The following is a 288,358-nucleotide window of genomic DNA, read 5'->3' on the forward strand; positions in this document are numbered from 1 at the left end:
ACAATATCATACCAAAGTAATACTTTTTAAAAAAAAAAATAATTTTCCAAGAAATGTCATGTGGACCAAAAGAGTAATACATTCCAAATTTCTGTACTCCACCAGTTATTCCTCCAGATCCCTAGCCAATTTGCCTTCTTAGCTGTAAGGGGGAGGTTTAGTAAGGAGTAGGACTACTCCATGTTGGTTGGAACTGGAAGTCTCAATATTTAATTTTAACAATCTATATAAACTATATGGGAACACCAAAAAAAAAAAAAAAACTTATTCAGCTAATTAACTTGAATATGCTTACTTTCAACAAACCATGTTGTATGTATTAAAATTTACTATGTTGAATTAGTCATAGTAAAACATTTTCAAATTGCTTGTCCTCCTCATTTTAAAATGATAGAATTAAAAAAGCTACTATAGTAGGCAGCTTCTAAGAAGGCCCTCAGTGATCCCCACCTCCTGGTATACACATCCTTGTGTCTACTCTCCTCCCCTTGAATGTGGGCTGAACTTCATAACTTGCTTCTAACAAACGGGATACAGCAATAGCAATGGAATGTCACTTCCGAAATTAGGTTACAAATAAACTGTGACTTCCATCTTGTGCACCTTCTCTTTAACCTCTCTCACATGCTCTGAGGGAAGTCAGCTATCATATTGTGAGCATCCCTATGGAGAGGCCCACATGGCAATAAACTGATATCTCTAGCCAACAGCCAGGCAGAATCTGAGGCCTGCCAGGAACCATGTGAGAGAAGTTGGAAGCAAGTCATTCCCAAGTTGAGCTCTGAGATGACAGCAGCTGCCAACATTTTGAATGCAACCTTGTAAAAATCCCCGAGTCAGAGGCTTTCAGCTAAGCTATGCTCAGATTCAAGACCCACAAAAGCCATAACACAATTGATTGTTACTTGTGTTACAGTTGATTGTATAAGCCTCTAAGTTTTAGGGTAATTTATTACACAGCAATAGATAAATAATGTTGCTACTAAAATCAATAATACACCAATTGCAGAGATTCACTGGAGTCCAGGTTTTATTTTCACTCACTTCCATTCCATATTTTACCCATTTGTATCTAAGAGCTATGATAATGACATTTTAATTATGTTTATATTTTGTTTCCATCATTTATTTCTGATATAGGTGGGTGCACATTTTAGAAAGTTCATGAGCAGTATCTTTTTCACTGACAACTGAATAATATATACTTTTTCTTTTTTGTCTCTATGCAATTTATAAAACATAGAGGAAAATCTCCTTAGATCTATGAAGGTGCTGGGTAGAATGAGGAAAAGGGATGGGTGATTAGATTACACAAGATGACCTTCAAGTTCCTTTCCATTGCTAAAATTCTATGACTCTATAAGAAGGAAAATTTTTTGTCACGTTTTTCTCTTCCTCCTCCTCTTCTCCTTCTCCTGCTCTCCACTCTTGAGCAATGTATATGCTCAATATGAACTACATGGTTCCTTTTTGGAGGTGAAAGGCTAGAAGCATCTGTGCTCAGGTAGTCTCCCAAGTATGCAGCTGTCACTGTTCAGTACCTAATGTGGCAACTGCCAGAGCAACCTGGAAAGGTGCCAACTTCTACTGAAAGGCTGCTTCAGTTGGGCAAAAGCCCGGTTGGAGCAGAGAATCTCATAGAGTATATCATAGAAAGAAAATGTTTTTCTGCCCTTGACAGTTATGGTAAGTGTATTGTTGCAAGGTTTGTATTTACGAGGGGACAATCAGGGTAAATATTTTTCTATAATAATGATAACTTGCATTTATCTAGTGCTTTATGCTTTGGGATTGGTCAAGCAAGAAAAGTGAAATAAAGAGATTAGATCAATTGCCCATATACATACACAGCTGTGACTTAATCTGTAGACCTGAGTCAAGCCCAGAACTTGTCTTTAGATTCCTGGTTCACTGACCTTTAATTATTGTGAGGCTCTGTTTTAAACACAATATTATTTTCTAGGAAGGGATAATAAGGCAATCAAACAAATTGCTAATATAAAAACATTGTACTATATTTTTTAAACAGCTAGATCATTGTATCATAGTTTTATTTAAAAGAAAATTGAATTCCATATAAACAAGACGGTAGTCAACTTCAACTTGAATGGCCATAACTCAAGGATGAAACACTAATGGTTTTACGAAGTTTTATAAAATGATGTACAAGAGTCTAAAGGTAAAATAGTAGGGCAATTTATTTAAAGGAGTTAGCACAATAATTAACTCAAAATTTATTTCTAATATTCTGAGAATATTTGCATTCTGATATCTTAGTTGGCCTCTCAAAGTAACATCACTACATCACAATTTTAAATATGCCCTTTGATTAAATGATACCGTGAAATAACAACTGGAAGAAATCTGCAGCCTGAAATACCTTGGAGCATTAAAACAAGTAAGAGGGTTTTATTGAGTACACATGGACATATGTATATTTGAGGATGAATGGTGCAAGGAGGGAGAGAATTCAAAAACTCCTTATAAGGTACTATGTTTATTACCTGGATGATAAAATAATCTGTACGCCAAACCACTGTGACACAATTTACCTATATAACAAAACTGGACATGTACCCTTGAACCTAAAATAAAAATAATAAATAAGTAAAATTTTAAAAATTAATAAAGTAATAAGGTTTTGAGGTTGGCCATTTTTAATAGCCAAATGCATTCTCTCATACATATGTGTTTTTAATTCAAGAAACAAAATGCACGGTGTTAAATTTTTTAATACTATCTTTATTCTGGCAGCATTTCAAAACAAAAAAAAAGCCTAAGTAATATCAAATTCTAACCTTCACTTTATGCCAAATTCACTTCTAACCATTGCTCATTGGTGGAGATTGTTTACCTATTTTTAAAAATCGATATCATATAATTTGTTATTAAAATGTAATTAGAGGCCGGGCGCGGTGGCTCAAGCCTGTAATCCCAGCACTTTGGGAGGCCGAGACGGGCGGATCACGAGGTCAGGAGATCGAGACCATCCTGGCTAACACGGTGAAACTCCGTCTCTACTAAAAAATACAAAAAACTAGCCGGGCGAGGTGGCGGGCGCCTGTAGTCCCAGCTACTCGGGAGGCTGAGGCAGGAGAATGGCGGGAACCCGGGAGGCGGAGCTTGCAGTGAGCTGAGATCCGGCCACAGCACTCCAGCCTGGGCGACAGAGCGAGACTCAGTCTCAAAAAAAAAAAAAAAAAAAAAAAAAATGTAATTAGATTTCAAATGATCGGTACTAACAATTGGTACAAATAAAAATTAAATACTCAATGTTGGTTAATTTAAACATTTGCTGGGTGAGTAATTCTTTCAAAATAGCAGCTTAATACAAGATCTTATCTAATAGAAACCATACACAAAAACAACAGAGACAGCTAATCTTATCTTTCAAGTTGGTACTCAACTTGAAATTTTTGAATATTTAGATACCAAGGAATTGGCATCATTGACCTTCAGGGTTAGAGTGGGAAGCAGAGCAATAGTGGAGGATTAGAGTTGTAGAAGTAGTCAGCTCCTTAAGAAGACTAGAGAACTAGAGAATGGTAGGATATTTAAGTAGAAAGACAGAAAATGCAATGACAGTTTTTTAAAAAATTGAATATAATTCAAAACCTTTTTAAAAACACAAGTCAAAAAAATCTTTTTTTGGTCTAGAATATTTTATGTATGAATTTAAATTTAATACTACTATGAAATGATAAATATAATAGTAATAAAATATATGATATACAAGTAAAATATTTTGTCTTTAAAATATTCACAACACATCTGTGGAATGTGCATAAAGAAAATTTAACTCAAGGTGCTCTATGTTTTTAATACCTTCATTTTATAAATGACATACAGATCGTCTAGCCTATCAACAGGATTCTGAACATCTAATACCAATTAATGGCTAGTTGCCATAACACAGATATGAGAAATGGGATCAGTACATGGCATAACAGATGGCATTATTCCATACAGATGGTGCTTTGTGCTATATTAAGTAAATTTGTAGAACTGAGAAACATATATTTATGTTTTATGGTGCCAGTATCCTATAAATTGTGACGCAGATAAAATACAATACAGAATGTGGAGACAAAGGAGGGTGTCTTGTTGACTAAGAATATTTTTTGATAGCTACTAGACTAAAAAGTGATTTTTGGTTATGGAGCACCATCTAGAGGAAATGTAAGAAAATGTCCTTAAGCAAGAATGGAGTAAAATGAAAATCAAATTTGAAACAATCACATAAAAAAACCCTAAGGAACCAACAACTGTTAGTATTATATATAATTTTGAAGCTCTACCATCATCCAATCATCAATTATTTTTTACTTAAAAAGTAACTTTTTAAAATTATTTTTTCCATAGGTTATTGGGAGTACAGGCGGTATTTGGTTACATGAGTAAGTTCTTTAGTAGTGATTTATGAGATTTTGTTGTACTCATTGCACTGTGTATACACTGCACCCTATTTGTAGTCTTTTATGCCTCAACCCCCTTTTCACCCCTCCCCCCAAGTCCTCAAAGTCCATTATATCATTCTTCTGCCTTTATGTCCTCATACCTTAGCTCCCACATATCAGTGAGAACATACGATGTTTGGTTTTCAATTTCTGAGTTACTTCACTTAGAATGATAGTCTCCAAACTCATCCAGGTCACTGCAAGTGCCATTAATTCATTTGAAAAAGTAAAGTCTTAATAGTGTTTTATATGATGGTTTATTTATAATTTCTATTTCTTTCTGAGGAGTTTTCTACAACACAGTTCTTTTTAGAAGGACGGAACTGAAAAGGACTTTAGAAATCATGTGGGCCACTTTCTTCCTTTTACAGGTGAGGAACATGAGGCTCAGAGTAGAGAAATAGCTTTCTAAGGGTCTTAATTACATTAATGATAGGACAAGGATTAAAATATAGAGAGTCCTTTCTCATTGTAACACACTACCCTTTAAACTGTATCATGCTGAATACACAGACTTTATTTTTGATTAAACAAAAGATCAACAAGACTACTGAAACTTCTCTAATCCTACTAAAGTGTCTACCACAGAGTGACTATATCCTCATCCTCCTAATACAGTTTTAAAACACATCTATTTGTATGTAATGGAAATCAATCTTTTTTCCCTTCTAGTTTAGAAACCTGTTATAGCTGAATAACTGATGAGTTTTTGGTAGGTTATAACATTAAGCAACATAAAAACTGAATTGTCGAGTATAAAATGGATAAAGTTAATAACTGTTTCCCCAATTAAGAATGAGAACTTTTTGATCCACCACCCTCCACTGGTAATAATAATTAACATATAACTCATTTCTACTGGAGCATTACTGAAATGAAAGAAAGGTCGGTCCATGTGATTAGTAGAAGGTATGCTGGTTTTGTTGTCAGAGATCTGGATTTGAAACCCAAACACACCACAAGCTGCATAAATTTGGACAGGTCATTGAAGTGTTCTAAACCTCAGTGTCTTCATATGCAGAAGAAACTTTTAATAATACCAACTTCTAAGGGTTGTTATAGGAATTAAAGTGAGATAATGCCTGCAGAACCCTTAGCACAATGCATGGCTAACAAATGTTTACTTCTAATTGAAAGAAAAGCAATGCCAAGAATTAGTAAATTTCATATTAATTTCTAAAAACAAACGAAGATTTCTTGAGTATAACATTCCCTGCCTAAAAACTGACTGTTACGTGGGTCGGCGGGAGGGGTCCTCAGACCTCTGTTAAAATGCAAATATAGGGGTCCTATTTTGAATATTGGAATCAAGGTCATTGGGGTTGTTTTTAACATAAAACTGCATACCATGAATCTCAGAATAGAGTTGCAGTGGTTCTCAATCAGGGTGATTTTCTCCCCAGAAGATATTTGGCAATGTCTGGAGACACTTTTTGTTGTCCAACTTAGGTAGGGGTATGGTACAGACATCTAGTGGGAAGAGATTAGGAATGCTTCTAAACATGCTACAGTGTACAAGACAGTCCTCACCCAACATACACACACACACTAAATTATGCACCAAAAAATGTCAACTGTGACAAGGTTGAGAAACCCTGGATTAATGTATGAAAGTTATAGTTTATCAGAAACTAATAATGAATACAAGTTTGATAAATATTTGAAGCATTTGCTGTGATAGGCACTTGAACAAAATAAAAGTTTTCATCCATGAAGTCTTAAAAATCAGAATATATTATGCCATTTAATATATGGAACATATATGGAATGTTCAGGTATATGTTCCATATACCTGAAAAAGTGTCCATACCACCTAGAGATATTTGTAAAGAACTTTATTGGCCTAAGACTTTCAACTGGCCATCTTGATTTTTTTTCATTTCTAGTTACTCTAAATAGAAACAGATTCATTATAAAACTTTAGATCACGGCCCCAGGCTTCAAGTAGCTTACAATCGAGCTGAAAAGGTAAGACATGCATTCAAGAAAGTCTACTATTCAGGAGTCCTGTCTATCTCATTCACCCCTATATCTCTTGTATATAGGGGTGGCACAGCAGCTTGGAATACAAAATACTCAATAAATAGTCTTAAATGGAAACAAAATAACTAGGGAACAAGGTCCAAGAGTATAGGTTCAAGTAAAATATTAATAAATATTAATGTTGTAGAATTGAGAGAAGGGAAAAATTTGTATAACTTTAGTAGTAAAAATAGGTCAGGACAGTTTCCTTTAAAGAGGTAGATGTTAAATAAAATATAAAATTGTAGACAATATAAATATAAAAGATAATTTGAAGTTCTAACGTCTGCTTGCTTAAGTTTAGTCATTCTCCCTTAAACTCTATGGTCTAGCTAATTGATCTGAAACTATATGGTCTGAACTAATTGAATTTCTCCCCAAAACATCATGTTCTCTATGACACTTAGGTTTTTATACATGTTGTTTTTCTGTCTGGAACTGACTTTCCAACCTTATCCACCCCTTCAATCTTCTTTACGTGGTTAACTCCTACTCATCATTCAGGTCTCCACTAGATATTACAGTCTCTGGGAAATCCTCCATGAGCTCCACCAAGATTAGGTTAGGAGATTTTTTTATATTCCAATAATACTTTCTACTTCAACTGCAGCCCTTGCCACACTGTATGATAATATTCTGTTTACATGTCAGTGTTCGCCATCGGTCAATAAGCTTGCCATGTGCAGGAAATGTGCCTTGTTCACCTTTGTATTTCAAATATCTACCACATTGCCTAGCACAGAGTAAGCATTCAGGAAATTTTGTTGGATCAAAAAAAAATGAATAATATAGAACTAAGATGAGGAGAGATGATAGGACTATAAACATAATTTGGAAGTCATTAAATCAGAGATGGTAGCTAATGCCAAGAGACTATGAGTTATCTAGAGAAGAGAGAAAACAGAAAACAGCCAAGGGCTAAATATTCACACTTCGGTAATAACAACTAAGAAACATGAAAATAAATTAGAGTAAATAAAGAAAACAGAAGGAACAGTTGGAGATTCAGGAAGACAAATGGAATGGTATAGTATAGTAGAAACCAAAGTTGGAATTTCAAGAGGATTCTGTCCCAAGCAGCAAAACCACAGGATGGAGAAAGGTGGTTATATTTCACATTTTTTCCACAGTAGCAGTAGTAATAGGAGCCTGATTGAAGGGATTAAGGAGGAAATTAAGCTAAAAAGGCATAGAGACTTCAGTATGAGTCTTAGTCCAACTAGGAGAGAGAGAAAGAGAGAGAGAGAGACCACACAGTAATTTGAATAGAGGGAAGTTTAAGATAAAGAATGTTATATAATAACAGCAGATGAGAATAATGAGGGATTGATTAGAAAAAAGTAAGGTGACCTCTAAAGAATATAGGAATAGCAAAAATAAGGAGCAACTACTACTTCTAGGGTTGAAATAGAGTACCCAAGGAGAGCATTCCCACCCAACTCCAGCCGAGGGCTGAGATCCAGACCTTGTTGGAGTGGACACTACCATGAAAGATCAGTCACTGTGGCATTATGCTGGTGGAACTTGCTAGAAATTAATTCTTTAGGGCTTACTGGAAAATCACCCTCTAAGGAGCCTGGGAAAGCTAATCATGCCAATGTGTCTCATTTGGAAGCTGTCTGCTAGAATAATGCCTGAGGGGCAAGGCGTGTCACTGGGAGGTGAGCACTGAAGAAGCTGCCCATGGCATAGAAGCTGGGCAATGGGGAAGCTTCCATATGCCTTAGGTGTCTGCAGGTAAAATCTCCAGTGAGAAAGACGGTAGAGAAACTGATGTCTTCGTGTGAGAGCCAGATTTTGTTGGGGTTGATAAACAGGTTTTAGGATAAAGTGAAATTTGCCTACAAAGAATCAGGGGCTTCACAAATCACCTTACTAAGAAGAAAAAGAGAAAATATAGGACAACTGAGAGTAAAATGAAGTGGGGATGTGTTGAATGAATATTTGTATCTTGAAAGGGGTAACAGAAATAAGAGACTTGCATCTTTGTTGAATGGATATCGAAAATTTAAATGGAAGAAGTAATGGGATGGAACTAAAGATTACAGTCGGCCGGGCGCGGTGGCTCAAGCCTGTAATCCCAGCACTTTGGGAGGCCGAGGCGGGCGGATCACAAGGTCAGGAGATCGAGACCATCCTGGCTAACACGGTGAAACCCCGTCTCTACTAAAAACACAAAAAACTAGCCGGGCGAGGTGGCGGGCGCCTGTAGTCCCAGCTACTCCGGAGGCTGAGGCAGGAGAATGGCCTAAACCCAGGAGGCGGAGCTTGCAGTGAGCCGAGATCGCGCCATTGCACTCCAGCCTGGGGGACAGAGCAAGACTCCGTCTCAAAAAAAAAAAAAAAAAAAAGATTACAGTCATAGAATTTTACAACTAGGAGTACACTCACTGTATAGATATTTTTTAAAAGCTTAAAAGTATTAGGTGATTTTTCCACAGTTGTACAATTAATGAAGGAGCCAGGATTAGAACAAAAGTTTTCTGACCCTCACAGTATTACTCTTTCTACTGCATCATGCTGGAAAGGGCTATTTTGAGAGAAGTAAACTACTAATTAGCTCATCAGAATTTCAAAGGATACACATAAAATGCACTTTGATGATGCTAGCTCAGGTGGGAAGCAAGGTTACTCAAACTAAGAAATTCATATCAAACACATTTGTAGAAAGATTTTAGTATTGTAATGCACTTTGAAGAAAGAGTAGGTACTTGAGGACTAGTGATTTAACTTTAACTATATCATTTAAAATGTAAAACGATAGGCTGGGCATGGTGGCTCTCACCTGTAACCCCAATACTTTTGGAGGGCAAGTCAGGAGGATTGTTTGAGCCCAGGAGTTCAAGACCAGCCTGACCAACATAGTGAGACATTTCCTCTAAAAAAAATCTTTAAAAATTACTGGAGCATGATGGTGCACACTTGTAGTCCCAGCTACTTGGGATGCTGAGATTGGAGGATGGCTTGAGCCTTGGAGGTCAAGGCTGCAGTGGGCCATGATCACACTGTGCCCAGCCTGAGCATCTCTTTTTTTTTTTTTTTTGAGACTGAGTCTGGCTCTGTGGCCCAGGCTGGAGTGCAGTGGCCGGATCTCAGCTCACTGCAAGCTCCGCCTCCCGGGTTTACGCCATTCTCCTGCCTCAGCCTCCGGAGTAGCTGGGACCACAGGCGCCCGCCACCTCGCCCGGCTAGTTTTTTGTATTTTTTAGTAGAGACGGGGTTTCACCGTGTTAGCCAGGATGGTCTCGATCTCCTGACCTTGTGATCCGCCCGTCTCAGCCTCCCAAAGTGCTGGGATTACAGGCTTGAGCCACCGCGCCCGGCTCTGAGCATCTCTTAAAGATGAAAAACCAATGCTGTGGCCAAACTCTCTTCCTGGATGTGCAGAAGCCATCCCAAGATGAGTGGGGTTGCGAAGGAAGCCATCATGGTCCTGAAAAAAGAGCCTAAACCAGGCTTGCTAAGTCTGAATTTGGAGCAGCAGAGACTCCCATTGATGTGAGTTCGTGGAATATCACTTCCTAATTGGAGGTGAAGCTCATTGAGAAGATAGATGACCACCTGACCCACCTCTACAGGCTGGCAGGCTCCAGACCTGGCTAGTCAAAAGCTTCTTGTTGACAACTGGGATTCTCCCAAGCCCAGTGACCTATGACACCCAACAGCCTTCCCATGATCCTTCTGAACTGGAGCTTGTGCCAAAGTCACTTTCTCCAGTGTAAGACAGCTTTTTAACCACCCTAGAACTCTCTCCTAGTTGGTAGACCAAATGAAAACAATAAAACCTCTTTTTTTTTTCTGCCATAAATAATACAGACAGACAGATAGGTGATTGAATAAAAGATATATATTTTAAATAGCTTTCTTAGTGCCTAGCAATAACCAATTAAAACAACATAAATTGGTGAGAGAAGACTTCTTTCAGAGGTCTTAACAGAACCCTGATATTTACCAGCACTGTGGCCTTGAGCAAGCCATGAAATCTCTTGGAGTCTTAATTTCCTTGTCTCTCAGGAGAATGGCTAAACCCGGGAGGCGGAGCTTGCAGTAAGCTGAGGTCCGGCCACTGCACTCCAGCCTGGGTGACAGAGCGAGACTCCGTCTCAAAAAAAAAAAAAAAAAATTTCCTTGTCTCTACAATGAGCATAATAAATGCCTACTACACAGAATTCTTGTGAGAACTATAAATAATACATGCAAAGGTCTAGGCCAATGCTTAGCATATAATGGGTACAAAGCAACATCGATCTATCTGAATTCCAGAATAATTAACATTACTGAGTGAATTAAAATTTTAACAAGGAATATGTAGAATCTTTGTAAAGAAAACTTCACTAAAACATATAAATGTATAATTAAGTGAATCAAGAAACATGACAGTAGCCACTGAGTGGAAAAAATGTAAATAAATAAATAAAGCAAGTGGAAAACAGAAAAAAAGCAGGGGTTGCACTCTCAATTTCAGACAAAACAGAGCTTAAACCAACAAAGATCTAAAAAGACAAAGAAGGGCATTACCTATAAAGGGTTCAATTCAACAACAAGATCCTACTATCCTAAATCTCTATGCACCCAACACAGGAGCACCCAGATTCATAGAACAAGTTTTTAGAGATCTGCAAAGAGACTTAGATTCGCATAAAATAATAGTGGGAGGCTTCAATGCCCCCACTTACAGTATCAGACAGACTAAGGCAGAAAATTAACAAAGATATTCAGGACCTGAACTCAGCACCGGATCAAATGGATCTGACAGACACCTAAAGAAGTGTCCACCCAAAAACAACAGAATATACATTCTTCTCATTGCCACATGGCACATATTCAAAAACAGATCACATGATTGGATATAAAACACTGAATGACTTTTGTTTGTTTGTTTGTTTTTATTATACTTTAAGTTCTAGGGTACATGTGCACAACGTGCAGGTTTGTTACATATGTATACATGTGAAATGTTGGTGTGCTGCACCCATTAACTCATCATTTACATTAGGTATATCTCCCAGTGCTATCCCTCCCGCCTCCCTCCACCCCACGACAGGCCCCAGTGTGTGATGTTCCCCTTCCTGTGTTAAGTGTTCTCATTGTTCAATTCCCACCTATGCATGAGAACATGAGGTGTTTGGTTTTTTGTCCTTGCAATAGTTTGCTGAGAATGATGGTTTCCAGCTTCATCCATGTCCCTACAAAGAACATGAACTCATCCTTTTCTATGGCTGCATAGTATTCCATGGTGTATATGTGCCACATTTTCTTAATCCAGTCTATCTTTGATGGACATTTGGGTTGGTTCCAAGTCTTTGCTATTGTGAACAAAACACTGAATGACTTTTGAGTAAAGAATAAAATTAGGTCAGCAATCAAGAAGTTCTTTTTTTTTTTTTTTTTTTTTTAATGGAGTTTCGCTCTTGTTGCCCAGGCTGGAGTGCAATGATGCAATCTCGGCTCACCGCAACCTCTGCCTCCCAGGTTCTAGCGATTCTCCTGCTTCAGCTTCCTGAGTAGTTGGGATTACAGGCATGTGCCACCACCCCCCGGCTAATTTTTATATTTTTAGTAGAGACAGGGTTTCTCTACGTCAGTCAGGCTGGTCTCAAACTCCTGACCTCAGGTGATCCGCCTGCCTTGACCTACCAAAGTGCTGAGTTTACAGGCGTGAGCCACCATGTCTGGCCAAGTTCTTAAACCACCAATGATATTCTGCATAGAACTAGAAAAAAAAAAATTTAATTCATGTGGAACCAAAAAAGAGCCCAAACATCAAAGGCAATTCTAACCAAAAAGAACAAAGCTGGAGGCATCATGTTACACAACTTTATATTACAGGGTTACAGTAATCAAAACAGTATGGTACTGGTGCAAGAACAGATACATAGATGAATGGAACAGAATAGAGAGCCCAGAAGTAATGACACACACCCACAATTATCTGATCTTTGACAAAGCTAACGAGAACAGGAAAAACCAAGATAGAACTCCCTATTCAATAAATGATGCTGAGACAACTGTCTAGTCATATGTAGATGATTGAAACTGGACCGCTTCCTTGACTTAAATATAAAACCCAAAACTGAAAACCCTGGAAGACAACCTAGGCAATAACATGCTGGACATAGGAATGGGCAAATATTTGGTGATGAGGATGCCAAAAGCAATTGCAACAAAAGCAAAAATTGACAAATGGGAACCAATTAAACTAAAGAGCTCTGCACAGCAAAAGAAACTATCAACGGAATAAAGAGACAGCCTACAGAATGGAAGAAAATTTTTGCAAATACACATCCAACAAAGGTCTAATACCCAGCAACTACAGCGAACTTAAAATTACAAGAAAAAAAACATTGAAAACTAAGCAAAGGACAAGAATAGGCACTTTTCAAAAGAATACAGACATGTGGCCAACAGGCAAATGAAGAAAAGCTCAATATCACTGACAATTAGAGAAATGCAAATCAAAACCACAATGTGATACCATCTTGCACCAGGCAGAATGGCTATTACTGAAAAATAACTGGTGTGGGAGAGGTTGCAGAGAAAAAGGAATGTTTGGCCGGGCGCGGTGGCTCAAGCCTGTAATCCCAGCACTTTGGGAGGCCGAGATGGGCGGATCACGAGGTCAGGAGATCGAGACCATCCTGGCTAACACGGTGAAACCCCGTCTCTACTAAGAAATACAAAAAATAGCCGGGCGAGGTGGCGGGCGCCTGTAGTCCCAGCTACTCGGGGGGCTGAGGCCGGAGAATGGCGTGAACCCGGGAGGCGGAGCTTGCAGTGAGCTGAGATCCGGCCACTGCACTCCAGCCTGGGCTACAAGGCGAGACTCCGTCTCAAAAAAAAAAAAAAAAAGAAAAAGGAATGTTTATATACTGTTGGTGGGAATAAAAATTAGTTCAGCCATTGTGGAAAGCAGTATGGCAATTACTCAAAGACCTAAATACAGAAATAACATTTGGCCCAGCAATCCTTACAACAAATATACCCAAAAGAGTATAAATTGTTCTATCATAAAGACACATATACATATATGTTTATTGAAGCACTATTCACAATAGCAAAGAGAGTGAATCAACCTAAAAGCTCATCAATAGTAGACTGGATAAAGAAAATGTGGTAGATACATACCATGGAATACTATGCAGCCATAAAAGAGAACAAGATCATGTCCTTTGCAAGAACATGGATGAAGCTGGAAGCCATTTTCCTTAACAAACTAGTGCAGGAAGAGAAACCCAAATACCGCATGTTCTTACTTATGAATGGGAGTTAAATGATGAGAACTCATGGACACATAGAGGGGAACAACAAACGCTAGGGCCTATTGGAGGGTGGAAGGTGGAAAGAGGGAGAGGATCAGAAAAAAATAACTAATGGATACTAGGCTTAATACCTGGGTGATTAAATAATCTGTACAATAAATCCCTGTGACACAAGTTTACCTACATAACACAACTGCACTTGTACCCCTAAACTTAAAATAACATTTTTTTTTAAAAAAGAAACATGATAGTAGTCACTAAGTAGTATAAAAGTTAAATAAATAAATAAATAGAAACATGACAGGTTGAGTGCAGTGGCTCATGCCTGTAATCCCGGCACTTTGAGAGGCCCAGGTGGGAGGATCACTTGAGGCCAGGAATTTGAAATGAGCCTGGGCAACACAGCAAGACCCCATCTGTAAAGAAAAAAGAAAGAAACATAACATACACAGCACAACAATTGCAGTCAATATCCTCAATGTAAAATATGAGAGTGGAGAAGAAAAACATGACAAAATTTTTCTGAAGTTTCTCTGAAAAAACAAATAGAAGATAATGGCTTAAAAATGAAAAAGAGAAAAAAATCTTATGTGTGAAAGCTAGCCTTCTCAGATATTAAAATTTAATGTAACCTACAATGATTAAATTAAAATAATATTGGCACCAGATCAATGGAACAGAATAGACAGTGAAGAAACAGACCTTAGTATAACACTTTAATAGATGGCAAAGAGAGTATAATGCAACAATTGTGAAAGTAAAGATATTTAATAAATAATGTTGGAACAACTGCTTGGCTATTTCACAAACAATCCTCTCATATCATATAAATTCCAGCTGGATAAAAAGTTAATTATAAAAATTTAAAATAGTAGAAAAAAGGTTGATTATGTAATAAATTTCAGGATGAGGGGTCACTTTCTAAGTTTAGGAACAATGGGAAATAAATTATAAAATAAAACAATAGATAGGATTGAATTTTATAAACTCTTCATCATTAACAACATAAATCAAATTTTAAAAAGAACAAAATTGGAAAAATTACCTGCAACAAATATTACAGAAAGGTGGCTACAGTCTTAATATATAAATAGTTCATACAAATTGATAAGAAAAATACAAAAACTCCAGTATATAAATGAATAAAGGACATAAGTAATTAGATGATTCATGGGAGATAAAACATAAATGGCTAATGAAAAAGTAACATGTTTAATTTCACTAAATCAAAGAACTTCAACCAAAAATAGACAATAGCGATTTTACCTAATCTATTAGAAACATATGCATGATGGTTTCTTGATAAAGCACTTTCACACACTGCTGGAAGAAATAATAAAATTAGTGGGACACAGTGGCATACCTTGTAGTTCCAGCTACTTGAGCAGGAGGATTACTTGAGCCCAGGAATTCAGGGATGCAGTATGCTGTGATCTTGTGTGTGAATAGCCACTCCACTCCAGCCTGGGCAACATAGTGAGATCTTGTCTCTGAAAAAAATTAGTGGGGGTATAAATTAGTATATTTCTGAAAAGTAATTTGGTATTATTTTTGGAGAGCTTTTAAAAATGTTCATATTAGGCCAGGCACGGTGGCTCACACCTGTAATCCCAGCACTTTGAGAGGCCAAAGTGGGTGAATCAATTGAGGTCAGGAGTTCAAGACCAGCACGTCCAACATGGAGAAATCCCATTTCTACTAAAAAATACAAAAACTAGCCAGGTGTGGTGGTGCACCTGTAGTGTCAGCTTCTTGGGAGGCTGAGGCAGGAGAATCACTTGAACCTGGAAGGCAGAGGTTGCAGAGAGCCAACATCACACCATTGCACTCCAGCCTGGGCAACAGAGCGAGACTCCATCTCAAAAAAAAAAAAAAAAGTTCATATTATTTAACCCAGTAATTTAAGTTTTATGGAACTATCCTAAGGACCTAATCCAAAATACAGACAAATATTAATGCATGATTATGTCTAATAGTGCTTTAGTTATTATAATAAAGGGAAATAAACCAACATAGAATATTAAGCTAAAGTAATTATAGTATGTCCAAACAATGTAATTCTTCACAGCTATTAAAACAAATTAATGAACAGTTTTTAATGACATAAGAAAACATTTAGGCCATACTGTCAAATGAAATGAAAGAAGAAATCAGACCATTTTGGAAACAAATAAGGCATAATGTCAGGTTGGAAAGAAATGTGACAAAATACTGAGTGGTTCTTTCTGAGTGGTGAGATTTTTCTGTTTTTGTGATAGTGTTGAAATACTTATTTTTATATTAAAAGGACAAACATGTTTACTGTTAAAAATACACTTAAAAGTCCAGAATATAAAAATTGAAAAGTAATCAGAGCGCGGCTGAGCGGCCCCGCAGCCAATCCCGGAGGAGCGGCCGGCTGGCGTCCGCCGCGCCCAGGAGTTGGGGATGTCCAACAAACCCATCGCTCCTGCCCCCAGCAGCACCCCTGGCTCCAGCACCCCTGGGCCGGGCACCCCGATCCCTACAGGAAGGTTCCCGTCGCCGTCGGGCTCAGTGCCAGGAGCCGCCGCTCCTTTTAGACCGCTGTTTAACGACTTTGGACCGCCTTCCATGGGCTACGTGCAGGCTACGTGCAGGCGATGAAGCCACCCGGCGCCCAGGGCTCCCAGAGCACCTACACGGACCTGCTGTCAGTCATAGAGGAGATGGGCAAAGAGATCCGGCCCACCTATGCTGGCAGCAAGAGCGCCATGGAGCGCCTGAAGAGAGGTATCATCCATGCTCGGGCCCTAGTCAGAGAGTGCCTGGCAGAGACAGAGCGGAACGCCCGCACGTAACAGGAAGCGCCTCGGCCTCAGCGTCTGGACCTTTCCCGGCCACTGCAGAGCACCCGCTTCTCCCTGGCCTTCATCCCGAGTTGCATTAACCATCCTGGGCTTCCTGTCCTGTGTCCCTTGGTGGGTCCCCTCCAGGAACCAAGGAGCGGCTCTCACTCCAGGTGGCAGCACTAAGGACATCCCCCCACAACAAGAGTTAGCAGCGAGGTCCCCATGAGTCCCACCCATGACCTGCCAACAGTGTTGCCCCCCCGAACTTTCTGTGGTCCCTACCGCTCAGCCCTTCCCAGCCCTTCTCCCACTTTGTCCCGAGCCTCCTTCTCCCCCAGCAGGAGCTCAGGCCTGGCACCTCACTGCCTTGTGTCCTGAGCCGTAGTGACTCTTTTATCATGCTGAATTCTGCCAAACTTCTAACTAATACCAATAATGCCAAACTAATACCAATACTACTCAAACCAGTTTTTAAAAAATAGAGCACAAGGGAACACTTCCAAACTCATTCTGCAAGGCCAGTAGTACCCTGATACCAAAACCAGACGAAGACACATCATAAAAAGGAAACTACAGGCTAATATCTCTGATGAATATTAATGCAAAAATCCTCAACAAAATACTAACAAACTGATTTCAACAATAAATTAGAAAGATAATTGATCATGACCAGTACCATTTATTCCTGGGATGCAAGGAGAGTTAAATATGTGCAAATCAATCAGTGTGATACATCATATCAATAGAATGAAGGATAAAAACAATCTGATCATTTTAATTGATCCTGAAAAACATTGATAAAATTCAACATCCCTTCATGATAAAAACCCTCGAAAACTAGGAATAGAAGAAATAAATGTCAACATAATAAAAGCCATATATGACAGACCCACAGCTAGTATCCTACTGAATAGAGAAAAACTGAAAGGCTTTTCTCTAAGATCTAAACATGACAATAATACCATTTTCACCACTGTTATTCAACATAATACTGGAACTCCTAGTAAAAGCAATCAAACAAGAGAAAGATATAAAAGGCATCAAAATTGGAAAGGAAGAAGGTGGATCACTTGAGCTCAGGAGTTTGAACCCAGCCTGGGCAACATAGTGAGACCCCCTCTCTACAAAAAATACAAACATTAGCCAGGCATGGTGGCACACACCTGTAGTCCCAGCTGCTCAGGAGGCTGAGGCAGGAGAATTGCTTGAGCCTGGGAGGTGGAGGTTTCAGTGAGTCGAGATTATGCTATTGCACTCCAGCATGGGAGACAGGAGTAAAACACTATCTCAAAAAAAAAAAAAAAAGTACAAAAGATTTGAATAGACATTTCTCAAAGAAAACATACAAATGGCAAACAGACATGAAAATGTGCTCAACATCATGGATCATCAGAAAAATGTGAATCAAAACTACAATGAGATATCATCTTACCCCAGATAAAATGGCTTTTATCCAAAAGTCAGGCAATAGAAAATGCTCACGAGGATGTGGAGAAAAGGGAACCCTTGTACACCATTGGTGGAAATGGAAATTTACATTTACATTTGGAATGGAAATGTACAACCACTATGAAGAACAGTTTGGAGAGTCCTCAAAACTAAAACTTGAGGTACCATATGATCCAACATCCCCACTGCGGGTATATACCCCCACCCAAAAAATAAATATATATATTGAAGAGACATCTGCACTCATATGTTTGTTGCAGCACTTTTTAAAATAGCTAAGATTTGGAAGCAACCTAAATGTCCACCAATAGATGAATGGATAAGGAAAATGTGATACATATACACAATGGAGTACTATTCAACCATAAAAAAAATGAGATCATGTAATTTGTAACAGCGTGGATGAAACTGAATATTATTATGTTAATGAAATAAGCCAGGCACATAAAGACAAACTTCACATGTTCTTACTAATTTGGGGGATCTAAAAGTTAAAAAAAAAATAGATTTCATGGACATAGACAGTAGAAGAATGGTTACCAGAGGCTGGGAAGTGTAGTGGGGGGCTAGCAGGGAGGTGAGAATTGTTAATGAGTACCAAAAAACAAAAATAAAAGAATGGTCTCTCTGCCCGGGTAGGTCCAGCAGTGTTGGACACACACATCCCACTAGTGGTTGGGGTCACTGGCATTGGTTGAATATCACCCCCAGCTTTGGCCATGGCCATGGGTGAGATTTGGCACCCAGAGCCTCCAGGGGCCTCAGCTTATTGTGCACTGCCCCATGTGCAGCTGTGGAACCCAGGCCCTGATGGGCACTGTGGCCTCTGCCCCAGTGTGGCCACTCATGTGGTCTAGCCCCTGGGTCTGGCCTTCAACCCCTAAACCTGTCTTCTCTCTGCAGGAAACTGATCCTCTCACACCTGAGCCCAACACTGCCAGGTCTGTGGAAAGGGGGAGACTCAGCTGGCTCTGTTTTTCGAATAAAACTGTTTGTCTAAAAGAAAAAATTGAAAAAAATGGATAAAAACTACTATTTGATAACACAACAGGGTGACTATAGTCAATAATAAGTTAACTGTACAGTTTAAAATAACTTCATGGATGTAATTGGATTGTTTATAACTCAAAAGATAAGTGCTTGAGAAAATGGATGCCCCATTCTTCATGCTGTGATTATTTTACATTTAATGCCTATATGAAAACATCTCATGTACTCCATAAATATATATGTATACCTACTCTGTACTCACACAAATTAAAAAATAAAAGAAAAAGTGTAAACCAAAAATAAAGTTCTAAGCCCCCCAACTATCTAACCAGACCCCTGTTCTTAGCTGAAGGCATTCCAAAATCAACCTGATAAACTGGTTTTGGTCATGATGGGAAGTGAGGGAGGTGTGTAAGACATGACTCACAGCTGACCAGCATACACATCAACAAAAGACCTTAAGAATGATAGAACAGACTCTTTAAGTCTAATTAAAAAAAAAAAACATTTACAATCTATTTTCTCTGAAGTGTGCTACCTGGGGGCTTCATCTACATGATAAAACCTTGGTCTCCACAACCCCTTATTATAATGCAGACACTCCCTTCTGTTGATTCCAGGTCTTCATATAATAACTCTTTCAAACAATTGCCAATCAGACAGTCTTTTAATCCACCTATCACCTGAAAGCCCAGACTTCCAGTTGTCCCACCTTTCCAGACAAAACCAATGTACATTTTACAAGTATTGATCGATGTTTTATGTCTCCCTAAAATGTATAAAACCAATTGTAGCCCAACCACCTTGTGCACACGTTGTCAGGACCTCCTGAGACTGTATCATGGGCATGTCCTTAACTTTGGCAAAATAAGCTTCTAAATTGATGGAGACTTGTCTTAGATACTCTTTATTTTACAAACGTAACCATGAAGGAACTCTGAGTAGAGGTTCCCCTGACCTTTGTCAAATCTCCTATCCATGCTTGGTAACAGTTTGAGCTATCGTTATTGCTCAATCTAATAGAAAAAATTTACTGGCTTTGGAGGCCCTCCTACAGAGAATCTCTGGTCTCCCAAAATTTTGTTAGAATCTGAGATTTATTTTGTTGTATGACTCCTTTTCTGGAGTTGTACTTTTTTCCAAAAGGAAGGTGAGTTTTCCTGATTCCATAACAATGGAAAGCAGGCAACTCCCTCTGGAGTTTCAGGTTGCCGCCAACAGGGAAGATGAGTTTGAGGTTTTTTCTGCTTCTAAAATAGTACAGAGCAGTCTTATGCATGGGCCCCATTCCTAGATAAGCAGCTTAGTTCAGTTTTTCTGTCTTGAAAGTTCTCCTTAATGACTAAATGTTAAAACTGACAACCAACTGGTTTTAATTTCTTACCATTTCTTACATTGTTTGTTTTGGTTATTCTCCCATTGAATTTGGCCAACTCTACCCAACTTGGTCAAATCTAAATGAGAATTCCAAATTATGGGGAATAAGGCTTCCGAATTGGCTAAAATTCCTCACAGCTGTAGGATAAAAACAAAAACAAAAACAAATCATGTACATGGTTTCTCCATTCACTGCCTTTCTTTAAAAAAAAAAATGTTCTTTCAATTACTTTTCTTCTGCCCTATTCCTCCCTCCAATTTTGCCATCTTCAGTACAAAGTTAAAAATCTAGAGAGGGCTTCTAACACTCAGACACCTTAAAGAACTCAGAATAAAGGTGCCATTCATGCCCCTTTGGTGGTGTTCAGCTTTCTTTGTGGAGTTGCAAGAGTCATGAGTAGATTCTTAAGTCTTGTATTGTATTAACTGACCTCTTTGGGTTTGGGGGAATCAGAGATTATCTTGTACTGCGATAATTTGACCTTGATGTGTGTAATGGCAGGCGAGAGCTACCAAGTTAGGGGATGGCTGAGGATAGTTTTCAGGAAGGGGTCTGGGCTGAGTATTTTCTCCTGGGAAGTTGCTGTTTAGCATCCTAATTCTAGTTTGAAGGTGCATTCTAAAAGGTCTTCTCCATTGCCTTTTTCTAAAGACAAAGAGAGTCATCCCCCTTTTGGGTATCCCATTTGGTTTCCAGTTCAGAGGTGCATTTCAAAGGGTCTTCTCCATTGTTTTTTCCACCTGAAATTTAGGTCAGTTGGTTTGTCTGCACATTTGCATGAGGAACTGAACTGTAATTTGCATAGACAAATGAGAGACTGAGCTACTTGGCTTCAAAAAGAAAGGGGATTTAGCCCCTCCCAGCCAAACAGCACCCCTGGGTGACACAGGGGACTGGTGGGGTGTCTGAGGGGTTGACCACTTGCCCTCCCGCCACAATGTGAAGTGGCTACAAAGGAACAAACAAAATTTGTTAAAAGGCCTTGTCCGGGAAGGCATGCCAAGGCTGATCACTAGGCATTTTGAGCGCTCTTGGAGGTGATAGACCTCTGGTGAGAGAAATTGCAACATGTAAGAGGGCAGAAATAACTCAGTGGTGAAACACTGTGGAGTCCCACTCACAATCAGAACACATTAATACACACAAACACACACAGACAGACACAGACACATACACACACACACAGACACACACACACACACACACACCCCCGTAGGCCACAACTCAGGTCCTCTTTTTTAGAAAAAGAGGTGAGAAACAATCTAAGAATGAAGAAAGAGGCTGGGCATGGTAGCTCACACCTGTAATCCCAACACTTTGGGAGGCTGAGGCAGGAAGATCACTTGAGGTCAGGAGTTCGAGACAAGCCTGGCCAACATGGTGAAACCCCGTTTCTACTAAATATACAAAAATTAGCCGGGCGTGGTGGTGCATGCTTGTAGTCCCAGCTACTCAGGAGGCTGAGGAAGGAGAATCACTTGAGCCCAAAAGGCAGAGGTTGCAGTGAGCCAAGATTATGCCACTGCACTCCAGCCTGGGTGACAGAGCAAGACTCCATCTCAAAATAAATACATACATAAATACATAAAAATGAAGAAAGAGAAGGAGAATGATCCTCTTTTTGATAACCCATTGGTATTATGGTGCCTCTACTTGCAAGTGTGTGGGTAAAATGGAAAAGTTTGAGGGCATTTCAGGTTTTTTAGTACTCCAGTTGATTACATATTATGGTCTGCTGTACACATTTTAAACTGATGAGCAAATTACATCCAGGAAAAATTCAAAGCCCAAAGATCAACCTGCAGCTATAGAGTTTCTAAGCTCTCTATTTCTCTATTTTTTTTTCTGCCTGCTATAAATCTGTTGTTACTTTTCTACTGAGGTAAAAACCACTGTTTGGATCCAACTATTTCTTTGTATTTATTTTTTGTTTTTGTAAAGCAATGAGTTTGTATTAATATATAATGGCTAGAGTTCTGAAGTAAAATATATGAGATCCTTGTATGAGTGTGTATGTGTGGGTTTATGTATACATGCATGTATTTTGTTATGTGTTGTGGCCACAAGGTACCAAATTGGATTAAAGTTAAGGAGTATTCATAAATTAAGTAAGTGATAATCCCAAATGCTTTTCAAGTTCATGTGACTTAAGTAAAATTTTCTATAAATAAGCCAAATATAATATTAATGGTAAAGTAATATTAGAAATGTCTTAAGAATTGTCAACATTTTTAGTTGCATTTATTGATGAAGCAGTTTCATTCTTATGCTTGCCAAATACTATAAAATGTCAAAATTTGGCATAAGGGTTATAAAACCAAAAACATAGCCCCAAACAGAATGATCTTTGCTTGTGTAATTTTTGATAAGTAAGACAATTAATATTGTTGGTTCAATGAAAAGAGCTAATTTCTGAATTATTGGTAAAATACCCATATACTTCACCTCAAGTTTCTTATGTAGGTAAAAATCTGAAATTTATAGGCTATAAAAATATTTAACAAGGAAATAACTTTAAATAATGACTAACACAGTTTTCATAAATAATCTAGGTAAACCATTAAAAATAAATAAATTTGTCAAGAAAATATAATGGAATAAACACTCATAAATACACTTGTAATATAATCTATGTTAATAGATATTTATTAAATGTCTGGGTAATTTCCAAATTATAAATTTATAGGAACACATTTTTTAAAAGAATGTATTCCTATTAAAAGGTAAATAATTTTTGTCTAATTCAAAAGTTATTTAAAGGTTACATACAAAACACAGTGAAAAGAACCAGGAAGTAAAAGAGATTTAAAGAAAGTTATAGGCCAGATGTGGTGGCTCACTCCTGTAATCTCAGCACCTCGGGAGACTGAGGTGGGAGTTCGAGACCAGCCTGGCCAACAGGGTGAAACCTCGTCTCTACTGAAAATACAAAAAAGAAAAACTAGCTGGGCTTGGTGGTGCGCAGCTGTAGTCCCAGCTGCTTAGGAGGCTGAGGCAGGAGAATCACTTGAACCCAGAAGGTGGAGGTTGCAGAGAGCCAAGATCGCACCATTGCACTCCAACCTGAGTGACAGGGTGGGTGAGGCTCTATCTCGAAAAAATAATATAAAAAATAAATAAGTAAAGTTATAGATATAAAGAGGTATTGTTAGTATGAAAGGTGAAAAGAAAAACGACTTTGTATAAGAGAGAAACTTGTCTGGTAAATTTCTGTCCCAAAATAAAATTACTGGTTGTTTAAGAATGGTGGATATTTAAGACAAAACAGATAGTCCAAGCACATCATAAATGTTCTGTGTAAATTGTAACAAGAGTCACAAAAAAATATATATTAAAAAAGTCTTGTGCTTAAATTGGCTATAATTAAAGGAAAATGACAACAGAACAGTCTTCCTAGAAATTAGTATTTGATGTTAAAAATACACTAATGTAAAACTCAAGTATTGGTTAGAACAAGATTTTCTTAAAAACATTGACTTATTTATTTATTTATTTATTTTTATTTTTATTTTTTGAGACGGAGTCTCACTCTGTTGCCCAGGCTGGAGTGTAGTGGCATGATCTTGGCTCACTGCAACCTCTGCCGCCGGGGTTCAAGTGATTCTCCTGCCTCAGTCTCCCGAGCAGCTGGGATTACAGGCGCCTGCCATAGCGCTCGGCTAATGTTTGTAGTTTTAGTAGAGACGGGGTTTCACCTTGTTGGTCATGCTGTTCTCGAACTCATGACCTCGTGATCCGTCTATCTTGGCCTCCCACAGTGCTGGGATTACAGGTGTGAGCCACTGCACTGGGCCTGACTTAATTTTAATGAAAGATGTTTTTAATTTTAAAATTCTGTAATTTGTTATTTTTCTAAATTCTTTAGATTGATACCTTAGAAGTTCAACTTCTACTGCATCTTGCTGCCTCAGCTCTCCCTTTTGAGAAGGCCTGGGATAGTAAATCACTCCTTCAACTTTTATTGGCTCCTGCAATGCTTTTTTTTTAAAAAAAAAATTAAGTCTAAAGTAAGGGAGAGAATTTTTGAAAACAGGGATGTAAAAATGTTATAAGATCTGCCTTTTTCTGTACGTCTGTTATGTCTATATGTTTTATATGTATCATGTGAAAGTGATATTTCACTACCAAACCATATGAAAGAGCTCTAATCAATTGGCTTAAAGAAAAGTAAGTACTTATCAGGCTAATAAAAACTAGCTCTGATGCCTTTTAGTTCACATGACTTTAGTAATATTTGGTAAGATTAATTTGGTAAATTTAATCTTAAAATTCTCTCCAGTTGTTTAAAATTTTAAAAAGCATGTTATGTTAAATTAAGTAATCCTCAATTTTTTGCACTGGGAATCTGGTTTACTAAGAGATAAAATAAGAGAGTAAAAAGTGATTTTGGTGAAGTTTATAAAACACAAGAATGTGGTTTTTGCTAGTTTAGAGGCTAGGGTTTTTTTTTGTTGTTGTTTTTTGGGGGTTTTTTTCTAGTTTAGAGGCGATTCCAAACTTCTAAAAATATACAGGCAGCCGGGCGCTGTGGCTCACACTTGTAATCCCAGAGCTTTGGGAGGCCAAGGCAGGCAGATCGCCTGAGTTCAGAAGTTCAAGACCAGCCTGACCAACATGGCGAAAGTCCGTCTCTACTAAAAATACAAAAATTAACCAGGTGTGGTGGCGTGCATCTGTAATCCCAGTGACTTGTGAGGCTGAGGTAAGAGAATCACTTGAACCCGGGATGTGGAGGTTGCAGTGAGCCAAGATCGTGCCACTGCACTCCAGCCTGGGAGACAGTGAGACTCCATCTCAAAAAAATAAAAAATAAAAAATATATATATACACACACACACATACACACACACACATTCATATATATACACACACACATACATATATACACACACACACACACACACACATACAGACAAAACTAAATGAATAAAGAGAAAATCAAAAGGTGGGAAATTAGAAACCTTTGATTCCTTGGTTATTATTATCTGTACAGTGTAAAAATGTAAAATGAAATTAAAGAATAATGCTGAGGCTGGGCGGAGCGACTCATGACTGTAATCCCAGCACTTTGGGAAGCCGAGGTGGGCGGATCACCTGAGGTCGGGAGTTTGAGACCAGCCTGACCAACAGGAAGAAATGCCATCTCTACAAAAAACACAAAATTAGCCAGGCGTGGTGGTGCATGCCTGTAACCCCAGCTACTTGGGAGGCTGAGGAAGGAGAATCGCTTGAACCCAGGAGGCTGAAGTTGCAGTAAACCGAGATTGCACCATTGCACTCCAGCCTGGGCAACAACAGCAAAACTCTATCTAATAATAATGATAGTAATAATACTGAGTTGGACCTTGATGCTAAAGAGAGCTCAGATTTAAATCAGTCTAAGTTTACACCACCAGCCTGAAAGCTGCACCCCAAGGGCAGAATTATGCAGGGCAACAGAAAGTAACTCTCAAACCTGTGGTTACCAAGATAGTCAATGTGAGGGAAGGGCAAAACCAACCATAGAGTATAATGTAAAGCAATTGTTCCATTTTGTAGTTTTGTGTCATCCACTTCCTGAGAACCCTTTAATAGAATGTAAAAATAACTACTTTAAGGGTAGTATCTTATATTTTAAATGCTACAGAATGAAAGAGCATGTTTGGGTTGTTACAGAACCCATAGCTTACTATTAGACAATCACTGATGATTATATGTGATCCAGATGAAGAGCAGGTTATTTGTGAGAGAACAATCAGCCCAGTGGATTGGATGAATGCCACTTAAGGTCTGTTTACCCTGAGAAGGGGATTTCCCACCTCTCTCTATAAAATACCAAGTGGAGCATCCCAGATGAAGTAGCTGATATTCCTTATATGCAAGCCATGTGGGACTGGCTTTATGATAACTAAGATATGTTTCCACTGAATATGCCTATTACCCAGATCATGGTAAAAGCTGTGGTTAAGGGGGCCCCTTCTATATGGGCACCCTGGATGACATTACGTCTGCAGAATCAAACAACTGTTTAAGAAGCCTTATCAAATTTTCTGTCCTTCGTGGGTCTTACAGATGTTAATAGAACATTACAGTAATTAACAACAACAAAAAAGGGAAAGGCAAAAGGGAGTCAAAGGACTCATCCCAGAATGGTGGAAATCGTTAGATGTTTATTAAGAAATGAAATGAAATGAAAATTGATGGAGTTACGGCAAAGGTCTTTACAACACTATCAAAGATTGGGTGAAACAAAGGGAGTCCCTGCTGGGTCCCCTCTACATTAAAAGGTCCCACATCACTTTCCTACATTCGCCCCATGTTGGAGGAATTTAAGAAAAAAACAAAAGGGAAAAGGTATAATGAGCAAGCTAACATTACCTGGGGGCAAAGCTGAGTTGAGTTAAGGTAAAGATTGACAAATGAGCTTGAGTCTCTTGGCTCAACTCCATGCTGGGAACCCAAATCCTTTTCCACCAGAAATGGTCAAATGGTCTGGTAGTAGAGAAGAAAAGTTCCCGGGACCAGAACATAAAAATGTAAAGACTGATAGGATTATGAAATTTGAGATGCTTAAACAGGCTTTCTGTAAGGTAGTTGTGACTCCTTTACCTAAATTTCCTGTGAAAATGGGAATTGTATCTCACTAGGGGATGTTTTCCCTATCTAGTATCATAAAACTGAAGGCATGTAAATCTGACCTTTGAGAAATGTTCATTGGATACACTAAATGGGAACTAGTAAGATTGCCTGAGCCTACAGAATATAGGGTGGAAGCTAGAGTGCTGGTCAGGACAAATCCTTCATTTGATAGCTCTTTGTGAAGCGTTTATTGGGGCTTATGACAAATGCCTGTGAGCACTTTCCAATGATAACCACTGGAAGTTTGGACTAGAGAATTTCCACTTAAGGTATATTTACTGCCTTGCTATGGAATACTAACTAAAGCTACCCCTATGCTAACAAAAATAATAGTGCCCCTAAGATTGCCATGATAAAATGAATGTGGTTTTTATAGGATCATGCTATCTGGGGATGCAAGGAGGAGGTATTCATTAGCAGGGAGCCTCTTTTTCCCTGAGGACTGGCTCTAGCAATGTGAATAGCTGCTAGATTTTTCAGTGCCAGATAAACAGCTCTCATCTGACAAGAGCTGGTTGGCTTGTGAATGGCAGTTCCAAGGTGAACAAACAACATTTTGTTTGAAAGCCTGCTGATTTGGTTAAAGGAGAGTCATGAAAATATTTTTATTTATTTATTTATGTATTTATTAGTTATTTATAGTTTAGAGCAATTGGGTAAAGTATGTTTTTGTAAGCAAATTTACCTTTCTATCTGAGGTCTCCAAAATTTGGAAACTGTTCATGCATATTCTGATTTCATAACAATATAATTTGCATAAGTTTACTAAGAGTCTTTTTTTAAAAAAAATAAGACAATTGGAGACTCTGGTTATTTTTCCAAGGCTTTGACTAGAATAACACATTTTTAGGTAAAGTTCAGCAAAGCCTACTTGAAAAGAGCCTATATCGTCAAACAATTCTTGCTGCACTTTGTGTAAATAATCAGGCCAAGTATAATAAGCCTAAAACTTATTTCACACACAAATTGGTCTTACTGTAATTTCTCCTTAGTAGAAAAGGAGGACTAGAGGAGAGAAATTGTTTCAAAGGAAAACTATAACACCTTTTACTAGACTACAGCCTTGAATTTTGTTTTTGAGTGAAAATTGAATCATGAATTATTTCTGGGCTACAATAATATTCTAAAGAGTATCAGTATAATTTTCTTCATGTTTTTAGTTGGCATCCTAATGGAATAGGTTCCTTTTTCTGTTCTGACACGCACATTCTCTTTCTATTGTCAAACTATTGTTATTTATTTCTCGTAGTTTTACTTCTTCTGAGAAAATCAGAATCATGTATTCAGAAGACTAGAGATGATTTGAAAAGGCCTGCAAATCTTTGTCATTTTGAATCCCACTGGATCCAGTTAGTTTTTCACTGCAAATGTCCTGCTGCTAAACCTATACAAACAACTTTCCTCTAGGCCCAGGGACTATCCCAGAAGAAGTGGGTGTGTGAGATTATAAGGGCCAGTTTTGAGGAACAGAATTAATTCAGACCCTGCAAATCAAGGATGGGTACCTAGATGCCTACACAGCTGGCAAAATAAGGGACTTTGTCTTCTGGATAATTACATGCATGGCACCATTTCATCCATCAGAACCATAAAGAATTTTCTGCTTTCTGTAGAATTAAAAGAAAATTATTACTGAGAGGATATAAAGATACCTGTGATGAAGCCTACTGGGTATAATAGTCCCAGTTATGATATTTATCCAGATAGATATATACTTAAAAACATTATCAGCCACCTTAGGACAAATTGCTAAAAGAGGGCAAAAAGCGTTGTGGCACAAGTCTCTAAACTCCTCAGCCAAAAAGTTTTAACAAGGCTTATGTTTTGTACAGATAATTGTTACATTGTAACTAAAACCAAGACCACAGTAGCTCACTATATAGAAGTTAAAAGTAGATAAGTCAGTTTTGTAACCTCACATTTGACCTTTTGTTTGGTGACTTTTATATACAAAATTTTAAGGGTTAATAAATGCCTGTTGATGTCCATTCCTGTTTGGCCTAGAACATTTAAATTGGCTATAAATCTTTTTTTTAGTTTAATGTATTTTAATATGAAACTTACAAGGAACAACACAGAAGACAGACAACATTAAAAGCAATAGCTGGCCAGACACAGTGGCTCAAGCCTATGTCCCAGCACTTTGGGAGGCCGAGAGACAGGCGGATCACGAGGTCAGGAGATCCAGAGACCATCCTGGCTAACACGGTGAAACCCATCTCTACTAAAAAATACAAAAAACTAGCGGGGCACAGAGGTGGCCCGAGTACCTGTAATCCCAGCTACTTTCGGAGGCTGAGGCAGGAGAATAAGCGTAAACCAGGAGGCAGAGCTTGCAGTGAGAGCTGAGATCCAGCCACTGCACTCCAGCCCTGAACAACAGAGCAAGACTCCGTCTCAACATGTACTTGCATGTAGGACAACTCAGTTAGAAAGTATAGTGAATGAATGGAATCTACTGTATGATAAAATGCTACAAACACCATTTAGTTGCCATCAATAAAGAAATTTACTTGTTTTAAAAAGTCAAATGCTGGCATTGTCCAGAAAAATTTAACAGATTTATTTATAAGTATTATAAAGTTGAACGGCTGAAACTTGTTCTGAAACATTTTAGCTTGCATTAATGCTTTGCAGCCTCTGCATTTTATGGTAAAAATTCACACACAAATGAAAATGGAAAAACTGCCAATACCTGATTTCTTTCCCCAATTTACCACTTTCACTTAAATCATATACTTAGGTACCTTTTGACCCCATGGAAAAAAAACTATCTAACGTTCAGAACTATACCAATAATAACAGGAAGAAAGAATTTTTTTTTTTTTTTTAAAGAATGAGCGGCGGTGGTGGCTCAAGCCTGTAATCCCAGCACTTTGGGAGGCGAGGCAGGTGGGATCCGCGAGGTCAGAGATGAGACCATCCTGGCTAACAGGTGAAACTCCGTCTCTACTAAAAAATACAAAAACTAGCCGAGGCCCGAGGTGAAGAGCCTGTAGTCCCAGCTACTGGGAGGCTGAGGCAGGAGGGAATGGGCGTAAACCCAGGAGGCGGAGCTTGCAGTGAGCTGAGATCAGCCACTGCACTCCCAGCCTGGGCGACAGAAGCGAGAGACTCCGTCTCAAAAAAGAATGAAATGTTTCCCATCATGATGGATTCTTAAGCTGCGTTCTCCCGTGTGTGCCGTGCTAGCTGGATGTCTTTTGGCACGCATTGTTACCGTTTGGCGTGGATAGCACACAGGTTGGTGTCTTCAAAAGGCCAACCAGATAGGCCTCACTTGCCTCTGCAAGCGCACCAATAGCTGCGGCTCTGGGCGCAGATCTGTTGCAAGTCCTGAGCAATTTCTGGCACCAGGCGGCTGGAAGGGAAGTTTGCGAAATCAAGTTCAGTGGACTTCTGATAGCGTCCTAATTTCCGCGAGGAGTGCCACGGTACCAGGCCTGTTACGATGGGGTTCTTCACCCCTCAGTAGAGGCACTCTTATGACGGCTTTGTAGCCAGTTGCTTCCTGGGTGCTTTACCACCCGGTCGATTTGCGGGCAGTCTGCTTCCTACGAGCCATGGTACAGAGACCTCCTTACTTACTGGCTATAAATCTTTTGGCTCTAAGTCCCTTGGCCCTAGGGTTCCCACTGAGGGAGAGGATGGACCTGGGCCAGGCAGCCATGCCGCCTTAGTAATACTATGGGTCAAAACAGAAGTTTGGTGGCCATCAATGTAACTTCTGGCAAATCTTGGCCAGAAAGGGGAGAATATCAACCAAAAATAAAATTCTAAGCCCCTCAACCATCTGAACAGACCTGCTTCTTGGTTAGGGGCGTTCCAAAGTTAACCTGAAAAACTAGTTTCAGCCATAATGAAAAGTGAGGGAGAAGTGTCAGACATGCCTCACAGCTGACCAGCATTCACATCAACACAGACACTTTAAAACTGATAGAACAAGGCCAAGTGCAGTGGCTCATACCTGTAATCTCAGCACTTTGGGAGGCCAAGGTGGGTGGATCACCTGAGGTCAGGAGTTCAAGAACAGCCTGGCCAACATGGTGAAACTCTGTCACTACTAAAAATACAAAAATTAGCTGGGCATGGTGATGCGTGCTTATTGTAATCCCAGCTACTTGGGAGGCTGAGGCAGGAGAATTGCTTGAACCCAGGAGGCACAGATTGCAGTGAGCCGAGACCATGCCATTGCACTCCCGCCTGGGCAATAAGAGCGAAACTCAGTCTCAAAAAAAAAAAAAAAAACCTGACTGATAGAACAGCCTCTTTAAATCTAATAAGAAATATTTACTATCTATTTTCTCTGAAGTCTGCTACCTGGGAGCTTAATCTACATGACAAAACCTTGGTCTCCACAACCCCTTATTATAACCCAGATTCCTTTCTATTGATTCCAGGTCTTTAAGTAATAACTCTTTCAACCAATTGCCAATCAGAAAATCTTTGAATCTGTCTATGACCTGGAAGCCCCCACTTTTAGTTGTCCTGCCTTTTCAGAACGAACGAATGCACATGTTATGTGTATTGATTGATGTTTTATGTCCCCCTAAAATGTATAAAACCAGTTGTAGCTCAACCACCTTGTGCCCATATTTTCAGGACCTCCTGAGGCGTTGTCACGGGCATGTCCTTAATTTTGGCAAAAGAAACTTCTAAAATGATTGAGACTTGTCTCAGATACTCTTTTGTTTACAAAGAGAATATTAATTTTTAGGCTTTGTACGATAACTTAATTACTGAAGATAAATTATGCTTCCTCAGTGACAACAAAGATAAACTAAGTCAGCTAACAAATATAATATAGGCTTTTATTTAGATTACTTCACATCATTCCCCACCTAACAATTCATTACATTTTTCCTGTTGTCAATGTGTTGAATCCCTGTAATTTGTACTGAATCCCCTCACATGTACTCTAAATCTTCAGAAATCCATGGCAAATATCTTCATAAGTTTATTAAGAAACCAGGACCGGCCGGGCGCGGTGGCTCAAGCCTGTAATCCCAGCACTGGGGCTTGAGATGGAAGCGGATCAGACCAGGAGATTGGGGCCATCCTGGCCTAACAGGTGAAACCCGTCTCTACTAAAATACAAAAACAGGTGGTCGCGGGGCCTGTAGTCCCAGCTACTCGGGAGGGCTGAGGCAGGAGAATGGCGTGAACCGAGGCCCGGGCTTGCAGTGAGCTGAGGGGTCCGGCCACTGCACTCCGGCCTGAGTGACAGAGCGAGACTCGTCTCAAAAAAAAAAGAAACCAGGACCAAGGAGCAAACACAGAGGTTCCATAGAAACTGATAAAATCTCGGGCCTTTAAATTAGAGATTTAGGGTTCTCAAAACAGTCACTACAGACAGGATTAGCTACAAACGGTGTTAATAACTGTTTCACACAAGCAAATATTGAAGAGATAACTATAATACTTTTCCCCTTGAGAAAGCTATGGTACATGACTAGGATTATAAAATACTGCAATGACTACTTCACTCCAGACTTACATTATAATTTTACAGAATTAAGATAGTCGATATTAAGATAGAAAAAGCAATGTGCTGGTTACTTCACCATTTTTAATAATAAAATAAATATTATATCATACAATGCAGAGTCTGAGAAGGGGTACAAAAATTAAAATGTAGAAATTTGATTTGTAAAAGAACATCAGAATCAGATACATCCCCTCTCCACAGAGGGCTCTGCAGTGAGGCCACAGGTAGGGTAACACCCTCCTGGCATAAACAACTTGCTGGCAGTGTCTCTCAGGACTGTTGTCTGGCCTCTCCCAGGGCACAGGGAGAGAGAAATTGCACTGAAAAAAGAGAGCTCAGCCAGGCGCGGTGGCTCAAGCCTGTAATCCCAGCACTTTGGGAGGCCGAGACGGGCGGATCACGAGGTCAGGAGATCGAGACCATCCTGGTTAACACAGTGAAACCCCGTCTCTACTAAAAAACACAAAAAACTGGCCAGGCGAGGTGGCGGGCGCCTGTAGTCCCAGCTACTCGGGAGGCTGAGGCAGGAGAATGGCGTAAACCCGGGAGGCGGAGCTTGCAGTGAGCCGAGATCCGGCCACTGCACTCCAGCCTGGGCGACAGAGCGAGACTCCGTCTCAAAAAAAAAAAAAAAAAAAAAAAAGAGAGAGCTCAGCTTCCCAGAATCAGAGTTGTCTTGGGTTGGGTGGTGGTGAAGGCAGATATCAGGCAGAAGTTTTGCAGGGATGGCAGGACACAAACTGCAGCCTGGAGCAGCTAGAGGTCCTCAACCATGCAGATAAATAGAAAAGTTTACCATTTTAAGTGAGTTCTCCTTACTTAAAACACTTTCATCTAGTTTCCGGGAAAATATAACGAAGGGCTTATAAAGTGCTTTCACTTGATGCATAAGGCTCAATGTTCTCGGGAGTTAAAAGGAATGTGGTTAACATTGTCCAATGCCTTGAGGAGACAGATAATAAATAGGGGAGATGAGGCACAGATAAATGCAATTGACTCTGAAATAACAGACTACTTTTAAAAAGTAAAATAGCAACTGAGAAATGTTCAAATGATGAAGGCATCTTCAGGTGGCTTCCTTTGTCATTCCCTGTTTTGGCTTGCACTTATTTTTCCTTTTGGTATTTTTCAAATTTTTTGTTTTTGTCTTTACAATTGTGAAGATATCTGGCGTCTCCAGTGAACTGAGGACTCTCAGCTACTTAGGCTTTTGTGTGTCTGTTTTTCACCTCAGCAGTCTTCATTTTACTTGACTGCTATCCTTAAGAAAAAGCAACAGGTAATTATTAAACATTTCCGGGACATAACAAGTATTAGTAATAGCTGAGAAGCCACTAGATACCAGGTACTTAGAGAAGTATGTAGAATTCAGTCAAAAAGTCCAATCTCTTCATCAAGGAACTGGTATTCCAGGGTATAATGCTCCTGTAGAAAAATGATGTCAAAAATCAAGCTTTAAATTATGTATATGTCATTACCTTCCGAAGTAGCAATGAAAGACACATACGAGAGCATAAAGAAAAAGAGTGCAGGCCCATGTAAAAAACCCAGAATACTAAACATCCTTCCAACCCCACTATCTTATGGATGAAGACAATTGGCATAAATAGCGTTACTTTAATCTATTTATCTAAAACTTTCATGTTTAGAGAAGGTAAACATGAGAGCATACCTCACTGAGTATTCCAGGTTTGAAACTGACTGGTTTTCATAATTGTAAAGTTAATTAGGTAGACACAATCTCTTAGTACACCAGTCTTCTGGTGCACAAAAGGAATTAAGTAAAAGGTAAACATGGCAAAGTCATTTGGGGACAGAACACTCTCTGAGTGAAATTAACCCAGCGTATATCACTGGAGGATTATCAGCTGGAGGATTATGTTTAAGAAAATCATTATGGCTTACTTCTGCCAGAGAGGGCAGGGAGAGGAAAAGTCCACTTCATATTTAGGTTTGCTCTAGTTATCTGAAGGATCCGGATGGAACTGAAGCCTCTGTCTTACTTATTAAATAAATATGGGAACATAAACATAAATAAAAGAGGGTCCCATAATCTCAAAAGCATAAAGATTTGGAATGGCTGAAAAAAGAGAATGAGTTTGTGAACTAAACCACAAAGCATACAAATTTCCCATAGACTTTTGCCATTATTGCAGACTTGCTCCCTGTGTTTTACTATGCCTGTAGAAATACCCTGGAGGCTTTGAGTGAAAGCAGAGCCATTTCAGGAACATAACCTAGCTATGGATAATCTCTCTACACTGGTGCTACTCTATGCCCATATGGCATTTGAGTGTCCTCAATCTTTTTATTTGTTAGATAGGGTAGTAGTAATGCCAATGTCTACAAAGCAGTTTATTGGTTTTAAAAGATTCTGCTTTATTTATTATTAGGTTTAATAAATATAACCACAGGTAGTAAATGCTAGAGGGTAACTAAATACGGTGAATCTAGAGAAAGAAGGGTTATGCTACAAAAAGTACTTAAAATATTATTTTAAAAAATACCTTCAGGCAGAGCGCAGTGGCTCACACTTGTAATCCCAGCACTTTGGGAGGCCGAGGTGGGTGGATCACCTGAGGTCAAGAGTTCAACACCAGCCTTTCCAAGATGGCAAAACTCCGTCTCTATTAAAAAATACAAAATTAGCCGGGCATGGTGACAGGTACCTGTAATCCCAGCTACTCGAGAGGCTGAGGCAGGAGAATCGCTTGAACCCGGGAGGCAGAGGTTGCAGTGAGCTGAGATCGTGCCAGGGCACTCCAGCCTGGGCGACACAGCGAGACTCCATCTCTTAGTACACTTTGTTCTAAGTCATTACAGCAATAAAAGACTGAAGTAGAATCTCCTTTCAGTAGGGCTAATTAACAAACATGCCCCAAAATGAAACTGTTTTCTTTGGAGAGAGGAGAGTTGTAATGATAAGTCTTTGCAGAATATATTCTACAATTGTGACCACATGTATCTGGTCAAATATGTTTATACTGTTGGAACAAACTAGAAAAGAACTACAAGAAGGTACGGTCTAGAAAATGGAAAATGATAGGGTAATATTAACACCTTTAATTATTAAACTTAATTTTGCCATGACTTTAAAGAGAGTATGTTTAGCTTCCAAAGCTACTCATTATTTAGTGTGTTAAAGCTAATAAAAGGCCAAGTGCAGTGGCTCACGCCTGTAATCCCAGCACGGAGACCGAGGCAGGTGGATTACTTGAGGTCAGGAATTCAAGACCAGCCTGAACACGATGAAACCCCGTCTCTACTAAAAACACAAAACTTAGCCAGGTGTGGTGGCACACTCCTGTAATCCCAGCTGCTCAGGAGGATAAGGCAGGAGAATCACTTGAACCTGGGAGGCGGAGCTTGCAATAAGCCGAGATTGTGCCACCGCACTCCAGCTGTGCAACACAGCGAGACTTCCTTTGAAAAAAAAAAAAGATAGACCGGGCACTGTGGCTTAAGCCTGTAATCCCAGCACTTTGTGAGGCTGAGATGGGCAGATCACGAGGTCAGTAGATCGAGACCATCCTGGCTAACATGGTGAAACCCTGTCTCTACTAAAAATACAAAAAAATTAGCCGGGCGTAGTGGCGGGCGCCTGTAGTCCCAGCTACTCGGGAGGCTGAGGCAGGAGAATGGCGTGAACCCAGGAGCGAGTTTGCAGTGAGCCAAGATCGCGCCACTGCACTCCAGCCTGGGCGACTGAGCTAGACTCCGTCTCAAAAAACAAACAAACAAACAAACAAAAAAGCTAGTAAAAATATCCTTCCCTTTCAAAGGTTTTGCTATATTCTGTTTCCATTACTAACCACTTCCCCTCATATACTTCAGCAAATATATTCCTTATATAAATATTTAGCTATTTACCAGTTTTTTATTTTTATTGAGATATAATTCAATATCATATACTTCACTTTTTTATTTTATGTATTTATTTTTGAGACGGAGTCTTGCTCTGTCACCCAGGCTGGAGTGCCGTGGCACGATCTCGGCTCACTGCAAGCTCTGCCTCCTGGGTTCATGCCATTCTCCTGCGTCAGCCTCCCGAATAGTTGGGACTACAGGCGCCTGCCACCATGCCCGGCTAATTTTTTGAATTTTTAGTAGAGATGGGGTTTCACCGTGTTAGCCAGGATGGTCTCGATCTCCTAACCTCGTGATCTGCCCGCCTAGGCCTTCCAAAGTGCTGGGATTACAGGCATGAGCCACAGTGCCTGGACTTTATTTTTTAGACAGGGTCTCTCTCTGTCACCCAGGCTGGAGTGCAGTGGCACGATCTCGTCTCACTGCAGCCTCAACTTCCTGTGCTAAAGGAACCCTCCCAACTCAGCCTCCCAAGTAGCTGGGACCACAGGCATTCACCACCACACCCAGCTATTTTTAAAAATTTTTTAATTTTTTGTAGAGACAGGGTTTCACCATGCTGCCCAGGCTGGTCTTGAACTCCTGAGTTCAAGTGATCTGCCTGCCTCAGCCTCCCAAAGTGCTGGGATGACGGTGTGAGTCACTGCACCTGGCCCCTACTTTACTTATTTAAAATACACAACTCTATGGATTTTAGTACATTCACAGAGTTATGCAATCATACCACAACCTACTTTAATTTTTCACTATATATTTAATTGACATAAAATTTTATATATTTATCATCTATGACATATTTTGAAGTCTATATACATCTGTTACCTCACATAGCATTTTTGTGGTGAGAACACTTAACATGCACTCTCTCTGCATTTTTCAAGAATACAGTATATCTTCACTAACTATAGCAATCATGCTATAAGTAGATCTCTTAAACTTATTCCCCCTAATTGTAATTATGTATTCTTTGACCAATATCCTCCCATCCCCTTTCCCCCTTAATCACTTCAGCCTCTAGGAACCACCATTATACTCACCACATATATGAGTGAAAGCATGTGATATTTGTCTTCCTGTGCCTGGCTCATTTCACTTACTATCCTCCAGGTTCATCCATGTTGATGCAAATAGCAGGATTTCCTTCTTTGTATTCCAATGTGTATATACCATATTTTCCTTGTTCATTTATGTGTTGATGGACAGCTGGGTTAATTCCATATCTTGGCTACTGTAAATAATGCTGCAATAAACGTGGGAGTGAAAATACCTTTTGTACATACTGATTTCATTTTGTTTTGCTATATAACCAGTAGTAACATCATATAGCAGCTCCATTTTTAACATTTTTAGGAACCTCCATAAAATTCTCCATAAAGGTTGTACTGATTTATATTTCCACTAACAGTGTTATTACAAGAGTTTCTTTTTCCTTACATGCTTGCCAACACTTGTTATCTTTTGTCTTTTTGACAATAGCTTGTCTTCATTTGCTTGATGTTGCTGTAACTAAATATTTGAGACAGGTAATTTGTAAAAAATAAAGGTTTATTTAGCTCATGATTCTGGAAGCTGGGAAGTCCAAGATTGACAGGCTGCATTGGTGAGAACATTCTTGCCAGTGGGGACTCTGTAGAGTCCCTGATGGTGCAGGAAATCACATGACAAGAGGGCTAACCATGCTAGCTCAGGTATCACTTTCTCCTCTTATAAACCCACTAATGCTCCACCCAAACACCATAGTCAGATTTCCCACCCTCTTAATACTGTTAAAATTAGTGTGAAATTTCTATATGAATTTCAGAAGGCACAAACCACCAAAATGTGACATAGCCATTCTAACAGGAGTGAGGTGACATCTCATTGTGGTTTTGATTTGCATTTTACTGATGATTAGTTTTCTTGAGTATTTTTTCATATACTTGTTGGCCATTTGTATGTCTTCTGTTGAGAAATGTCTATTCAATCCTTTTGTTTGTTAATCAGGTTGTTTTCTTGTTACTGGGTTGTTTAAGTTCCTTATATATTTTAAATATTAATCCCTTATCATATGTAGAGATTGCAAATATTTTCTCTTATTCTATAGGTTGTCACTTCACTCTGTTGATTGTTTCCTTTGCTGTGCTGGAGCTTTTTAGTTTGATGTAATTTCATTTGACTATTTTTGTTTTTGCTATCTGTGCTTTTGAGATTTTATCTAAAAAAATCATTCTCCAGACCGATGTCATGGAGCTTTTTCTCAATGTTAAATTCTAGAAGTTTCATGGTTTCAGTTAATAGTTTCGGGTCTTACATTTAAGTGTTTAATCCATCTTGAGATGCTTTCTGTGTATGGTGAGAGATAAGAATCTAATTTTACAGGCGGATATCTGGTTTTTATGTCACCATACATTTAAAAAGCCCCCTTTCCCCATTTTGTGTTTCTGGCACCTTTGTGAAAAATTTATTTGCTCTAAATGCACAAATTTATTTCTGTGAAGAATGTCATAATTGTCTTGATAGAAATTGCATTAAATCTAGATAGTACTTTGTGTGGTATGGATATTTTAACAGTATTACTTCTTCTAGTTTATGAACACAGAATAGCTTTCCATTTATTTGTGTCTTCTTTGATTACTTTTCAAAATTTATTATTATTATTATTTCACTAGTTTTGAGGAACAGGTGGTGTTTAGTTACATGGATAAGTTTTTTAGGTGAGGTTTCTGAGATTTTGGTACACCCATCCCATCACCTGATTAGTGTGCATTGTACCCAATGTGTAGTATTTTATTCCTCACTCCCTCCAACCCTTCCCCCCAAGTCTCCAGAGTCCATTATGTCATTCTTATGTCTTTGCATCCTCATAGCTTAGATCCCACATACAAGTGAGAATATATAATGTTTGTTTTTCCATTCATAAGTTACTTCACTTAGAAAAATGATCTCCAACTCCATCAGGTTGCTGTGAATGCCATTATTTTATTCCTTTTTATGGCTGAGTAGTATTCCATGGTATAACACATTTAGGCCAAGCACAGTAGCTCATGCTTGCAATCCCAGCACTTTGGGAGGCCAAGGCAGGTGGACTGCTTGAAGTCAGGAGTTAGAGACCAGCCTGACCAACATGGGGAAACCCTGTCTCTGCTAAAAAATACAAACATTAGCTGGGCATGGTGGCATGCACCTGTAATCCTAGCTACTCGAGTGGCTGAGGCATGAGAATCACTTGAAAAAAGGAGGTGGTGGTTTCAGGGAGTCAAGATCACACAACTGCACTCCAGCCTGGGTGACAAAGTGAGACTCTCTCTATCTATATATCTATATCTCTATATATCTATATCTATATATACACACAACAGAATGAGACTCTATATATCTATATAGATATATAGATACACACACACACACACACACACACATATATATATATAATCTTGCATATCACATTACTTTATCCACTTATTGGTTGATGGGCATTTAGGCTGGTTTTATATTTTTGCAATTGTAAATTGTACTGCTTTAAACATTTGTGTGCAAGTGTTTTTTTCATATAATGACTTATTTTCCTCTGGGTAGATACCCAGTAGTGAGATTACTGGATCAAATGGTAGTTCTACTTTTAGTTATTTAAGGAATTTCCATACTGTTTTCCACAGTGGTTGTACAGTTTACGTTCTCACAAGCAGTTCCCTTTTCACCACATCCACACCAATATCTAATTTTTTTTTTAAATTTTTTACTTATGGTCATTCTTGCACAAGCACGGTGGTATTGCATTGTGGTTTGGATTTGCATTTCCCCGATAATTAGTAATGTTGAGCATTTTTAATATGTTTTTTGGCCACTTGTATATCTTCTTTTGGTAATTGTCTATTCATGTTCTTAGCCAACTTTTTTATGGAATTATGTTTTTTTTTTTTTTTTTTGCTGACTTGTTTGAGTTCCTTGTAGAGTTTGGGTATTAGTCCTTTGTCAGATGCACAGTTTGCAAATATTTTCTCCCACTCTGTGGGTTGTCTGTTTATTCTGCTGATTATTTCTTTTGCTGTGCAGAAGCTCTTTAGTTTAATTCGGTCCTATCTATTTATTTTTGTTTTTGTTTTTGTTGCATTTGCTTTTGGGTTTTTGTTCACGAACTCTTTGCCTAGGCCAATGACTAGCATAATTTTTACAATGTTATCTTCTAGAATTTTTTTTTTTTTTTTGAGACGGAGTCTCGCTCTGTCGCCCAGGCTGGAGTGCAGTGGCCAGATTTCAGCTCACTGCAAGCTCCGCCTCCCGGGTTCCCGCTATTCTCCTGCCTCAGCCTCCCGAGTAGCTGGGACCACAGGCGCCGCCACCTCGCCCGGCTAATTTTTTGTGTTTTTAGTAGAGACGGGGTTTCGCCGTGTTAGCCAGGATGGTCTCGATTTCCTGACCTCGTGATCCGCCCGTCTCGGCCTCCCAAAGTGCTGGGATTACAGGCTTGAGCCACCGCGCCCGGCCATCTTCTAGAATTTTTATGGTTTCAGGTCTTAGATTTAAGTCTTTGATCCATCTTGAGTTGACTTTTGTATAAGGTGAGAGATGAGCATACAGTTTCACTTTCTCCATGTGGCTTGCCAATTATCCCAGCACCATTTGTTGAATAGGATATCCTTTCCCCACTTTATGTTTTGTTTGCCTTGTCAGAGATCAGTTGGCTGTAAATATTTGGCTTTATTTTTGAATTCACTGTTCCATTGGTCCGTATGCCTGTTTTTACACCACTATCATACTACATTACAAGGTAAGTATAGCCTCATAATGTAGTTTGAACTTGGTTAATGTGATGTCTTCAGATTTGTTCTTTTGCTTAGTCTTGTTTTGGCTATGTGGGCTCTTTTCTGGTTCCATATAAATTTTAGGATTGTTTTTTCTAGTTCTACGAAGAATTATAATGGTATTTTGATGGGGATTGCATTGAATTTATAGATTTCTTTTGGCAGTATGGTCGTTTTGACAATATCGATTCTACCCATCCATGAGCCTGGGATGTGTTTCCATTTGTTTCTGCCGTCTATGATTTCTTTCAGCATTCTTTTGTAGTTTTCCTTATAGAGACCTTTCACCTCTTTGGTAGGTATGTTCCTAAGTTTTACTTTTCTTAACAGCTGTTGTAAATGGTTTTGAGTTCTCTATTTGATACTCAGCTTGGTCACTATTAGTGTATAGCAGTGCTACTGATTTGTGTACATTGATTTTGTATCCTGAAACTTTGCTGAACTAATTTATCAGATCTAAGAGATTTTTGGATGGTCTTTAGGGCTTTCTATTTATATGATCATATCATTGGCAAACAGCAACAGGTTGATGTCCTCATTACCAATTTGGATGCCTTTTATTTCTTTCTCTTGTCAGATTGCTCTGGCTAGGAATTCTAGTACTATGTCGAATAGAAGTGATGAAAGTGGGCATCTTTGTCTTATCCCAGGTCTCAGGGGAATGTTTTGAACTTTTATCTTTTCAGTATAATATTGGCTGTGTGTTTTCCATAGATCGCTTTTATTACCTTAAGGTATGTCCCCTTTATGCCATTTTTTGCTGAGAGTTTTAACCATAAATGAATGCTGGATTTTGTTAAATGCTTTTTTTCTGCATCTATTGAGATGATCATGATTTTTGTTTTTACTTCTATTTATGTGGTGTATCATATTTATTGACTTGCATATGTGTAACCCTGAAACCCTGGCATAAAACCCACTTGATCACGATGTATTATCTCTTTGATATGCACTGAATTCGGTTAGCTAATATTTTGTTGAGAATTTTTGCATCTATGTTCATCAGGGATATTTGGTTTGTAGTTTTCCTTTTTGTTATGTCCTTTCCTGGTTTTTGTATTAGGGTAATGACTGGCTTCATAGAATGTTTTAGGTAGGATTTCCCCTTTTTCTATCTTTTGAAATAATTTCTATAAGATTGGTACCAATTCTTATTTGAATGTCTGATAGAATTCAGCTGTGAATCCATCTGGTCCTGGACTTTTTTTGTTGGCAATTTTTATTACTGTTTCAATGTCATGAATTGTTATTGGTCTGTTCAGAGTTCCTATTTCTTTCTGGTTTTATTTAGGAGGGTTGTATATTTTCAAGAATGTATCCATCTCCTCTAGGTTTTCAACTTTGTGCATATAAAGGTGTTCATAGTAGCCTTGAATAATATTTTGTATTTCTGTGGTATCAGTTGTAATATCTCCCATTCGTTCCTAATTGAGGTTATTTAGACCTTCTCTCTTCTTTTCTTGGTTAATCTCACTAATTGTCCATCAATTTTGTTTATCATTTCAAAAAACTAACTTTTTGATTTTTTATCTTTTGTATAATTATGCTTTGATTTAATTTAGTTCTGTTCTTATCATTTTTTTTTCTTCTGCTAGGCTTGGGTTTGGTTTGTTCTTGTTTCTCTAGTTCTTTGAGGTGTTGGCTTAGATTGTCTGTTTGTACCCTTTCAGACCTTTTGATGTAGGCACTTAATGCTATGAGCTTTTCTCTTACCACTGCTTTTGCTGTATCCCAGAGGTTTTAACAGGTTTTGTCACTATTATCATTCAGTTCAAATAATTTTTTAATTTCCATTTTGATAACATTGTTGACCCAAGGATTATTCAGGGGCAGATCATTTAATTTTCATGTATTTGTATAGTTTTGAGGGTCCCTTTTGGAGTTAATTTCTAATTTTATTACACCATGGTCTAAGAGGATACTTAATATAATTTCAATGTTCTGGCCGGGCGTGGTGGATCACACCTGTAATCCCAGCATTTGGGAGGTTGAGGCAGGTGGATCACTTGAGGTCAGGAATTTGAGACCAGCCTGGCCAACATGGTGAAACCCCATCTCTACTAAAAATACAAAAATTAGCTGGGTGTGGTGGCGTGCACCTATAATCCCAGCTACTCAGGAGGTTGAGCCAGGAGAATTGCTTAAACTCAGGGAGTGGAGGTTGCGGTGAGCCGAGATTGTGCCACTGCACTTCAGCCTGGCCAACAGAGGGAGACTTTGTCTCAATAAAAAGAAATAAAATAAAATAAAGTAAATAATTTAGATTTTTAACAATGTACTGAGTCTTTTTTAGTGGCCTATCATATGGTCTATCTTGGAGAAAGTTGCATGTGCTGTTGTAAAGAGTGTATACTTTTCAGTTGTTTGGTAGAATGTTTTGTAAATATCTGTTAAGTTCATTTGTTCTAGGGTATAGTTTAAGTCCATTGTTTCTTTGTTCACTTTCTGTCTTGATAACCTGTCTAGTGCTTTCAGTGGAATATTAAAGTTCTCCACTATTTTTGTGTTGCTATCTCATTTCTTTTGTCTACTAGTAATTGTTATATAAATTTGGGAGCTCCCATGTTAGGTGCATGTATATTCAGGATTGTGATATTTTCCTGTTGCATTGACCCTTTTATCATGATACAGTGTCCTTCATTGTCTTTTTAAACTGTTGTTGCTTTAAACTTTGTTTTTTCTAGTATAAGAACAGCTATTCCTTCTCCATTTTTTTTTTTTTCATTTGCATGGAATATCTTTTTCCACCTCTTTACCTTAGGTTTATGTGAGCTCTTATGTGTCAGGTGAGTGTCTCAAAGATAGCAGACTTTCTCTTTGAGACAGCAGACTGTCTCAAAGACAGCAGAATAAAAATTGGTAAATTTTTATTCATTCTGCCATTCTGTATCTTTTAAGTGCAGCGTTTAGATAATTTACATTCAATATTAGTATTCAGATATAAGATACTGTTTTATTCATCATGCTAGTTGTTGCCTGAATATCTTGGTTTTTTTTTCCACTGTGTTATTGTTTTATACGTCCTGTGAGATTTATGCTTTAAGGGGCTTCTATTTTGGTGGATTTCGAGGGTTTTTTTTCAAGATTTAGGACTCCTTTTAGCAGTTCTTTTAGTACTGGCTTGGTAGTGGCCAATTCTCTCAGCATTTGTTTGTCTCAAAAAGACTTCATCTCTCCTTCATTTATGAAGCTTACTTTTGATGGATACAAAACTCAAGGCTGATCATTGTTTTAAGGAGGCTAAAGATAAGACCCCAAACTTTTCTGGCTTACAAAGTTTCTGCTGAGAAATCTGCTCTTAATCTGATAGGTTTTCCATCATAAGTTACCTGATGCTATTGCATCACAGCTCTTAAGATTCTTTCCTTCGCCTTGACTTTAGATAACCTGATGACTATGTGTATAGGTGATTAACTTTTTGCAATGAATTTCCCAGGTATTCTTTGAGCTTCTTGTATTTGGATGTCTAGATTTCTAGCAACACTAGGGATTGTTTCTTCAATTATTCCCTCATATATGTTTTCCTAACTTTTAGATTTATCTTCTTCTTCAAGAACACCAGTTATTCTTATGTTTGGTTATTTAACATAATACTAAATGTCTTGGAGGTTTTGCTTATTTTTTTAATCTTCTTTTTTTGGTTTTGTTTTGTTGGATTGGGTTAATTCAAAAGCCTTGTCTTTGAGCTCTGAAGTTCTTTTTTTCTACTTGTTTGCTTCTATTCTTGAAACTTTCCAGTGTATTTTGCATTTTTCTCAGTGTGTCTTTTATATCCAGAAGTTGTGATTGTCTTTTCTTTATGAGATCTATTTCTCTGGAGACTTTTTCATCCATATTCTGTTATTTTTAAAATTTCATTAAATTGGTTTTCATCCTTCTCTGGTGCCTCCTTGAGTAGCCTCATAATCAATCTTCTGAATTCTTTATCTGGAAATTCAGAGATTTCTTCTTGGTTTGAATCCATTGCAGGAGAGCTAATGTGATCTTTTGGGGTGTTACAGAACCTTGTTTGGTCATATTACCAGAATTACTTTTCTGGTTCCTTCTCATTTGGGTAGACTGTTTCAGTGGAAATATCTGGAACTCAAGGGCTGCTGTTCAGATTCTTTTGTCCCATGAGGTGATCCCTCGATGTGGTACTCTCCCCACTCCTTTATAGATAGAACTTCCTGAGAGCCAGACTGCTGTGAGTGCTATTGCTCTTCTGGGTCTAGCCACCTAGCGGGGCTACCAGTCTCCAGACTGTTGCTGGGGAATGTTTGTAAAGAGACCTGTGATGTGATCCATCTTTAGGTCTCCTAGCCATGGATACCAGCACCTGTTCCAGTGAACATGGCAGTGGAGTGAAGTCAATTCTGTGGGAGTCCTTGGTTGTAGTTTTTGTTTAGTGTGCTGGTTTTCTCAAATGCTGGTTATGTTAGCAGTGAAGTTGTCATGTGCAACACTCTGTTTACCCAGGGTGTTGAAGGTGGTGGAATTAGTTGTTGTTTTATCCTTCTTTGGCGCAGGTTTCTTCTGTTATGACTTGTTTTAATTGCTTGAGTTGGTTGGCTTTTAGCCAGGAGGTGGTGCTTTCAAGGGAGTACTAGCTGCAGGAGTAGAAGAGGGATATAATCTTGTCCTACATTGGCCTGAATGAATGCTTGGGTTTCTCAGGTGATGGGCAGGGCCATAGCACTCCAAGAGAGTATGTCTTTTGTCTTCGGGGGTTTTGTCTCTCTTGCAACATTCCCAGTGGCAAGCCACTTCTTTCAAAGGGTCTGTGAATTTTTTGGTTTTCTTGTTATGCTCCTGCGGTGGTTCTTAGAGCAAAAGTTCACAGTGTGAGTGTCCAGATGCTGTTCTGTCCATCTAAGCAGGAGCTGCATGTTAGCCCTGTCTCCTATCCGCAATTTTTTTCTCCCCTCTTCAATTTCTTTTATCAGTGTGTTATAGTTTTCAGCATAGATCTTTTACCTCCTCAGTTAAATTTATTCCTAAGGATTTTTTTTGTAGCTATTATAAATGAGATTGTTTTATTTCTTTTTCAGATAGTTCACTGTCTTCTTTCTTTCTCTTTCATAATTGACCTGGATAGGACTTTCAGGACTATGTTAAATTGAAGTGGCAAAAGTAGGTATTCTTGTCTTGTTCCAGATATCAGAGAAAAAAAGCTTTCAGTTTTTCCCTGTGGAATATGAGGTTAGCAGATTTGTCATAGGTGGCATCTACTTTGTTAAGATACATATTTTCTTTTCTTTTTCCATTGAGATGGAGTCTTACTCTGTCATCCAGGCTGGAGTGCAGTGGCACAATCTTGGCTCACCACAAACTCCACCTCCTGGGTACAAGCAATTCTCGTGTCTCAGACTCCCAAGTATCTGGGATTACAGGTGTGCACCATCGCACCTGGCTAACTTTTGTATTTTTAGTACAGATGGGGTTTCACCATGTTGGCCAGGTTGGTCTAGAACTCCTGACCTCAAGTGATCTGCCTGCCTCAGCCACCCAAAGTGCTGGAATTACAGGTGTGAGCCACCATGCCTGGCCAAGATACATATTTTCTATACTTAATTTGTTGAGAGTTTTTATCAGGAAAAGATGTTAGATTTTTTTCAAATGCTTTTTTTTGCATGTATTGAAATGATCATAAAATTTTTATACTTTATTCTGTTACTATGATATATTATGTATGTTGATTTGCATCTGTTGACCCCACCTTGCATCCCTGGGATGAAATCTCATTTGATCATGATGAATGATCTTTGTAATATGTTACTGAATTCAGTTTGCTCATTTTTTTTGAAAATTTCTACATCTATGTTCATCAATGATACTGGCCTACAGCTTTCCTTTTTTGTCTGGTTTTGATATTATGGTAAGGCTGGCTTCATAGAATGAGTTTGGAAGTATTTCCTCCTCTTCAATTTTTTGGAAGAGTTTGAAAAGAATTGGTATCAGTTCTTTAAATCTTTGGTAGAATTCAACAGTGAAGCCATCAGCTTTGTGCTTTTCTTTAATGAGAGATTTTTCATTACTGATTCAATCTTCTTACTTATTATTGCTCTGTTTAGGTTTTCTATTTTTCATAATTCAATCTTGGTAGGATATGTGTCAAATAAATTATTCATTTAGTCTAGGTTATCAAATGTTGGCATGTTATTGTTCATACTAGTCTCTTATGACCCTTTGTATTTCTGTGATATCAGCTCTAATATCTCTTTGTTCATCTCTTATTTTATTTGAGCCTCCTCTCTTTTTTTCTTAGTCTAGTTAAAGGTTTGTTGATTTTGTCTATCTTTTCAAAAAATCCAACTCTTCATTTTATTGATTTTATATTGATTTTTCATATTGTTTTTACAGATTCTGTTTTATTTCTGCTTCAATCTTTATTATTTCTTTCTTTCTACTAATTTTAAGTTTAGTTTGTTCTTGTTTTTGTTATTCCCCGTGATGCAACATTAGGTTGTTTATTTGAGATTATTCTTCTTTTTTGATATAGGTGTGTATTGCTATTAACTTCTCTCTTAGAATTGCTTTTGCTGTATCTCATAGGTTTTAGTACATTGTGTTTCCATTTTCATGGAATAATGACCTTAAGGGGTAATGCAGGTAATATCTGAAAAATAATTTTAATTTCCCTTTTAACTTCTTTATTGACCCATTGGTTATTTAGGAGCATGTTGTTTAATATACATGTATTTGTGTATTTTCTGCAGTTCCTTCTGTTATTGAATCTAGTTTTATACCATTTTTGTCAAAAAGATATTTGAGGCCAGGCACTGAAGCTTATGCCTGTAATGCCAGCACTTTGGGAGGCTGAGGTGGGAGGGCTGCTGGCGCTCAGGAGGTCAAGATCAGTCAGGATAACGTAGCGAGATCTTGTCTCAATAAATAAATAAATAAATAAATAAATAAATAAATAAATAAGTTAAAAAGTTAGGCAGGCATGATGGTATACACCTGTAGTCCCAGCAGAGGTGGGAGGATCACTTAAGCCTAGGAGGTGGAGTATGCAGTAAGACATAATCACAACACTGCACTCCAACCTTGGCAACAGAGTGAGATCCTGTCTCAAAAAAATAAAACAAATACATGATATGATTTCAATTTTCTTAAATTTGTTAAGACTTGTTTTGTGGACTAAAATATATATATTTTCTCCCAGAGTGTTGCACGTGCAGTTCAGAAGAATGTGTATTCTACAGCTGTCAGATGGAATATTCTATAAATATCTGTTAGGTACATTTGTTCTAGAGTGCAGTTTAAATCTGATGTTTCTTTGTTGACCTTCTGTCTGGATGATCTGTCTGCTGTTGAAAGTGATGAGTTGCAGTCCCATAATGTTATTATTTTGCAGTCTATCTCTCCCTTCAGATTGATTAATATTTGCACATGTGAGGCCGGGCGCGGTGGCTCAAGCCTGTAATCCCAGCACTTTGGGAGGCCGAGACGGGCGGATCACGAGGTCAGGAGATCGAGACCATCCTGGTTAACATGGTGAAACCCCGTCTCTACTAAAAAATACAAAAAACTAGCCAGGCGAGGTGGCGGACGCCTGTAGTCCCAGCTACTCGGGAGGCTGAGGCAGGAGAATGGCCTAAACCCGGGAGGCGGAGCTTGCAGTGAGCTGAGATCTGGCCACTGCACTCCAGCCTGGGTGACAGAGTGAGACTCCGTCTCAAAAAAAAAAAAAAAATTTGCACATGTGTAATATGTGTGTAGATGCTTCAATGTTGAGTGCATTTATATTTACAATAGTTATATCCTCTTGCTAAATCGACCATTTTATCATTATATAGTATTTTTTGTTTCTTTTTACAGTTGTAGTTGGCCATCAGTGACAGGCTAAAAGTTGAGTTAATTTTGCAGGGGCTAAGTGTTTTCCTCTGGCATCGAGGCAGGTTTGTAGACTCAGTCCGAGGGACCAGTCTGGAGTCAGGTACCATGGGGTGTGCCCAGTGCTGGGTTTTACTGTGGCAGGCTCGGTATTGGGGTCTAAAGCAAAGTTTCTCTCTTTTCCTCAAGAGGATGGTATGTGTCTCCACTCCGTGTTGCATGAAGATGTAGAAGAGATAATGCAGGTAATGTCACACTGTTCTTTCTACCCTCTCCAATGCATCTTTTTTATTATGCTATAACCAAGTACTGTGATCTCTCATCTGGTTCTCTTAGATTTTGTGAAGGTATTTTCATGTATGGAGAGTTGTTCACACTGTTGTTTCTGCAGGGAGATGACTGCTGGAGAGTCCTATCCCACCATCTTGCTCCAGTTTCTCTATGTCTTACCACAATCAATTTTAGAACATTTCATCACTTCCCCCCAAAACCCACATCAATTGGCAATCACCCCCATTTTACCCCAAGTCTTTCAGTCCTGGCAACCAATAATCTACTTTCTATCTTAATAATTATTCTAATCTGGACATGTCATATGTGGTGTTTTTTGAATGAATTCTTTTACTTAGTATAGTATTTTCAAAGTTCATTCATGTTTGTACCATACATCAGTACTTCTTCTCTTTAAATTGTGGAATAATATTTTATTGTGTGAATATGCTATATTTGTTTACCATTCATCAGTCGATGGACATTTAAGTTGTTTCCACTTTCTTGCTATTATGAATATTCATGTACAATTTTTGAGATGGGCATATGTTTTTAATTCTCCTGAGTATATATCCAGAAGTGGAATTGTTGGGTAACTCTGTTTAGATAATTGAGGAACTGCCAAATAATTTTCCAAAGCAGCATATGAAAGTTCCAAATTACATTCCTATCAGCATATGAAGGTTCCAATTTTGCCACATCCATGTCAACACTCATTATCTATTTGATAACAGCCTTTATACTGTGTATGAAGTAATTTTGATTTGTATTTCTCTTTTGGCTAAAGAGGCTGAGGATCTTTTCATGTAATTATTCAATGTTTTTGTCTATTTTCTAGTTGGGTTATTTACCTTTTTATTTTTAATTTCTAAGAGTTTTTTTTATATATTCAAGCTCCTTATGTCAGATACATAATTAGCAAATAATTTTCCCATTATGTTGGTTTTCTTTCCATATTCTTGATAGTGCCTTTTGACACACAAAAGTATTTTATTTTGATGAAGTCTAATTTATATATATATATATATATATATATATGTGTGTGTGTGTGTGTGGGTATATATACTTTTTTTTAACTTTAGCTTTTGGTGTCATATCTAATAAACCATTTTCAAATCCAAGATTATGAAGATGTACATCTATGCTTTCTTTTAATGGTTTCATAGTTTTAGCTCTTACATTTATGTCTTTGATCCAGTTTGAGTTCATTTTGTATATGGTGTGGAGTAGAGCTCCAAATTCATACTTTTTCATGTGGATATCCAGTTGTTTTAGCACCATTTGTGGAAGAGACTATTCCTTATTCCTTTCCCCATTAAACTCTTTTGAAATTCTTGTCAAAAGTCAATTTACTAGAAATGTGAAGGTGTACTTCTATACCCTCAATTATTTTCTACTGATCTATGTCTATCCTTATGCCAGTATTTCACTGTCTTAAACACTAAAGCATTGTAGTAAGTTTTGATACCAAGAAGTGAGTCCTCCAACTTTGTTCTTTTTCAAGTCTCTTTTGACTATTCTGGTACGTTTCATTTCCAAAATAGTTTTAGGATCAGTTTGCCAGTTTCTAGGGGGGGAGGGGAACCACCTGGGATTTTTACACGCATTGTATCATTAATACATCTGTAAATTAATGCAATGCCTATAAAAGTATTGCAGTATTAACAATAGTGAGTCTTCTGATACATAAACATAGACTCCCTTTCCATTTGTTTAGGTCTTCTTTAACTGCTTTTAACCATGTTTTTGTGGTTTTTAGTAGAGAAACCTTGAATGGCCTTGGTTAAATTTATTCTCAACTATTTGATTCTGTTTGGTGCTACTGTGAATGGAATTGTTTTCCTAATTTTACTTTCAGAGTGTTCATTGAAAGTATACAAAAATACAACTGATTTTTGTAAATTGATTTTTTTTAATCCTGAAGATTTACATAACTTGTTTATTTGTTATAATAGATTTTAATGGATCATTTAGGATGTTCTATATAAAAAATCATGGTATCTATAAATAGAGTTTTTATCTTCCCTTTCTAAACAGGATGTCTTTTATTTCATTTTCTTGCCTAATTGCCCTTGCTAGAACCTGACGTAAAATGTTGAACAGAAGTGATGAAAAGAGACATCCTTTTTGAGTTTAATCCCTAAGATCAGTTAAGAATAAGCTCAGTCTTTACTCCATGAAGTATTATGTTAGCTGTGGGGTATTTTATAGATGCCTTTTGTCAAGTTAAAGTAGTTTCCTTTTATTCCTAGTTTATTCAATGTGTGTATGTGTGTGTGTTTGTGCGTGTTTATCATGAAGGAGTGTTGGGTTTTGTCAGACTCTTTTTCTGCAACTATTAACATAGTCAAGGGGCCAAGATGGCCGAATAGGAACAGCTCCGGTCTGCAGCTCCCAGTAAGACTAACGCAGAATGTGGGTGTTTCTGCATTTCCAACTGAGGTACCCAGTTCATCTCATTGGGACTGATTAGGCAGTGGGTCCAACTCACGGAGGGCAAGCAGAAGCAGGGTGGGACATCACTTCACCCAGGAAGTGCAAAGGACCAGGGACCTCCCTCTCCCCACCTGAGGGAAGCCACAAGGAACTGTGCTATCCAGCCAGGATACTATGCTTTTCTCACGGTTTGCAATCTGCAGATCAGGAGATTCCCTTGTGGGCCTAACCACCAGGGTCCTAGGTTTTAAGCAAAAAGCTGGGCGGCTGTTTGGGCAGACACCAAGCCAACTGCAGGAGTGTTTTATTTTTTGTACATTAGTGGCTCCTGGAACCCCAGTGACACAGAAACACTCCCCTGGAAATGAGACTGAAGCCAGGGAGCCAAGTGGTCTCGCTGAGTGGGTCCTACTCCCATAGAGTCCAGCAAGCTAAGCACCACTGGCTTGAAATTATCCCTGCCAGAACAGCAGTCTGAAGTCTGGGATGATTGAGGTGTGTGTGGGGGGAGGGGGGTGCGGGACGGGGCGGGGGGTGGGGGGCGCGTGGTGTCAGCCATTACTGAGGCTTTAGTAGGCGGTTTTTCCCTGACAGTGCTAAGGAAGCTGGGAGGTCTGGGCTGGGTGCAGAAAAGTGGCTGTGGCCAGACTGCTTCTCTAGATTCCTCCTCACTGGACAGGGTATATCTGAAGAAAAGGTAACAGCTCCAGTCAGAGGCTTATAAACAAAACCACCATCTCCCTGGGACAGAGCACCTGTGGGAAGGGGTGGCTGTGGGCGCAGCTTCAGCAGATTTTATCACGCCTTCCCGCTGGCTCTTAAGAGAGCAGCTGATCCTGACAAGAGGGATTCTCCCAGCACAGTGCACCAGCTCTGATAAGGGACAGACTGCCTCCTCAAGTGGGTCCCTGACTCCCGTGCCTCCTAACTGGGAGACATCTCCCAGCAAGAGTCGACAGACACCTCATACAGGAGAGCTCTGGCTGGCATCCAGTGGGTGCCCCTCTGGGAGGCATCTTCCAGAGGAAGAAACAGGCAGCAATCTTTGCTGTTCTGCAGCCTCTGCTGGTGATACCCAGGCAAACAGGGTCTGGAGAGGACCTCCAGCAAACTCCAGCAGACCTGCAGAAGAGAGGCCTGACCGTTAGAAGACAAACTAACAAACAGAAAGCAACAACATCAACATCAACATAAAGGATCCCTCACTAAAATCCCATCCAAAGGTCATCAGCCTTAAAGATCAAAGGTAGGTAAATCCACGATAAGGAAAAACTAGCACAAAAATACTGAAAATTCCAAAAACCAGAATGACTCTTCTCCTCCAAAGTATCACACTCCTCTCCAGCAAGGGCACAAACTGGATTAAGAATGAGACTGATGAGGCCTGTAATCCCAGCACTTTGGGAGGCCGAGGCGGGCAGATCACGAGGTCAGGAGATCGAGACCATCCTGGCTAACATGGTGAAACCTGTCTCTACTAAAAATACAAAAAAAAAAAAATTAGCTCGGTGTAGTGGGGGGCACCTGTAGCCCCAGCTACTTGGGAGGCTGAGGCAGGAGAATGGCATGAACCCGGGAGGTGGAGCTTGCAGTGAGCCAAGATCGTGCCACTGCACTCCAGCCTGGGTGACAGAGAGAGACTCCATCTCAAAAAAAAAAAAAAAAAAAAAGAATGAGACAGATGAATTGACAGAGTAGGCTTCAGCAAGTGGGTAATAACAAACTCCTCTGAGCTACAGGAGCATGTTCTAACCCAATACAAGGAAGCTAAGAACCTTGATAAAAGGATACAGGAACTGCTAACTACTATAACTACTTTAGAGAGTAACATAAATGACCTGATGGAGCTGAAAAACACAGCATGAGAACTTCGTGAAGCATATACAAGTTGAATTGATCAAGCGGAAGAAAGTCTATCAGAGATTGAAGATCAACGTACTGAAATAAGGTATGAAGATAAGATTAGAAAAAAAGGAATGAAAAGTAACAAACAAAGCCTCCAAGAAATAAGGAACTATGTGAAAAGACCAAACCTACGATTGATTGAGGTCCCAGAAAGTGACGGGGAGAATGGAACCAAGTTGAAACACACACTTCAGGATATTATCCCGGAGAACTTCCCCAACCTAGCAAGATAGGCCAACATTCAAATTCAGGAAATACAGAGAACACTAATAAGATACTCCTCGAGAAAAACAACCCTAAGACGCATAATCATCAGATTCTCCAAGATTGAAACAAAGGAGAAAACGTTAAGGACAGCCAGAGAGAAAGGTCAGGTTACCTACAAACGGCAGCCCATCAGACTAAAAGTGGATCTCTCTGCAGAAACCCTACATCCAGAAGAGAGTGGGGGCCAATATTCAACATCCTCAAAGAAAAGAATTTTCTTTTTTTTTTTTTTGAGACGGAGTCTCGCTGTGCTCCCAGGCTGGAGTGCAGTGGCCTGATCTCGGCTCACTGCAAGCTCCGCCTCCCGGGTTCAGGCCATTCTCCCGCCTCAGCCTCCCAAGTAGCTGAGACTACAGGCGCCCGCCACCACGCCCGGCTAGTTTTTTGTATTTTTAGTAGAGACGGGGTTTCACCATGTTAGCCAGGATAGTCTCGATCTCCTGACCTCGTGATCCACCCGCCTCGGCCTCCCAAAGTGCTGGGATTACAGGCTTGAGCCACCGCGCCCGGCCAAGAAAAGAATTTTCAACCCAGAATTTCATATCCAGCAAAATTAAGCTTCATAAGTGAAGGAGAAATAAAATCCTTCCCAGACAAGCAAATGCTGAGGGATTTTGTCACCTCCAGGCCTGCCTTACAAGAACTCCTGAAGGAAGCACTAAAAATGGAAAGGAAAAACCAGTAACAGCCACTGCAAAAACAGGGCAAATTATAATGACCAATGACACCATGAAGAAACTGCATCAACTAATGTGCAAAATAACCAGCTAACATCATGATGACAGCATCAAATTCACATATAACAATATTAACCTTAAATGTAAATGGCTAAATATCCCAATTAAAAGACACAGACTGGCAAATTGGATAAAGAGTCAAGACCCATCAGTGTGCTGTATTCAGGAGACCCATCTTATGTGAAAAGACACACATAGGATCAAAATAAAAGGATGGAGGAATATTTACAAAGCAAATGGAAAGCAAAAAAAAAAAGCAGGGCTTTCAATCCTACTCTCTGATAAAACAGACTTTAAACCAACAAAGATCAAAAAAGACAAAGAAGGGCATTATATAATGGTAAAGGGATCAGTGCAACAGGAAAAGCGAACTATCCTAAATAAATATGTACCCAATACAAGAGCATCCAAATTCATAAAGCAAGTTATTAGAGACCTAAAAAGAGACTGAGACTGTCACACAATAATAGTGGGAGGCTTTAATATCACACTGTCATTATTAGATAGATCAACAAGACAGAAAATTAATAAGGCTATTCAGGACTTGAACCCAACTCTGGACAAAGCAGACCTAACAGACATCTACAGAACTCTCCACCCCAAATCAACAGAATATACATTCTTCTCAGTGCCACATAGCACGTATTCTAAAATTGACCACATAATTGGAAGAAAAACACTCCTCAGCAAACACAAAAGAACAGAAATCATAACAAACAGTCTCTCAGACTACAGTGCAAGCAAATTAGAACTCAGGATTAAGACACTCACTCAAAACCACACAACTACATGGGAATTGAATAATCTGCCTCTGAATGATTACTAGGTAAATAACAAAATTAACACAGAAATAAGTAAGTTCTTTGAAACCAACGACTACAAAATGACAACATACCAGAATCTCAGGGACACAGCTAAAGCAGTGTTTAGAGGGAAATTTATAGCACTAAACGTCCACAACAGAAAGTGGGAAAGATCTAAAACTGACACCCTAACAGCACAATTGAAAGAACTAGAGAAGCAAAAGCAAATAAATTCAAAAGCTAGCAGGAGACAAGAAATAACTAAGATCAGAGCAGAACTGAAGGAGATAGAGACACAAAAAGCCCTTCAAAAAATAAATGAATCCAGGAGCTGGTTCTTTGAAAAGATTAACAAAATAGATGGACTACTAGCTAGACAAATAAGGAAGAAAAAAGAGAAGAATCAAATAGGTACAATAAAAAATGAAAAAGCAGATATCACAGAAATACAAACTACCATCAGAGAATACTACAAAACCTCTATGCAAATAAACTAGAAAATCTAGAAGAAATGGGTAAATTCCTGGATACATACACCCTCCCAAGACCAAACCAGGAACAAGGTGAATCCCTGAATAGACTGATAGCAAGTTCTGAAAGTGGGGCAGTAATTAATAGCCTACCAACCAAAAAACCCAGGACAAGACAGATTCACAGCTGAATTCTATCAGAGGTACAAAGAGGAGCTGGTACCATTCTTTCTGATACTATTCCAAACAATAGAAAAAGAGGGTCCCCTCCCTAACTCATTTTACGAGGCCAGCTGATACCAAAACCTGGCAGAGACACAACAATGAAAGAACATTTCAGGACAATATCCCTGATGATGGATGCAAAAATCCTCAATAAAATACTGGCAAACCGAATCCAGCAGCACATCAAAAAGCTTATTCACTACAGTCAAGTCAGCTTCATCTCTGGGATGCAAGGCTGGTTCAACATATGCAAGCCAATAAACATAACCCATCACATAAACAGAACCAATGACAAAAACCACGATTATCTCAATAGATTCAGAAAAGGCCTTTGATAAAACTCAACATCCCTTCATGCTAAAAACTTTCAATAAACTAGGTATTGATGGAATGTATCTAAAAATAATAAGAGCTATTTATGATAAATCCAAAGCCACTATCATACTGAATAGGTAAAAGCTGGAAACATTTCCTTTGAAAACAGGCACAAGACAAGGATGCCCTCTCTCACCACTCCTATTCAACATAGTTCTGGCCAGGGCAATAAGGCAAGAGAAAGAAATAAAGAGTATTCAAATAAGAAGAGAGGAAGTTAAATTGTCTCTGTTTGCAGATGACATGATTATGTACTTAGAAAACCCCATCATCTCAACCCACAAACTCGTTAAGCTTATAATCTACTTCAGCACAGTCTCAGGATATAAAATCAATGTGCAACAATCACAAGCATTTCTATACACCAACAATAGACAACCAAAGATCCAAATCATGAGCAAACCCCCATTCGCAATTGCTACAAAGAGAATAAAATAAAACAATAGAATACAACTTACAAGGGATGTGAAGGAACACTTCAAGGAGAACTACAAACCACTACTCAACAAAATAAAGAAGGACACAAACAAATGGAAAAGCATTCCATGTTCATGGATAAGAAGAATCAATATCATGAAACTGGCCATATTGCCCAAAGTAATTTATAGATTCAATGCTATTCCCATTAAGCTACCATTGACTTTCTTCACAGAATTAGAAACAACTACTTTAAATTTCATATGGAACCAAAAAAGAGCCCGTAAAGCCAAGACAATCCTAAGCAAAAAGAACAAAGCTGGGGGCATTATGCTATGTGACTTCAAACTATACTACAAGTCTACGGTAACCAAAACAGCATGGTACTGGTACCAAAACAGATATATAGACCAACGGAACAGAACAGAGACCTCAGAAATAACACCACACATCTACAACCATCTGATCTTCCACAAACCTGACAGAAACAAGCAATAGGGAAAGGACTCCCTATTCAGCAAATTGTGCTGGGAAAATTGGCTCGCCATAAGCAGAAAACAGAATCCAGACCCCTTCCTTAAACCTTATACAAAAATTAACTCAGGATGGGTTAAAGACTTAAATGTAAAACCCCAAACCATAAAAACCCTAGAAGAAAACCTAGGCAATACCCTTCAGAACATAGGCATGGGCAAAGACTTCATTACTAAAACACCAAAAGCAATGGCAACAAAAGCCAAAATTGACAAATGGGATCTAATTAAACTAAAGAGCTTCTGCACAGAAAAAGAAACTATCATCAGAGTGAACAGACAACCTACAGAATGGGAGAAAATTTTTGCAAGCTACCCATCTGACAATGGTCTAATAGCCAGAATCTTCAAGAAGTTTAAAAAAATTACGAGAAAACAAACAAACAAACAAACAACCCCATCAAAAAGTGGGCCAGGGATATGAACAGGCATTTCTCAAAAGAAGACATTTAGGGCTGGGCACGGTGGCTCATGCCTGTAATCCCAGCACTTTGGGAGGCCGAGAGGGGCGGATCACAAGGTCAGGAGATTGAGACCATCCTGGCTAACATGATGAAACCCCGTTTCTACTAAAAATACAAAAAATTAGCTGGGCGTGGTGGCGGGAGCCTGTAGTCCCAGCTACTTGGGAGGCTGAGGCAGAAGAATGGCATGAACCTGGGAGGCAGAGCTTGCGGTGAGCAGAGATCGCGCTACTGCACTCCAGCCTGGGCGACAGAGCGAGACTCCATCTCAAAAAAAAAAAAAAAAGACATTTAGGCAACCAAGAAATATATGAAAAAAGGCTCATCATCACTGGTCATTAGAGAAATGCAAATCAAAACCACAATGAGATAACATCTTATACCAGTTACAATGGTGATTATTAAAAAGTCAGGAAAGAACAGATGCTGGTGAGGCTCTGGAGAAATAGGAACACTTTTACACTGTTGGTGGGAGTGCTAATTAGTTCAACCATTGTGGCAGACAGTGTGGCTATTCTTCAAGGATCTAGAACCAGAAATAACATTTGACCCAACAATCCCATTACTGGGTATATACCCAAAGGATTATAAATCGTTCTACCATAAAGACACATGCACATGTATATTTATTCTAGCACTATTTATAATAGCAAAGACTTGGAACCAACCCAAATGTCCATAAATGATAAAATGGATAAAGAAAATGTGTCACATATTCACTATGGAATACTATGCAGCCATAAAAAAGAATGAGTTTATGTCCTTTCCAGGGACAAGGATGACACTAGAAGTCATCATTCTCAGCAAACTAAAACAGGAACAGAAAACCAAACACTGCATGTTCTCATTCATAAATGGGAGTTGAACAATGAGAACACATGGGCACAGGAGTGGAACATCACACACTGGGGCCTGTCGGGGGGTAGGGTGCAAGGGGAGGGAAGGCATTAGGACAAATACTTAATGCATGCAGGTCTTTAAGCCTAGATGATGGGTTGATAGGTGCAGAAACCACCATGGCACCTGTATACCTATGCAACAAACTTGCATGTTCTGCACATGTATCCCAGAACTTAAAGTAAAATTAAAAAGAAAAAAAAAAAGATGGTCATGTGAGTTTTGTCTTGTATTCTGTAAATATTGTGTATTACTAATTGTTTTTCACACGTTATACTTACCTTGCATTCCTTAGATAAATCCCATTTGATAATAGTTTATAATCCTTTTTATATGTTTGAACTTATATTACTGGCATTTTGTCAGATTTTTGCATCTATATTCATAAGAGATAAAATTGACAGGTTTTTTGGCTGGATGTGGTGGCTCACACCTGTAATCACAGCACTTTGGGAGGCTTAGGTGGATGGATCACTTGAGGTCAGGAGTTCGAGACCAGCCTGGCCAATCTGATGAAACCCCGTCTCTACTAAAAATGCAAAAATTAGCCAGGCATGATGGCACACGCCTGTAATTCGAGCACTTTGGGGAGGCCAAGGTAGGCTGATCATGAGGTCAGGAGTTCAAGACCATCCTGGCCAATCTGATGAAACCCCATCTATACTAAAAATACAAAAATTAGCTGGGCGTGGTGGCACATGCCTGTAGTCCCAGCTACTCAGGGGGCTGAAGCAGGAGAATTGCTTGGACCCAGGAGGCGGAGGTTGCAGTGAGCCGAGATCGTGCCACTGCACTCCAGCCTGGCCAACAGAGGGAGTTTTTTTTAAAAAAAAAAAAAAAAAAAAAAAAAATTTCTCATGATGTTTTTGTTTGCTTGTGACATCAGGGTAATACTGGCCTTATAGAATGAGTTGGGAAATGTCCACCTCTCTTTCATTTTTTTGAAGAATTTTAAAGAATTGCCATTAATTCTTATTTATTTATTTATTTAGAGACAGAATCTCACTTTGTCACCCAGGCTGGAGTGCAGTGGTGTGGTCATGGCTCACTGCAGCCTTGATCTCTTGGACTCAAGTGCTCCTTCCACCTCAGCCTCCTTAGTAGCTGGAACTGCAGGCATGAACTACCACACTTAGCTAATTTTTGTATTTTTTCTGTGGACATGAGGTTTCACCATGTTGCCCAGGCTGGTCTCGAACTCCTGGGATGAAGCAATACATCCATGTTGGCCTCTCAAAGTGCTGAGATTACAGGTGTGAGCCACTATGTCCAGCCTATGAATTCTCCTTTAAATGTTTGATATAATTAACCAGTGAAGCCATATACGTGTAGGCTTTATTTGTTGAAAGGGTTTTTTTTTTTTTTTTTAATTATTAGCTTAATACTTTTATTATAAATATATTTAGAATTTCTATTTTTTTCCTTGAGTCCATTTTGATAGATTATGTATTTCTAAGAATTTTCCATTTCATTTAGGTTATCTAATTGGTTGGCATACACTTCTTCTCAATATTATAACCCTCTCTTGTTTCTGTGAGTTTGGCAGTAACATCTCTTTTATTCCTGATTTCAGTAATTTGAGCCTTCTCTCTTTGTTTTTCCTTGGTCAGCCTTTATTGTATTCATCTCAAAGTAATTTTCTTTTTTTTTTTTTTTTTTTTCTTTGACTTGTTATTTAGGAATGTGCTATTTTCTTTTCTTTTCTTTTCTTTTTTTTTTTTTAAGTGAGTCTCACTCTGTTGCCCAGGCTGGAGTGCAGTGGCACAATCTCAGCTCACTGCAACCTCCGCCCCTGGGGTGCAAGTGATTCTCCTGCCTCAGCCTCCGAGTAGCTAGGTTTACAGGCGCCTGCCACTGCACCAAGCTAATTTTTGTATTTTTAATAGAGACAGGGTTTCACCATCTTGGCCAATCTGGTCTTGAACTCCTGATCTCCTGATCTACCCATCTTGGCCTCCCAAAGTGTTGGGATTACAGGCATGAGCCACTGTTCCCGGCCTTCATTTTTTTTTTTTTTTTGGAGATGGAGTCTTACTCTGTTGCCCAGGCTGGAGCACAGTGGCGCGATCTCAGCTCACTGCAACCTCTGCCTCCCAGGTTCAAGCAATTCTCCTGCCTCAGCCTCCTGAGTAGCTGAAATTACAGGTGCATGCCACCACACCAGCTAATTTCTGTATTTTTAGTAGAGACGGAGTTTCACCATGTTGGCCAGGCTGGGCTTGAACTCCTGACCTCGTGATCTGCCTGCCTTGGCCTCCCAAAGTGTTGGGATTATAGGCATGAGCCACCACACTGGCCTTGTTATATTAATCCTATTTATATTTTCTTGTTCTCTGCATCTGTTCCTGTGGCTTTAAGGTGCCATCTGGAATTACTTCCATATCCCAATACGGCTTTGTTCCAATCCATCTTCTTTTTGCTGTTATTGGCAGATACATAATATTTCTATATGTTATAGGGTGAACCATGCATTACATACACATTGTTTCATAAAACTGTTTTCTAAATAATTTAAGAAAGGAGAATAAATACGCATTTATATTCCCTTTTATAATTACATAACTATCTTTACCATTGCTCTTTGTTTTTCGTGTGGATTTGAATTACTTTCTGGATTCAGTTGCTTTCAGCTTAAACAATTCTCTTTGGTATTTCTTGTAATGTAGGTCTGCTAGAAACAAACTTTCTCACTTTATGTGGAAAAGTTTTATTTCATCTTCAATGTTAAAGTTAGCTTTGCTGAATATATGATTTTTGTTTAATGAATGTTTTCACTGGGCACATTGAGTATGTTATCACACTGCCTTCTGGCCTCCATTGTTTCTGGTGAGAAGTCAGCTTTTAATCTTCCTTCGTAAATTTCTAAGTGATGAGTCATTTTTCTCTTGCTGCTTTCAAGATTTTCTCTTTGTCTTCTAGCATTTTTATTATAATATGTCAGCTTGTGGATCTCTGCATTTATCTTACTTGCAGTTCATTGAGCTTTCTGCATGTGTTGATTAATGTTTTTCAATAAATTGGGAAGTTTTTAGCCATTATTTCTTTATTTTTTTCTGCTTCCTTCTCTTTCTTTCCTAATAGTCCCCTTACACATATGTTGGTGCATATAATGTCCCATAATTCTCCGAGGCCCTCTTCATTTTCCTTCATTCTTGTTTTCTCTGCTCTTTAGAGTTAATATGCTCTATTAATCTGTAATCAAGCTTGTTAATTCTTTATTCTCCCAGTTCAAATGGACTCTTGTTCCCTCTAGTGAGTTTTTCATTTCAATTATTGTTCTTTTGAACCCCAGAATCTCTATTTCATTTTTAAAAATATTTCCTCTTTTTATTTATATTCTCTGTTTGATTTGACATTAACATCACACCTTCTTTCATTTCTTTAATACTAGTTTCCTTTAGTCCTTCAAATATATTTATCATGGTTACTTTGAAGACTTTGTCTACTAAATCTGACATCTGGTAATTTTCTTTTTTTTTTTTTTTTGAGACGGAGTCTCGCTCTGTCGCCCAGGCTGGAGTGCTGTGGCCGGATCTCAGCTCACTGCAAGCTCCGCCTCCCGGGTTCACGCCATTCTCCTGCCTCAGCCTCCAGAGTAGCTGGGACCACAGGCGCCCGCCACCTCGCCCGGCTAGTTTTTTGTATTTTTTAGTAGAGACGGGGTTTCACCGGGTTAGCCAGGATGGTCTCGATCTCCTGACCTTGTGATCCGCCCGTCTCGGCCTCCCAAAGTGCTGGGATTACAGGCTTGAGCCACCGCGCCCGGCGACATCTGGTAATTTTCATAGGCAGTTTCTGTTGCCTGCTCTTTTGGTAGTGTACAGTTTATACTTTCCTGTTTATTTGCATGCCTCAAAGTTTTTTGTTAGAAACTAGATATTTTAGATAACATATTGTAGCAACCCTGGGTACTTGTTCTTCCCACTGCAGGTCTTATTATTTTTGTGTGCTTATTAACTTCATTGTGTGAAACCGCTGATGTTGTTGGTCGGGGGGTACAGTCTTGGGTAGGCACATAATTACCCTGGGATAACACTGATTTTGGCAGGGCTCCCTTTAACTGCCTCTTTCCCCGACCACAGCCAGCTCTTATATCACTCTAATTAGCTGCTGATTGCTGTTTTGTTTTCGACAACACCCTGGGGCATAAACTGCTTCACAGACTGATCCCATCAAATCTGGGCACCTTAGTAGGAATATTTTCTTAGGTTAGTGTTTAGGACTTGCTCTGACTCTTGGAGGACTCTTTTTTGCTGCCTTTTCCCTCTGTCTTCTCTCCAGTAAACTGGCTGGCCTACAGTTTAGCCTATAATTTTAATAAATTTATCAGTTTTCTCCCCCTTCTTTGTTCTTGACAGCACCCTTAGGCTTGAATTTTTCCACACCCAGTTGCAAATAAAGTCAGTTATTTTAGGGAGAGATTCAGAGCTCTCTCTTTTAAGGCCTACCTTTCCCTTAGGGCAGAATCTCTGAGCCACAGTTCTGGTCCTGGAGACTGGAACAATGGCACAATTCTCTCTGATATCTCTGCTTGAGAATACCAGTGCTTGGTGGAGGAAGAAGACAATAGCCCTAAATCTCTTTAGCTTGCCTCTCTTAGAATACATCTACTGCTCCTTAATCCAGGGCCAGGGAGATTGATGCCCTAGTATGCTCAGTACCACCAATGCTCAAGATTTAGCTTTGTCCTATGGTTAGGGGCAGGGTGGAAAAAAGGAGCCACCACCTCTTGGCCATACCAAACCAGAACTTAGCCTCAGCAACAGGTAATTGGGGGAAGCATGAGAAATGGTGATGTCCTGCTCCTCCTAGGAAGATAGCCCTCTAACTGAGATCTAGGAGGAATAAGGAGTCTTGTATTTTTGGATATTTCAGTCTAGAGTAGAGCTTCCCTCTTCACTGGGCTGGGAGGCAAGGTTGGAAGAGTGGGTTTTGGTTCATTTACCACAAACTTTCACTGTTCTTAAAATTTTAGTAGCTTTTTCTTGAATAAATGATTTTTCATTTGTTTAATGTCATTAGAAACATTTCCAGAGACTTTAGATGGTTGTTTATATAATTTTCACCAGTTTCACTATGAGCTGGTTCACAAAGTTCCTCAGGCTGCATGACAGAAGTGGCATGTATCAATTTACATGTAATGTTAGTATTGATGTAGGTGGAATTATACTATATTAATTCGTTTTTGATATCTCATGTCTTTTTTGTTCTATTTCTCCTTTCCTGCTTTCTTTGGTACTAAGTAAATATTTCCTAGTAAAATTTTTGATTTTTTCCACTATATTTAAAAAATTTTCTTAGTGGTTGCGCGATGGTTTGCCATATGCTTCTTAGCTAATCAGAATATACTTCATTTTTTAAAATTTAATTTAATTTTTTTTAGAGACAAGGTCTTGCTCTTTTTCCCAGAGGTGAGTGCAGTGGTGCAATCACAGCTCACTGCAAGCTCAAAATCCTGGGCTCAAGTGATCTTCCCACCTTAGCCTCCTGAGTAGCTGGACCTACTGGTGTATGCCACCACACCTCACTGTTTTTTGTTTTTCTTTGCAGAGACAGGGTTCTCACTATGTTGCTTAGGCTGGTCTCAAACTTCTAGCCTCAAGCGATCCTCCCACCTTGGCCTCCCAAAGCACTGGGATTACAGGTATGAGGCACCATGCCCAGCCTTATACTTCATGTTTCTGTTATCTCTTTTGAGGTATACAAATGCTACTCTTTTATAGCTCTATTCCCTCTTGTCTCTTTTTTCCATTATTATTCATATTACATCCATGCAATGTTAAAATATGTTAATATATTATGATGCATGTAACATATTAAACATAATACATTATTTTAATTATTACTCTATATAATTTTTTAAAAAGCTGAGATAATAAAAGGAAGCAACTATTTACTTACAGTTATATTAATCTTATTGATTTAACACTTCTGTTCTTCCATCTCAGTATTTCCTACCATTTTTCTTTTCTCCTGCCTTCCTAGGGAGAACCATTAAGTTTTTAACATTTATATTCCATTAGAATGTGATTTTTTTCTTTTTTTAATTTGAGATAGAGTCTCACTCTGTTGCCCAGGCTGGAGTGTAGTGGTGCGATCTTGGCTTACTGCAACCTCTGCCTCCTGGGTTTAAGCAATTCTTGATTCTCATGCCTCAGCCTCCTGAGTAGCTGGGATTACAGGAGTGCACTACCATATCCGGCTAAGTTTTGTATTTTTAGTAGAGACAGAGTTTTGCTATGTTGACGAGGCTGGTCGTGAACTCCTGGCCTCAAGTGATCTGCTCGCCTTGGCCTCCCAAAGTGCTGGGATTACAGGCATGAGCCACTGAACCCGGCTTAAAATATGCTTTTTTTTTTTTTGAGGCCAGTCTCACTCTGTCGCCAGGCTGGAGTGCAGTGGCGGGATCCAGCTCACTGCAAGCTCCGCCTCCTGGGTTCCACTTGTTCCTGCCTCCAGCCTCCCGAGTAACTGGGACTACAGGCGTCCGCCACCTGCGCCCGGCTAATTTTTGTATTTTTTTTTAGTAGAAGCGGGGGTTTCCCGTGTTAGCCAGCATGGTCTCGATCTCCTGACCTGGTGATCCGCCCGTCTCGGCCTCCCAAAGAAGTGCTGGGATTACAGGCTTGAGCTACAGCGCCCGGCCTAAAATATGCTTTTAAAGACCAAAGTAAAATAAAAATGTGTTGGTGGATTGAATTGTGTCCTCCCAAAAGATGTCCATGTCCTAACCCCAGTAATTGCGAATATGATCTTACTTAGAAATAGGGTCTTTGTGGGTGTAATTAAGTTAGGGTTCTGGAGATGAGATCATCCCGGATTAAGCGTGAGCCTGAAATCCAATGACTTATAAGAAAAGAGAGAGGAAGATTTGACATGTCATATGAAACAAGGCCTTATGAAGGTGGAAGAGGACATTAGAATTATGCGCTCACAAACCAAGGAATGCCAGGAGCCACCAGAAGCTGGAAGAAGCAAAGGATTCTCCCCTAGAGCATGGTCTTGGCAAACACCTTGATTTTGGACTTCTGGCCTCTAGAACTGTGAGGGAACAAATTTTTGTTGTTTTAAGCCACCCAGATTGTAATAACTTGTTATGGCAGCCCTAGAAAACTAGTATACCTACCAAGTAAACATTCCAGATTTATCTTCTACGTAAATCAATTTTTGCTTCAGTTTATAAAAACTTTCCTCCCTGTCCGTGTAAGACTTTGGCCACAGGGTTTAGAGCAGTGATTCTATTGTTACAAAATACTTCAAACATTAGTCCTCATTTATTAGTATTGATCTTGAACAACAAACAAACACATTTCATGGGAACACATACATTTCAATAACTTTCCTATTCCCTATCTAGGCATTACAATCAAGAAAGTAGCAGGGAAGTTGTGCCAGTTCATCAATTTGTTGCTTATCATCTCCAAATTCACCATTATTGACTGCTCTGTGAAAATGGATCTGAGCCATTTAAGTATTTTTCCTTTTGTCAGCTGGCACTGAAGCTTTTCCAGTAGAGGAAACTGGAAAGATGGTGCAGAAGGAAAAGGTTTTGCTCCCTGCTTCTGGCCGGCTTACTGGGTAGGGTGTTCCTGCAGCTTGTGCAGCTCTCTCCAGTGGTTGGCTTCTGTGCTGCAGTTTTGGCAGCATCAGGCAGCTTCCCCTGGCACCCTCCCTCTTGCAGTTTTTGTAGTAAAGTTCCTCTGCTGAAATACTTCCCTATGAACATCCTTCTCAGGCACTCTAGCAGGCTAATTGCAGAGGGTGGGTTTCCAGCAAGTTCTAGAATGCAGAGTTCCAGTAATTTCCAGAGGTTGGAGTTTCAGCAAGTTCTGCCCATAAGGAAATACAGAATCTTCTGGCCGTAGAGTGAGTCTCCACTGGCTGTGTTCTCTCCAAGAAGGTCTGGATCTCAGCTAAGGGCAGAGTAGCACGTGGAGGGTGGCCATCTCAGTTCAGGGGAGTGGTGGCTATCATATCTACTATTACATACTTGCTATATCTATGGTATTTGAGTTCTCTTTACTTCTTTGCTTTTTTTTTTTTTTTTTGGGGGTGAGGTCTGGCTCTGTCGCCCAGGCTGGAGTGCAGTGGCGGATCTCCGGCCACTGCAGCCTCCGCCTCCCGGGTTCCATGCATTCTCCTGCCTCAGCCTCCCGAGTAGCTGGGACTACAGAAGCCCTGTCCTTGACTAGTTTTGTATTTTTAGTAGAGGCGGGGGTTTCACCGTGTTATCCAGGATGGTCTCGATCTCCTGACCTGGTGATCCAGCCGTCGGCCTCCCAAAGTCACTGGGATTACAGGCTTGAACTGCAGCGCCCGGCCTGCTTCTTTTTTTTTTTTTTTTTTTTTGGGGTGAGTCTGCATCCTGTCGCCCAGCAGGCTGGAGTGCAGTGGCGGATCTCAGCTCACTGCAAGCTCCGCCTCCCGGGTTCCGCCATTCTCCTGCCTCAGCCTCCCAAGTAGCTGGGACTACAGTAGCCGCCACCTAAGCCCGGCTAGTTTTTTTGTATTTTTAGTAGAGCGGGGTTTCACCGTGTTAGCCAGGCTGGTCTCAAACTCCTGACCTGGTGATCCACCGTCTGACCTCCCAAGTGCTGGGAGTTGCAGGCTTGAGCCACGGCCCGGCCCGGCCTACTTCTTTACTTCTCTTTACTTCTTGCTAGCTAAGCCCTCATCATTCCAATTTCCTGTTATCATTAATAATTATTTATCTTAAACTTCCCTTATTCAAATGATCATGGGCTTTTTCCCTCCTGAATGAACTCAGACTGATACACAGGCGATCATGGAATCGCCACATAAATTTTGAAAGAGTACACAAATATATTTTCACATGAATTTTATAACAATTCCTTGAAGTAGACATGGCAAGTACTATTTATTATTCACATTTTACAGGTGAGGAATGAGGTTCACAGGCTGTGAGTGAACCAAAGTCATAGTCATTTTTATCATTTGTAAAATGAGAATAACAATCGAACCTGTCTCCTAGGGTCATTGTAAAGATTAAATGAGGTAAGCACGTAAAAGTGCTTAGGAGATGATAATGGCTTGTTAAGTGTTAACTGTTACATACAGGTCAAACATCCCTAATCTAAAAACCCAAAATTCAAAATGCTCCAAAATCCAAAATTTTTGAGTGCCAACATGATGACACAAATGGAAAATTCCACATCTGACCTCAAGTGGAGGATCACAGTCAAAAGGCAGTCAAGACTTTGTTTCATGCACAAAGTTATTGAAAATATTATATAAAATTATCTTCAGTCTATGTGTATAAGGTATAAATGAAACAAATAAAATTCACATTTAGACTTGGGTCTTATAGCTGAAATATCTCATTATGTATATGCAAATATTCCAAAATCTGAAAAAGTCCAAAATCCAAAGTATTTCTGGTCCCAAGCACTTTAGATAAGGAACACTCAACCTGTACATTATACTTGAACTATAAAAGTATTTAGTCTGGTATTTTGCCAAACTACTTGCAATAAGTTGTCTGGGTCTCATGTATCTTTTTGTATCATTTTGTTTTACCAATTATTCGTATTTGTTTTGTCAAGTTGCATAGCAATAACAACCAAAGATAAGCCTATCACTTCACAATTACCTCCTGTGGTTATTGCTTTCTGAGGAAAAAAAAAAAAAATTACAAGTGAGAGCTAATCAACCTAGGCTAAGTTTGGTCAGCTTAGAAATTCAAGGCCCACTGTGGTCAATGGCAGAGCTCTGAGTGAGGAAACCCAATTCCCAAGAATATAGTCCTAAATTTAGATGAACCTTCAAATTGGAATATTTCAGTGTAAATAATACATGCAACTTAAAATGCATTTCTAGTATCATCAGGTTTAGGTGAGGGAGTGCGGTGAGGACAGGATGTTAAGGGAAAGTAGGGAAGAAAAGGACCTAGTTTACTAATCTGTGTCAATTATCATACCAACCCCTTTGATCACTGAAGATTTCAGCAACCAAATACTGAAGGTCAGTGCGGTACCAAGAGTTGGGGTTATATATTAAACAGTGTAGTCCCGAACCTGTAGAAAACTATTGAAACCTTGCATAGAGATAGGCAAAAATACAGAAAGATTATTGAAAACTCTTGGTTAAAGTACTTCAGTAGTATTTGAAAACACAATAGGAAATTACCCTGTAGGAATGGGATAGATACGGCACGTGTTAAACTTTCAGAAGGGGGAACATGCTTCACGGTTGACTGCAAATTTCTCATGCAATACTTGTCAGAATCCGGGAGCATTTTAAGTGGTCTTCTAACAATATAAGCCCCGCATTTTTGACTGGTAAGTACAACATTTTCATTTGGTTACTACTACTACTACTACTACTAATTTTAAACAGAAACAAGTCACGACCAAATAGCGACTCTTATCCTCCCCCAGGCATAAAACCCTTTAGCCAGCTAGCCGCCTTTCCACGGGGTAGAGTGTAAACAAACAAATAAAACCGCTTTGGTGCCGGGAGGAAAAAGGGGAAAGGAGTCGAGTCAAAACACCTTCTCTCAAGTTCCTCAGGATCAACCCAGGGGGAAGGGTCCTCCACCGGAAAGGGCCGGATTGCCTTCACAGGAAGGGCAAGTCACTCCGGAGCTCGCAGACGCGAATGCCACCACAGAGTTCCAAGACGGCTGCCAGAGCGTCGGCCGTCAGTTAGCACCTCCCCCTCTTTCCCAGAGCTGTAGCTAAGCAACCATTGGGCTCCGGGAGAGTCTAGGCTCGGCTGCTGTATTAGTGCCTCTAGCGGGGAACTATGAGCACTGCAAAACCCTATCACCATTTTTACCCTCCCCTCTCTCCACCCCCTTTGCCCCCGCCCACCTCTTCGCCACTTCGGCTCCTCCCTCTTCTTCTCGCTCCGTCTATTTCTCTCTCTCTCTCCCCCCCCCCCCCCCCCGCGTCTCTCTCTCTCTCTCTCTCTCTCTCTCTCTGTACTCTCTCCCTCTCTCTTCTCTCTCTCTGTCTCTCTCACTCACTCTCTCCTTCTCCCTCTCCCTCTCCTCTCTCTCCTTCCTCCTCCGCCTCCTCAGCTCTTGGGCTAGAATATCTATGGGTCGAAACGTGATGCGATGAATTCGAGAGAGAGCGAAACTAGGACGAGGAGTGCGGCGGAAGCGGCGGGACTCCCGGGCATGGGGGCTTCACCACAATAGAGGCAGCGCCCCCACCCGCCCCCGCCAGCCCCTCCGGAGCGAAGCCCCCAAACCCCCTCGGGAAAAGGATGGCGGCGGCACCTACCCAGATCGAAGCCGGTGGGTAGCTGTGTCGGGGGGTGGGGGGTGCTAAGGGAATGGGGGCTTAGCGCGAAGGCTGTCAGTTTCTTTTGAAAAAGCTTCTATTTCTCTTCTCTTCATCCCTCTCAACCTCTTTTCCCCCTTCTTCCCTAGAGCTGTATTACCTGATCGCTAGGTTCTTGCAGTCTGGACCCTGCAACAAATCCGCTCAGGTAAGGGGAAGAAAGAGATCTGGGAGTCGTGGTGAATGATCCCAGTGGGGAAATCGAGGCAGCGGGACGAGCAGTTCCGCTGAGGGTGAGGGATAGGCCGGCCTTGACTACTCAAACAGTCAGCGGCTGGGCTTTAAGTGTGGAGGGAGGAATGGGTTGTTGGCCCGAGCTGCTCCTCATATCTGTGTTTCCCTTTTGCTCAGGTGCTAGTGCAGGAGCTCGAGGAGCATCAGGTACGGAGCCCCTTCGGGAAGGGTGGGGAGGGTTGAGGTGAGACTGGAGGAGAAGGGGAGGGCAAGTCAGGGGCGGAAGACTGGCCGGGATAGAGGCTTCGATCTGGGTACCCGTTGCTGTTGTCACCGGGGTGAATTGGCTTCTTCCCTCAAAAGGGGCAGACAACGCTGGGGTCTTAACTCGTCTCCGCTTTATGCTTGTGGGAGGCGGTTTTTCAGGATTTCCTTCTCCGCGGCCCCCCTTCCCCCCCCATATACTCGTCTAGCTCTGAGCCAATAGCTATCAGGCCGAGAGAAATAAAGACGCTAAAGTGTTGAGGCTGGGACACAGGTTGGGTCCAGTTGATGGGGAGCGGAGGCTTTTCCTTCATCATTTGCCCCCCCCTTCCCCCCTTCTTTTCGTCCGGCCCCCAGCTGATTCCGCGCCGCTTAGATTGGGAGGGGAAAGAGCACCGAAGAAGCTTCGAGGATCTGGTGAGTAAAGTTTTCATTTCAACTTAACCTAACTCTTTCACCACTCCCTCCCCACCTTGTACCCCCAACCCGCTCCCCACCTCTCAGCCGACGAGGTTCTAGAGCTCAGTGCAGAGCCAAAGAACGACTGCCCCTTCCCCCATCCCTGCTAGTCGGAAAAAGGGTACCTTGCCCTCCCCTTGGCCCTGCTTGTTTCCACCCGAAAACTTTGAAGAATGTGAGTTGATTATCAGAGGTGCCGTGTTGTGGATTATGAATATGTTACAAACATTGGGGAAGGCCCATTGTAGGCGGAAAAGGGAGAGAAACCAAGGGGTTATCTTGGGGCACGTACTAAGGTCTGACGCTGGCCAATGACAGCGTTGGTAACAGCCCGGAGTTCCGGATTAGTGGAAGAAAACTGGTTTCTGGTTGGTCCTGGCCTGAAATACGGGAACTAAGGCCAGGCTTGGTCTTTTTTTCGGGGGGGGGTTAAGGGGGAGGCGTGGGAGGAAGGGGCTCTGGAGGGGAATTGACGGACCAGGGATTAGGTAAAACGACATAATTAAAAATAATAAGGAACGTCAAGCCAATTTCAAATTTTGCCGGTTAGGTTATGGTCTACTGAGTAAAAGCATAATCGTTATGTATCTCTGATTTTATAAGCTCATTCAATCACCAGTTAAGTCGCATTTTCATAGACCCGTTTTCACTAAATAAAAACTGAGTTATCACTTTTTGAGAATTGGTGAAACATGATTTTGGGTTTACAGGGAGACAACAATGGACATATTTGAAAATGGAATATACTTTAGTGAAGGACCAAAGGCATTGGATTGTCTGAGTTGTTTCTTCTGCAAATATAATTCATAGTATAAATATACTTTGTATTCAGCATTGACACACAAAAACAGGTGATCCTTTTTATTTTGCGGGGGAGGTTCCCTTGTGTTAGCTGCTGCCACAGTGCATTGGAGGGTAGTGAAAGGAGAAAGGAATGATGTTACTAAAATCTAAATTCAGCTATCTTTCCTTCAAATAAGATCCAAGTGGAGGAAAATCGGACAAAGTTAAAGTTAAAGTTGGAGGTGTATGGTAGACTCTAAATATAAATGATTTAAAATTTGCTTGCAATAGGACTATATTTAAATTGCTTTAGTGTTCATTTTGTTATTTTTGTTTATATTATAACAGTGAGGCCACATTTTTATCAAGTCTACCGATTGTATAGTTTTCTTATATTTTGCAAGTCACAGAAAATGGTATAATTGTGATAAGGGTAAACTCGACCATCTGTACTATTATTAGTAACAATTTCTCAGATGGAGAAAAATTAGTTTTGAAAAACTTCATGTACTGCCAGGTTAATTTGTAGTCAGTCTTTCTGTTGGACTTAAGTCTTTCCCTCCCCCTAAAAGAGGCAAAAACAACAATGCCCACTAATATGTTTTAACACTTAATGACTGTTACAGGTTTTTGTATATAGTTTCAATACTGAGGTGTATTGAAAATGTTTTCCTTTACATTTGTCCCTCTCACAGCCTATATGTGTTTTTTTAAGTAAGTGACAAAGGAGATTAAAAGGAAAAAGCTTTTTTGAAACTAACTTGACGGTGATAAAAAGGAAATGAAAATCAAAGTAATTAAAAAATAGAGTCTCCTGACCAAAAAAACCCCAACCACCCAGTTTACTAGACTTTTCCTCATATTGTAAAGACATATTTTTACATAATTGTGATCAGTGTCCATTTTATGCTTCATATTTTTCTTAACATTGAAAAATGTACTTGTGTATTTGAATACTCATCATTATTTTAATGGTAAGAAAAAATTCAGTTGTATTTAAGGTACTATATAATTTGAACCAAGCTTCCAGCTGAGCATTTGAGCTACTTCCAGACTTATTTTACTAATAACTTTGCATAGTTAGGTGGTCTTTTTCTGCTTTTCACTTTCTCCCCTATCCCTTCTGCCCCCAGTTATTTTCCTGGACTTTATTCTCTAAAGTGGAGTTACCAGTTCAAAGGGTCTCATGAGTTTTATAGCTCTTGTCATATATTGTTTGCTCTCCAGAAGACTGTACGAATTTATAATGTCATAATCTAGGTATTTAGAGTGAGTTTTTTAATAGTTTTAAATCATTCGGTTTCTTTAATATTTAATAGATGTCAGTAGCTCTTGGTTGACTTAGGTAGCTTTTTTTCATTACTGGTGAGGCTTGACCTTTAAGGAATTAAAAAAAATGGTTAATTCTTACATATACTCAATTTTAATCTATCTTTTAAATATTTTCTGTTTTTATATTTTCTTATTTTTTTATGTACACAGAGTTTCTTCTATTGTTTGAACATTATAGTTTAGATACTATGGTTTTCTTTTACATGTCTATGGACTTCTTTGTAAGGGAAGATGGGCAGGGTTGAGTGATAATTTGAACAGACGTGTAGTGGCTGAGAAGGGAATGTGCAGTGTTGGTTTGATTGCTAGTTTTGTCAGTAATATTGTTGATTAAAATTATTTCACAGCTGAGCTGATTTTGAGTGGCTTCTTTGTAGAAGAGATGGGATACTTTTTCTTGGGGTAGGTTTTTTTTTTTTTTTTGGATGGAGTCTTGCTCTATCGCCAGGCTGGAGTGCGGTGTCGGGATCTTGGCTCACTGCAACCTCCGTGTCCCAGGTTCAAGCGATTCTCCTGCTTCAGCCTCACAAGTAGCTGGAACTACAGGTGCACGCCACCATGCCCAGCTAAATTTTGTATTTTTTAGTAGAGATGGGGTTTCACCATGTTGGCCAGGATGGTCTTGATTTCTCAACCTCACGATCCGTCTACCTTGGCCACCTCAGCATCCCAAAATGCTAGGATTACAGGCGTGAGCCACCGTGCCCCACCTGGGGTAGGTATTTTTTAAATTGCTATTGGAATGATGGATTTATAAAGTGTGGTCCTTGATTTAGCTGCATGTTTTGGATTGAAATTTAGGGCAAAATATTAATAAATAGTATCATCTTGATTTATCTGGAATATTACATTATATAACAGTACTACAAACTTAAGGTGTATTGAGGTATGAAAAGGAAAGAAGACAAATGTTCAATGAAGTGTTAACTAGGATATCAACATAGTAAATTGGGGTTGCATGGCCACGTATACTGCATATACGAGACAAAAATCCTACCTTTTTGTTCATATGTATACTTGCATTTGAACCGATTGTCATTAATACTTAATTTATCCAGAATAATATTAAGGTAATGATAAATTGGATTTCTTCAACATTTCATTACTATTAGTAGTAGTAATGAAATCCTTACCTTCTGTTTTCTGAAACAATCATATGATTCCGTGTTTACACTAAACTACATATTCTAGAAATCCTTGCCTTCTGTTTTCTGAAACGGTCGTCTGATTTAGTGTTTAGTGTTTTACTCGTAATTTTGAACACAAAGGAAGGTGCTTTTTTCTTAAAGCTGCTGGCAGTTAAGTATTGACGTATCCTGATCTGAAATGTCATTTAAAAAAGAATCTGTACATGAAGCTTCTTGGTCAGTTTATGTTGAACTGTAAGGTTTTTGAATATGGCATTTAAAATATAACACTCTCAATTTTCCAGAATTTTAAGTAATAATAGAGGGAAAATTTTGAAGTTGTGATTGTTTCTGAATTTTGGTCTGGGCCCTTTATTTTCTGCTTCCTAGTTGGCTGTTACCATATAATAGAATTAGATTTGCTTCTTGCAATTCTTCTTAAGGTAGATAATTTGAATAATACAGACGTCCTTTCATTTGTGGTGACCCTATTGAGTTGTTGGCTAATTTATTGCTTCCGCCTTGGAGCATTATTGGGGACAACAGAGTAATCAGGGTTGTGTGTATTTAAATGAACAGTTCTTGTTAATCTGTAAGTTTTATATATTGAAATGGTGATTTGGAAACTTTTTAAAAACTACAAAGATTTTAAAATCATTTTTAGGAGACTCCTATCGTAAGATTGAACCAGGGCCTGGTGTGGTGGCTCATGCCTGTAATCCCAGCACTTTGAGAGGCTGAGGCAGGCGGATCACTTGAGGTCAGGAGTTTAAGACCAGCCTGGCTAACATGGTGAAACCCCGTTTCTACTAAAAGTACAAACATTAGCCGGGTGTGGTAGCTCATGTCTGTAATTCCAGCTACTCAGGAGGCTGAGGCATGAGAAATGCTTGAGCCCTGGAAGCAGAGGTCGCTGTGAGCTGGAATCGCACTACTGCACTCCAGCCTGGGTGACTGAGACTGTCTGAAAAAAAAAAGAAAAAAAGAAAAGACTGAACCAAAGTTATAAATATGTTTAGGTGTGGTATATAGTTTTACATTTATTTTGCATTTTCATCTGTAAAACTGAAAGCACCAGTTAGTGCTTACATTTGGAATGACATAAATTGTATTACTCTCATTTTATATGCAAAATACTAGAAGTAATTTTATGCTTTTTATGAAAAAACTTTTATAAAGATTGTTTGTTATTGTCCTTAAAAAGTATACATACATCTATGATTATATGTTGTTGTAAGAACTTGCATCTGCATATAACACATTCAAGTTCAAAAGTGTTTTCACATTGTCTCATTTGATCCTCACCAATTACTTTAAAACACTGTATGTAAATTCCAGATATACCTGTATTCTTTTCTTAACCAGCTGTTGTTCTCCAATTACTAATAATATATTAAATTGTCAATGAGAACAGCAGAATGATCTTTGAGTGCTGGTAGCATAGTTATTGCATCTATAAGTGTGGAAGCAGTTTAAGCATGTGTGATTTATTAACTGCCGTGTGGACATAGCCATAGTTAGGAAGAATAGGATGCATCATGGGATATCAAAAAGCATTCTCTGCTCAACCCCAGTGCAGTGTATTGTGCATATAATGCTTAACTGATAGGTATTATGACAGATAGAGGTCAATATCTGGAAATCAGTATTCCTGACTACTCCTGACTACTGACTTGCTTGAGCCACCACGTGCTTTCTGAAATATGTTGGCTTTAGTTATTTGTCTAGATTGATCCTTGGCATTTTTTTTTCCACATATGGGCTCTAAGGAACGTACTTTCAATGATTTAAAATCCTTTTGGAGATTTATCATTAATCTTAGGATAACTGGTATCTCAGTACAAATGAGATATTGTGAAAGTAAAGAGAGCTGGTGTTAGGGACTAACTAATACTTTGGATTCAGTGAATTTGCCTTAATGAAATTTTGCCCTGAGCATCTTTGTCACATTTGAATATTAGTTTTAGTTCCTGTGTTTTAGTTTTTGTTTTACTACTGATGTTGATTACTGATTGATTAATGAACACTTTCCTTTTGGTAGGCAGCAAAATAGTATTCTAAAAAGGCAGTTTAGTGTTTGTGTCATAATTTAGAGATGACCTTGCTTGACATTTCTTACGTGGGATTTTGTGAGTAGTAGAAAAGTCCCTAATATTTAGTATTTAGTAAATATTTAGTATTTACTTGTTGAGTGACCCTAGGGAAATTACTTAAGCTCTCAGAGATTGAATTTCCTCAATTATAAAATGAAAATTTCCCATTTGTTGTGGGGAACAAGTTAGTTAAAGGTGAAAGAATGCGTTTTGTTAATTGTAAAATGCTGTGCAAATGAATTGTTCACTACATTTTAAAATTAGGGATAGAGAGACCGAACAACCAGCATGGAAATCTGGAGAACTATGACCACAGATGTTATATTTTCTTAGTTGATGAAATATCACCCCCTAATTTTCTTAATTTTTTAAAATTTATTTTTATTTTTTTAAGATGGAGTCTTGCTCTGTCGCTCAGGCTGGAGTGCAGTGGCGCTATCTTGGATCACTGCAACCTCCGCCTCCCAGGTACAAGTGATTCTCTTTCCTCAGTCTCCCGAGTAGCTGGGATTATAGGCGTGCACCACCAGGCCTGGGTAATTTTTGTATTTTCAGTAGAGATGGGGTTTCACCATGTTGGCCAAGGCCAGCATTGAACTCCTGACCTCCAGTGATCCACCCACCTCGACCTCCTAAAGTGTTGGGATTACAGGCATGAGTCACCATTCCTGGCCCTTAATATTTTTATAAAGTAAGGGGCATATAAAACAGTACTATAAAAAAAGAATATTTAAAATGTTAGGGTCAGAATTGAACTCAGAATGAGTGAGCTGTGTCTGTGTTAACACAAACATGAATGTATGTCAAAAGATATTTAGTGTAATTTGCATAGGTGTAGTACTCACTTTTTTAAAAAACAAATAGGAAGTTTATTGTGAGTCTTTCAGATGTCTTGCAGGGATTCTCAACCCTTCTGATTGTATCCTGAATTTATTTTCTATATATTATTGAGATTTATTTGTTTATTGAGACAGAGTTTCGCTCTGTGACCCAGGCTAGAGTGAAGTGGCAGTCACTGCAACCTCCACTTCCCTGGCTCAAGCCGTTCTCCTGCCCTAGCTTCCAGAGTAGCTGGGATTACAGGCATGCACCACCACGCCCAGCTAATTTTTTGTATTTTTAGTAGACATGGGGTTTCATCATGTTGGCCAGGCTGGTCTTGAACTCCTGACCTCAAGTGATCAGCCCACCTAGGCCTCCCAAAGTGCTGGGATTACAAGCATGAGCCACCACGCCTGGCCTATTTACTCGTATTTTAAGTTACCCTGTTTAAGGTGTTTTCTCGGCTGGGCTCGGTGGCTCATGCCTGTAATCCCAGCACTTTGGGAGGCCTAGGTGGGTGGATCATGAGGTCGGGAGTTCAAGACCAGCCTGGCTAAGATGATGAAACCCTTTCTCTACTAAAAATACAGAAAATTAGCCAGGCTCGGTGACAGGCGCCTGTAATCCCAGCTACTCTAGAGGCTGAGGCAGGAGAATCCATTGAATTTGGAGGGTGGGGGTTGCAGTGAGCAGAGATCTGGCCACTGCCCCCCAGCCTGGGTGGCAGAGTGAGACTCCGTCTCAAAAAAAAAAAAAAAAAAAAGATGTTTTCTCATGCCCTTTAGTATGTGCCATTGTGCTTTACAGTTAGCTGAGTGTCAATTATTTGTTCAGTTTTCTTAACTTTTCTTAGAAACATGGTATATGTATTTTTGGTTTATTTTATCTGCTAGTTGGTACTGAGTTCTTTTGTTGGACTTTGCTGAGCACCTACTAGAATGTGGGTGGGTCCCCTGTCCTTGTCTTAATTTCATCTACCCTCAGGCTATAGTGCTTTTAAGTGCTTTCTTGAGATAGTATAATCCAGAGAATACTTGACCCTAGGAGGGTCGCTTCTGGTTGTCTCTTTCTTGAGGAAATCTTACAACTAATAAAAAGAAAAAGAAATGCTCTGCATAATGATTAGCATTTTCAAAGGAGAGTGATAGGAAGTTTTAACATTTTGTAAGTGCGACTAGAGAAAGGCCTGCCTGCTGTCTTCTTTTTTTTTTCCTGCCCGGTTTTTCACTTCTCTTTCAAATTCAGCAACCATTAAAACACAGCATTTGATTTAGGTTATTGTAGACATGAAAAACAGAAAACCCAGTTTTTTTTTATGTTTGCTTTTATGTGCAAAGAGAAAAACCAGTTAATTTTTTATGTTTTCTTCCAGTCTTGTTTTTTTTTTTTTTTTTTGGTACAAGTATTTCTATATATATATATATATATATATATATTTTTGGAGACAACATCTCACTCTGTTACCCAGGCTGGAGTGCAGTGGCTGGATCATGGCTCACTGCAGCCTTGACCTCCTGGGCTCAATCGATCCTCCCACCTCAGCCTCTGAGTAGATGGGACTATAGGCGTGCACCATCATGCCTGGCTAATAATTTTATGTTTTGTAAAGACGGGGTCTCACTTTTTTTTTGCCCAAGCTGGTCTTGATTTCTTGGGCTCAAGCGGTCCTCCTGGGATTACAGACCTGAGCCACTGTACCCTGGGGTTTTTCATTTAAAAAAAAAGGCCTTCTTAATAAGTATATATTATGCGCTAGCTACCATGCAAAATTTTACTGGGTTGGGGTGCCTTTCTCTTTGTTTGGAATGCCCTCCTTTCTCTTTCTGTCTTGTGAACTTTTCATATATTTTTCAAGGGTGAAACTGGACATGAACCCTTAAACCTCTACGCAAAATTAGGTGTACCTTACTTCTTTGCTTCTTTAGTTCTCTGTACTGACCTCTGGGCACTTGCAGCTTTAATTTGTTTCTACTTACTATTTTGTTTGCTCCTCTGAGACTATGGGTTCCCTTAGGGCAGCGATTTAATCTTTCCATTGCTTTCCTATACTTTAAATGGCTGAATGAATGCATGAGTGAATGACTGTGTTTGTCCTAACCGAATTTTAGGAGATAGTTATCATTACTCTTTTACAGATGAGGAAGTTCGGGCTGAGAGGCTAAGAAACTTTGCCTATGGTCACATAAGTAGTAACTGGGGATGCTGCAAAGATTCAAATCAGTCTCTCTACTAGATCATACTACCAAAAAAGAGTAACAGCTAGTAAATTGTAGAGCCTGAATAATCCAGGCTCTCAGACTTCAAAGTACCCTGCTTATCTCTGTAGTACACTTACATTGATATAAAGCTTTGCTGTATTTTTCAAAATCCATTTTGTTTTCTGTCTCTAAAGAGCAAAATATTACGTGACTAACTTTTGTATATGCCTGTTCTGTCCTCTAAATGAATCAATCAATCCCAGGCAAAATGTTACATTTTACTTTTTGAGCATGCAATCCCAGTTTGCTTCTTCATTTAGCTTCTGTAGCCACAGTCTTGGAAAACAAATAGCTTATTCTCTGCTATATTTGTTTTTTAGAGTTACTTGTCTGATACTATTATTTTTAAAAGCCAGGGTAAACAAATACTTTTGCTGTTTGAAAATTAGTATTTCAAATGTAGCTCCTGGTGCAGTTCTGGCCTCCTGAGATTCGCTACCTTTCACGTTTTATTCAGTGCCCAGCTGGATTTCTTTTAACTAATTATGATGAATAGTATCATCTCAGTGAGTTTTCTGGTTTTCTCAGTTGTCATAATGATTCTGAAGTATGGTAATTCAGTTATTAGATTTGCTCTTTAGGTCAGCCAGTCTAACTATCAAGAAGGTTTATAATCTAGGGTTAATTTAATGTCTTTCAGTTTATTCAGATTTACAGTTCTCATTGCTTTGCAGCTTTGTGTTAATGATCTCTATCATCAATTTTTCAACTGCCTTAAGGGGACAGTAGTAGAAAGAGCAGTGGGCAGAGAAACCCAGATTCCTGTCTTGTTTCATTGTAACAATTGGACAAGGCACTTTACTTCTGGATCTGTTCTCTCTTCTGTGAGGTGTGGGGTTAGGTTGATTATACATAGGGATCCTTTCATTTCAGAGATTCTATAATTTAACTTTTAGAGCTGTTTTATAGAATAATACAGAAGTTTGAATTATACTCTTAACAAAAACCTTTTTTAGTAGAGATGGAGGTCTCACTATGTTGCCCAGGATGGTCTGGAACTCCTGGCCTCAAAGTGATCCTCCCGCCTCTGTCTCCCAAGTGCTGAGATTACAGGCATGAGCCACCACACCCGGCCTCGTATTATACTCTGTTTTTTTTTCCCCCGTATTATACACTTAAACTTTGTTTATAGAGAATGTTTTTCTTCTGCAAGCCTCAGAGCACTTAACTGTTCCGAGTTGGCCATTATATTCCAGAGAGATAAATGTAGTTAAATGACTGAAATTAGAATGTTTGAGCTTTAAACAAAAAGAGTGATTTATAATATTAAGACATTAATTTTATAGGCCATTATATAACAATATAGATTTATTTAAACAGCACTCCAGCCTGGGCGACAGAGCAAGACTCCGTCTCAAAAAAAAAAAAAAAAAAAAAAAAAAAAAATTAAAAAAAAAAAAAAAAAAAATTCAGGGTAGGTAAGAGTTCTTATGTCTGAAAAGATCACCTTTAAAAAGTTCCAGCTTTTATGAAAAGCAAATGGATTCAAGTAAGCAGTTAACTACCCTTATAAGACCTAAAGTTTGATTTAGAAGAAACATTTTAAGAACTACATCGATATAGTTTGGAAGCCTGCTAAAGTGGTTTGAAGGAGAAGCTAGCTATCATGTTTAAACTCAAAAGATTGTTATTGCCATTATTTTGATCGAATCTGTTTCTCTAGTGTTATAATCATATTTTATTTATTTATTTATTTATTTTTGAGGTGGAGTCTCGCTCTGTCGCCCAGTCTGGAGTGCAGTGGCGTGATCTCGGCTCACTGCAACTTCTGCCTCCCGAGTTCAAGTGATTCTCCTGCCTCAGCCTCCCGAGGAGCTGGGACTACAGGCGCCCACAACCATGCCCAGCTAATTTTTTTTATTTTTAGTAGAGACGGGGTTTCACCGTGTTAGCCAGGATGGCCTCGATCTTCTGACCCCGTGATCCACCCGCCTTGGCCTCCCAAAGTGCTGGGATTACAGGGGTGAACCACCGCACCCAGCCATACAATCAGATTTTTATTGATTTTAGAGAAAAGGACATTTTCATGTAACTGCTTAGAAATCAAGCAGTTTTCTTTTTTTTTTTTTTTTTTTTGAGGCCCAGGTCTGTGGCTCTGTCGCCAGACTCAGGTGTGGCGGGATCTCCAGCTCACCTGCAAGCTCCGCCCCGAGGTTTCACGCCGATCTCCTGCCTCCAGCCCCTCCCCGAGTAGCTGGGACTATAGAGCCCGCCCGCTTCGCCGGCCTAGTTTTTGTATTTTTAGTAGAGGCGGGGGGTTTCACCCGTGTTAGCTAGGATAGTCTCGATCTCCTGACCTAAGTGATCCAGCCGATCATTTCCCAAAGTGCTGGGATTACAGGCGAGCCACCCTTGACCTGAAATCAAAGCAGTTTTCTATTGTATAGAGTGAAAATCAAACTTGTTTATTGTACAAGTCTTTAAAGGGATAGTTAGGAGTAAATTGTATTTGCTGAATATATAGACCTCATTTATGACCATTAATGATCCTGTATTTTTGAATTATTACTGAGTGATTGATAAATCTTTTTATATAATTAGCTGAAAATCAAGCATCATTGTTTCAATAAAATGAAATAGACAGGGAGCTTAAGATATCAGTTTAAGATATAACTCCAACAAATTTTCTTTCTATAGGAGGGTAATGCTAAAAATTCTAATTATATAACTCCCATTTTCTGGATTGTATATGCTAAATATGTTGTATTTCTAGGGTAGTTAAGTGAAGTTTTTATGTAACAACTGAATATCTTGAGTTGGTCCAGAGGATTAAAAAAAGTAATTACCAGTAAAGATGTCAACTACTACTCTATGTAGAAGCCCTCTTACAGCATTTACTTGATGAAAAAATAATGACTGATAACAGAAGCCCAGTTTATCTAAGACAGTTTTGGGAAAAAAGACATAAGCTGTTATAGTTGTTAATATGCAGCACTTAAGAGTTTTTTTCCAGATACATATTTTAAGGGTACTAATTATGTTTGCATATAGTCATATTTAGGAAATGCCTTAATGTACAGGGTGTGAATTATAAACTAGGATTTTAGGATATCACTCTGTAGATGACAGGAAATGATTTATTCTTATTTTTATTTTTGTTTTTTTTTTTTTTGTAGATATAGGGTCCTGCTATGTTTACCAGGCTAGTCTCGAACTCCTAGCTTCAAGCAATCCTCCCTCCTTGGCCTCCCAAAGTGCTGGGATTACAGGCGTGAGCCACCGTTCCCAGCCATGAAGTATTTTTTAGATTGAATTATCAGCTGCATTGACTTTAATATTACCTCTATATTTTTTTTAAACATAGCTCTGTATAGTTATTTGCTTGGAAGAAAAACTAAAGATGTGAGAATTAATGGATAGAATTTACTTAATCCTCTGTCCTGATGCATAAACTAAACCCTGGAGACGCAAATCTGAAATAATCTGATTACCATTCTTCCTGAGCATCATGACAGTTGCACAGGCTTCACTTATTTTGGTAGATTCAAATTGTCTTTTGAAGGAACTTACCAAAGATATATAGCAGGATATAATTTAAAACAAAAATAATCACGGGTGATACACTCATGTTACCAGAATTCTGAATACATGTTTGACTGTGGTTCTTTGACCTGTGTTTCCTAGGAAATCAAAAAAGGCAACCTGATACGAGAATTTGAGATTTTTCCTCCAGGAATTCTTACAATAACATCGATTAGGCTGGGCGCAGTGGCTCACACCTGTAATCCCAGCACTTTGGGAGGCCGAAGCGGGCGGATCACGGGGTCAGGAGTTCGAGACCAGCCTGGCCAACATGGTGAAACCCCGTCTCTACTACAAATACAGAAATTAGCTGGACATGGTGGCTTACACCTGTAATCCCAGCTACTCTGGAGGCTAAGGCAGGAGAATCACTTGAACCCGGGAGGCGGAGGTTGCAGTGAGCCGAGATTATGCCACTGCGTTCCAGCCTGGGTGACAGAGCAAGACCCCGACTCAAAAAAACAAAAACATTGATTATAATTAGACTTTACTTTGATTTTTATTCATTTATTCAACAAATATTTATTTAGTCCCGCTTTATGCCCAGCACTTTTTTGGGTGCTAGGAATACAGCATTGAAGAAAACATACAAAATATCTTCTCCTGTGGTGATTGCCAGAGATGATTTAGAAAATTATTCTTTTGTGTTTTATTGTTGTTCTTTTTTTTTGGAGATAGGGTCACCCAGGGGCTGGAGTGCAGTGACAGGAACACAGCTCACTGCAGCCTTGACCTTGTGGGCTCAAGCAATCCTCCCACTGCAGTCTCCGAGTAGCTGGGACTACAGGCGTGTCACCATGCCCAGCTACTTTTTGTTGTTGTTGTTCTTTTTTTTTTTTTCACTTATTTTCATTCAGAGCTATAATTTTTACATTTTTTGTAGGGATGAGATCTCACTATGTTGCCCAGGCTGATCTTGAACTGCAGGGCTCAAGTGATTCTCCTACCTTTGCCTCCCAAAGTGCTGGGATTACAGGCATGAGACACTGTTCCTAGCCCTTTGTTGTTCTTGATTGACTTGGTGGTAATACTATTGATGTGTGTCCTATTCAATGGCATATACACATACACACATGCATATGTATATATACATATATACACATACATATATAGATACGCATATGTATTTGTACATATACACATACATATATATGTGTATATACATATATGTGTATATATGCCACTGAATATATATACACACGTGTGTGTATATTGTATATATGTATATACATATGTATATGTATACATGTATATACACACGTGTGTGTGTGTGTATATATACACACACACAATTATAGCACTTACAAAAATTGACATTGTAACCAGAAGTAGATTTTAGGACCTATTTCAAGATAAGGATGTAAATGTTTACTTTATCTAAAAGATTTTTAATATTCTGGTTTTTCTGTTTATTGTTTTAACAATTAAGTATTTATGAAACACCTCAGGGATTTATACATTAGCTTAATTTAAAAATGCAACACAATTTTTGTTGTTTTATAGTTTCATTCTTATCTATATGTGGTATCTAATGTCCAGAATTTTACTTGGTTTTTTTAAAAACAAGTTTTTGTTTCAAGGAATTTTGGCTACATAGCTGAGTTATTTAAAGCATAGTATTTATAACATTGTTAGTTTTATACCCTTTTGGAAACAAGTTAACTTTAATAGGAAAAACAATTTTGCTTTATGGGTTGTGGGTTTGGTGCAAGCAATGCCTTTCACTTGTATTCTTATCATTTGTATAGAATCTAGGTATTCTGGTTTTGGATCAGTTCGTCACTACTGATTGAATCAAGTAATAGAGAGTTTACTCATCACTTGTGTGCTTGTTTGATTTTGGCATGTTTGGCCAGGCGCGGTGGCTCACGCCTGTAATCCCAGCACTTTGGGAGGCCGAGATGGGTGGATCACTAGGTCAGGAGATCGAGACCATCCTGGCTAACATGGTGAAACCCCGTCTCTACTAAAAATACAAAAAACTAGCCGGGCGTGGTGGCGGGCGCCTGTAGTCCCAGCTACTCGGGAGGCTGAGGCAGGAGAATGGCCTGAACCCGGGAGGCGGAGCTTGCAGTGAGCTGAGATCCGGCCACTGCACTCCAGCCTGGGCCACAGAGCAAGACTCCGTCTCAAAAAAAAAAAAAAAAAAAAAAAAAAAAGATTTTGGCATGTTAGTTGCTTTATAACACTTATTTCATAAGATTAACAGCTAAGCAAATGACTTTATCAAGACATTTAAATGTATATTAGAGTGCCATGCCATGTAAATGTTGTCATATCATTTAAATGTGCTTATTTTGTGACCGTTTCTTAAATTTGGTTAATTATTAAATATTTAAAATTTTCTCTTCCTGATTCCATATGTATATGGAATATGCACACACACATACACACATATATGTATTTTTGTTTGTTTGTTTTTGTTTTTGTTTTTGTTTTTTTAGTCGAGGTCTTTCTCTCTCACCCAGGCTGGAGTGTGGTGGTGCAGTCTCGGCTCACTGCAACCTCTGCCTCTGGGGCTCAAGTGATCCTCTCACCTCAGCCTCCCGAATAGCTGAGACTACAGGTGCAGCCACCATACCCAGCTAATGTTTGTATTTTTTGTAGAAATGGGGTTTTGTTGTGTGGCCGAGGCTGGTATCAAACTCCTGGGCTCAAGCCATCCACCTGCCTTGGCCTCTAAAAGTGCTGGGATTATCTGCCTGAGCTACTGCACCTGGCTCTGATTCCATGTTTTATTTATTTTTATTTTTTTATTTCTTTTTTTGAGTCAGAGTCTTGCTCTGTTGCTCAGATGGGAGTGCAGTCGCCCAATCTTGGCTCACTGCAACCTCCACCTACTGGGTTCAAGTGATTCTCCTGCCTCAGCCTCCTGAGTAACTGGGGTTAGAGGTGCGCAGCAACATGCCTGGCTAATTTTGTATTTTTAGTAGAGACGGGGTTTCACCATGTTGGCCAGGCTGGTCTCGAATTTCTGACCTCAAGTGATCGACCTGCCTCAGCCTCCCAAAGTTTTGGGATTACAGGCATGAGCCACCATGCCCAGGCCTGATTCTATATTTTAAAACTGTACTTTGCTCTATAATGGAACAGTTTAGTAGTAGAATAGATTTATATTTTTAAACCAAATAAATGTGTTTTTCCTGTGTACTTTTTTAGGTGGCAGCAAATGCACACATTCCTCCAGACTACCTCCTTAAAATTTGTGAGAGAATTGGTCCTTTACTAGATAAAGAGATCCCTCAGAGTGTTCCTGGGGTACAGACATTATTAGGTGTCGGTCGGCAGTCTCTGCTACGGGATGCCAAAGGTGAGATTTTCAGAATTTAGAACTGTGATATCGGAGGAAGGAGTGGAGAGTAGCTTATTTTTAGGTTGAGTAAATGTTCCCATGCTTTTCTAAATACTAGTTTTTCTTATCTTGCCAATGTTGTTTTTATTTTCTTAGTGTACAAGTAAATTTTTAGAGACCTAAAAAGGAGTACTTTTGTGTAGAAGTGAATATATAGAGGTAAAGAATATAAAATACCTTTGTAATCATGGAATAGAGATCTCAAAGATTGCTGCTTTGATTAATACAGTATAAATACTTAACATATTCTTTCATTATAATGTTCTTACACTTTATTAGTTTTGATAATGTCATCCTAATGATACTGTGCTTTTTGTAACAGGTAAATGAAAATTATATGTACAGTTTTAATATTTGAACATATTTAAGCAAAAATATCAACCCATCAGTAATTTTTTTTTTTTTTTTTTTTTTTTGAGACGGTGTCTTGCTCTGTCACCAGGCTGGAGTGCAGTGGTGTGATCTCGGCTCACTGCAACCTCCGCCTCCCAGGTTCAAGCAATTCTCCTGCCTCAGCCTCTCCGAGTAGCTGGGACTACAGTTGTGTGCCACCTTGCCCAGCTAATTTTTGTATTTTTAGTAGAGACAGGATTTCACTATGTTGGCCAGGATGGTCTCAATCTCTTGACCTCGTGATCCGCCCGCTTTGGCCTGCCAAAGTGCTGGGATTACAGGTTTGAGCCACCACGCCTGGCCTCAGTAATTGTTAAATAAGCTTTTCTACTCTGTTCATTTTCAGTGTTTTACAGATTTTTCCCACGTTTTACCTGGAACTTCAATATGTCAAACATATAAAGTGGTATTTGATAAACATAAACATGTAAAAGTAGTCATTAAAGATGTCTATTGGAGTAATAAATACTTAAGGTCTAGCAGCCCATTTATTTCTATGTTTTGTTTAATTAGCATACTATTTTTAGAAATCCTAATTCTCCAAGATAAATAGTTGTGTAATGATACCAGATTTTAAGCATCTCATTTTATAATTTAAGGAAATTCTTAATTGAGTTTATTTGGAAGCTTTCAAGAGAGCTTTTGGCTTTTTGTTTTGAAGCCAAGTTATTAGTAATATTTAATATTTCCTTCCATTTTTTGACTTAAACATGAAAGAGAAAAAAACACAGCTCTTTATAATCAGTTACCGTCTGATATGCGGTGCTCTTATCTGTTATGACACAACTGGCAAGTATTTCATAATACGAGCATGTACCCAAGTATAAATATGCCTGAATTTTCCCTGGCATACTTGTGCTATAGTTATATCCTTGCTTATATGGTTTTATATGAGTAGACGTGTAAGCCTAAAGATCAAGAAGAACTGATGTAAACTTTAAAGCTTATTAATCTGTGATATATTTATATAAGATTCAAATATGTGCATAAAAAAAGCTTTAGTTCAAGACTAGCTTAGAAATAAAATATCCAGATGATATGTTTAGTTGTTGGTGTTTACCGGTTATAAATTTAGTTTATAACATGTTCAAATGAATACCTATTATTTTCATTTTGGTTTAATAATTAAAAATGTATTCCAACAAATGAAATTAAAATCAGACATTTGCTTCTGAGACATGGGTTAAAAAAAAGAAAAAAACAAACTGCTCAATTCCTTAGCTAACTTTGTTCTTTTTGTATAGACTGTAAGAGTACACTATGGAATGGGTCTGCTTTTGCGGCTCTACATAGAGGCAGACCTCCAGAACTACCTGTAAATTATGTGAAACCTCCAAATGTGGGTGAGTAATATACCTGTGTGTTATAAACAGGTTGTTGATTCTTTCCTTACTGAACTCAGTAGGAAGACAAAAATAGGTACCAAAATTAAATTGGAAGCATAAACAAACTGTTTACATTCCTGAGGCGTTTCATGGCTAGTCCAGATTTTTTAAACATTTTTACTTAAAGCACGTATAATGTTTTATAAAAGGTGATCTTTGTTTTCTTTATTTCATTTCATTTCACTTCTTTCTTAGCAGAAACTTTTTTTTAATATAGTATAGACGTTTTTAGCCATATGGTTGTCTATTTACATGTCTATGTGCTGAGTTTCCCAAACAAAAGTACATTATTTATATGTGTTATTTTCCAGAATTATAATGATGTTATACATTTTTATATGTCTGTATTAAGACAAAAAGTCACCTTTCTTGGTTCCAGTTTAATGAAATTCACGTCTCATTCAAATTATTCTTGGGACATCTCTGGCCAGACCATTATGAAGAAATAATAGTAGTGGTTCCCAAAGAGATCTAGATACAAAACTATTTATATTAAAGTTCGCCCTCACAAAGTATGTGCAAAACCAAGGTGCTGGGTGAGTAATTGCTCCTCTGCTCCATTACTTTCTCACTCTTCTAAAAAATTACGTTATTTTATATAGTGTATAGTACCTACAGAATATGCGTAAAATTTGAAAGGGATGAATTTCAGATAGAAAAATATGAATACTTTTTAAAAAGGAATATTTCTTATACAATAAGCTTTGTAGTTTATCCTCAGAGGTTAAGTAAATTGAAGCTAGAAATATTTCTTAAGATGTATTTAGACAAAATCATTGATTAGACATTCATAGGACTTATTCAGGGAAATTGGATACTCTGGAGTATATTCCTAAAAATACTCTTCCATAGGTTGGATGTTACTTGGAAAAGTTGAGTCTCATTGAACATGGTATTGCTAACTTTTTTTTTTTCCTTTCAAGGGTAGTTTGTTTATCCACCAGAATTTTCCAGCTTTAGTCATAATTAATATATTGAATTGAGATAACTTTTGTTATTCATGCATTTACTTATATTCAAAATACAATATTTTTAGCTATACTGTCAACATCATTTTGTTAGTGTGTTATACTTCATGGGTCACATGTGAAATGCTGAAGAGCAACCATTACAGTATTAGGTTTACGGGCTTTCTTTATCCCTTCTTCCCTTCTCTCGCTTTTTTTTTCTTTCAACTAAGCATATACTTTCAAACTTCTGCTGGTTTTGTAAAATAAACTGTTTACACAGATTGGAATCTGTTTGTTATTCTTTTAGTAATTGCTTAGGAATTGTCATGTCCCTGGCATTGATGCTTTTAAATTCATTTTAAATCTGGCATGTTATTTGGGGAGGAGCTTTTAGAACAGAGGCGATTCAATCATGATGTATTTTCACGTAGTACCTGGTACTCAAGATGCTTAAGTTTAAGTTATTTAGAATTAAAAGCCTGACAAAAACTCACTAAGATGGATATGAAATCTTCTTTCCAGTTTGTGATTTGAGGCAGTTTTCTCTTTGTGGGTCATAGTTCTCCATAGCTACTTTCAAACCAGTCAGTTTTATAGGTTGCCAATCTAAACAAAACTTAATCATGAAGGTATATCTTTTTTTTTTTTTTTTTTTTTTTGACAGAATCTCACTCCTGTCTCTTGTCACTCAGGCTAGAGTGCAGTGGCACAATCTCTGCTCACTGCAACCTCCCCCTCCCTTGTTCAAGCAATTCTTGTGCTTCAGCCCTCTGAGTAGCTGGTATTACAGGCATGCGCCACCACACCCAACTAATTTTTTTATTTTTTATTTTTAGTAGAGATGGGGCTTCATCATGATGGCCAGGCTGGTCTTGAACTCCTGGCCTCAAATGATCCACCCGCCTTGGCCTCCCAGAGTGCTTGGATTACGGGCGTGAGCCACCGCGCCTGTCTGGTATATCCTCTTGAAAGTTCTGTTGAATCTTAGAACTATAGAGAACTGACACTCTTTTTCAGGGGTGGGGGGGGGAGGTGGGAAAGGAGTTCATGGTCAAGTAAATGTGGGAAACAGCTTTTTAAAAATGGGGAAAAGTTGAATGAATGGAGGAATTTTCATATGTTAAAATGCATTGCTCACCTTAAATAGGGAGCATTTCCCAAGTAATTTAAGCATGGAAACTCTTTCCAGAATATCTGTAAGATCCTGGAAACAGATCTAGAGATACTGTAAGTTCCTGGGAATAGATTTGGGGAACTTGGTTGAAAATCCTTTTGTTTGCAGCAGAGAAACCCAAAGCTCAGAGAAGTTATTTGATTGGCCTAAGTTACATTGCTTGTCTTCTAAATAGACTATCTATCATATTCATGGTCAGATGTCACCATATTTTCTTGGTATGACAGCTTTACAATCAGATAGCTCCAAAGACAGAGTATATAGCCATGATACTTTTTTAAGTCAACTATATTAGGATATTATTGACATAAAAGGCTGTCTTCTTAAGTGTGCAATTCAATAAGTTTTGACAAATTGTATACATTTTTGTATAACCACCACCACAGTAAAAATATGGAACATTTTTATCAGCCTCAGTATCACTTGCTTAACCCCTGGAAACCAGTAATCTTTCTGTGACTGACTGTGCTTCACGTTATTTAAAATGTCATCTAAATTAAATCATGTAGTAAGTAGCCTTTTGTGTCTGTCTGATTTCACTTAGACCAGTGCTTTTGAAATTCATGCGTGTCATTTCATGTATCAGTAGTTTATTTCTTTTATTACCAAGTAGTAGTCCATTCTATGAGTTTACCATAATCTGTTCAATAATTTTGCCTATTATGGATAAAGCTATTACAAATATTCATGTACAGGTCTTTGCATGAATGTCTTTCTTTATTTCTTTGGGTAAATAAATATCTAGGTAGTGCAGTCAGTCGTTGGATCATATGTTAAATACAACTTTAACTTTATAAGAAACTGCCAAACTGTTGTGAAAGTAGCTATTATATGTTGTATTCCCACCAGCAATATATGAGATTTCTAGTTGTCCCACATTCTCACCAGCTTCTGATACTGTCAGTTGGTATCTTTTCATGTGCATATTTGCCAGTCTATAGATCTTTAGTGAAGTATTCACCCGTTTTTTAAATTGAGTTGTTTGGATTTTTTTTTTATTTTTGAATTTTGAGGTTCTTTATCTATTTTGGGTACAAATCCTTTGTATTTTGCAAATATTTTCTCTCAGTATGCAGTTGTCTCCTCCCTTCTCCCTCCTCTCCCTTCCCCTCCCCTCCCATCTTTTTTAATTGAGATGGGGTTTAGCTTTGTTGCCTAGGCTGGCCTCAAACTCCTGAGCGGAGCAATCACCTGCCTTGGCCTCCCCCTGGGATTACAGGCGTGAGCCACTGTCCCTGGCCCTATGTTATTAACAGTGTCTTTCAAAGAACAGAAATTTTTGCTGAAGTCTAATTTATCAGTTTTGTCTTTAAGATTGTACTTTTTGTGTTCAAAGAAGTATTTGCCTAACTCATGCTCACAGAGATTTTCTCCTATATTCTAGAAGTTTTATAGTTTTGTTGTATATTTAGACTTTTGATCATTTTAATTTTTATATCAGGTATGTGGTTTAGATTGAATTCCTTTTTTTAAAAAAATTTTTATTTTTGCATATGGGTGTCTAATTCCAGTATCATTTGTTGAAAAGGCCATCTTTTTCCCCATTGGATTATCGTGGCACATTTGTCGAAAATAATTTAACCATGTGTATATGAGTCTTTCTGGACTCTCTGCTATCTGAGTCTTCCAACTTTGCTCTCATTTTTAAAAAATTGTTTTGGCTTTTCCATTCCTTAGCATTTTCACATAAATTTTAGAATCAGCTTCTCAATTTCCCCAAAAAGAAGGTACTGGGGTTTTGCGATTGCACTGAATCTATAGAAACATTTTAGAATAACTGACATCTTGACAGCATTGAGCCTTCTAATCCAGGAACGTAGTATATCTCTCTATTTATGTAAATCTTTAATTTCTCTTAGCAGCGTTTTGTAGTTTTCAGTGTTGAGGTCTTAACACATCTATTGTGAAGACTTTCCCTAAGGATTTTATGGTTTTTATACTGTTTTAAATTGTATGTTTAAGATTTTTGATTTCCAGTTTGTTGCTAGTAGATAGAATTTTTTTTCTTTTTGTTTTGTTTTGTTTTGTTTTTCTGTATATTGACCTCAGTACATTTATTTACTAAATTTAATGCCTTTTTTTCCTTGAGATTCTTTGTGATTCTTTACATAGATAACCCTGTTGTCTGTAAATAAAGATAGGTTTACTTTTTCCTTTCTGATTTTATGTGCCTTCTATTTCTTTTTCTTAAATTATTGAACTGCTAGTGCCTCTACTACAATGGTGGATTAGGCTGGGTGCGGTGGCTTACGCCTGTAATTCCAGCACTTTGGGAGGCCGAGACGGGCAGATCAGGTCAGGAGTTCGAGACCAGGTTGGCTAACATGGTGAAACCCCCTCTCTACTAAAAATATAAAAATTAGCTGGGCTTGGTAGTGCATGCCTGTAATCCTAGCTACTTGGGAGGCTGAGGCAGGAGAATCGCTTGAACCTGGGAGGTGGAGGTCGCTGTAAGCCAAAATTGCACGACTGACTGCACTCCAGCCTGGGCAACAGATCAAGACTCCATATATATGTATGTATATATATAGGCAAATTAAAAGGGTGAGAGTGTACAGGTTTGCCTTGTTCCTGATCATAGGGTGAAAGCAGATCATCTTTCACCATTAAGTATAATGATAAATGCCTTTTTTTCAATTGGAGGATGTTCCCTTCTCTTCCCACTATGCAAAGAATTTGTATCATAAATGGACATGTCCCTCTTTTCATTCTGCCCATTATATTTGGAATTACATTAGTAATTTTTCAGGGCATATTTTAACTGGTATTTTATATAAAACAGTGCTACTCAATAGAACCTTCTTTGACAATGGAGATTATTGCAACTGAGAAATTAAATATTTATTTTATTTAATTTTAAGTAATTTGCAAACACATGTGGCTAGTGTCCTCTATATTGGATAGTGTAGATCTAGAATAATATGGGAACAGGTAAGCTACTCTGGATAGGTGCATACTTTGAAATCATTCTATTTTAAAGATACACGCACACATATGTTTATTGCAGCACTATTCACAATAGCAAAGACATGGAACCAACCAAACCTAGAAGCCATCTCATCCTCAGCAACAAACCTCAGCAAACTAACACAGGAACAGAAAACTACATGTTCTCACTCATAAATGGGAGCTGAACAGTGAGAACATATGGACACGGGGCGGGGGCAGAACACACACCGGGGCCTCTTGTGGGTGTGAGGGAAGGGAAAGCATCAGGACAAATAGCTAAGGCATGTGGGACTCAATACCTAGGTGACAGGTTAAGTGCAGCAAACCACCATGGTACGCATTTACCTATGTAATAAACCTGCACGTTCTGCACATGTATCCCAGAACTTAAAATAAAATTTTAAAAAAAGTGTCTTTAATGTTTATTTGAAGAACTAGTATTGTTGATATTATCCATCATGGTAACAATTTTGGGAATTTTCCTAATTATCATTAAACAATTTTTATAAAATTACCTAGAAATGGTAGCAGGATGGCTCATTCATTTGAGACTGATACACAGTTTCTAGTTTTTATAGCTACATAGTAGATGTGTATATTTGTTGGGTATGTGAGATATTTTGTACAGGGATACAATGCGTAATAATCACCTGAAGGTAAATGAGGTGCCCATCACCTCAAGCATTTATCCTTTCTTTGTGGTTACATAGATATTCCAATTATATTTTTAGTTATTTAAAAAGGTACAATAAATTATTCTTGACTGTAATCACCCTGTTGTACTAGCAAATACTAGATCTTACTCATTCTATCTAACTATATTTTTTTACCCATTAACCATCCCCACTTTCCCCCTCTTTTCCACTATCCTTCCCAGCCTCTGGTAACCGTCATTCTGCTGTTTCCATGAGTTTAATTGTTTTAATTTTTAGCTCCTACAAATGAGTGAGAACATGTAAAGTTTGTCTTCTGTGCTTGGCTTATTTCACTTAATATAACGTTCTCTAGTTCTATCCATGTTGTTATAAATGACAGGATCTCATTCTGTTTTATGTCTGAACAGTATTCATTGTGTATATATACCACATTTTCTTTATCTGTTTGTCTGCTGATGAATACTTAGGTTACTTCAAAATCTTGGCTATTGTGAATAGTACTGCAATAGACATGGGAGTGCAGATATCTCTTCAATATACTGTTTTGCTTTCTTTCGGGTATATACCTAGCAGTAGGATCACTGAATTATATGGTAGTCCTATTTTTAGTTCTTTGAGGAGCTTCCATACTCTTAACCATAGTGGCTATACTGATTTACATTTCCACCAAGAGTGTACAAGGGTTCCCTTTTCTCCAAAACCTCACCAGCATTTATTATTGCATGTCTTTTGGATTTTTTTTTTTTTTTTTTTGAGACAGGGTCTCACTCTGTCACCCAGGCTGGAGTGCAGTGGCGCAGTCTCAGCTCACTGCAACCTCCGCCTCCCGGGTTCAAGTGATTCTTTCACCTCAGCCTCCTAGTAGCTGGGACTACAGGTGCACACTACCACGCCTGGCTAATTTTTGTATTTTTTGGTAGAGATGGAGTTTTACCATGTTGGCCTGGCTGGTCTTGAATTCCTGACCTCAGGTGATTTGCCTGCTTCTGCCTCCCAAAGTGGTGGAATTACAGGCATGACCCACTGCACCCGGCCCTCATTATAGTTTTGATTTGCATTTTTCTGATGATCCATGATGTTGAGCACCTGTTGATATGCCTGTTTGTCATTTGTATATTTTCTTTTGAGAAATGTCTATTCAGCTCTTTTGCCCATTTTTAAATTGATTATTAGATTTTTGTTTTCTATTGAGTTGTTTGAGCTCCTTTTACATTCTGGTTATTTTTATTTATTTATTTTTAAATAGGATCTTGCCTTATTCTGTCACCGAGGCTGGAGTGCACTGGTTCAATCATAACTCACTGCAGCCACAAACTTCTAGTGAGCTTCCTGCCTCAGTTTCCTGAGTAGCTGGAACTATAGGCATGCACCACCACTTCTGGATAATTAAAATATATATATTTTTGTAGAGATAGAGTCTCACTGTGTTATCCAGTCTGGTTTCAAACTCCTGGCCTCAAGTGATCCTCCCATCTCTGCCTCCCAAAAGTATTGGAATTACAGGCGTGAGTCACTGTGCCCGGCTATATTCTGGTCATTGATCCTTTGTCAGATGAATAGTTTGCAAATTTTTTTCTCATTCTTTGGGTTGTCTTTTCATTTTGTTGATTGTTTCCTTTGTTGTGCACAAACTTTTTTTGCTGTGGTTGCCTGTGCTTTTGGGGTATTACTCAAGAGATCAGAAATCCTTACCCAGTCCAATGTCCTGGAGAGTTTCACCAATGTTTTCTTTTAGTGGTTTCATAGGTGGAGGTCTTAAATTTAAGTCTTCAACCCATTTTGATTTGATTCTTGTATATGGTGAGAGATAGGGGTCTCGTTTCATTCTTCTGCATATGGGTATCCAATTTTCCTAGCACCATTTATTCAAGAGATTGTCCTTTTTCCAATATGTGTTCTTGGGACCTTTGTTGAATATCAGTTCACTTAAGACATATGGATTTATTTCTCAGTTCTCTAATCTGTTCCATTGGTCTATGTTTCTCTTTTTATGCCAGTACCGTACTGTTTTGGTTACAATAGCCCTGTAGTATAATTTGAAGTCAGGTAAGTGATTTCTCGAGTTTTATTATTTTTACTCAGGATAGTGTCGTCTATTCTGGGTCTTTTGTGGTTCCATATCCATTTTAGGATTATTTCTTCTATTTCTGTGAATGTCATTGGTATTTTGATTGGGATTGCATTAAATCTGTAGATTGCTTTGAGTAGAATGGATATGGTAACAATATATTTCTTATAATTCATGAATATGGAATGTCTTTCCTTTTTTGTATCTTCTTCAGTTTCTTTCATCAGTGTTTTATAGTTTTCATTGTAGGGATCTTTCACTTCTTTGGTTAAGTTTATTCCTAGGTATTTTATTTTATTTATAGCTATACTAAATGGGATTACTTTCTTGATTTCCTTTTCATACTGTTCTCCGTTAGCATATAGAAATACTACTGATTTTTGTATGCATGCTTATATTTCTAAACTGAGGCAAGGGTATGATGCAGTAAGACTGTATTTTTAAACATTTTTTTCCCAAGGAAATCTCAACTGCACGACCCCTACTACTCCCCAATTCAACAGGAAGCAGTTAGAGCGGTTGTTGGCCAACCTCCCCAGCAGCACTTGGATTTTCTTGTTGAGAGCGGGAACTGAGAGACAGGACTAACTGGATTTCCTAGGCCGACTAAGAATCCCTAAGCCTAGCTGGGAAGGTGACCGCATCCACCTTTAAACAAGGGGCTTGCAACTTAGCTCACACGCGACCAATCAGGTAGTAAAGAGAGCTCACTAAAATGCTAATTAGACAAAACCAGAAGGTAAAGAAATAGCCAATCATCTATCGCCTGAGAACACATGGGGAAGGATAGTGATCGGAATATAAACCCAGGCATTCGAGCCAGTAATGGCAACCCCCTTTGGTTCCTCTCCCATTTTATGGGAGCTCTGTTTTCACTCTATTAAATCTTGCAACTGCAAAAAAAAATTGTTTTTTGTTTTTTTATCTTTAGTACAAGTGGCATGTAGCAATATCCTGTAATTTATATAGTAAGCCTGTAATTTACACTGTATACAGCTCAGGAGCCTTGCATTAATTCTACAGCCAAATTAATATTTACATGTTGCTCTAAGCTTTCATTTAGCATTGATTGACTCTTGACTTATTGGCCATCATATCGTTATATGTCACTCTTCATGCCAGAATTCACTTGGACGTGAGGGATCTATCTCTTGTTTATATGTAAATGTAAATGGAAAGAAAGTAGTCTAATTTAAACTGTTTATCGGCTGAGGTGACTGAGTTTCTGCCAGGAGTATATGTCACTCTCTCTAATTTTATGTAGTTCCTATATCTTGCCTATGTATCATACTTTTGCTAGGTTTTGCTTTTTGTGGCCTGCCTCCCTCTACTTACCACCTTCCTCCTCTTTGTACTATCATAATTGTGCCTGAAGTGAGTTGCTTCTGAACCCATTACTTTTATGTACCTGGAGAAGAGCGAGAGATTCTTGTCACACCTGCAAGTAATTAAACTGGAATGTAAACTCAATCTTTTGTATTTTCCACACTGTAAGTGCTCATTAAATACTAAATAGATGGAAGTGCTATGATTGTTGCCACATGGAAACTGAAGTATCCTTTTAAGATGTGTTTATGGGTTTATATAGCCTATATGTGTTTCTAGCCCCTTATATCCATTTCTGAAATCAGTATTGTAGTAATATTAGGATTAATAATTTAGTAGCTTTTTTAAAATGAAACAGATTTTATTATATGAGGGCTTATTTTATTAAGTAAAATATAAGGAAAAAAGTATTTTCTCTGTTTAATCCTAGTATGAACATGTTTTTTCTTTCCTCATTATTATTATTCCTTTAGATTTTTCTTTCAGTATACACCAAACTATTAATCTTTTGATGTTTGTTCTATATGTTTAACTCAGTACTTTATAGAAATAGAACTTTATACTTCACAAAGGGAAGAGGTAAAACAGTGCTAGGTTTGTTTAGTTGGAGGAAAAGACAGTCTAAAACTTCTGTGTATGTTAACCAAATCAAGTTAAAAAGTTTAGAAGAGGATTTAAAAAAAAATAAAGATCTGGGATGTTTATCATTCCAAATTATGTAAGTGAACTTTGCAGAAAGCCTGAAAGGAATTGGAAATAATGTTTCTTTGCCATATTTCACTTAATATTACCCTAGCAAAAAGATGTTCAATGGCCATGAATATCAATAGCCTGTAGAACTTACTAGTGTTATTTAAGTTGTACTGTGGATTGATGTTATGAGATGTGATTGGCATCAACTTTGAAGACTATATACTTTTACTATTGTTGGTTAAGGTTTTAGAGACATAATTCGATCCATAGAATCAAATCCATGAAAGAAGTAATTCTATACTTTTGTAATTTTACTAGAATTATCACATTTTATTCATATTCATTTTTGTCACTTTTGTGGCTTGTTTCAATATTTTAGTCTATATTAATCTGTTTAGTTGTTGGAGCTTTTTTAGGAAACCCCCAACGAAGCTTCACCAAAAACTAGCTGGGACTACAGGCATGCACAGTCATGCCTGGCTAATTTTTTAATTTTTTTTTGTAGAAATGGGGTTTTGTCATGTTGCCCAGGCTGGTCTCGAACTTCTGGCCTCAAGAGATCTGGTTTGCTTCCCAAAGTACTGGGATTACAAGCATGAACCACTGCACCTGGCCACTTTCCAGTGTTTTTGGCAGTATTTTCTTAGTCTATTATTGTCCTGTCTACTTAATAGAAATATATATGCTTACTACATTTTAACCAATCAGAGGGTTGCATACATTCTATTTTCTTTCTTTTTTTTTTTTTTTTGAGACAGAGTTTCACCCTTGTTGCCCAGGCTGGAGTGCAGTGGCACGATCTTGGATCACTGCAACCTCCACCTCCCAGGTTCAAGTGATTCTCCTGCCTCAGCCTCCCGAGTAGCTGGGATTATAGGCGTGCGCCACCATGCCCAGCTAATTTTTTGTATTTTTAGTAGAGATGGGGTTTCACCATGTTGACCAGGCTGGTCTTGAACTCCTGACCTCAGTTGATCCACCCACCTGGGCCTCCCAAAGTGCTGAGATTACAGGCGTGAGCCCCTGCTCCTGACCATGTTCTATTTTCTGATGAAATTGTTTGTTTTTGAGATGGAGTCTTGCTCTATTGCTTAGACTGGAGTGCAGTGGCACCATCTTGGCTGAGTGCAAACTCCACCTCCCAAGTTCAAGCGATTCTCATGCCTCAGCCTCCCAAGTAGCTGGTATTACAGCTGTGCGCCACCACGCTCGGCTAATTTTTGTATTTTTAGTAGAGACTGGGTTTCACAATGTTGGCTGGGCTGGTCTCGAACTCCTGACCTCAAGTGATCCACCTGTCTCGGCCTCCCGAAGTGCTGGAATGACAGGTGTGAGCCACTGTGCCTGGTGAAATTTTTAAAAAATAAAACTAATGTTGACCAGGTTATTGATTTGTAAAAGAGAAAATACGAATCCAAGGTTATTTTAGCTCTGCTTAATTACGTAAAGCTTGTTTTCTGAAAAACTCTTTGTATTTGAAGATGAAGATATTGATGATGATAGGTGTGGTACAAGAAGCCTGATCTATGAACAGTAGTCCTTTCTGCCCTATGTCTATACAGCTTTAAGACTATATTTGGTCAGTAGTTATTGGCTGAGCCTTGTACTATTTTTGATTCAGTCTTAATCTTTTGCTGAAAGCACTCCTCTCCTTGCTTCATCCCCCACTGGGCCTTCGTATTCTTGACTTAAAATTGAGGTAGATGTGCAGCTACTGTTTCTTAGAAGTTTAAAACTTTGTTTTGAAGTTGGTTACAGGATTTTCCTAATCCTATAAGCATCATATTTGAACATTACTTTGATAATAATGTTTTTGTCCTATCCCCTTTAAGTCTGGCCTACTAAAGTTGGGTTGAGATTATTATTCTTTTATTATTCTTTCAAATAGCTAGATTTTCTATTTTCCAAAGACTTATTGGTAACAGGCACTTTTCAACTCTGAGTTTTTTAAAGCTTAAAACACAATAGAATCTTATTTTTTACCTTGTCATAGATGAAATGTGGCTTCTATGTTTATGAAGTTAGCTTGACCTATGGCCAAAATAATTTGGTTTCTCTTTCAATGCCATTTATTGAAAAATTGGAAACAGTCTATTTTTATATAATTTACATTAAAATTTAAAAATTAGGCCGAATGTGATGGCTGAAGCCTGTCATCTGGCACTTTGGGAGGCCTAGGATGGAGGATCCCTTTAGCCCAGGAATTTGAGACCAGCCTGGGCAACAAAGTGAGATCGCACCTTTAGCCAAAAAATAAAAAACTAAAAAAATTAGAAAATTACCTAAGGATTTCATATTTACTATGTTTAACTTTAATGATTGCAGGTAACAGATAAAATTGCCCAAGAGTTAAGTGATTCATTCGTATTCAAAAAATCAGAGGCTAGCCATGGTGGCTCGTGCCTGTAATCCCAACAGTTTGGGAGGCCAGTGCTAGAGGATCACTTGAGCCCAGGAATTTGAGATTACCCTGGGCAGCGTGGTGAGACCCTGTCTCTACAAAAATTAAACAATAAAAAATTAGCCAAGTGTGCCTATAGCTCCAGCTACTCAGGAGTCTGAGGCAGCAGGATCACTTGAGCCCAGGAGGTTGAGGCTGCAGTGAGCTGTGTTCACGCCATTGCACTCCAGTCAGGGTGACAGAGACCATGTCTCAAAATAATAATAATAATAATACCACCAATTTGTATACTTCTGGTTTTTTCTGGAACTTGGTGCCAATTTGCTGATAAACTCTCTTTCCCAGCAGATATGATAGTTACCTGGCTTTGGTTAAGTCCTGTATCTCTTAGCATTATTAATCAGAATATTTCCTGTGATAATAAACAGAATTCAATGAGTTACTCATCTTTCTTGGGAGTAAAAGTCTATTGTGGTTACTGATTTTCTGGTTTAGGCTCAGGAGGTTTTTTAGGGGGGTCTTTTTTTTTTTTTTTTTTTTTGAGACGGAGTCTCGCTCTGTCGCCCAGGCTGGAGTGCAGTGGCCGGATCTCAGCTCACTGCAAGCTCCGCCTCCCGGGTTTACGCCATTCTCCCGCCTCAGCCTCCTGAGTAGCTGGGACTACAGGCGCCCGCCACTTCGCCCGGCTATTTTTTTGTATTTTTTAGTATTTTTTAGTAGAGACGGGGTTTCACCATGTTAGCCAGGATGGTCTCGATCTCCTGACCTTGTGATCCGCCCGTCTCGGCCTCCCAAAGTGCTGGGATTACAGGCTTGAGCCACCGTGCCCGGCCTAGGGGGGTCTTAAGAGTGCTTTTGTCGATAGGAAACTGCTGAATCTGTAGGATAATTCAAAATGCATTTTTTTGTTTAAGCATAATCAACCAAGGACCACTAAGAATTAGCCTGTAGTCTGAGAAAATCAGATGTATTGATGTATAGTAAGTGAGTAAACTCCCAAGTAACAATGAAAGGCCTCTGGATAAGAGGGATGAGGGAAGTGTTTTGTAAAGTTTGGTTTACATTAAAGTATTCTGAGGAGGGTCTGATGGAAGCCAGGATCACTTCTAGATTGGTGGCTGTTACTGAGGCAAATTGGAACAAGTGGGGATTAACTATGGATCGGGTATCGTCATGAAGCAAGGACATTTTAGGAACTGGGTATCTTCCTCTGGTAATAAGTGAAAATAGCAAAGTGGGTCCAGGGTCACTGCTGTAAGAAAGCAGTAATCACTCGAGAGGGAGTCTTCCTGATATTTTACAACTGCCTCATAACCTTGGGAAAAACAATGTTTCCTGTTAATTTTGCAGCTGGTTTTATCTGTGTCTGTCTTCCCAAGCCTGATTAATTGCACGGTTGCTTTTTTCTTTTTTCAGTCCTAGCTGATATTCACTCTTTCAGTCCCAGATAGATTTTGACTCTTTAACATGTAGTCTTATAAATATTTCAAAAGCAGTGGTCAATATATAGCATTTTGTTATTGATTTTACTTAAGGACTCTCCTCAATGTTCTTAGTCTGTTGAGTTAAAAATCCTTTATTTTAGCCTAGAAACATTTTTCTGACACCACTTTAAAATTTCATGCCTGTGTGAAATAGTTGTAATGCAAACAGATTTTTTTTTCTAATGTAAATAAAGACTGGACTAGTTAGTGGTCTAACAACTCTGATGTGACCATCTTGGAATACTCTTTGAATCTTGATGAGCTTTTCAGTAGAACCAAATTTATTTGAAGCCAGAGCCTTTGCTGATGGTGTTATCTCTCAGGTGGAGGTAAGATCGAGGGATATTATGTAGAATTTTTGCTGTTAAATTATTTCTTATTGCAGGCTCACAGCAGATTACATTTTGTAAAATGTCATTAAATAGACAACATTGAAAAGCGGGAAGACTATTAAACTAGAATCAGGAGACCTAGATTGAGCCTCTGCTATTTTTTTTTTTTTTTGAGACGGAGTCTCGCTCTGTCGCCCAGGCTGGAGTGCAGTGGCCGGATCTCAGCTCACTGCAAGCTCTGCCTCCCGGGTTTATGCCATTCTCCTGCCTCAGCCTCCCGAGTAGCTGGGACTACAGGTGCCCGCCACCTCGTCCAGCTAGTTTTTTGTATTTTTTTAGTAGAGACGGGGTTTCACCATGTTAGCCAGGATGGTCTCGATCTCCTGACCTCGTGATCCACCCGTCTCGGCCTCCCAAAGTGCTGGGATTACAGGCTTGAGCCACCGCACCCGGCCAAGCCTCTGCTATTTTTTGACTCTGTGATGTTAGGCAACACACTTAGTTTCTTTGGGCCTTAATTTCCTTATTTACAAAGTGAAGAAACTTGCCTTCAAATCTCACAAGACTACTGTGAACTCATGAGATGTCTGTGAATACTTTATAAGCTTTGAAACATTATGAAAATATAATTTGTAATTATGATATTGGATCACAGATGCTGATATATTGGTAATGATAATAGTGACTCAGATTAAAAATTCGATGTTTGTGTTACCTTTATGAAAAGACTTTGTAGCTCATATGCAATGATACTGGGACTCTAATATCCAAACTTTAGTATTAGACCTAAGTGCTTTGACTTCAAATCTAGTGCTCTTTGCACAAAAGTATCCTGGCAAAGTAAAAGGTGTTTTTTAGTTGCCATGATAGAACCTCTTGTCAGGTATTTTAAGTGTTCTGCAATCTTTATAATACACATATTTGCTGTCACTTTCCTAGTTAGTTTCCATCCTCTGATTTCTGTTTAGAATCATAGTTTTGTATGTGTTTTAAATAAGACATGAGATAATATGGTAGGAATTGGTAAAAAGCCATCATTTTATTCAATATAGTCTGGGCCCCAATTGTGTCAAGTAAAGCCCCTTGAAAAACAAGTAGTGGTTTTATTAAGAGGAGAATAGCCTGTTTGACATAACAAAGGCTTAGAGTTTGTGATGGGAGTTGAGACTGGAAAAGGAGGTAGGGGCCCAAATTATTCTACATCCTCTATGCCAGGAGTCTGCAAACTTTTTTGTGTAAAGGGCCAGATAATAAATGTTTTTGGCTTTCTGGAACATTTGGTCTCTGTTGCAGTTACTCAACTCTGTTGCTGTGAAAACAGCCATAGAGAAACTAAGAAGGCAAGGTATAGAGAGGCAGGGAGAATCAGAAATGATATCTTGTAAGTCATAAGAGAATTACAGAGTTGATTAACATTTCCTGTAAAGCTTACTCTATGGCATTTATTTTTATCAATGGTGTTAGAAGATTGAATGATATTACTTAATTTTCTAGAAATAAGTTTGATTTGATTCAGCAAATACGTGAACACCAAATATATGTAAAGCATTTTCCAAAGTGTTCAGGGCAGTTGTTGCTCTCAAAGAGTTTACTTTTTGGAGAAGATTAAGCAGATGCCAGAATGTGATTGTAGTACAGGACTTAAACTAAGTGATTTAAGGGAAGTATAAAGCGTAATGGGCATTACAAGAAGACCAATTTTGTTGATCTTATCAAAAACCCAGCTCCTGGATTCATTGAAACGGGTTAAGAAAAACATGGGAAGACTTCAAAGAATAAATGACCTTTGAGATAACTTCGAAGGGTTCATTGTAACTTGAAATGGAACTTTCCAGGTGAGAAGATACCTGCATAGGACAGAGGAGGAGACCTGTCTATTTCAGGTGGAGAATTTATGCCCTGGAGGAGTAGGAATTTTGGTTGGATATTTTGGTAAGGGTGGGACCAGATTAATTAAAATAAATACCTGAGCGCCTTTCCAAGGGACTGAGCTGGCTTAGTGCTGATAGTTACACATTAATCCTTATTCTCAAATGCTTAAAATCTTAAATCAGAAATATGTAACTAGTATAAGATATACCATGGTAAGGGCCAGAACTGAAGCAGGAGAGTTCATGTTTAGCTGACGTGATTGAGAAAGATTTCATGAAAAAGGATGCGATTTTAGCCTGTGCCTCCAAGAATAAAAAGGATATTGATAGGTTGAAATGACAGAGGTGGGCATAAATCTAAAGGAATAGCAGAAAAAAAGGTGCTGGGGTGGTACACTGGGAGATGTTTGGCTTAAGACTCAGGAAATTGCTTATGGTCATGTCAGATATCCTCAGTTTTACCTGTACTCATTTATGTATATATCTATGTTGCATGCTAAGTTCTGTACAGTTTTAGTAATTGCGTATCCACTAGCGCAGTCAAGATAAAGAAGTTTTATGTCCTCAAGGATCATCATGTTACTCTTTTATAACCACATCGGCTTCCCTCCTGCGTGACCCCCCACCCCATGTTTTCAATCACTAATCTGTATTATATTTCTATAGTTCCATCATTTCAAGAAAAGTTATATCAATGGAATTATACACTATGTAACGTTCTTTTGCTCAGCATAATTTCCTGACCATTCATCCTATTTGTTGCACGTGTCATTCATTCCTTTTTACTGCTGAGTGATATTCCATGGTATGGATGTCCCACAATTTGTTTGGCCATTCACCAATTGAAGGACATCTGGGATGATTCCAGTTTTTGGCTATTATAAATAAAGCTGCTATGAACATTTATGTAAGGGTTATTTGTGAACACAAACTTTCATTTTTCTGGAATAAATGCCCAAGTTTGTAATTGGGGATCATATGGTAATTGAATGTTTTGTGGCTTTTTTTGTTTGTTTCTTAGAGTTTTATTATTAATTTCTGTTCTTAATTACTTTCTTCAGGATCATTTTTTTTTTCAATTATACTTTAAGTTCTAGGGTACATGTGCACAACGTGCAGATTTGTTACATAGGTATACATGTGCCATGTTGTTGTGCTGCACCCATTAACTTGTCATTTACATTAGGTATTTCTCCTAATGCTATCCCTCCCCCTGGCCCCTAAACCATGACAGGCCCCAGTGTGTGATGTTCCCTACCCTGTGTCCAAGTGTGCCCATTGTTCAGTTCCCGAGTGAGAACATACTGTGTTTGGTTTTCTGTCCTTATGATAGTTTGCTCAGAATGATGGTTTCCAGCTGTATCCGTGTCCCTGCAAAGGACAAGAACTCATCCTTTTTTATGGCTTCATAGTATTCTATGGTATATATGTGTCATATTTTCTTAATCCAGTCTATCATTGATGGACATGTGGGTTGGTTCCAAGTTTTTGCTATTGTGAATAGTGCCGCAATAAACATACGTGTGCGTGTGTCTTTATAGTAGCATGATTTATAATCCTTTGGGTATATACCCAGTAATGGGATGGCTGGGTCAAATGGTATTTCTAGTTCTAGATCCTTGAGGAATCACCACATTGTCTTCCACAATGGTTCAACTAGTTTACAGTCCCACCAATAGTGTAAAAGCATTCCTGTTTCTTCATATCCTCTCCAGCATCTGTTGTTTCCTGACTTTTTAATGATTGCCATTCTAACTGGTGTGAGATGGTATCTCATTGTGGTTTTGATTTGCATTTCTCTGATGACCAGTGATGATGAGCATTTGTTCATGTGTCTGTTGGCTGTATGAATGTCTTCCTTTGAGAAGTATCTGTTCATATCCTTTACCCACTTTTTGATGGGGTTGTTTGTTTTTTTCTTGTAAATTTGTTTAAGTTCTTTGTAGATTCTGGATATTAACCCTTTGTCAGATGAGTAGATTGCAAAAATTTTCTCCCATTCTATAGGTTGCCTATACAGTCTGATGGTAGTTTCTTTTGCTGTGCAGAAGCTCTTTAGTTTAATTAGCTCCCATTTGTCTTATTTTGGCTTTTGTTGCCATTGCTTTTAGTGTTTTAGTCATGAAGTTTCAGCTTTCTACATATGGCTAGCCAGTTTTCCCAGCACCGTTTATTAAATAGGGAATCCTTTCCCTATTTCTTGTTTTTGTCGGATTTGTCAAAGATCAGATGGTTGTAGATGTGCGGTGTTATTTCTGAGGCCTCTGTTCTGTTCCATTGGTCTATATATCTGTTTTGGTACCAGTACCATGCTGTTTTGGTTACTATACCTTGTAGTATAGTTTGAAGTCAGGTAGCATGATGCCTCCAGCTTTGTTTTTTTTGCTTAGGATTGTCTTGGCAATGCGGGCTCTTTTTTCGTTCCATATGAACTTTACTTTAAAGTTTTTTTCCAATTCTGTGAAGAAACTCATTGGTAGCTTGATGGGGATGGCGTTGAATCTGTAAATTACCTTGGGCAGTATGGCCATTTTCACTATATTGATTCTTCCTATTCATGAGCATGGAATGTTCTTCCATTTGTTTGTGTCCTACTGTATTTCGTTGAGCAGTGGTTTGTAGTTCTCCTTGAAGAGATCCTTCACATCCCTTGTAAGTTGGATTCCTAGGTATTTTATTCTCTTTGAAGCAATTGTGAATGGGAGTTCACTCATGATTTGGCTCTCTGTTTGTCTGTTATTGGTGTATAAGAATGGCTTTGATTTTTGCACATTGATTTTGTATCCTGAGACTTTGCTGAAGTTGCTTATCAGCTTAAGGAGATTTTGGGCTGAGACAATGGGGTTTTTAAAATATACAATCATGTCATCTGCAAACAGGGACAATTTGACTTCTTCTTTTTCTGATTGAATACCCTTTATTTCTTTCTTTTGCCTGATTGCCCTGGCCAGAACTTACAACACTATATTGAATAGGAGTGGTGAGAGAGGGCATCCCTGTCTTGTGCCAGTTATCAAAGGGAATGCTTCCAGGTTTTGCCCATTCAGTATGATATTGGCTTTGCATTTGTCATAAATAGCTCTTATTATTTTGAAATACGTTCGATCAATACCTAGTTTATTGAGAGTTTTTAGCATGAAGGGCTGTTGAATTTTGTTGGAGGCCTTTTCTGCATCTGTTGAGATAATCATGTGGTTTTTGTCACTGGTTCTGTTTATATGATGGATTATGTTTATTGATTTGCGTATACTGAACCAGCCTTGCATCTCAGGGATAAAGCCGACTTGATCATGGTGTGTAAACTTTTTGATGTGCTGCTGGATTCAGTTTGCCAGTATTTTATTGAGGATTTTCACTTCGATGTTCATCAGGGATATTGGTCTAAAATTCTCTTTTTTTGTTGTGTCTCTGCCAGGCCTTGGTATCAAGCTGATGTTGACCTCATAAAATGAGTTAGGGAGGATTCCCTCTTTTTATGTTAATTGGACTAGTTTCACAAGGAATAGTACCAGCTCCTCCTTGTACCTCTGGTAGGATTTCGCTGTGAATCCACCTGGTCCTGGACTTTTTTTGGTTGGTAGGCTATTAATTATTGCCTCGATTTTAGAGCCTGTTCATGGTCTGTTCAGAGAGTCAGCTTCTTTCTGGTTTAGTCCTGGGAGGGTGTATGTGTCCAGGAATTTATCCATTTCTTCTAGATTTTCTAGTTAATTTGCGTAGAGGTGTTTATAGTATTCTCTGATGGTAGTTTGTATTTCTGTGGGATCGGTGGTGATACTCCTTTATCATTTTTTATTGTGTCTATTTGATTCTTCTCTCTTTTCTTCTTTATTAGTCTTGCTAACAGTCTATCAATTTTGTTGATCTTGTCAAAAAACCAGCTCCTGGATTCATTGATTTTTTTTTTTTGAAGTGTTTTTTGTGTCTCTATCTCCTTCAGTTCTGCTCTGATCTTAGTTGTTACCTTCTGCTAACTTTTGAATGTGTTTATTCTTGCTTCTCTAGTTCTTTTAATTGTGATGTTAGGGTGTCAATTTTAGATCTTTCCTGCTTTCTCTTGTGTGCATTTAGTGCTGTAAATTTCCCTCTACCCACTGTTTTAAATGTGTCCCAGAGATTCTGGTACGTTGTGTCTTTGTTCTCATTGGTTTCAAAGAACATCTTTTTTTTCTGCCTTCATTTCGTTATTTATCCAGTAGTCATTCAGCAGTAGATTGTTCAGTTTCCATGTAGTTTTGTGGTTTCGAGTGAGTTTCTTAATCCTGAGTTCTAATTTGATTACACTGTGGTCTGAGAGGCAATTTGTTATGATTTCTGTTCTTTTCCATTTGCTGAGGAGTGCTTTACTTCCAACTATGTGGTCAGTTTTGGAATAAGTGTGATGTGATGCTGAGAAGAATATATTTTCTGTTGATTTGTGGTGGAAAGTTCTGTGGATGTCTATTAGGTCTTCTTGTTGCAGAGCTGAGTTCAGTTCCTGGATATCCTTGTTAACCTTCTGTCTTGTTGATCCTATTGACAGTGGGGTGTTAAAGTCTCCCATTATTGTTGTATGGGAGTGTACGTCTCTTTTTAGGTCTCTAAGGACTTGCTTTATGAATCTGGGTGCTCCTGTATTGGGTGCATATATATTTAGGATAGTTAGCTCTTCTTGTTGCATTGATCCCTTTACCATTGTGTAGTGGCCTTCTTTGTCTCTTTTGATCTTTGTTGGTTGAAAGTCTGTTTCATCAGAGACTAGGATTGCAACCCCTGCTTTTTTTTTTTTTTTTTTTTTTTTTTTGCTTTCCATTAGCTTGGTAGATCTTCCTCCATCCCTTTATTTTGAGCCTATGTGTGTCTGCACATGAGATGGGTCTCCTGAATACATCACACTGATGAGTCTTGACTCTTTATCCAATTTGCCAGTCTGTGTCTTTTAATTGGAGCACTTAACCCATTCACATTTAAGGTTAATATTGTTATGTGTCAATTTGATCATGTCATTATGATGTTAGGTGGTTATTTTGCCCGTTAGTTGATGCAGTTTCTTCCTAGCCTCGATGGTCTTTACATTTTGGCATGCTTTTGCAATGGCTGGTACCAGTTGTTTCTTTCCATGTTTAGTGCTTCCTTCAGGAGCTCTTGTAAGGCAGGCCTGGTGGTCACAAAATCTCTCAGCGTTTGCTTGTCTGTAAAGGATTTTATTTCTCCTTCACTTATGAAGCTTAGTTTGGCTGCGTATGAAATTCTGGATTGAAAATTCTTGTCTTTAATAATGTTGAATATTGGCATCCACTCTCTTCTGGCTTGTAGAGTTTCTGCTGAGAGATCCGCTGTTACCCCTTTGTGGGTAACCTGACCTTTCTCTCTGGCTGCCCTTAACATTTTTCCTTCATTTCAACCTTGGTGAATCTGACAATTATGTGTCTTGGGTTTGCTCTTCTTGAGGAGTATCTTTGTGGTGTTCTCTGCTTTTCCTGAATTTGAATGCTGGTCTGCCTTGCTAGGTTGGGGAAGTTCTCCTGGATAATATCCTTAAGAGTGTTTTCCAACTTGGTTCCATTCTCCCCATCACTTTCAGGTACACCAATCAAATGTATATTTGGTCTTTTCACATAGTCCTATATTTCTTGGAGGCTTTGTTCTTTTCTTTTTACTCTTTTTTCTCTAAAGTTGTCACTTTATTTCATTAATTTGATCTGCAGTTACTGATACCACCCTTTCTTTCACTTGATCATATTGGCTATTGAAGTTTGTGCATGCATCATGTAGTTCTCGTGCCATGGTTTTCAGCTCCATCAGGCCATTTAAGGTCTTCTCTGCACTGTTTATTCTAGTTAGCCATTCGTCTAATCTTTTTTCAAGGTTTTTAGTTTCCTTGCAATGGGTTCGAACATCCTCCTTTAGCTCAGAGAAGTTTCTTATTACCAGCCTTCTGAAGCTTACTTCTATCAGCTCGTCAAAGTCATTCTCCATCCAGCTTTGTTCCGTTGCTGGCAATGTGCTGCGATCCTTTGGAGGAGAAGAGGCTTTCTGGTTTTTAGAATTTTCAGCTTTTCTGCTCTGGGTTTCCCCATCTTTGTGGTTTTATCTACCTTTGGTCTTTGATGTTGGTGACCTGCAGATGGGGTTTTGGTGTGGATATTGATGCTATTCCTTTCTGTTTGTTAGTTTTCCTTCTAATAGTTACGTCTCTCAGCTGCAGGTCTGTTGGAGTTTGCTGGAGGTCCACTCCAGACCCTGTTTGCCTGGGTATCACCAGTGGAGGCTGCAGAACAGCAAATATTTTTTCCTGATTCTTCTTCTAGAAGCTTTGTCCCAGAGGGGCACCAGGCTGTATGAGGTGTCAGTTGGCCCCTACTGGGAGTTGTCTCCCGGTTAGGCTACACGGGGGTCAGGGAGCCACTTGAGGAGGCAGCCTTTCTGTTCTCTGAGCTCAAACACTGTGCTGGGAGAACCACTGCTCTCTTCAGATCTGTCAGGCAGGGATGTTTATGTGCAGAAGTTTCTGCTGCGTTTTGTTCAGCTATGCCCTGTCCCCAGAGGTGGAGACTACAGAGGCAGTGGGACTCGCTGAGCTGAGGTGGGCTTCTCCCAGTTCAAGCTTCCTGTGGCTTTGTTTAGCTACTCAAGCCTCAGCAATGGTGGACACCCCTCCCCCTGCCAGGTTGCTGCCTTGCAGGTGGATCTCAGACTGGTGAGCTACCAGTAAGCAAGGCTCTGTGGGCTTGGGATCCGCTGAGCCCAGGTGGGGGATATAATCTCCTAGTGTGCCATTTGCTAAGATTTTTGGGAAAGCACAGTATTTGGGCGGGAGTGTCCCGGTTTTCCAGGTGCTGTCTCTCAAGGCGTCCCTTGGCTAGGAAACCGACCCCTTGCGCTTCCCAGGTGAGGCGATGCCCCGCCCTGCTTTGGCTTGCCTTCCAAGGGCTGCCCCCACTGTCCAACCAGTGCCAATGAAATGAACCAGCTACCTCGGTTGGAAATGCAGAAATCACCCATCTTCTGCATCGATCACGCTGGGAGCTGCAGACTGGAGCTGTTCCTATTCAGCCATCTTGGAACAGAATGCCTATGTTTTGTGTTTTAAGAGTGACTGTAGCATTTGATGTTCCCACTAGCAATGCATTAGCAATCTAGTTTCTCTACATCCTTGCCAGCATTTGGTCTTGTCAAAGTTTTTTATTTTAGCTTTTCTTGTGCATATGTAGTAAAATATCTCATTGTGATTTTGATTTGTATTTCCTTGCTGGCTCCTGTATAGTCAGGGTACGCCAGAGAAACGGAATCAGTAGGATTGATAGATATATTTATTATAAGGAATTCGTTTATGTGATTATGGAGGCTGAGAAGTCCCATGATCTTCCGTCTGCAAGCTGAAGACCCAGGAGAGCTGGTGGTATAAGATCCTGTCCAAGTCCAAAAGCCTGAGAACCAGGAAAGCTGATGGTGTAAGTTCCAGTCCAGGTGCAGAAGAGAGAGATGTCTCAGCTTGAAAATAGACAGAGAGGGAATCCTCCCTTAACCTGCCTTTTGTTCTATTCAGACCTCCAAGGCATTGAATGAAGCCCACCTGATTCATTGGGGAGGGCAATCTGCTTTACTCCATCTACCAATTCAAATGTAATCAGATGCAAACACACCCAGAATAATGTTTAGCCCAATGTTTGTGCATTCTGTGACCCAGTCTGGTTGACACATTAAAACTATCACAGATTCACCCTTTGTCAATTTGGCATCTACACACATTTCCTTAAATTAAGCATTTAATCCTCCAAATAAAGATAATAACAAGGTCATAATTTCACTTGCCATGATACATCTGTTTGCATACAACTGAAATACATTAGACCTCTTCCCCAGGAGAGGAAAGAAAGTCCATGAGTGGTGTTTACTTTTCTCTGTAGCTTGTAACGTAAATACAATGAGGTAAAATTAACATCAGTTCATATTATTACGTAATATTTAATTAACATTAAATATAAGTTAGTACATCTTATGTTACATGATAAAGGAAAGCAAAGAAACTGTTTTATACACACACAGATACATCATTACAAAATAAGGAGGAATAGTCTTTAATAACACTTACAGTACTCAGTTCTATAACTGGTCACATGGTTGTAGCTGGTATGTGTAACTACCCTCTTTTACTACCCAGAATAGTAAAATAAGGTAGAGTGACCCAAACCTTCATTCCTGAAATGTCTGGGCCATTAGTCGTTCTCCCTGGATTGTATTGTAATTTTCCATTGACCTTAATCACAGGGCATGGTAATACTAAGAGATGCTCTAAAGGGTCTCTTGTATTTCAAACATTCTCTTTCTTACCTCTATTGTGGAGTAGCAGTCCTGTTTCCTCTCAGTAGTCAGTGTCAATCAATATGGTAACTACCCTCTTTGCCTGTTGACTCAGAGGCATAGGATACTTGCTTAAAGTGATTAGCTGGGCAGCAGTCTTAACTTCCAGCTTAATAGAATTATTGTTGTGTCTCCTGGTAGAAGCATTCCTCCTTTTGGAACTATAAGACCTCTAGGCCAGCAGAGCAGAAGTTTATTGGAAAAGGAAGCAAAAATTTTGCTAGTGGGTCTACTAAGTAATAGTGTTTGATGACACTCTGTTTTTACCACTTAATTCCTAGACCCTTGAATCCTGGCTGTGGGAAAAATAGCACCATGTATTGTATGCTGATGGCCCAAATTGATATATAAAATTAGCTGTCACAGCTACTAATGTTGAACATCTTTTTGTATGCTTATTTACCATATGTATATGCTTTTTGGTGAAGTGTCTATGTCTTTTTCCCATTTTCTAATTAGATTATTTTTAATTTCATTGTTGAGCTTTAAGAGTTTTTTCATGTATTCTAGATACTAGTTTTTTGTTGGATATATTCTCTGCAAATATTTTCTCCTAGTCTGTCTTTTCGTTCTTTTCACATGGGCTTTCAAAGTCTAAAATTTAAAAAAATTGATGACACCCTGTTTATCAATTTTCCCTTTTATGGATCTTGCTTTTGTTGTCAAGTTTAAGAATTCTTTGCTTAGCCCCATACTCTGAAGATTTTCTCCTGTGTCTTTTTTTCTAAACATGTGATAGTTTAATTTAATTCTATGATTAATTTTGCGTTTAATTCTGTAAAGTGTAAAGTTTAGGTCAGGGTTCATTATTCTTTTACTTCTGGATGTCAGATTGCTTCAGCACCATTTGTTGAAAAGGCTGTTCTTTCTCCACTGAAATTGAGCTGTACCTTTGTTAAAAATCAGTTAAGAAAATTTATGCAAATTTTTGGGGCCCTTTATTCTATTTCATTCATTTGTGTGTTTATCTCCTCACCAATAGCATGCTATTTTGATTACCGTAGCTATGTAGTAAGCCTTAATATTGGGAAGAAGACTCCCTCTCATTTTATTTTTGTAAAGATTGTTTTCTATGTTCTAGGGCCTTTCCCTGTGAAGTTTAGAATACACTCCTTGATGTCTACAAACGCTCTTTGGTAGGAATTGTGTTAAACCTATAAATCATTTGGGGAGAATTGACATGTTACTTTGTCATACCTTCCAATCTATGAACATAGTATGGTATGTCTCTCCATTTATTGTGGTCTTTAATTTTTTTCTTCACCATTTTGTAATTTCCAGGATAGAGATACTGTGCATGTTCTGTTAAATGTATATTTAAGTATCATTTTCTTTGGTGTGATCGTAAATGGTATTTTGTTTTTAATTTTTGTTTCTAAATGTTCATTTTTAGTGTATAAAAATGCAGTTGAGTTCTGTGTGTTGCTCTTGTTTCTTGTGACCTTGCTGGAATTAATCTCTTATTTCTAGTAGATTTTAAACATCTTCTTAGGGCCTATTCTATCCTACTTTTGTTGCTTTGGCAGATTTATGTTCTAGGTCGGTTTGAGCTAGAATTTAAGATATGGGATGAAATCCGTTGTAGTCATTGGAACATAGTTAGCTATTGGGGTATATGATAATTTTTTTTCATTTTTCTCTCATTTTAAGAAAAGTAACTATAAAAGCAGCCATAGCAAAGAGATCAACCTTTGAAACCAGATTGCCTGGGTTTGAATCTTGACTACTACTTAATAGCTAAGGATCTTAGGAAAGTGAGTTAACCCTTCTATACCTCAATTTCTACATATTTAGAAAGGAGATAATACTAGTACTCACTTCGCACGGTTAAATAAGGTAAACACGTAATGTGCTTAGAATAGTACCTGGCATATAAAAATCATTAAATATTAACTTCTGTAATTTAAAAGGGTATTTAAAAAATATATCATCGACTCTGGTCAGCAAAGTATAGGTAAAATTTTTGCATATATTTTATTTTCTTTGTAGTAGTGATCACTATTCATTAGAGTCACCAGGCTAATACCAAACTTTTGCCTGGTATTCCTACCCTACGCTATTCTGACATGTGAGAGTACTGAGACCCCAGAGAGGAAAGGAAAGGGTAAAGGAACTAAGCTTTAATGAGCAAATGCCTACTGTGCTAGACATTCTACAAAATTCACCTCATTTAATTCTTAGATAGGGAATATAACCTGTTTTGTAGATTTTATAGGTAAGGAAGAAGCTTTGGCCACTTGTTCTTTTTTCAATACTGTATTGCAAGTACATCATTCTACCAAGGTAGGGAGAATTGGTAAAGCCAGAGGTGGTTCTGCCAGCACTTAATTGAACTATTCATCTGGCCTTTTGATTTTCCCACAGGATTGCTTTGTATTTTATGCCTTTATCCCACTCCTTTCCCCATCCCCCCAGCACATACCCTTTTGGTTTATCTCCTGCTATTGAGTAGGCACTTGGCACCAAAAAAAATGAGGAGTTCACTGCTTTAGATCCATTGATATCTTTTATTTGGTGGGAGATAAGCATTGCTGATATATTTAAACATGAAGCACTCAGCAGCAGCTGTGGTATATGAAAAAGAACATTTGACCCGAGTTCATGCCCCTTCTCTATCACTTATCGCTTTTAGGACTTAAGAAAACTTGCTTCATCAACATGGTCCTTAGTTTTATTATATGTAAAATGAGAGGTTGCATTAAGAATTTATCTTTAATGTCCCTTCGAGGTTTAGCACAATTCTGTAAGAGATTCTAGTTCAAAGAGAGAAAGGCAAAACATGTTTGCTTGTAAACTACTTCCGAGAGCTTCAGAAATGGTGATTAACCCCTCAGTCTTCACTAGGGTTGGTTTGTATCTTTGAGGTTTGCATCTTTTTATTGCCAAAGTCAGCTGATTTTTTTGTCTCTTGCGTTTTTTTAATCTTGAGAATTAAAGGACACAAAGCTCAGTTGCATTTTAAATGTAAATCCCCATGAAAATTTCATAAGGACATAGAAAATGAGTAGTAATATTGTTTCTAATTGTACCTGTGGGCAAATGTGTCTTCATGTGGTTGAATCAAATGCTTATGATTTCTACGAAAATGGGCCTTTCTAATGCACTTTAAATTTGGATTCTGCTATTGATATCTGTGTCCCAATAAGAAATGATGTGATGTGGAGTATAGATTTCATAAAAAATAATAATTTTATCTCTAATATGGAGCCGTTTTTCAATACACAGACAAGGAAGACCCTTAAATACCTAAGAATCTAATTCAAATTTACTCTAATTAAATATGTAAAATATTAAACCTTAAGTTTAGTATAAAATGATAACTGCTTTACACCTGATTACCACTTTTTGTCTTTCCTCAGTACTTAACAATTTTTGGCGTCTTTGCCTGCTAATTCAAATTTTTTCTTAGTAAATATGTAAAATGTTAAACCTTAAGTTTAGTATAAAATGACAATTGCTTTACACCTGATTACCACTTTTTGACTTTCCTCAGTATTTAACAATTTTTGACTTCTTTGCCTGTCATATAATTGCTTCAGTGTGTTTCAGCATAGTCTTCTTGTGGGTTTTTTTTTGTTTTTGGTCTAATAATCTATTTTTCATTCATGAAGATAATAGAAAGAAATGTGCTTTGAGGTATTTTATGCAGAAGTTATGCATTTCCAGTGATCCTTTTATTTCTTCTTATTACTGGCCTAGATGGTGATATGATTGACTGGATTTAGAACAAACTGGTCTTGAACTACAGGAAGGAATAAGTTGATGTACTAATAAGGTATCATTAGTATAACCACTCTGTAATAATTTCTTTTTTTTTTTTTTTTTTTTGAGACGGAGTCTCGCTCTGTCACCCAGGCTGGAGTGCAGTGGCCGGATCTCTGCTCACTGCAAGCTCCGCCTCCCGGGTTTACGCCATTCTCCTGGCTCAGCCTCCCGAGTAGCTGGGACTACAGGTGCTCGCCACCTCGCCCGGCTAGTTTTTTGTACTTTTTAGTAGAGACGGGGTTTCACCGTGTTAGCCAGGATGGTCTCGATCTCCTGACCTTGTGATCCGCCCGTCTCGGCCTCCCAAAGTGCTAGGATTACAGGCTTGAGCCACCGCGCCTGGCCATAATTTCTTGATTTGGATTCATTGTTATTAAACATCTTTGTTATTGAGTCTTTTTTCTTTGGTTTATCACCAGTTAATATTGAGGGTCCAATACTAACTAAGCTAACCAATAGGTTTTAAGAGATGGAGTCTCACTCTGTCACCCAAACTGGAGTGCAGTGACAAGATCATAGTTCACTGCAACCTTAAACTCCTGGGCTGGAGGGATCCTCCCACCTCAGCCTCCCTAGTAGCTGGGATTATAGGTGGGAATTACCACACTCTGGTACTAAGCTTTTAAGTCGGGATAGTAAATTAGTACATCTTGTACTACACTGGCTAAAACACTTTTTTTCTAACACTAATATTTTAGCAGATTACTGGTAATTTTTTTCTAAAATAATGGGTTGCATTGCTAATGGGTAGCACAATGAAGAAAGAAAGAAAATAATCACATCCTTATAATAGATTCAAGATGTCACAGAGTAAGGAAAGCAAATCTATTATTGAAGGCTATATGAAGAAAACCACAGTCTGGTTTGAACTTCGTTAATTTGGGTTACAAGATTTCATGTTATAATTTTGAAACAAAGCAATTTAAATATGTGAAATGTATTAGTATTCCAGTGCAGATTAGACTATCATACACTTCAAATGGCATTTTCCTGTGCCTTTTTTCAAAGTCCATTCAGTGTTCTTAATTTCTAAAGGTAATTCATTAGCATTTAAAGATATTAGTAGAAAAAATCGACCAATTTCAGGAGAACCTTTATTTGAATTGTATTCATTTTAATTAAATCTTTACTATGTTCTTGATATAATTGGAGGCTTTTATGGGATAACTTTATCCCTGTTACTGTTCATCAGCACTTATAACTGATGTTGAAAAAACACCGAAAATTAAGCCCAGATAAGTTTATTTTGCTGTTTGTTAGGGTCAATGGTAAAAATACCCAGTTTATAAAAACATAATGGGTAGCAGGTGTAATAGAAAAGAAATCCACAAAGAAGGAGTTGGTCAGTAATTCACAAGAGAAAACATTAAGGGTTCAGCAGAGTACTTACAAATATTAAGTATAAAGTAACAAAGTAAACTAGAAGCTTTAACATGAAGAGTTATAGAAACTTGACGCGGGATTAGTGTTTAATATATAGTAAGAGTGGCTATTCTTGGTCTTAAATAAATTTAATTGGAAAGTGAGGAGTAGCAGTGCATGTTAAGTGTATTTAGGAATCTATAGACCAAAATGTGGCTGTGAAATGTGAAAAACACTGGATGGGGATAAAAGGAGTGCTAAATCTATATGGGATTATATTACAGACTAGACAGTATAGATGATGATTTCCTAATAGGTAAAAAGCAGGATACCCAGATCAAACTCATGCTCGACACTTCCCTTCCCCTCCACACTCCAATTATAGCTATCATGTTGAGCCATATGAAATCACTGCTTTTGTATGTAGAAAGCAATTATTAGCTATTTCATATTGTTTGACCCATATAGAAATGCCCAAAAGGACCTTTAAAGTTTGAATTTGCGTATGGGGAAGGAACCCATAGATTTTATTATATGGGAATAGATGGTATAACATTCGTAGCTAGAACGTAAGAGCTGGAGAGAATAATATTTTGCTTTAATTTTCTCTATCAAGGATACTGATATATATTCAAAGGGTAGAGCAAGCATAGTTAGAGAAAAGAAAATGCAAGGTAGATTAGTACCTACCTACTTTAAGAAGCCCAAATTAATTAAAGCCTGCTATACTGAAGTAATTTTCACTGGAAGATATTCTTTGTGAAATCAAAGTAGACAAGAGAAGTAGAAATGGCCCAGTGGGCAAGTATACAAAAAGGAAAAAAGAATAGATTCTAGAAACTATAGATGGTGAACTCAGCTTTAACCCTAGACAAAATTTTAGACAGGTTTATTCACCAGGTGTTTGTGCACTTTCAGAAGATAGTCACACTAACTTTATTTTCTCTTTCATCTGAGCACTAGATACTGTAAGGCAGCATTTTAAGAAACCTAATGTAGCCTTTGCAATCTTAAGCTTCATTCATAGAAGTGTAGTTTCCTGATGAAGGAAAATAATACACTGTACTCTGCGCTGATAAGACCACTGGAACATTGTGCTCTTACTATTTTAAAAGGTTCAGACATTGATAAATTAGAGACCTCCCAGAAGAAAGTAGCCACAATAATATTTATGGCGAAGGAGTGCTTTTCTTGAGGGGATGTTAGGAAAGAGAAGTAACTATAAATTACAGCTGTGAGTAATGTAGAAGGGACTTAACATGTTGAAAGAAAACTTAAGGTACAAATGATAGCTATCTTTATTTCATGGATTACCATGTAACAAAAGGAATTGACTTTTTTCTTTTTAGTTTATTTTTTAAAGATGGGATCTCGCAATATTGCCCAGACTGGAGTGCAGTGGCTATTCCTACACAGATCATAGCACATCCTTCCACCTCAGCCTCTGAGTAGCTGAGACTACGGGCACCACCATATTATTTTCTTTTTTAATGTCGCTCCCAAGGGTAGAACCTGGACAACTCTCTGGAAATTACAGGGAGAGAGATTAAGTTCAATTAAAGGTAGAGTCTCCCCTAATTAGAGCAACTCTACATATGAATTGGCCATTCCTGGAAAAGAAAAACCTTATCTTTACTAGTGTTCAGGCAGAGGTCGAATGGCCATCTGCCATTTAGGTTATAGAAAGGATAATTTTGTGAGGAGGTAGTTTGGACTAGAATTGATGGTTCCCAAACTTGGCAGAGTATCACCATCACTGCAGAGCTTGTTAGAAAAACATTTTGAGAGTTGTATAGGTTTTTGTAGATCACTTTTTCCCCAATGAAGTGTTTCATTCCTGAAATTGGATAAGTGATACAAGCTTTGCAGAGGAGAATGTAAATTCCATGAGTTACAGAGACCTTGTTTGACTTTTTTATTTTTTATTTTTTTGAGATGGAGTTTCACTCTTGTTGCCCAGGCTGGAAAGCAATGGCGCGATCTCGGCTCACTGCAACCTCCGCCTCCCGGGTTCAAGCGATTCGCCTGCCTCAGCCTCCCGAGTAGCTGGGATTACAGGCATGCACTACCACTCCTGGCTTTGTATTTTTGTTAGAGACGGGGTTTCACCATGTTGGTCAGGCTGGTCTCGAACTCCCTACCTCAGGTGATCCACTCCCTTGACCTCCCAAAGTGCTGGGATTACAGGCGTGAGCCACCGTGCCTGGCCTATTTGACTTGTTTATAAGCAGTATCTATTTGACTTGTTTATAAGCAGTATCTCCAGGATCTATCACAGTGCTTTAGTTCCTAGTAAGAGGTAAACCAATGTTATATTTTGAAGAAAGCAGTTAAGTCCATTGATGACTGTTTATTGATCTTATGACTTTATAAATTTGTAAAATATATACAGTAAATCTATTATCCTGTTGTTATTTGAATATTTAAGAAATATGGTCTATCATTGAGTTAGTTCATTTTGTCTTTTGTTAGAGAACAATTTAGAAGCTTATAGTATGAAATTTTAAATATAAATGAGAGACATAATGGATTCTGAATAGAATATTTTGTATTCAAATACACTGTATTCAAATCTATATTTGACTAACTTATCTACTAGTGAATTATTCAGCGTTGCTAAATTAAATATAAAGAAATGTTTTTCTGAAAAGGAAAGTTCTTCAAATATTTTAAGACAATTTACATGTTTATATTACCATTCAAGAAAAATCTATAGTTAATTCATGGTTGGAAACTGACTGTAATCTCAGCTTTCAAGATATAAAGGAGTCATAAGTATTATGTATTATTTTTTTATAAGTTGTACATTCTTAACAACAGTGGGTGAAGAAGCATACATTATGTTTTCCTGACTAAAATTATGTTGATTGACTGCCCTGTTTTAATGAGTTTTTAGAAGTGTATTGCCATTTTACTTTTGTGACATAGTGGGGTTAAATTTTTTAGTAAATAGAGCCAGGGATAATGTTACTTAACTTTTAGGGTGCTTTTGAAATAATTAAGGTACTTATCAAAGTAACTAATTATATATACTAAAACTTATTACATAACCTTGAAGTATTGTAGATTTTAAAGTTTAACAGTGGGAATGTAATGATGCTATTATAATGAATGCGTCAGGCTAGGAGTATGGGTTTTTTGGTCATTTATTTGTAGTTGTTTCTTAACATTTAATACTTCATTCTACTTACAACAGAAGTTAAATTGCTCATTTCTAAACTTGCGTCATGCTTATATTAAAACTAAAAAGAAACAATTCACTCAGTGTCATTTGATAGAGACATTTAGATAGAACAGAGTGGTAGCCTTGTGCATGTTTGTGTGTGTGTGCAAGTGCGTGTGTGTGTTCAAGTGCGTGTGTGTGTGTTCGTTTTTTAAACTGTTATTTTAGATAAAAGGAAAAATGGTTTGGAGCATTCTCCTTCCCCCAGGGAAGAGTGTGATATTCATGCTAGAGGAATGAGATCCAGTTCTTCCCATTAAAATACTCATGAATTGGTCAGAAGGGAACACTTTTCAATTGTATCTGTATAATCAATTATCAACCATTAACATTTGGGGAACATGTTCCTAATAAAGGCTACCATAGTAAGTAAAGCAAGAATCAGTACTGAAAATTAATGGCTAAATGGAGAATATGTGCAAAAGAGAGTGGTGTTGACCTTTCTTTCTTTCTTTCTTTCTTTCTTTCTTTCTTTCTTTCTTTCTTTCTTTCTTTCTTTCTTTCTTTCTTTCTTTCTTTCTCTCTTTCTTTCTCTCTCTCTTTCTTTCTTTCTTTCTTTCTTTCTTTCTTTCTTTCTTTCTTTCTTTCTTTCTTTCTTTCTTTTTTTCTTTCCTTTTCTTCTCTTTTCTTTTCTTTTCTCTTTTCTTTTCTCTCTTCTCTTCTCTTTTCTTTTCGTTTCTTCTCTTTTCTTTTCTCTTTTCTTTTCTCTCTTCTCTTCTCTTCTCTTTTCTTTTCGTTTCTTCTCTTTTCTTTTCTTTTCTTCTTTTGACGGAGTTTTGCTCTTGTTGCCCAGGCTGGAGTACAATGGTGCGATCTCAGCTCACTGCAACCTCCGCCTCCTGGGTTCAAGCAATTCTCCTGCCTCAGCCTCCAGAGTAGCTGGGATTACAGGCGTGCACTACCACGCCCAGCTAATTTTTGTATTTTTAGTAGAGACGGGGTTTCTCCATGTTGGTCAGGCTGGTCTTGAACTCCCGACCTCAGGTGATCCGCCTACCTCAGCCTCCCAAAGTGCTGGGATTACAGATGTGAGCCGACATTATTTCTTAATGTATAGAGACTAAGACCTGTTGTATTAACAATGACTGAGAAAAAATATATAGACACCATTTCCAGTGCCAGATGAATAAGTAAAAAACTGAACTCGGAGAAGGAACTTTTAATGATATATGTCATATCTTATGTTAGATTTTTCTTGAATAGCTGTTAGGTACTATTGGGAAGAATCTAATAGAAAATGTATATTTAAGATAAAAATATATTTTTAAGAGTATTAAGTGAAATTTAAAAAATTTCCTCATTCTTTTAACACAAAGCAGTTGACTTCATTTCTTTTGTTTCTTTATGGTCCTTATCCATACATTTGTGCATAAACTTACATAGTTAATAGTGTACACATAATTTTGTATTTTATATTTTTGCTGTGTAACCCCTAATTTTTTTCACATTGCTTTTTATATTATTGATTCCAATGTAATAGTCTATCAAATATTCCATAATTTATATAATTAACCATTCCCTTGATACTGGACTTGTAGGTTGTTTTTAATTCACTGGCTTTATAAATAGTACTACTTTAAATATTTTATATATGTAACTGTTTTTTGCTCCTCACTTATGTCCCCAGGATAGATGCCCAGAGGTGGAGTAATGGATGTGCATATTTTCATGCCTCTTCAAATATATTGCCAAGTTATTTTCCTAAGGGATCATGTCACTGTGTGGTGCTTTTAGAAATGGAGGTGTATATCAGTTTTAAGTATTAATTGCTAACATTAGGTTTTTGAATTTTTAGAAATGCTAATTTATTAGGTGTAAAATTATGCCTCATTTTCATTTAAATTTCTTTGATAACTGGCAAAATAGTTGTATCTTTTCTGTGAGTCAGCATATTATTTATATTTCATATATTGTGCCTTATCTATTAACTTTTTTTTTACCAAATCATCTTTTGGGTGTTGATGGTGTTCTTATAGCTCATTAGTTTTATATGTATTTTAAAATATTAAGATTTTTCCATCTTGTAAATATTTTCACTTTTTTCTTTTCAATTCTTACTTTTTTTTGTAAAGGGGTTTTTAAAAGTAAACTAATAGCACAGCTAAAAGATAATATACCAGAGATGCGAAGATGGTTCAACATATACAAATGTATAAATGAAATACATCGCATAAGCAGAATAAAGGAGGAAACCATATAATCATCTCAGTAGATGGCAGAAAAAACATTTCTTAAAATTCAGTATTCCCCCTCGCTTTTTTTTTTAATTTGATACAGAGTTTCACTCTGTTGCCCAGGCTGGAGTGCAGTGGTGCCATCTCGGCTTACTGCAACTTCTGCCTCCTGGGTTCAAGCGATTCTCCAGCCTCAGCCTCCTGAGTAGCTGGGATTACAGGTTTATACCATCACATCTGGCTAATTTTTTGTATTTTTAGTGGAGATGGGGTTTCACCATGTTGGCTAGGCTCATCTCGAACTCCTGACCTCAAGTGATCTGCCTGCCTTGGCCTCTCAAAGTGCTGGGATTATAGGCATGAGCCACCATGCCCGGCTTCAGCATTCCTCTTTGATAAAAACCCTCAACAAATTGGGCATAGAAGGAACATATCTCAAAATAATAAAGGGCATGTATGATAAACCTACAGCTGATATCATATTGAATGAGGAAAAGCTGAAAGCATTTCTTCTAAGAATTGGAGCAAGACAAGAGTACCTGCTTTCACTCCTCCTATTCAACTTAGTAATGGAAGTCCTAGCGAGAGCGGTCAGATGAGAGAAGACATGAAAGGCATCCAAATTGGAAAAGAGGAAGTCAAATGATCTCTGCTGATGATATGATCTTATACCTAGAAAATGCTAAAGAATCCTCCAAAGGACTCCTAGATTTGATAAATGAATTCAGTAAAGTTTCAGGTTACAAAATCAAAGTACGAAAATTAGTAGCATTTCTGTATACCAAAAATGACCAAGCTAAGACAAAATCAAGAGGCCAATGATAGCTACAAAAAAAAAAAAAAAAAAAAAAAAACCCAAAAATCTAGGAATATATTTAACCAAGGAGGTGAAAGATCTCTATATAGAAAACTACAGAACACTTAGGAAATTGTAGATGACACAAACAAATAGAAAAATAGCCTGTGCTCATGGATTGTAAAAACAATATTGTTAAAATGATCATATTGCTGAAAGCAACCTACAGATTCAGTGTAATCTCCATGAAAATACCAATATCATTTTCACAGAAAAAAAAAAAAAAAACCTTAAAATTCATATGGAACCAAAAAGAGTGCAGATAGCCACAGTAGTCCTGAGCAAAAAGAACAAAGCTGGAAACATCATGTTACCTGATGTAAATTACGTTACAAGGCTCTAGTAACCAAAACAGCATTGTACGGGTATAAAAATAGACAAACAGACCAAAGGAACAGAATAGAGAACCCAGAAATAAATCCACATATTTATAGCCAACTGATCTTTGACAAAGCTGACAAGAACATGCATTGGGAAAAGGACACCCTCTTCTATAAACAGTGCTGGGATAAATGAATGTTCATATGCAGCAGAATAAAACTGGACCCCTATCTCTAACCATATAAAACATCAACTCAAGATGAATTAAAAACTTAAATGTAATACCCACAACTATAAAAATAATAGAGGAAAACAGTGAAAACTCTTTTGGACATTGGTCTAGGCAAAAAACTTATGAGTAAGACCTCAAGGCCAGGTATGGTGACTCATGCCTGTTATCCCAGCACTTTGGGAGGCCGAGGTGGGCAGATCACCTGAGGTCAGGAGTTCAAGACCAGCCTGCCCAACATGGCAAAAGGCTGTCTCTACTAAAAATACAAAAAATTAGCCAGGTGTGGCGGCAGGCGCTTGTAATCGCAGCTACTCGGGAGGCTGAGGCAGGAGGATTGCTTGAACCCGGGAGGTAGAGGTTTCAGTGATCTGAGATCATACCACTGCACTACAGCCTGGGTGAGAAGAGTGAAACTCCATTAAAAAAAAAAAAAACCCTGAAAAACACAGGCAACAAAAACAAAAATAGACAAATGGGACTTATTGAAGTCCTAAAGTACTAAAAAGCTTACGCACAACAAAAGAAGCAATCAGCAGAGTGAAGAGATAACCTGTAGAATGGCGGAAAATAATTGCAAATTATCCATCTGATAGGGGACTAATAACCAAAATATACAAGGGACTCAACTCAACAACAAAACTCAGAAACAATCCCATTAACAAGTGGCTGAAGACATAAATAGATATTTTTCAAAAGAAGACATGCAAATGGCCAACAGGTATACGAAAAAATGCTCGGCTGGATGTGATGGTTCACGCCTATAGTCCCAGCGCTTTGGGAGGCTGAGGCAGGTGGATCACCTGAGGTCAGGAGTTTGAGACCAGCCTGGCCAATGTGACAAAACACTGTCTTTACTAAAAATACAAAAATGAGCTGGGTGTGGTGGTGGGCACCTGTAATCCCAGCTACTTGGGAGACTAAGGCAGGAGCCTGAACATGGGAGGTGGAGGTTGCAGTGAGCTGATATGGTGCCACCGCACTCCAGCCTGGGTGACAGAACGAGACTTCATCTTAAGAAAGAAAGAAAGGAAGAGAAAATGCTTAACATCACTAATTATCAGAGAAATTTTAATTAAAACCACAATGAAATATCATCTTACCTCAGTCAGATTGGCTATTAATAAAAAAAAAAAATTAAAAAGAAACATATTGGTGAGGCTGTGCAGAAAAGAAATCTTAACACACTGTTGGTAGGATTATAAATAAGTACAGCCTCTGTGGTAAATAGTATGGCCATTTCTCAAAGAACTAAAAATAGAATGTCCATTCAATCCAGTAAACCCATTGCTGGGTATATAACCCAGAGGAAAATAAATCATTATATCAAAAAGATACTTGCACTAGTATGTTTATAATGGCACTATTCACAAGAGCAAAGATGTGAAATCAACTTAAGTGTTATCAGTGGATAAATGGATAAAGAAAATGCTTTGGAAGGCCAACGTGAAAGGATCACTTGAACCCAGGAATTCAAGATCAGCCTGGGCAGCATAGAGAGACCCAATCTCTAAAACAACAGCAAAAAATTAGCTGGGCATGGTGGCACACATCTGTGGTCCCAGCAACTTGGGAGGCTGAGGTGGGAGGATCAATTGACCCCAGGAGGTCTTGGCTGCAGTGAGCTGTGATAGTGCCACTGCATTCCAGCCTGGGCGACAAAGCGAGATCATGTTTAAAATAATAATAATACTTAAATAAAAATGAATAAATTAAAAAAACATAAAAAAAAGGAAAATGTGCTATATGTATATAATCAAGTACTATTCAGCCATAAAAAAAAAGGAAGTCATGTTATTTGCAGCAATACGGATGGAACTGGAGGTCATTATCTTAAGTGAAACAAGCCAGGTACAGAAAGTCAAATATCGCATGTTCTCATGAACTCGTAAGTGGGTACTGCAAAATGTGTACATCTGGATGTAGGGAGTTGAGTGGTAGACAATGGAGACTCAGAAGGGTGAGGCTGTGGGAGGGGAATAGATGTTGAGAAATTACTTAATGAGTACAATGTATGATATTTGGGTGTTGTATGCCCTAAAAACCCTGCCTTGACCACTGTGCAATCTTTACATGTAACAAAATTGCACACATAGCCCATGAGTTTGTATGAATAATGAAATAGTTTTTAAAAAACGCATTTTGCTTATGTACTTAACTGTGTTTCTTTGGCCATTAAGGAACTCAAATATCTGTTAGATGAATGAGTGGATTTTCTTTCTGGTAGTTATTTACTTTTCCCCTCTCTTTCTCTGGCTCTTGCTGTCCTTCTCTTTTTGTTTGTTTCATTCATTTATTCATTTTTATTGGCAAATAATTTTGTATATTCAAGGTGTACAATGTCATGTTTTGATCTATGTATACATTACAAAGATTCAACCAAACTAATTAGCATATCCATCACCTCAACAACATTTTCTTGTGGTGAGAACATTACAAATCTATTCTTTTAGCAATTTTGAAATACGCGTTTTATTATTATTAACTGTGGTCACCATGTAGTACAGTAGATGTCAATACTTAATGCTCCAGTCTGACTGAAACTTTGTGCCCTTTGATCAGCATCTCCCCTTTCCTTACCCCTCTCCTTTCCTTGTATCCTCTGGTAACTACCTTTCTACTCTGTTTTTATGAGAGCAACTTTTTTAGCTTCTACATAAATGATATCGAACAGTATTTGTTTTTCTGTGCTTGGCTTTTTTCACTTAGCATAATGTCTTCCAAGTTCATCCAAGTTGTTGTTAATGGCAGAATTTCCAATTTCTTTCCTTTATAAGACTTAATGGTTTTCGTGTGTGTGTGTATGTTTCTGTGTGTGTGTGTGTGTGTGTGTATAAAATACTTTGAACCATTCATCTGATGGACACTTAGATTGCTACCATATCTTGGCTATTGTGACTAATGCTGCAATGAACATGAGAGTGCAGACATCTCTTTGACATTGATTTCAATTCCTTTGGATATATATCCGGAAGTAGGATTAGTGGATCATATGCTATTTACATTTTCAATTTGTTGAGGAACCTCCATACTATTTTCCAAAATATTTCAATTTACATTGCTGCCAGCAGTATGCAAAACGTTTCCTTTTCTCTATATCCTTACCAACACAGATTAGTAATTGTCTTTTTGATAATACCCATTCCAACAGGTGTGAAGTGATATATCATTGTTCCTTTAATTTGCATGTCCCTGATGACTGGAGGTGTTGAGCATTTTTTTCGTATATCCATTGGCCATTTGTATGTCTTCTTTTGAGAAATGTTTGTTCAGATCTTTTGCCCAGGTTTTAATTACATTTTTTTTTTTTTTTTTGCTATTGAGTTTCTTATATATTTTAGATATTAACCCCTTATCAGATAGATGGTATACAGGTGTTTTCTCCCAATCTGTGAGTTGTATCATCTGTCTGCTAATTGTTTCCTTTGCTGTGCAGAAGCTTTTTAGTTTGATACTATCCCATTTGTCTGTTTGTGATTTTGTTCCCTGTGTTTGGAGTCCTACCCAAGAAATCATTGGCCAGAACAGTGTTGTGAAGCTTTTCCCTTATGTTTTCTTCTAGTGACCTTACTCTTTGAGATCTTCTGTTTAAGTCTTTAATTCATTTTGAGTTGGTTTTTGTACATGTTGTGAGAATAGGGTTCAGTTTCATTCTTTTGCGTGTGGATATCCAGTTTCCCAGCACCACTTACTGAAGAAACTGTCCTTTCCCCATTGTGTGTTCTTGGAATCTAAGTTGAATATTGTTTTATTTTAAATGCTTGGATTAATTTCTGGACTGTATATCCTGTTCCCTTGGTTGGTGTGTCTGTTTCTATGTCAGTATCATGCTGTTTCTATTAAATAAGCTTTATCATACCTTTTAAAATCAGGGAGAATGATGCCTCTAGCCTCATTGTTTTTGCACAAGATTGTTTTAGTTGTTTGGGGTCTTTTCTGTTTTCATTTGAATTTTAGGATTTTTTTTCTATTTCTGTGAAAAATGTCATTGAAATTTTCATAGAGATTGCATTAGATCTGTAAATATCTTTGGGTAGAATGGACATTTTTGACATTGAGCGGCTGAATGGATGAAAAAACGTGACCCAATAATATGCTGCCTACAGGAGACACTCATCATCTCTAAGGACACCCATAGACTGAAAATAGAGAGTTGGAAAGACATATTCCTTACAAATGGAATCCAAAAGAGAACAGGAGTAGTTTTGTTTATATCAGATATAAGAGACTCGAAAAAGTGAATAGTGACAAAAAACGTCACATGTAATGATAGAGATGTTAGTTCATCAAGAAGTTTGGCAGTTGTAAATATATATGCACCCAACATTGGAGCATCGGAACACCTAAATATACAAGGCATATATGATAAAAACTGAAGGGAGGGAGGGAGGGATGGAGAGAGAGAGAGAGAGAGAGAGAGAGAGAGAGAGAGAGAGAGAGACAGAGACACTACAACTCCAGTACAATAACAGGAGACTTCACTACCTCACTTTCAACATTGGACAGATTATGTAGACAGAAAATCAATAAGGAAACATTGTACTTAAACCATATTTCAGACTAATTGGACCTAATAGACATTTATAGAACATCTCAGCTCAAGTACATGTGGAATATTCTCCAGGATAGATCATATTTTAGGACACAAAGCAAGTCTTAACAAATTTAAGGAGATTGAAATCATATTAAGCATCTTTTCTAATCACAATGGCATGAGACTAAAAATAACAGGAGGAATCTTGGAAGGCTCACAGATGTATGCAAATTAAGCAACCTACTTTTGAAAACCATGAGTCGAAGAATAAATTAAAAGGGAAATTGAGGCAAATGAAAATGGAAACACAACATACCAAAACTTATGGGATGCAGCAAAAACAGTCCTGAGAGGTAAGTTTATAGCAGTAAACATTAAAAAAGATAGAAAATATTGACATTGAACCTCAAGGAACTAGAAAAAGATAAACAAAGTATGCCCAACCTTAGCAGAAGGAAGGAATAAGGAAGATCGGAGCAGAAATAGACAAGATAGAGACTTGAAAAACAACAGAAAAGATTAACAAATCTTAAAGTTGTTTTTTTGAGAAGATAAACAATATTGACAAATTTTTAGGTAGACTTAAGAAAAAAACAAAAGACTCAGAATCAGAGATGAAAGTGGAAACTGAACAGACCAATAACAAATAATGAGATTGAATTGGTAGTAAAAAGTCTTCCATCAAAAGCTTAGGACCAAATGGCTTTTCTGTTGAATTCTACCAAACATTTAAAGCAGAACTTACACCAGTGTTTTTCAAACTCTTCCAAAAAATTGAAGAGGAGAGAATACTTTCAAATTCATTTTATGAGATCAGCATTACCCTGATACCAAATTCAGACAAGGATACTACAGGAAAACTAAAGGCCAATATGCCTTTTGAGCGTAGATGCAAAAGGCTGGGTGCAATGGCTCATGCCTGTAGTCCCAGCACTTTGGGAGGCCGAGGTGGGCAGATCACTTGAGGTCAGGAGTTTGAGACCAGTCTGGCCAACATGGTGATGCATCCCTGTAATCCTAGCCACTTGGGAGGCGGCGGCAGGAGAATCACTTGAACCCAGGAGGCGGAGGTTGCAGTGAGCCAAGATTGTGCTACTGCACTACAGCCTGAGTGAATGAGCGAGACTTGATCTAAAAAAAAAAAAAAAAAAAAAAAAACAACGCACAAGTCCTTAACAAAATACTAGCAAACTGAATTCAACAGCACATCAAAAAGGTCAATCACTGTGATCAAGTGGGATTCATCCCTGGGATGCAAGATTGGCTCAGGATATGTAATTCAGTAAATGTGGTGCACAATATTAACAAGAGGAAGGGCAAAACCTGCATGATCATTTTAATAGATGCAGAAACAGTATTTGACAAAATTCATGATAAAATCTCTCAACATAAGAGGTATAGAAGGAATGTATCTCAGCTGGGCAAGCGACTCATGCCTGTAATACCAGCACTTTGGGAGGCTGAGGTGGGTGAATTATCTGAGGTCAGGAGTTCTAGACCAGTGTGACTAACATGTTGAAACCCCGTCTCTAATAAGAAGATGCCCATTCTCACCACTTATAGTCAATGTAGTATAGGAAGTCTGAGCCTGTGCAATTAGGCCAGAAAATGAAAGAAACAAAATGTATCCATATAGTAAAAGAAGGAGTGAAATTTTCTGTTTTCTGATGACATGATCTTATATGTAGAAAACCCTAAAAATCCACCAAAAGAACCCTCTTAGAACTGATATACAAATTGAGTAATGTTGCAGATTACAAAATTAACTTGAAAATCTGCATTGTTTCTATACTCTAACAATGAAGTATCCAAAGAAATCAAGGAAATAATTCCATTTATGATAGGATCTAAGAAAGTACTTTGGAGTAAATTTAAGTATAGGCGAAAGAGCTGTATAGTGAAAACTATAAAACATTGATGAAAGAAATTGAAGATTCAAATAAATGGAAAGGCATCCAATTTGCTTTCTATCTCCTGCAGCTCCCCTTCTCAGAACTGCTTTTCTGTTTGTTTTTTTTCTTTTTTCCTTCTATTGGTAATGATGTTTTTTGCTTTTATACTGCAAGCAGTGATTTTAATCTGGGGCAGTTTCTTACCCTAGACAACATCTGGAGATATTTTTGTCATAACTTAGTGTTGGGGGGATCCTGCTAGCATCTAGTGGGGACAGGTGAGAGATGCTGCAAAACACTCTACAATGGAAAGTCCCCATAGCAAAGAATCATTCAACAGAGAGTATCAATAGTTTCAAGGTTGAGAAGCCCTGCCATAACCTGTCTCCACTGCATCTACCTGCAAAGTATGAAGAGACAAAAGCCAAGCAGAAGTAATGGTTAATTGTTTTAAGGAACTCAGAGCAGTAAGAAATGTTTCATTGGAGAAGGAAGTTTTCTGAAGTCCCAAATTAGGGTACCAGCCCTTCCTATCTTGGAGTCATGAGATTTTCTTGTGATTGAGATGGTAACACCTGCCAAAAAGAAATCCTCTTGCCTGATACTGATGCTTATGCAGTTCCTCCCATTATTTACTCAGCATCTTGCAGTATTACATAACTACTCAGGTCTCTTATGTGTTCTAATTGTTTATATTCAACATGTCACTGATTTTGCTATTCATTATTCATTTTTTGTCATTTTGTCAGTTAAAATGGCCAGTGGATCTGCCTTTGCCTGAAAGAAAGACTTCATTGCTCTTAAAATTGTGAGATGTTGAAAGATTTAATATTTTTGATTGTGGCATGGTTCTAATCATACTAATCTAGCTAGAACTCAGTTCTTGCTTTAATCTTGCCCTGCTTGAACATGAAGCTATTTTCATTTTGTACTGTATTATTTATGCAGTGTGGTAAAATGTCACTTTGCCTCAAGGTGACCTTTGAAGTTATAGGGAGTCTATGTTTTGATTAAAATATATTGTGTGGGGTATTAAGCATTTTTAGTGTATAAGGGAAGATGAAGGTGTTCACAGGGCAAGTGGGTGGCTGTAAAGTTTTGCATAGAGATCAAGATTTGTTTTTTAGATATGAGCAGAATCCACCTGGTAATTGGAGAAGAATTATGTAGACTTACGATATATTATGTCATTTTTTAAGAAAATGGAGAACAAGGCAAAGCGAACAAGAAAAAAGAAATGAGACAGGACCTAAAATGACTTCATAGGAGATGAAGCCTTTAAAGTTCAGTGTTAACTAGAGGGAGAGCCTCTAAATTCAGAAACCAAAAGGAAAGAACCCATAGAAAAACCTAGGTTGTTTGCAACATAAAATCTTTGTAACATCATAGATTCCTTATCTTTTCACTGTATAGTTTTTTTTTTACTTGTATTACTCTTGAATTTTTAGGGGCAGTCATACATGTGGTGGATAGGTGTGAGGAGGTAGGACAAGAATTTATGAAATTCCTGTATAATTTTTTAGAGGAATATACTTAACCAAGTACAGTTTTATTCTAAAATTTCTTCATGTTATAGAAAAATTTACCTATGTATTTAAAATGACAGTCTCTTTGACTATAGCATACCAAGAAAAGCAAAGTGAGAATGTGCTTGAGAAACCACAGTAAGCCAAGCAGAATATCAGACCTTTGGGATTTAATGGAAGAGTATTCTTGGTGCTTTCTTGTAGTAAACTGGAGTTCATAAAATCCTGAACTATGTAAGGGAATTTAGACTTCTCACAGGGCAGAATTGCTATAATATATGTACTCTGTTTTGTCTCATCTTAATATTTATGACTTAATTTCATGAAATCAGTTTCACTTTTAAGTTTTAAGTTAATTTCTTATTTTTTTCAGTGAATATCACCTCTGCCAGGCAATTAACCGGATGTAGTCGCTTCGGTCATATTTTCCCTTCATCTGCTTACCAGCACATTAAGATGCATAAGAGAATTCTGGGGCACTTGTCATCTGTCTACTGTGTAGCATTTGACCGAAGTGGGAGAAGAATTTTTACAGTGAGTTTAAAATTTATAATATGGTAACATATATAGAATTACAACAATTGAAGCCAGACTGCATGGCATGGCATTGCGATTTGTAAGCAGTTCACCTTTTTTGGATATATGGGTGCAGAAAAAGATGAGTGGAAATTGAAAATTTTTTCTCATTTTGTATAAGTAAACGAGTGAACGAAAATGTTTACTATCTTCTTGGAAGTTTAATTTAACAAAGTTAAATCTTCAGAAGACCTTATATTCTAGAAGTGGTTAATTTATGTGAAACAAGTGTACTCTATTTCATTTCATTCAATTTTAACAAACATTTATTAAAATGCACTTCCGTGTGTCACTTAGTGTAATTGCTGCCAGTTTTGCCTAAATAATGATTTCATGACATTTTTTTGATTAGATAGTTGAACTACACCGTAATGAAGCTTATAGCTATTTTTTATATCTTTTTCTTCGTTTTAGTACTGTTTATTTTTTAAGCTGAACTTTTATTAAGCAGATAATACTGTATGCTTTTGAGTACAAAATTGTAGTACACCAGTATTTCCAAAAAAAAAAGCTTAGTCTCATTGCTTTAGTATTAACATAGAAGTGTGGGTAATAGCATAATTTTATTTTTATATTTGTATGCTACAACAAATGAAGCGGAAGTTATTCGGGAAGTTATTACACCTTAGAGTTTATTTTGGACTCTTCCATTAATTACTTAATGACTCTAAATGCATCACATAAGTACTTGGATGTTAGTGATCATGATGAGGATGATGAATGCTATATTTTAATAAACAGATAATTGTTAAGTAACTTTTCTACCGTAGTAGAGTAAAATTGCTCTTTACAGTTCACTCTTCTGAAATTCTCAAAAGGAAGTTTAATATATTTTTACCAGAAATAATCATTAACTGCTAGCCTCATGTTTACTGAGAAATGCATGTAGACTTTAGGTTAAATTCTGAATAATTTGTGGAAAAAATATTTAAAGAATTTAGAAAAAAGGCTGTCAGGTCTAAAGAAAGAAATGATGGTAAAAATGCTTAATGCCAAATCACTAAAAAGTGAGTTTAAAATATCTTGAGTTGTCAGGATTGGTGGTAATTTTGAAAAGTTCTTCATAAATGCCATCGTCACTTTGGAAAATGCTTTGTTATTGCTGTCATTTGGACATCATTTATACTTGCTACTGGATCCCTATTATATGTAGAGAGGAGACTAAAGAGTAAAGACTTAGAAGTAATTTAATAAAATCTTCTTTTTGGCTGTTTTTTGGGTGGGGGGATTGTGGTGAATTTCTGCTTCATTATAAATCTATTGTCCTTTTGTTACTATAGGGTTCAGATGACTGTTTAGTAAAAATTTGGGCTACAGATGATGGACGTCTTCTTGCTACACTTCGTGGACACTCTGCTGAAATTTCTGACATGGCTGTTAACTATGAAAACACTCTTATTGCCGCAGGCAGCTGTGATAAGGTAGTAAGAGTATGGTGTCTTCGAACTTGTGCACCCGTTGCAGTCCTTCAGGGCCATTCAGCTTCTATTACTTCCATACAGGTAAGAAAAGTGATAAAATTTACCTCAAACATATGTAATAAAGGTGAGAATTCTCTGATTTCATGTTACATTGTATAGATAATAGCCCAACTAATAGCAAGAGAAAAATGCTCTCTTCTGGACTTTGCTCCTACCCTGCAGCAAGGTATTTTTTTAAGTTCCTTTTTCATATAATTCTCTTTTTAAAAAAATAAGTACAAAGATGATTTAAAGAGTCCTATAAATAGAGTGAGATATCTTATTTGTATTTGTTAAGGAGGGAGAAAACCTGTAAATGCCTTAAGAGCACACTCTTCCCTGTTAGAATATAAACGGGTTCTAACTTGAATATTGGCATACCTTGTATTAATATTTAATGCAAGATGTTTGCCAGTCAGATTTAGTATGTGTGTGTCTGTTTTTAGGTTAATATGAGAGGAATTTTTATTCTTAGTTTCAGTGATTTTTTTTAAATTTCAATTTGATGTGTTTTATTTTGTTTTGTTGTCACCCATGCTGGAGTGCAGTGGCGGGATCTCAGCTCACTGCAACCTCCACCTCCTAGGTTCAAGTGATCTTCCCACCTCCACCTCCTGAGTAGCTGGGACTACTGGCATGTGCCACCACATCTGGCTAAATTTTGTATTTTTTGTAGAGACGGGGGTTCGCCATGTTGCCCAGGCTGGTCTTAAACTCCTGGACTCAAGCGCAATTCCTCTGGCTTTGGCTTCCCAAACTGCTGGGATTACAGGCGCATGAGCCACTGCACTCAGCCTCAATTTGATTTTTAATGTAGAATATGTTGGCTGCTTTTAATACTTGTCCACATACTGGTTTTACCAGATGTTGGTAGTGAAAGTCATGGATGATTTAAAATATTTTTTATTTAATAAAACTAATGAAACTGAACTTTTGTCCTCTTCTTTGTATTGAGAGGAAAACAGAGGAATCTTAAAAATTGTACACTTTGGAGAAAGAGACCACTTTTGGAGGAGATAATTACTCCCATTTACTTTTGTTTATTCTTTAGGAAATCATAAGTATGCCATTTTTTGGTGTTATTTAAATAATATGTCATCTTTTTATGGGGAGCTAGCAAGAATTGGGTTCAGTGTATGTTGAATTTGAAAAAGTTCATGTCAAAATTTTGATTATTTGAAATTATTTCATGGATTTTGATTTGGGAGATTATCAGTTACTTGTGATCTCACTATCATATCTGACTGATTATTTCTGGAATTTGGACATACTGTCATATGCTGCTGAAAAAAATCATTTTATTATAGTAGTCCCCCTTATCTGCAGTTTGGCTTTCCAAGGTTTCAATTACCCACCGTCAGCCATAGTTTGAAAATAGGTGAATGCAGTGCAATGACATACTTTGGGAAAGAGACCACATTCATATAACTTTTATTACAGTGTATTGTTATAATTTTGTAGCAATATTATAAGGTATTATTTGTTAATTTCCTACTGTGCCCAATTTATAAATTAAGCTTATCATAGGTATGTAGGCACAGGAAAAAACAGGGCTTGGTACTATTCAAGGTTTCAGGCATCCATAGGAGGTCTTGACATGTGTCCTCTGCAGATTATTTAGTAATAATGAAAAATATTTATGATACTGTTGTTTTTTTTCATAGTTTCATTTGCTAGTTTGTTTTCTCTTTTTTTTTTTTTTTTTTGAGATGGAGTCTCGCTCTGTCGCCCAGGCTGGAGTGTAGTGGTGCGATCTCGGCTCACTGCAAGCTCGGCCTCCCGGGTTCACGCCATTCTCCTGCCTCAGCCTCCTAAGTAGCTGGGACTACAGGCGCCCGCCACCACGCCTGGCTAATTTTTTGTATTTTTATAGAGACGGGGTTTCACCATGTTAGCCAGGATGGTCTCGATCTCCTGACCTCGTGATCCACCCGCCTCGGCCTCCCAAAGTGCTGGGATTACAGGCTTGAGCCACCGCGCCCGGCCTATATTCAAAATTGAATTAATTTTTCTTCCTCATATCTCCCCAAGCCTTTTTATCCAAACAAATGGCAATACCCTGCTTTCAACTGCTCAGAGTAGTCATCCCTTTTATCTTTCTCTTGTACTTTGTATCTAAAACTTGTCAGCAAGTCATGTTGGTTCTACCATCAAACTGTATCTAGAATCTGGCAAATTCTCATGACCTCTATTATTGCTATCCTGTTTTAAGGCACTATCATCTGTAGTCTAGATTATTGAAATAGACTTCTAACCGATCTGCCTGCATCTTCCATTCCCTTTCTCCTGCCCCTTCCATTCCCTTTCCCCTGCCCCAGTTTAGTCTCTCAGTTTAACAGACAAAGTTATTTTAAAATGGCAGTTAAATCATGTCACTGGTGCTCAGGACCATCAGTAGCTTCCAATCTCAGAGTTAAAACTGAAGTCTCCACAATGCTGTGTATTCTCAGCCTCCCTGGTGCTCTTCAGTCTCATCTATTGCATGTTTGCCTTTTTCACTGTGCTTAACTGCTGGCCACTTTGCTTTTCTTGAACATTCTAGGTGTACATGGCTGCTTTGGCTTTTACTGTTTCCTGTCTCTGGAGTGGTCTTCCCTGGATATTCACATAGTTTGTTTTCTCAGTTTGTATGTGCTTTGTGCACATGTCACCTTCTCAGGGAGACCTCTGACCACCTTATTGCTCTGATTAAAATTGTAAACCACCACCCCCTAGCCCCCTCCACTGTGTGCACAGCAACTCTGTATCTTCCCTTCTGTTTCATTTTTCTCTGTAGTAATAGTCATCTTTTGGTATTCTTTATATGTTCTTTATTATTTGTGTATTGACTGTCTTTATTAACATCAGTGATATATTATACTCCCACGTTTTGTATTTTTTTAACAAAATTTAGTTAGAATGGTATGATGCTAATAGTGGTTACCACTGAATGGCAGAATTACATGTTACTTTTTTTCTGTTTTTCCACATTTCCTAAATTTTCTACAGTAGGTATTATTAATTTGTCAGGAATACAAAAATAAATGTTATATTAAACAATCCGTAACATGGTTTCTCATTTAAAACAATTCTATTAAGGCACATTAATGGGCCAGATCCCCCTTTGTGATTGATGAAGCAATTTTAATGCAATGGAGATAAAGGTTTCAATGTTTCTTCACTTTATAAAATTATACTATTTCATATTTAATTGTCTAATTCCTGTAAATCTAAGATCAGCAAATATACAGGCCAGATAGTAAATATTTAGGCTTTGCATGTCATACAGTCTCTGTCACAACTGCTCGGCTCTGTTCCCATAGTGCAAAAGCAGCCATAGACAGTGTAAGGTGACTGTGTTCCAATAACGCTATATTTACAGAAACAGGCAGCAAGCTGAATTTGGTGTGTTGGCTGTATTTGTGGATTACTGCTGTAGATTTTAGAGTAAGCTTTTGTTGTTGTTGTTGAGACAGAGTCTTGCTGTGTGACCCAGGCTGGAGTGCGGTGGTATGATCTCGGCTCACTGCAACCTCCGCCTTCTGGCTTCAAGCGATTCTCATGCCTCAGCCTCCTGAGTAGCTGGGATTACAAGCATGTGCCACCATGCCCAGCTAATTATTTTATTTTATTTTTTATTATACTTTATGTTCTAGGGTACATGTTCACAACGTGCAGGTTTGTTACATATGTATACATGTGACATGTTGGCGTGCTGCACCCATTAACTCGTCATTTACATTATGTATATCTCCTAATGCTATCCCTCTCCCATCCCCCCACCCCACAACAGGCCCCAGTGTGTGATGTTCCCCTTCCTGTGTCCAGGTGTTCTCATTGTTCAATTCCCACCTATGAGTGAGAACATGCTGTGTTTGGTTTTTTGTTCTTGTGATAGTTTGCTGAGAATGATGGTTTCCAGCTGCATCCATGTCCCTACAAAGGACATGAACTCATCCTTTTTTATGGCTGCATAGTATTCCGTGGTGTATATGTGCCACATTTTCTTAATCCAATCTGTCGTTGTTGAACATTTGGGTTCGTTCCAAGTCTCTGCTCTTTTGAATAGTGCTGCAGTAAACATGTGTGCATGTGTCTTTATAGCAGCATGATTTATAACCCTTTGGATACATACCCAGTAATGGGATGGCTGGGTCAAATGATATTTCTAGTTCTAGATCCTTGAGGAATTGTCACACTCTCTTCCACAATGGTTGAACTAGTTTACAGTCCCACCAACAGTGTAAAAGTGTTCCTATTTCTCTACATCCTCTCCAGCACCTGTTGTTTCCTGACTTTTTAATGATTGCCAATCTAACCGGTGTGAGATGGTATCTCATTGTGGTTTTGATTAGCATTCCTCTGATGACTAGTGATGATGAGCATTTTTTCATGTGTCTGTTGGCTGCATAAATGCCATAGGCATGGTCAAGGACTTCATGTCTAAAACACCAAAAGCAATGGCAACAAAAGCCAAAATTGACAAATGGGATCTAATTAAACTAAAGAGCTTCTGCACAGCAAAAGAAACTACCATCAGAGTGAACAGGCAACCTACAGAATGGGAGACAATTTTTGCAATCTACTCATCTGACAAAGGGCTAATATCCAGAACCTACAAAGAACTCAAACAAATTTTTTATTTTTAATAGAGACGGGGTTTTGCCATATCAGCCAGTCTGGTCTCAAACTCCTGACCTCAGGTGATCTGCCTGCCTCGGCCTCCCAAAGTGCTGAGATTACAGGTGTGAGCCACTGCGCCCAGCCAGATTAAGCTTTTTAATGCAAATTTCTCAATCTCAGAAATGAAAATATAGTTAACCCTTTGTATCCGTAGATTCTGCATCTGTGGCTTCAACCAGCTGAGGAACAAAAGTCATTTGAAAAAAATTAATCTTCCTACTGAACATGTACAGATTTTTTTCTTGCCATTATCCCTTAAATAATATAGTATAACAACAAATCACTACAACATTTATATTGTATTAGGTATTATCAGTAATCTAGAGATGATTTGAAGTATACAGGAGGATGTACATATGTTATCTGCAAATACCATACCATTTTATATCAGAGACTTGAGCATCTGCTGATTTTAGTATCCATGGGAGGTCCTGGAAGCATCTCAATGATACCAACAGAGGACTATATAGGCATGAGTCCTGGTTTCTTTACTGCACATCAGTTATTAATGGATAATATTAATGAGTAATTTTTGTTTGAATTCATCTCTGTTGTCTTTAGAAGTTCTGTGCTTCCAAACAAAGAAGCTAAGTAAATTACTTCTAATATCTATAATGATAATTTTCTTTTGATTTGCATTCAAAATGTATTCAAACCCTATACATCTTAATCCTTAGTCATCATCTCAGTGGAAATGTTTAATTATCTTCATTTGGGATTTTAAAAACTCACTGACATGTAGGAAACTCTTGTCCAATTTTCAGCTTTTTCCTGTGTCCCAGACATCAGGAGCTCAGTTGTTCTTTTTCCTTTTCTGTGATTCTTTTCTGAGGATATGTAAAATACTGAGAGTAAGAGCCTGAGAAGCCCACATGATAAAGGCCTTCATCCTTCTGACATATTAGTAGTCCTCTATATTGACAACTTAAGTTTTTTTTTTTTAACTTGATCTCCATTTTTCCACAATGATATGATATGAATAATGATTTGACCTATTTTACATTATTTATGGAAACAAATGGCTTACATCTAAAAAGGACAAAATTATATACTTCATTGAATGAAACTGGATTTTAAAGTGAAAAAATAATAAAACCAAATACTTGGATATTAACTTCCCAAGTGTTTTTAGATTTACTTCTAATCCTCTGTCCATCTGAACTATAAAAATTCCACAGTTGTTTCTATAAGTGTATATATAGCACATTTGTAAAGTTTTAAATAGTAATGCGCTTGTGAGTTTATTCTCCACTGAAAGTGATTAAAAAATCTTAAAGTGTAATATTAAATAATTTAAAAGTAATTTTTTTATAACTAAAACATTTTATCCAAAGTTCAGTTACTTTTTCTATAGTTTTTTGATATTTTTAAATTTTTATAAGGTATTTATTAATCTAGGAAAGTAAAATAGTCCCTTGACAAAAATTTTTAACTGAATTTATTGAAATTATATTTGTTAAATGATTACAATTTAAAAATACTCTGTGTTTGATGTTAGGCTGAACATGAAAACTTTTTATTTGAATCATATTTTTTTTTGTTTTTTTTAAGTTTTGTCCATCAACTAAAGGCACAAACAGATACCTCACTTCTACTGGTGCTGATGGAACAATCTGTTTCTGGCAATGGCATGTCAAAACAATGAAGTTTAGGTAAGTTTAGAAATTTTGTGAAAAATTGAGCATGTTAATTTTTATCTATTGCCTTGATTCTAAATAGTCCATGTATTTAGATATATGTATATATATTTATATATGTGTATGTGTATTTGTGTATACATATCCATACCTACTTCAATAGATTAAGAGATTTTAGGATAAATTTTTTTTGATATTAATGTTGAAGAGACAATTTATATAGAAAATTCTGGTAGAATTTTATTTGTTTCATTTCTTACTTTGGTAAGAAATCTCATAATGGTAGTAGTAAGTAATATGGTTAATAAAACTGTAGTAATACTGATATCATAAATGATGTTTGCAAGGTTAAATGCATTTTTAACCTAATTGATGGGAATAGTACTTATTGACCACATTCCTTTTGTTTTTTCTGTAGTATTGATGCTAAATCGATCAGTATCCAGTAGTGTGCTAACATTCTGGCCCATTAGCTAAACATGATGAAACATAAAAATACCTTATTTTTCCTCTTTAGAGATCGCCCAGTGAAATTTACTGAGAGATCCAGACCTGGAGTCCAGATATCTTGTTCATCTTTCAGTTCTGGTATGTGTAAAACTAGAATGTTTTGAGCATCTGGAATATTAAACGATCCAGTTGTAAAAACAGATTATGTGATTTATGAATAAAAAGATACACATTTGAGTGTTAATTGAAGGATATCAAAAATCTGAACCATGTGTTATGATAGATAAACTCTTTTGGACTCTAAGTAATGTGTAAGGTTGATTTTTTTTTTTCCTTATTCATAATTTAATACATTTTTATATAATGGTGATTTTGCTTGGTAAAAACAGACCCCCTACTCTAAATATCCACTAACAAAAAAATTTACTTCCCCCACAATCAACACAAAAATTCTGCCCTGAGTTACAAAAAAACATGTACTGTTGCTCCATATTGAAAACACTTTTACAGTGCTTTTTCTACTGCTAAGAATCCTACATTAGTTAACCTTTTTTTTCTCCTTTTTTTGATTGTGGTGAAATATACAGAACTTAAAATTTTATCATTTTAGTCATTTTTAAGTGTAGAGTTTGTAACTTTAAGTATATTCACATTGTTCTGCATCTGTCACACCATCCATCTCTAGAACTTTTTCATCATCCCAAAAGCAGTTGACTTTTTACACTCAACCACTATGGCCACGGTAAAGAGAATTGTAGATAAATTGTCTTTTTTTTTTTTTTTGAGACGGAGACTCGCTCTGTCGCCCGGGCTGGAGTGCAGTGGCCGGATCATAGCTCACTGCAAGCTCCGCCTCCCGGGTTTACGCTGCCTCAGCCTCCCGAGTAGCTGAGACTACAGGCGCCCACCTAGTTTTTTGTATTTTTTTAGTAGAGACGGGGTTTCACTGTGTTAGCCAGGATGGTCTCGATCTCCTGACCTCGTGATCTGCCCGTCTCGGCCTCCCAAAGTGCTGGGATTACAGGCTTGAGCCACCGTGCCCGGCCGATAAATTGTCTTATAAATAATTTTGGAACATTACATTTCTAAATAAAGAAATGAATTCCTCAAGGATGTCTTCTTTAATGTTTATGATCATAGGCCTGTATTCAGTGTATATATAGTTTGTAGATTTTGTTGGATGAATGATATAGTTTTACATTTTCTCTGAATCACTAGTATGTCTCCAATAATTAGAAGACAACCTTGTGTTTCTTGAAGCCTTTTTACTAATGCAAGGTGTAGCATACAACTAAGGAAGTAATGAGATGGTTTTTAGGGTTCCTTGGTACTATGTTTTGTTTTGTTTTTTAATCTTCTAGGCGGTATGTTCATTACAACTGGTAGTACTGACCATGTGATTAGAATATATTATTTGGGTTCTGAGGTTCCTGAGAAAATTGCTGAATTAGAGTCACATACGGTAAGAGAAAATCAGAAACAGTTGCTTTATTTTTGAATATCCTTGGAAAGTTTATTTCATTTCTTTTCTGATATGTACCATAGTAATATATACAAATCACAAAGTTTGGCTTACGCTTTACTCTTGTCATCAGTACTATACATACTAGTAAAAGTAGGAGTTAATTATTCTAAAAGATTTTAAATAGCAGTCTCTAAACTATGGTACTTATAGACTGTCAGATGATTCCATTGGAAAATAATTAGATGAATGATGTGGGAAACAGGAAATGATTATTTTCAAAAATTAATAAAATTACGTGGAAAATCTAATGCAACTACTATTAAATTAACTATTTTAAGGTGTTATCTTACATTAGTGTGCTGTCTTATTATGGAGAACGTAATAAACTAATATCTATTCAGAAGTATTTGTCTCTTGAGATATGGTTTATAAGGTTTCCCTGTGTCTGGTTTGTTTCCTATTACTGCCAATAAGCAGTCCTCATTAGTTAGTACATTGTTTTGGGCCTCATTGAAATTAAAAAGAAAAAAATCTACTTCATGATGTTTTTACCTATGAATTTGAGAGAAAGAGCACTTAATTCATTTTACAAATAAGTCCATTTTAACCAAAAATCTGTTTTATGTCTTAGGATAAAGTTGTTGCTGTTCAGTTCTGTAACAATGGAGACAGGTAATTATGTAATACATATTTGTGTAAACAGATGTTTGATATATGTTACTACCATTCCCTCAGATGCAGCTACTTCTATGATAGATACCTTATTTCTGTCCAGTCATTTAGGTTCAAAGCCCTTGTTTGTCTTTGATGACATCCTTAGCCATCACTTCCACAATCTCATCCAAGTCGTAACCATAGCCTATCAGGTCTTCCTTTCTGAGTGCTTTCTTTTTTGTTTATTTTGCTCTATTTCTTTTAGCACCCACGTTATTCAAGCATTTCATTATTTGACCTGTGACCTGTCCATCTCTGCCAGTGTAACCTTGTTCTTTTTTTTTTTTTTTTTTTTTGAGACGGAGTCTCGCTCTGTTGCCTAGGCTGGAGTGCAGTGGTGTGATCTCGGCTCACTGCAACCTCCATCTCCTGGGTTCAAGTGATTCTCCTGCCTCAGTCTCCCGAATAACTGGGATTACAGGTGCATGCCACCACACCTCGCTAATTTTTTGTATTTTTAGTAGAGACGGGGTTTCACCGTATTAGCCAGGATGGTCTTGATTTCCTGACCTTATCATCTGCCCGCCTCGGCCTCCCGAAGTGCTGGCATGAGCCACTGTGACCAGCCAACATTGTTCTTTACAGAAATCTTTAGTGTTTCCTCTTCTCTGTCTATGGAGTAGAATTCAAATGTCTTAGCCTGGCATTCAGAGCTCTTTACCAAATGACTTAGATCTACATTCTTTTCTACTGTTCTCCATATGAATCCTTGGATCCGGCCTAATTGATATACCCTGCTCCTGTTCACATCTCATCCATTCCTTTGCTTATACTTTTCCTCATATCATCTCTACGAAGAAACGCCATTTCCTACTTTCCCCTAACCTCTTTCTCTTTCTCTCCTACTTTCTGTCTTTCTCTTTTCCTCTCATGTCCCTCTCCTTTCTTTTTTTCCCCCTCTTCTTAACTAGGTCTTATCTTCCTTTTACGGTTCATGCCTTACCTGAAACCTTTCCTGAATGTTCCAGCGTTTAATTGTCTTGACTTTCTCTGAATATCTGTATCACTCATTATCCCTATATCCCTAAAGTCAGAAATTATATGCAGATATCCTTGCACTCTCTAAAGTGTCTAATCCCAAAAAGATGACAGCCAAAAAGGCTCTAGCCTAAAAGTTTACCTAGCATAATAGATTTAAAATTTTAAGCACCTAGCATTAATTTGTTTCCAGTACGGGTTATTTCATATCCAAAATACTTGGTACCAGAAGTGGATATTTTTTCAGATTTTGGAATATTTGCATATTATAATGAGATGCTGGGAAATGGAACCCAAGTCTAAACACAATTCATTTATGTTTCATGTATACCTTACACACGTAGCCTGAAAGTAATTTTATACAATATTTTACATAATTTTGTGCATGAAACAAAGTTTTGACTATTTGGTGACCCATCACAAGAGGCCAGGTGTGGACTTTTTGACATCTGGTGTCATGTTGACACTCAAACACTTTCAGATTTTAGAATTTTGGATTCGACTAGCTCAACTTGTATGTCTATAAGGACTTTTTTTTTTTTTGAGGCGGAGTCTCACTCTGTCACCCAGGCTGGAGTGCAGTGGCACGATCTCGGCTCACTGCAAGCTCCGTCTCCTGGGTTCATGCCATTCTCCTGCCTCAGCCTCCCGAGTAGTTGGGACTACAGTACCATGCCACCGTGCCTGGCTAATATTTTTGTATTTTTAGTAGAGACGTTAGCCAGGATGGTCTTGATCTCCTGACCTCGTGATCCGCCCGCCTCGGCCCCGCAAAGTGCTGGGATTACAGGCGTGAGCCACCGCGCCCGGCCTATAAGGACTTTATAGGATGATCATGTTCTATTTTTAAATAACTTTTGACTGCAAATAATTACACTGATGGAGTTGTTCATTTTTGTCAAATTTGAGAGTAAATAATGATGGTCTACAAAGAGTGATGTCTATATTAGGAATGAAAAAACCACCAAATAAATTTTAAGGTTGACTTGATTGCATTATACTGAGTTAGATGCTTGAACATTAGTATAGCTACTATTCTTTCATGCTAGAAGAACCTAAATTTTTAACTCCCTGTCTTTTTCTATTAAGGAAAAATTACATTGTTGTGGTCTTAATTATTCGTGTGACCAATAAACACATGAGGAGATGTCCAATTTTACTAATAATCAAAGAAATATAAATTAAAATAACAGTCACTTTTTTTTCTTTCAGAATGACAAGATAATGAAAAATGATAATCCCAATATTGCCAAGGGTTTTGGGAAAATGGACACTTCTACAACTTGTGATGAGATTGTAAATTATTAAAAAAACTTTTCAGGGAAACAATTTGGCAGTATGTATCAAAAGCTTTAAAAATACACCTACTCTGACTCAGCAAATATATGTATGAGGTTGTACAAAGATTATATAGAGATGTTCATCACAGCATTATTTATAATGGTGAAGATTGGAAACAACAGTTGATCATTAAGGGATTAATTAAATAAATTTTGGTACATTCATATAGTTGAACACTTACTAAAAGTGATAGTTTTGTACTTGGAAACATAGAAATAGATCAACAAAATACAGTTAAGCTAGGGAAAAACATATATAGTTCAGTTCAATTTTTTGTGGTAGAAACTATTGAAGTGTATATGTCTGTATTTTATAAATTCTGAAAATAGAAACCGAAGTGTTGACAGTGACAGAAGTATGAGTGAATATGTATTCTTTTTAAATGACATCTTTATTGAAATATAATTTAAATAACATAAAATTCATTGGTTTTTAGTATATTCATAGGGTTGTGCAACCATCACCACAGTCAATTTTAGAACATTTTCATTGGCCCTGAAAGAAGCTCATACCCTTTAGCTGTCAACCTCCAATTCTCCTATCCCTTCACTCCCAGCTCTGGGTAACCATTAATCTACTTTTTGTCTTTATAGGTTTGCCTATTCAAGATCCATCTATGTTACTGTGTCTATCATTCTTTCTTTCTTTTTTTTTTTTTTTTTGCTGAATAATATTTCATTGTATGAATACACTACATTTCGTTTATCCATTTATCCCATTGATGGACATTTGGGTTGTTTCCACTTTTTGACTTATTATGAATAATGCTGCCATGAATATTCATGTACACATTTTTATGTGGACTTATGTTTTCATTACTCTTGGATATATACCTGGGAGTAGAATTTCCGGGTCATATGATGACTATGTTTAACATTTTGAAGAACTGCCAAGCTGTTTTCCAAAGTGACTGTACCATTTTACATTCCCCTCAGTAGTGTGTGAGGGTTAATGTGTTACTTATATTATCAAAAAAAGTGATTTACATTTTGAGAAAATTAATAAAGTTATTTTAACTCTGTCTAGTTTAAGATTTGTTAGTGGAAGTCGAGATGGAACCGCAAGAATTTGGCAGTATCAGCAACAAGAATGGAAGAGTATAGTGCTCGACATGGCTACTAAAATGACTGGGTAAGAATATATGTTAGATGTTTATGTGGTTCTCATGATATATTTTACATTGAGTTTAATAATGAATATAAAATATCTTTTTACATTAGTAAATAGTTTGAAGTTAATTGTAGACATGAAGTTTGCATCTGTACAGCCTCTAAGCAAATCATCTTTACTGTTGATTGACAGACTGGATGACAGGAATATTGCTGATTTATTTGATATTCTGGTCTGTTGTGACTCAAAGATCTCTGTGTTCTACTGATGCCTATAGAGCCATTCTCTGCCTTAGATTTTTATAGGTCATTAAAAAATATATCTATATTACTTTCTACCTTGAGAGTTGTCCCTGTTAAATGTCATCATATGTTTAACTTTTTCTTTAATTTTCTAAGGATACTTTTATAATATTTTATATTGTTAGCATTCCTACTCAGTAATATATTTACACTTAATCAGCATTCAGTTTTGTCATCTTCACTGTTGATTGGAAGATACATAATTACTTCTTTGGGACACTACAGCTTCTTTAGGGTATGGCCCTGAAATCAACTGTCTTTCCATTAGCTGCAGTATAAAAATGACTTTTTTATCATAGCTACCTATTGATAATGTCATATTTAATTACATAAAAATGGTACTAAATTTTCTACTGCTTTTTATAAGACCTATGGGTTTTCTAAAAAAATTCATATTTAAGAGAATAAATTGGCCATTATGTTTTCCTATTTTCTGATAACCAACATAAGCATGAATTTTATTTTTCAAGGTATTTATAGATTTCTTAGTAGTTTCATAATTTTTGGTTCTCAAGGAACTATTTACCAAATTTTTGTCATTTTAGGGTCTTTTTTTCTTCCTGAATTAAGCTAACTGGTATTGCCCTATGCAGATACATTTACTTTTTTCTTTCATGAATACTTAACAGTATAGTTTAGGATTTTTTAATCTAAACAGTTGTGTACTCCTGGAGAAATTATGTCATAATTTGCTACTTAACATGCACCTTTGTCCAAAATTCATAAGATATGAATACTGCAAATTGTTTTGTTTAGCAATAATTTGCCATCTGGAGAAGACAAGATCACTAAACTTAAGGTGACTATGGTGGCCTGGGATCGCTATGATACCACAGTTATTACTGCAGTGAATAATTTTCTTTTGAAAGTGTGGAATTCTATCACAGGACAGCTTCTTCATACATTATCTGTAAGTATTTTATTTTTAGAGTAATTAAAATGGTCAAATAGCACATTATTTTAAGACACAGGAAATTTAAGTTTCCTTTCTGTGATATACTATACTAGCCCTTGGAAAAATGATTTTCTGAGAGGCCTCTTTTGACATAGCTGTAAAATAGGGATGACATGCACTATACCTGCTAAAAGCAAGTATGAAATCTTTTCAAGATCTTTTCTAAGTCTAGTAGTTACTCATCTACTGTGTTATTGTATACAATGAGAACATATAAGTTATTTTGTTTTTACCAGGGGTTGGCATTTTTTCATTGTTACCATTATAGGGGTAGAGCGTACCTTACTTTGGTAAAGATATCCTACATAGTCTACCTTTAGTGATTAGTTTATGCAAGGAATAGGGGTAAGAGGAAGAAGTAGGAAAAGAAAGGTATTTTTTCCTCTTTCAGAAAGTGTATATTTGTCATTGTAAGAGGCTACAGTATTTGCGATGTAAAAAGTTGAAAGGATTAATGGCAGAAATCACATGGGTGGTGTTGATGTTTTTCAGTTTATCATAATACTGGTTGACTTCAGATTAAGTTTAATTTAAAAACCTTATTTTGTCTGTTTCAACTATCAATTCATAAGCATTTTAAGGAGAGAATGCCAAATGCTTGCCATGCGATCACTCATGAGTAAGTGATAAGGTTCAGACTAGAAACCAATTCTTCCGACTCAACTCAGTTGTCTTTGTAGTATATCATGGTGTTTATGTATCAGAGGGATGTAAAGTTCTTCTATTTTGCAAATGCTGTTTGAGCATCAGCTGTGTGCCAAAAGTGGATTAGGTGTTAGATATAAATGGTAAATTAGACAGAGTCTTGTCATGCCAGAGCTTATAGCCTATTATGATAAATACTTTTGATCAGATAAGTGCTAAGAAAGAAAAATGAGACATAGAATGCAAACTTCTAACAGGGTAACCAAATTTGATATGGGAGGCTTAGAGAAAACTTCCTGAGGAAGTATAGTTTGGGTTAAGTTTTGAAAGATAAGTAAGAATTACCCAAATCTCAACTTAAGTGTCAACCAACTCCTTGATTAGGCCTTCCCTGATCAAACAATCCAAGATAGCCTCCTCGTCTTTGTCTTATTATGTCACCTTGCTTTACTTTTACTAGGTTCATCACTATCTTGATATTTTATTGTTATGTTTTCTTATTTATTTACTGCCTCTACATGGTAGGGTATCAGTAAATATTTGGTAAATCAAATATGTGAGGAGACTGGGGCGTGTTTCTAGAAAGAGGGAATGGCGTGTGCAAAGGTCCTGAGGTAGATAGGAGCTGAAAGAAAGCCAATTTAGCTATATCACAGAGAGCAGAAACAGAGTCTCCCCAGATACAATGGGAAAAGTGGACAGGGGCCAGACTAGGATTTTGTAGGATCTATTGTAAGACCAATAGAAAATCATTAAGGGTTTTGCTTTTGAAAAATACCTTTTAATTCTGGTCACAGAAGAGGGAATAGATTGGAATGAGTTGAGAGTGACTGCAGGTAGATTATAGGAGTCTGATAGTAGCCAGAATGAGCCAGGATGATAATTTAGATTTGTGTGGGGGTGGTGGAAATAAAAGTGTGCTTACCGAATACAAATATGGCATTTTAAGATGATAAATTGATAAATTTTAAGACATTACTTATTTTGACTAGATCTTGTTCCCCATGATCTAGTAACTATGTCCTCTCCTAAGGCATGTGACCCAAAAAAAGGAAAATCCCCAGCTTCAAAGTTCTTTTTTTTCCCCCTAATGTACATTGAAGTAGTCATGTCATTATCATTAGAGTTTAGCAAACTAACTTTATTTTTTACTGGGTACGAACCTGAGAAAATATTGGCTATATCAAATTGATTCTTTTAGCAAGAGATTTTGTTATAGCAAAGAAATAACTTTTTCTGTAGTCACTGGGAAGAATTTTGGTAAACTTTGAGTTGTGATGGTATTTATCATAAGGGGATTTTTCCTACTAATCTTATCACTACGTTTTGAGCCAGTCTAAAGTTATATTTTCTTTCAGTAAGCTGTATTTTTGTCCATAATCATAATATGGTAGGATACTCTGTTATTCTACTTTTTTTAATAGCATGATTTGGGACAAAATGCATTTTTGAGATTTGCAGGATATGATCATTTTTTAGACGCTACTGATGTATAATGTGATAGTGTGTTCCTAAGATAAGTGCAACTTCGGAATGTTCTCTATGCTTTTCTAAGGCTTGGAGCCTGTTCTTAAACATATACTCTCTAGTCAGGAGTTAAGTCCAAAGAAAATGAACAATGATCTTAAAGCAGATGCTTGTAAACTTTTCCTTTACGAGGCATATAAACATATAACATATGTAAACTTGTTATATGTTATATAAACATATAACATATGTAAACATGTTATATGTTGTATAAACATATAACATAAAGCATTGGTTTTCAAACTTACTTCTTTTTACAGAAAATGTATTTTCTAGATAACATCTTAAATGGAACTCCCAAATGTAAAGTAGATGTAGAGCAGAACCACTGTGCTTTATCCTTTGAATGTATCATGAGGCCTACTAAAATACAATTTGAATACCAGTAATAGAGAATAGAGTGCTGAATTGTATTGATCATTGTGTCAGAATTGGGTGTTATTGAAAGATTCTGTTTGTCATATATTCTGTGGCCTTTTAAATAGCCCAGTCCTAAATTCCACTTCAGAGCCTTGGTTAATGAGCTGTATTGTTTAGACTATATTTTAAAAACATTTCTGGATCTTCTGTTTATTGAATACTTGATAAAATCAGCAGTTTATAAGGAAATCTCACTGAGGTATATTGTTCATATAGTATCCACGTAGTAAATGCTGTTTATTATTCTGCATAAATCCATTTGAACCAGACTGATAGCACACTGAAGACCTTTTTACCAAATGAACAAGACATTTTGTGTTGCTTTTCATTTTTAATACTGATTTTTATTATAGGGACATGATGACGAAGTATTCGTTCTGGAAGCCCATCCATTTGATCAAAGGATTATACTTTCAGCAGGTCATGATGGGAACATTTTTATTTGGGACCTTGACCGGGGGACCAAAATTCGGAATTACTTTAACATGGTAAGAGACACCTGTGTCTAGTTCACATTAAAACCAACTTCTCTTATATAATAACTTGGTTAATTAAAGTATACCTAGTAGTACAAAGGAACCTCTTGTCATTTGTGTTTAAATTGGTTAAATAATTCAGAGAATAACTCAAGAACTGAGAATAAGGCCAGTTGAGCCTTTCAAGATGTTAGCATTTTCTTAGGTGTTAGCATTTTCCAAATTCTGTTCCCCAGCCCTAAACTACAGATACTCAAATGTATTAAGCTTTGGAGTTAACACCTAACCAAAATCAAAAAAAGATTGATGTTTAAAATGTAATTCTCATTTATGAATTATAACAGTGACTGTAATACTTGTGTCTGCCCCTGGTAAACCTCATATGATTTAGTAATCAGAAAGTTGTTTGGCAAACATGGACTTGGAGATATGGATGCTCTTAAGATATGTCTCATACAAGCCATGGAAAAATCTGGTGAGCTATCTCTCCTCTCAGAACACCCTTCTATGGTGATGGGAATACTCATATCCTCTTAAGAATAATTCTGACTAAACATTTCTAAATTGTTGGTTGGCCTTTGAGTTTACTTTTATATGCTTTATATAGACCCAAAGCAAAGACAGATCCTCTGTCTTTTATTAGTAAAATTGATTGTGTGCTTTAATTTTAGGATGGTTATTTTAAGGCTTCATTGCATTATAACTTAAGATGTGAAGATAGTATCTTGACTTTGCTGAGGTAGTGCCTTTGTCATTTTGGTTGCATTTAGTTCTATTTTAATCTTCACAGTCACTCATTTAGTATTTCATGAGGTATGTCATTGCTAGCAATGATTGATTTTATCCATTGCAATTTGCCTCTCCCTAATTTCTTTCAGGGATTTACTGTCTCAGTAGGGTTCTGGCTACAGAAGCCAGAGAGTACTTTGGAATGTTTGTGCATCACAGAGTCCATGGTATTAGCAAGGAAAAGTTGTCACCTATCTATTATTTGAAAATTACTCTTAAGATGACTTGAGACTCCTCTGAATTTCAGATTGAAGGCCAAGGCCATGGTGCGGTGTTTGATTGTAAATTTTCACCGGATGGAAACCATTTTGCCTGCACAGATTCTCATGGGCATTTGCTGCTTTTTGGTTTTGGATGCAGTAAATACTATGAAAAGGTTAGCATATTTTAATTTTGCTGTAGAGTATAATTTAGGATTGTGTCATTCACAAATTTTGTTTAAAGTCCTCCAGTTAATAAGGGCTGTTATGTGTCAGTAGATATAAAATAAAAGAAAGTTGTCTTTCTTAGTAAAGGTTCTCAATTGTGATCTGCACTGCCAGAACATTATGTTTGGCTGTGCAGATCACGATTGAGATAAATTACAGGGTGATGAAGACATAAAAATTCCTTAGGAAATCCTTTTGCTTTGAACATATTCTCTACTGCCTTCCAGGTATAATAGGAGAGTAATTCTAATACATCACATCTTCTACTTCTCATGAATTGGGAATAGACTGCTGGCGACTGAATATGTTTATTTCTTAGGTGGCTATTTTACTTATTATTGATCCTGTTAAAATACTTTGGGAGCTAACTTAATTGGTTCTTTATGTTTTGTTAGCTGTGAATTTGAGAAAGTTTATAGAATTGTAGAGTTGGAAGAGAACTCAATCATTGAGGTCAGCTCAATAATTGTATTAATATCAGGTTTGAGTGTCTTTGATGTGATTGATATTTACCTGTTTTATCATATATATTATACTGCATCTGTCTTCATTTGAATAAAAATAAGCAAGAAAAACATAATTATATAGGTTTGTGTAATTTTTACAACTTAAATACAAATGCCCAACTGTATCTACTGGGTTGTTGCTTTAGTTCTTCTTATCATAATAGAAGAAATATGATATGTCTAAAAATTAATACAGATTATAGGATTTTGTGGAGAAAAGAGAATTACCATCTAGGTAATTCAATTCTATTCTACCTAAAGGGAGAATATAGGGCAACAAAGGACTATAAGAGTATGCAAAAAATTATCTGATTTAAAAAATGAGTGTGCTCTAAGAATGAAAACAAGTATTTACTTATAAATTCCCTGTGTATGTTAACCCACTAAAAATCTGTCATAAAGATTCCAGATCAGATGTTCTTCCACACGGATTATCGTCCTCTTATTCGTGATGCCAATAACTATGTATTGGATGAACAAACCCAACAAGCTCCTCACCTCATGCCTCCTCCATTTTTGGTGGATGTTGATGGAAATCCTCATCCCACAAAATTCCAACGGTTGGTACCAGGACGGGAAAATTGTAAAGATGAACAGCTTATACCACAGCTGGGATATGTGGCTAATGGTATGTTTCCTCTAAAAGTAAATTTAAAACATTTTGCACAATATTATACATTACTGCTGTATTCTCTATGATGTATGCCTCCTGCTAAACTCTGGAGTAGGTTATAATATGTTTCATCTTCTGTTACTGTTAATTTTCAGTTGTATAGTACTTTTAACCTTAGCATAGTACTTTTTCATTGTTTATCTCACCTGGACACAGATAAGTGGGTTAGGACAAACATAAGCATATATGCTCAAGCAGATAATGTATTGACCTATTTCTTTAGAAAACCTTATATATGTATGAACCTGTTGTTTTCTATAGTATTGAGTTGTAGTAAAAGCTTTTGTAACTGGTGGAATTCCACTGCTTATAGTATTGATATTTTAGTTTGAGAGTTCATAGTTAATTAAACTAAGAAGGTGAAACTTTGAAAAACCACAGACTGGCCAGGAGTGGTGGCTCACGCCTATAATACCAGCACTTTTGGAGGCCGAGGTGGGTGGATTACTTGAGGTTAGGCATTCGAGACCAGCCTGGCCAACGTGGTGAAACCCCGTCTCTACTAAAAATGCAAAAATTAGCTGGGGGTGATGGTGCCCGGCTGTAATCCCAACTACTTGGGTGGCTGAGGCACAAGAACCACTTGAACCCAGGAGGCAGAGGTTGCGGTGAGCCAAGATTGTGCCACTGCACTCCAGACTGGGCGACAGAGTCAGACGGTCTCAATAAAAAGGAAACAACCCCTACCCCGCAGCTGGAGGTAGCTATTTACCTATTCTCATGTTTGAAATGCAAAGAGTTATTGGGTGTAGAGTAAGCGGATGTGACTATTTAAATAACACTCGGTCTTGGGAGATATTGGGAAAGCAGAGATGAATGTGATATATGATGGGGAGATAGGAGAATAAAACATTGGAATAAGCTATTTTCTATCAAAGAAACTTACTCTCTTCTGGTTAGCATATTTCCATTATTTATTCTGCCCTCTACCCCCACATAAAATGCCTTCATATCTTACTTTGGTACTTGTAGGTTGTCTTCAGGTATGAGCTAGTAAGTTACTGATTTGCAAGTAGAATTTTGTATCTTTGCTAGGGAATTAAGGCTTGAACTGACCCTCATAGAATGAAATGCTGCACATCTTTTTATGTTCTTGCTCATAAAGGTTGTAGAGCAGGGAAATGGTATTACACATGTGCCTGTAGTTACTGTGATGATATATTTATTGCCAAGGAGAAAAGGTGTGAATATTAATTAAATGGGAGATAAACTTGAAAACAAAGGAATAAGAAAGTCTAATTTATCAGACTTTATTTCTTGTATATTTCTTGTAAGATCTGATCACTTGGTTACTCTGTCAAATCTGACTAGAGGACAAGATGAAAACCAGGGCAATGATATACTTAAGAAAGAAAAAGATTTAACATTTTCATTCAGAAATAATCATTAAGTTTCAGTGTATATAAAAAATAATTTTGTACTCATTAAAACACTAAAATGTTATCAAAAGACAATAATAGTTCAAAGATCATCATTTTGACTTCTTTCAAAAAGGAAATTTTCACAAAGAAGGATGCAAAGCATTTTAGGTATCTGTGGTTAAACTTGTTTAATTAAACCTTACTCAAAACTCTTATGGCATAGCTAGTTGCTGTTAGGCAGCAAACCTATACAGCATTTAACTGCACTGAATACCATAGACAGTTATAAATACAATGGTATATATTTATCTAAGCATATCTAGACAGAAAAGGTACAGTAAAAATATGGTATAAAAGATAAAGAATGGTATACCTGTGTAAAGCACTTACCATGGAATGGAGCTTACAAGACTGCAAATGCTGTGGGTGATTCAGTGAGTGAGTGAGTGAATGTGAAGACCTAGAACATTACTATACAATAGTGTACACTTTATCAACACTGTACACTTAGGCTATGCTAAATGTGTATAAACAATATTTTTCTTTCTTCAGTAACAAATTAACCTTAGCTTACTGGAAACACTTTTTAGGTTTTTTGTTTTGTTTTTTTTAACTTTTCGACTCTTTTGTAATAATACTTAGCTTAAAACACAAATACTTTGTACAACCGTATAAAAATATTTTTTATATCCTTATTCTATAAGGTTTTTCTCTTTTTAAAATTTTTATTGTTTTACTTTTTAAACTTTTTAAAAGTTAAGACACAAACACACATTAGCCTAGGTCTACACAGAGTCAAGATTATCAACATCCCTGTCTTCTACCTCCACATCTTGCTTGTCCCCCTGGAAGGTCTTCAGGGGCAATATGGAGCTGTCATCTCTTATGATAACAATACCCTTTTCTGGAATACCTCCTGGAGGACCTTCTTGAGGCTGTTTTACAGTGCAATTTTTTTTAGTAATTAAAAGTAGTACATTTCAAGATGATACGAAGTATGGTATAGTGCATACATAAAACAGTAATATAGTCGTTTACTACCAAATATTATATACTGTGCATAATTGTGTGTGCTATGCTTTTATATAACTGGCAGTGCAGTAGGTTTGTTTGTCCCAACATCACCACAAACATGTGAGTACTGCATTGCACTTTGAGGCTATGATGTCACTAAACAAGAGTTTTTCAGCTTCATTATGATCTCGTGAGACTACCATTGTATATGTGGTTTATCTTTGACTGAAATGTTGTTATGCAGCACTTGATTGTATTTTTAAAGATGAGAAGGCCCTCATAGTAATGTCTAATTTGGGAGCATTGGTTAAGTCAGACACATAAGCTAGTACATCAAAAATATTTAAAGTTTTTAATAAAATGTTTCATTTGATATATACTTTATTTTACATTTAATCCTGTTTTTAATCATTTGTGTAGAAATTTATAGGTTGTTTTTACTATGTTTAAGGTGTACTAAAATGTAAGTAATTTTGGGGCTTTGTATCTGGTCTTATTAAGGTGATGGTGAGGTAGTAGAACAGGTAATTGGGCAGCAAACCAATGACCAAGATGAGAGCATTCTTGATGGAATAATCAGGGAGCTGCAGAGAGAACAAGACTTGAGGCTAATTAATGAAGGAGATGTTCCACATTTTCCAGTTAATAGAGCATACTCTGTTAATGGTGGTAAGTATTTTTATACTTGTAAAGGGTGTAGTGTATGTACTGTAATTATTTTACTTTTCCCAAATAATTACATGGAAAATATTTTACCTTTATAAATAAAAACATTTTTATTAATTTGCAATTTTGATATCAGATATATCAAAGTCTCATAATCTCATCATTTGTGGGTAAAATGACTTAAGGTCTCCTGAGAAATTCAGGTGATGCATTTTAATACACTGTCTTCTTTTTACTCAGTAATTTATCTGTAATCTTTACATTTGTTTTAAGAAGTGAAGTGCTACAGTATGTCTAGCCCTCTTGTAGGGGAACAAAACTTGTATACAGTTTTCGAAATTAAAACTACCTTAAGTTTAGAAATTACTGCCAATTCCTCTTTTGTGGAGAGGAAAGCAGAATACCATGCTCCTCTCTTGAATTAAAAAAAAATACACTGAAGACAAGAAGCTGTCTTAGGGAATACAGATGCAGCTTCTGAATTGACTTATAATAGTTTGATCTTAATACCAGTGGAAGTTATTGTATAATTAATTATCTTAAAATGAATATTCTATCCTTAAATGATATTAAAATGATATCCTATCCTATCTTTTACATTAAACGTGAAAATGAATATTCTATCCTTAAATGATATTAAAATGATATCCTATCCTATCTTTTACATTAAACGTGCCAGGGCATCTGAGTTTTATATAAATCTTAGCTTTTATCAAGAGCTATTAGTTTTATCTTCAAATGTAGTCATCTTATGAGATTTTTTTTTCAGATTTATTTCTTTTCATATATTTGTAACTAGAGTCATTTATCTGTGTAACATTGCATTTTAGATTTCATAGAAATGAATAAGGTGATTTAAATTTGTGGTGATTCACAGAGTATTTTACTAATTTCCTGATTTCTTCAATATCTCATAAAATTAAAAATATTCATTTGGGTTACTTGAACACCTAACTCAGATAAGCTTTTCTGAACCTGGAACAAGATAACAAGTGGGCTGATAATCCTATCTATCCAGGCCCTTTATTCCTGAGACGTGAAACTTTCTCAGAGCCCTGATTTAAATATCCATTAATGAAATCAGTATTCTGTTGTACCTTCAATACTAGGTTTCTGTGGACAAATTAGAAATGACATTAGTCAAGAGACCCCACTGACTTCTATTGGTAATATTCATTTGTTTTGAAATTTTTCTGACCTTTAACAGTTGGATGTTTCAGTTTCCATTTGTGTTTTATTTGAAAATATAAGAAAAATAACATGAACCTTTCTGGAGTATTAAAAAATAAAACTTCTGTTACTTTGTTTTCTTTCTTTGCTCCTCAATCTTGAAAATGAAATTTTGATTTAAAAAAATAATTATTTATACTTTGAATCTTAACATTTTTGAAAGTTTTATTGATGCTTTATCTAGAAACACTGTAATGGAGAGAATAAAGATAGAATTTAGATCAAAAAGCTGCTTCCTGAACTAGCACTAATAAGCATTTGTGAATCTCCAAATCATGTTGAATACATTTTTTTATATTCTGTGAGCATTTAGTAGATGTCAGATGTGAAACTACTTTGAAAAAAATTAAAATAATTATAGAAATTTTAAACATTTCTCAATAAAAGTGCTTGCTTTATTTATAACAATATGAAAAACATAAAGGAGGGTACAGAAAATATAGAACAAAGGGATAGCAATTCTTATAGCAGTACTATCTTTGAATCTACTCTTTTATTTAGAGCTGTGTTCTGGAAAACTGTGGTGCCTTTGCTCAGAAAGTGACAATTTTCCTTGTTTTTGTTTTAGCTCTGAGAAGTCCAAACATGGACATATCTTCTTCCCCAAACATCAGGCTTAGAAGACATAGTAGTCAAATTGAAGGTGTTAGACAAATGCATAACAATGCTCCTCGGAGCCAGATGGCCACTGAAAGAGATCTCATGGCATGGAGCAGAAGAGTGGTGGTCAATGAACTAAATAATGGGGTTAGTAGGTGAGTCAATAAGGTAACATTTAGAAGAAAATTTAAAGCTTTATTCTTAGAAAGTGAATTGAAATGTACTATGTTAGCCTAGTAAATGAGGTATTTTAAAATATAGTTTAGTCATGCATTAGTTTTTCCATATTATTCCAGTGAGTTCACTCCATAACAAATAATGATTATCTTCAGCTTTGTGCTGAATGCTTTGGGGAATATTGAAAATGCAAAACATTATCTCTGTTCTGAGTTTATAGCCTAGATTTGAAGAAAAGAATACAAGTAGTATTAAGAACTCATGAGGTCTTACGTAATTAAATATGTGAGTGATATATGGACCCTAACATTTGAGCAACCTGGGAGTACAATTATTTGCTAGATGCTAGTGCTTAGAGTATCTTTAGAAATGTCATTTAGGTAGACTTCATTGGATGAAAGAATTTCATTAGGATTAATTTCAAACTTACAATCCTTATTCGTATTTGTAAACCCTGAAATTTGCTGTAATAACAACTTTCAGATACTCCACAGCAACTGGAAATAGATTTAGAAAAGAGAAAGGACATTTACAGAGAATATGTACAATTCATTTTAATCAAGTATCTTCCTAACCAAGCTTTTACCAGATCAACCAACAAGTAGCAAAATTAATTTGGTTTCTCCTTTTCTTCTGCTTTCTGCTATAAGAAGGCAGCAGTAATAAGAAAAAAGAAAGACATAATTAACTTGTGTCTTTGGAGTAAATGATTATTTACTCAAAACATTGAAAGCAGAATGGAAAGCAGGGACTCAAAGACATTTGTATACCAGTGTTAAATGTGACATTATTCACAATAACCAAATGGTGGAAACAACTCAGTTGTCCACCAACAGATGAACAGATAAACAAATTGTGGTATATGTACAAAATGGCGTATCATTCAGCTACAGAAAAGAATGTTGTGATACCTGCTACAACATGGATAAACATGCTAAGCAAAAGAAGCCAGAGACAAAAGGACAAATATTATATGATTCCACTTATATGAAATATCTGGACTAGGCAAATTCATAGAGACATACAATAAATTAAAGGTTTTCAGGGGCTAGGAAGAAGGAGAAAATGGGGAGCTATTGCTTAATGGTCACAGAGTTTATCTTTGAAGTGATGAAAAAGTTTTGGAAATGCTGATAATGGTTGCACAACTTTCTGAATGTAATTAATGCCACTGGATTATACACCTAAAAATAGTTCAGGTGGCAAATTATATGTTTAAAAGTATTTTTGTTATCTGATTCTTAGATGATTGGTTTTCTTTTTGATGATTTTCTGTTACTTTGACCTTTGACTTGTTATTAGGGTACAGGAAGAATGTCGAACTGCAAAAGGTGACATAGAAATCAGTCTTTATACAGTTGAAAAGAAGAAAAAGCCATCTTATACTACTCAAAGGGTAAGTATAGTTTTACAATACTTTGGGATACACTATTTGCAAATATTTGTAGATAATAGGCTTTTGAGAGGCCGCAGTTATGTATTAAGAGACTATTTTAGTAGGTATCTGCATATAAGGCACCTACTTTTTGAGCCACAAATTGAGATATATGATTATTATTAATAACAATAAAGTTATAAGTCCAGAGTGTCCCCCCAAATCGAGGACATGTGGTCATTGTAGGGATAAGATATTTGTATTAAAATAACCATTTTTATATGGTCAAAGTGGAACCTTAAATATATTATCAGATCACTAATTAGAATGTAAAACAAATGATCCAGATATCCTAGGCCAGAGATTGACAAACTATAGCCCATGGGCCAAATCAGTTCTGCTACCTATTTCTGTTCATTTTTATGGGAACACAACCATGTTCACTTATTTATATCTTGTATATGGTTGCTTTCAGGCTGTAAGACAGAATTGAATAGTTGTAACAGAGATTGTATGACTTGCAAAGCCAAAAAATATTTACACTTTGGTCCTTTGCAGAAAAAGTTTGCTGATCCCTACCCTAGACCCATTCCTGGCTTACCAAATCATTTAGGAGCAAAACATGATCTGTATATTGTGATGTACTATAGAAAGAAACTGCTAAGCAGAATGCTCTCAGGTACACCAAATGTATAATTTTGTTCCCAAATTTAACCATAGTTTCTGTAGAGTGTGGTAATTTGAAGAGTCTAGGATGATTTTGATGTTGTTAAACAAATCTAGGTAATGGACCCTGATTTTGAATTTTTTTTTCCATAATTGCTAAACAGAAATTTAGATAAATATGAAATGGGTATCTTCAAATATTAGATCATTTTGATGTTTGCTTTCTTAACTCTTAACTTTTATTGTTAAGAAATTAACTTTATTTTGTTAGTTTTTTTTTTTTTAAGAGATTTTTGAATGACTCAGAACAGTGATTTTTATTCTTTTTTCCTACTCAGCTGATTTTATCAAACATCAGACTTGACTGAGACTAACGGACAGGGTACTTAGGTCTGTAGATATTTTTGCTTATGTTGAAAATGTGAAACATTTACATACACTTTTAAACTTGTTGGTTCCTAATTACATTCTAGGATTGCAGCTTAGCTAAATGGAATGTCAATAGTAATGTTTTGTATTTGTAAAGGTTAGAATAAAATAGTTTTCACTTCAAATTTTAGTTGTTAAAAATTAAATCTCTATTTTGACCTTTTTACTAAATGAATATACTGCTAATTCTTGTTATAACTACAAGTAAGTTATCCATAGTAACTCAATTTCTTTTCTTCTATATTGTCCACAAATAGTAGAAATAATCCTCAGTGGGATATAAGGGATTAAGCATGGCATGAATTTCTGTGCGTCTGTGTGCCTTCGATGAAGAGTCAAATTCTAAAATATTTGAAGAGATTTATTCCGAGCCCAAAATGAGTGACCAGTGGTCTGTGGCACAGCCCTTAAGAGATCCTGAGACTCTGTGCCCGAGATGGTTGGGCTACAACTTGGTTGTATACATTTTAGGGAGACATAAGACATCAATCAATAGATGTAAAATGTATATTGGTTTGGTGCAGAAAAGCAGGACAACTGGAAGGTGGGTAGTGGGCTTCCAGGTCAATTTCCAATCCAAGATTTTCTGACTGGAAATTGGTTGAAAGAGTTTTTATCTAAAGACCTGGAATGAATAGAAGGGAATGTCTGGATTAAGATAAGGGTTTAGATAGCTGGGCATGGTGGTGCATGCCTGTAATCCCAGCTACTCGCAGGCTGAGGCGGGAGGCTGAGGCAGGAGAATTGCTTGAACCTGGGAGGTGGAGGTTGCAGTGAGCTGAGATCGCGCCATTGCACTCTAGCCTGGGCAACTAGAGTGAAACTGTCTCAAAAAAAAAAAAAAAAAACAATGACGGTTTGTGAAGACCAAGATTCTTTATTATGCATATGAAGCCTCCAGGTAGCAAACTTCAGAGAAAATAGTTGTAAATGTTTATTATCAGACTTAAGAAGATGCCAGACTCTTACTTGATTCTCTCTTGAAGGGGATCCTCTGCACAATGTAGGTTTTCCCCCACAAGAAACAGCTTTGCAGGGCTATTTCAAGATATGGCGAAGAAACATTTGGGGTTAAAATACTCTGATTCCCCTCCTTATCTGTCATGTGATATTATGCCAAAGTGAGGTTGGAAAAGTAAAGCCATGTTATATAGAGTTAAATAAAACCACTCTGATGGGACTCTATGGTTTGTAAGGCATGATTCTCCAGACGCTTGAGATAGGAATTTGAGCAAGAGAAGAAAAAAGGAACAGAGTTTAGATTTCAGTTCCAAAAATTAAATTGTTACTTTTTGTATGTAGATTGTTTTGAGTCCTTTCCCTTCTGTTGTTAGAAGTAATCTAAGATTTATTATTTCATTTTTATTTTAAACAACTCTCTCCTGGACCTAGTTTTGTATTTCAGAGGTGGGGGGTTGGAGATTGGACTAAATTTATTCTAAAGATACTTTTTAACTCTTAAGAATCTTAAGAATGCTGTTGATGAAAGAATCAAACTCTGTAAAATATTTGAAAAGATTTGTTCTGAGCCATATATGAGTGACCAGTGACTGGTCTCAAGAAGTAGTCCTGAGAACATATGCCTAAGATGGTCAGGCTACTGGTTGGATTTGTACAATTTAGGGAGACAAGACATCTATCAGTATATGTAAGACAGTACATTGGTTTGGTGCAGAAAGGCAGGACAACTCAGGGGGGTGTGGCAGAGGAGGTTCCAGGTCATAGGTAGATTCTAAAATTTTCTAATTAGCAATTAGTTGAAAGAGTTAAGTTATTGTCTAAAGACCTAGAATCAATGGAAGGAAATGTCTGGGTTAAGATAAGGAGTTTTAGAGACCGAGATTCTCATTACGCAGAAGAAGCCTCTAGGTAGTTTTTCCACAGAGAGTAGATAGCAAATGTTTCTTTTCAGACTTAAATAAAAGTGCCAGACTCTTGGTTGATTCTCTCCTGGATCAGGAAAAAGGCCTGGAAAGAGAACGGGATTCTCTACAGAATGTTGATTTTAAGACAGCTTTACCGGGCTATTTCAAGAAATGACAAAGAAACATATTTGCGGTTAAAATATTTTGATTTCTTTCTTTCTCTGTTGTATGATGTTATGCCAGAGTCAGACTGGAAAGTTAAAACATATTATATAGGGTTAAGTAAAACCCCTCTGATGCGACTTCGTGGTTTGTAAAGCGTGGAACCTCCCCTCCCATGCCCACCCCCGCAGAAGGCCTCTTAGATATTCTAGATCTTTAGAATATCTAGAATAAAAAGTATCTAAGAGGCCACCCCCGCAGAAGGCCTCTTAGATAGAAATTTGGGCAAGAGAAATAAAAGATCAGAGTTTAGTCTTCAATGTTAATCTAGAATGAACAAAAGTGTAGATTATTAAATCCACTTATATATCTTAGCACTTTAAAAAAGTTTTCTAGATTTTTGAATAACTAAATAAATACATATTATATATACACAAATGTGACTGAAATGTCTTGCTTCATCCTATAATAATTCTGAATAATGTGGCATATGTAAATTATGAATGGGCAAATTCTTGCAACCCAGACATTTCTTTTTTTTTTTTTTCAAGAAGTGAAACAATTTTATTTTACAGTTGGCTTTAAAATCACAAAGACACTTACTTTTTTCATATAAAAACATTAGTACAGATACCTGTACTTTCTAGAAAATGATTATATAGACATCTCAAAGAAAAATGTACACCATTATATGGTTTTAGTGAGGTTGCTTAGAAAAAACTCAAATCTGGACTGATACTTAAAACATACCATTCCACTACCATTCTACTGATGATTAGTATCATCAGTATGTCTTCCAGCATTATTACGTATTTGATAATACATACATAGGCTGGCTTATCACTTAATGTTCCATTGGTTCATCAGCCTTTTCTGCTGGTTCATCAGCAGGTTGAGCAGGCTGTGCCAGCTGGCTTGTCACTCAATGTTGCATTGGTTCTTCAGCCTTTTCTGCTGGTTCATCAGCAGGCTGAGCAGGCTGTGCCTTTCTCTGTGGCCTTTCTTCAAGACCTTCCAGGAATGGAGACACATCATCATCATCATCATCATCATCATCATCATCATCATACATTGTAAACTCCAAATTTTTACCAGCATTTCCAATGGGAACGTTTTTGTAGTTATGTCCTGTTCTGCAGGAATTGTCTCTCTTAAGGCATGCAGACCATGTTTAACCAGTTCATTTGAATTGTATTCCATAAATTTGCACATATGTCTCTCCAAGTAAGTACAAGCTGACTGAGAACGGGTCCCAGTGGACATAGCTCTGTAGTCAAAATAGTCAGCAGATGGCCAAGTTTGGAAAATGCGAGGCCCATATCAACATACCCAGCAATAAGTGGCCCAACACCATATGGTCTCCAGTCGTATTGTTGTGTTGATATTTGGGTCTTGCTTCCAATTAGAGATACAAGAGAAGACACAGGAAGTTGTCTATCGGATACAAATCTGGAATCGAAACACTCCTGGCACATAAAATTACATAACAGTCTACCATCATCAGTAAGCCCTGCAGTTGAGATATTAATATGGTTGTCAACATGGAGAATATTTTCTGATGAGCTGCAAGCTCCGATGGTGCCCTTTTCAATGCAATCAATAGTGCATGGGTTTTTTATTTCAGACCAACTGTGGCTGAACCTTGTTTAACAGCTTCCATTGCATAGTCAGTTTGATGAATCCTGCTCCAGACAATGATATCATTGTCATACTGGTTTCCAAACGTGGTTCCGGCACAGGTCTGGTTGCAGCCTCTGGCAAAACTGAGGATCAAGGAGTTGCTGCCTAAACTATCACTCTGCAGTGTACAGAGAAGTCTGTGGGACTTTGCAACCCAGACTTTTCAGCACTATCTTTAATTTTATCACAAGGTTTACAAAATAGGAGAGTGATCAATATTTAGTGGAAAGTGGGTTGAATATGTATAAATATAGTTATATGTTGGCTTTCTTTGGGGGAACTTATTCTCATCTCCTACTCACCCCTACCCCCCACCTAATTTCCTTTATATATGTTCCCTGTGTGTTTACTGAGATTTTCCTTTTTTAAAATTTATTATTATTCTCTTTTGCAGAATGATTATGAGCCTAGCTGTGGGCGTTCTTTACGAAGGACACAGCGCAAACGTCAACATACTTACCAAACACGGTCCAACATAGAGCATAATTCACAACCTTCCTGTCAAAATTCAGGTGTACAGGAAGACTCAGACAGCTCCTCAGAGGTTAGATATATACTATTATTTATTTGATGTAGTTTTTTGTTTCCCAGTTCGTACCATCCATTTGGGTTTAAGGGTCACTTCTTTAATAGAAAATAATTTTAATTATATTCTTGTAAGAGATTTGTTCATTAATAATACATTTAGTAGGTATATTTGGGCATATTTAATTCCTTTAGGTGTCTTCTTGGATTTGTACCTCAGATGCTGTCTTTGTGAGGGTATCAAATATGCCAGCAAGAGTTTGCCTTTGACACAGTGAAAAAAAGAGTTTAAGAGGAAATCAGCCTAGAAATGGAAAGGAGCGAAATATAAAGAACTTTAATAAGTTCCACAGTTTCAGAACTGTTTGGCTATCTAATCAACATAATTACACATTTTTTGTTATTATTGACTTCACCTCTCATGGAGATCATTGAGTGTTGATTTTTCTCAGATCTACCTTTTTCATGGTAATGAATAAAGAGTGTAGCTTCTTTTCATCTTGTTCTTCTGTTCTCCAGTCTTTTTGTTCTCTTAACAGCTTTCATTGTTAAATGCATAATGAAGGTTTAATCATGCATTGACAATATATGGTACTCTCATTCTCGTGCCATTCCCAGTTCTTTTTTGTGGCGTTTTTTTTGAGATGGAGTCTTGCTCTGTCCCCAGGCCGGAGTGCAGTGACACGTAGTTGGCTCACTGCAACCTCTGTCTCCCAAGTTCAAGAGATTCTCCTGCCTCGGCCTCCCCAGTAGCTGGGATTACAGGCATGCGCCACCATGCATGGCTAATTTTTGTATTTTTAGTAGAGCCAGGGTTTCACCCTGTTGGCCAGGCTGATCTTGAACTCCTGACTTCAGGTCATCTGCCCGCCTCGGCCTCCCAAAGTGCTAGGATTACAGGCATGAGCCACTGCACCTGGCCCCATTCACAGTTCTTAAACTGTTATCAAAGATGTCCTCCATTCATGCCCCACCCCCACCCATATGAAATCTTGATCTTAAAAGAATGATCACTGTTCAGGAACTGATGCTCCCCCCACCCTTTTAAAAAAAAAAGACAAAAACAAACAAGCAGAAGACAGAGTCTTGTTCTGTTGCCCAGGCTGGAGTGCAGTGGCTCAATCTCAGCTGACTGCAGCCCCCACCTCCCAGGTTCAAGCAATCCTCCTGTCTCGTCCTCCGAAGTATCTAGGACTACAGGTGCATGCCACCATGCCCTGCTAATTTTTGTATTTTTAGTAGAGACAGGGTTTCACCATGTTGGTCAGACTGGTCTCGAACTCCTGACCTCAGGTGATCTGCCTGCCTTGGCTTTCCAAAGTGCTGGGACTACAGGGATGAGCCACTGTGCCTGGCCTGATGCTCCCTTTTAAATGTAATGTGATAACAGCATTATGGTTGTACTTCTAAAACAAATCCTAATCTTAATACATATTTATGGTTAAAATGGTTTTTTTTTGGTTGATGTGCATCAAACTAATGCTAAGAGTATAAGGCAGTGGGTGAGGGTATAGATAAAATAGGAAGTTAATTATTGTCTAAACTGGAGATTGTGTACACGGGTTATCTGTTCTCTCTACTGTATTTAAAATTTTACATAAAAAATATAATTAAAATTTTTAGTGGAGAGTAATTATATTAACTTGATAGAGACATATAGGCATTTTTAAAACAATGTTTCTAATGTATTTAAGAGGGTTATATTTGGACTTAAAAAATCTATTGAGTCTTTGAAATCATAAAAAGATGTTTTATATCAATAAGATAATGATGCCAGAAATTTAGAAATACCTGGTAGACTTAGTTGTGAGTTACAGATATACTTAGAACAATAATTATGTGCATTTTAAGGAGAGTATTTTTTGAGGGCAGAATTCAAAAAATGCTGTAAAATAGGTAGTGGTTTTTTAACTAGAAATACATTAGTTGGTAATATCCATATATCTTAATTGCTGGCTCTTTGTTGTAGGAAGACGAAACTGTTGGCACAAGTGATGCTTCAGTAGAGGATCCTGTTGTTGAATGGCAAAGTGAAAGTTCTTCCAGGTAGTTTTAATGATTTCAGTTTGGTCGAATTTATTGAACAGTTTTAATATGAAATTATGTTCTTATAGGAAATTGGTAAAATCAGAATTAAAATAGTGTTTTATAGTAGAAAAGGTACTGGCTGGAAGCCGAGAGACCTGATGTGATCTTGGCTCTCCCAATATCTTTCTGACGTCACTGTGGGCCTTTTAGTTTCTTCATCTACAAAATAAGATTCTTTTTAAATCCAAGATTCTACATCTTGGCAATCATATTCACCCTCTGCATAATGATCTTTCAGTCAATGACGGAGTGCATATGACGATGGTCCCATAATGAAGCTGAAAAATTCCTGTCACCTAGTGACATCATACCCATTGTAACACTGTAGCACAAAGCATTATTCACGTGTTTGTGGGGATGCTGGTGTAAGTTAACTTGCTGAACTGTCAGTCATACAAAAGTTTAGCATATACAGTTATGTACAGTATATAGTACTTAATAAACAACTATGTTACTGGTTTATTTACTATGCTATACTTATATATTATTATGTTTTCTTCATTTCATTTTCGATTCTTTTAGAGATGGTGTCTTGCTATGTTGCCTAGGCATACCTGGAACTCCTGGGCTCGAGCAGTCCTCCCACCTCAGGCTCAGCCTCCTGAGTAGCAGGGTGTACAGATGCACACCAATATGCTCAGTTTATGCTATACTTTTTGTTGTTATTTTAGAGTGTACTTGTCGTACTTGTAATAAATTATTAACTGTAAAATATCCTCAGTCAGGTCTTCCAAGAGATATTCCAGAAGAAGGCATTATTATCATTGGAGATAAAAGCTCCATGTGTTTTTGTCCTTGAATACCTTCCAGTGGAACAGGAAAAGATGTGGAGGTGGAAGACAGTGATATTGATGATCCTGACCCTCTGTAGGCTTAGGCTAATGTTTGTGTCTTAGTTTTTAAATAAAGTTTTAAAATAAAATTGAAAAAAATTAAACCTTAAAAATAGAAAAAAACCTTATAGAGTAAGGAGATAAAGAAAAAATTTGCCGAGCGTGGTGGCTCACTTCTGTAATCCCAGCACTTTTGGAGGCCGAGGCGGGAGGATCACTTGAGGTCAGGTGTTCGAGACCAGCCTGGCCAACATGGTAAAACCCCATCTCTACTAAAAATACAAAAATTATCCAGACGAGGTGGCGGAGGCCTGTAATCCCAGTTACTCAGGAGGCTGAGGCAGGATAATTGCTTGAACTCGCAAGGTGGAGATTGCAGTGAGCCGAGATTGTGCCATTGCACTCCAGCCTGTGCGACAAGAGCGAAACTCTGTCTCAAGAAAAAAAAAAAAAAATACGGCTGTACAATGTGTTTTAAGCTAAGCGTTATTACAAAACAGTCAAAAAGTTAAAAAAAAGCTAAAAAGTATAAAGTAAAAATGTTACAGTACGCTAAGATTAATTTCTTATTGAAGAAATAAAATTTTTAAAAATAAATTTAGTGTAACCTAAGTGTAGTGTTTGTAAAGTCTTCAATAGTGTACAGTCATTTTCTAGGTCTTCACATTCACTCACCATCACTCACTGACTCACCACCAGCAACTTTCAGTTCTATAAACTCCATTCATGTTAAGTGCCCTATGTAGGTATACATTTTTAAAAATCTTTTACACCACATTTTTACTGTACCTTTTCTATGTGTAGATATACACTTAGTATTGTGTAGATATATACTTAGCATTGTGTTAAAATTGCCAACTGTATTCAGTACAGTCACATGCTGTACAAATTTGTAGCCTTGGAGCGATAGGCTCTACTATATAGCATAGCTGTGTAGTAGGCTATACTGTCTAGGTTTGTGTAAGTATACTCTGTATGATGTTCACACAATGACAAAATCACCTCATGATGCATTTCTCTGAAAGTATCACCTTTGTTAAGTGACACATGACTGTATATGTATTTATTTCAGTTTTAAAATAATCCCATTTCAACATTTCCAAGAATAAGATGCTTTTTTATTTTGAAGAAGCTTTTGTGATTTTGGACGGGATTTTAATTCCTTCTTGGATTTAATGAAATCCAAGAAGGATTTCATTAAAATTACTAAGATAATGATTGAAATTCTATATTGATTTTCTTTTTTTTTTTTTTTTGAGATGGAGTCTCACGGTCACCCAGGCTGGAGTGCAATGGTGCGGTCTTGGCTCACTGCAATCTCCGCCTCTTGGATTCCAGTGATTCTCCCCTCTCAGCCTCCCAAGTAGCTGGGACTACAGGCGTATGCCACCACACCCGGCTAATTTTTGTATTTTTAGTAGAGACAGGGTTTTGCCATGTTGGCCAGGCTGCTCTCGAACTCCTGATCTCGTGATCCACCCACCTCGGCCTCCCAAAGTGCTGGGATTACAGGTGTGAGCCACCGCGCCTGGCTGATATTTTTTCTCTTAAGTTAGAACAAAATCCAGCCATGTCATTTATAATGCTGTTTGATTACAGAATGATCTTTCAATTATTAAGTAAAACTACTCCTTTTCTGTACTTAGGTATCCATAATTTTGATTTATTTACAGTGATTCATCAAGTGAATATTCTGATTGGACAGCAGATGCTGGAATAAATTTACAACCCCCAAAAAGACAAACCAGACAGACAACACGGAAAATATGCAGCAGCTCTGATGAGGAAAATTTGAAGTCCCTAGAAGAAAGGCAAAAGAAACCTAAGCAGACTAGAAAGAAGGTTTGTAACTTTATGAGTTATTTTGTTTTTGTTATTTTTTGTTTTTTTGCCTTTGATACTTAAATATTTAATAGTAACATTGACTTTTCTCTAAAAATAACATTTCATCTGAGAAAGTAAGTAAAAGTAGTTTCACTTCAAAATGTAAAGAATTTTTGAAATTTTTCTGTTACCAAAGGTAGAGGCTAGAATGTTTCATTACAATTTGTTATTCAAACATATTCACAATCATTTGTTAAAATGTGGCAATGTCCTAAAATAAACTACTGTCTCACAAAATTATTATTCTTGTCACCTTTATCTGACAACATTTCTTATCTGACAACATTATTATTCTTGTCATGTGGTATTTTGAGTCCTAATTTTTAACATTTTTAACTTTTAACATGGAAGAGTATGATAAATTGTATAGGACTCTTCCTCCATTCCACTGTTTTTTGGTGTTTTTATTAGAGAGATGGGATCTCGTTATGTTGCCCAGAGTGGAGTGCAGTGGCTATTCACAGGCATAATCATAACACACTGCAGACTCGAACTGCTAGGCTCAAGCAATCCTCCCACCTCAGCCTCCTGGTTAGCTGGGACTACTGTTGTGTACCACTGTGCCTGGCTTACCTTTATGTTTTTATTTCATCCCAGTGACAGTTTCTTTTCCCTACTATAAATTGATTTAAATGATTTAAAGACTTGGTTTATGTAGTTATTATAATTTTAACTTCAAAATTGATTATAGACACATTCTGTAGTCTTTTGCTTTAGTAGACATAATTATTTTCTAGATTATCACTATTTTATGGGCAAAAACTTATTCTTACATTTGAATTCATGTGGTAGTCAAGAGACATATGTAAAAGTTATGGTTTTCAGGTAGTATATAGTGTCAGGTTATTACCTGTCAGTTAAAATTTAGTAACGGGATTTTTTTATTGGCAGAAAAGTTGTATGTAATAAAGCAAAATCATTCAAATTTATATACGTTAGGTTTCATTGTATCCTGAAATTTTTAATCTTCTCTGCCTACTATTTTTCATACTATTGTTTATGTGTTTTATGTATTGGAGAACTGTGTTTTATACATATACTGTTCATGTTTTTATGTTTTAGAAAGGAGGACTGGTTTCTATGGCAGGTGAGCCTAATGAAGAATGGTTTGCCCCTCAGTGGATCTTGGATACTATACCCCGACGTTCCCCATTTGTTCCACAAATGGGAGATGAGGTAATTGTTACCTGTTATAACCTTTTTCTGTGTAGCCTCAAGAGCACTAACTTTAATCAGTCTGAATATATTTATATTCCTAATTCCATTATAATAATATATACAGTATCTTATCTGCTCTGCTTAATTATATATTTCTTGTGGAAGGTGATTGAACAGTATTAATCTTGGTATCCTTCGTAGGGCCTGGCACAGTAGCTTCAGTCTATTAGATGCTCATTGAATATGGAGATAAATTAATCAGCTTATGAAGTCATGAAAATAATTGGCTTTATTTTAATCTGAATTGCCACTTAGTAGAATTGAGTGGTATTTTGAGTCCTCATTCATGTTCCAATATTTTTTTTAAAAGAAAAGTTCAACCTGAAAGAAAGTACACAAGAAGGTATTTACTCCTTTAAATGAGTAGGAGAATGTAATTTTGCAAACAGGTCTTTCTTTCTGAGTCTGTGATTGACAAGTATAGCCATATTTATTATTGGCCAAAAATTAATCAAAATTCTACCTGGTAAAAAAATTTCATTTTATTTTGAAATTTAGTATTATTTTATAAAATAATAAAATAATATTGGAACATTAGAACTCTTTTTGGCTTGGATATTGTCTGATATACTAATTTTTTTTTATTGATTCAATGTTTTTACACAGTTTTAAATTTAAGAGTGATAGTAGAAATGTAATACTGTCACTGCAGCAGCAGAAGGAGCAAAACCTTGCAAATTGACTCTAAACATTTTGGGAACAATAAAAATTTTACAAAACTTTTTTGTAATTGCCTCTTATAGAGATCTTATATCAGAGTAGCTATCAAATAGCCTTACAAATAAATTATTACCTGCTGATTATCTTTAGATATTTTTAAATGTTTCTTTTGATGTTTTCCTATAGGTATTGGATTTCTGAGTAATGCTTGTTTGCATAATTATGTTAATAAATATTTTCTGACGAATGCTATACTTAAAAACAGAGAACTTGTAAAATGTTATTGGCATATCTCAAATCACTATTTCTTATAGTTATTGCCTGTTTTTATTTTCTGGAGGCAGAAGAGGAGTCATGTTTAATTACCTTAGAAAACTTTATAGAACAAAACAAGGATCTATACACTCTAGGATCTGATGAGACTCCTGTCTAAGGACCATTTTTCTCCATTCTTTGGTTGAATTCCTTTTCCTCTATGTTGTTAAACTTACTATATCCTTATATGCTTCAAGACTAATGTATATGAGGTGAAGACAGTTCTTCAGGTAATGAGGAAGATGTATGTAAATCAGACAATGAATATGTAGAGAATGTTTTTAAAGAAATTATAAAGGCAAACATACACTTTTTATATAATTCATTTCTTAGTGGCAACATTACTTTTTACTTCATCTTACTATTAAGCCTTTATTGTCTTGCCTAGATATCCCTACCCACAGATCATTGCTTCTTAAAATTATCATTTTCAAGGTCTAATTCAAATACTAACTTTTCCAGGATGTTGTCCTTGTTTTTCATTGACCAGTTCCTCTGTCCTCATAAGCTTTTCTACCTAAATTATCTTTCTCTTCTGATATATAATATATTCTACCTTGCGTTATAGTTATATATCCACATGTGCTTCCATATCCTAGAGGAAATGTGTTTATACCTTATCACAGCATCTAGTGCCTATACATAGATGTTCAATGATCAGTATTTGTTGAGTTCAGGAATGAATATATAATAAAGGATATCTTAATGTCATGTGTATTATTGGTTTTTAACCCTTACAATTATTTTATTTACTAATTTTATTTATTTATTTATTTATTTATTTATTTTGAGACGGAGTCTCGCTCTGTCGCCCAGGCTGGATTGCAGTGGCCCGATCTTGGCTCACTGCAAGCTCCGCCTCCCGGGTTCACGCCATTCTCCTGCCTCAGCCTCCGGAGTAGCTGGGACTACAGGCGCCCGCCACCACGCCCGGCTAGTTTTTTGTATCTTTTTAGTAGAGACGGGGTTTCATCGTGTTAGCCAGGATGGTCTCGATCGCCTGACCTCGTGATCCGCCCGTCTCGGCCTCCCAAAGTGCTGGGATTACAGGCTTGAGCCACCGCACCCGGCCTATTTACTAATTTTAAACCTTTTTTATTTTCTGCTCAAATTTTTAGCTATTAGAAATTCTAACTTAGTATTGATTGGTAGAGTATGTTAATGTATTTTAGAAATCTCATAATATGGTATTTTTTTGTTACTTTCTTCTATTTACTTATCTCTATCACTACTTTTTTTTTTTTTTTTTTGACCGACTCTTGCTCTGTTGCCCAGGCTAGAGTGCAGTGGAGCTATCTTGGCTCACTGCAACCTCTGCCTCCTGGGTTCAAAGCAATCCTCCTGCCTCAGCCTCCAGAGTAGCTGGGATTACAGGCGTGCACCACCATGACCAGCGAAGTTTTGTATTTTTAGTAGAGACGGGGTTTCACCATGTTGGCCAGGCTGGTCTCGAACCCCTGACCTCAGGTGATCTGCCCGCCTCGGCCTCCCAAAGTGCTGGGATTACAGGTGTGAGCCACTGTGCCTAGCCTCTATCACTGCTTTTAAACTTGAGGAAAAGAAACTTTTTGTAATAAATACAGAAAACGATAGTAAATGGTGGCTTAAAGAGCTGAAGAATTAAGTAATTGAATTCATTTTCCTTTCATAATATGCCAGTTCTGACATGAACTCCTGTAACAGGCAACTTTTAATTTGCCTTGAAATTACTCCATTTACTAACCTGTGATTTATACTGTTTATATGAAATGTGTAGACTGAATATTAAAATTTTGATAGAGTGTCAGTTATAATTTGAAGTATAGTATAGCTGTCCTTTGGTATCCACACAGAATTGGCTCTAGCACCCCTTGCAAATAACAGAATCTACAAGGACATTATATAAAAGGCCTAGTATTTGCATATAACCTATGTAATCCTCCTATATACTTTAAATTATCTCTATATTATGATACCTAATACAATGTAAATGCTGTATTAATTGTTGTTATACGATACTGGTTTTATTTGTATCATCATTTATATATTTATTTATTTATTTATTTATTTATTGTGAGGGAGTTTTGCTCTTGTTGCCCAGGTTGGAGTGCAATGTTGTGATCTCGGCTCACTGCAACTTCCACTTCCCGAGTTCAAGTGATTCTCCTGCCTCAGCCTCCCGAGCAGCTGGGGTTACAGGCATGTGTCACCATGCCCAGCTAAATTTTGTATTTTTATTAGAGACGGGGTTTTGCAACGTTGGTCGGGCTGATCTCGAACTCCTGACCTCAGGTGATCCACCTGCCTCAACCTCCCAAAGTTCTGGGATTAAAGGCGTGAGCCTCCATGCCCGGCGTAATTGTGTTGTTTTATATATCTATATCTATAGAAAATATCAAATATTTTCAACCTGCAGTTGATTGGATTTGATGATGCAGAAGCTGTGGATATGGAGGGGCACATATACTTTAAAATATGACCAGTTTTGTGTACATTTTCCATGATTCTGCTTCTTCAGCACACTTATGAAGCTGATTGAAGGGAAAGGACTGTGTTTACTGTGTTTATATGATGTGGTAATGAGCACAGGGCTACATAGGCGTGAGTACTGAATTAACATAATTTGAAACCTTTATTGTATGAAGTCTTTCAGTATTATAATTATTTCTTTCTGCAAACAGAAGAGGATGTTTGTAGGAATGTATATTGGACATACAGTGTTATATAGGATGCTGCTGTTTAATACCTTATGTTTTCTGTTTTAGCTTATCTATTTTAGGCAAGGACATGAAGCTTATGTTCGGGCTGTAAGGAAATCAAAAATATACAGTGTTAATTTACAAAAACAGCCATGGAACAAAATGGATCTCAGGGTAAGTTTGCCAAATTCATAAGCTATGCAATTGAAGTAGCTTTGGAATTAAATTGCTTACCCATGGTTTTTTTCCTCAGTTTTATGAATATTTCACTGTTGATTGTGTATCCAAGATAAGATGGTGTACTATATTCTTGTAGAACTGAATATTATGGATCACATTTTATATGTTTCTTAAAATTTGTATGCTATTTTCTATTGTCTAGTCTATACTAGTCCATAATTAGAGCAAAGCAGGAGTTCCCTTGTGTGGATATTTTCTCTAATCAGCAACTTTGTATGTTCTGGATGCTTCATAAACTGAGCGTGTAGACTATAAACACTCTCAAGGTTCTGACAGCTTTGGTATATATTAAATGTGATAAATCACAATAAGCCCCGAAACTTACGGTGTTTTGTAAAATAGCTGTTTTAATATATTACCCATGTAGCTACATATATAATACCCATGTGGCTCCATACTTTATGGAGAATGATTTTGTCAATAAATATTTCATTCATTTGTACATATATATGTGTGTCTGTATGTGCACACGTGCACATACAGACAGACATTCACCACCATTTCTACCTAGGTTTATTTGTGTTTCAGTTTGGTTTTCTGAACAAGAGACTAAAGGGCCATTTTATGATAGTTTTCCAGGTAAATGAAGGGTTGTGTGATAATTCTTGACAGGAAGGATGTAAGAGAGAATATGTATATTTAGTTATTTATTTTTTATTTCTTTTGAGACAGAGTCTCACTCTGTTGCCCAGGTTGGAGTGCAGTGGCCCTATCTCGCCTCACTGCAACCTCCGCCTCCGGGGTTCAAGTGATTCTTCTGCCTCAGCCTCCTGAGTAGTTGGGATTACAGGCACATGCCACCACGCCTGGCTAATTTTTGTATTTTTATTGGAGACGGGATTTCGCCATGTTGACCAGGCTAGTCTTGAACTCCTGACCTCAGCGTGATCCACCCGCCTCAGCTTCCCAAAGTGCTGGGATACAGGCATGAGCCACCGTGCCCAGCTGAGAATATGTATATTTATTAAAATAAAGATTTGATTTAGATGTTTGTAAAACTTTTTATTAATGTCATCAGGTGGTAAAGTAGCTTATCACGTGAGCTTTACATAATCATCTTCTGGAAGATAGGGACAGCTTCCATCTATTCTGCATCAAGTAAAAGATGAGTTCTTCTTTAGATTCACAGGGCTGAATAAAACATGTGATTTCTTTTTTTTTTTTTTTTTAAAAAAAAACAGAGTCTTGCTCTGTCACCTAGGCTGGAGTGCAGTAGAGCGATCTCCACTCACTGCAACCTCTGCCTCCCAGGTGCAAGCAATTCTCCTGCCTCAGCCTCTCGAGTAGCTGGGATTACAGGCGCCCACCACCACGCCTGTCTAATTTTTGCCTTTTTAGTAAAGATGGGGTTTCACCATGTTGGCCAGGCCGGTCTCAAACTCCTGACCTCAGGTGATCCACCCTCCTTGGCCTCCAAAAGTGCTGGGATTACAGGAATGAGCTGCCGCATCCAGCCAAGTTCTTTCTTTTTATCCTAACCTTGTTGTTCTAGGAAATTGTAGGAGCAGCTTATATGTGGTAAATGAGCTTAGCCTTTGGAATAAGACCTGGATTTCAATTGTAGCTCTGCTATATGCTAGTATATAACTTTAGGCAGGACCCTATACCTACAAAGATCAGTTTTGCCATCAGTTTAATGTGACTAATAATTAGTGAATGTGTATGATTATTGTAAGATCATATCCAGAATCTATAAGGAACTTAACAAGCATAAAAACAAGCAATCTCATTAAAAAATGGATAAAGGACATGAACAGACACTTCTTAAAAGAAAATGTATAAGTGGCCAACAAACATGTGAAAAAATGCTAAAACATCACTTATCATTAGGGAAACGCAAATCAAAACCACAAGATATCATCTCACACCAGTCAGAATGGGTATTATTAAAAAGTCAAAACAAACAAACAGATGCTTGTGAGGTTGTGGAGAGGGGAGAATACTTATCCACTACTGGTGGGAATGTGAATTAGTTCAGCCACTGTGGAAAGCAGTCTGGAGATTTCTCAGAAAACTTAAAGTAGAACTACCCAAATTCCATTACTGGATGTATATCCAAAGGAATATAAATTGTTCTACCGTGAAGACACATGCACACGCATGTTCATCATAGCACTATTCACAATAGCAAAGACATGGAATCAATCTAGATGCCCGTCAGTGGTAGACTGGATAAAAAAAAAATGTACATATACATCATGGAATACTATGTAGCTATAAAAAAATGAGATCATGGCCTTTACAGCAACATAGATGAAGCTGAAGGCCATTATTGTAAGTAAAACAGCTAAAAAACAAAAAATCAAATACTACATGCCCTCACTTACAAATGGGTACTAAACAGTTGGACAATTGGACATGTAGATGGAAATGATAGACACTGGGGACTCCAAAGGAAGGGAGATTAGGAGAGGGATAGGGTTTAAAAAATTAGCTATTTGGTACAATGGTTACTCTTTGGAGGATGGGTACACTAGAAACTCAAACCCCACCATTATGCAATATATCCATGTAACAAACCTGCACGTGTACCCCATGAATCTAAAGTAAAACAAAAACAACAAAAAAGATAATGTTGTAGATATTAAAAAGTATAAGTCTTCACCCCAAACATGTACACGTACATATATACCTGTATGCTTACATACTGTGTTTTTGCTAGGGGAGTGATTTTTAACCAGAGCATCATACTGCACTAGGGAGTTTTTCCAAAATAGATATATTACCAAGCTGTACCCCAAACATAGAATTCGATTCTATAGGTATAGGATTTTAGAACATTAAATTTGAAGCATTTCCCCAGGTGATGTGGCTGCTCATTCTTGGTTTAGAGCCTTGCACTAAACTACAACCTGCTATTAAGAGTTAAGAGCCATGTCTTATTACCTTTAACACTTAGTGTAGTGCCTGGCATTTAGAGAATCTTCAGATATTAATAAATTATTCAAGTAATAATGAAATACTATGCAAATGTTAAGTAATTATTTATATTGAAAGTAATAATTTATTGGTATTCTCATGAATAGGAGCAAGAGTTTGTTAAGATTGTAGGAATCAAATATGAGGTTGGCCCACCCACACTGTGCTGCTTGAAGCTTGCATTTCTGGACCCAATTTCAGGCAAAATGACTGGAGAATCTTTTTCCATCAAGTGAGTAGTTATCTCTGGGTCTCTGTGTTTGAGTGTGTGTATTTTAATACCTATTGTATATTCTACAGAGTACAGGGCTCAATGGGAGAGAAAACACTATAGCATTCTGTACTACAGGGTTTAGAATTATAAAGACCAGAGTTTAATTCCTAGTTTGTTTCTCCATTTTATTTATATTTGTGTGTGTGTGTGTGTGTGTGTGTGTGTATGTATTTATGTTATGGATAGTTAGATAGATAGGTTCATAAGCAAGTTACTTAACCTCTCTGAATTTGTGTCTTCATTTGTAAAATGGAAATGGTAATCTCTTCCTAAAGATTGTTGTGAGGCATCAAAGATAAACCTTTATAATTCCCTAATCGAATGTTTGAAACATGGTAGTTGCTTTTATTTCTGTTAATAATAACAGGAATAATAAGTCAGAGACTCTTTATGTGAAGCTGAGTTTAAAATGTAAGGAGATTAAAGAACATTAATTCATACTCCTTAATATAAAATACCTCATATTAATGTTTATAAACCTGTATTGGCATCTTTATATTTTTAAAGTAATATGACAGTAGGCAGGGCACTCTCAAACAGATCAGATAAGATGGTGTTTAAGTAAAGGCATTTCTAGGGACTGTGAGGTTTGCACAATTTTCTTAATGGGTCTACAATAAACATATATCCTTGGACATTTAGCAACATATATTGTTATATCTCTATAGTGATTCATATGTGCTTTATTTTCTGTATAGGTATCATGACATGCCAGATGTCATTGACTTCCTTGTGCTACATCAGTTTTATAATGAAGCCAAAGAAAGGAACTGGCAGATTGGTAAGTATAGAATTGTTTTTTAATAACTATTAAACTTATGTACAGTAAGTAACTTTTTAACTGTGATTGAACAGAAAGAAACTAGCTTATCATTTAGCTGAAAAAAGCTATCAGAGAAACTAGAAAACTTAAGTTAAAATTTCCTTTTAGTTATTTCTCATGCACATTGTATGTGGCATATAATCTCTAAACCTTCTGCAAATATCTACTCTATTAGTATACAAATAGGAATATAAAGAAAATTCGCAAATGTCAGTTGCCCTAAAATAGAGCACTTTACACTTAGGTTCTAAAACAGATGATTACTGATTGTGATTTGTTTCCTTTTTTCCTTCTTCCATCTTTGTTTCCCTCCCTGTCACCTTCCCACCCTCTTTTGCTCCTTTACCTTCCTTCCTTTTCTTTTTTGATTATAAAAAACAGTATAACAATAATGTAAAGGAAAACATTTTAAAAGTTAAAGAAATTTGCTTATAGCTCTATTGTGTAACAATACAATACAGAACATAAGGATTTTTAAACTATTGACTTTTTTGCACACTTAATTACTTTGGCCTGAATTTTAAAAATCTAATTGTAGCCATACGTATTAGTTCATTTTCACACTGCTATAAAGATACTACCTGAGACTGGGTAATTTATAAAGAAAAAATTGTTTATTTCACAGTTCCACATGACTCGGGAGGCCTTAGGAAATTTACAATCATGGCAGAAGGCAAAAGGGAAGCAAGACTTTCTTCATATGGCTGCAGGAGACAGAGAGTTAGAAGGGGAAGTGCCACACTTTCAAACCATCAGATCTTGTGAAAACTCACTTACCATCACGAGAACAGCATGAGGGAAATTGCCCCTATAATCCAATCAGCTCCCACCAAGTCCCTCCCCGGATGCGAGGGGATTAGATTTCAAGATGAGATTATGGTGGGGACACAGAGCCTAGCCATGTCATTCAGTCCCTGGACCCTCCCAAATCTCATGTCCTCATTTCAAAACCAATCAACAGTCCCCCAAAGTCTTAACTCATTCCAGCATTAACTCAAAAGTCCACGTACAAAGTATCATCTGAGACAAGGCAAGTCACTTCTGCCTATGAACAAGTTTGTTACTTGCTAGATATAATGGGGGTACAGGCATTGGATAAATACACCCATTCCAAATGGGAGAAATTGGCCAAAACAAAGGGACTGAAGGCTCCATGCAAATCTGAAATCCAGCGGGACAGTCAAATCTTAAAGCTCCCAAATGATCTCCTCTGACTCCATGTCTCACATCCAGGTCACGCTGATGCAAGAGGTGGGTTCCCATGCTCTTGGGCAGCTCCATCCCTGTGACTTTGCAGGGTATATCCCCTTTCCCAGCTGCTTTCACAGGCTGGCGTTGAGTGTCTGCAGCTTTTCCAGGCACACTGTGCGTGCTGTCGGTGAATCTGCCATTCTGGGGTCTGGAGGACGGTGACCCTCTTCTCACAACTCCACTAGGCAGTGCCCCAGTGGGGGCTCTGTATGGGGGCTCCAACCCCACATTTGCCTTCTGCACTGCCCTAGCAGAGATTCTCCATGAGGGCTCTGCCCTGGCAGCAGACTTTTACCTGGATATCCAGGCATTTCCATACATCCTCTGAAATCTAGGTGAAGGTTCCCAAACCTCAATTCTTGACTTCTATGCATCTGCAGGCCCAACACCACATGGAAGCTACCAAGGTTTGGGGCTTGCAACCTTTGAAACAACAGCCTGAGCAATACCTTGACCCCTTTTATTCATGGCTGGAGCTGGAGCAGCTGGCAAACAGAGCACCAAGTTCCAAGTGTGCACAGAGCAGGGGGGCAGCCCCAAGAAACCATTTTTTCCTTCTAGGCCCCGGGGCTTGTGATGGGAGGGGCTGCCTTGAAGAGCTCTGACATGCTCTGGAGACATTTTCCCCATTTTCTTGATGATTAACATTTGACTCCTAGTTACTTATGCAAATTTCTGCAGTTGGCTTGAATTTCTCCTCAGAAAATGGGTTTTTCTTTTTCTTTTTCTTTTTCTTTTTTGAGACAGAGTCTCACTCTGTCGCCCAGGCTGGAGTGCAGTGGCCAGATCTCAGCTCTCTGCAAGCTCCGCCTCCCGGATTTAAGCCATTCTCCTGCCTCAGCCTCCTGAGTAGCTGGGACTACAGGCACCCGCCACCTCGCCTGGCAAAGTTTTTGTATTTTTTAGTAGAGATGGGGTTTCACCGTGTTAGCCAGGATGGTCTTGATCTCCTGACCTCGTGATCCGCCTGTCTCGGCCTCCCAAAGTGCTGGGATTACAGGCTTGAGCCACCATGCCGGGCCAGGTTTTTTTTTTTTTTTTATAGTATCAGTCATCAGGCTGCAAAATTTCTGAACTTTAATGCTCTGTTTCCCTTTTAAAGATAAGTTACAATTCCAAACAATATCTTTGTGAATACATAAAACTGAATACTTTTAACAGCAGCCAAGTCACTCCTTGAATGTTTTACTGCTTAGAAATGTCTTCCACCAGATACCTTAAATCATCTCTCTCAAGTTCAAGGTTCCACAGATCTCTAGGGCATGGGCAAAATGCTGCCTGTGTCTTTACTATAGCATAGCATGTGTGACCTTTACTCTAGTTCCCAATAAGTTCCTGATCTCCATCTGAGACCACCTCAGCCTGGACTTCATTGTTCATATGACTATTAGCATTTTGGTCAAAACCATTCAACAAGTCTCTAGGAAGTTCCAAACTTTCCTACATCTTCCTTGATTTATAGCCTGCCTTGAAGATCTGTAATATACAAACTAGTATGAAGAGATTTTTAAAGAAAGCTAAAAGCAAGATAGAAGAATCAATTGCATTTATGTACATATGTAATACAATAAGAAGTGTGCCTAATGATGATGCTAAGGAATTGAAAAAGTTATCATCTATTTAAGAAGACGTGGTCATATATAATTTATTTCAGCAAGATTTCTACCACTTGGAAATCAAAATACATGAAGAGGTTAAAACGTAAAATAATCACTTATCTCGAAAACCTAGATGGAAGCTTCTGATAATGCTAGATACAATGTTACTTCTGTAGTCAACAAAAAGCAGTAATTTAGAGTGGGAACAGAGCTAATATTCTCAAGAGCATCCTTTTAAAAATTTTAAAACGTTATAGGTGATAGATTCCGCAGTATAATAGATGACGCCTGGTGGTTTGGAACTGTGGAGAGTCAGCAGCCTTTTCAACCAGAGTATCCTGATAGTTCTTTCCAGTGTTATAGTGTTCAGTAAGTATGTTTATGATCTTTTATGCCTAATATGATATTGTAGTAGTATGTGGACTTTTAAAAACCTCCACCAGGAGTAAAGGTACAGGTATTGTGAGACTTATCTAGTCTCACAATACCTGTACCTGTAAAGAAGAAATTTGATGGTAAAGTGCTCAGTTTTCCCTTGTTTTAGTCAAAGCAAAGTTCTTTGTTTTCTTTGACTAAAACAAAGGAATAACTAAACACTTTATTTCTACCTCTTTTATTGTCTGCATTTTTTATTAACTATTTCTGCTTCAGACAAGAATTGCAACTATTTTTTAATGGGAAATATGGAAACTAATTTACTACTTAAAGTAATTGTTATTGCTGGAATATAGCAATGAATATTAGTACTTAGTCTTTTGTTTAGTCGTATGAATTCTAGGCAGAGGTGGTTGCCTCATGTTTGGAAGTACTATTTGTTTGCAACATTTACTTTAATTCTTCTTGAAAATCCAGAGTTGTAAGATTGCTAATGAATAAATCCTCTCAAGAATGATAGAAGAAATGTTCATTCTATGAGGACTGACTTTTAGTCTCTGTATTGACTAAAAGTAGGCTTTCTGCCCTCTAAGTTTCATAGAGATGGACCATGTTTTCTCTATTAGAAGTTTATTGTTATCTGTATATAACCAGAGTTGTACTTTCAAGACAACTGTATTGCCCTTTTCAAATCTCACCCCCAAGAAGTCATGTAAAATTGTGGTAGTATATAATAGGAAGTACTCTATGATTAATTTGATTTGCATCTTCTTATTTTTTAATAGCTGGGACAATAATGAGAGAGAAAAGATGAGCCCCTGGGATATGGAGCCAATTCCAGAAGGAAGTAAATATGCTTTTAAAAATGAATTATAATTCTTTTAAAAGTAAAATGATATTCACGTGATACTGGAAACTAATTTTTTTCTGATTTTTTTTTAATCTTATACCTAGCTGCCTTTCCAGATGAAGTTGGTGCTGGTGTCCCTGTCTCCCAGGAAGAATTGACTGCTTTGCTATACAAACCCCAGGAAGGAGAGTGGGGGGCTCATTCCAGAGATGAAGAATGTGAACGGGTTATTCAGGGCATCAACCACCTTCTTTCCCTGGGTATGATGAATGTGAAAAAATTTTAGGAGCATGCAGAGGAGCTAGGAAAATCAGCAGAAATTTTAAGTTCTACAAAAGGATATACGATTTCTCACTGTACACTTTACTTTTAACTCAAGAAGCACAGTGATTCTAGTTTTAATATTAACAGTTTTATATGCTTGGCCAAAGTAATAACTGATAATTTTCTTTAAGCAATCTGGGGGATAATAGTAAGGTAACCATGTAAGTGTCTATTTCTTTTTTGCATCACTTTGATTCTCTAGCTATTCCCTGAGCCTGACTTTGGATGGGTTTTTTGGTAAGGACAGTGGATGAGTAATGTATTTTACCCACGTGAATAGTTAAATTTTCTAAAACATGTCACTTGAGAAGTTTGGCATTTATCTAGGAAAGACAGAAATCTGAAGTTAAACCCAGTGCTCCTCTAATTTTGTTTTACCTGATTTGAACCAGTGTATCATGCATGATTCATAGATATGATATCCAAATATAAAGAATAACATTCTGTTTGTATAATGGAATCCTCATGGTTTTAGAAATGTAGTATATCACCCTCCCTTCTTGTTTATATATGAATAAATGTTTGTTACCATGAGATGTTAATGTCCTTTATAGCTACCTTATTTGATTTTGATGATTTTGTAGATTTTGCCAGCCCTTTTGCTGTTCCAGTGGATCTCAGTGCCTACCCCTTGTATTGTACTGTAGTTGCTTATCCAACTGACCTCAATACCATCAGGCGGAGACTTGAAAATCGCTTTTACAGGTCTGTTTTTTTTAAATCACTTATTATAAAATTTATAGCTTTATGGCTTTTGCTTTCCTTTTTGAGAGCTGCGTTTTCATAGTATAACATGATCATCCAAAAGATCCACACCAAAATTTCCTTTAAAAATTTAGAACATTAGTTTCCCTTTATTTAGTAGATTCTCACTCTTGGGGATAGAGAAGAAAGGCTGAGAGGAAAATATGGGTAGTACAAATGGTGTGTAAAACAAAAACTACATTTAACTTTAGTTTATTAAAGGCAATTTAAGTGGTTTGTGGATTCATGATGATTAAGGTGCTACTGATTTGGAGCATGTTTAAATCCTCTGTTGGAGAATTTGGTCACAGTTAATTAGATTTAGTTACCAGCCCTGAAATATATACAGGAAAGGAGCCAAGTAATTTTTTTCTTTGTTTTGGTTGAGATGGGAGATGATTATGGGAAGGCAGTAGAGGGCATTTCTTGGTCCATCTCTCATCCAAGTCTCCTACTGACCACAGTATTCCATGACTGGTTAATCTGCCTTTGCAATTGAGAACTGGTTATATTTTCATAACATATTATTTTGATTTGATATTTATATCATAAAAGTAATTAGATAAAAATCTGTCATTTTTTAGAATCTGGTTTTTGTTGTTGTTGTTGTTGCTCTTCTTGGTTCTTCCCCTGAAAACTAAAGTAAACATTCTTTTGACTTTGTCTAATGACTCTTTACCCATAATGTCCTAGGTCAGTTTAAGTTTTGTATATACATTCCAGTGGTTCAAAATCCCTGCTTGTGCTTTAAATACTGTAACTATATCATCTCCTTTTAGTGCTCATCAGTCAAATATATTGAGTTATATGCATATTGGAACACCTTTGACATAATATGTTTAAGTACATATTTGTTCCATATTGTATATTCCTAAAATATACTCTAAATATATCAGCCAAGACTAACAGAGTATTTTTTGTTTCACAGGAGAATATCAGCATTAATGTGGGAGGTACGCTATATTGAGCATAATGCCAGGACTTTCAATGAGCCAGACAGTCCTATAGTTAAAGCAGCTAAAATTGTAACTGATGTCTTACTTCGATTTATTGGGTAAGAAGCAGTTTTAGCTTCCAGAGAATCTAACTTAAGGTTTTTAAAAAATGAATTTTAAAAAAATTAATTGAAAAATTGTAAAAATTACTGAAGCTATTGACTTGTTTCTTAGGGATCAGAGCTGTACTGATATACTGGATACTTATAATAAAATTAAAGCAGAAGAACGAAACAGTACTGATGCAGAGGAGGTAAGAATCACAGCATGATTAGTAGGAATGAGTTACTTTTCTCTTATTTGAAGTACAGTATTATGTGTAAATGTTGTAATTGGCCATGAACAGCAAAACAGATTTTTGAAAGCTGGCTGAATACCAGCGTCTTTTAAAGTGTACTTAGATGGCATATATCAAAAATAAAATAGTGCTGCAGGGTTTATTCAGAGACAGGGGGCCAGTCATCATATTTGACACAGTGGGTGTAAACGATGAGAAATCAACACTTTATTTTCCAACATTTAGAAACAAGACAAGTGCTCAATATTTTAAAAGAATGCTTAGTTGATGGAAATTTCAGTAAGGATGTTATTTTCTATATGCTGTATAGAAAATATTAAAGTATTTTAAAGTTTCAGGCTTGAAAGTCTAAATTTTCAGTAGTTTTGTGAAATTGCTACTCGATTTCCTTTCTGAAAATTTATAAAGATAAACCTGTCTCTTCTGAATGAAATGGAAGTAGTACGCAGCAGACCCTCATATTCCTGATTTCCCCCTATGTTTCTAATTTACACAAAGCCATATTTGACTGGAGGTTATGATCGAAACAAAAACCAAAATAGAGGTTGGAACAATATTGGAAAGTGGTAATTCACAAATCTTTACTGGAAAACAATTCATCCCAGGGATGAGTGACTCACATGTGCTAGATTGTGTTGCAGTGGCATGATATATTTTGCATGTTTATATTATTTATACTGTTAATCTCCAGAATGGTAAATCTCCAGTGCTGTTTTTTTAATTTTTTCATGAAAGTGTGTCTGACAATGAAATATATTATTACAGTTAAATGTTATTTGCATAATAAGGAAAACATGATATACCAGTGAGATATTATTATAGTTTCTTGACACCTAAGAAAAATCTATCACTAATATTTTTTATATTTTCTTATATATTCCTTATATTTTCTCTGACCTTTCACATAAATGTATTTTAGCTCGAAATTTGGTGTAGCAGGAATTTCACCTCAGAGTAGCACTGTTTGGGTTAAAATAGAAAACTTAAGTAAAAATATAACTCAACAGCTTTATTTTATTAGAAAGGAGTACCAATATCTCATGAGCTACTTTTGATTTTCTACTACATATTACCCAGTATTTCACCATCACTAGTGGTGCTTGGGTCTTGACTCTTCGTATTAAAAAAATTATGCCTTCGAGAGATACTTAACTGAAATAGATCTCTTTCCTATAGGAAAATATAAATGCATATTATATGAGATCTATTTCTTGAAATGGCAATGGAGTAATCATGAATAATTAATAATTGTATATTAAATGAGCATGTCATATAGAATAAGGTTTTTAAAAATTACTAACACTTAGGTACAATTTTAGCAAATAGCAACTACTATACTGTTCCCCTCCTTTCCGATTCTTATTTAAAGAGAAACCTTGTTTAATTCTTCTTCCAGTATATTTTCCAGCTTGTACATTGCATATTGGGAAAGTTTGGCGTGAGTCTCCCTCTATCTTTTGTTCTACTTGCTGCTTCAGTGGGGGAAATTAACTGTGATTTTATTTCCCATTTATTTGTAAATGTCCATCTAATTTATATGACTTTGAATGTAACTTACAGTCTTTTCCCACTCTTCCTTTTTAATTTAGGATACAGAAATGGTTGATTTAGATTCAGACGGTCCTGGTACTTCATCTGGAAGAAGGGTGAGTAAATAAGTGAACTGCTGAGGAGATGCGTTTTCAGGTTTTCTGTGTCAGTGATCCCTAAGACCAACCCCATATTTGGAGAATTGCTAGAAGGATTCTTGTAACTAAGTATATTAGGTATGCTCATTGATAAGATTTACTACAGTGATGCAGTAAGGGTACCCAGTTGAGTAATGGGGGAAAAGACACCGGCAGAATCTGGAGAAATTTATGTACAGGCTTCCTTATGCTATTAATATCTTTCCCCTGTGTGGGGTCACATATCACACTCTTTTTCCAGCATGTGTGTGATTAGAGACTCAGTCCCCAAAGATTTTACTGGGGGCTGGTTATTTGGGTACCCTCTAACTATCACATACTGAGATTCCGGATTCCCAGAAGGAAATCAGGTATTCAGCACAAATCACATCGTTTATACTGTCTAGGGACAGTAAACTGTCTTAATAATTTAGGAAGCCGTTCAAATGCCAAGTTCCCAAATGCCAGCCAAGGCAACCTTGGAAGCAAGCTCTGGCCTACTTTGTTAACTCTTTTGTGCAGACTTCTGCTCTATAATAATTAGACATGTAGTTATTTTATATAAGGAACAATATATTTTGAAATACTGAAAGAGATCGTAACAAAATGAAATGGTACAGAACAGAATTTATCATGACCTCAAAGGATTTCTGGGAAACAAAAATCATTCAAGTGTTCTTTTGAGAAAAATATGATGCCATTGTCAAGTATACTTAACTACCAGCAAATATTAAGGCATTATAACTTGATCTTGTAGAGGAAGGAAGCATTTGTTCCTCTGTACCTTATTTGAAGTTCAGATTTGAGTACTAGAATTCTTGCGATTTCCATGAATATAATGTCTAGGTTTTTTTACTCATTAATTATTTTTGCCAGTGAAAATACTGTCTGATTTAAGCTAAGAATCTAAAATAGCAGCTGCGCTATATATATACAGATAGATATATTAACATTAGGGACTCATGAGAAAATCAACTGAGTTAAGGAAAGATCTTTTACATATAACTCTATTAAAATCTGTAGGTCAAATGCCGAGGCAGAAGACAGTCTTTAAAGTGTAATCCTGATGCTTGGAAAAAACAATGCAAAGAACTATTGAGCCTCATTTATGAACGTGAAGACTCAGAGCCATTTCGACAGCCAACCGATCTTCTTTCTTACCCAGTAAGCATACAGTTGTTTAAATAATTGTCAGTATGATAATTTCCCATAAATGTCCATGCTAAAATCTAGATAAGAGCAATGTTCTCACTCCCTGCTTTCCTTTCTTTTTTTCCAATCTTTTGATTGTGAAAGTAGGAGTGTGACTAGTTGATTTTTTTTAAAATGCCATTGTGTCTTCAGTGTGTAAATTATACAGTTGTAAAAGAAAAATTTGAATCAGAGTTCATTTGCTATTCTTTCCCACTTTTATTTCAGATGTTTATTTAATACATTTTACTAAACTCAAATACACCTCTGTACACTGTAGATGTTTGGTGACATGTCAATTCTGTGTAATTTATACTGAATGTGTTATCAATATGGCCACTTAGAGTAACCAGTATACCAGTATGACTTTTCTTTTCAATGAAGGTAAAAGGATGACAACTTTGATTGTAGGATTTATTTTCTGGGAGTGTATCTATTCACTGAGGTAGTATAGATAGCAAATCTATTTTAACTTTTTCAGAGAAGAGGTACAGCACTATTTTAGAAATACATCAGACCATCCTATGAGCTTACTACACATTGATATTCTCTGTATACTGTGGGTCTCAGTTGGGAAAAAATATCATTCAAATAAGGAACAAGATTGTGTTCAACAGAATTTGTTTGTTTGCTTGTAGGGAGTTTGGGTAAAATAAATTAGTCTTGTGTTTTTCATAGCAAAGGAGAATGACGAATGTATAATTCCTTCACCTAAAAGTACAGCCAATAAAAACATGATTCCAGTGTATGAATCTTTGAGACTTAAGTCATAATTGTATTACATGTCTTGATATTTTGTTATAGTTGTCTGGAAACCAGTATATACTCTTTACCCTAATAGGGTTATCAGGAGCAAGAGGGAGAATCCTCAGAGTCTGTTGTTCCAGAAAGACAACAAGATTCATCTCTTTCTGAGGTAGGCCTGGTAGTCTCTTAAAAGACGTACTGATTGTTTTTACTTTCTAAACTCTCCATACTGTACATGAACCTTTTATAATTTGTTAAGACTGCCTTCTAACTCTGCACCCTTTTTACCTTTGTTTGATTTTTTGATCATTTATTTTTTGTTTCTCTTTCTGAATCAACATGTGTTCTCAAGATTGTTCTTTGTGTCCTCCTTGTAAATGTTTACTTTTTTATGTAGATCTGAAGCTACTGTAGCAGAGTAGAAAACATCAATTACACAATATAATTGTGTCTGTATTGCAGCTGATTATTCCCACTGGAACTTCATTCAGCAAGCAGGCTGAGTCTCTTAAATTTTGTTCATCGTACTACACAAGTTCTAACATAAGCCATACTGTGTGTTAGAATACACTTCTGTTTTTTTATGATTTAAGAAAATAAGATATATTTAGAACATTTGTGATTTCTCATACTTTGAAAAATATTTTCTCTCTGTTTATAATACCTTTTATCTGTCCCCTTCTGGCTTTTTGGCTTTTCCTAGGAGGGAAATGTGGAGATTTTACTTCTTGATGATTCTAAATACAATAAGGAATCTAATACTGAGTATGGTTTTCACTCTGAAACTTGTTTTTGAGGCTTGTAGCATATATAGGAATTAAATTTCAGATGTAACTCCATCTGATAACCCTAGGAAAATCTTTACTGGATTTAGGTTAAAATGGAATCTCTCCTCTTCCCTAATCAAAATCAAATGAATTATGGACTTATAAGATGGAATCCCTTCGATGAAGCAAAGGTATCACATTGATTTAAAATCAAAAAGGAGAAAGGCACAAACATGACCAACTTGACTTTGTCCCTTAACTAATGACACTTAGATAGAATGTTCTCATAGCAAGGAATCGTGGAAATATGTAGCTAATTTGTAGAGTGGAACAATTTAATGATATGTGAATAATCCCATCTTTTATCATTAAACAGTGTGCTGGGGTTTTGGAGGTTGTATCAGCCTTTAAGCAAGACATGGAAGCTGTAGAGATGAAGCCAACGGCTATGGATTTTCTATTCTTTCCCTTCGTAGTTATTTATGGTTATTACTGTAGTGTGAGGGCTAAGGCTTTCCCACAGACTTCTGCTGTTTTTATGAGCCACCAAAAGATGTTTTGGGGTTGTGGGGAGGTAGGTGTCACATTGAAAAGCAATGTGTTTATCTCATGGTGGATTGTAGTAGGTGATACCAATTGTAGTCCCATTGTATTCCTTAATATTGCTATGTAGTTTGAGTATTTAATAACACATTCTTCTTTGTAGGATTATCAAGATGTTATAGATACTCCTGTGGACTTCAGCACTGTGAAAGAAACTTTGGAAGCAGGAAACTATGGTAGTCCTCTGGAATTTTATAAGGATGTTCGCCAAATATTCAACAACTCCAAAGCTTATACCTCTAATAAAAAGTCAAGGGTATGATTATTAGTTGGGTTAATTATCAGGCAGTTTTCTTTAACCAGTTACTGAAATTTGATCCTCAGTATCTTTTTTGAAATATGGATTGCTTGTTAGGCATGCATAAAGATATATTTAGCAGTCATTCTGAAATTAACCACCTTTTCCTTTCTCTTACTTGTCTCTTTACTCTTTAGTAATAATTATTTATAGCTACTAGAGAAAGAACAAGGAGAGGAGAGATAGTAATTTGAGTACACTTTAATATGTCTAATAAGTGACTTAATAAATAGAAAGGGGATTGACAGTGTTAATTTATGTGAAATATTTTTATTAGCTCTGAATATGTATGTTCCATTTATTCTAACAGATAATAAACCATCTTGGGAAGTTGTAACTGCTTATTTATATTCACATTTAATATTTTCCCTATATTTTGTCAGAACTTAAAGTATATTCAGAATAGAAAAATAGTCATTATTTTTTTTCTTTTGAAATCACTGGTATCTGATTAACTTTTAATCAGTTGCACAGTAAATATATACTTGCGTACTTCCACTTTATGGAAAATGCATTTCCACTAATTTCTGCAAACATAATTTGTTTACACTTGCTTCCCCTCCCCCTTGATCCTGATTGCTAGAATGAAATTTTCTATAGAAAGTTTGGGAAACACAGAGAAGTATAAAGAAGAAAACAAAAATCACCTGTGAAACCTATCACCTATTTTTACTTACAGTTACTGTTTACTTCCAGGATTTTCTACATTAACACATACACCTACACATGTTTATATATTCTTTATAATAGTAGATTTCGTATTTTGAAGCATTTTTTGTTACTTAAGTATTATGAATGTTTTCCTGTGTCGTCATGACTCTTTGAAAACAAGGTTTTTAATGGTATTCTGTTGTGTGGTTGTTTTATGTTATACTAACCAGTGTTCTTTGGCTAGAGATTGAGGTTGTTTCCAGTTATTCATTTTACATGAATAATGCTATAGGTAATATCTTTAACATTCTTGAATATAATTTTTTATGTATATAATTCTGTGGTATTTCCTAGGGACAAATTCCCAGAAGTAAAATTATTAGCCAAAGGATGTGTGTATCTTTAAGGTTTTTTAGTACAGACTGTATATTGTCCTTTAGAATGCTGTTTCAATTTATATTCTCTTGCATTGTATCAGAGTCTTTTTTTTCTACCCTTTAGAACATTGAATACTATATTTGAAAAACATTTATTTTTAGGTGAAAATGGTATCCTACTTTAGTTATTTGAGAAGAATTTTTCAAGTGAACAAATATTTTGTCCGTAATGATGATGCTTAATATTGGTCTAGACATGTTTATACCTTTTTAAAAAATACAAAACTAGTTAAGACTATATAATTTCTGCCTTCTCAGATTTATAGCATGATGCTGCGATTATCTGCCTTATTTGAAAGTCATATCAAAAATATCATCTCTGAGTATAAGTCAGCAATCCAGAGTCAGAAGAGGAGAAGGCCACGGTACAGAAAACGTCTAAGAAGCAGCAGCAGTTCGTTATCTAGTAGTGGAGCACCTAGGTATCATTACATTGATACAACATTTTTTTGTTCTCAAAGCATTTTGTGTGTATTACCTAATTTATGAAAGTTGATGAATAGTTTGAGGAGATCCCAAGAGGTCTTTTTGTTTGTTTGTTTCCTAAACTCTTATGCCTGTGTAGAGTTAGTAACCAAAAGAACTATTTATGTGGATTTTACTATCCCAGAAACTTTTTTTTTAAATTTTAATGATTGAACTTTCACTGTCAAATTATCTATTTCAAGCATTTTACATGAACTTTAGGGCATTTCCTCTTTGGTCAGCTAATACCTGACCTTGATACCTCTTTGTATCATACTGTCTATCATAATATGTTGCTAACAGAAAAAAAAAAAAATTGCTCGTTGTTACGTATTTTTACTTCCAGTCCAAAAGGGAAGCAGAAACAAATGAAGTTACAGCCTAAAAATGACCAGAATACCTCAGTATCTTATGCCAGGACTAGCTCTCCTTTCTCATCTCCTGGTAAATATGTCTTTTGTTTTTGGTGTTCTGTATCTCAGTTTAATTCTGATGTTAGGGATATGGAAGAGGCAGCATGGTTTATAGTGCAAAGAACAATGGATTTAGATTTTTAAACGTTGTGTTTTATTCCCAATTCTACTTGCTAGTTTTGTGTCCCTGAGTATGACATTAGGCCGTATGATTAATTTTCTTTATTAGACTACATGAAAAGTCTCTTAGTTTTAAAATTTTATGATTAAATGATTAATGTCTATAATATCTCAGAGCACTCATCTATAATATATTTACCAACGTAATATTTGAAAATTTGTGATGTGCAATTGGACAAGTTTTTCTGACATTCAACCATTTGTTCTCAAAATATTCATATCATTTTGTTAGAGAAATTTATAATTTTGGTGTTGGAATAGAGAAACTTATAATGTTGGTGTTGGAATAACATAAGAGAGATATGGTTTTAAAAAGTAGCCTTTCCTGAAAACATGATAATTATGTTAGTATTAAAATCTTTTAAAATGCAAGTTTCAGATGCTGCTGAAGGGCTTTCACTATATCTACTTGATGATGAGCCAGATGGGCCATTTTCTTCATCGAGCTTTGGTGGATATAGCCGAAGTGGAAATAGCCATGACCCAGGGAAAGCCAAATCATTGCGGAATAGAGTTTTGCCAGTTAAACAAGGTAGGAAATAAATACGGGACAAGACATTTATTATTTATTTCTTTATGACAGAAGATAAATCATTTAAAAGCTGACATATTGGCATAGTAAAAACTAGTATATCCTTATAGTTAATGAGAATTTTGTCACATATGAGTCAGATAGCATTTCATATTCATAACTGGGAACAGGCCATTAACAGATTTCCAATAGCTATTTGCAAATGTATTTTAGTCTTAAAATAAAATGTAAAATGGGGCCAGGCATGGTGGCTCACACCTGTAATCCCAGCACTTTCAGAAGCCGAGGTAGGAGGATCACTTGAGGCCAGGAAATTGAGATCAGCCTGGACAACAAAGCAAGACCTAATCTCTACCAAAAAAAAAAAAAAAAAAAGTAAAAATTAGCCACATGTGGTGGCACACAACTCCCAGCTACTTGGGAAACTGAGGTGGGAGAAGCGCTTGAGCCAGGAGTAGGAGACTACGGTGAGCTATGATTGTGCCACTGCACTCCAGCCTGTGTGACAGAGTGAGACTCTATCTCAAAAATAAATAAATAAAATAAAAGGAATTGGGAGAAAAAACTAAATGAAGAGTTCTTTCCCCAAGCACATGAAAACACATTTAGGATTTTTCATTTATTAAACCATATTAATAAGAAAGGAGAGTTTCCAAAGTCATCTTTAAATAGGTCTCATATTTTTGTGGCCCACTGCAGTAAAAATATGAGTCTGGGCTGAGAAATGAGCCTTCTTTCAGTCAACAGCCGCTTCTACCACCTTCCTTAAGGTTTTCCAGTTATATAAGTCAGATATCCTCTTCCCTAGGGGCCTGCTGTATCACAAAGTCAGTGGTTTTCAGACTGTGCCCTGCCCGTTTCTGGGGCATCCACAAAAGTACTTCAGGCATTCTCAGAAGAACCTTCTGCATTTAACCAGACAGTTCTGTTTGTTATTTCATATAAGGAAGTGCTATTTTACTTTTTATTAGGAGAAAAATGTTCACTGCTTGAAAAGAAATCACTGACCTAATTCATTATGTGCCTCTATCTTGGACCATACAAGGGACATCAATTATCATAAATATTTGAAGTTTATTGTTACTCAAACTTTCTTCTTATACTTAGTCCTATATTAGGGACTTTGAATGTATTCAAAGAAAGTTCTAACATGTTCAGCTATTTGAAGTTTGTGAATAATATTTAATATGCTTTTTCAAATAATTTTATTGGAATATACGTTTAATTTTATATACATTTTAATGCAAGATTAAGTAGCTTATCCATTGTTATTTAACTATCAAATAACTTAAAAATAGGCTTTTCCAAAGATATTTTATAGTGGCTATGTAAGAAATATTGAAACATATTTGATTACTTGAAAATAATTAGTGCCTTTGTCTTTCCCAATTTATATCTTTAGTGTCTCCTCTGATCTTGCATACTTATGCCATTGCCTTTTTTTCATTTTACTCTTCCTTCCACTGCCAAGATTAATCCATGTTTCCTTCATCTATTTTGCTTTTCCCATCCACAGAGTCGTTTATCCTTTGTAGTATGGTGTCTGTCCCGACCACTCTTCAAAAGCTGTTCTCGAACTCATCAGTACTCTTCAGTGGCCAGCTAGTGTCGTTTTTTAGTTTTTAACTTCTCAATCTCTGTATCATTGCATGTGGTTGATTACCTTCTCTATGAACTCTACTCTTAAGCTTCTATACTCTATTGATTAGCTTATATCTTTTATTTCTGTTTCTTCTCTTTGCAGAGTTTGCCACTGTTTTTTGTTTGCTTGTTTTTGTCTTCCACAAATAAAGGAATTTAATGACTGCATCCGTCATCTTGACGTGATGACTCTCCAAATGTATATGCACCGCTTAGATATCTCTTTATTCTATTAGAATAATTTCCAAGTGCTTCCTTAAAAAATTTTAAAAAAATCTTCGGTTGCTTATCATCTTTGCATCTCCAACTTGCTTCTTTTTCTTTGCTCACTATTTTAGTTAATGGTATCACCATCTTTCTTGCCACCCAGCTTAAAATTTCAGTGTTTTTTGACTCTTCATTTACCCCTCATACCTAGTCAGTTGCCAAGTTTTGTGAATTCCACAACTCTTTAATACCACTTAAACCTTCTGTGTAGTTTCTACTGCTATCACCCTAGTCTCCAGCCTAGAGTATTAGTCAGCTTGGGTTTCCATAACAAGATACCACAGACTGGGTGGCTTAAACAGCGGACATTCATTTTCTCACAGAGCTGGAGGCTCGATCCAATGTCAAGGTGCCATATAGATGTGTATCTGATAAGGGCTTTTTCCCTGGCTTCTATATGTCCACCTTCTTGCTTTGTCCTCATGTGACCTTGCCTCTACAGAGAGACAGAGGGAAATACCTCTAGTATCTCTTCTTCTTCCTGTAAGAACGTCAGTCCTGTTGAGTTACAGTCCCACCCATATAACCTCATTTAACCTTAATTACCTCCTTAAATGCCCTAATCTCCAAATGTAGTCGCTTCAGGGGTTAGGGCTTCCATGAATTTTGAAGGGATGCAATTCAGTCCATAACACCCAGACTTATTAGATTAATCTTGTAATTATCTTCAGCCCTAATCTTACTTCTTTTCAATTCTTCCAGTCTGCTCTCTTGATTCCTTCCTACCTCACTGGCTGGTCCTCCATTTTATTTGTTGGTTCTTCTTTATCTTTAAATGTTTGAACATCTCAGGTCTCAGTCTTCAGCCACCTTGTCTGTCTTTACTTACTCATTCAGTGAGCTCTCCTAGTTCTCATTACCCTAAATATTATCTCTACTGAAAATTTCCACAATTATATCTCCAGCTCCACCCTCTCCCCTGAGCTCCAGACTGGTGTTTCTTTCTTTTTTTTTTTTTAAGTCTTTCCTGGGATCTGTGTCAACATCTAAAATGGAATCTTGATTTTTCCAGTGCCCTGCTCAAACCTGTTGCTCCTTCAGTGTTCTCTACCTCAAAATATCTCTACCATTCACCCAGTTGCTTAGACCATAAAACCTAGGAGTCAGTCTTCATTCTGTGCTTGACACTTGACATATGATCTGTCAGCAAGTCCCATCAGTTCAGCCTTTGAAATGTTTCTCTAGAAGGAAATATTCCAAATATAGTCACTTATCATCACATCTATTGACATATCCTTCATCATGTCTTACCTAGAATACTGCACGGGACACCCAAACAGTCTCTCCTTCCACTTTCAGTCTTGCCTCCTCTGTGATCTTTTTTATATACAGCAACCATACCATTTTAAAAATATAAATCAGATTTTTTCTCCAGCTTAAAATTCTCCACTGGCACTCATCTCCTACCACTCACTGTTTTTCTATTCCACTATGGTTATACTGGCTTGCTTTCTGTTCCCTCCTCTGGAATGTTCTTTCCCTACATCTGACTTCATTCAGTTATTTCTTCTAATACTACCTCTGTAGAGAAGTCTTCCCTATCTAAAATACACTCCCTTCTACACATAAATACTCTTTTTAAAAATCCTCTTTATAACATGTCTGTGTGAAATTTTATTATTAATTTATCACTTTATTATCTTTCAAGGTATTCCCACTAAAATACAGATTCCAAGAGCAAGGACTGTCCCTTTCATTGCCATATTCAAATCTTCTAGCAATGCCTTGCTAATAGTAGACAATGAATAAAAATTTATTGACCAAATGAATGAAACTAATTCATGTTCTCAGATAATTCTTCCTGAAGTAGGCCCTTAAAACTTCTGCCTAAACCTCATTGCCATCATTCCACCCCCATAATCTCCTCCCCCTCCCAAAAAAGCAGACAAAAATGAACACTTTAATATCTTATATTTTGAAGAAATTTAAATTCTTACTCTGACACCCTCTGTGATTTTATTCCATGTATTTTTGGGAACTGTAGACTGTTTTTGAACCTAAATAACCATTTTGTCAATGTTGAAGCTTAACAATTAAAAATCATTTATTTTAATTTAGATCACTCCCTTGATGGACCCCTTACAAATGGTGATGGCAGAGAGCCCCGGACAGGAATCAAGAGAAAACTACTTAGTGCATCAGAAGAAGATGAAAACATGGGAGGAGAAGATAAAGAGAAAAAAGAAACAAAAGAGAAGTCTCATTTATCCACCTCAGAAAGTGGAGAGTTAGGATCCAGTTTAAGTTCTGAAAGTACCTGTGGTTCTGACTCTGACTCTGAATCAACTTCCAGAACAGATCAAGATTACGTAGATGGAGACCATGATTATAGCAAATTCATACAAACCAGACCTAAAAGAAAACTCAGAAAGCAACATGGCAATGGAAAAAGAAATTGGAAGACCAGAGGCACAGGAGGAAGAGGCAGATGGGGAAGATGGGGTAGATGGAGTAGAGGAGGCAGAGGAAGAGGAGGCAGGGGACGAGGGAGTAGAGGAAGAGGTGGAGGTGGCACTAGGGGGAGGGGAAGAGGGAGAGGAGGAAGAGGTGCTTCTAGAGGAGCTACCAGAGCCAAACGAGCACGTATTGCAGATGATGAATTTGATACCATGTTTTCAGGACGTTTCAGTAGACTGCCTCGAATTAAAACAAGAAACCAAGGCAGGAGGACTGTTTTATATAATGATGATTCTGATAATGACAATTTTGTGTCCACTGAGGATCCTCTGAATCTTGGTACATCCAGATCAGGCAGAGTGCGTAAAATGACAGAAAAAGCCAGGGTTAGCCATCTCATGGGATGGAATTATTAACAGTTAATAAATTTAGAATAACTTAAAAAATTCAATGGCCTTCTACTGCAGGGAATTTACCAGGAAATCTACAAAGCAAGTTGTGTGGGGACTTCTGCTTCCTTTCACATTGGTGCTTTTCCATTTATGCCAGTATACATTTGTTTCAAGACTTTTGATCTCCACACTTCATTTGTTCAAATAAGCCTTACTCATTAGGCCTTAAATTAAAAGAAATTCTGCCCACACACACACACACACAAACACACACACACACACACGAAACACAACACAGACACACTACAGATTTACTACATTAAAGGAGCATTCAGCTTCTTAAGAGTAGCATGACATTTTTATCTCAATAGAATAGCCCTCTTTTGCTTTTGTATCACAGAAGTATAGCACCTTCTTACAGAGTTTTATATAGTTTGTTTTTGCCATTTTGATTCCTATACCCAGTAATAATAACTTTTGCACAATACACCAATCCTAAAGGCAGCTATTAAATGTTTACAGTTTCTATATTGTAAGAGCGATCTGGATTATTTTACTCTTCCCAGGCCAAACTTTCATGACTTGTACTGAACTGAAGTATATATTTATACTACAGTTTTTTGGGGGGTGGGGGGATCTTGATATGCTTTTCATTGATTTGCATAATTCACGTTAAAGGTGAGAAAGGGTTGGTGCCTTGTAAATATGTAGCAGATCTTCGTGGTGTGTTCTGATGTGTGCATTAACTTTATTAAAAAAGAATACTTGAGGTATCAATCTAGACAAGGTGCCAAATGCAAAAGTTTCCTGCATCAATTTTTTTTCCTATCACATTTTATTGCATTAATAGAATTTGTGTAGCTTAAATAACTTAAACATTTGAAAAATCCTCATCCACAAAGAACAACTTCTTTGAACAGTAGCTCAGCTACCTCTTAACTACAACTACTGGAAACATTAAGGAAAATAGATGCTGTTATTCCTTACTGACTAAGGAGAAATAGAACAAGCTTAGTAGGAATGAATACCCATAAGTTATAAGCTGAGAGGTTGTTAATAATTGTATTGGCTCTCAAATTAATAATTGTAATTAACAAACTTTCATAAGTATAGTATGCTCTACCTTAGACTTTCTTAGAACATGAACATATTTGTGTAAGTAGACTTGGGCTACTGCTCATATATTTCTGCTCCACTTACCATTTAACAGCTGTGAGTTACTGGTTTTCATTTGAATCTTAAAATTTAACAAAGCACCTAGTTTGAGTTGGAATGTTTTGGCTAGCTAGTATTATGAATCAACTTATAGATTCTGCTCATATCATTCCAAAGGGTTCTTCTGTTCTAGTCTTTCAGGAAAGAACCTTATTGCACTGCACACTGATGTTGTGAATCATTATTTTATAGAAAAAAAGCATCTTTAAAAACCCTTATTGTCTTGTTTACAGCAGTAGAGTGCACATGGTTCCATAAGTGAGCTTGAGTTTCAAGGTCAATTTTAGTCCCCAAATGTAATATTACAGATTTGTTGATTTGTTAGATACTTACATTTCTGAGGTAAGAGGGATAATATCAATTTATGTTTCTGTAACAGCAAATTTGTTGCACTTAGATCAGGCTCATGGGATAAAACAGACTTCTTAGTGTATGCCTAGCTATCCCAGGATTTTTCTTAAGCTAATGTGTTTGTCTCATGCTTTCAATCATTTCATGCATCTGAAAACCCTTAAGTGCAGAGGAAGGTGTACACACATAAAACTTTGCTTTTTTGGTAGGGTCGGCAGTAGGGTTATTCTTGGACTAACATCTTTAAGCAGTTTTCACTTGCAGTAGAAATGATGTTCAGGCTTTAAGAGAAAGTATTGTTGTGAATTGTTAATGGCACTAACTTCTGTTACTAGACAGCAGACCAAGCTATTTTTTTGTTGTAGTCTTTTTTTCACTAAACCAAAACTACTACTGGTTGTAACTCAGCTGCCACTTTTAACCATAGTAGAGATTCAAAACGTTCCTATTTGAAACTACATTTGGTTTTTCCTAAAACGTGCTGTTTCAGTTATTTATCTCTTGGGCATTTAGACTAAATCGTGCCTGTATTCCTGAAATCAATAATACTTTGGCCTATCCTGATCTAAGTAACATAGTTACTTAAATTCCTGGATATACCCAAATATGGATCACATGTATCATTTTAGTGTGAAATTTTTTGTTGACATTCTTCTATGAAGAGCTGACCTCTTGAAATGTAGAAGAATTGACATTTGTGTGATTTTGGCTATCTGGAGCTTTATTTATAATTTATTTTGAAAAATAAAAATGCCACATTTATTTCCCAAATGTCAAGATTTTCTAGAATTAGATAATTAGAGTAATAAGGCTGAAGACATTTTAAAGCATATTTTATATGTAGTGAAATACTGTGAAAATATTAGTGAACAGCACTTTGCTGTAATGTTTATTTCAGTTATTAAGATTTAAAGAGTTAGTCATCAGGGTATGTTAGATAAACATAGTTATCATTTATTAAACAAACAGATAATTTTCTGTTTGCATGCAAATTATTTTAATAAGTGTGAAAATAAAAGTTTGGAAGATAGTATTTTTACTTTTATATCTGGACTTTTTTCCCCCCAATTTACACTTTGCTTTCTTGTAATACCACCTCCTGTGAATGTGTTGTAATTAGTATCACATTGATTACTTTATCATTTTAATTTCTTTGAGGCCCTTTAAACTTACATAAAATCTGGGTCCAGCCATAGCAAAGCAAGTAGGAAATGAACAAAGAATTTTGAAGAAAAGCCTAAATCTTAAATTGCTAAGAAAAACCACTGTTATATTTAGGCCCATGAGAGCATATACATGTATAAACCTAATCCTATGCTAGATATGAATAGTCAGTGAGCTGTAATATTTCTCATAAATGCTAATAATGTTTAAATTCCCAGCTTTAAGATCTTAGTGTGTGTATATATTTATACAATCTGAACTGTGTGTTTCTTCTATGGCTTACTGTGTGTTTCTCTTTCAGCAATAGGATGCTCTCTCAAACATTCACTAGCCTACTAGCCCAATTACTAAATTTTTGTATATGTGTGTTTGTGCACTTGTATGTGTGTAAAGTTTTTTCCCCAACTTGACACACCTTATCTCCGACATTCAAAAAAAGAGAACATTTTGTATGGAGGACAGTCTACCAACTTTTTGCCTCTGTACAGCTCTTAGCCTGTATATTTACTGCTTGATCATCCATTTCATTATGCCTTCTAGATAACCAGTCCAGATTTTATCATGTATCTGTGTCCCTCTATTCTTTTTGTTTCCCTTTTTAATTTTTTTTCTTTTTTTCCCCCTCCCCAGAAATCAGACTTGTGTTGGAATTCTTCTCTACAACACTTTGTTTCACCCAGATGCAAAGTAACAAAGTAACTGAGTAAAATTATAAATCTCATTCTGCACAACTGTGTGCTCAGCTATTTAACTCAGCCTTCTAATGCTTTGAAGTACATTTCAGTTATTTATGTTTTTGTTGTTTTTGTTTTAATCCCATAGATTGTCATCAGACAATAATAGAGTGATTGAAAGAGAAAGATGTAAATGCCACTTCTAACTTTTTGATAAAACTTTTTTGAGCATTTTTCAAAAATTTGTGTGTTTCTGGTAATGGGGAATTGAAACACCTTTTGCTTGTTTATGTATGTTGGGAATCATTTTATGTACATTTACCAACTGGTACGTATCTTCAAGTTGGAATTTTCACATCCATAAAAGGGAGACTTGCATCATATATAATTTTCAGTATACTTTGCTGTCCAGCCTTTTAAACAATTACAGTCATATTTTGAGTTCTGAGATGAATAGTTCTAGGGGAAGGGATGGAACTTTTGACACGTAAAGTCCATTGTTTTAAATGCTAACCCCATCCCCAATATTTTTGTGGAGCGTGAGGCTTTATGAAAGGTTTATCAGAAATAGAATATTCTAAGGTCACTTTTATGGCTTGTTTCAAAAATTAGTATGAAAGTATTTTCATGCTTTTTTGTTTCTCATCTTTTAGCAAAGCTTCTTTACCAAGTTTTGATTAAATTCCAACATAAAATTAAGTTTTTTCATGGTGCTATATTTTGTGGAATATGGGTAGCACTCAGGTTTCTTTCTTTTCTTTTCTCTTTTCTTTTCCCCTTCCTTCCTCCTTTCCTTCCTTCTTTCTTTCCTTTGTTCCTTCGTTCTTCCCTCCCTTCCTCCCTCTCTTCCTTCCTCCCTCCCTCCCTCCCTCCCTTCCTTCCTTCCTTCCTTCCTCACCTCGGCCTCCCAAAGTGCTGGGATTACAGGCGTGAGCCACCGTGCCCGGCCTATATACCCTTATTATTGATTGTTTCTTTTTTCATCTTTTCAATCCTGCTTACTTTTATCCTCACTTTCCTTTCTGCCATGAAAACTGCACCTAATTTACCACACTTAAGATTGGCAATTTTTGATTCATTGATGGGAGAAGTATAGTAGAAAGGCCCTGCAGTTTAGAATTAAGTTGTGTTTGTTTATTTACATGTATGCCCATTTCTTCTAAATTAAATCTAGAATATGAGACTTTGACATATAAAAGCATGATAAGTATTTTCTTAAAAAATAAAACTATTGATAACATAATGAAACCACCACTGGTAATTGAATTTTAAAATGATATGCAAAAATATTTAGAAATCCAGTTGGGAAATGTGTTTTTGCATATGTCACCAGATACACATTAGGCAGTACTTCAAATGTTAACTCTTAAACAATACTGTGGTGATGGCAATCAGTAATTTATTTCTTTGTCCTGTAACTTATCATTCTTGTCTTTTGTAATCTCTTACACAGTATTAACATAACTGTACCTTTTATTTGTTCTTGGTATCCATACATTTTAAGATGGAAAAATCAGTTCATAGTTGATATGATATTGTATATGGGCAAAATGTCCATTAAACTAAAATTCAGTAAAAAAGGTAATCTAAACTGGCTTGATTTATAAAAGATGTTTTGTTTGGCAGTTGTCAGTCATTAATAAGCAATTATCTTCAAAGACAAAAAACTGGACTAATTTGTTGCCATTCTTTATGGGATGTTTACAATAAAATTCCAAGTTGTTTGGAATCAATTGCACTCTTGCTGCTTTATGCCTTAATTTATGTACCAGAGAAAAATTAACCAGAAGAAAGAAATATGGAGTTACCTATTCAGCTTTAGAGATTGTAACATGTAACTCTTAGGTCTTGTTTCTTTGTCATAGAATATTTTATTACTATTATTTTTTAATCTGAGAAACTAGGATGCTTCTTCCTATCAAAGAAAAGGTTTTGTTTTTTGTTTTTGTTTTCATCTTAGACATTGCAAATATTCTTTGGGTCACTTTTAGGATAATAAATATGATGTTTACACTTTAAATGTGGGCTGCTTGGTGCATTCAATAACAGCCTGCAAAGCATTTGTCAACATTTTGTTTTGCAGAGCTTTTCAAAATGAATAGATCTCTAATATATTTATGACTTATGACTTTTAACAGCTGAGCTATATATCCCTGGCATTTTAAAATATATGGTCAGATTACCTATACTGTAAATGGTGCTTTAATTCAGTATAAGTGTAGGAGGGAGAGAAGTGAGGTGAAATGATCTGAATGCTCTAACAGGAACATTCATAACCTATATAGTTACCAGAATTTGTCTCCCAATGGCAAACATTCCACTAGATACAAGATAAATAAGCTGGCCAAAGACTGGACTGTATCTTTGATGTATATACTGTCTATTTTGTGTATTTAGAATTAAAAAAATGTATTTAGGACAAAAGTAGCCTGATTTTTTACAATATTCAGAGATTGAAGTGGAGATAAGTTGTTTGGTATTTTGTTTAGTTGCTTAATTGGTTAGAGATAGTCCTCTTTAAGGATATAAAAATCTTACATTAAAAATTTTTGGTTAAGGCCAGGCACAGTGACCCACACTTATAATCTCAGCATTTGGGGAGGCCATGTTGGAAGGATTGTTTGAGCCCAGGAGTTCAAGACCAGCCTGGGCAACATAGTGAGACACCATATCTACAAAACAATTTTTTTTTTTTAATTAGCTGGGCGTGGTTGCGTGTGCCTGTAAGTCCCAGGTACGTGGGAGACAGGTGGGAGAATCACTTGAACCTGGGGGGTCAAGGCCGCAGTGAGCTGTGATCATGCCACTGCACTCCAGCCTGAGGATCCGTTTTTTTTCCAACTTGAGAAGGTCAAGGAAAAGATGCTCTCCATTCTCTCTCAATTACATGTTCTTGACAATTTAAAGCTACTTTACAAAAATGTGCAAAATAAAACCAATATATTGAGCCTGTGAGTTGATCTTTTAAATGGGATTTTTGGTGGGATAGTTAAGCCTATAAGCTTACAGTGGCTTTCTCAGGTCATTTATATAAATACTTAAGGGCTTTTTAATGCTACAAAACATAGGTAGATCAAACAATAATATTAAGTAAAATTTTTATGGTATCAATTTTTTCCCCAAAGTTTTAGGGACACGTTTTTCTTTCCTTTCTATGTTACTTTAATAGATTTTTCTTTGCCAGCTGTGACAATTGCCTTAATGAAGTTCTTATCTACAGATTATAAACATTTAATTATAATTATAAAATCTTATAATTTTAATTCTAGACATCTAATTTTAACAGTTATTAATTAACAAATATTTGATGTTGGAGACTTAAAAGTCTTTCTGATTCTAGTATTAATTTTGAATTGCCGCGTTGCCTGGTCAGCATCTTTGCAGTTCTCTTCAATTTTATAAGTTTTGTAAGTAAATATATGAAGAAATAAAAACATTTTAAATTCTTTAATTTAGGTGACTAATATTAATTGGTGGAGCTTATTCATTTTTAAGGATTTTTGTGGTTGATTTTTGTCATGTTGCAATTATAGTTAGAATTTGTATAACAACATGTTAATTTGTATTGGCAATTTTGTATAGTCTGTTAAGTAATTTAAGTCGAGGAAACTGCTAACATGTTCCGTCCTCCCTTGGCTTTTAAAAAAAGCTTACAATATGTTTAAATGAAATTTGCATACCAAATTGTGTAATCATTTGAAAAGTACTATTTTGTTACCCTTGAGTATTATTCATCTAAAATATTAATAATGAAGTGCTGGTAGTTCTGAATTATTTCCATATGTTAAATTTTAATTTATAAATTAGATTCAGTATTGTTTATAAAACAAGTGTTTTTGTCTAGTCTGACCCTATAGAGCAAAAAATATGCCCATGATATCCTCATAGTCATGAAATTACCAAGTCATCCTTTTACTTTTGTAGATTTGTGTTCATTTTTATTCTAAATGTGGTTTGTCGTTTTCATAAGAAAAAGAAGTTATTAAAACAAAGCAGTAGTTGAAGGTTGTGGTACATACATTTTTGCTTTCCAGTTTTCTCAAAAATTTAAGACTGCTGAATAAAACGACAAGTTTTTAACACTAAAAATACCTTTTATAACTTTGCTTATAAGTATTCAAGCAGAAATTCTCGGAGAATTATCTGAGGTAATGAGCCACATTCTTTCTCTAAACATGTGTTGGCATCTCCTTCAAAAAAGATATTTACCAGCGGGAAGTTGTAGCCTGTTCTCTTCATATTAGTGAGAAGAAACAGCTAAAAAAAAAAAAAAAAAAAAAGACGAGACTGTTGCTACCTAGATTTGTTCACTTTTTTATTCATTCAGCATTTACTGAGTGTCTTCTATGTGCCAAGCACTGGAATTTTATAAAGAGCTTTACAGTTCACAGAGTCCATAATCTCAATCATCAGAATGACATTATCAGTTAATTTGATTTTTTAGATCAGAAAGATGAGTTTTAGTGAAATCAAGTAATTTGCCTAAGCCTACATGGCTACTCACTAGAAAAGCCTTGATTCATCCAGCATATCTGCTTCCAGGTTTGTAGTCTTAACTTTTATTAATAAGATGTTTTGTTCTACTTTCTTTCTTCCCAATCTCTATGAAATGGAGACTTCTAAGTCATGCATGTGTATCTTGAAAATAACCTTTGTTTTTGCTTCTGGCTCAAATCTTTTAATAAAGAGGACCTTGAGATATGGATCTTTAAACCTCTTAGTGCTTTGGAATTTTTAATACTACCAGGTTTGGAAGTAGAAAAATGATTGAAGCTCAAATGATTGAATTGTATATCTTACACACTCTTACAAAAAAGTAAATGCCCAGGAAAACTGTAGAGGATTTAATTCTATCTTATTTTGAAGATTGTGCTAATATATACAAATGTGCTTTGCAATGTGTGACTTTAAAAAATGATCTGTTATTGCAGTCTTCCCTACTCTGTGCTTCCTTGCCAGTGCAAAGCCTTGAAGTTTGAGTTCAAACGGGTTTCAGGTACAGTTCTCAGAGAATGCAACAGTGTTCCTGACTTAATCCCTGAGTTTAATTTAGGGTTTTTGTTTTGGGGTGTTCTTACTTTACATCCTTTGAACTATCTCTCAGTTTTACTCGTTATTTAATGTATCACTCCCCTTCCCTTCCCTTCCCTTCCCTTCCTTCCCTTCCTTCTTCCCTTCCCTTCTTCCCTTCCCTTCTTCCTTCCCTTCTCCTTCATTCCCAGCTTCCCCTTCACAACCCTTCTCCTTCCTTCCCTTCCCCTCTTCCTTCCCTTCCCCTCCTTCTTCCCTTCCCTTCCCTTCTTTCCTTCCCTTCCCTTCTTCCCTTCTCTTCCCTTCTTCCTTCCTTCCTTCTTCCTTTCCTTCCCTTCCTTGTACCCTTCCTTCCCTTCCTTCCTTCCCTTCCTCCCTCCTCCTCCTTTTTGAGACAGGGTTTAACACTTGTCACCCAGGCTGGAGTCTCCCAATGGTATGATCTCGGCTCTTCAACCTCACCTCCCATATTCAATGATTACTCCTTCAAACTCCCCAAATTAGCTGGGATTAAAAGTATGCACTACTGCCTTGACTAATTTTGTATTTTTAGTAGGGTGAGGTTCTGCCAAATTGCTTGAGCTAGTCTCAAGCTCCTGACACAGATCCCTTTCTCCATGACCTCCCAAAGTCGCAAAATTACAGACCTGAACCACACTGGCTTATTAGAATAATCACTCTTTTTATACAAATCCATATACCAATTCCTTTTAGATGTAGTTTAATTATTTGTGGGGTTTTTTTTTCTAATTAAGACTTTGGGACAGGAGTGTTGGTTGACAAAGGTCGAGTGGCCCTATAAATATAGTAAAGTGAACTTGAACCACTGCTGATTTAAATTTTTTTATAACTCTTCTGTCACAGTATATGTTGTTATTAGGGGCTATTAGGGGGAAATGTTTCAAGTAATTTAACTCAAAGACTTGTGCATTTGCTCTCTTTATTCTCAAGAAATGGGGTTTTGCAGTGGTCCTTGAGAAGACATTAGGCCTACTCAAGTTGCATTTGGTTCATAGCATTTTTGTTAATCTCATTCATATTTCACAATGCCATCTTTTCTCCTCTCCTAAACAGCTTCCACTTGGTCTGATCGTCATCCAAGGAAAAGTGTTGGCTTTCAGCAGATAGACTATTGAATTATGTCAACAAAGATCTCTGTAAAAATCAAAGAGGGAATAGAAAATAAAATATATTAATTGGGTTTATTTTTCTAGCTAGATAAAGTACAGCAGGTTTGACTAGCTGATTATACCTACACTAATCTTTGCTTGTATTAGGAGAACATAAGCTAGAAATCTAGGTCAGAGCTTTGTTCTGTGGTTAGATACTGTCATGCAGCCTTGCTTATATTCCTCACAATGTGTATTTCGATGGAAGTAGCCTGACCTGGAGTCAGGTACTGTAGTTATTATGAGAGTTAAGGGGATAAGGGAAGCCTTTGAGATCTTTCTAAGAACCATGTTAACTAGAGGAGAGAAGAGAATGGGGTTTGAAGGTTTAATGAGGAATGAAATTCCATAGTGTTCAGGGTTTGGATGTCAACGCCTTCAGTGAGCACAGCAGCCTCACATCACTGGAAACAGGTTTGGGAAGGCCCCACGTAAGTTTTGGGGTATTTTTATTGTTGTGTTGTTTTTTGTTTGTTTTGTTTTGCTTTTTGGTAGAGGTGCAGGTGCATGAAGGGAGAATTTGCAGAAGGATTCTTGGTGGGGATAGGGACATTTTAATGTTATAATTATTGCATTATAGTAGTTGTATTTCTTGAGGTCTCAAACCTATTAGGTATTATTGTTAACACTCTTTTACAGATGAGGAAACTGAGGTTTAGAAAGGCAAAGGAATTGACCAGATATCACATTGCTGTTAAATGGCAGGATTTATCCTCAGATATGTTTCCAAAACCTGTTTGTTTAACTATTATGCATGCCACTTCTCATCGGGCTAGTTTTAATACTAGCTGTTGGAGACTTGCTGAGTGGCTTTAGCCAAGTTCCTTGTTCTCCTTGGTTTCAGTTATCTTTAGTTGTGTAAGGCTGAAGTTGATCACTGAATGATTTGCAAGGTCTTTATGTTTCTATTTAAAAAAAAGCTTATCCTTTCTTTATGCACCTTCCTAGTCTAACATACTTCCATTGGAGATTCAATTTTCTTATAATCTTTATAAGCTCTGTATCCTACTTGTTAAAGTTATTTATTTGAAGTCAAATCCCGTATGAACTGCTTTAGGTTTCTGTTTTCATAAGAAAGCCTTATCAAATTCAATTTAGGAAGTGTAAAAGTCATTGGAAAGATTGACTAACGTCATGACCGTGAAGAACTCCAATAACTCACTCCTCAGTGACACTTGTGGAAACTATGTTTTAAAAAACACAAGCCTCTGGAGATGGTCCACAGGGCAAGCAACAAGAGAATCTGTGAAAATTCAGTAAGAAAGGTGAGAATCTGTGGTATTCGAACCAAAACTACTCTCTTTATTTTCATCGCATCCCAGACTTCACTCTAAACTGCTTCAGCCAAGAACACAAGGCACACTCTGTCCCCGGAAGCTTGCCATTGTCCCCATAACCAGCTCCAGAACCCTGGCTCAGACATTTTGCCTGGGGGGAGAAGCAGACTATAAAACATACAGCTTATAATCTCTTTCCAAAGGAATTGACTTTAGTTACAACAGGCCTTAAGAGTGCTCTTTAAGAGCAATGGAGATTGTGGAGAAAGGCGAGTGAAGAGATTCAACCTACAGACTAACCTGTAGGCAAGCTAGCTTGCCGGAAAGAACCAAGGAGTAAGACAGTTGGGAGGAGTCCTCCTAGGGTCAGAACAATATCAAACACTAACCAAAAACTATTCCTTCAAAAGAACAAGCATTTAGTTGGATTTGTTTAGAGCAATTTATGCCACAGGGCATTACTGAAAACAATTAAATAATCGGTTTGTGACTAGTGGATTCTAACAGCTGCGTGTGGGCATGGAAAGAGAGGAAGAAAGCCCTACCCAAGCCACTGTCATCCCAGGTGGGCATACCAGAAGATGAGCCTCCCTGAGGAGCAACATAAGATTCTTAACACCTGGGAGGATAAAGAGACTTCAATAAAATAATCCAGCCTTTTACTAAACACATAAGCAAATAAGAATTCCAAGCATGGAGGGTTAGGGGTGTCAGTACCAAGAATTACTAAAATACATTATCTAAAAATCCAGTTTCCAACAAAATAGTCATAAGATGTAGAAAATGAAAAGGGAAAATGGCAGAAGTAAATCCAGCTATATAAATAATGAAATGTGAATGGATTAAATGATCTAATCAAAAGGCAGATTTTAATACAATTTTTTTTAAAAAACTCATTTACAGGAGACATTATAGATTTAAATATACAAATAAATGAAAAGTAAACGAATGGCAAAGACACATACAATGCAAGCAGCAATCACAAGAAAGGTAGAGAGAATATGGTAAATACAAGCAGTGGACTTTAAAACAAAAACTTAGAGTTCCATTTATAATAAAAGGTTCAGTCCCTCAGGGAGAAAAAAACAATTATGAATATATGCACCTAACAGCAGAGCTCCCAAAAAGTAGACAGAATTGAAGGAGAAATAGTTCAGCAGCAAATATTTGGGGACTCACTACCCCACTTTTAATAATGTATGGAATAGGAAGAAAATTAACAAGGATATAAAAGGCTTTAACGACACTATAATCCAACTAGACCTAACAGGCATAGAACACTCCACCTAAGAACAGCAGAATACACATTCTCAAGTGCATGTGGTATATTCTCTGGAATATACTGTAGGCAAGACCATAAAACAAACTTTGATAGGTTTAAAAGGATCAGAATTATACGAAGTATATTCTTCCACCACAGTGCAATAAAATTAGAAACTAATGACAGGAGGAACTTGGGAAATTTACAAATATGTGGAAGTTAAACAACACACTCCTAAATAACCAACAGACCAAAGAAAAACCATAACAAATCAGAAAATACCGCAGTCCACCCTTATCTGTGATTTTGCTTTCCTCAGTTACCCCATAGTCAACTGTGGTCTGAAAATATTAAATGGAAGATTTCAGAAATAAATAATTCATAAGTTTTACATCGCATGCCCTTCTGAGTAGTGTGACGAAATCTTACACATCCCACTCTGTCCTGCCCAGGATGCGAATCATCTCTTTGTTCAGCATATCCATGTTGTATATGCTACCCACCCACAGTCACTTAATAGCTCTTATCAGATTATATATATATATATATATATGGTTTGGTACTATCTGGTTTCAGGCATCCACTTGGAGTTCTGGTATGCATCTCCTGTGATTAAGAGAGGATTACTGTACATTGAGAGAAAAATACATATACCAAGACTTATGGGATCAGCAAAAACAGGGCTGAGAGGGAAATTTATGGTAGCAAGTACCTATATATAAAAGGAAGAAAGTTCTCAAATCAATAACCTACCTTTCCAGCTTAGAAAATTAGGAAAAAAAGGAGAAAACTAAACCCAAAGCAAGCAGAAAGAAGGCAATAAGAAGAGCAGAAATAAAAGAATGAAATAGGGAACAGAAAGCAGTAAGGAATGTTATACAAAGAGACTCAAATTATTAAAATCTAAAATGTAAGACAGAACATCACTACTTACCTCACAGAAATTAAAAGGCTTATTAGAGAATACTGAGAACAATGGTATATTCGTCTGGTAGGGCTGACATAACAAGATACTATAGACTGTGTGGCTTAAACAGCAGTCATTTATTTTGTCACATTCTGGAGGCTTGAAGTCCAAGATCAAAGTGCTGACAGGGTTGGTTTCTCCTGAGGCCTCTCCCCATGACATGCAGATAGCCACTTTCTTACTATATTCTTCCATAGCATTTTCTCTCTGTGCATGTGCACACACACACACAAGTCTAGTGTCTCTTCCTTTTCTTATAATAAAGACACTAGTCATTGGAGTAGGGCCACAGCCTTATGACCTCATTTAACCTTAAGTACCTCATAAAAGGTTTTGTCTTCAAACAGTCACATTGGTGGTTAGGACTTCAACGTGTGAATTTAGGTAGAACACAATTCAGTCTATAACAGCATGCTAACAAATTCGATAATGGAAAAAAACAGATAAATGCCTAGAAAGACACTATTAAAACTGACTAAAAATAAAATAGAAAGTCTGAATAGACCTATAACAAGTAAAGAGATTGAATTAATGATTTTAAAACTGCCCCCCCCCCCAAAAAAAAACCCAGTCCTAGATGGCTTTACTGGCGAATTCTACCAAGTGTTTATTTTTTCTTTTTTAAACACCAATTCTTCACAACTATTGCAGAAAATGTAAGCGAAAGGAATATTTTCCAACTAATTACATGATGCCAGTATTATGCTGATACCAAATCTGACAAAGACATTACAAGAAAATTACAGGCCAATAGTCTTTGAATATAGGCACAAAGGTCATCAAAAATACTAACAAACAAAATCCAGTAACATATAAAAAGTACGTATACCATGACCAAATGGGATTATCCTAGAAAGGTTGGTTTAAAATATAAAAGTCAATCAATGTAATATGCCATACTAAAATAATAAAATCAAAATCACATAATCATAATCATTAGAATAAAAAAAAGCATTTGATAAAGTTCAACAGCGTTTATGACAAAACTTTGCAGCAAACTAGGAATAGAAGGGGACTTCCTCAAAAGATAAAGAGCACCTATGAAAAATTCATAGCAAGTAACACAATAGTAAAATACTGAATACTTTCCTTTTAAGATCAGGGGATCTCCTTAAGACAGGATTTCTGGTCTCACTACTTCTATTCAATAGTGTCTAAGGTTCTAACATCAGCAATTAAAAAAAAAATAGGCGGAATGGAAAGGAAGTGAAACTATTCGCAGGTGATATGATCTTATATAGTGAAAAATCTTAAAGAATGAATGAAAAAAGTTTTAGAACAAATGAACAAGTATGCCAAGCTTGCATGATACATGAGCAAGATAGAAAAATCAGTTATTTATTTACTTTAGCAGTGAAGAATACAAAAATGAAATCAAGAAAGCCATTCCCTTTACAATAGCATCAAAAAGGGTACAATACTTATAAGTAAGTTTAGCAAAATAAGTGCAAGACCTGTAGACTGAGAATTACAAAACATTGTTGAAAAGAATACCTAAATAAATGGAAAGTAATTCCATGTTTACGATTTGGAAGACATGATATTGTTAAGATGGTAATATGCCCCACATTGACCTACAGATTCAACACAATCTCTAGCCAAATTCTAGCTGGCTGTTTTTTGCAAAACCTGCAGAAATTGATATGGAAATGCAGGGAACTCAGAATGGCCAAAACAATCCTGAAAAGAAAAAGTTAGAAGACTCACACTCCCCAAATTCAATCCTTACTAAAAGTTACTATAAGGAACACTATGGGGTACTGAAATGAAGATGGGCATACAGATCAGTGGAACAAAACTGAGAACACAGAAAATAGCCCATACATCTATGATTGATTTTTGACAGTGGCGCTGACAATTCAATGGGGGAAATGAATAGTCCTTTCAACAAATGTTGTGACAACTGGATAACCAGATGCAAAAAAAAAAAAAAAAAAAAAAAGTTGGACCACTACATCACACCACATATAAAAATTAACTCAAAATAGATCAAAGACCTATAGGTAGGAGTTAAAACTATAAAACGCTTTGAAGAAAACCCTGGTATAAATACTTGTTAGATTAGGCAATGGTTTTTTAGGTATGACACCTAAGGCACAAACAACCAAAGGAAAAAAATATAAATTGGACTCCATCGAAATTAACCACTTTTGTGCATCAAAGAACACTATCAGGAAAGTGAAAACCCAAAAATGGGAGAAAATGTTTTGCAAATCATGTATCGATAAGGGTCTAGTTTCCAGAATATATGTGAAGAACTTAAATCTCGACCACAAAAAGATAACCCAATTTACAAATGGGCAAATAATTTGAATAAACATTTTTCCAAAGAACATAAACAAATGGCCAATAGTTACATGAAAAGTTGCTTAGCATTATTAATCATTAGGAAAATGCAAATCAAAACCACAATGAGATACCACTTTTCATCCAGTAGGATGGCTATAATGAAAAAGACAATGACAAATATTGATGAGGATGTGGAGTAGTTGGAACCCTCATACCTTGCTGATGAGAAGGTAAAATTGTGCAGCCACTTTGGAAAACATTTTTGCAGCTCCTGAAAAAGTTAAACTGAGTTACCATGTACCCAAGAGAACTATAAACATAAGTCCGCACAAAAAGTTGTACACAAGATGGGCATTGTGGCGCATGCCTGTGGTCCCAGTTACTTGGGAGGCTGAGGTGGAAGGATCGCTTAAGCCCGGGAGATAGAGACCGCAGTGAGCCATAATCGCGCCACTACACTCCAGCCCGAGCAACAGAGCAGGACCCTGACACACACACATAAACACACACACACACACACGCGCGCACACACAGCTGTACACAAAAGTTCACAGCAATATTATTCATAAAAACCAAAAAATACAAACAACACAATGTCCATCAACTGGTGAATAAACAAAATGTGGTATACTCATACACGGGAATATTATTTATCCTAAAAAAGATTGAAGTACTGATATATGCTACAACATGGATGAACCTTGAAAATATTATGCTAAGTGAAATAAGCCAGTCACAAAAGGTCATATATTGTGTGATTTCACCAATCGTCCCTTGGTATACATGGGGGATTGGTTCCAGGATTGCCTGAATATAGCCAAATCCGCACATAATCAAGTCCCAGAGTTGGCCCTCGGGAAGCTGCATATATGAAAAGTTGACCCTCCATATATGTGGGTTTTGCATCCTGTGAATACTGCATTTTTGATCCATGTTTGGTTGAAAAAAAATCCGCATATAAGTGGACCAGAGCAGTTCAAACCCATGTTGTTCAAGGGTCAACTGTATATTAAATGTACAGAATGATCTATAGCGACAGAAAGTAGATTAGTGGTTGCCAAGAGTTAGGGTGGAGGGAGTGGGGATGTGCTAATAGGCTTTGTTTCTTTTGGGGGTCATTAAAATGTTCTATAATTAGATTACAGTAATGGTTGTACAACTGTAAATATAATGAAAACCACTGAACTGTACATATTAAAGCAGTTAACTTTATGCTATATAAGTTATATCTCAATAATGATGTTAAAAATGTAAAGAGCCTCGAATAATGACAGACTAATCAGATTTTCTTTAAAATTAAATAAAAAGAGTTTTGATTAAGTTTAAATCATGATTCTGGCATCTTTTAAAATATTTTTCCTCTCCCACATGTAATTGAAATACTCAAAAGTGACAGCTTAGAGGAATGCGCTTTTCTGTTGATAATTTGTCACCATTACCCCTCTTCTACAACTTCCACCTGATGTGAGTCAACCACCAACATAGTGTGAAGAAATATGAATGGTATTCTGAAATAGGTGTGTGGAAAAGAGTAATAGGTATTTGGCTACTGAAAATAATTTAGTGAAAGATACTTACCGCTGCATATTCCAATTATTTAGTTGCAAGATGGAGGCTATCGTAGTCTGTTTTCTGTTGCTCATAACAGAATACCTGAAGCTAAGTAATTTATAAAGAAAAGAAATTTATTTTTCGCTCAGATTCTGAGAAATCTAAGGTCGAGGAGTTACATCTGATGAGAGCCTTCTTGCTGATAAGGACTCTGAAGAGTCCCAAGATGGCATAGAACATCACTTGGTGAGGGGGCTGCTAATGTGCTACCTAAAGTTTCTCTTCCTTTTCTTAAAAAGCCATTGGTTCGCCTCCCACGATAACCCATTAATCCATTAACCCATTAACCCATGAATGGAACCCTCATGACCCAGTTACCTCTTAAAGGCCCTACCTCTGAATACTGCCATATCGAGGATTCAGTTTCAACTTGAGCGTTGGAGCTGACAATAAAACCATAGATAACAGAGGTCTAGTCCCATGACTGGAAGGCTACCCAGAGCTGTGGCAAGAACTGAGCGATTTTCATCTCTAGCTTCCTGGGAAGTACAGCAGGGTAGTCACCAGCAGTAACACCAAAGCCCTTTTAGATGAGTTACTCCCACAGCCCAAACTTCAAAAATATTGGGGAAAAAGGGTGTTCCTTATTCATTATGTAATATGGCTTTGTGAGATTGTTAATGAGCCTTATCGAAGAGATGAAATGGCAGTATTTCAAGTTCTGCACACCTCCATTATTCCTCTGTCAGATATTAGAAACTAGCCCTTTTCTAAGGTCACGTTCCGCCCTCACAACACTCATTGTTCCTTCCTCCTAAAGCAGAACAGAAAGGAAACTCGGGTAGAGGAGTGAGGACGTGGCCATACAAATGGTGAGACCCCAATAGCTATATAAATTCCTTTCATTGACTCCAAATTTTATCTGTTTCAAAGTATTAGAATCAACTGGAATATGTTAAGGCCTGTAAGCTTTGTATTGCAATTCACAAATGGTTTATCACCTCTGTCTGGCTCAAAGTCTCTAAGGCTTTACCACTAAATCCATAAAACTATGTGGTTTTAATTATTTTTTAAATCAAATTCCATTTTCTCCTATTGTAATACACTTCATTTGGAAGGGTTAGAAACCAGTTTCTCTCCGTTTCATCAATAGTGTCTGAGCTTATTATTCCAACCACATGTTTGTACAAAAAAAAGATGCAGAGATATGATCACTTAATTGACTATAATAAGATTTACTTCCAGTAGCTTGTTCTTCATCACAGGAGTGAGGAAATTGTCACTTAATTCCGTAAACTTCTGAACTGAAATGTAGAATCATTCATAATTTAACTGTATTGATATAAAGTGAACTAAGGATGATCATGTAAACTTTTTTTTTTTTTTTTGCCTAGGCTGGAGTGCAATGGCGCCATCTCGGCTCACTGCAACCTCCGCCTCCCGGGTTCAAGCGATTCTCCTGCCTCAGCCTCTCGAGTAGCTGGGATTACAGACATGTGCCACTACGTCCGGCTAATTTTTGTATTTGTAGTAGAGATGGGGTTTCTCCATGTTGGTCAGGCTGGTCTCGAACTCCCGACCTCAGGTGATCTGCCCGCCTCGGCCTTCCAAAGTGCTGAGATTACAGGTGTGAGCCACTGTGCCCAGCCAATAATCTAAACTTTTTACCATAAGTCACAAGACCCTAGATGATTTGGGATCTCCCTGCCTTTGTTGTTTTGCTTCATTGCCTTTGGACTTGCTGTCCTTCTGTCTGAATTATATTTTGCCTTTGGACTTGCTGTCCTTCTGTCTGAATTATATTTTGCATGGCTGCTTCCTACTTCTTATTTAGGTTTCAGCTCAAATATCATATCTTTAGAAAGGTCTTCTCTGGCAATCCTATCTAATAAAACAGCCCTCCCCACCTTGTGTTCTCATCATTATTTGAAATTATCTTTGCTTGTCTGTCTCAATGCATTAGACTTGCAGCTCCATGAAGATGAAGACCTTGTTTCTCTTGTTAATCTAAAAGATTACTTGGCACAAAGTAGATTTGCAAAAAAAAAATTTTTTTGGTTAATTAATTTCTTGAAATTGTTACTATGTTGGTAGCATTGTCTTTTAGAAACCAGTATATCTAAGGATACTTTCTTCAAGCAAATTTATTTTTGTCATACTCACTGATATCAGCAATAATAGAAGAATTGTAGAAATGTCTTGATATCATATTATGCGTCTGCTTGATGGATCCTTTTCGTATTCTTGCTTGAGGTGACAATAAAGGCAACATTTAATCTGTACCACAGAGGCACATCAGGTAAAAGACACAATGTGATATGATAGTGTAAGTTGGTAATTTGGTTTAATTTATTAATAAATCAAGTGAAAAATTTTAGATGTTGAAAATCATGCTTCAGGGAACTTGAGAACTCAACACTGAGGTGGAGCGTTTAATTTTTCAAAAGTAACTCCAAGAAAATAGTGCGATAAACAAATTTTATTATTTCACCTTTTGGAGGCAAATCTGCTTAAATAAATGCCAGGAGTGCTATTAAATTAAAGTCTTGTCAAAATAAGTTGCAGAAGGTAGACAAAAAGGAGAAGATTCCCAAGAAGTGTGCCTTCATAGTCAAAATGGGACTTCTAGATCTCAGCGTCAACTGTCGCCAAAAACTTCAATGCCTTGTAACTTTATATGTAGAGCAAAATAATCTTCAGTATAAGCAGGAGTAAAACATCATAAGGTGTTCTTGATTAAAGACAACAAAGTTCTGTGAAAAAACATTTTAATGTAGATGGAAAATATTTTTGGTAGTGGTAAATGCATTATATGCAAATACATTGTATAAATTTATAATACAATCATTTTAAAAAGACTTCCTTATTATAGACAGCAGTTTGATAGTTTCTCAAAAAGTTAAATATAAAAATATCATATGATCCAGCCATTCCATTTTGAGGTATAAAAGAATTGAAAGCAGGGACTCAAATGAATATTTGTACACCAACTTTCGTAGCAAAATTATTCATGATAAGCAAAAGGTATAACAACCTAAATGTCCGTGAATGGATAAACAATACACGGTATATGTTCCATACAATGGAATTTTATTCAGCCTTAAAAGGGAAGGAAATTCTGACCCATGTTACAACATGAATGAACCTCAAAGACATTATTTTAGTGAAATAAACCAGTCACAAAAGGCCAAATACTTTATGATTCCACTAACATGAGGTAACTAGAGAATTCAAATTCATAGAGTATTTGGTTTTGTCAGGGCATAGTAGAGGGGAGAATAGGGAATTATTATTTTTAATTATTATTTTTCAATAGTTTTGGGGGGTACAGTTTGTTTTTGGTTACATGGATGAGTTATTAAGTGGTGAATTCTGAGATTTTAGTGTGCCCATCACCTAAGCAGTGTACATTGTACCCAATACATAGTCTTTTATCCCTCACTTACTTCCCAACCTTTCCCCTACATGAGTTCCCAAAGTCCATTATATCACTGTATACTTCTTTGTGTCCTCATACTTTAGCTCCCACTTATAAGTGAGAACATACAATATTTGGTTTTCCATTCCTGAGTTACTTTAGTTGGAATAATGGCCTCCAACTCCATCCAAGTTGCTACAAAAGACATTATTTTGTTCCTTTTTATGGCTGGGTAGTATTCCCTGGTATATACATACCACATTTTGTTTATCCACTCATTGGCACTTAGGTTTGTTTCATATCTTTGCAATTGCAAATTGTGCTGCTATAAACATGTGTGTGCATGTGTCTTTTTCATATAATGACTTCTTTTCCTCTGAGTGTAGTTGCTGGATCGAAGGGTAAATTTACTTTTAGTTCTTTAAGGAATCTCCATATTGTTTTCCATAGTGGTTGTACTAATTTACATTCCCTCTAGCAGCGTAGAAGTGTTTCCTTTTAACCACATTCTCACCAACATCTATTGTTTTTTGACTTGTATTATGGCCAAAAAGAATTATTGTTTAATGGGTATGTAGTTTCTGTTTAAGATAATGAAAAAGTTCTGGAAATAGATAGTGGTGACGGTTACACAACATTGTAAATATACTTAATGACACTAAGTTGTATACTTTAAATGGTTAAAATGATAAAATTAATGTTATGTATATTTTACCACAATTTTTAAAAAGGCCTTTGTTTTCTTGCCTATTTATTTGTTTTAGCTATCTGGATTTAATTTCTTTTATTATAACCAACTCCATTGTCTGAGATGCCAGCTTGAGCCTTGGTATCAGGCAGACCTGGGTTCCAGTCTTTACTCTGCTACTTGATAACTGTGTGACCTTTTACTCATGACATAACCTTTCTGAACTTCAATTTTCTCAGCTGTAAAATGGATTTTCAATTTTTAAGGAGTGAAATCTTGGCTCTGGACAAAACTATATGCAGAAAAAAAATTACATAGAACCCCAAAAGATAGAACGTATAAAAGTAGTAAAACAATGCTCTTAGATATAGGAGGTATGTGTCTATTGTGAGGTGGGGACAGGGGGTGCTGATGAGGAAATATCATCAGCATTATCCCTCCCCACAAGTCACCTCCGTGGAATCCTCCAGGACAGAAAGTAGCATGGTTTAAAGATGAATTCCCATCTAAGTCTACTTGCTAGGAAGGGCAATGAACATTTCTGAAATACTGATACATTTACTTACATATTTTCAAAATTGTTAACATGTATACTTGAGATGAAGATTGAACAAAAACTTATTGACAAATCAGAGTATTTATTGATGGGAAATGTTTTTATTGACTTAAGGTTTTAATTCATGTTTATCATATGGGATTGCTTTACCCAACAACTTTAATAGATATTAGCTATATATACACACACACACACTAAATAAAAAAAGATAAAAACCACTTGGCTAGCTGTGCTCTAATAGCTTTTCCACCTCTGACATGCTATGATTATTTTCCTTAGAAAATTTGTAGTTGTTGGACCATGGAAAAGCCACTGTTAGGAACAATCTTCTGAGATGATAAGAGTGTAAAAGCACTTTGTAAACTGCAAAGACTTTCACAGCTGGGAGCTACAGTTGTCGTTACTATGGCATATTTGATCCTAAGTGTCATGAAATAGAACATTGAACAGAAAAATCAGAATATGCAGATCCCTTCCTGCAGTGGTATTTAGGAATACAGAGAGATACCAGTTGATGCTAAAAAGCAAATGCAGACAGCACAGACAGAACACTAGATGGCAGCAGCAGAAACAGGTTAAAAAGTAGAAACAATAGTGTTAGATGCTTCGGCCCAGCCTTCCTCTCCTTTAAGATACAAATTCTCATCTTGTTTTCATTAACAAACAAACAAAAAACTCGTTATCGAAAATTCATTAGGTTAACTTTTAGATCTAAAAATGTTAATATTTAACACTAATCTAAGAACCCATCTTCATTGTGTAATCAGAAGAAACAAATAAAAGTAGAAACTTAAAGACAGGTCCAGAACTCCTTAAGTAAATAGTTACCAAGATTCTCCTACTTCCGTTGCTGATAAAGGCTTAATAAGGTATGGTCCATATCTGATATGGACCGTATCAGTGCTGATAAAGGCTTGATAAAGGTATGGTCCATACACCATAACTTTAGTATTCTTGGCACTAGAGTATGAAGTTAATTGAACTCTTTGTAACTAATTGAAGAGCAGAAATGGGCTGAGATCAGCATATACTACACTCATACATGCATTAAGGTTAGATGTGGAATAAATAGTTGGCCAGAGGGCTTAAAGCACTTGCACATTCATTTTGCTCTTTCTCAGTATGGTTTGCCACAGTATGCTACAAATAAAGCTAAAGTAGCAGGCTAGCTTTCTTCCATTTTCTCGTTGCAAACATTTGTTGAATGCCTCGTACGTTTAGGTGCTGTGATAAATGAGGCATAGACCATCCTTAAGACACAGTCTAATGAAGAAGACAGAAAGTATTTACAGTGCAATAAGACAAACACAAACTAAAGGTAAATTCAGGATATTAAGAGAACACCTCACCCAACTATGAAAGATAACAAGTAACAGGATTAGAGAGAGAGAGAAGAGTAAGTACAGAGGCACTTCTGTTTGAGAAAGCATATTTGGCAAACTGGAAGTAACTCAATATTCCTTCAAGTATTGTGACAGCAATGGAAGGGGAATGTAGTATGACAGAGACATAAGGCTGGATGACAGACAGAGGCCAGATCGCAAAGGATCTTGGGAAAAGAATTTGAATTTTATCCTGTAATCAATCACTAGTTGTTCTTTTAAGTAAAATAGTAACACGATTATATTTTAGAAAAATTATTCACTGTAGTATGGAGGCAGTATTGGGTGGTGGGAAGGAGACGGTTCAAGAGGACAGGCAGAGAAACCAGTTAAGAGGCTGTCACTATACTCCCAAGCAAGAGATGAAAGTGACTTATTTTTACTAGGGGAATGACATTGAAGCTGGAGAAAAGTAGATGGCTCCAGAGATGTAGAATAGTCAGACTTGGTGGTTTATTCAATGTGAAAACTTGAAGAGAAGAAAACATTATGAATGATGGCCTGGTTTCTGGCTTGCACAGTATGAATAGAGAACACAGGAGAAGGAAGGAGTTGGGAGTATGACAGCAAGATGATAAATTTAGTTTTCAACATGTTGAATATAAAGGAACTATGGAACATTCAAGTACTGCAGGAAGTTGAATAGATAGGTTTGTTTGGGATGAAGACAGTGTTGGGAGTTATCAATATATAGATGGTAGCCAGAACCAGAAGAATAAATCAGATTGATCATGGAAAGTGTGTGGGTTTAAAAGTGTGTGGGTTACGATTAAAATTCCAAAGAACATAAACATTTAAGGGATGGATGATATTACAATTTACAAAGGAAACTGAGATAGACAAGGGTAGATTGAAAGTCAAGTGCTGACAAGGACAGAAACTTCTCTTAGATTTTGTACTGTGAAGCTCTTAGGTAATCTTTGTAATGGCAGTTTCTGATAAAAGGTGAGAGAAATCCAGATACCAGTTAATTGAAGCAAGAGTGGGAAGAGAATGTCTAGTTGTATAGTGGACTAGATATGTTGAGGAACTTTCTCACAATGCATCAAGTATATTCTCAATAAAACAGATGTTTAATGTATTGTTGGGCTCAGAAAGTAAGAGAAAGTTTCTAGGCATCTTCTCTGCTAGCCAAAAAGTGGGTAAGCTGAAAAAATGCAGCTAGCACCAAGTAAGCAGAAAGATGGCTTAGATATCAGGGTAAATATTATTATTAGTGCTGACATGGATAAGGACACTAATATTGAACCGGCAGAAATCAAGGGAGCTGAATTTCAGCCTGTAGGCATTAGGCCAAGATCCACCCCTGCAAAAGAGCTACAGTGGTCTCTGGTTTGTAATGTACCCTGGCACATGCAGAGGCAAAAGCAAATCTTCTCTGGAGGAAAACATCTTGAATCTAAATTCCTTGCAGTCTCACAGATAAATATTAATTAACTGTGATCTCACTATAAAATATTACCAAACACACAAGGACAAAACCATTATGAGTGGATGCAAACAAATCAAAAGCAAATGAGAGGCTTAGATTCCAACAGACTTCCTTTAGTTACTTGAATAATCACATACAGATTATAAAACAACTGTGCATCATGAACTGCACTATGGTTTGGTTATGGTTTGTTTGTCCGCATGAAAACTCATGTTGAAATTTGATTCCCAAAGGTACAGTGCTGAGAGTTAGAACCTAGAGAGAAGTGTCTGGGTCATGGGAGCATATACCTCATGAATGGCTTCATGTTGTTCTTGAGTAGTGAGTGTGTTTTAACTCTTGCAAGACTCTATTGGTTCTCATGGGAACGAATTAGTTCTTGCCAAGAGTCGGTTGTTATAAACTCTGGATGCCTCTCAGGTTTTCCCCTTATTGGATGGTTCTGGTTTTCCTTTGATCTTCTCCACCATGTTGTGACATGGCATGGATGTCATTGCCAGAAGCCAGAGCCATGCTCTTCATTTTCCAGCCTATAGGACTGGAAATAATCCTATTTTCTTTACAAATTACCAAGTTTCAGTTATTCATTTATAGCAGCACAAAACAGATTAAGACAAACTATTTTATGAAATGCATGCCAACATCTAAAAATAAGTAGGCAACAAAATTATATACCTACATATATATCTCCAAATGAAACTTGAAACACTGAAAACAATCATTAAAAAATCAACATATGTGCTAAACATCATATTAGACAGTGTTAAGAACATATTAGCAAACTAGAAGATACATCTCAGGAAACTATGCATAATGCAACAGAGAAGGAAAAATGGAAAATATGAAGGAGGAGTTTATGAGACAGAGGATGAGAAATTTTAATTATGTCACATAAAACAGTAAAGAGAATGGAAAAAATGTAATATTTGAAAAGATAATGACTAAGAATTTTCCAAACCTCATAAAAGACATGAATCCACAGATATTGGAAGCAAAAAATATACAAAGCAGGGTAAATAAAAAGAAATTCTTGTCCAGACGTTTGGTGACATACCCCAAACAAAGAGAAACTTTTAAAAGAAGCTAGAGGAAAAAATAGATGATGTACAATGGAAAGCAATTAAACTAACAGCCAACATCTTAAAGCAAAAATGAAAGACAGAAGATAAATTATGTATTCAAGGTGCTGAAAGAACATAAATTTCAACATAGAATTATGTAGTCAACAAATTATCCTTTAAGAACAAGTGTGAAAGGGAGGAGGAGGAGCGAGATGGCAGAATGGAAACTTCCAGAGAATGTCCCATCCCACAGGAACACCAACTTGGAACAACTATCCACACAAAAAATATACCTTCGTAAGAGCCAAAAACCAGATGAGTGTTTACAGTTCCTGGTTTTAACTTCATATTAACTTCATATTACCAAAAGAGGGCCTGAAGAGAGTAAGAAAGAATGTCTTTAATTGTTGACCCCACCCCACCCCACCCCCATACCCCCAGCAGGGGCTGCATGGCATAGAGAGAGAATCTATGCACTTGGGGGAAGGAGAGCTCAGCGAATGTGAGACTTTGCATTGGAACGCAGTGCCGCCCTGTCAGAAAGCAACACTGGACAGAACTCAGATCCATGGAGGGAGCATCTAGATCAGCCCTAGCCAGAGGGGAATCGCCCCCATCCCAGTGGTCGGAACCTGAGTTCCAACAAGCCTTGCCACTATGGACTAAAGGGGTCTGGGGTACTAAATAAACTTGAAAGACTGTCAAAGCCACAAGGACTGCAATTCTTGGGAAAGTCCTGGTGCCGTGCTGGGCTCAGAGGCGGTGGACTTGGGATAACATGACTCAGTGAGACATCAGCTGAGTCATCGAAAGCAGGGCTTGTGCCATCCCTTCCCCAACCCCAGGTAGCAACACCCAAGAGAGATTCTTTCTTTCTACTTGAGAAGAGGAGAGGAAAGATTAAAGAGGACTTTGTTTTTTTGTTCTTGTTTTTAATTTTTTTTTTTTTATTTCAATAGATTTTTGGGCAACAGGTGGTGTTTGGTTACATGACTAAGTTCTTTAGAGGTGATTTCTGAGATTTTGGTACACCCATCATCCAAGCAGTGTACACTGTACCCAATGTGTGGTCTTTTATCCCTTACCACCACCCTCCATTTCCCCTAATTACCCATAGTCCAATGTATCATTCTTATGCCTTTCCATCCTCATAGCTTAGCTCCCACATATGAATGAGAACATACGATCTTTGGTTTTTCCATTCGTGAGTTACTTCACTTAGAATAATCGTCTCTAATTCCATCCAGGTTACTGCGAATGCCATTATTTCATTCCTTTTTATGGCTGAGTAGTATTCCATTATATATATATATGTGTATATATATATATATAAAGAAAATGTTATATATATATAAAACATTTCTTTATTAAGAACATGTTATATATATATAAATGTTTTATTTATATATATAAAAATATATATAAATAAAACATTTTCTTTATCCACTTGTTGACTAATGGGCATTTGATCTGGTTCCGTATTTTTGCAATTGCAAATTGTGTTGCTATAAACACGTGTGTGCAAGTATGTTTTTCATATAATGAATTCTTTTCCTCTGAGTAGATACCTAGTAATGGGATTGCTGGATTAAGTGGTGTATCTAGTCTTAGTTCTTTAAGGAATTTCCACACTGTTTTCCACAGTGGTTGTATTAGTTTACATTCCCACCAACAGTATAAGTGTTCCCTTTTCACTGCATCCCTGCCAACATCGATTAGGTTTTGATTTTCTGATTATGGCTATACTTGCAGGAGTGAGGTGATATTGCATTTTGGTTTTGATTTTCATTTCCCTGATATTTAGTGATATTTGGCATTTTTACATATGCTTGTTGGCCATTTGTATATCTTATTTCAAGAATTGTCTATTCACGTCCTTAGCCCACTTTTTGATGGGATTGTTTGTTGTTTTCTTGCTGATTTTTATGGGTTCTTTGTAGATTCTGGACATTAGGCCTTTGTTAGATGTATAGATTATGAAGATTTTCTCCCACTCTGTGGGTTTTCTGTTAATTCTGCCAATTATTTCTTTTGCTGTGCGGAAGCTTTTTAGTTTAATTAAGTCTCATTTATTTATCTTTTTTTTTTTTTTTTTTTTTTACATTCGCATTTGCTTTCGGGTCCCTGTTAATGAAGTTTTAGCCTAAGCCAATGACTAGAAGTATTTTCCCAATGTTATCTTCTAGAATCTTTATGGTTTCAGGTCTTAGGTTTAAGTCTGATTCATCTTGAGATCACTTTTGTTTAAGGTGAGAGATGAAGATCCAGTTTCATTCTTCTACATGTGGCTTGCCAATTATTTCAGCATCATTTGTTGAATAGGGTGTCCTTTCCCCACTTTATGTTTTTATTTGCATTGTCAAAGATCATTGGCTGTAAGTATTTGGCTTTATTTCTGGATTCTCTATTCTGTTCCATTGGTCTACATGCCTGTTTTTATACCAGTACCATGCTGTTTTCATGACTATGGCCTTATAGTATAATTTGAAGTCGGGTAATGCAGTACCACCAGATTTATTTTTACTGCTTAGACTTGCTTTGGCTATGCAAGCTCGTTTTTGGTTCCATATAAATTTTAGGATAATTTTTTCTAGTTCTGTGAAGAATGATGGTGGTATTTTGATGTGAATTGCATTGAATTTATAGATTACTTTTGCTTTTGGGTCCCTGGTAATGAAGTCTTAGCCTAAGCCAATGACTAGAAGTATTCTTCTAGTCATTTTCACAATATTGATTCTATCCATCCATGAATATTGGATTTGTTTCCATTTGTTTGTGTTATCTACTATTTCTTTCAGCATTGTTTTGTCATTTTCCTTGTAGAGGTCTTTCATATTCTTGGTTAGGTATATTCCTAAATATTTTATGTTTTTTGCAGCTATTGTGAAAGAAATTTAGTTCTTGATTTGATTCTCAGCTTGGTTGCTGTTGGTGGATAGCAGAGCTACTGATTTGTGTACATTAATTTTGTATCCTAAGTTTGCTGAATGTATCTACCAGTTCTAGGAGCTTTTTGAATGAGTCTTGGGGTTTTCTAGATATACAATCATATCATCAGTGAACGTGACAGTTTGACTTCCTCTTTATCTATTAGAATTCCCTTTATTACTTTCTCTTGTCTGATTGCTTTGTCTAGGACTTCCAGTACAATGTTGAATAGAAGTGGTAAAAGTGAACATCCTTGTCTTGTTCCAGTTCTCAGTGGGAATGCTTCCAACTTTTCCCCATTTATTAGAATGTTGGCTGTGTGTTTGTAATAGATGGCTTTTACTACCTTAAGGTATGTCCCTTCTATGCCAATTTTGCTGAAGGTTTTAATCATAAAGAGATGTTGGATTTTGCAAAATGCTTTTTCTGAGTCTATTGAGATGATCACATGATTTTTGTTTTAAATTTTGTTGAAGATTTTTGCATCTATGTTAATCAGGGATATTGGTCTGTAGTTTTTTGTTGTTGCTATGTCGTTCCCCGGTTTTGATATTAGCGTGATACTGGCTTCATAGAATGATTTAAGAAGGACTCCCTTTTCCTCTATCTTTTGGAATAGTGTCAACAGGATTGGTACCAATTCTTCATTGGATATCTGATAGAATTGAGCTGTGATTCTGTCTGGTCTTGAACACTTTTTTGTTGTCAATTTGTAAATTACTATTTCAGTCTCACTGCTTGTTATTGGTCTGTTCAGAGATTCTATATCTTCCTGGTTTAATCTAAAAGGGTTATATTTTTCCAGGAATGTATCTATCTCCTCTAGGTTTTCTTGTTTATGTGCATAAAGGTGTTTATAGTAGCCTTGAAAAATATTTCGTATTTCTGTGGCATTAGCTGTAATATCTCTCATTTCATTTCTAATTGAACTCATTTAAAACTTCTTTTCTTGGTTAATCTTACTAATAATCTATCAATTTTATTTATTTTTTCAAAGAACCAGCTTTTTGATTTGTTTGTCTTTTGTATTGTTTTTGTTTGTGGGTTTCAATTTCATTTAGTTCTTCTCTGATCTTTGTTACTTATTTTTTTCTGCTGCGTGTGGGTTTGGATTGTTCTTGCTTTTTTCAGTTATGTGAGGTGTGACCTTAAATTATCTATTTGTGCTCTTTCAGACTTTTTGATATAGACATTTAATGTAATGAACTTTCTTCTTAGCACCACTTTGCTGTATTCCAGTGGTGCTGTACACCACTATGCTGTATTGCATAATCAGAATATGTATGTCCCTGTATGGCACCAGGGACAAATCCTGTGGAGACAAAGATGTGTGACCTTTCAGACAAATAATTCAAAATAGCTGTATTGAGGTAATTCAAATAAATTCAAGATAACACAGAGGAGGAATTCAGAATTCTATCTGATACAGTTAACAAAAAGATTATAATAATTAAAGAGAATCAAGAATAAATTACAGAGCTGAAAATGCAATTGGCATACTGAAGAATGCATCAGAGTCTTTTAATAGCAGACCTGATCAAGCAGAAGAAATAATTAGTGAGCTTAAAGACAGGCTATTTGAAAATACACAGAGGAGACAAGAGAAAAAGAATAAAAAGCAATGAAGCATGCCTACTGGATATAAAAAATAGCCTCAAAAAGGCAAATCTAAGAATTTTTGGCATTTAAGAGGAGGTAGAGAAAGAGGTAGGTGTAGCAAGTTTATTCAAAGGGATAGTAACAGAGAACTTCTCAAATCTAGAGAAAGATACCAATATCTGAGTACAAGAAGGCTATAAAACACCAAGCGGACTTAACAAAAAGAAGACTACCTCAAGGCATTTAATATTCAAACGTCCAAGGGTCAAAGATAAAGAAAGAATCCTAAAAGCAGTAAGAGAAAAGAAACAGCATCCAAAAAAACTACAATAAGTCTGGCATCACACTTCTCAATGTAAATTTTATAGGCCAGGAAAGAGGGGCATGACATTATATAAGTGCTAAAAGAAAAAAATTTTTGGTCTAGAATAGTAAATACAACAAAATTATTCCTCAAACATAAAGGAGAAATATTTTCCCAGACAAAAGTTGAGGAATTTCATCAACACCAGACCTGTGCCACAAGCAATGCTAAAGAAAGTTCTTCAATCTGAAAGAAAATAATATTAACGAGCAAAAAGAAATCAGCTGAAATTACAAAACTCACTGTTAATAGTAAATACACGGGAAAACACAGAGTATTATAACACTGTAATGGTGTTATATAAACTATTCATATGTTGAGTAGAAAGACTAAAAAATGAACTTACTAAATATAAAAACTACAATATCATTTAAAGTCATAGTACAATAAGATATAAACAGAAACAACAAAAAGTTAAAAGTGTAAGTACTCAGATAAAGTGTAGAGTTTTTATAAGTTTTCTCTTTGCTTGTTTGTTTATGCAGTCTATGTTAAGTCTTCATCAGTTTAAAATAATCGGTTATATTTGCAAGACTCATGGTAACCTCTAATCAAAAAACATACAACAGATACACAAAAAATAAAATGTAAGAAATTAAAGCATACCATCAGAGAAAACTACCTCCACTAAAAGTAAGTCAAGAAGGAAAAGAAGAAAAAGAAGACCACAAAACAACCACTAAAACAAATAACAAAATGGCAAGAGTAAGTACTTACTTATTAACAATATCATTGAATGTAAATGGGTTAAGTTACCCAATCAAAAGATACAGCATGGCTCAATAAATTTTTAAAAAAAGACCTAATGATCTTTTGCCTGCAAGAAACATATGTCACCTATAACGAAACACATGCTGAAAAATAAGGGATGGAAAAAGACATTATGTGCAAATGGAAACCAAAAAAGAGCAGGTGTTGGTATACTTATCTCAGACAAAATAGATTTTAAAACTAAAACTATAAAAAGAGACAAAGGAAGTCATTATATAATAATAAGGTGATCAATCCAGCAAGAAGATATCATAATTGTAAATATATATGCACCCAATATTGGAGCACCCAAATACATAAAGCAAATATTATTTGATCTATAGAGACAGATTCTAAAACAATAATAGCTGGAGACTTCAACACCCCAGTTTCAGCATTAGACAGATCAACCAGACAGAAAGTCAATAAAGAATTATCAGACTTAATTTGCATTATAGACCAAAGAGACTTAATAGATATTTAAATAATATTTCATCCAATGGCTGCAAAATATACATTATTCTCCTCAGCACGTGGATTATTCTCAAGGATAGACCACCTTTTAGGCCAGAAAACAAGTCTTAAAATATTCAAGAAAATTGAAATTATATCAATCATCTTTTCTGACCACAATGAAATACAACTAAAAATCAATAATAAGAGGAATATTGGCAACTATACAAATACATACAAATTAAACAATATGCTCTGAATGGCTAGTGAGTCAATGAAGTAATTAAGAATGAAATTAAAACATTACTTAAAACAAATGATAATAGAAACACAACATACCAAAGGCTATGGAATACACCAAAAGCAGTACTAAGAGGAAAGTGTATAGCTATAAGAGCCTACATAAAATATAGGAAAACATAAAATAAATATAATGATGCATCTTAAAGAACTAGAAAAGTAAGTGCAAAACCAGTCCAGTATTAGAAGAAAAGAAATAATACACATCAGAGCAGAAATGAATGAAATTGAAATGAAGAATACAATATTAAACATCAACAAAATGAAAAGTTGGCTTTTTCAAAAGATAAACAAAATTGATAAACGTTTATCCAGACTAAGACGAAAAGAGAAGACCCACATGAAGAAAATCAGAGATGAAAAAGGAGACATTAAAACTGACATTACAGAAAGTCAAAGGATAATTAAAGGCCACAGTGAGCAACTATATGCCAATAAACTGAAAACCCTAGAAAAACTGATAGATCCCTAGACACATACAAACTACCAAGATTTAACCATAAAGAAATCCAAAAGCTGAGTAGACTGATAACAACAAATGATTTCAAAGACATAATACAAAGTCTTGAAGAAAACAAAATATGGGGATCTGATGGCTCCAGTGCTGAAGTTTTTCAAACATTTTAAGATAAAAAAAAGGTGCCAATCCTACTCAAATTATTCTAAAAAAGCAGAGGAAGAGGGAATACTTCCAAACTCATTCTATGAGGCCAGCATTACCCTGATATCAAAACAAGACAAAAACACCTTAAAAAAAGAGGAAAACTACAGACCAACACCTTTGATGACAATCTATGCAAAAATCCTCAACAAAATACTAGCCAACTGAATTCCACAATATATTAAAAATATGATTAAATATGACCAAGTGGGATTTATCCCAGAGATAAATGGATGGTTCAAGACATGCAAGTCAAGCAGTGTGATATATCATATCAACAGAATGAAGGACAAAAACCATATTACCATTTCAATTAATGCTGAAAAAGCATGTGATAAAATTCAGCATCCTTTCATAATAAAATAGCTCAAAAAACTTGGTATAGAAGGAACAGCTTCAACATAATAAAAGTATGACAAACCACAGATAGTATTATAATGAATGGAGAAAACGGAAAGCCTTTCCTCTAAGGTATGCAACACAAAAAGTATGCCCACTTTCACCAGCTATTCAATATAGTACTGAAAGTTATAAACAGAGCAATCAAATGAGAGAAAGAAATAAAGGGCATCCAAATTCAAAAAGAAGGAGCCAAATCATCCTTGTTTGCAGATATAATCTTTTATTTGGAAAAACCTAAAGACTCAAACAAAAAAATATTTAGAACGGATAAACAAGTTTAGTAAATTTGCAGGGTACAATATTAACATACAAAATCAGTAGCATTTCTGTATGCCGACAGCGAACAACCTAAAAAGAAAATCAAGATATTAATCCCATTTACAATAGCTACAAATAAAATATCTAAGAATTAACCAAAGATGTGAAAGATCTCTACAATAAAAACTATAAAATATTGATGCAAGAAATTGAAGAGGGTTCAACAAAATGAAAATATATTTCATGTTCATGTATTGGAAGAATCAACACTGTTAAAATGTCCATAATACCCAAAGCAATGTACAGATTCAATGCAAGCCCTATCAAAATGCCAATTAAATTATTTACAGAAATAGAAAAAATAATCCAAAAAGTATATGGAACCACAAAAGACCCACAACAGACAAAGCTATCCTGAGCAAAAAGAACAAAACTAGAGAAATCACATTACCTGACTTCATATTATACTACAAAGCTATATAACCAAAACAGCATGGTACTCGCATAAAAACAGGCACATAGTGAATGAACTAGAATAGAGAACCCCAAAACAAATTTATATATATACAGTGAACTCATTTTTGACAAAAGTGCCAAGAATACATTGGGGAAAGGACAGCCTTTTCAATAAAGAGTGCTGGGAATACTGGTTATTTATATGTAGAAAAGTGAAACTAGACCTCTATATTTTTCCATATACTGGAATCAAATAAAAGAGAACTAAATACTTAAATCTAAGACCCCCAACTATGAAACCACTTAAAGAAAACATTGGGGAAACTTTCCAGGACATTGGACTTGGTTTTTTGAGTAATACTGTACAAGCACAGCCAACCAAAGCAAAAATGGACAAATTGGATCACGTAAAGTTAAAAAGTTTCTTCAAAATAGAAGAAACAATCAATAAAGTGAACATACAACCCACAGAATGGGAGAAAATATTTGTAAACTATCAATCTGACAACTCTATGGGAAAAAAATATTTAATCAGATCAAAAAATGGACAAAATATTTGAATAGGCATTTCTCAACAGAAGATACACAAATGTTAAACAGGCATATGAAAAGGTTCTCAGTATCATTGATCATCCGAAATTCAAATAAAAACTACAATAAAATATTATCTCCCCCTGGTAAAAATGACTTTTTTTGATAAGACAGGCAAAAACAAATACTGGCAAGGATATAGGAATAAGGTGGGAATACAAATTAGTACAACCACTATGGAGAACAGTTTGGAGGTTCTGCAAAAAACTAAAATTAGGACTACCACATGATCCAGAAATCCCACTGCTACGTATATGCCCAAAAGGAAGGGAATTAGTATATTGAAGAGATATCTGCCCTCACTTGTTTGTTGCAGCACTATTCACAATAGCCAAGATTTGGAAGCAACCTAAATGTTCATCAACAAAAGTATTGAGAAATGAAATTTGGTAATATACACAATGGAGTACTATTCAGCCATAAAATAATGCGATCTTGTCATTTGTAACAACATGGGTTGTTAAGTGAAATATGCCAGACAGAGAAAGATGAACTTCACATGTTCTCCCTTATTTGTAGAAACTAAAAATTCAAACCATTGAACTCATAGAGATAGAGAATAGAATGATGGTTACCAGAGGCTGGGAAGTGTATTGGGGTGGGAGGGAGTGAGGATGGTTAGTTGGTACAAAATATTATATAGTTAGATAGAATAAATGAGATATAGTAGTTGATAGTACAACAGAATTACTACAGTCAACAATAATGTATTGTATATTAAAAATAACAAAAAGAGTATAATTGCATTGTCTGTAACATAAAAGTTCTTGAGGTGACTGACACCCCATTTACCCTGATATGATTATTACACATTATATGACTATGAAAATATCTCATGTACCCCATAAATATATACACATGCTATATACCTACAAAAATAAAAATTAAAAAATGGGAAAAACAAGTGTGAAATAAACACCTCTGAATAATTTACCCCTAATAGACCTTTACTAAAGGAACTTCTAAAGAATATAGTCCAGTATATCCTTCAGAATGAAAGTAATCCCTGAAGGAAAGTCAGTGATGCAAGAAGAAATGATGATCAAGAAATTTGGTAAATAATTAGATAAATATAGATAAGCAGTTTGCAAAATTAAAAATAATGTCTAATTTGTGGCATTTTAAAATGACAGAAAATCAATAATTTAGAAAGCATACAATTAGAGTAAACATATTTTAAAGTTTATTTCTTATTCAAGTAGGAGGTTAAAATATTTTTTTACTGTATTTTCTTTATCTAATTCACCAATAACTGCAATTTTTAGAATGTAATGACTACTTTGGAACATCTGGGTAGTCATTTATGGCTTGATTCTGCTTCCCTACAAGAAGCTGAGTAAATAGAATGTTTGGACCACTGCGTCCTCCTACACAGAGTTAAGCTGCAGGTGGAATAAGATTGCAGAGTTCTGCAGACCACCTTCGCATCAATGCACCTTCGCATCAATGAGCGGTGACTCATGCCTGTAATCCCAGCACTTTGCAAGGCCAAGGCAGACAGATCACTTGAGGCCAAGAGTTAGAGACCAGCCTGGCCATCCTGACAGAACCCTGTCTCTACTAAAAACACAAAAATAGGCTGGCATGGTGGCGCCTGCCTGTAATCCCAGTTACTCTGGTGGCTGAGGCACGAGAATCGAGAATCGCTTGTTGCAGTAAGCCAAGATCGAGATGGCACCACTGTACTCCAGCCTGGGCCGCAGAGCAAGACTCTGAAAAAAAAAAAAAAAAAAAAAAAAAAGTCAATTATTTGCTAGAATTGAGGGAGTAGAATCACAGATAGGTAGGCTTTGATGGGACAGTGACAGGTTCAGATAGAAGCAGCTACGGAAGAAAGGCAGTCACCGCGCCAGGTCCATAACTGACTAATCTGAAGTACCATGTCACAACAAGGTATTAGTGGCTGGAAATGGCTTAGCAGTTACTTTGAAGAGAGAAGAGGAAGCTGTAGTTTAACAGGGGAAATCAATAACAGAAAATTTAAACTCAACGGAGTGAATCTGTAAGAGAGTAATTTTAGGCATTTTGTCAAGAGATGCATGAGAGATAACTGAGTTAGGAACAGTAGCTAGAACATCTTTGCTAGAATGGGGCCCATCAATAACCATTCATTATATTTCACTTTTTTTCATCTTTCCTCTCTCACTCATTCTATTCTGTTAAATAACTACATTTCTATATTTTCAAGTGAAGAAGGTCATAGTCACAGCTTAAATTATACGCAAGCAGAAAAGGTAACTACCTCCAGGTAAGTGAGGGGTTTTGGTCAATAACAGAAAATTTAAACTCAAAGGAGTGAATCTTTTAAAGGAGTAATTTCAGGCATTTTGTCAAGAGATGTATAGGAGATAACTGAGTACAAAATTTATGCCAAAACCCCTCAAAATATGATTTTTTTTTTCTTATTAAGTAGAGAACTTTCATTTTTTCACTTAAGGGAAACACTTTGAGGCTTCTCTTTGTCATATTCAAATAGCCTTCATTACTACTCTTGCAACCTGTGGCCACTATTTAGTAAAACTTGGGTTACTTGAACATAAGCACAGTGATATTTCGACAGTTAATCCAATAACTGACATGGCCACTAAGTAACTAATAGCTGGGTAGGATATACAGTGTGGATTTTTATCATGTTAACTGGATCCCTACCTATGACTACAGACAAAAGTAAACTCAAAGTGGATTATAGGCTTAAATGTAAGATACAAAACTGTGAAGTTACTAGAAGGAAACATAGGGAAAATACTTCATGACATTGGACTGTACAATGATATTTTGGATAAAACCTCAAAAGCACAGGTAATAGAAGCAAAAATAGACAAATGGGATTATATAAAACTTAAAAGCTTCTACACCACAGAGAAAACAATCAGCAAAGTGAAGACAACCTACCACATGGGGGAAAATATTTGCAAACTATACATCTGAAAAAAAGGTTAATATCCAGGATATATAAGGAACTCAAACAACTCAATAGCAAGCAAACAAAAAATCCCCAAATAATTGGATTTAAAAATAGGCAAAAGGCCTTAATAAACATTTTTCAAATTAAGATATAAAAATGGCCAAGAGGTATGCCTTAGTCCATTTTGTGTTGCTGTAACAGAATGCCTGAGACTGGGTAAATATATATAAGGAAAAGAGGTTTATTCAGCTCACAGTTCCACATGCTGGGAAGTTCAAGGTCATGGCCCAGATTTTTGGTGAGAGCCTTCATGTTGTGTCATAACATGGCAAAGAAGGTCTAAGGGAAAGTGAACACATGCAAAGAATAAAAATTCAAGGAGTGTCCTGGCTTTAAAGCAACTCACTCTTGTGGGAACATTCCTGTAAAAACTAATCCAGTCTCAAGAGAGCAAGAACTCATTACTATGAAAACAGCAGCAAGACATTCATGAGAAATCTACCCTCATGACCCAAACAATTCTTATTAGGCACTGCCTCCAAACACTGCCACACTGGGGATCAAATTTTAATATGAGTTTTGCTGGGGACAAGCTTAAACCACAGTAAAGTATATAAAAAATTCTCAACATCACTAATCATCAGAGAATTACAAATTAAAACCACAATGACGTATCACCCCATTCCAATGAGAACTGCTAATATAAAAAAGACAACAGATAACAAGTATTGGCAAGAATATGAAGAAATGGGAACTATTACACACTTTTTTGGAAATGTAAATTAGTACAGCCATTTGAGGAACACTATGGAAGCTCCTCAAAAAACTAAAAATAGAACTATCGTATGATCCAATAATCTCACTACTGGGTATATATCCAAAGGAAATGCAATCAGTATGTTGAAGAGATATCTGCCCTGCCATATTTACTGCAGCACTATTCACAATAGCCACAATATGGAATCAAGCTAAGTGCTCAACAATGAATGAATGGATAAGAAAACGTGGTATATATAAACAATGGGATACTATTTAGCCATAAAGAAGAATAAAATTCTGTGGCAACATAGATGAGCTTGGAAGACATGACATTAAATAAAATAAGCCAGACACAGAAATACAAATATCACATATTTTCAATCATAGGAATATGTTTAAAAGTTGATTTCATAGAAGTAGTAAATAGAATAGTAGCTACTAGAAACTGGGGAGGAGAAGGGAGATGAGGAGAGAAAGTCCTCTTGGTACAAAGTTACAATTAGAAAGGAAATAGAATTTCTGGTGTCTTATTGCATAGTGGGGTGACTACGGTCAATAATATGATATTGTATACCTCCAAATAGCTAGATGAGAGGGATTTTTATGTTCCACCACAAAGAAATGATAAATGTTTGAGGTGATGGATATACTAATTACTTGAATTTAATAATTACTCAATGTATACGCATATTGAAACATCACATTGTGCCTCATAAACATGAAAAATTATTATGTGTCAATTAAAAACATTAAATAAAAAATAAAATTGTAACTTAAAAACTTATGAATTGCTTATTTCTGAAATATTCCATTTAATATTTTCAGACTGTGGTTGGTCTTGGGTAACTGAAACCATGAAAAGTGTAACCATGGATGAAGGCGGACGACTGTACTTGCAAACCACAGTTGATTCACAATTTTTCTCCAACTGAACCTTTGTTTCAGAGTGGTTAAGATTAAAAGGTATCTCACAGCCAATATCATACTGAACGGGCAAAAACTGGAAGCATTCCCTTTGAAAACTGGCACAAGATAGGGATGCCCTCTCTCACCACTCCTATTCAACATAGTGTTGGAAGTTCTGGCTAGGGCAATCAGGTGAGAGAAAGAAATAAAGGTATTCAATTAGGAAAAGAAGAAGTCAGATTGTCCCTGTTTGCAGATGACATGATTGTATATTTAGAAAACCCCATTGTCTCAGCCCAAAATCTCCTTAAGCTGATAAGCAACTTCAGCAAAGTCTCAGGATACAAAATCAACGTGCAAAAATCACAAGCATTCATATACACCAATAACAGACAAACAGAGAGCCAAATCATGAATGAACTCCCATTCACAATTGCTTCAAAGAGAATAAAATACCTAGGAATCCAACTTACAAGGGATGTGAAGGACTTCTTTAAGGAGAAATACACACCACTGCTCAATGAAATAAAAGAGGACACAAACAAATGAAGAACATACCATGCTCATGGATAGGAAGAATCAATATTGTGAAAATGGCCTTACTGCCCAAGGTAATTTATAGATTCAATGCCATCTCCATTAAGCTACCAATGAGTTTCTTCACAGAATTGGAAAAAACTGCTTTAAAGTTCATATGGAACCAAAAAAGAACCTGCATTGCCAAGACAATCCTAAGCCAAAAGAACAAAGCTGGAAGCATCATGCTACCTGACTTCAAACTATACTACAAGGCTACAGTAACCAAAACAGCATGGTACTGGTACCAAAACAGAGATATAGACCAATGGAACAGAACAGAGTCCTCAGAAATAATACCACGCATCTACAGCCATCCGATCTTTGACAAACCTGAGAAAAACAAGAAATGGGGAAAGGATTCCCTATTTAATAAATGGTGCTGGGAAAATTGGCTAGCCATAAGTAGAAAGCTGAAACTGGATCCTTTCCTTACTCCTTATACGAAAATTAATTCAAGATGGATTAGAGACTTACATGTTAGACCTAAAGCCATAAAAACCCTAGAAGAAAATGTAGGTAATACCATTCAGGACATAGGCATGGGCAAGGACTTCATGTCTAAAACACCAAAAGCAATGGCAACAAAAGCCAAAATTGACAAATGGGATCTCATTAAACTAAAGAGCTTCTGCACAGCAAAAGAAACTACCATCAGAGTGAACAGGCAACCTACAGAATGAGATAAAATTTTCACAATCTACTCATCTGACAAAGGGCTAATATCCAGAACCTACAAAGAACTCAACCAAATTTACAAGAAAAAAACAAACAATCCCATCAAAAAGTGGGCAAAGGATATGAACAGACACTTCTCAAAAGAAGACGTTTATACAGCCAACAGACACATGAAAAAATGCTCATCATCACTCACCATCAGAGAAATGAAAATCAAAACCACAATGAGATACCATCTCATACCATTTAGAATGGCAATCATTAAAAAGTCAGGAAACAACAGGTGCTGAAGCGGATGTGGAGAAATACGAACACTTTTACACTGTTGGTGGGACTGTAAACTAGTTCAACCATTGTGGAAGACAGTGTGGTGATTCCTCAAGGATCTAGAACTAGAAATACCATTTGACCCAGCCATCGCATTACTGGGTATATACCCAAAGGGTTATAAATCATGCTGCTATAAAGACACATGCACACGTATGTTTGGTTTTTTTTTTTTGTTTTTTTTTTTTTTTTTTTTGAGACGGAGTCTCGCTCTGTCACCCAGGCTGGAGTGCAGTGGCCGGATCTCAGCTCACTGCAAGCTCCGCCTCCCGGGTTTACACCATTCTCCTGCCTCAGCCTCCCAAGCAGCTGGGACTACAGGCGCCCGCCACCTCGCCTGGCTAGTTTTTTGTATTTTTTTTTTAGTAGAGACGGGGTTTCACCGTGTTAGCCAGGATGCTCTCGACCTCCTGACCTTGTGATCCACCCGTCTCGGCCTCCCAAAGTGCTGGGATTACAGGCTTGAGCCACCGCACCCGGCCGCACACGTATGTTTATTGAGGCACTATTCACAATAGCAAAGACTTGGAATCAACCCAAATGTCCATCAGTGACAGACTGGATTAGGAAAATGTGGCACATATATACCATGGAATACTATACAGCCATAAAAAAAGGATGAGTTTGTGTCCTTTTTAGGGACATGGCTGCAGCTGGAAACCATCATTCTCAGCAAACTATCACAAGAACAGAAAACCAAACACCGCATGTTCTCACTCGTAGTTGGGAATTGAACAATGAGATCACTTGGACACAGGAAGGGGAACATCACACATCGGGGCCTATTGTGGGGAGGGGGGAGTGGGGAGGAATAGCATTAGGAGATATACATAATGTAAATGATGAGTTAATGTGTGCAGCACACCAACAGGGCACACGTATACATATGTAACAAACCTGCACGTTGTGCACATGTACCCTAGAACTTAAAGTATAATAATAATAATAATAATAATAATAATAATAAAGGCATCTTTCCTACTGTTTTGCTTACTCTTACTAACCTGCCAGGTTTTGATAGAGGCTTATCAGGTAGCTGCCCAAAGTTAGGTAACAACAGGCTGAAGAATGACTGGAAGGCTCAAGTCCTTCTGAGATGGACTTCATAATGAAAACCTTAACTAAAACATCTTTGCTAAAGTTTGAAACCAAAAGAAAGAATAAAGGGCAAATCTATTCCCAAACAATCAAAGTGATTGTTGTCATGCACTGTTTGTGAAGTGTGGAATACCACACCTCTAATTTACTGAAAGAGCTTTTGAGTTGAGTCATGGCTAGTGTCAGCTTGGAAGTTAAGCAAGAGCTGATTGTGAATATGACATACTCTTTATTTTTTGCCCACTGACATGAAGAGAACTCCAAAATTGTTTTTGTGTCACTGACACTTTTGGATGCCTCTGTTATGGGTTCATGAACAAATGCAACCTAGGGCTTCCACTACACTAGTTTATTTGTCTTATTTCTGAAAGATCTGACTGATTCAACTCATACCTTAAGTGAAAGATTAATGGCTTAGTTTGATAAAATAAGAAGAGTAGTTCTTCGGAATTCCTAGGTTAGAGTCAGTCTTATTTATATATTGTTTTGATTCAATTATATTGCAAGGGTAGGGGGAAGGTGGAGTTTGAAGGAATTTTCTGGATCCATAGATAAGAAAAAATGTTCATAACTTGGTTGAAACACAAGTTTTAAAGATAACAAGAGCTATTAATCTGAGGAGTGTTTTTGGAGTATCTGTGTCTATAACTTGGTTATGTTTTGTTTTGCTTTAATCAGGTGGCAGAAGTTTTTCTTTTTTTGCAAGAGTTGTGAACACAAATTAGCAACAACGTGAACATATGTATGTATTATTAATATTGTGAAAGAATACATAATAATAAAAATAGTCAAAAGTTGTTTCAGAAAGAATATATTTCAGTAAAATAATAAACATAAACATTAAAAAACATTATAAAAAAGAAGGAAAGACAATGCGAAGAATAAAAAAGGAAGAAATGAGCAGAGTGTAAGTTATTTCATTCTAGTGGGACTGCAGAATATAAAATAATGATAGCTATCATTAATTGACTTTTTAAAAATGTTCTGGGTAAAGTTCTAAGTAATTTAAATATGCTAGCTCACATAATCCTCACAGAGGTAGGTATGATTATTTTCCTCACTATATAGGTGAGGAATAAGCAAACTGAGACCCAGGACTGTTAGGTAAATTTGCCAAGATAACACAACCAGGATGCTGAAAAGTTTAGAATCTAACATAAGCAATCTGACTGCAGAGCTCAAGTTCTTAATGACTGCAATATAATGTGAGAAACAAACTTCCTACTCATACTACTAAGAGCCTCTTTTAGTACCTACTTTTAAAGTTATGCTAGTGACACTTGAAAAAAAAAGATGAATATTTTTGGCAAACCAATTTTTAAAAACACTGACCAAGTTACTATTTGGCTCAAATACTAGGCAAGTGATCTTACTTGTACCCTTGCATAGAGACATAAATATGAAACGCAAGATAGCAAGGTGCAATGGTTGTTTACTAATGTTATATGTCCAGATGTAGACATTTTGATTTAGCCACTATCATGGTCACTTCTTGGACTTTGTTATCATCTGGATAGTTAAATGTAACATATATAGAAGAAAAGTTGAATTAAAATAGCAGAAGAAAAAAATCAGTAGAAGCCAATGACCTCCTCCTCTGGCTATAATGATGCAATTTGTATCACATTAATTTTCCCACTGAAAACACTTGTAAACACTGGATAAAAACCAACCATTCCAAACCAAACCAAAATTCTTACTCATGGGAAGGCATCAGAGAGCAATCAGGCATCTAGGACCTGGGAGACTGAAATCCCAGAGAGAGGGGAAACACTGAGGTAAGCCAAACCATACCTGATGCTTTTGTTATTTGGGGGCATTTGCTCATACTTATGTGGGACATGTAAGTTAAAAATAAATTCATAATATAAAGTGTTCAGCAGTCTTAACAAAAACCAGACTTCATATCTTAAGATATTAAGAGAGACAAAAACCAGACTTAATATGTTAAGAATAAAAGTGAACTACAGAGAAGTAAGCAGAACTAATAGTACTGTCACAAAACAAAATAAATAACAATTAAAATTTAGGGCTTGCCGAGGAAGAGGAGGCCAGGAAAATCCTTAGGATTTTAGTTGAGATCATTAAAGGGCAAACAAGAAATAGACCAGCTGTCAAAATGCCTGATGACAAGCCTAAAACCATCTCAGTTCCTGATTGAATCAAGGTGTTTTGTCCTTCTTATAACTACACGAGGGGCAAATTCTACCTAGAATAAGATAGCATCCAGATTATCAACAAGTTTTTATATACACTATCCAGCATGCAATCTAAAATTAGTCATCTTTGAACAATGTAGGACCAAATGAGATAAAACCAAGAGATAAAAATACACAATAGAAGCACACCAAGTGGTTTATATATTGGAATTTCCAGACACTTTAAAATAACTTTGATTATGCCTGTACCATGATCCTATGTATATACTCAAAAGAAATCAGTGTATATATAACAAAATACATAGATAACAATGTTCATTGCAGCTTTATTCATAACTGAAAGTACAAACAAACCATATATCCATAAGCAGTTGGAATTAGTATACTTTGTATATTTAATGTATGAATATTACATTTTAATAAAAAAAGACTAATAAAATAATTATGATTAATGTATTCAAAATATGAAAAGAAAACAAAAAAATTAGTAGAAAACTGGAATCTATATTACAAATTAAGATTAAAGAACCAAACAATAAAATATTTGAAAGGAGGGTAGGGCCAAGATGGCCAACTAGAAGCAGCGGCAGTTGGAGGCTCCCACTGAGAAGAACCAAAACAACATGTAAATCCTGCACCGGCAGCTGAAGTATGCAGGTTCTATCATCAGAACTGACTAGATGGTTGGTATGATCATCAAAGATCAAGGAAAACAGGGTGGTGTGTTGGCCCACCCGAGAGCCACATGAGGCAGGGGAGCCCCCACTCCCCAGCCAAAACAGGCAGTGAGTGAGCATGCTACTTGGCCTGGGGAACCATGCTTTATCTATGGAACTGTGCAACGCAAAGATCTGAAGATCCTACTTGTGAGCCCATGCCACCAGGACCTTGGGCCCCAACCACAGGGCCATGCAAATTCTCAACAGCCACTCAGCTGAAATCTGCCTAAGATCACCAAGATCAAGGGGGAGAAGCAGCTGCTGCCTGCTGTTTAAGATGTCTGAGCTCCCTGAGGGAGGGGTGACAGTCATCACTGTGGCTGCTACCTAAAATGCTGAACTCCTTGGGGGGAAGAGTGGCAGCCAGCACTGTAGCTCCAGGCTGAATTCTTCCCCTGCTGGAGCTGGGGAGACTGGATGGCTTGGTTCCAAGAGGTATTCCCCACGGTGCAGCAAACTGGCTGTGGCAGAGGGTGACCAGACTGCCTCTTTAGGCCAGACTCTGACCCATCCCTTCTTACTTGCTTGGGCCTCCATGCAGGAACTCCAGCAACTCCAGCCAGCGTCCCAGGGACAGAATTCTGACCTCCCTGGGCCTGAGACCCTAGGGAGAGGGTTGGCCATAGTCTCCACAGACCAGCAGGTTTAGTCTTTCCCCCTGCTAGCTCTGAGGAATCCAGGCAGCTGAGACAAGTGGATTTCCCCTCAGCACAGCACAAACCCTCCATGAAAAAACAGTCAAAGTACTTTGTTAAATGGGTTCTGGTTCCCCTGCTCCCCAACTAGGTGAGACCCCCCGCAAAACAGGGCCACCAGAAATCTTATACAGGAGCATTCTTATTGGCATTAGGTCAGTGCCCCTCAAGATCAGCGATCCCAGAGGAGGTAGCAGGCACAAATCTTTGCTGTTCTCCAGTCTCCTCAGGTGACATCTCTAGGTACAGGAGCACCCCAGATGAATAGGGTCTGAAGTGAACCCCCAGTAAACTGCAGCAGCCCTGTAGAACAGGGACCTGACTATTGAAAGAAAAACAAACAAACAGCAACAACAACAGAATCAACAAAAAAGTCCCCACAAAAGCCTCATCTGAGGGTCAGCAGCCTCAAAGATCAAAACTAGATGAACTCATGAAGATGATGAAGAATCAATAAAAAAAAAAACTCTGAAAACTCAAAAGGCCGGAGTGTGTTTTCTCCTCCAAATGATCACAACACATCTCCAGCAAGGGCACGGAACTGGAAGGAGGATGAGATGGACAAATTGAAAGAAGTAGGCTTTAGAAGGTGCGTAATAACAAACTTCACTGAAGTAAAGAAGCATGTTCTTACCCAATGTAAAGAAGCTAAGAACCATGATAAAAGGTTACAGGAGCTGCTAACTAGAATAACAAGTTTAGAGAAGAACATAAATGACCTGATAGAGCTGAAAAGCACGAGAACTTTGTGATGCATATACAAGTATCAACAGCCAAATCAATCAAACAGAAGAAAGAATATCAGAGGCTGAATACTATCTCACTGAAATAACACAGGCAGACAAGATCAGAGAATAAAAAAATAAAAAGGAATGAACAAAACGTCCAACAACTATAGGACTATGTAAAAAGACCAAAACTATGACTGTTTGTAGTACCTGAAAGAGACAGAGAGAATGGAATCAAGTTGGAAAACACACTTCAGAATATCATCCAGGAGAACTTCCCCAACCTAGCAAGACAGGCCAACATTCAAATTCAGGAAATACAGAGAACCCCAGTAAGATATCCCACAAGAAGATCAAATACAAGACACACAATCATCAGATTCTCCAAAGTTGAAATGAAGGAAAAAATGTTGAGGGCAGCCAGCAAGAAAGGCCAGGTCACCTACAAAGGGAAGCCCATCAGACTAATAGCAGACATCTTGGCAGAAACCCTACAGCCAGAAAAGAATAGGGTTCAATATTCAAAATTTTTTAAAACAGAAATTTTTAACCCAGAATTTCATATCTGGCCAAAATAAGCTTCATAAGCAAAGCAGAAATAAAATATTTTTTAGACAAGCAAATGCTGAGGGAATTTGTCACCACCAGGCCTGCCTTGCAAGAGCTCCTGAACAAAGCACTAAATGGGGAAACAAAAAACCAGTACAAGCCTTTGCAAAAATGCACTGAAATGCAAAGACTAATGACACAATGAAGAACCTGCATCAACTGGTGTGCAAAATAACCAGTTAGCATCATGATGACAGGATCAAATTCAAACATGACAATATTAACCTTAAATGTAAATGGGCTAAATGCCCCAATTAAAAGACAAAGTGTGTTAGAGTCAAGACCCACCAGTGTGCTGTATTCAAGAGACCTATATCATCTGCAAAGACACACAAATCCACAAAATAAAGGGATGGAAGAAAATTTACCAAGCAAATGGAAAGCAGAAAAAAAAGCAAGGGTTGCAATTCTAGTTTTGGCAAAATAGACTTTAAACCAACAAGAATAAAAAAAAGACAAAGAAGGGCATTACATAATGGCCAAAATTCAACAAGAAGAGTTGACTATCCTACATGTAGGATATGCACCCAATACAGGGGCACCAAGATTCCTAAAACAAGTTCTTAGAGACCTACAAAGAGACTTAGACTCCCAAGCAATAATAGTGGGAGACTGTAACACCCCACTGTCAATATTAGACAGATCATCAAAACAGAAAATTAACAAGGATATTCAGGACTTTAACTGAACTCTGGATCAAGTGGATCTGATACCTATCTACAGAACTCTGCACTCCAAAGCAACAGGATATATATTCTTCTCAGTGCCACAGGGCACTTACTCTAGAATCAATCAAATAGTTGGAAGTAAAACACTCCTCAGCAAATGCAAAAAAAAAAAAATTGAAATAATAACAAATAGTCTTTCAGACCACAGTGCAATTAAATTAGAACTCAAGATTAAGAAACTCACTCAAAACCACACAACTACATGGAAATTGAACAACCTGCTCCTGAATGACTCCTGGGTAAATAATGAAATTAAAGAAGAAATCAAAAAGTTATTTGAAACCAATGAGAACAAAGAGACAACACACCAGAATCTATGGGACACAGATAAAGCAGTGTTAAGAGGGAGATTTATAGCCCTAAATGCCCACATCTGAAAGCTAAAAAAAATCTCAAATCAACACCTTAGCATCACAACTAAAAGAACTAGAGAGGCAAGAACAAACAAACCCAAAAGCTAGCAGAAGACAAGAAATATCTAAGATTGGAGTGGAACTGAAAGAAATAGAGACACAAGAAAATCATTCAAACAATCAATGACTGCAGGAGCTGGCTTTTTGAAAAAAATAATAAAAGAGACAGACTGGCCATGGAGGGTGGATCACTTGAGGTTAGCAGTTTGTGACCAGCCTGGCTTGTGAAACCCCATCTCTACTAAAAATATAAAAGTTAACCAGGTCTGGTGATGCGTGGCTGTAATCCCAGCTACTCAGGAGGCTGGAGAATTGCTTGAACCTGGGAGGCGGAGGTCACAGTGAGCTGAGATTGTGCCACTGCACTCCAGTCTGGGCAACAGAGGGAGAGTACATTTCAAAAAAAAATAAAAAAAAATAGACTGCTAGCTAGACGAATAAAGAAGAAATGAGAGAAGAATCAAATAGACACAATAAAAAGTGATAATGGCTGTTATCACCACTGACCCAACAGAAATACAAACTACCATCAGAGAATACTATAAACACCTCTATGTGAATAAACTAGAAAATCTAGAAGAAATGGATAAATTCCTGAACACATACGCCCTCCCAGCAAGAAATCAGGAAAAAGTCAAATCCTTGAATAGACCAATAAAAAGTTCTGAAATTGAGGCACCAATTAGTAACCTACCAACCAAAAAAGCTCAGGACAAGACTAATTCACAGCCAAATTACACCAGAGGTACAAAGAGGAGCTGGTACCATTCCTTTCGAAACTATTCCAAACACATGAAAAGCAGGAACTTCTCCCTAACTCATTTTATGAGGCCAGCATCATCCTGATACCAAAACCTGGCAGAGATATAACCAAAAAAGAAACCTTCAGGCCAATACCCCTGATGAGGCTGTCAGTTGTTTCTAGGAACTTCATGTCAGAGAAACACAAAGCTGCTGCCAATGGGAATGTTTAGCTGGAGGTGGGGTGTCTGTACTGCAGGCCCAAGCTGGCAGCCTTGCCTGGTGAAAAGCAGTGGGTCAGAGGCTCACATGGAAGAGAGACTTGTCTCTTTGCATGGTGACTGTGGTGTGCTGGAGTTGTGAGTAAAGTAATCAGGGTCTTTGTTTATTCCCCAGCTCAAAGGCAGCAAGGGCAAGTACCACTTCAAGTACCATTTAACAGAGAGCCTGTTGGCTGTCTCTTAGAATTTCACCCCACATAAATACAAAGCTGCCACTGACTGAAGTGTTCAGGTGTGGGTAGTGTGGCTCCCGTGGGAGTTCAGGCCAGGAGGCCTTGCCCAGTGAGAAGTAGAAGGGGCAGGAACCCACATGGAAAACAGCCTAGTTGTTTTTCTGTATGGAAGCTTCAGTGTGCTGGAGCCCCATGACAGTTCTTGGGCTCTTTGCTCCCTCCCCAACAAGCGGAGTAGGAGTGGAGGCTGCAGCAGTGGCAGAGGCTGTGGCCTATGTAGTACCTCTGGGGGCTCTGTCCCAGAGAAATGCAGAGCTGTGACTGGCCCAAGTGCTCAAACAGAGGTAGGGTGGTTGCACTGGAGTCCTTGGCCAGTGCTCTTTGCCTGGTGAGGTGCAGTGGAGGTGAGACCTGCAGTCCATCCACTCCTTAGCATCATGGATGTATCCCCTATTCTGGCAGTGTGTAAGAGAACCTGGTTTCTTTTGTTGACAGAGCTACAGCAGCTGACACCATGGGGCTCAGAGATCCAAGGCACTTGGGGCTTCACATGGACCCAAGCAGCAGCTCTGTCCACACTTCATGCAGCTTTCTGTTTCAGTCTGGTGATCTCAGAGTGTAGGCATCAAGGAGTATCTCCTGTCCCCCGGATTGCAAAGGTCCATGGCAGAAGTGTGGGTCCCTGGAAGCTGTTGCTCACTCACCCTTTCCCTATGGTGGGGAGCCTCTCTTAGCTCCATGCCAATCCCGAGTGGGTGACTGTCCTTCCTCCCTCCACTCTGCTCTCTATGGGTCAAAATTGCTTCCTTGTTGAATTTCAACATGGCCTCTGGGATGATTCAGTTGAGAAGCTAGTGCTTATTTACCATTCTGTCTCCTCTCTGTGAGAGCAGTGCACACTAGTTGCTTCTAGTCAGCCATCTTGGCACCTCCCCACCAAGACAAAAATCTTAAAAGCAGCCAGAACAAAAGAAATATTAAGGCAACAAAACAAGAATGGCAACTGTCTTTCATCAGGAACTATGCAAGCCAGAAAACAGTGGAGTTACATGTTTAAAGCACTGAAAATAAAAATCAATCTGGAGTATTATATCTAGTAGAAAATCTTTTTTTGTTCGTTTTCAATCAGAGAATGAAACAGCACATATATTTTAAAAATGAAAGTGAAATAAAGATATCTTTGACAAACAAAGGCTAAAAGAATTAATTATCAGCAGACTTGTGTTGTGAAAAATATAAAACAAGTTATTCAGGGAGAAGAAAAAGTATTTCAGGTGGAAATTTGGATCTACGCAAAGAAATAAAGAAAGCCAAAAATGGTAAATATGTTAATGAATGATATATTTGTCAGGTGATGAATATGTTAATTAACTTGATTTAATAATTCAACAATGTATACATTCATTAAAACATGATGTTGAACACCAAAAATACAGGAGGGTTTGTTATTTAAAAATAAAATTAAATAAATAAAAAATTATGAATCATTTGAAAATCTTTTAAAAAGATGTTTGAATGGCTAAATGTTTATTCACTGAATAAGCTATGAAAGTATAATTTTCAAAAAGATAAAATCATTACTTTTATAAAAATATAATATGAACACATGTGAAAGATTTTATTCAACTCACCAATTAATGAGGGAACCAGAAATATGGTAAAAACATGTTTGAGAAGCTAATTATGTATAGGCTACTTTATAAAAAGCTTTTAGAATTGCTAGATTAGATAGAAAGCTGGTTAAGTATTACAAGACATAAACTGTAAACTTTGGGATTAACTGTTCTAACAGGCAGAAATTAGTTGTATTGCCTCTACACAAATAATCTATAAATTAGCATGTACCTTCGGTAAGTCTGTGGCTTTTAATCAATAACAAGGAGTTAAATTACATTAGTTATTATAAATAATCCTTGGATAGTCCTTGACCCTGTATGACATTAAAAGACATGCTGCATACATTTTCCTTGTTTTCAAGTTTTGGATAATATTTCGTAGTAGAATAAATGGATAAATAAAATCCCCTTCTTAGTACAAAAGTCGATTTTTAAATATCACAGTGAAACTTGGATTGGTGGACTGAAAAAGTGGGAAAAAGGAAAACCACTAGACCACTGAACAAAGAACATTAGCTTTACAGGCAACATTCAGCTTCAAATTCTAGTTCTCCTACTTTCTAACCACATGGCCCCCAAAATAATTTGCCCTACTTGAGCTGAGTGACCCAATTTGTGAAATGGGAATGATAATGATCATAATAACAATCTCGTCACATGTCTCATAATGTATTAAATTACATGACATGAAGTTTGGAAAATATACTCTCAATACAAATGGCTCTTCAAATTAACAGAATTGTTAACAAGAATAACATGGCCAATTGAAGCTATAGGTAAATTTAATTACAACCTTAGTTTCCACGTGGATAAATGCTTCTTAAGAAATCTTCAGCTTTAAAAATATAAAGCAGAGAAGTCTTAGATTCAGTTTCCTCTCATAAACTCTCAACAATCTTTCTTAGCATAGTCACCTCCCTCAGGCCATATCAATCTCTCCATTATCTGGACACTTATTACACAAAGAATCCAAAGACTACAGTTACTTCATGTAGTTTTGTGCATAATCATATACAGGATTATCCTGTGTATTTTTTGATCTAGGTGTGCTCTCCTGATTTCTGCAGCTAGATTGTAACCTCCGATAATCTAAACAGAAATATCAAACACTTGGCTTTTTAAATGCCTCCTGTTGCCTCATGCACAGATTTGGGCACAGAGTTGTTCATTAATATTTTCAACAGATAGTAAAATAACTAAGATATGGCCAATCAGTTTTAAAAAGTAAAACTTCTACCCAGGCTATATGGTATATGAAGACATAATGTACTGAGACAGTATTGTGCCGTGGTTAAAGATACAACTTGAGTATTCATCATCTGCAATGTTTGGGACCAGTAGTGTTTTGGATTTCAGAATATTTGCATATACATAATATAATATTTTAGGAGTGGGACCCAAGTCTAAACATGAAATTCATTTATGTTTCATATGTGCCTTATACACCATGCTGAGGTAATTTTATACAATATTTTAAATAATTTTGTGCATGAAAAAAAGTTTGTGTACACTGAACCATCAGGAAACTAAGATGCACAGCCAGCCATATGCACAATCTGTGGTTGTTGGCATTACCATTATTCCTGACTCTGAATATATATGCTGCCAATATGTAGTCATTTTCTTATAGTTATTCACACATAAGTACCTAACAATAAAAAAATATGACTATGGCCTCTCACATGAGGTCAGGTGTGGAATTTTCCACTTGTGGCCTTATATTCATACTCAAAAGGTTTCATGTTTTGGAACATTTTAAATTTTGTATTTTTGGATTAGGGCTGTTCAGCTTGTACATGCTTTAGACCCAGAGTACCAAGATTTAAATCCTAGATTTTTTACTTTTTAGCTGTACACTCTTTGGCAAGTGACTCTTTGTGTTTTGATTTCTTCATCAATAGAATAGATAACATAATAAACGTACCTCAAAAGTGTGATGATAAAATTAAATAAAATAATATCTATAAATTAATTTTAGAATTATGTGCCTGGCACATAGTAAATGCTTAAAAATGTAAACTATTATAGTATTCATATCTACTTCCTACCCAATACTTTCAGATATGGAATAAAGTTTATGCTCTAAAGATGGTTTTAAAATAAAATAAAATAAATGGATAACATTTGTGACTTAAACTCTTTAGAGTATTCCAAATACATTATTTTGACCTAGGGAGCATGGAAGATGAGGGAATGAAAGTCAGAGGGAATTTGAGAGAAGTTTTAGTATTAGTGGGGTTGGTGGTTGTGAGTGAAAGTTGAAGAATGGAAGTTTCTAGGATTAGAAAATCTTCATAAAAATTTGGTTTTACGTTAAAATTCTAAAGATGACAAGCAATTGTTTCTCACTGCTCTTCTTCTGTCTTTATATTTCCAAACCCTTGTTTCTAAAGTGTTGGCTTTTTCTGTCAACACACACCCATTAAACTCTAGTTAAATTGTTTACATTGTAGCTGATAATTGACATTTTGTCAGCATTTCAAGTTTGGTTGCTGTGAACAACAGGTACACAGTGGAACTGAGCTGAATTTAATTTTCAGTAATTTAGAATATACTGGAAAAACCGGTGCCACTTTGTAGCTAGGAATTGACTCATTCGGCATCCTTAGAAGTTGGGGAAGGATATTCTCTAACTTGCAGGGGAGAAAGTAGTTGAATGGTGGGTACTGTTGTTCAATCAGCCTAAGACTACTGGGGACAACCTTGCAGTCTGACAAAATTAGGTTTATTGACCCATTGCAATGACGGAGACCCATTGCAATGAGGGAGATCCTTACACCAGAAGAATCATGGGGTATTTCACAAAACCAAGGGAAAAAATAAAATTACTATAGGATTTGAGAGAAGGGTGGAGTTTATGTGAAATTTAAATGAAGCAGTGTTGTCATAGACAAAACAGGGCTGTTTGTAAAGGGATCAACATCTGGTCTGAACTTCAAAGTGGACTCAAAATCCTGTTTTGTTTTGTTTTGTTTTTTAAAGTAATTGTAATGTAGATGTGGAATATTATATCCAGAAAAGCCTTGTCTGAATCTCTTGTACCTTGGTTGGAACTCAAGGCTGCTTCTCTGGGGCAAAGTGATTTAATTCTCCGGGCAGACTTGGGATATTTTATTCTTTCTGATAGAGTTTCAAACAATGATGTTTTTGGTAGTGTATGATTTTAGAGAAAGCAGTAGTCACTCAAAAAAAGGGATTGTCCCTGTTTGCAGATGACATGATTGCATATTTAGAAAACCCCATTGCCTCAGCCCAAAATCTCCTTCAGCTGATAAGCAACTTCAGCAAAGTCTCAGGATACAAAATCAACGTGCAAAAATCACAAGCATTCTTATACACCAATAACAGACAAACAGAGAGCCAAATCATGAATGAACTCCCATTCACAATTGCTTCAAAGAGAATAAAATACCTAGGAATCCAACTTACAAGGGAGGTGAAAGACCTCTCCAAGGAGAACTACAAATCACTGCTCAGTGAAATAAAAGAGGACACAAACAAATGGAAGAACATACCATGCTCATGGATAGGAAGAATCAATATCGTGAAAATGGCCATACTGCCCAAGGTAATTTATAGATTCAATGCCATCTCCATTAAGCTACCAATGAGTTTCTTCACAGAATTGGAAAAAACTGCTTTAAAGTTCATATGGAACCAAAAAAGAACCCGCATTGCCAAGACAATCCTAAGTCAAAAGAACAAAGCTGGAGGCGTCATGTTACCTGACTTCAAACTATACTACAAGGCTATGGTAACCAAAACAGCATGGTATTGATAACAAAACAGAGATATAGACCAATGGAACAGAACAGAGTCCTCAGAAATAATACCACACATCTACAGCCATCTGATCTTTGACAAACCTGAGAGAAACAAGAAATGGGGAAAGGATTCCCTATTTAATAAATGGTGCTGGGAAAATTGGCTAGCCATAAGTAGAAAGCTGAAACTGGATCTTTTCCTTACACCTTGTATGAAAATTAATTCAAGATGGATTAGAGACTTAAATGTTAGACCTAAAGCCATAAAAACCCTAGAAGAAAACGTAGGTAATACCATTCAGGACATAGGCATGGGCAAGGACTTCATGTCTAAAACACCAAAAGCAATGGCAACAAAAGCCAAAATTGACAAATGGGATCTCATTAAACTAAAGAGCTTCTGCACAGCAAAAGAAACTACCATCAGAGTGAACAGGCAACCTACCGAATGGGAGAACATTTTGCAATCTACTCATCTGACAAAGGGCTAATATCCAGAAAGTATAAAGAACTCAATCAAATTTACAAGAAAAAAACAAACAACCCCATCAAAGAGTGGGCAAAGGATATGAACACACACTTCTTAAAAGAAGACATTTATACAGCCAACAGACACATGAAAAAATGCTCATCATCACTCACCATCAGAGAAATGCAAATCAAAACCACAATGAGATACCATCTCACACCAGTTAGAATGGCAATCATTAAAAAGTCAGGAAATAACAGCTGGAGAGGATGTGGAGAAATAGGAACACTTTTACACTGTTGGTGGGACTGTAAACTAGTTCAACCATTGTGGAAGACAGTGTGACGATTCATCAAGGATCTAGAACTAGAAATACCATTTGACCCAGCCATCCCATTACTGGGTATATACCCAAAGGCTTATAAATCATGTTGCTATAAAGACACATGCACACGTATGTTTATTGCGGCACTATTCACAATAGCAAAGACTTGGAATCAACCCAAATGTCCATCAGTGACAGACTGGATTAAGAAAATGTGCCACATATATACCATGGAATGCTATGCAGCCATAAAAAAGGATGAGTTTGTGTCCTTTGTAGGGACATGACTGCAGCTGGAAACCATCATTCTCAGCAAACTATCGCAAGAACAGAAAACCAAATACTGCGTGTTCTCACTCATAGGTGGGAATTGAACAATGAGATCACTTGGACACAGGAAGGGGAACATCACACAGTGGGTCCTATTGTGGAGAGGAGGTAGGTGGGAGGGATAGCATTAGGAGATATACCTAATGTAAATGACGAGTTAATGGGTGCAGCACACCAAGATGCCATACGTATACATATGTAACAAACCTGCACGTTGTGCACGTGTACCCTAGAACTTAAAGTATAATAAAAAAAAATAATAAAACAACAACAACAAAAAAAGGGATTGTTATGACATTTTACAGCTGCAGTGTGTCTTTGGGAAATACATTGTTTCCTGGTAACATTAAATGGCATTATCTTTGTCTTTAGTTAGGTGAATAGCAACTGAAGGCTTTTATAGTCCAAACTAATTTTTACTCTCTCAAAACCATTTGGACAGCTTCATTCCACAAGTTGGGTACTTAATGTTCAAAGAGTGCTTGATTTTCTAAGGTTCTTTTAGTCAACTGAATTTTCCAATTTTTACTGTAGTCTCGATCCCTTTCCCCTCTACCCAGAATAATAACCTCTTGTAATTTTGTCTGGATTGGTAACTAGAGTTTAGGGTCATCAAACAAATATATACATGAATGACTTTTAAGAGGAGATCAATATGCTGAGGAATAGCAACAGTGAGTCAGACTTGTTTATGAGTTAAGTGGGGCCCCAAGTAGTAACTAGTAATAGCCTTGGTAAGTAAGTGGAAAGGAGAGGTTGTACTTACCTATCTGCCCTGAGGTTTGCAATAGATAAGGTTATTCACTCGGAAACTGCTTTTGGGGGCCATGGCTGTGTACACTCTGAGAGGCTGTGCAAATTTATAGCAGAAGACAAATATTTACAACAGTAATTAGGAGAGTACTTGTGCATCAGAATCACCTGGGTAACTTTTTTTTACCTACCTGTCACTGCCCATTTCTCTTATATCTTGTCCTGAGGGCATGCCTCTGATTGAGAAAAACAGATTGAGAGAAAATGATGAATAATTTCAGAACTGCAAATGTGACTAAAATAGTTTAATTTTCTGTGTGCTTGATTTTAAATTTTAGAATACTGCAATATTGAATTTATAAACCCATTGTACTTTCCAAAAAGTTTAGTTTCAAGTAGGATATTTTCTGTCATAGCTAAAGTGTCTCCATTTAGTTTAGTTCTAGGAAGTTCTTAGGTTCCCTGCCTCCAGATCTTATTCTTCTGCCTCATTTCCCCCCTGAGAGATGTAATCCCCATAAATCTTTATGGGAGGTGGAGGGACTGATGGTCTGTCTTCTGTAACTACTTCACACTGGCTTGGGGCATAGTTCCTACCTATTGGGGATCACAGAACTCTCACCCTGCTCTGTCTAGTGGAGGCAGGGTAGCTCCTTGATAGCCGGGGGTGGTGTCTTTACCTGTAAATTGCTGCAATCTTCATTGCGTAATCATCTGAAGCTTGATGGTCTCTAGGCGAGAGGAAATAAATTTGGTTAAAATATTTAATGGGAACTTTATGGGGTGAATGGATACCTATGCTGTCAGGGATGTTTCTTATGGGATTTTTAGGAGAAAAACAAAACCTGGTTTGTGGTCTGTTCTAGGACCTATGTGTTTCTTTAATGTGTTCTAGGACCTATGTGTTTCTTCTTAGCATGAGTGACTCCATTTTGCTTTGATTTGGTCTGTTGGGGCCTAGCACATGAGTTCAGTCCAAAACAATGGCCTCCCATAATTTGTTTAAAAACATTCCCCATTTTTGGTCAGGTTCTCACTTAGGTGAGAGTTTACCAAAATTTAGGGCCTTAGTGCCACTCTCAGTTACCATCACTATGGGTTTCTGGTCTCAGCACATCATTCATAGGTTACAGTGCCCTCATGGTTGCACATTTCTTTCAACTCTTGTCATTCCAGTCGAAGAGAGACCATTTGTCATTCTACAGATGGCTGCATGCAAACATTTAAAACCTTCGAGACAATACAGTGCACCAAGAAGACTATTATTATGACTGTCAGGAGGATAATACCAACAGTTTGGAGTATGTTCTTTACCCAGGATCCTCATAAACTAAACTTTCTAAAATCAAACAATGAGCTAAAGAGTCTACTAATTTAACTAAGCAGTCTCTTTGTTAAACCACCATGAATGAATATAATACTTGCTGTTTTTTCCACAGGCCATGAGTGCCATCAGCTGCACAGATACTTCTCTGTTCAGCCAATACTTTTTTTTTTTTTTTTTCCTGACAGTCTTGCTCTGTCACCCAGGCGGGAGTGCAGTAGCATGATCTAGGCTCACTGCAATCTCCACCTCCTGGGTTCAAGCAGTTCTCCTCCCTCAGCCTTCCAAGTAACTAGAATTTCAGGCAAGTGCCACTATGCCCGGCTAATTTTATATTTTCAGTAGAAACAGAATTTCACTATGTTGACCAGGCTGGTCTCAAACTCGTGACCTCAAGTGATCCACCTGCCTCGGCCTCCCAAAGTGCTGGGATTGCAGGCATGAGCCAACACACCTGGGCTGTTCAGTCAATTCTATTATGACCTTCACAAGAGAAGTTAAAGTCTGTTGTGTAACTGTAGCCTTTACAGTAGAATTTGCTATAGAACCTATCAGGAGAGATACATTTCTAATCATTGCTTCTTTTACTCCGAACCATGGAACAAGGACCTAATAAATGATGCCCTTCTAGAAAAGTAAAAGCCTCCTGGCAATGTTCTCTTTAACCCATGATGTGGTTTAAGAGACGTGAACCAATGTTCTGTCTCTGACTGATAATGGGGCAACATATGTATCACTAGAGTTTTTCACCTACATTGCACCTTAATCTTTTCTCTATCAAAGTATAAGATTATCCATGTATAAGACTGGCTGCAAACTCCTTTGCAAATAAAAGTATACCCCATAAGTGCACATAACAGACCCCTTTTTCACTTCTATTATTCATAGAGGGCTAACCAATAAAAAATATTCAAAGATAGGAGTCTCATGATAGTAGAAGTCTTTTTCTGTGATCTTGGGAAAAGCTATTCACATCAAGGATGTCATCTTCTTCTGGGAAGGAATTTCCCTGGTTAGTTTTACTTTAAGGGTTCTAATAGGCGAACAGTTCCAAGAGCATGGAGGGGCCCTTCTCAGTTGAGAGATTATGAACCCAAATTTCAAGGTCCTGAAGTTTTGCTGCAGTGTGGAGGGCAAGGACAGTTTTTCTCTGATGTTCTCAGAAGATCGAAACCATAAAAAGTTTTTTTACCCTGTGAAAATACACCTTAACATAATAATCTACTGTTATAACATCAGTCCTCTTGCATGGAAAAGCTTTTATACAACCAGAAAACATGCATTGAAAAGAACAATTTGATGAAATCCCTTCATAAAATATTTAAATGGCCCATCGAGTGACGGATATAGCTGAAGTTTTGATTGTTTCCCAAGAAATATGGGACCAAACATTGGTTATAAACTGTTTTTGCAGTTTGTAGGTTACCACACCAATATATTAAATTTGGATCATTTTATCTTTTCCATGATGAGACATCGGAATGTAGGAGTTTTAACAATGAAAACTTTAAGAAAACTCAGGAAAGACAAGGTGAACATCCTGGTTCTCCATGAGTTCATACTTAATTAACATTAGATTTGTATCCTCTTGAACACCCAGTTGTTTCTCCAAACTAGAGGCATAGCACTGATAACTGATGAGTTATCCTAAGTAATTTGACTTACACCATGGAGTTCATTCAAACGTACATCTAAATAATTTCAGTATCAGCTTGTTTAACATGAAAATTTGACAAAGTATTGCCTTGGTATTCAGTTAATTTTTTGTTCTGCTTGGATTCTTTTATACAAGGATATTTGGTTATTTCTTTGATTTATAATAACTTAATATAGTAACCATAATTATGATTGATAGCATGTATTCAGACATGTTAGGATTTTAGAAATCCCATACAATTTTGAACATATATTATAATATTTCACACACAGAATTTATTACAAGATTAATTTTTGGCTGGGTGCAGTGGCTCATGCCTATTATCCCAGCATTTTGGCAGGCCAAGGCTGGTGGATTATCTGAGGTCAGGAGTTCAAGGTCAGCCTGGTCAACCTGGTGAAACCCCGTCTCTACTAAAAATTAAAAAAAATTAGCTTGATATGGTGGTGGGCACCTGTAATCTCAGCTACTTGGGAGGCTGAAGCAGGAGAATCACTTGAACCCAGGAGGTGAAGGTTGCAGTGAGTGGCGATTAACCATTGCACTCCAGCCTGGGCAACAAGAGTGAAACTCCAACTAAAAAAAAAAAAAAAAAAAAAAAGATTAATATTTTATAAACCTTCTACAACTTACTCGAACCTTTAGTTTCATCCTGACTTAAAACAATCATTTAACCCTTTAGGAAAAAAAAAATTCACATTCCCATGCCTTCTAATGATCTTTCACAAAAAACACTTTTCATTTTTTTTTAACATACATTGCACGTAAAAGTCTTTCTTTAGCAGTCTCAATTACATGTTACAATGTTAATTCTTAGCAACTTTTAATTTTGGTGAAAACCTTGGTAAGTTCAGAATTTTAATTATGTACTAGGTGTGGAGCCTAGGACCCAGACAAAAGTGTAGATATGGTTTGACTCTCTCCAGCATCTAACTCCATGTGGCCCAGGCTTTACCTACATGTAAAGCAGGCAAGCTGTACAGTTAAGAGTTATAGTGGCATTTTATGAAGCATTTAGGAGTCCTAATTATCTTTAAATTGTACAACATTTCTTGCATATATTCTCTTTCACAAATCATTTCATGACTTACACAGACCATACATGACATATTTGGATATTCTGACTTTTCCAAAACATCCCTCTTTTAAACAAACAGTTGTTTTACTGTAGGACAAAAATTTACCATACAAGAGCCTTTCTTATATAAAATATCTCTTCTTTATAACCTTCTTTGCATAGCTAGAGGGCATGGCTAATTTCGCAGGTCCCCAGGCCTTATTTAGAATCTAATGCTCCAAAATAAATTGAACAATTTTTAGAAGCCAAAGAAGCAGTTTATGACCTAAAGCATTTGGCAGACCTAATATCTGACTTGCATAATTTATACCAAATGTTTAAATTTTGAAGATATTTTTATTTTAAGTCACATGAACTAAATAAAAGACATTATACTTTTTACTTTTCTGACAAAATATTTAATAAGCTGTTATTATTATTAAAATAAGCTCTTATTATTAAACCAATTAAGTAAGCTTTTAAAAATATTACACATACAATACATATAAATACACAGACAGAAGATAAAGGATTCATTCCTCAAGCCAGGAATTGAACCCTAAACCTGGGCTGCCATTGTGAAAAGAGAAAGCACAGGCACATGGTTACAAAGTCAAGCTCTCAAGGATATGACTGACCAGTTTGCTGGGCCATCTTAAATAGAGAACATATGCGGGTCCTAGGCATGCATTTTATCCTAATGTACCCCTCTTTATGACCAAACAATACAGATAGACACACAAAGCATACTAGATTCACTACAGTGTAAGACCAGCCTCAGAATTCTCTTTTTGTATTAATCAAAACTTTACAGAAGAGATAAACAGTGACTTTTACCACTCATTTAACCAGTTTGCAAAGAGAAAGAGAGGTCAAAGTCTGACTGGTAAGAAATTGTTACCCTTTTCCTGGTATTCCAGGTTTCTTGTTTGTATTTCCCTGAGTGACCCTAGCAATCCTGTTCAACTGTATGCAAATACATTCCCATGAATTTACAATATTTACAAATAGTTCACAATTTTTTGAAACATTAGGCAGAGAGAGAAATGTGACTCAAATTCTGTTTATGAAATTATACTCAACACACTTAAAGTATCAGGAAACCTAAAATCCAGAAAGTTAAAGTTTAAAAAGCTGCTGTGCTCCATTAATTCCTGCAGGTCTGACAAAGGTAGCCTAGGAATTCCTGTTTAATGGAACAATTACTTGCTAAAAATGCATAGGAAACAAACTAACTATTCACATAACCAAATAAAAGCCTTCCCCTAAAATCTAAAAAAAAATTCCCACCGCTTTATTTATATGCATACACAAACAAGGCCTAGAGGAAGATACACAGCAAATGAATAAAAATTAGAAGCGAAAACAAACAAACAGAAAACCAACCCTAATTTTTCCTATTCAATCTACCCTGGAGGCTACAGTGTTACTCAGAGCCTCCCAAAACCCACATAATTAATAATTTATTCCTAATACACACTTAAATATCCTTAGGTCCACCAATATCACTATGCATTTTATGCGATCAAGAAATTCACTCTAGGCACATGACCAATAAGTACTCTAGGGCCAGCACTACCCATGCAAAGCAGTAAACATAGTGTCAAGCAATGTAAGTATGTATGTGAAATTTAGCTCCACGCTAAATCTGGTTTCATGCCTAACTATATTAAAAAATAATAATTGCCAAACTGCCGATGCATTTCTTTACAATATTTTTCATTCAACTTTAATCAAGACGAAGAGCTTTAACTATGAAAATGTTGAATAGCCAAATGTCTCCAATTCTCTATCAGGTTATAAAGAGTATTTTATTATGGAAACCTTTTTAACTTCTTTCTCCCCTACTTACTGATCCTTACTACATTGTTTCATAAATAACCTTTTCAAATCTGTAATCTGAACTAACTTTTAGGTAACTTCAAAATTGGATGAGATTATTGTTTTTCTCGCAAATAACACAACCCTTTCTGGCACATTTTGTATACAGAATTATGTTTATGTGTTAACTAGAACTCTTATCCTTAGTAACCTAAAACTTTAGCAAAATCCTAAAAAGCAAGAAATCCTGAACCATCAGATATGGGCATTTATAGGTAAGTATTTTTCTACAATTTTTAGAAACACATTTCCCCATATCACAAACTTTTAAAATTGGAAATGACCCAGATATTCAATGAGCATCAAAAATAATTTTAATATTTTAATTTACACAAAAAGTTTACTTAAAACATTTATCCCATTCACTGTACTCAATTCTTTCACTTTTTTTTGTTTGTTTGTTTTTTTGAGACGAAGTCTCACTTTGTCACTCAAGCTGAAGTGCAGCGGTGTGATCTCGGCTCACTGCAGCCTCCACCTCCTGGGTTTGAGCAATTCTCTTTCCTCAGCCTCCTGAGTAGCTGGGATTACAGGCACACACTACCACGCCTGGCTAATTTTTGTCTATTTAGTAGAAACGAGGATTTACCATGTTGGCCAGGCTGGTCAACAACTCCTGACCTCAAGTAATCTTCCCACCTCAGCCTCCCATAGTGCTGGGATTACAGGCGTGAGTCACCATGATAGACCAATTCTTTCGCTTTTAAGAGTTTACTTAGACTACTTCTGTAAACAGATATTAGACGCTATCATTTAAAGTTAGTTATTTCCTTGCTAACCATGTTTTTAATAGCCACTGAACATCAGGTGTTCAACTCAACCTAAGAGCGAGCCTCAAATTTAAATACGTAGGTATTTTTGCCAATAACTCAGAAAATTAAGCTAACATTAAATTATTCTCATTTGTCAAGAGAAAAGGCAGACAAACCAAGATTATTTTGTTTTGTCTGGGTTCATCATTTCTATGTCAAACACTGACATCTCAAAGTATCTAGCAAAGACAAACATAAAATCCAGACAAATATATGCTGACAATTCTGAAGGCATTTCTATTTTTATTTTACCAATAATTTTAAAGCCAACTTGTTTAGTAAAGTTATACTTAAGTCACGTGAAGTTGAAAATTGCCTAAACTTATTTACCTAATTTATGAGCGTTCTTTTACTTATGAAAATGTGCACAGAGCCTGGAGGTATGACTGACAATTTACCAAGTGAAAATATCTTCACTTTTCTTGGGGGTGAATCACATCTTTGTCATGCGCGTCCATGTGAAGAGAATCCACCAAACAGGCTTTGTGTGAGCAACAAGGCTACTTAACCTGGGTGCAGGCGGGCTGAGTCCGAAAAAGGAGTCAGCAAAGGGTGGTGGGATTATCATTAGTTCTTATAGGTTTGGGATAGGCATACAAAGTATATTTTAAGGATGGGGGAAAATATTACAAAGTACCTTCTTAAGGGCAGGGGAGAATATATTGTATCAGTTAGGGTGGGGCAGGAACAAATCACAGTGGTGGAATGTCATCAGTTAAGGCTATTTTCACTTCTTTTGTGATCTTCAGTTGCTTCAGGCCATCTGGATGTATACATGCAGGTCACAGGGACTATGATGGCATAGCTTGGGCTCAGAGGCCTGACAGTTATGAGGTATTGGCTATTTCACAGAACATAGTTTAATAGTTTTAATTAAGAGAAATATAATGATAGATTTCATGTGCTTGCTTGGAGGACACAGAATTACTAGTAGATTCCCTAGAAAATGAGGAAGCACTAGTGAGTAAGTAACTGTCAAGTTTCATTTTTGATTTTGTTTACATCTACTCCAAGTTATTAGGTAATTCTGGAAGTTTGTGGACAAAGAAATATTAATAACACATTTGAACAATTGGGCTAGCTCTATTTCTTTCTCTGACACTGCTGGGTGTCTAAGAGGTTTGTCTTTGCATCTCTTTTTTTAATGCACCGTTAGATTGAGCTTTCCTTCCCCCCACCCCCACCAACCTGAAAAGGAGAAAGATGGTGTGTCATGTGACAATTTAGAATTTTATTTGAGCCTTGTGCTCCTGGAAAGCAGGGACAGTCGAGAATCCCTCACAAACAAATACCCTTTTGTGTTCTGAGCAGCTAACCACAAAGGATCACTTTGCCATGGTGTATGCTGAGAATTAACTGCCTCTGTCCTTCAGATAAGACTCACTGTGCACCTTTTCTCATGGCAGATAAATGGATAAACAAAATGTGGTATATATGCAATGGACTATTATGCAGAATTAAGAAGGAATGAAATTCTGATATATGCTACAACAGGGATAAGCCTTGAAAACATTATGCTAAGTGAAGTCTTACACAAAAGGATGAATATTATATAATTCTACTTGTATAACGTACCTAGGATAAGCTAATTCTTAGAGATGAAAAAGAAGAATAGAGGTTACCAGGGGCTGAAGGGAATAGAATGGGGAGTTCTTGTTTAATAGGTACAGAGATTCTATTTGGGATGAGGAAAATGGATAGTGGTAATGGTTGCACAATGTTGTGAATGTCATTTAATTGTAGGCTTAATATTATTAAAATGGTAGATTTCATGTTATGTATATTTTACCACAATAAAAAAATTAAGTTTAATATGAGATTATTTATAAATATTTCCAGCAAAGCAAACTTTTAAAAGGCCTATATGGTAAATTACCATTCTTTTTGCATCTATCTAAATAGTCGAATTTCATGATACCAGCCTTATTTCATGGTCAAAAATAATGTTTCTTTGAGAGTCACATTGATCAAAAATGGGGCAACTACAGAGATAAATTTTGTGTTTCAATAGAAAACTAAGCATAATCTATAGCACAACATTTGGAGTTATCGATTCTACCGTTGTTATTTTATCTTTGACTTATTTGCACATTTTTATAATTCAGGGTTACTAATGGGTATGCAAACTCTGACTTACCTGGTAAAGATATAATTGAATTGCTTAAAATCTCCATTTTAGCCACCCCTCGCCCAAATATAGTTTTGGTACCTAACAGTAAATTGGACTAGATTTTAGGCATCCCTTTTTTAAAGATGCCTAGGCTTTAGGACCCTAAAACAACTGACCTTTGCCACATCCTTTCAATAGATGATTCAACCAGTTTTCCAGGAAGAATGCCAACAAAAGTCATTGAGAGACTATTTCATGAACACTGGTAGGGCAGGCTTTAAATTACTTCTGAGTTTTTCAGTGACAAACTTAATTTGTCTCCAACAAAGGGGGAATTGACACTGTTAAACTTTATCTGAGCCCTGTGCTCTGGGAAATCAACTCAAAACTTTTCTCAAGCTTTTTTTTTTTTTCCTTTGCTTGTATGTTTTGAGAACTGACTGAGGCAGAAGAATGTGGAGAATGAGGCAGGAGAATAGCAATGGAATTAAAAGTTGGATAAAGGGTGGAATGAGTAAAAGCATTGAGCAGAAGCCAGGTGAAGGGGCGGGTAATCAAGAAGCAAGACAGGAGGTAGAAATTAAGTGGCCAAAACAAAAAATAAGATGAAGAAGCCAGCAAGGACCCCAAAGCCGGCAGGATCTGGACCAAACTAGTAAGGGGCAACTCTTCAGGAATAGGCATGCGCATTAAAGAGATGAAATATCCTTAAAATGAATCTGTACAATAATCAGCTCATTAAAGCTCATGCACATGGACGGTATATCTTTCATGTAGTTAAAATTATAGGATAGAGGCATGTGAAAGTGCACATTGGTCAAAGTAACTAAGCAACACACCTATCAGTCAAAAAGGCAGACACTGGCTAGAGATTAAGCAGCCTTGGGAAGAGAAGGAAAAAAACACATAAAAGACACAAAGTACACCAAAGTAATGCTGATCACATCTTGCAGAGGTCAGTTTGTTCTCTTTCTCTGAGAGTGTAATACTGTGCTTAATAAACTTTTGCTGCTTGCTTTGCTATCTGTGTGTGTCTCACTCCGTTCTTTGTTTGGGACACCAAGAGCCTAGAACTGCACGGTGGCATCCAGTAACAACCACCTCCACCCTTTAAATAAGACTTATCTTTCTCAAGATAAGTCTTCCTCAAGACTCCTCTCTCTAACCATCCTTATAAAACTTCAGGCCCCTTTCTTTTTCTTAATTAATAAGTTGATTCTTTGTTGATAAACTTTGTATGTATGGCAATAGCCTGAATAAAATAACCTCCTTCAACTGTCTGCTGCTTTTTTGACTTTTATACAAGAGAATAAGAATAACCCCTGGGAAAATGTGCAGGTTGTGAAGTTTGTTTTTGGGTCTCACACCTTCCCTTTCAGAGCTCAATTAAAGTGGACTCAATAATGCTTACTGAAATGTACTAGTATATGTACTGATGAATGTATGAATTTTTCTTCCTCTCCTAAATTTACTCTTCTTTTTTCTAATCCTTAAGCATCCACTTTTTAACTTCAATTTTTGGTAATTCTTGCTACAAATAGAATGACAAGGAATTTCTTCTGCTCTGAGTCACACTTTCATTTTGATAGATTTGGCAAAAGATAAATCTGAGAACCAAGGAATGAAATAGAAGGACTCTGGTGGTAGTAATGGTGAAGAGAGAGGTTTGGGAGCTGGGTATTCTGTTCCTTAAAGCCTCAAATTCCTCCACAGAGGAGGCTTTTTATTCCACTTATCCTTGAAAATATATCTATATGTAGAAATAATGGCTAGAGAAAGAAAGGGAGTTTGAGTGGAAATGTATGATTCCTATTCATCAGGGTGACTCCAGGACAAGTGTCTCTGCAGTCCCAGGACATGTATCTTCATTAGGTGCTCTCCATAATAAAACAGTAAAATTATTTAAAGCCTTAGGACAGTGGTTTTTAAGTTTTGCATGAGACTCTTTTTATTTTATTTTATTTTACTTTAAGTTCTGGGATACATGTGGAAAACATGCAGGTTTGTTACATAGGTATATGTGTGCCATGGTGGTTTGCTGTACCTATCAACCAGTCATCTAGGTTTTAAGCCCTGCATGCATTAGGTATTTGTCCTAATGCTCTCCCTCCCCTTGCCTCACACCCCCTGACACGTCCTAGTGTGTGATGTTCCCCTCCCTGTGTCCATGTGTTCTCATTGTTCAACTCCCACTTATGAGTGAGAACATGCAGTTTTTGGTTTTCTGAGAATCTTATAAAATAATTTTGATAAACTTTTCTCTCCATTACATATTTTTAGTTTGATATCGAACATTTGTTATAAGTTTAAATAGTTGTAGGGGATGCAATTTTTAGTGTTTTGCAAATATTGAGATTTTTAATAAAAGTTTTACATCATAAATGCAACAAGTGACATCTAACTACCATAGTAATTTGATACACACCATCATCAACTTAGAAAATAAATAAATGAGCTTTCCTTAACAGTCAGAAAGCTTTTATTGTTTATTTTTTTCTTTGAATTGTATGTTTGTTCTATTTTCCCCACATAACTTTAGGCTAATTTAATATATTTATATGCTTGAAGATCTGTTATTTATAATAGGTATTGATATGCAATAAATTAAAATATAGCCGTGTTATAAAACTTTTAAAACTTGTATTTTAATTTCAGGTGTGCATATACAGGTTGGTTATATAGGTAAACTTTCGCTATGGGAGTTCATTGTACAGATTATTACATTGCCCATGTATTAATCCTAGCACCCATTAGTTATTTTTTCTGATCCTCTCCCTCCTCCCACACTCCTCCCTCTGATAGGACCCAGTGTGTGTTGTTCCTCTCTATGTATCCATGTGTTCTCATTTAGATTCCACTCTCACTTATAAGTGAGAAAATGCTGTATTTGTTTCACTCTTTCTGTATAAGTTTGCTAAGAATAATGGCCTCCAGCTTCATCCATGTTCCTGCAAAGTACATGGTATCATTCTTTTTTATGGCTATGTAATATTCCATGGTGTATATACACCATATTTAATATATCCAGTCTACCACTGATGGGTATTTAGGTTGATTCCATGTCTTTGCAATTGTGAATAGTGCTGCAATGTATATACATGTGCATGTGTCTTTATGATAGAATAATTTATATTCCTTTTAGATAGGACTTGAAAAAAAATGGCAAACAGTAGGCAGGAATAGATTGCAGCTCCCACTCAGGCAGACAGAGCAGTGTGTGGAGACTTGCATCGTGAACTTTTGCTTCAGAACTACTACAGGAATAGATCAGGAAAGCCAAGAGAACCCACACAGACTCTCTGAAGGAAGCACATTGCTCTCGCAGGACCTGGGAGACAGCCCAGATATGGTCCTGGTATTCATGGCTGACAGATCTGCAGAAAATTCACATCACAAGACTCTGTGCAGACAACCCCCAATACCAGTCTGGAGGCTGGTAGATCTGCTGCGTGGCTGGATCCAGAAGACAGATAACAGTTACTATAGCTTGACTCTCAGGAAGCCATATCCCTAGGAAAAGGGGGAGAGAACTAAATCAAGGGAGCACACCGTGGTACAAAATAATATAAAAAGCAGCCATGAGCCCTAGTTCTTCCCTCTGACATAGGCTACCCAAATGAGAAGGAACCAGAAAAGCAATTCTGGAAATACGACAAAAGAAAGTTCTATAACACCCCCCAGAAAATCACACTAGCTCACCAGCAATAGATCAAAACCAAGAAGAAATCCCTGATTTACCTGAAGGAGAATTCAGAAGGTCAGTTATTAAACTAATCACAGAGGCAACAGAGAAAGGTGAAGTTCAATTTAAAGAAATCAAATAAATCGTACAAGAAATGAGGGGAGAAATCTTCAGTGAAATAGATAGCATAAATAATAAAACAGTCACAACTTCAGGAAGTAAAGAACAAACTTAGAGAAATGGGAAATGTTCTGGGAGTCTCAGCAATAGAATCAAACAAGCAGAAAAAAACCTTCAAAACTCAAAAACAGGGTTATTGAATTAAACCAATTCAACAAAGACAAAGGAAAAAAAGAAGAAAAATGAATAAAGCCTCCAATAAGTTTCAAACCCTTTTAAATGATGAAACCTAAGAATAACTGGTATTTCTGAGAAAGAAGAAAAATCTAAAAGTCTGGAAAATATATTTGGGGAAATAATTGAGAAAAACTTTTCCAGCCTTGCTGGAGACCTAGACATTCAAATACAAGAAGCTCAAAGAACACCTGGGAAATTCATCCCCCAAAAGATTATTACCTAGGCCCATTATCATCAGGTTATCTAAAGTCAAGATGAAGAAAGGAATCTTAAGAGCTGTGAGGCAAAAGCACCAGGTAACCTATAAAGGAAATCCTATGAAATTAACAGCAGATTTCTCAGCAGAAACCCCACAAGCTAGAGGGAATAGGAACCCTTTCTTCAGCCTCCTTAAACAAAACAATTATCAGCCAAGTATTTTGTGTTCAGCAAAACTAAGGTTCATAAATGAAGGAAAGATACAGTATTTTTCCGAAAAACAACTGTAGGGAGAACTCACAACTACTAAGCCAGCCTTACAAGAACTATTAAAAGGAGCTCTAAATCTTGAAACAAATCCTAGAAGCACATCAAAACAGAATGTCTTTAAAGCATAAATCTCACAGGACCTATAAAATAAAGTACAATTAAGAAAATAAACAAGGTATACAGGCAAAAAAACAGCATGATGAATGAAATAGTACCTCACATCTCAATACTAGCATTAAACAAAAATGGCATAATACTCTACTTGAAAAATACAGAATTGCAGAATGGATAAGAAATCACCAACCAAGAGGCGGAGCAAGATGGCCTAATAGGAACAGCTCTAGTCTCCAACTCCCAGCGCGAGCGACACAGAAGACCGGTGATTTCTGCATTTTCAACTGAGGTACTGGGTTCATCTCACTGGGGAGCGCCAGACAATCGTTGCTGGTCAGCTGCTGCAGCCCGACCAGCGAGAGCTGAAGCAGGGCGAGGCATTGCCTCACCTGGGAAGCGCAAGGGGAAAGGGAATCCCTTTACCTAGCCAGGGGAACTGAGACACACAACACCTGGAAAATCGGGTAACTCCCACCCCAATACTGCACTTTAAGCAAACAGGCACACCTGGAGATAATATCCCACACCTGGCCAGGAGGGTCTCACGCCCACGGAGCCTCCCTCATTGCTAGCACAGCAGTCTGCGATATCGCCGCAAGGTAGCAGCGAGGCTGGGGGAGGGGCGCCCGCCATTGCTGAGGCTTAAGTAGGTAAACAAAGCCACTGGGAAGCTCGAACTGGGTGGAGCTCACAGCAGCTCAAGGAAACCTGCCTGTCTCTGTAGACTCCACCTCTGGGGACAGGGCACAGATAACAACAAAAGCAGAGAAACCTCTGCAGACGCAAAGGACTCTGTCTGACAGCTTTGAAGAGAGCAGTGGATCTCCCAACACGGAGGTTGAGATCTGAGAAGGGACAGACTGCCTGCTCAAGTGAGTCCCTGACCCCTGAGTAGCCTAACTGGGAGACATCCCCCACTAGGGGCAGTCTGACACCCCACACCTCACAGGGTGGAGTACACCCCTGAGAGGAAGCTTCCAAAGCAAGAATCAGACAGGTACACTCGCTGTTCAGCAATATTCTATCTTCTGCAGCCTCTGCTGCTGACACCCAGGCAAACAGGGTCTGGAGTGGACCTCAAGCAATCTCCAACAGACCTGCAGCTGAGGGTCCTGACTGGTAGAAGGAAAACTATCAAACAGGAAGGACACCTACACCAAAACCCCATCAGTACATCACCATCATCAAAGACCAGAGGCAGATAAAACCACAAAGATGGGGAAAAAGCAGGGCAGAAAAGCTGGAAATTCAAAAAATAAGAGCACATCTCCCCCGGCAAAGGAGCGCAGCTCATCGCCAGCAATGGATCAAAGCTGGACGGAGAATGACTTTGACGAGATGAGAGAAGAAGGCTTCAGTCCATCAAACTTCTCAGAGCTAAAGGAGGAATTACGTACCCAGCGCAAAGAAACTAAAAATCTTGAAAAAAAAGTGGAAGAATTGATGGCTAGAGTAATTAATGCAGAGAAGGTCCTAAACGAAATGAAAGAGATGAAAACCATGACACGAGAAATACGTGACAAATGCACAAGCTTCAGTAACCGACTCGATCAACTGGAAGAAAGAGTATCAGCGATTGAGGATCAAATGAATGAAATGAAGCGAGAAGAGAAACCAAAAGAAAAAAGAAGAAAAAGAAATGAACAAAGCCTGCAAGAAGTATGGGATTATGTAAAAAGACCAAATCTACGTCTGATTGGGGTGCCTGAAAGTGAGGGGGAAAATGGAACCAAGTTGGAAAACACTCTTCAGGATATCATCCAGGAGAACTTCCCCAACCTAGTAGGGCAGGCCAACATTCAAATCCAGGAAATACAGAGAACGCCACAAAGATACTCCTCGAGAAGAGCAACTCCAAGACACATAATTGCCAGATTCACCAAAGTTGAAATGAAGGAAAAAATCTTAAGGGCAGCCAGAGAGAAACGTCAGGTTACCCACAAAGGGAAGCCCATCAGACTAACAGCAGATCTCTTGGCAGAAACTCTCCAAGCCAGAAGAGAGTGGGGGCCAATATTCAACATTCTTAAAGAAAAGAATTTTAAACCCAGAATTTCATATCCAGCCAAACTAAGTTTCATAAGTGAAGGAGAAATAAAATCCTTTACAGATAAGCAAATGCTTAGAGATTTTCTCACCACTAGGCCTGCCTTACAAGAGACCCTGAAGGAAGCACTCAACATGGAAAGGAACAACCGGTACCAGCCATTGCAAAAACATGCCAAAATGTAAAGACCATCGAGGCTAGGAAGAAACTGCATCAACTAACGAGCAAAATAACCAGTTAATATCATAATGGCAGGATCAAGTTCACACATAACAATATTAACCTTAAATGTAAATGGACTAAATGCTCCAATTAAAAGACATAGACTGGCAAACTGGATAAAGAGTCAAGACCCATCAGTCTGCTGTATTCAGGAGACCCATCTCACACGCAGAGACATATATAGGCTCAAAATAAAGGGATGGAGGAAGATTTACCAAGCAAATGGAGAACAAAAGAAAGCAGGGGTTACAATCCTAGTCTCTGATAAAATAGACTTTAAACCATCAAAGATCAAAAGAGACAAAGAAGGCCATTACATAATGGTAAAGGCATCAATTCAACAGGAAGAACTAACTATCCTAAATATATATGCACCCAATACAGGAGCACCCAGATTCATAAAGCAAGTCCTTAGAGACTTACAAAGAGACTTAGACTCCCATACAATAATAATGAGAGACTTCAACACCCCACTGTCAACATTAGACAGATCAACGAGACAGAAAGTTAACAAGGATATCCAGGAATTGAACTCATCTCTGCAGCAAGCAGACCTAATAGACATCTATAGAACTCTCCACCCCAAATCAACAGAATATACATTCTTCTCAGCACCACATCGCACTTATTCCAAAATTGACCACATAATTGGAAGTAAAGCACTCCTCAGCAAATGTACAAGAACAGAAATTATAACAAACTGTCTCTCAGACCACAGTGCAATCAAACTAGAACTCAGGACTAAGAAACTCAATCAAAACCGCTCAACTACATGGAAACTGAACAACCTGCTCCTGAATGACTACTGGGTACATCACGAAATGAAGGCAGAAATAAAGATGTTCTTTGAAACCAATGAGAACAAAGATACAACATACCAGAATCTCTGGGACACATTTAAAGCAGTGTGTAGAGGGAAATTTATAGCACTAAATGCCCACAAGAGAAAGCTGGAAAGATCTAAAATTGACACTCTAACATCACAATTAAAAGAACTAGAGAAGCAAGAGCAAACACATTCAAAAGCTAGCAGAAGGCAAGAAATAACTAAGATCAGAGCAGAACTGAAGGAGATAGAGACACAAAAAACCCTCCAAAAAATCAATGAATCCAGGAGTTGGTTTTTTGAAAAGATCAACAAAATTGACAGACCGCTAGCAAGACTAATAAAGAAGAAAAGAGAGAAGAATCAAATAGATGCAATAAAAAATGATAAAGGGGATATCACCACCGACCCCACAGAAATACAAACTACCATCAGAGAATACTATAAACACCTCTACGCAAATAAACTAGAAAATCTAGAAGAAATGGATAATTTCCTGGACACTTACACTCTTCCAAGACTAAACCAGGAAGAAGTTGAATCCCTGAATAGACCAATAGCAGGCTCTGAAATTGAGGCAATAATTAATAGCCTACCAACCAAAAAAAGTCCAGGACCAGATGGATTCACAGCTGAATTCTACCAGAGGTACAAGGTGGAGCTGGTACCATTCCTTCTGAAACTATTCCAATCAATAGAAAAAGAGGGAATCCTCCCTAACTCATTTTATGAGGCCAACATCATCCTGATACCAAAGCCTGGCAGAGACACAACAAAAAAAGAGAATTTTAGACCAATATCCCTGATGAACATCGATGCAACAATCCTCAATAAAATACTGGCAAACCGGATTCAGCAGCACATCAAAAAGCTTATCCACCATGATCAAGTGGGCTTCATCCCTGGGATGCAAGGCTGGTTCAACATTCGCAAATCAATAAACATAATCCAGCATATAAACAGAACCAAAGACAAGAACCACATGATTATCTCAATAGATGCAGAAAAGGCTTTTGACAAAATTCAACAGCCCTTCATGCTAAAAACGCTCAATAAATTCGGTATTGATGGAACGTACCTCAAAATCATAAGAGCTATTTATGACAAACCCACAGCCAATATCATACTGAATGGGCAAAAACTGGAAAAATTCCCTTTGAAAACTGGTACAAGACAGGGATGCCCTCTCTCACCACTCCTATTCAACATAGTGTTGGAAGTTCTGGCTAGGGCAATCAGGCAAGAGAAAGAAATCAAGGGTATTCAGTTAGGAAAAGAAGAAGTCAAATTGTCCCTCTTTGCAGATGACATGATTGTATATTTAGAAAACCCCATTGTCTCAGCCCAAAATCTCCTTAAGCTGATAAGCAACTTCAGCAAAGTCCCAGGATAGAAAATTAATGTGCAAAAATCACAAGCATTCTTATACACCAGTAACAGACAAACAGAGAGCCAAATCATGAATGAACTTCCATTCACAATTGCTTCAAAGACAATAAAATACCTAGGAATCCAACTTACAAGGGATGTAAAGGACCTTTTCAAGGAGAACTACAAACCACTGCTCAGTGAAATAAAAGAGGACACAAACAAATAGAAGAACATACCATGCTCATGGATAGGAAGAATCAATATCGTGAAAATGGCCATACTGCCCAAGGTAATTTATAGATTCAATGCCATCCCCATCAAGCTACCAATGAGTTTCTTCACAGAATTGGAAAAAACTGCTTTAAAGTTCATATGGAACCAAAAAAGAGCCCGCATCTCCAAGACAATCCTAAGTCAAAAGAACAAAGCTGGAGGCATCACGCTACCTGACTTCAAACTATACTACAAGGCTACAGTAACCAAAACAGCATGGTACTGGTACCAAAACAGAGATATAGACCAATGGAACAGAACAGAGTCCTCAGAAATAATACCACGCATCTACAGCCATCCGATCTTTGACAAACCTGAGAGAAACAAGAAATGGGGAAAGGATTCCCTATTTAATAAATGGTGCTGGGAAAGTTGGCTAGCCATAAGTAGAAAGCTGAAACTGGATCCTTTCCTTACTCCTTATACGAAAATTAATTCAAGATGGATTAGAGACTTAAATGTTAGACCTAATACCATAAAAACCCTAGAAGAAAACCTAGGTAGTACCATTCAGGACATAGGCATGGGCAAAGACTTCATGTCTAAAACACCAAAAGCAACGGCAGCAAAAACCAAAATTGACAAATGAGATCTCATTAAACTAAAGAGCTTCTGCACAGCAAAAGAAACTACCATCAGAGTGAACAGGCAACCTACAGAATGGGAGAAAATTTTTGCAATCTACTCATCTGACAAAGGGCTAATATCCAGAACCTACAAAGAACTCAAACAAATTTACAAGAAAAAAACAAACGACCCCATCAAAAAGTGGGCAAAGGATATGAACAGACATTTCTCAAAAGAAGACATTCATACATCCAACAGACACATGAAAAAATGCTCATCATCACTCACCATCAGAGAAATGCAAATCAAAACCACAATGAGATACCATCTCACACCAGTTAGAATGGCAATCATTAAAAAGTCAGGAAACAACAGGTGCTGGAAAGGATGTGGAGAAATAGGAACACTTTTACACTGCTGGTAGGATTGTAAACTAGTTCAACCATTATGGAAAACAGTATGGCGATTCCTCAAGGATCTAGAACTAGATGTACCATATGACCCAGCCATCCCATTACTGGGTATATACCCAAAGGATTATAAATCATGCTGCTATAAAGACACATGCACACGTATGTTCATTGCAGCACTATTCACAATAGCAAAGACTTGGAATCAACCCAAATGTCCATCAGTGACAGACTGGATTAAGAAAATGTGGCACATATACACCATGGAATACTATGCAGCCATAAAAAAGGATGAGTTTGTGTCCTTTGTAGGGACATGGATGCAGCTGGAATCCATCATTCTTAGCAAACTATCACAAGAACAGAAAACCAAACACCGCATGTTCTCACTCATAGGTGGGAACTGAACAATGAGATCACTTGGACTCGGGAAGGGGAACATCACACACCGGGGCCTATCATGGGGAGGGGGGAGGGGGGAGGGATTGCATTGGGAGTTATACCTGATGTAAATGACGAGTTGATGGGTGCTGACGAGTTGATGGGTGCAGCACAGCAACATGGCACAAGTATACATATGTAACAAACCTGCACGTTATGCACATGTACCCTAGAACTTAAAGTATAATAATAATAAAAAATAAAATAACATAAAATAAAATAAAATAAAATAAAAAAAAGAAATCACCAACCAACTATCTGCTGCCTTTAACAGACTAACCTAACACATAAGGACTCACATAAACTTATGGTAAAGGGTTGGAAAAAGACATTCCATGCAAATGGACACCAAAAACAAGCAGGAGTAGCTATTCTTATGTCAGACAAAACACACTTTAAAGCAACAGCAGGTAAAAAAGACAGAGAGGGACATTATATAATTATAACAGAACTAGTCCAAGAGGAAAATATCACAATGATAAATATATATGCACCTAACACTGGAGCTCCCAAATTTATAAAAAAATTACTACTAGACCTAAAAAATGAGATAGACAGCAACACAATAATCGTGAAGGACTTCAATATTCCACTAACAGGACTAGACAGGTTGTCAAGACAGAAAGTCATCAAAGAAACAATGGATTTAAACTATACCCTGGGACAAATGGACTTAACAGATACTTATATAACATTCTACCCTACAACTGCTCAAAATACATTCTATTCATCAGCACATGGAACTTTCTCCAAAACACACCATATGACAGGCCACAAAACAAGTTTCAATCTATTTGAAAGAATTAAAATTATATCAAGTACTCTCTCAGACCACAGTGGAATAAAATTAAAAATCAACTCTAAAAGGAATCTTCAAAACCAAGCAAATACACAGAAATTAAATAACCTGCTACTGAATAATCATTGGGTCAACAATGAAATCAAGATGGAAATTAAAATATTATTTAAACTGAACAATAATAGTGACACAGCCTATCAAAACCTCTGAGATAAAGCAAAGGTGACACCAAGAGGAAAGTTCATAGCCTTAAATACCTACATCAAATAGTCTAAAAGAGCACAAATACACAATTTAAGGTCACACCTCAAAAAACTGGAGAAACAAGAACTAACCAAACTCAGCAGAAGAAGGGAATTAGCCAAGAGCAGAGCAGAACTAAATGAAATTGAAACAACAACAACAAAAAATACAAATGATAATTGAAAGTAAAAGCTGGTTATTTGAAAATAAAAATAAAATTGATAGACCATTAGCAAGATTAACCAAGAATAAAAGAGAGAAAATACAAATAAGCTCAAATAGAAATGAAACAGGAAATACAACAATTGACACCACAGAAATACAAAGATCATTCAAGGATACTACTAACATCTTTACATTCATAATCTAGAAAACCTAGAAGAGATGGGTAGATTCCTAGAAAGATGCAACCCTCCTAGCTTAAATCAGAAAGAATTAGATACCATGAATAGACCAATAACAACTGTGATATTGAAATGGCAATAAAAAATTACCAACAAAAAAAAGTCAGGATCAGACAGATTGACAGCTGAATTCTACCAGACATTCAAAAATGAATTTGTACCAATCCTATTGACACTATTCCACAAGATAGAGAAAGAGGGAATTCTCCCTATATCATTCTATGAAGCCAGTATCACCCTAATACCAAAACCAGGAAAAGACATAACAAAAAAGAATACTACAGACCAACATCCTTGATAAGCATAGATGCAAAAATTCTTAACAAAATACTAGCTAACCAAATCCATCAACATATCAAAAAGATAATCCACCATGATCAAGTGGGTTTTATACCAAAGATACACGGATGGTTTAATACATGCAAGTCAATAAATGTGATACACCACATAAACAGAATTAAAAACAAAAATCATGTGATCTCAATAGACACAGAAGAAGCACTTGACAAAATCCAGCATCCCCTTATGATCAAAACCCTCAGCAAAATCGGCACACAAGGGACATACCTCAAGGTAACAGAAGCCATCTATGACAAGACCATAGCCAGCATAACACTGAATGGGGAAATGTTGAAAGCATTTCCTCTGATAACTGGAACAAGACAAGGATACCCACTCTCACCACTTCTATTCAACATAGTGCTGGAAGTCCTAGCCAAAGCAATCATACAAGAGAAAGAAATAAAGGGCATCCAAGTCAGTAAAGAGGAAGTCAAACTGTTGCTGTTTTCTGATGTTAAGATTGTATACCTAGAAAACCCTAAAGACTCATTCAAAAAGCTCCTAAAACTGATAAATAAATTCACCAAAGTTTCAGGATAAAAAATTAATGTATACAAATTAGTAGCTCTGCTATAAACCAACAGCAACCGAACTGAGAATCACATCAAGAACTCAACCCCTTTTAGAGTAGCTGCAAAAAAGTAAATTACATAGGAATATACCTAACCAAGGTGATGTAACACCTCCACAAGGAAAAGTACAAAACACTGGTGAAAGGAATCATGGATGACACAAAGAAATGGAAACACATATAATGCTTATGGATGGGTAGAATCAATATTGTAAAAATGACCATACTGCCAAAAGTAATCTACAAAATTAATTCAATTCCCTTCAAAATACCACCATCATTCTTCACAGGACTAGAAAAAAAAATCCTAACATTCATGTGGAACAACAACAACAAAAAAGTGTGCATAGCCAAAGCAAGACTAAGTAAAAATAACAAATCTGGAGACAGCACATTACCCAATTTCAAAGTATACTACAAGGCTATAGTCACCAAAACAGTATAGTACTGTTGTAAAAATAGAGACATAGACCAATGGAATAGAACAGAGAACCCATAAATAAACCCAAATACGTACAGCCAACTGATCTTTGGCAAAGCAAACAAACACATTAAGTGGGAAAAGGACACCCTATTTAACAAATGGACTTGAGATAACTGGCCAGCCACACGTAGGAGAATGAAACTGGATCATTGTCTCTCAACATATACAAAAATCAACTTAAGATTGATTAAGGACTCACATCTAAGACCTGAAGCTATACAAATTCTAGAAGATAACATTAAAAAAACCCTTCTAGACATTGGTTTAGGCAAGGATTTTATGACTGAGAACCTAAAAGCAAATGCAATACAAAGAAAGATAAATAGGTGGGATTTAATTAAACTAAAGAGCTTTTGTATGGCAAAAAGAACAGTCAGCAGAGTAAACACACAACCCATAGAGTGGGAGAAAATGTTCACAATCTACAAATCTGACAAATGACTAATATCCAGAATCTACGATGAACTCAAATTAGCAAGAAAAAAAAAATTTCATCAAAAAGTGGGCTAAGGACATGAATAGAAAATTCTCAAAAGAAGATAAACACATGGCCAACAAACATATGAAGAACTGCTCAACATCATTAATGATCAGGGAAGTGCAAATCAAAAGCACAATGAGATACCACCTTACTTCTGCAATAATGGCCATAATCAAGAAATCAAAAAATAGTAAATGTTGGCATGGATGAGGTGAAAAGTGAACACTTTTACACTGCTGATGGGAGTGTAAACTAGTACAACCACTATGGAAAACCGTGTAGAGATTCCTTAAATAAATAAAAGTAGTATTATCATTTGATCCAGCAATCCCACCACTGGGTATCTACCCAGAGGAAAAGAAGTCACTATATGAAAAAGATACTCATACACACATGTTTGTAACAGTAAAATTCACAATTGCAAAAATGTGGAACCAATCCAAATGCCCATCAATCAGTGAGTGGATAAAGAAATTGTGATATATATATATATATATATATATATATATATATATATATATATATATATGTATGTATGTATGATGGAATACTACTCAGCCATAAAAAGTATGAAATAATGGCATTCACAGCAACCTGGATGGGATTGTAGGCTATTATCCTAAGTGAAGTAACTCGGGAATGAAAAACCAAACATTTTATGTTCTCACTCATAAGTGGGAGCTAAGCTATGAGGATTCAAAGGCATAAGAATGGCACAATGGACTTTGGGGAATCAGGGGGAAAGGGTGGGAAGTGGGCGAGGGATAAAAAAATACAAATTGGGTTCAGTGTATACTGCTCAGGTGATGGGTGCACCAAATCTCACAAATCACAGCTAAAGAACTTACTCATGTAACAAAATCACCTGTTTTCCAAAAACTTATGAAAATAAAAAAATAAAAAAATTGCATTCCTTTGGGTACATACTCAGTAATGAGATTGCTGGGTCGAATGGTAGTTCTGCTTTCAGCTCTTTGAGGAATCACCACACTGCTTTCCACAATGATTGAACTAATTTACACTCCCATCAACAGTGTATAAGCATTCATTTTTTTTCCCCACAACCTCATCAACATCTGTTATTTTTTGACTTTTTGTAATAGCTTCTGGGTCAAACTTTTTTTTTTCTCTAATAGCCATTCTGACTTGTGTGAGATGTTATCTCGTTGTTTTGATTTGCATTTCTCTAACGATCCACGACGTTGAGCTGTTTTTTTCCATGTGCATTTTGCCACATATGTCTTCTTTTGAAAAGTGTCTGCTCATGTAATTTGCCCACTTTTTAATAAAGTTGTTTGTTTTACTCTTGTAAATTTAAGCTCCTTATACATCCTAGATGTTAGACCTTTGTCAGATGCATAATTTGCAAAAATTTTCTCCCATTTTGTAGGTTGTCGGTTTACTCTGTTGATAGTTTCTTTTGCTGTGCGGAAGCTCTTTTTTATTTTTTATTTTTTGAACTGGGATCTCCCTCTTTCCCCAGGCTGGAGTGAAGTGGGCTCACTCCAACCCCCACCATTTGGGTTCAAGCAATTCTCCTGCCTCAGTCTCCTGAGTAGCTGGGATTACAGACACCCACCACCAAACCTGGCTAACTTTTGTATTTTCAGTAGAAATGTGGTTTTACCATGTTGGCCAAGCTGGTCTCAAACTCCTGTCCTCAAGTAATCCACGCACCTCAGCTTCCCAAACTGCTGGAATTACAGGAATGAACCATCACGCCTGACCGTAAAAGCTCTTAAGTCTAATTAAATCCCATTTGTCAATTTCTTTTCTTTTCTTTTTTCTTTTTGAGACGGAGTCTCCCTCTGCCGCCCAGGCTGGAGTGCAGTGGCCGGATCTCAGCTCACTGCAAGCTCCGCCTCCTGGGTTTATGCCATTCTCCTGCCTCAGCCTCCGGAGTAGCTGGGACTACAGGCGCCCGCCACGTCGCCCGGCTAGTTTTTTGTATTTTTTTTTTAGTAGAGACGGGGTTTCACCGTGTTAGCCAGGATGGTCTTGATCTCCTGACCTCGTGATCCGCCCGTCTCGGCCTCCCAAAGTGCTGGGATTACAGGCTTGAGCCACTGCGCCCGGCCAAATTTCTTTTTTTGATAATTTTTTTGGTGTCTTTGTCTTTGCCCATTCCTATGTCCAGGATGGTATTGCTTAGGTTGTCTTCCAGGATTTTTATAGTTTTGGTTTTACATTTAAAATTTTTAATTTAAAAATCATCTTGAATTGATTTTTGTATATGGTTTAAGAAACGGGGCTAGGCGCGGTGGCTCACGCCTGTAATCCCAGCACTTTGGGAGGCCAAGGCAGGCGGATCATCTGAGATCAGGAGTTCAAGACCAGCCTGGCCAACATGGTGAAACGCTGTTTCTACTTTAAAAAAAAAAAAAAAATAGCTAGGCATGGTGGCAGGCGCCTGTAATCCCAGCTACTCAGGAGGCTGAGGCAGGAGAATCACTTGTACCCGGGAGGCGGAGGTTGCAGTGAGTGGAGACTGCGATATAACACTCCAGCCTGGGCAACTGGAGCAAAACTTCATCTCAAAGAAAAAAAAAAAAGAAAAAAAAGAAAAAGAAAAGAAATGGGTCCAGCTTCAATCTTCTGCATGTGGCTAGCCAGTCTTCTCAGCACCATTCATTGAACCGGGAGTCTTTTTCCCATAGCTTGTTTTTGTCAGCTTTGTGAAAGATTAAATGGTTGTAGGTCCGTGGCCTTATTTCTGGACTCTCTATTTTGTTTAATTGGTCTATGGGCCTCTTTCTTGTGCCGGTACCATGCCTTTTTGGTTACTGTAGCCCTGTAGTATACTTTGAAGTCAGGTAATGTGATTCCTCCAGCTTTGTTCTTTTTGCTTAAGATTGCCTTGGTTAATTGAGCCCTTTTTTGGTTCCATTTGAATTTTAAAATAATTTTTTTTTTCCTAGTTCTGTGAAGAATTTCATTGGCAGTTTGATAGGAATAGCATTAAATCTGTAAATTGCCTTGGCCAATATAGCCATTTTAATAATATTGACTCTTTCTTTATATGTTCATGGGATGTTTTTCCCTCTGTTTTTGTCTTTTCTGATTTCTTTGAGCAGCGTTTTGTAATTCTCATTGTAGACATCTTTTATCACCCTGGTTAACTGTATTCCTGGGTATTTTATTCCTAGGTGTTCCTAGAATTACCTTTCTGACTTGGTTCTCATTTTGGTTGTTGTTGATGTACAAAATTGCTAGTGATTTTCATACATTGATTTTGTATCCTGAAACTTTGCTGAAGTTGTTTATGAGCTGAAGAACCTTCTGGGTCAATTTTTTTTTTTAAGATATAGAATCATATCATATACAAATTGGAATAGTTTGACTATGCCTCTTTCTATTTGGATAACATTTATTTCTTTCTCTTGCCTGATTGCTCTGGCTAGGACTTCCACTATTATGTTAAATAGGAGAGGTTACAGAAAGCATCATTGTCTTGTGCTGGATTTCAAGGGGAATGCTTTCAGCTTTTGGCCATTCAGTATTATGTTTACTGTGGATTTGAAATAATTGACTGTGGGTTTACCACGGTTCATTATATTGAAGTATGTTTCTTCAATACTTAGTTTATTGAGAGTTTTTACCATGAAGAGGTGTTGAATTTTATTGAAAGCCTATTCTGTCTCTGTTGAGACAATCATGTGGTTTTTTTTTATTTAGTTGTGTTTATGTCATGAATCACATTTACTGATTTGTATCTGTTGAACCAACATTGCATCCCAGAGATGAAGCCTACTTGTGGTGATGGATTAGCATTTTGATGTGTTGCTGTATTCGATTTGCAAGTATTTTGTTGAAGATTTTTGCATCTGTGTTAATCAAGGATATTGGCCTAAAGTTTCATTTTCTCATGTCTCTTCTAGGTTTTGGTATCAGGATGATACTGGCCTCACAAAATGAGTTGGAGAGGAGTCCCACCTCTTCAATTCTTTTGGAATAGTTTCAGTAAGAATGGTATTACCTCTCTGTACATCTGGTAGAATTCGTCCTGAATCTATTGGTTCCTGGGCTTTTTTTTTTTTTTTTTTCCTGGCAGGTTATTTATTACTGATTCAATTTTGGAGTTTGTTATTGGTCTGTTCATGGAATTAATTTATTCCTGGTTCAGTCTTGACAAAGTGTATGCTTTCAGGAATTTATCCTTCTCTTCTAGGGTTTCTAGTTTTTGGGCATAGAGGTTTCATAGTAGTTTCTGATGGTTATTTTTGTTTCTGTGGTGTCAGTGGCAACACTCCCTTTGTCATTTCTAATTGTGTTTATTTGGATCTTCTCTCTTTTATTCTTTATTAGCCTAGCTAGTGGGCTATTTGCCTTTATTTTTCCAAAAAAAAAAAAAAAAAAAAAAAAAACCACAAAAACTCCTGAATTTGTGCAATATTTGAATGGTTTTTTCATGTCTTGATTTTCTTTAGTTCAGCACTGAATTAGGTTATCTCTTGTCCTCTGCTATCTTTGGGGTTGATTTCTTCTTGGTTCTCAAATTTCTTCAGTTGTGACATTAGGTAGTTAATTTGAGATCTTTCTAACTTTTTTATGTGGGCATTTAGTGCTATGAAGTTTTCTTTTAACACTCCCTTAACTGTGTCCTAAAGATTCTGAGATGTTATCTTTGTTCTTATTAGTTTCAAAGAACGTCTTAATTTCTGCTTTAATTTCATTATTTACCCAAAGATCATTCAGGAGTATGTTGTTTAATTTCCATACAATTGTACAGATTTGATAACTTTTCTTAATTTTTTAAAGTGGGCATCATTTATTTTATTTTATTTTATTTTATTTTATTTTAATTTCAACTATTTTTGGGGAACAGGTCATTTTTGGTTACATGGATACGTTCTTTAGTGGTAATTTCTGAGATTTTGGTGCACCCATCACCCAAGCAGTGTACCCTGTACCCAATGTATAATCTTTTAACCTTACCTCCTTTTCACTTTTTTCCCCAAGTACTGAAAGTCCATTATATCATTCTTATGCTTTTACATCTTCATAGCTTAGCTGCCACTTATTTGTGAGGACATGCAATATTTGGTTTTTCATTCCTGAGTTACTTCACTTAGAATAATGGTCTCCAACTTTATCCAAGTTGCTATAAATGCCACTATTTTGTTTCCTTTTATGGCTAAATAGTATCCCATGGTGTATATATACCAGATTTTCTGTATCCACTCATTGATTGATTGACATTTAGGATGGTTCTATATTTTTTGCACTTGCAAATTGTGCTGCTATAAACATGTGCAAATGCATTTTTCATATAATGACTTCTTTTCCTCTGGCTAGATACCCAGAAGTGCGATTGCTAGATCAAATGGTAGTTCTACTTTTAGTATTTTAGAAATTTTCATATTCTTTTTCATAGTGATTGTACTAGTTTACATTCCCACCAGCAGCGTACAAGTGTTCCCTTTTCATCACATTCACACCAACATGTATTATGTTTTGATTTTTTATTTATGGCCATTCTTAGAGAAGTAAGATGATATTTCACTGTGGTCTTAATTTGCATTTACCTGATAATTAGTGATGTTAATCATTTGTATATATTTTTCAAGAATTGTCTATTCATGTTCTTTGCCCACTTTATGATAGAATTAATTGTTTTTTTTTTTTTCTTGCTGGTTTGTTTGCATTCCTTGTAGATTCTGGCTATTAGTCTTTTGTAAAATGCATAGTTTGTAAATATTTTCTCCCATTTTATGATTTGTCTGTTTACTCTGCTGATTATTTCTTTTTTAATTAGGTTCCATCTATTTATGTTTGCTCCTATTGCATTTGCTCTTGGGTTCCTGGTCATAAACTCTTGGTTGAAGTCAATGTCTAGAAAAGTTTTTCCAATGCTATCTTCTAAAAGTTTTATAGTTTCAGGTCTTAGATGTAAGTCTTTGGTTCATCTTGAGTTGATTTTTATACAAGATGAGGAATGAGGATTCAGTTTAATTTTTTTACATGTGGCTTGCCAATTATCTAAGCAGCATTTGTTTAAGAGGATATCCTTTCCCCACTTTTTGTTTTTGTTTGCTTTGTTGAATTTGTAAACCCCCAAAGTTTGAGACAGGTGTCAAATAATTTTAAAAGTTTGTTTTGCAAAGGTTGAGAATGTGCCCATAACACAGCCTCAGGAAGTCCTGATGACATGTGCCCAAGGTGGTCAGGGCATAGGTTGGTTTTATACAATTTAGGGAGACGTGAGACATCCATCAATATGTAAGAAACACATTAGTTTCGTCCAGAAACAAGCCTCATACCAATTGGGTACTTTCTGGTCATATGTAGGTGAAAGACAGATGGTTGCATTCTTTTAGTTTATGATAAGTCTTTCCAAAGGAGGCAGTCAGAATCTGCATCTATCTCTGTGAGCAAAGGGATAGCTTGAATAGGAGTCAGACTTGACCTGAGTGGTTCCCAGCTTGAAGGGGCCCAAGATATTTTTCTTTCACAATTCCCCCTTTTTCTTCTTAATAATCTTTTGGAGAAAGCATTTCATAAGAAAATGAGTCTCTGTCTCACGTTTCATCTGATCTGTCATGCATAAGATCGTTTATTTTTAGATGAATAGGTCCAGAAAGCTCATTTTTAGCAGGTGGTGAAGTCTCATGTCTTATGAAGAGAAAATAGGAGGAAGAAAAGGATATAAAACAACAAAAGAACAGTCTTGGACAAATCAATATAGGCCACATTACTCTGAAAACCATACATTAGTAGGCAGGTATAAAAGTGGCTTATGTATGTAAATAGATTATTGTTATTTTCTTCTGAAGTTTAAGTTGCCTGGCTTCACTTCACAGGGTTTAAAAAAAAAAACCATAGCTTAGTTTTCAGTGACCCCAAATTAGGAAAAATGAAAAAGATAAGAAAAAATTGGAAACATTATTTTGAAGACTTGTAGCCAAGAAAAATCAGAATTTGGTCCAAACTCTAGAAAATAATAAAAAATGAAAAAAAAAAAAAAAAAAAAAAACCCTATTAGGCAAGACTAGAATCTAACAACAGGTGTACAGTTGTTTTTAAACATAATTTATTATCTCCAGTTTCTCATTTTACTAAAGACAAATCATGGTAGGACTGGTTTGCTTGTTATACTTGGCTTAAATATTTTTATACAGTACACCAAGAATATTTTTTACATAGGCTTTTAAATTGGCTTTGATGGATTCTTGGGCAAGATGGCCAAGTAGGAAAAGCTCTAGTCTGCAGCTCCCAGTGAGACCAACACAGAAGATGAGTGATTTCTGCATTTCAAACTGAGGTACATGGTTCATCTCACTGGGAATGGTTAGACCGTGGGTGCAGCCCATGGAGGGCAAGCAGAAGCAGGGTGGGGTGTTGCCTCATCCAAGAAGTGCAAGGGGCTGGAGAACTCCCTCCCTTAACCAAGGGAAGTAGTGAGAGATGGTGCTGTGAGGGACAGTGCTATCTGACCCAGATAGTATGCTTTTCCTATGGTTTTTGCAACCCGCAGACTAGGAGATTCCCTCGTGCGTCTAGACCACCAGGGCGCTGGGTTTCAAGCACAAAACTGGGTGGTTGTTTGGAGAGACACTGAGCTAGCTGCAGAAGTTTTTTTTTTTTTTTTTTTCCCCCCCACACCTCAGTTGGGCCTGGAAACCCAGCAAGATAGAACCATTCACTCCCCTGGAAAGGGGGCTGAAGTCAGGGAGCTAAACGGTCTCATTCAGCGGGTCCCACTCCCATGGAGCCCAGCAAGCTAAGAACCATTGGCTTGAAATTATTGCTGCCAGCACAGCAGTCTGAAGTCGACTTACAACAATCAAGTTTGGTGAGGGACGTTCAGCATTATTTAGGCTTGAGAAGGTGGTTTTCCTGTCACAGTGTTAAGGGAGACACAAGAAAGTTCGCACTGTGTGGAATTCACTGCAGCACAGCCAAACGGCTGTGGCCAGACTGCCTCTCTAGATCCCTCCTCACTGGTCAGGGCATCTCTGAAAGAAAGGCAGCAGCCCCAGTCAGGGGTTTATATATAAAACTCCCATCTCCCTGGGACAGAGCACCTGGGGGAAGGGGCAGCTGTGGATGCAGCTTCAGTACACTTAAACATTCCTGCCTGCCAGTTCTGAAGAGGGCAGCGGATCTCCCAGTACAGCACTCAAGCTCTGCTAAGGGATAGATTTCCTCCTCAAGTGGGTCCCTGACCCCCATGCCTTCTGACTGGGAAACATGTTCCAGCAAAGGTCAACAGACACCTCATACAGGAGAACTCTGACTGGCATCATTCAGGTGCCCCTCTGGGATGAAGCTTCCAGAGGAAGAAGCAGGCAGCAATCTTTGCTGTTCTGCAGCCTCCACTGGTGATACCCAGGCAAACATGGCCTGGAGTGGACCTCCAGCAAACTCCAGCAGACTTGCAGAAGGGAGCCTGACTGTTAGAAGGAAAACTAACAAACAGAAAGCAATAACATTAACATCAACAAAAAGGATGCCCACACAAAAAACGCATCCAAAAGTAATCAGCATCAAAGATCAAAGGTAGATAAATCCATGAAGATGAGGAAAAACCAGCACAAAATGGCTGAAAATTCCAAAAACCAGAATGCCTCTTCTCCTCCAAATGACCACATCTCCTCTCCAGCAAGGGCACAAGACTGAATGGAGAATGAGTCTGATGCATTGACAGAAGTAAGCTTCAGAAAGTGGGTAATAACAAACTCCTCTCAGCTAAAGGAGCATGTTCTAACCCAATTCAAGGAAGCTAAGAACCTTGATAAAAGGTTACAGGAACTGCTAACTACAATAACCAGTTTAGATAAGAACATAAATGAACTGATTGAGCTGAAAAACACATCACATGAGGACTTTGAAGCATACTCAAGTATCAATAGCCGAATCAATCAAGCAGAAGAAGGGATATTAGAAATTGAAAATCAACTTAATGAAAAAAAAATTTGAAGAGAATATTAGAGAAAAAGAATGAAAAGGAACAAACAAAGCCTCCAGGAAATATGGGACTATGTGAAAAGACCAAACCTACGTTTCATTGGTGTACCTGAAAGTGGTGAGGAGAATGGAACCAAACTGGAAAACACACTTCAGGATATTATCCAGGAGAACTTCCCCAATCTAACAATATGGCCAACGTTCAAATTCAGGAAACACAGAGAACACCACTAAGATACTCATCGAGAAGAGCAACGCAGACACATAGTTGCCAGATTCTCCAAGGTTGAAATTAAGAAGAAAATGTTAAGGGCAGCCAGAGGTAAAAGTCAGGTTACCTACAAAGGGAAGCCCATCAGACTAACAGCAGATCTCTCGGCAGAAACCCTACAAGCCAGAAGAGAGTAGGGGCCAATATTCAACATTCATAAAGAATTTTTAACCCAGAATTCCATATCCAGCTAAACTAAGCTTCGTAAGTGAAGGAGAAATAAAATCTTTTCCAAACAAGCAAATGCTGAGGGATTGTGTCACCATCAGGCCTGCATTACAAGAGTTCCTGCAGAAAGCACGAAATATGAAAAGGAAAAACCGGTACCAGCCACTGGAAAAACACAGCAAAATATAAAGACCAACACCACTATGAAGAAACTGCATCAACTAATGTGCAAAATAACTAGCTAGCATCGTGAAGACAGGATCAAATTCACACATAACAATATTAACCTTAAATGTAAATGGGCTAAATGCCCCAATTAAAAGACACAGACTGGAAAACTGGATAAAGTGTCAAGACCAATTGGTGTGCTGTATTCAGGAGACCCATCTCATGTGGAAAGACACACATAGGCTCAAATTAAAAGGATGGAGGAATATTTACCAAGCCAATGGAAAGCAAAACCAAGCAGGGGTTCCAATCCTAGTCTCTGATAACACACACTTTAAGCCAGCAAAGATCAAAAAAGACAAGAACATTACATAATGGTAAAGGAATCAATGCAACTAGAAGAGCTAACTATCCTAAATATATATGCACCCAATAGAGGAGCACCCAGATTCATAAAACAAGTTTATAGAGGCCTACAAAGAGATTTAAACTCCTACACAATAATAGTGGGTGACTTTAACATCCTACTGTCAATATTAGATAGATCAACAAGACAGAAAATTAACCAGGATATTTAGGACTTGAACTCAGCTCTGGACCAAGAGGACCTACTGAACATCTACAGAACTCTCCACCCCAAATCAACAGAATATACATTCTTCTCAGCACCACATATCACTTACTCTAAAATAGACCACATAGTTAGAAGTGAAACACTCCTCAGCAAATGCAAAAAATGGAAATCATAACAAACAGTCTCTCAGACTGCAGTGCAATCAAATTCGAACTCAGGATTAACAAACTCACTTAAAATCATAAAACTACATAGAAACTGAACAACCTTCTCCTGAATGACTACTGGGTGAATAACGAAATAAAGACAGAAATAAGTAAGTTCTTTGAAACCAATGAGAACAAAGAGGCAACGTACCAGAATCTCTGGGACACAGCTAAAGCAGTGTTTAGAGGGAAATTTATAGCACTAAATGCCCACATCAGAAAGTGAGAAAGATCTAAAATCAGCACTCTAACATCACAATTAAAACAACTAGAGAAGCAAGAGCAAACAAATTCAAAAGCTAGCAGAAAAGAAGAAATAACTAAAATCAGAGCAGAACTGATGGAGATAGACCCAAAAAACCCATCAAAAATCAATGAATCCAGGGGCTGTTTTTAAAAAAATATTAACAAAATAGATAGACTGCTAGCCAAACTAATAACAAAGAAAAGAGAGAAGAACCAAATAGACACAATAAAAAATGATAAAGGGGATATCACCACTGATCACACAGAAATAAAAACTACTATCAGAGAGAACTAGTAACACCTCTACGCCAATAAACTAGAAAATCAAAAAGAAATGGATAAACTCCTGGACACACACACCCTCCCAAGACTAAACCAGGAGGAAGTCAAAGCCCTGAATAGACGAATAACAAGTTCTGTAATTGAGGCAGTAATTAATAGCCTACCAACCAAAAACAAAACAAACAAACAAATAAAAACAAAGCCCGGGACCAGAAGAATTCACAGCCGAATTCCAACAGAGGTACAAAGAGAAGCTGGTACCATTCCTTCTGAAACTATTCCAAACAATTGAAAAAGAGGGACTCCTCCCCAACTCATTTTATGAGGCCAGCACCATCCAGATACCAAAACCTGGCAGAGACAGAACAAAAAAAGAAAATGTCAAGTCAATATCCCTGATGAACATCAATTCAAAAATCCCCAATAAAATATTGGCAAACTGAATCCAGCAGCACATAAAAAGCTCATCTACCACAATCAAGTTGGCTTCATTCCTTGGATGCAAGGCTGGTTCAACATACACAAATCAATAAATATAATCCATCACATGAACAGAACCAATGACAAAAAACATAC

General features: G+C 37.0%; 1 protein-coding gene, 1 non-coding gene and 2 pseudogenes across 6 annotated transcripts; 3 read left to right on the top strand and 1 right to left on the bottom strand.

Annotated features, from left to right (window-relative positions):
• Positions 1-16,101: 16,101 nt before the first annotated feature.
• On the top strand, positions 16,102-17,299 carry LOC101024447 (annotated as a pseudogene). Its single transcript, XR_163376.5, has one exon. The product of XR_163376.5 is annotated as a cyclin-dependent kinase 2-associated protein 2 pseudogene (transcript).
• A 1,387-nt stretch (positions 17,300-18,686) lies between these two features.
• On the top strand, positions 18,687-18,813 carry LOC116272293. The gene has a single exon (XR_004181006.1). It is a non-coding gene; the product is annotated as a small nucleolar RNA ACA64 (small nucleolar RNA).
• A 50,764-nt stretch (positions 18,814-69,577) lies between these two features.
• Positions 69,578-205,701, top strand: BRWD3 (bromodomain and WD repeat domain containing 3). 4 transcript variants are annotated; one of them, XR_004180854.1, is made up of 42 exons: positions 69,674-69,999; positions 70,135-70,193; positions 70,397-70,426; positions 70,841-70,900; positions 86,039-86,189; positions 87,869-87,967; positions 132,512-132,672; positions 133,995-134,216; positions 140,388-140,488; positions 140,991-141,061; positions 142,285-142,385; positions 143,020-143,060; positions 146,448-146,552; positions 147,590-147,743; positions 150,734-150,868; positions 151,893-152,021; positions 152,982-153,207; positions 156,129-156,296; positions 157,403-157,459; positions 158,092-158,278; positions 159,603-159,696; positions 164,872-165,021; positions 166,972-167,048; positions 169,597-169,765; positions 170,870-170,983; positions 174,745-174,852; positions 177,945-178,069; positions 178,810-178,892; positions 182,041-182,152; positions 182,944-183,005; positions 183,113-183,268; positions 183,917-184,037; positions 185,005-185,130; positions 185,246-185,324; positions 186,959-187,015; positions 188,060-188,200; positions 189,069-189,143; positions 190,448-190,520; positions 191,989-192,152; positions 192,542-192,639; positions 193,162-193,320; positions 197,287-197,405. XR_004180854.1 is itself a non-coding variant. In XM_031660963.1 (42 exons), exons 1-42 carry the CDS (start codon positions 69,969-69,971, stop codon positions 198,039-198,041), a joined length of 5,466 nt encoding a protein of 1,821 aa, XP_031516823.1. In that variant the 5' UTR covers positions 69,674-69,968; the 3' UTR covers positions 198,042-205,701. The 4 variants fall into 4 exon arrangements, 3 of the variants coding, with proteins under 3 accessions (XP_003917981.1, XP_031516823.1, XP_031516824.1); XM_031660963.1 differs by having other exon boundaries at positions 190,448-190,600; positions 197,287-205,701; XM_031660964.1 differs by having other exon boundaries at positions 190,448-190,600; positions 193,168-193,320; positions 197,287-205,701.
• LOC103880786 lies at positions 163,720-164,768 on the bottom strand (annotated as a pseudogene).
• Positions 205,702-288,358: the final 82,657 nt, after the last annotated feature.

The sequence above is a fragment of the Papio anubis genome, chromosome X, assembly GCF_008728515.1.
Source record: "Papio anubis isolate 15944 chromosome X, Panubis1.0, whole genome shotgun sequence".
NCBI classification, from domain to species: Eukaryota; Metazoa; Chordata; class Mammalia; order Primates; family Cercopithecidae; genus Papio; species Papio anubis.

Coding starts and splice junctions, on each gene's coding strand:
- BRWD3 (XM_031660963.1), top strand. CDS start 69,969: ATGGCGGCGGCACCTACCCAGATCGAAGCCG. Junction 146,553..147,589: donor ATGGCTACTAAAATGACTGG/GTAAGAATATAT, acceptor TGTTTTGTTTAG/CAATAATTTGCCATCTGGAG. Junction 157,460..158,091: donor GACCCCACTGACTTCTATTG/GTAATATTCATT, acceptor TTTTTGTTTTAG/CTCTGAGAAGTCCAAACATG.